At 56.7% G+C, this 273020-nt stretch overlaps 18 protein-coding genes and 1 non-coding gene across 42 annotated transcripts; 7 read left to right on the forward strand and 12 right to left on the reverse strand.

The window, feature by feature from the left end:
* Positions 1 to 6287: 6287 nt before the first annotated feature.
* FOSL1 (FOS like 1, AP-1 transcription factor subunit) lies at positions 6288 to 25275 on the reverse strand. Of its 2 annotated transcripts, XM_039482345.1 has the most exons (5): positions 24880 to 25275; positions 18070 to 18635; positions 9923 to 10165; positions 8392 to 8499; positions 6288 to 7947 (listed from the first exon to the last, which is right to left on the reverse strand). In XM_039482345.1, the coding sequence occupies exons 2-5, from the start codon at positions 18196 to 18198 to the stop codon at positions 7459 to 7461; spliced, it is 969 nt and encodes a 322-aa protein (XP_039338279.1). In that variant the 5' UTR covers positions 18199 to 18635; positions 24880 to 25275; the 3' UTR covers positions 6288 to 7458. The 2 variants fall into 2 exon arrangements, with proteins under 2 accessions (XP_039338279.1, XP_039338280.1); XM_039482346.1 differs by lacking the exon at positions 24880 to 25275 and having other exon boundaries at positions 18070 to 18704.
* Positions 25276 to 26253: 978 nt separating this feature from the next.
* On the forward strand, positions 26254 to 28837 carry LOC120369265 (transmembrane emp24 domain-containing protein 10-like). The gene is made up of 5 exons (XM_039482348.1): positions 26254 to 26841; positions 27193 to 27313; positions 27655 to 27728; positions 28113 to 28239; positions 28419 to 28837. The coding sequence occupies exons 1-5, from the start codon at positions 26638 to 26640 to the stop codon at positions 28538 to 28540; spliced, it is 648 nt and encodes a 215-aa protein (XP_039338282.1). The 5' UTR covers positions 26254 to 26637; the 3' UTR covers positions 28541 to 28837.
* Positions 28838 to 35423: 6586 nt separating this feature from the next.
* On the forward strand, positions 35424 to 43038 carry LOC120369000 (cathepsin W-like). 5 transcript variants are annotated; one of them, XM_039481847.1, is made up of 11 exons: positions 35424 to 35569; positions 36298 to 36364; positions 36840 to 36953; positions 38208 to 38344; positions 38580 to 38679; positions 39678 to 39758; positions 40308 to 40424; positions 40891 to 40955; positions 41079 to 41169; positions 41302 to 41360; positions 42594 to 43038. In XM_039481847.1, exons 1-11 carry the CDS (start codon positions 35474 to 35476, stop codon positions 42726 to 42728), a joined length of 1062 nt encoding a protein of 353 aa, XP_039337781.1. In that variant the 5' UTR covers positions 35424 to 35473; the 3' UTR covers positions 42729 to 43038. The 5 variants fall into 5 exon arrangements, with proteins under 5 accessions (XP_039337781.1, XP_039337783.1, XP_039337784.1 ...); XM_039481849.1 differs by lacking the exon at positions 42594 to 43038 and adding an exon at positions 42333 to 42541; XM_039481850.1 differs by lacking the exon at positions 42594 to 43038 and adding an exon at positions 42333 to 42541 and having other exon boundaries at positions 38208 to 38341.
* A 26-nt stretch (positions 43039 to 43064) lies between these two features.
* On the reverse strand, positions 43065 to 49570 carry LOC120369002 (Bardet-Biedl syndrome 1 protein-like). Its single transcript, XM_039481855.1, has 6 exons — positions 49319 to 49570; positions 45912 to 46181; positions 45135 to 45268; positions 43650 to 43784; positions 43485 to 43571; positions 43065 to 43273 (listed from the first exon to the last, which is right to left on the reverse strand). Exons 2-6 carry the CDS (start codon positions 46048 to 46050, stop codon positions 43187 to 43189), a joined length of 582 nt encoding a protein of 193 aa, XP_039337789.1. The 5' UTR covers positions 46051 to 46181; positions 49319 to 49570; the 3' UTR covers positions 43065 to 43186.
* LOC120369001 (cathepsin W-like) lies at positions 46367 to 53219 on the forward strand. Of its 4 annotated transcripts, none has more exons than XM_039481851.1 (11): positions 46367 to 46494; positions 47172 to 47238; positions 47691 to 47804; positions 48510 to 48646; positions 49869 to 49968; positions 50643 to 50723; positions 51266 to 51382; positions 51845 to 51909; positions 52026 to 52119; positions 52253 to 52311; positions 52858 to 53219. In XM_039481851.1, exons 1-11 carry the CDS (start codon positions 46399 to 46401, stop codon positions 52969 to 52971), a joined length of 1044 nt encoding a protein of 347 aa, XP_039337785.1. In that variant the 5' UTR covers positions 46367 to 46398; the 3' UTR covers positions 52972 to 53219. The 4 variants fall into 4 exon arrangements, with proteins under 4 accessions (XP_039337785.1, XP_039337786.1, XP_039337787.1 ...); XM_039481852.1 differs by having other exon boundaries at positions 48510 to 48643; XM_039481853.1 differs by lacking the exon at positions 52253 to 52311.
* Positions 53220 to 53324: 105 nt separating this feature from the next.
* Positions 53325 to 64693, reverse strand: BBS1 (Bardet-Biedl syndrome 1). 4 transcript variants are annotated; one of them, XM_039481843.1, is made up of 17 exons: positions 64562 to 64693; positions 64101 to 64177; positions 61866 to 61900; positions 61263 to 61535; positions 60989 to 61035; positions 60574 to 60612; positions 59857 to 59929; positions 59457 to 59588; positions 59193 to 59299; positions 58578 to 58698; positions 58105 to 58263; positions 57762 to 57831; positions 57257 to 57415; positions 55856 to 55989; positions 54226 to 54306; positions 54007 to 54093; positions 53325 to 53795 (listed from the first exon to the last, which is right to left on the reverse strand). In XM_039481843.1, the coding sequence occupies exons 1-17, from the start codon at positions 64591 to 64593 to the stop codon at positions 53709 to 53711; spliced, it is 1713 nt and encodes a 570-aa protein (XP_039337777.1). In that variant the 5' UTR covers positions 64594 to 64693; the 3' UTR covers positions 53325 to 53708. The 4 variants fall into 4 exon arrangements, with proteins under 4 accessions (XP_039337777.1, XP_039337775.1, XP_039337776.1 ...); XM_039481841.1 differs by having other exon boundaries at positions 54172 to 54306; XM_039481842.1 differs by having other exon boundaries at positions 54172 to 54306; positions 64101 to 64241; positions 64562 to 64594.
* A 1523-nt stretch (positions 64694 to 66216) lies between these two features.
* Positions 66217 to 88497, reverse strand: DPP3 (dipeptidyl peptidase 3). 4 transcript variants are annotated; one of them, XM_039482705.1, is made up of 18 exons: positions 88458 to 88497; positions 87462 to 87744; positions 87132 to 87221; positions 86705 to 86842; positions 76660 to 76734; positions 76265 to 76358; positions 75889 to 76019; positions 75385 to 75515; positions 75045 to 75103; positions 74387 to 74581; positions 69723 to 69835; positions 69187 to 69279; positions 68906 to 68968; positions 68465 to 68589; positions 67766 to 67886; positions 67366 to 67545; positions 66962 to 67124; positions 66217 to 66431 (listed from the first exon to the last, which is right to left on the reverse strand). In XM_039482705.1, the coding sequence occupies exons 2-18, from the start codon at positions 87729 to 87731 to the stop codon at positions 66280 to 66282; spliced, it is 2193 nt and encodes a 730-aa protein (XP_039338639.1). In that variant the 5' UTR covers positions 87732 to 87744; positions 88458 to 88497; the 3' UTR covers positions 66217 to 66279. The 4 variants fall into 4 exon arrangements, with proteins under 4 accessions (XP_039338639.1, XP_039338638.1, XP_039338637.1 ...); XM_039482704.1 differs by having other exon boundaries at positions 88431 to 88459; XM_039482703.1 differs by lacking the exon at positions 88458 to 88497 and adding an exon at positions 88272 to 88359.
* Positions 88498 to 96356: 7859 nt separating this feature from the next.
* PELI3 (pellino E3 ubiquitin protein ligase family member 3) lies at positions 96357 to 107365 on the reverse strand. Of its 2 annotated transcripts, none has more exons than XM_039482047.1 (7): positions 107349 to 107365; positions 100479 to 100631; positions 99587 to 99716; positions 99184 to 99285; positions 98393 to 98590; positions 97552 to 97740; positions 96357 to 96923 (listed from the first exon to the last, which is right to left on the reverse strand). In XM_039482047.1, exons 2-7 carry the CDS (start codon positions 100628 to 100630, stop codon positions 96357 to 96359), a joined length of 1338 nt encoding a protein of 445 aa, XP_039337981.1. In that variant the 5' UTR covers position 100631; positions 107349 to 107365. The 2 variants fall into 2 exon arrangements, with proteins under 2 accessions (XP_039337981.1, XP_039337980.1); XM_039482046.1 differs by lacking the exon at positions 107349 to 107365 and adding an exon at positions 103455 to 103528.
* Positions 105489 to 115610, forward strand: LOC120369118 (actin-related protein 2-B-like). The gene is made up of 9 exons (XM_039482048.1): positions 105489 to 105647; positions 110481 to 110591; positions 110746 to 110961; positions 111364 to 111436; positions 111933 to 112069; positions 112975 to 113124; positions 113350 to 113495; positions 113896 to 114028; positions 114413 to 115610. The coding sequence occupies exons 1-9, from the start codon at positions 105600 to 105602 to the stop codon at positions 114581 to 114583; spliced, it is 1185 nt and encodes a 394-aa protein (XP_039337982.1). The 5' UTR covers positions 105489 to 105599; the 3' UTR covers positions 114584 to 115610.
* A 3953-nt stretch (positions 115611 to 119563) lies between these two features.
* On the forward strand, positions 119564 to 122489 carry CD248 (CD248 molecule). Its single transcript, XM_039546554.1, has one exon. It carries the CDS (start codon positions 119719 to 119721, stop codon positions 121852 to 121854), a length of 2136 nt encoding a protein of 711 aa, XP_039402488.1. The 5' UTR covers positions 119564 to 119718; the 3' UTR covers positions 121855 to 122489.
* Positions 122490 to 138008: 15519 nt separating this feature from the next.
* RIN1 (Ras and Rab interactor 1) lies at positions 138009 to 146963 on the reverse strand. Of its 3 annotated transcripts, none has more exons than XM_039546495.1 (11): positions 146906 to 146963; positions 145456 to 145521; positions 145092 to 145293; positions 144447 to 144561; positions 144181 to 144253; positions 143454 to 143545; positions 142173 to 142976; positions 141525 to 141830; positions 140300 to 140431; positions 139340 to 139491; positions 138009 to 138991 (listed from the first exon to the last, which is right to left on the reverse strand). In XM_039546495.1, the coding sequence occupies exons 2-11, from the start codon at positions 145479 to 145481 to the stop codon at positions 138737 to 138739; spliced, it is 2157 nt and encodes a 718-aa protein (XP_039402429.1). In that variant the 5' UTR covers positions 145482 to 145521; positions 146906 to 146963; the 3' UTR covers positions 138009 to 138736. The 3 variants fall into 3 exon arrangements, with proteins under 3 accessions (XP_039402429.1, XP_039402431.1, XP_039402430.1); XM_039546497.1 differs by lacking the exon at positions 146906 to 146963 and adding an exon at positions 146432 to 146480 and having other exon boundaries at positions 145092 to 145275; XM_039546496.1 differs by lacking the exon at positions 146906 to 146963 and having other exon boundaries at positions 145092 to 145275; positions 145456 to 145773.
* A 1048-nt stretch (positions 146964 to 148011) lies between these two features.
* BRMS1 (BRMS1 transcriptional repressor and anoikis regulator) lies at positions 148012 to 156244 on the reverse strand. 3 transcript variants are annotated; one of them, XM_039482298.1, is made up of 11 exons: positions 155658 to 156244; positions 153617 to 153762; positions 153178 to 153268; positions 152801 to 152928; positions 152037 to 152116; positions 151520 to 151616; positions 150824 to 150916; positions 150386 to 150450; positions 149577 to 149616; positions 149050 to 149182; positions 148012 to 148536 (listed from the first exon to the last, which is right to left on the reverse strand). In XM_039482298.1, exons 1-11 carry the CDS (start codon positions 156095 to 156097, stop codon positions 148419 to 148421), a joined length of 1431 nt encoding a protein of 476 aa, XP_039338232.1. In that variant the 5' UTR covers positions 156098 to 156244; the 3' UTR covers positions 148012 to 148418. The 3 variants fall into 3 exon arrangements, with proteins under 3 accessions (XP_039338232.1, XP_039338234.1, XP_039338233.1); XM_039482300.1 differs by lacking the exon at positions 155658 to 156244 and adding an exon at positions 153985 to 154667; XM_039482299.1 differs by lacking the exon at positions 155658 to 156244 and adding an exon at positions 153943 to 154044.
* A 12-nt stretch (positions 156245 to 156256) lies between these two features.
* On the reverse strand, positions 156257 to 159549 carry B4GAT1 (beta-1,4-glucuronyltransferase 1). Its single transcript, XM_039482301.1, has 2 exons — positions 158341 to 159549; positions 156257 to 157475 (listed from the first exon to the last, which is right to left on the reverse strand). The coding sequence occupies exons 1-2, from the start codon at positions 159421 to 159423 to the stop codon at positions 157284 to 157286; spliced, it is 1275 nt and encodes a 424-aa protein (XP_039338235.1). The 5' UTR covers positions 159424 to 159549; the 3' UTR covers positions 156257 to 157283.
* A 367-nt stretch (positions 159550 to 159916) lies between these two features.
* On the forward strand, positions 159917 to 159998 carry TRNAS-GCU. Its single transcript has one exon. It is a non-coding gene; the product is annotated as a tRNA-Ser (tRNA).
* A 4669-nt stretch (positions 159999 to 164667) lies between these two features.
* Positions 164668 to 177033, reverse strand: SLC29A2 (solute carrier family 29 member 2). Of its 3 annotated transcripts, XM_039546078.1 has the most exons (14): positions 176878 to 176956; positions 175682 to 175897; positions 172539 to 172647; positions 171338 to 171419; positions 170839 to 171011; positions 170084 to 170223; positions 169469 to 169603; positions 169152 to 169249; positions 168695 to 168779; positions 168128 to 168348; positions 167746 to 167851; positions 167503 to 167588; positions 167052 to 167251; positions 164668 to 166666 (listed from the first exon to the last, which is right to left on the reverse strand). In XM_039546078.1, the coding sequence occupies exons 3-14, from the start codon at positions 172565 to 172567 to the stop codon at positions 166555 to 166557; spliced, it is 1467 nt and encodes a 488-aa protein (XP_039402012.1). In that variant the 5' UTR covers positions 172568 to 172647; positions 175682 to 175897; positions 176878 to 176956; the 3' UTR covers positions 164668 to 166554. The 3 variants fall into 3 exon arrangements, with proteins under 3 accessions (XP_039402012.1, XP_039402011.1, XP_039402013.1); XM_039546077.1 differs by lacking the exon at positions 175682 to 175897 and having other exon boundaries at positions 176878 to 177033; XM_039546079.1 differs by lacking the exon at positions 176878 to 176956 and having other exon boundaries at positions 175682 to 175954.
* Positions 177034 to 186370: 9337 nt separating this feature from the next.
* Positions 186371 to 193586, reverse strand: NPAS4 (neuronal PAS domain protein 4). The gene is made up of 8 exons (XM_039481492.1): positions 193189 to 193586; positions 192682 to 192830; positions 192140 to 192242; positions 191470 to 191719; positions 190856 to 190965; positions 190620 to 190758; positions 188919 to 190180; positions 186371 to 187510 (listed from the first exon to the last, which is right to left on the reverse strand). The coding sequence occupies exons 1-8, from the start codon at positions 193361 to 193363 to the stop codon at positions 187482 to 187484; spliced, it is 2217 nt and encodes a 738-aa protein (XP_039337426.1). The 5' UTR covers positions 193364 to 193586; the 3' UTR covers positions 186371 to 187481.
* An 11797-nt stretch (positions 193587 to 205383) lies between these two features.
* On the forward strand, positions 205384 to 215366 carry LOC120369515 (transmembrane protein 121-like). Of its 3 annotated transcripts, none has more exons than XM_039482933.1 (3): positions 205384 to 205689; positions 210481 to 210676; positions 213223 to 215366. In XM_039482933.1, the coding sequence occupies exons 2-3, from the start codon at positions 210565 to 210567 to the stop codon at positions 214173 to 214175; spliced, it is 1065 nt and encodes a 354-aa protein (XP_039338867.1). In that variant the 5' UTR covers positions 205384 to 205689; positions 210481 to 210564; the 3' UTR covers positions 214176 to 215366. The 3 variants fall into 3 exon arrangements, with proteins under 3 accessions (XP_039338867.1, XP_039338866.1, XP_039338868.1); XM_039482932.1 differs by lacking the exon at positions 205384 to 205689 and adding an exon at positions 209983 to 210049; XM_039482934.1 differs by lacking the exon at positions 205384 to 205689 and adding an exon at positions 210063 to 210086.
* On the reverse strand, positions 206480 to 218789 carry MRPL11 (mitochondrial ribosomal protein L11). The gene is made up of 6 exons (XM_039482936.1): positions 218641 to 218789; positions 217877 to 218011; positions 208373 to 208468; positions 208005 to 208098; positions 207221 to 207380; positions 206480 to 206937 (listed from the first exon to the last, which is right to left on the reverse strand). Exons 2-6 carry the CDS (start codon positions 217997 to 217999, stop codon positions 206826 to 206828), a joined length of 585 nt encoding a protein of 194 aa, XP_039338870.1. The 5' UTR covers positions 218000 to 218011; positions 218641 to 218789; the 3' UTR covers positions 206480 to 206825.
* A 22688-nt stretch (positions 218790 to 241477) lies between these two features.
* GAL3ST3 (galactose-3-O-sulfotransferase 3) lies at positions 241478 to 257187 on the reverse strand. Its single transcript, XM_039481784.1, has 3 exons — positions 257132 to 257187; positions 244241 to 244471; positions 241478 to 243879 (listed from the first exon to the last, which is right to left on the reverse strand). The coding sequence occupies exons 2-3, from the start codon at positions 244366 to 244368 to the stop codon at positions 242694 to 242696; spliced, it is 1314 nt and encodes a 437-aa protein (XP_039337718.1). The 5' UTR covers positions 244369 to 244471; positions 257132 to 257187; the 3' UTR covers positions 241478 to 242693.
* Positions 257188 to 273020: the final 15833 nt, after the last annotated feature.

The raw sequence follows: 273020 nt of genomic DNA on the forward strand, positions 1-273020 counted from the left end.
TGCTCAACCTCAATTTGAGCAGCTGTTACTTCATTTCTCCCAAATCAAATATACTGATTCACTGTAATTTGCTGTAGAAAAAGGAGATAAAAGTGAGCAAGAAATGCTTCCCAGTGGTTTTTAGGACTGGAATTGCTATTTTCAACAGCCATTGCTTTTTTTTAGTTGTTTAAAAGGAAGACAGTGATATTGCATTGGCAAATTCCCCATAGAAACAAAGAGTGGAACAAAGGAATAATAAAGGCACCTTGACTTTTCCTCATTTATGGAGGGCAGTCTTATAATATGCATCCAGATATCCTCCAATCACACAAGCTGAAAATTGTTCCACTTTACTGCAGTTCTGTAACCATATGGGAACCAATCCTGTCTTTGTTCTGTGCACATCCAAAATTCCTGCTGAATGACCCACCCTGGGAGCAAGTTACCAGTGAGCCAGTGCTGGGGCAGAAGGAGGGTGCAGGTGGAGGAGGAGGGGGGCTGGGGTGGCAGGGGGTGTGGGTGGAGGGGCAGAGCCCAGGGCTGGGGTGGCAGGGGTGGGTGGGCACCGGTGGGGAAGAGGGGTGCCCAGAGCTGGTGCAGCACGGTGTGTGTGTGAGCCCAGGCCTGGGGTGCAGGTGGAGGGGGGAGAGCCCAGGGCTGGGGCGGCAGGGGGGTGCAGGAAGTGGGATGCCCAGAGCTGGGGGTGCAGGTGTTGGGGAGAGCCCAGGGCTGTGGCAGCAGGAGGGTGCGGGGGGGGGGGGAGCCCAGGGCTGGGGTGGGAGCAGCCAAGTTTTATTTTGCTTGGAGCGGCAAAAAACCTAGAGCCGACCCTGATAATCAAGTCTACAATGGCTGTCCTCCTGGGTACTGCCTTCACTTTCTGGAAAAAGAGAGGGGTTACTACCAGGTCCCGTATTTTAGATATTTCTGTTATTTGTTCTCCAAATGCCTCATCTGTCTCCTCTCCCTGGTTTGGTGGTTTATAGTAGACCCCCTCCCATGATATCACACCTATTTTTTATCCCTTTTATCTTTACCCAGAGACTCCCAACTGGGCTGCCTCCCACCTCCTCCTGGACAGGGGCGGCTCTAGGCACCAGCGGGCCAAGCGCCCGCTTGGGGCGGCATCCTGGGGAGGGCGTCATTTGGCTCCGGTGGAGCTCCCGCCGGCATGCCTGCGGCAGGTCCACCGGAGCCCGGGACGAGCGGACCTGCCGCAGTCATGCCTGCGGCGGGTCCCGTCTTCCCGCGGCTCCGGTTGAGCTCCCGCAGGCATGACTGGGGCTGGTCCGCTCGTCCGGGCTCCGGTGGACCTGCCGCAGGCATGCCGGCGGAGCTCCACCGAGCCAAATGACGCCCTCCCAGGATGCCGGAGCCGCGGGAAGAGGGGACCCGCCGCGGGACTGGGGAAGGGCGGCGCAGCGCTCCGCGCTGCTTGGGGCAGCCTACTTTGTAGAGCCGCCCCTGCTCCTGGACCACAGAACAAGTGTATATATTCTTGATGTATAATGCAACCCCGCCTCTCTTTTTACCCTGCCTGTCCTTCCTGAACAAGCTGTACCCCTCCATACCAATACTCCAGTCATGAGGCTTATCCCACTGTCATAAACATAGAGATGAGGGCAGCTGTACTGAATCGCTTTACCTGTAAGGGGTTAAGAAGCTCAAATAACCTGGTTGGCACCTGACCAGAAGGACCAATAAGGAAAGCAGATACTTTCAAATCTGGGGAGCAGGAGGTTTTGTTTGTTCCCTCTCCTCGGGACAGAGAGAGAAGCCAAGCAGAGACAACATCTCTTGAAAATATACCTGGAATAATCCATCTAAGAATTACAGAAATTGTAAGTAAGGGAAGGAAATGCATTAGTTTATCTTTTGTTTTAGCTTGTGAATTTTCCCTATGCTAAGAGGCGGTTTTATTCCTGTTTTTGTAACTGTAAAGCTGAGTCCAGAGGGTAATACTCTGTGTTTGAAATCTTTTTATTACCCTGTAAAGTTACCTTCCTGATTTTGCAGGTGTGATTCTTTAACTTTTCTCTTTATAATAAAGTTCTTCTTTTAAGAACCTCATTGATTTTAGTGTCCTAAAGATAAAGGGTCTGGTCTGTACTTACTTTAAAGGCAATTGGTTGGTATATTATTCTCAAACCTCCCCAGGAAAGGGGAGGAAGGGGCTTGGGGGGATATTTGGGGAAATAGGGATTCCAAGTGACCCATCCCTACATTTTTGTTTAAATCACTTGGTGATCGCAGCAATACCATCCAAGGACAAGGAAAGGAGTTTGTGCCTTGGGGAAGTTTTTAACCTAAGCTGGTAGAATATAAGCTTAGAGGGTCTTTCATGCAGGTCCCCACATCTGTACCCCAGAGTTCAGAGTGGGGAGGGAACCTTGACACCCACCAAGTCTCTGTGATGCCAATTAAATCATACTTTAGCTTATGGACTAATATTTCCAGTTCTTCCTCTCTCTTCCCCACATTCCTTGCATTTGTGTTTAGACATCTAAGATGTCAAGCAAACTGCCCCACTGATTTCCCTCATGTTGCTTCTATGATGCTATTGTAATCTTCCATGTCCCCCTGCAACATCTGACTCTCAGTTAAGGTTCCCCTTTTTTATATTTACCTTTTGTCACCTGCTTCCTTTGAACCTAGCTTGAAGTCCTCCTCACTAGCTTGGTGAGTCAGTGTAGGAAGATGGGCGCACATATCACTTTGCAAATCCCCAAAGTTTTAGCCTTAGGCTCTGTGCCTCAGTTTCCCCATCTGTAACATAGTGCTAACTGCACTGCCCTCCAGGGGATTGTGAGGATAAATACAGGAAAGGTTGTGGCATGCTGAGATGCTGCAGTAACTGGGCCAGATAGCCATGTTCGATACCTGGCTGTCGGCGAGAGGAGTGATTTTATTTACCAACATCATTACACTGGGTTACCGCCCAGTGAGATACACAGCCCATATGCCATTTGTTCCTGGGAAAACTTTTATTATCTGACATTAAGTGGACTTTCCCTGATCTGAAATGTAAAAGGTGTTGTGTCTCTTTAGGTTCAGAGGCACTGGGGAAGGCAGCCCCAGCCTGTCACCTAGGTTAGCCCTCAGAGTGACACCCTTCATTTCTTGTCTAGCAACTCTCCGGCGAGGAGGAGGAGTCATCTTGGGCTCTGTTCCCCCAGACGGATGGCTGACCTCGTTGCTTTCAGTCTGGATCCCGCACGTATCCTGTTCTGTGTGTTTTTGGAAAAGCATCTGCTGGCGGTTACCAGATTGGATTTCGCAAGAAAAGAGTCATTCACAATGGGATTTTCCACAATGACCTAAGGCCTAGAGAACTGGGCTACTTGGACTGCCGGCCGAATGCCGAGATCGCCTAACTGATTCCAGAGGCAGCCCCGAGGCAGAGTAAAGGGAGACTGAGCCCTAGAAGGGTCTGGCTACACTTCAATTAGACACTTGTGGCTGGCCCATGCCAGTTGACTCTGGCTAAGGGGCTGTTTAATTGCAGTGTAGATGTTCAGGCTCAGGCTGCAGCCCAAGCTCTGAGACCCTCCCCCCTCTGAGTCCTAGAGCCTAGGCTCCAGCCCAGGCCAGAACGACTACACTACTATGAAAGAGCTCCTTAGCCCAAGCCCCAGTCAGCTGGCATGGGTAGACATCCCCTCAGACATAACTCCTTGAGGAAGAGAAGTGCTATCTCTCAGGCCAGCAACCCCACCCACAACCACTGCCCTTCCCAGGACAGGGCGGGTAGTGCCCTGTTAATCACACCTTGGGAGCAGATACCAACCCCTGCTCTGAATTGGTCAGCTATGGCTAGTGAGGTAATCCTGGCTTGGGGGCGGGAGTTGTATTCAAACAGCTGCTAGGTATCTGATTTAACCATCACAGCTGAGTCAGATCTTGAAGATTCAGGGGAGGGAGATGAGAACAGCAGCCTGGGACAGCTCGGTTGCCCCAGGATGCCTCAGGCAGCAGTGAAACAAAGTCCCAGCTGCTCTCTCTCTCTGAAGGGGTAAATTGTTAGTCCTGCTCCCGAGAGCTGGGGAAGGACGGGCACAAGAGAGTCAAACCTCAAAGTCAAAATTCAGATTCCCAGCCAGGGGGTAAGATTCAGGCCCTGCCCACAAAACTTAACTGGCCCCCAACGCTGAGGTTCATTCAGGCAAGGTCAGGCCACCTTTCACTTGAACTGCCCCCTCTCAAGCCCAGGAACAGCACTTCTATATCGTGGTGCCAACTTTTCCCAACCTAGCGCTAAAAATTTCCCAAATCTGGTGAAAAATTCCCAGCTAAAGCTTTTTACAGTACTTCTATATCCTGGGAAATTTTCCCAAACCTGGGCATTTTGGAGTGAAATGTTTCATTCAAAACATTTTACTCACAAATTCCCAGATGTTGGGAAATTTCCCAGGATATAGAAGCACTGGCCCAGGAGAGCTATTTTTATCTGACTCTTCACCCATCCCGATTGGCCCCCATCTCTGCTTTCCACAAAAGCCTCACCTGGCCTGTCAGGATCCAAGTAGGGCAATTAGCCCCTGTCTTTTCCTGCTCCTTGTTGGTGAGGCAACTCTGGACCAGACACCTGCTGCAGCACAGACAGCAGAGAAGGCAATCGTCCAATGCTTCTATATCCTGGGAAATTTCCCCAAATCTGGGAATTTTTGAGTAAAATGTTTTGAATGAAAATTCCCAATTTCCCAAGTTGAAACATTTTACTTACAAATTCCTAGGTTTGAGGAAATTTCCCAGGATATAGAAGCACTGTGAAAAGCTTTATCTGGGAATTTTTCACCAGCTTTGGGAAATCTTTAGTGCTAGGTTGGGAAAAGTTGGCACCACGATATAGAAGCACTGCAATCGTCCAGCCACACTCACGGAGACCACACACAACAGGTGTATGACAAACTCCAGCAACGTCTTTGAAAAGGAGGCAAAAACCCCCACTGCTGCATCTGGCCCAGCTGGTATTTAGGCACTTAACTCCCATTGGGGGATAAACACTGTTGCAGAGCTGGGCCTCCCGCCTTAAATCTCCCACTGCAGGACAAACAAAGCCATTGTGTCTTGTGTCACCCTCAGCAGGTGTTGATTTGAGCCCAGGGGTGACATTAGCCACGCTCCACGGGTGCAAGGGTGCTCCCGGAAATCAGGCTCGATCGCAGCATCACACAGGTTTGGACTAGCTTCCCCACACTCACCCCACCCACAGTGGGGGCCGCTGTTCCGTGCCGAGTGCAGCATCGCTCTGATTTCCCGGAGGGACAGGCGGGCCAAACCCGAGTGGCGCTGCGATCTTGGGCCCCAGGTCACACTGCCTGGAGCAGGAAGCCAGCCCAACCCTGCAGGACTGGAGTCACTACTGTGGGGTGAGTGCAGTGCAGGGCAGGCCTGATCCTCCACCCCAGGCCTCCCCCTGCGACGGGCCAGCATTAGGGGTGTGTGCCAGGTTTGTGGGTGCCCTCTGGGCTGTTTAGGATAGTGCACCCCATTGAGCAGGGAGACTACATCTGCCCCGCTTGCCCCCACAGAGCTACTGAGTCTACCTCATTTGGAATTAGCTGAGGGGAGCTAGAGCAGTGGAGGCCGGGAGCTGCTTGTTGGGTTTGATATTTCCTTGCTGAGTCTTTTTCATTCACAACAAGCATCTCCCAGTTGGCTTTCCTTCAAACGCACCCCTGGACCAGTAACCCAAGGGCCAAAGATTTAAGTGCCACTTGGTTTCACTTCTAACTTGCTACCTATCACCCTCATCCCTCCGTGTGGATGCACATGTTCCAGGATGAAGGTGCTCTTTCCCCAGTTCCAGGAGGTGTCGGAGGCCAGCGGGCAGAAGAGGAGGGCATGGGAGACATGGGACACGGGTGCCACTGATACAAAAGGGGATTGGTTCATGCATGGCCAGGCCCAGCCCCTGCAGACTGGGTTCAGTGCACTACAGCTGCCAGCTAATGAAGCTACTCCTCTGGTACCAGGGGCGTGGAGGTGTGGCTATGCTACAGCAATGTGTGTGTGTGAGTGCACGCACACTCCCTCGACAACACAACCAACCCACTGCCCCCCCACACCCATACTCTCCACTCCATACACACTATTCCCAATAAAAAATACACCCCTCCAACAACACCCCTGACACTCACACATTCTCATATATCCCCCCACTCCCTATATCCACCAACAGTCCACCCCCCATTCCACAACTTTCTATCTGCCCAATGCCCCCCATGCCACATACACCCTCCCAACACCCTCAAGTCATATACCAACCAACACCTACACCCCACCCCTCAAACACATACAAGAGCTGTCTCTACTTGTTGCTTTTAATTGTCTCTTGAGACACAAGACACCATTGGTAGAAAAATACTCTTTGAGTGACAATAAATAGCATAGAAATGGCAGCTCCAACAATGAACACCGTGCAGTCCAGAGCACGCCCTGCGGTTCTGGAACGTGGGAGTAAAAAAAACCAAACCAAACCAACCAGTCCTGGTTCTTGGCTGGCCAGCGCTGTACAACCCTGCACACCTGAGGTTGTTCTGGATCAGGGAGTGGGTTCTAGAATGATTGGAGGGGCAGTTTGCAATGTTCGGGTGAGTTCTAGAATGAGGGAATTCTGGAACTGTCAGATGGAGGTCTAGAAACAACAAGAGAGGTCTGGAACAACTGTGAGTATTCTCAAATGAGCAATGGCAGGCTAGTACGGCTAGACCGGTTCTAGAATGAACAAGTTTTGCTAGAATGGTCAGTCAGAGTCTAGAATGAGTGCCTGTTGAACTGGGACATCTGGTTAGGTTCTAGTATGAGACCATGAATGGCTGGGGGGATTCCAGAGCAATCCAGAAGGAGGTCATGAAAGCTCTAGTACATTCCAGGAAAAACGCAGCAAGCACAATGAATTTTGAGAAGGTTGCCCCCTCCCAAAAGGAATGGGAGGGTAGGGGTGCTCTGGAACAGACAGGAGGGAGCTGTGGGAGGGTTTGGGATGGTTCTGAAGCACAAGGACATTCTTCTGCAATGATGGTAAAGGGATGGACAGGCTCCTGACTTGTGAGTAAAAGATTCCAGGGAGACCTGGAATAATCAAACACCAATGGCAGGGGAGGTTCTAGAATGTCACTGAAAGTTCTAGAGCTGAGGGGGAAATTCCAGATGGGTGTGAAATAATTGGGAGCCTGGAATGGAGTGTGTGTGTGGGGTGTGTGTGGGGGGGGTGCTTCTAGAATTATCTAGAATGACAGCGAAGGTTTGAAAATGGAAAGGGAGATTCCAGATGTGTCTGGAATGACCAAGAAGTTGGGATAATGGGGAATAGTGCTAGAATGATCACAAAGGTACCACAGCTGAGGTAAATGGTTCCAGAAGGGCCTGGGTTGACAGGGAACAGTTCTAGAATTGTCTGGAACCACGTGGAAGGTTCCTGGTCATGAGGCCGGTTCTTGAGCAGGAAGAACAGGGCTGGGGGAGCCGTGCCTGTCAGAGCGCCAGCAGGGTTGGGGAGTTGAGGGAGTCAGACGATTGGTCACCACTGCTGCTCCCACGCCGGTGGGCAGAGCTGCAGGGCTCAGGTGGGAAGGTATGGCCAGCAGGGGGCTCCCCTTCCCCTGGGGCAGGGTAGTTGAAGATCAGACTTGGAGTGAAGGGAGTTAGCGAGGGTGTGACCATCAGGGTGGGGGTGTGCAGGGCCTCAGGCTCCAGGACCCCGCTGGGGGGAAGGCTGATCCGTGGGGGCACCGGTGGTGGGGGCCGACGTGGGACTACTGGGGGAGGCTCCGGGGACTCCTGCTTGACAGGGGGTGGGGCGGACGGCCCCCCCTGCTCCTCCTCCTCTCCCGAGGACTCATCCTGCACTTTGCACACTGGCCGGTGGGCCTCCAAAATCAGCTCAAGCCTCTCCTTCTGCTTTTGCAGCTCTGCAATCTCCTTCTGCAGGCCTGACTTCTCCTCCTCCAACTGGTCCGTCTCCTGGGGGAGGAGAGAGGTCAGGGGGAGGCAGGACACTTGGGTTCTATTTGTGGCATGGGGAGGGAAGTGGGGTCTAATGGTTAGAGTGGGAGGGGCTGGAAGTCAGGAGCTGTGGGTAAAATCCCCAGCTCTGGGAGGGGAGTGGGATCTGGTGGGTTAGCGCAGGAGAGGATGGGGGATGAGATGCCTGGTTCTGTCCCCAGCTCTAGGAGTGGGAAGGGCACATCTTGCCCAGCAGCCATCACAGTTCACGTGGCTTTGATCCCATCTCTTGCAGAGCCAGGCAGGGTCAGAACTTGCACAGGCAACCTCCAATGAGAACTGAAGGGGGAGTCAGCAGGGGGACTGTCCCCTCACAGCCAGGGCTGGCCCCAATGCCCCTGCATGGTGCTGGGGGTGCTGTGCTGCAGGGAGTGCTGGGGGGACTCAGTACGGGGTGTTCACCATTTGCAGACAGTCCGTTAGCTCTTTCCTCCGGTTCCGGCACTTTGCTGCAGCCAGTTTGTTCCTCTCTCGTCTTACCCTGCGCCGCTCCTCTTCCTCAGGGGTCATCTGAAGTGGGGGCAAGAGAGGGGCAGGGGATTTCAAATGAGTGACACTGATGCCATATCTATCCCCTTCTATTCCGGTCCATGGACAACTGCCAAGGACCAGGTCCTTGTCAGGCTTTCACCCCAAGGAATAATACCCACAGGGATCTCTCACAGTGCATTAAAGATGCAGCCACCTCTGGGGTGGGGCATGGGGGGCTTCTTATACAGGGATCCATAACTCAGTGCTGAGATGAGACTGGGCTACTTTTCTAGTTCAGGTGGGGGAATTAGCTTTGGGGGAGGTATATAGGGATGGGGGGAGCAGAAGGGTCATTTTGGGGACATGGCAAGCATCCCCAAGAGTTAAAGTATGGCTTGGGGGAGCCAGCCCTCTCTGGCCCCGGTGGCTTCCAATGCTGCCTGGATTCCACAGGCTGGGGTGGTTGGGGAGGGAACACTCCCAGTATGCTGCTGGCCCCAGTGCCCCTTCCCTCTGAGTCATCCTGTGGCTCCATGACTCAGCATGCTGTCATTTCCTCTCCTGCCTGCCCCCGGGGTGTGAACCCAAACGTCCCAGCCAAATCCCAGCTTGAATGATTCCCTTCTAAGACTAGAATGGGGTCTAGTGGTTACAGCAATGGATCTGGGGGCCAGGGTTCCTGAGTTCTAGTTCTGGGAGGGGAGTGGTGCCTAGTGGTCAGAGCAGGAGGGCTGGCAGAAGGGCTCTGGGGGGGAGTGGAGCCTAGTGGTGAGAGCAGGGGGACTGGCAGAAGGGCTCTGGGGGGGAGTGGAGCCTAGTGGTGAGAGCAGGGGGGCTGGCAGCCTAGGCTCTGGGAGGGGAATGGGGCCTAGTGGTCTGAGCATGTGGGATGGCAGCCAGGGCTCTGGGAGGGGAGTGGGGTCTGGTGGTCAGAGCAGAGGGGCTGGCAGCCAGGGCTCCTGGGGGTTATCCCCAGCTCTCTGTGGGGGGACAGTGCTCCAAACTGGCCTCGCTAAGCATTTGGAGAGCTCCGGATGGACCGTGCCCTGTGTCCTGCCTGCGGTTCCGATGTTAGCCACTAGGTGGCCCCCGCTGCCCTGTGGCGTTTGCGCCGGGGGGCCCAGCCCTAGGGCACAATGAGTGCCAGCCACCCTTACTTGGTTCTTGTGGGAGAAAGGGCCTCGCCCCTCCCCAGTCCAGGTGAAACCCCGCTTCAGTGGCTCTTCCAGCCACTGCGAATCAGGGGGCAGCCTCCCACTGTCCTGGGGATTTGGAGTGGGAAACTGAGGCACAGAGCAACACACACACCCTGGATTCCTGTCTCCTACCCCTCCCCCGCTCTAACCCTCTACACCCCACTCCCCTCCTGAATCTGCGGGTGGAACCCAGGAGTCCAGCCTCCCAGCCCCCTGTGCTAGGCATTCGCCCCTCCTGCCCCCACTCCAATAACTGCCCTACTCACATGCTCACTGTGCCTCCGACGTATGCCAGGGGTGGGCCCAATGGTGCGGATGACGCCTGGGCGGGCTCCGGCAGGGTAGGGGCCATAGGGGCGGGGGTATGGGGCAGCTGTGAAGGAGGAGGGCGAGGAGCAGCTGTTGAGCATCGTGGGCCGAACCATCCACTGCAGGTCCTGGCTGGAGGTGATGGTGTTGAGGCTGGGAACGAAGCTGGCAGCTCCTGCGCTTGGACCTGGTGGGAACTTCTGTGCAGACAAGAGGAGGCAGCAGTTAGAGGAGGCCGGAGGCTGGGGGAGGGGAGCTGGGTGCATTGTAATCAAAGAGGGTTCCCCATTGCTATGGGCTGCACAGGGGGCAGGACTGACACACGGAGCAGTTCTGGCTGCAGCTAGCGGAGGGCAGCACTGCCAGTATCACAAGGGCACCTGGTGCTTCCGAATAAAGATCCCCATTGCCATGGGCACCCGGGCATGGGGGAAACATTCCAGCCTGCAGAGGGGGCTCTGGCTTGGCTTAGGGGCCAGGGGCCAGCGGTGAATTGCTCCAGGAGCAAATCCTGGGTCACCGGCTGCATTCAGTCTCCTTGTGACCTCAGAGATCCTTGGAGGCAGCATGTCTAGGATGCAGGGAGGGAGGGCCTGGGAATCAGGACCCTTGGGTTCTCCTCTAAGCTCTGGCAGGGGAATGGGGTGTAGTGGGTTGGAGCAGGGAGGCTGGAGTCAAGTCACTTGAGTTCGCCTTCTGACCCTAGGAAGGGAGTGACATCTAGTGGATATGGGGTGGGTTGGGGGGGGGCTGGGAGCCAGGACTCCTGGGTTAAATTCCCCACTCTAACCCCTGACAACATGGGAGCTCAGGTGAGTCATTACATCTCTCCTTGGGGAAGGCTCCCTAGTGGTACAATGGGAAAACACAGAGAGGCAGAAAATAGAACCGGCTGATGTTCATAAAGTCGGGGAAAGGAAAGAATTCCTTGCCCCATGGGACTGGTGGGTGAAACTCTGCCCTGGGGGATGCAGGAAGTCAGACAGGTGATCAGAGCGATTTCCTGGCTTTAAAGTGACTGGCTTTGTGAAGTGAGGGAACGGGCTGCTATTTTAAAAAACAAACAGGGAAATTCCAGGTTTACATTGAGGGGAAAAAAACCATTTTGTTAATGGAAATTGCTAGTGTCCGGCTGAGCAAGTGACTGGGCAACAAAATGGCAAATGAAATTTAATGTGGATAAATGTAAAGTAACGCACATTGGAAAAAAGAACCCCAACTATACATACAATATGATGGGGGCTAATTTAGCTACAACGAGTCAGGAAAAAGATCTTGGAGTCATCGTGGATAGTTCTCTGAAGATGTCCACGCAGTGTGCAGTGGCAGTCAAAAAAGCAAACAGGATGTTAGGAATCATTAAAAAGGGGATAGAGAATAAGACTGAGAATATATTATTGCCCTTATATAAATCCATGGTATGCCCACATCTCGAATACTGTGTACAGATGTGGTCTCCTCACCTCAAAAAAGATATTCTAGCACTAGAAAAGGTTCAGAAAAGGGCAACTAAAATGATTAGGGGTTTGGAGAGGGTCCCATACGAGGAAAGATTAAAGAGGCTAGGACTCTTCAGCTTGGAAAAGAGAAGACTAAGGGGGGATATGATAGAGGTCTATAAAATCATGAGTGATGTTGAGAAAGTGGCTAAGGAAAAGTTATTTACTTATTCCCATAATACAAGAACTAGGGGTCACCAAATGAAATTAATAGGCAGCAGGTTTAAAACAAATAAAAGGAAGTTCTTCTTCATTCAGCGCACAGTCAACTTGTGGAACTCCTTACCTGAGGATGTTGTGAAGGCTAGGACTATAACAGAGTTTAAAAGGGAACTGGATAAATTCATGGTGGCTAAGTCCATAAATGGCTATTAGCCAGGATGGGTAAGAATGGTGTCCCTAGCCTCTGTTGGTCAGAGGATGGAGATGGATGGCAGGAGAGAGATCACTTGATCATTGCCTGTTAGGTTCACTCCCTCTGGGGCACCTGGCATTGGCCACTGTCGGTAGACAGATACTGGGCTAGATGGACCTTTGGTCTGACCCGGTACGGCCGTTCTTATGTTCTTATGAGCCTGGAGATGACTTCAGAGGTCTGATGGCAGGTCAAACACTACACTGGGGCTCAGGACTCCTGGCTCCTGCCACTTTTCACCTCTTAATGCCTCCACAGATTATATGGCCAGAAAGGACCATTGTGATCATCTAGTCTGAGCTCCTGCATAGCCCAGCCCCTAGGACAGCCCTGAACTAATTCCTGGGTGAACTAGAGCAGACCCGTTAGAAAACCATCCCGCCTGGATTTCACAGCTGCCAGTGCTGGCGGTTTGTCTGTTTGGACTGAGAGATCTTGGGGGGCAGGGACTGTCTCTTACTGTGTGTCCACAAAGCACCTGGGACAATGGGATCCCCCTCCCCTCTCAGCCCACAGTCCCTAGGTGCTGCCCTAATGCACATGCTAACCAGGAAAGAGGTACAGCTCCCCCGAGTACAATACACTTTACATCATTGTAAAGTGTCCCTTTGCCATTCAACACGTGTCCCCAGGCCCCCGACGAGGCTTCAGAAGGTTCCATATTTAACACCCCTCCCTTAATCCCCTCCCCCATTATTGGATCTGACAGTTCACCCTCTGTGACAACATGGGGGTTTTCCGTAACATTATTATGAAGCCTCTGTGTTCCTCAGTTTCCCTCTGTACTTTGCATTGCTGCCCAGTGGAGGAAAAGGGTTACATCTGCTTTTGGGGGCAGTGCGGATGGGAGGTACCGTGTGGGTGCTGCCTGGCCCACAGGGAATGGGTCTTTAAGGAACTGATTGAAACGGACCCAGACCAAGAGAGGGACCAGAGAGACAATGGAAGCACCAACAATTATGCAGCAGAGGGCAGCTTCCGTGGGTGGGGTTGTGAACTCAGCTTGGCCCTGCCTGGAGACAAAGAACTGGGAGGTCACCAGCAGAGGCTAAAGAGTCGGCTTCTGGACCAGGCTGGCTGCTCGCACCTGGGACTGACGGAGGGTTGGGGGGGAAAACCAGAGTCTGAAATGGAATTGCCTACAGCTGGGCTGGTGGGTTGCTCTGGCTTGGCCGGATGGACTATGTCTTAACCTGTAGTTCTCTGTGCTACCCTAAGGACTTCCAGTGCTGGGTTGCAGGTGACTAAAGGCCCCGCCTGTTTGGCCAGGGCTGTCTGGCGTCACTGCACATGCATCCTGAGGTGCATGAGTCCCTGAAGAGTGGCAAGCCTCTGCTTAGGAGTCTGTCTCAGCTGCACTGGCTGGGCAGCACACCCGGTGTGTCGCAGGAGGGCTGGAGCCCAGAGGCTCAGCCTTAGCGGTGGCATGGCCCTCCCTGAAGAAAAAGTGGGGCCCATTGCTGAAGCGGTTCCTCCAAGAGCCTGTTTAAAGCAGGGGCCCAGCCCTGAGCCTGTGGATCTGTGAACCCTCCCACCCCAGTGCTGGTGTGTTGTTGGAAATGCTGTAGGTGAGCTTTAGCTCCCAACAGTCAATCAAGGAGTGGGTGGGGGAGATTCTGTGGCCTGCGTTGTGCAGGAGGTCAGACTAGACCAGGGGTAGGCAACCTATGGCATGTGTGCCGAAGGCGGCACGTGAGCTGATTTTCAGTGGCACTCACACTGCCCGGGTCCTGGCCACTGGTCCAGGGGGCTCTGCAGTTTAATTTAATTTTAAATGAAGCTTCTTAAACATTTTTAAAACCTTATTTACTTTACATACAACAATAGTTTAGTTATATATTATAGACTTAGAGAAAGAGACCTTTTAAAAACGTTAAAATGTATTACTGGCACGCAACACCTTAAAGTAGAATGAATATATGAAGACTCGGCACAACACTTCTGAAAGGCTGCCGACCCCTGGACTAGACAATCATAATGGGCCCTTCTGACTTTAAGGTGTATGAGTCTATGATTCTTAACCCACCCTACTGGCCTTGGGATTTTAAACCCAGAATCGGTGCAGAGGCTTCTCTTGGGGTTAAACTTTTGGGGGTCATGGGGTAATCCAAATCCTGAAATCCCCATTTTACAGATGGGGAACTGAGGCACAATCAGCAGCGAGAGGGATCTGCCCTGGTTCACAGAGCAAGTCATAGGCACAGAACCCAGGAGTCCTAACTCCCAGTCCCCTCTTCTTCCCCCCCACCCCCAACAGTAGACTCGCCTCACCTCCCAGAGCTGGGAATGGAACCCAGGAGCCCTAACTATACCTAGCTATTAGGCCCTATGTCACCCTGGCAGTGCCCCCTTTAAGCTCTCAGACAAAGCCCCTTCCAACCCATACTCAGCCTGTCTGAATCAATACAAAGCTGTTCTGAAGGCCTTTACAGCTCATGTTGTCTCTGAGCATGACGGCCAGTCACTGGCTGGGGGGTCCTACCCTCCCATCCCAAAGGCACAGGCCCTCATAGGCTTTGGGAGAATCCCCACCGGTGATTGGCAGTATAGTGTGTAGGATACACAGCTACATAGTCAGTATTCCATTCAGCAGGGGACAGAGTGGTACAGGCAGAGCAGCTGGTTTGGTGCAATAGGCAGAGGGGCAGATACCTTGCTAGTGCCATGCCATGCCCACTGTTTGCCTCCTACCCAGATTTAGGAGTGCTTATGTGGGTTACTTATTACATTAATGGAGCCGAACAGGAAGGTTTAGAGTCACTTCCCAGCCCCATCACCTTTTTAGGAACTGGTGAATGTCAGGGGCAGAGCCCAGGCATGGGGCAAAGGAATTCAGCTCCTTGGAGCCAGGATCAAGGGACTGGCAGGCTCAGGGGATGGAGAATGGGATACAGGACCCTTTCCTTTGAGTGGGCACCAGCTCCAATCCAGTCCCCATGCTGCAAGACAGGCTGGCTCAGGGGGATGGGGTTGGGATATGGGGTCTTCCCTTCTAGAAGACGCCAGTTTGGATCCGGCCCCAGAGCCCAGCATGACAGCTGCTTCTGTCCATGCCCACCGGGTGGCCCCCATGTAAAATGAGTTTGCTCTCAACATAGTGCATGGGGCCCGTCCCCACCTCAGCACTAGCCAGTCCTCTTAGCAACAGAGAGACCAAGGGCTCAATGGGGCAGAGAGACCGAGCACCTGCCAGGTGACAGAGGGCTCTGTGCTGCCACTCTGGGCACACACTGGTGATTTCAGCTCCCAGGGCCACTGAGTCACATTGATCCACATGCAGGAGCATGCCAGAGAACAGCAGGGTGTGTGCAGAAATCCTGCCCCAAGATAACCCTCCCTGTGTCCTCCCCACCCCTTGACCCAGTTTCCCTGGCCCAGTAGGTCCCTCCCCACCTCTGGCGTCACGCCCCAGCTCACTATGCTGCGTACTGGTGCAGCCCAGCCCTGGGGCAGCAGACTGGCCACGCCTTCTGTGTCAGCCAGAGAACACCCCGGAGAGATACTGCCCCAGGGACTGGGGACTCCCCCAAAACACAAAGGGGGCTGGGCATGGGAGCAGAGCTTCCCAGGCACTGAATCTTGGCTAAAAAGGACAGGAGTACTTGTGGCACCTTAAAGACTAACAAATTTATTTTAGCATGAGCTTTCATGAGCTACAGCCCACTTCGTCCATTCTATGCATCCGAAGAAGTGAGCTGTAGCTCACGAAAGCTCATGCTGAAATAAATTTGTTAGTCTTTAAGGTGCCACAAGTACTCCTGTTCTTTTTACGGATACAGACTAACAGGGCTGCTACTCTGAAACCTGAATCTTGGCTGCCACCCTACCTAGGGCTAGTGGTTAGAGAAGCTGGGTCTGGGAGCCAGGACTCCTGGGTTCGCTCTGGGAGGGGAGCGGAGTCTGTTGGGTTAGAGCAGTGGGGGCTAGGAGCCAGGACTCCCGGGTTCTCTTTGCAGCTCTGGGAGGCGAGTGGGGCGTGGTGGGTTGGGGGAGGGGAGGGAAGCTGGGCGTCAGGATGCCTGGGGTCTCTATCCCCGGGGTGGCAGCTGTTCACAGGGGGCCGGCAGGCACTGCAGCTGGCTTTGGGGTGGGGCTGGCAGCTGTCGCAGGGGCGCCCTTATGCAAGAGGAAATTGCTGAGGAATCTTGGCTCCCTGGGACACAGGCTGGGGTGAGTGGAGGGGCCACCGGGGTGAGCGCAGCCCGTGACTCAGCCCCGCCGGTTCTGGTGACTCACCCGGCATGACTTGGCACCGGGAGCTGGGTGCCTCGGGAGCCAGCGGAGTGGGGGAGCAAGAAGGGAATTCCCCGATTCACTCCCCATCTCCAGGTCTGTCCTGGTGCCACCTTCTGCCGTAGCCTGGAGCCCCAGCCCCACCCCCCACAACACTCATCCAGCCGCTGGGGGAGGCGGGTGTCTCACAATTTGCCAGCGGGGGAGGGCGGGCGGGGGGCTGGGAGTGTGTCCAGCCCTGAGGTCTGTTTAACCCCCCCCCACACACACAAACATACACATAGGGCTACCTGGGGTCCCCACCGCTGGCTCCGGACAGCCCAGAGAGGGAGGAGAGTCTTAAACTCTGCCCGGGGAGAACTGGCAAAACAGACTGGCCTTGACACCCCCGTTTTCAGCCCTGGGGTAACCTTCCGGTCCCGTCCTGCAGGGCACGGAGGTGCCAGGAGGTGAAGTGGGTGCCCAAGAGAAAGGGGACCAGAGCTGGCACAGAACCCAGGAGTCCTGGCTCCCCCCCGCCGGCTCTAACCCCCGAGCCCCCCGCTTCCCTCCCTGAGCTAAAGCACCGTGCGTCGGTCAGCCCACAAACCCGCTAAGGATGGACACCCTGGTGCATGTGCTTCCGCAGCCCCCTCCTGGCTGGGATAAACTGTGTGGCATAACCCCTGTAGGACACCTGGCGAGGAGTCCCCTCCCCTGGTACAGGTGACTCTGGGGTGTCTCCCTGCAGCTGCTGCTATGTGGCTGGGCGGGGGGCAGGGACACGGACACCCCAGGCCCGCATAGCGCCAGATCACTACAAGGGTCTGTGACCCGGGCGCTCAGGCAGCAGCGGACGAGGGGAGCCCCCCCCAATCGCTCTGCGGTAGAGCGCCGGGTGGGGGAACCCCCTGCATTCCTCAGCCATCGGCACGCGAGTGCCTGCGTGCGGGAGGGGGGAGGGGGTCAAAGCAGCGGCCGCCACGCGGTGGGATGAATCAACCCAGAGTATTAGTCACCCCACCCCACGACACAGAGCGAGAAATGAGAGGGCAAGAAAACAGCCGGGGAAAGGCTGGAGCAGGCCGGAAGGGGATCAGTGACTGGCGAAATAGGGCAGAGGTGGCTGACAGTGCCCAGGGGTGTGGAGGAGCAAGGGCTGGACAGAAGGAACGGGGGTGTGTGGAGATAGAGGGTGGATGTGTATGGACAGCTGAGGATGGGGACGGCTAGAGACTAGATCAGCCACAGGGGTGGGGATGGGGACAGCCTGACAGACAGTGGGGGCCAGGGGCGCTGGGACAATTTGTACAGTGGGGGAGCTGAGAGCCATTGAACCAAAATGTAACCCTGGATATGATGAGAACCACTTCAAGCCAGCCCCCCCCCCCAGCCCCCGCACCTGCGGCAGGAGGGGTGTGTATGGGAACAGAGGGACAGACAGAGGAGGAGGTGTGTATGGGGGCGGACAGACAGGGGGAGGTTTGCATGGGGATGGGGAGCAGACAGCGGGGGAGGTGTGCACCGGGCCGGACAGACAGACGGACGGGGAGGTGTGCACCGGGCCGGACAGACAGACGGACGGGGAGGTGTGCACCGGGCCGGACAGACAGACGGACGGGGAGGTGTGCACCGGGGCGGGCGGACAGACAGGTGTGCATGGGAACGGGCAGACGGAAGGGGAGGTGTGCACCGGGGCGGGCGGACAGACTGACGGGGAGGTGTGCACCCGGGCGGACAGACTGACGGGGAGGTGAGCACCAGGGCGGGCAGACGGAAGGGGAGGTGAGCACCAGGGCGGGCGGACAGACTGACGGGGAGGTGAGCACCAGGGCGGGCGGACAGGCGGGTGTGCATGGGAACGGGCAGACAGGGAGGTGTGAATGAGGACGGACAGACGGACACAGGGGAGTGTGTGTGTGGGGACAGACAGACCGACCGACCGAGCTCTCGGCCCTTTGCCCCGCTCGCCCCTTACCTGCTGCGCTGCTCCCGGAGTCCCTGCGGCGGCGGCCGGGCCCATGCTGCGCAGGGCAGGGTGCTGAGGGCGAGGGTTGTACGAGGATCCCGGGCCGTCCGCACTGCCCGCTCCATAGTCCCTGAACATGCCTGGCTCTCCGCTGGGGCTGTGCTGTGCCTAGATCAGTCCGGCGAGCGCCTCTCAACTGCCTCCCGCCTGGTTACTTTTTTATGAATGGGAACTCCGGGGCCGCCTCACTTTAAGCTGGGGGAGGGCAGGGGAGGGGCGAGTCCCACCCCGCGCCCTTTTCAAGCCGTCGGGGAAGCAGGGAATCCCCTCTCCAACAACCCACCCCCGCGCCGCGGGGCCCGCTTCAATTAAGATGCACTCTTCTGCCCGGAATCAGAGTTTGGTCAGCCCCTAAAAGGCCAGCAAAGTCAATATTTCCCCCCTGGTCTAAATCTATTTGGTACGGTCCGGGGATTGACTCAGTGCTCGGTGACGTAGATATCCATATATAGTGTGATTTCCTCCGGCTTGCTGTGCAATAGTAAAGGATTCCCCTCTGTGTTTGTTTCCAAGCTCTGTTTGTTCAAGATGCGTTTCAAGGAATCCGACTTAAGATAAAAATACGCCCCCCCCCCAGTACTACAATAACAACATCACACAAACACCCACACCTGTACACCACCACACACATCCTGAACCTCACACACGCCTGTACACCCCCCCCACACACACCGTATTACAGCACACGCCCTGTACACCACCACCGCACACATCTCTGTACAACACACAGCTGTGCAACAACATACCCATCGCTGCACAACCACACACACTGCACAACTACATGCATCGCTATGCACTCAAAAATACACAGCCTGCACAACGACGTACACCCCTAAACAAAGACAGAGACACACACACACATCAGGCCAGGTAGTTTGTTTTCACACGTCAAAGATGCAAAGACCCCCCCCCACCGACTTTTCCCTCCCCAACATGCTGATGCAGTAAATGAATTTCGGGGCTGGGTAGGACCCCACGGGCAATGGGGGGCCCGGGCCAGGACACTCCAGGAGCCAGGGGGGCTAGGAAAGGAATTCAGATAGAGAGAGAGAGAGAGAGAGAGGTGAGCAACAGGGGCCTCCGGTTGGTCCAGAGATAGGAAAGTGTCTGGATGAGGTGGCTAGACAGACCAAGGAGTGTGTTGGGGGGAAAGGAGGGAGAGGGTGTGTGTGAATGGATAGATGGGGGTGTGCATGGGAATGGGTGGATAGAGGCGAAAGTGGCACAGGGGATGGGGGTAGAGGGTTCCTGTGACCATGCGGAAGGGGGGAGTCGGGGGGTAAGAGTCCCTGTGACCCTACAGGGGAAGGTGGGAGACAGGGGCAGTTTATAGGTGGGACCCTGCCCCTCTGCACATGCCAGGCACTGCCAATTTCTGGGGATGAGCAGCTGGGCCAGACCCAATGAGATTATGGTATGCCCTGTGAATCCCCCCAATACCCTCCCATCAGAACAAGAACCCCCCAACCCAACACAGGCAGGGACCTCTGCAATCTGGCTGCCCCCTCCCCTCTGTAGTATCACGGAGAGCCCCTGCCCCCTGCTCCTTGAACAGAGACGCTGATCCTGGCTCCCCCACCCTCCCTCCCTCCCTGATGAGAGCCTCAGGTTACTCCTCCCGCTAAGAAACAAGCCACTGGAAGATACCCTAGCATGGAGAATGGAAGCGTCCAGCTAAGGTGGTGGGCTGGGAGTCAGGACTCCTGTATTCTGTCCCCAAATTTGGTGGTGGTGGTGGGACTATTGGGTTAGAGCGGGGGCTGGGGCCAAGACACCTGGAAGGGAATGGGGTCTAGTCGGTTAAAGCAGAGCGGGCTGGGAGTCAGGACTCCTGGGTTCCACACACAGCTCTGGGAGGAGAGTGGGAGCATTGGTTTCTCTCTATGAGTGGGCTGCGGGGGTGTAAATTCCTGACACAGCAGCCTCTGGTCACCTTCAGAATCAGGAACTGAAAGCGACTACCAGTGAAACTGCCAGGGCTGGGCTCCCTGCAGAGAGTGAAAGCATGTCCCGCAAGGCAGGCTCCCGACAGCCACAAGGAGCCTGACAGTGTTCGTTCTCTCTCGTTACTGGTTGGAGACTCCAGGGAGATTGGGACCCCAGGCACTGCACAAAACACAGCGAGAGACAGGCCGGGAGGGGGGCGGGAAACTAAGGCAGAGAGGAAGAGACGCCCCTAAGGTCACACAGCAGGTCATTGGGGGAGCGGGGAATGAAACCCACGGGTCCTGGCTCCCAGACCCGCCCCTCGTTTTAACCACTAGAACCCCCCTCCAAGTACCAGGGGTCCTGGCTCCTCCCCCCAAGCCTCAAAACAAACAGCTCTTCTGGGAGGTGGCCACAGGGTGGGGGTCCTGTATCTGTTCCTGTTCCAGGCGCCATGACCCCACCCCCGGGAGGGTTAACGATCCCTCTCCCCAAGGAACGGGACAGGATGTGAGACACAGGAATGTGGATGATCTCATGCTCCCGGTGACTAACCTGGCAGGAATGGGGGGCAGAGAGCAGCCAGCTGGCACCTCGCCAACAGCCTTGGGGAGCAATGAGAGGTCGGGGGACATGGCAGGCTCCCACCTGGGTACTGGCCCCCCTGCTCCCAGTATTAAACCCTGAGCACAGGGCAGTGGTGTCACCACAGTTCCCTGGGGACTATCATGGCACAGTTGCTGGGAGGCTGCTGGTTGGGGCTGAGGGGCACTAGCAGAGCTGAGTGAGGGGAGCCCAGGGCTGGGCTAGCAGGGGGCTGCAGGCTGGCACTGAGGGGCACTAGCAGAGCTGGGTGGGGGGAGCCCAGGGCTGTGATAGCAGGAAGCTGCAGGCTGGCACTGAGGGGCACTAGCAGAGCTGGGTGGGGGGAGCCCAGGGCTGGGATAGCAGGGGCTGCAGGCTGGCATTGGGGGCACTAATAGAGCTGGGTCGGGGGAGGGGAGCCCAGGGCTGGGATAGCAGGGGGCTGCAGGCTGGCACTGAGGGGCACTAGCAGAGCTGGGTGGGGGGAGTCCAGGGCTGGGATAGCAGGAGGCTGCAGACTGGCACTGAGGGGCACTAGCAGAGCTGGGTGGGGGGAGCCCAGGGCTGGGATAGCAGGAGGCTGCAGGCTGGTACTGATGGCACTAGCAGCGCTGGGTGGGGGGAGCCCAGGGCTGGGATAGCAGGAGGCTGCAGGCTGGCACTGGGGGCACTAGCAGAGCTGGGTGGGGGGAGCCCAGGGCTGGGATAGCAGGGGCTGCATGCTGGCATTGGGGGCACTAATAGAGCTGGGTGGGGGGAGGGGAGCCCAGGGCTGGGATAGCAGGAGGCTGCAGGCTGGTACTGATGGCAGTAGCAGCGCTGGGTGGGGGGAGCCCAGGGCTGGGATAGCAGGAGGCTGCAGGCTGGCACTGGGGGGTAACTAGCAGAGCTGGGTGGGGGGAGCCCAGGGCTGTGATAGCAGGCCGCTGCAGGCTGGCACTGGGGGCACTAGCAGAGCTGGGTGGGGGGAGCCCAGGGCTGGGATAGCAGGGGCTGCAGGCTGGCACTGAGGGGCACTAGGAGAGCTGGGTGGAGGGAGCCCAGGGCTGGGATAGCAGGGGGCTGCATGCTGGCATTGGGGGCACTAATAGAGCTGGGTGGGGTGAGGGGAGCCCAGTGCTGGGATAGCAGGGGCTGCAGGCTGGCATTGTGGGCACTAGGAGAGCTGGGTGGGGGGAGCCCAGGGCTGGGATAGCAGGGGCTGCAGGCTGGCACTGAAGGGCACTAGCAGAGCTGGGTGGGGGAAGCCCAGGGCTGGGATAGCAGGGGGCTGCAGGCTGGCATTGGGGGCACTAATAGAGCTGGGTGGGGGGAGGGGAGCCCAGGGCTGGGATAGCAGGGGGCTGCAGGCTAGCATTGGGGGCACTAACAGAGCTCCGCTGCATGTGTCCCAGCCTTTCAAACTGCCTGGTCACCTTACTCCACACTTGAAAGCAGCAGCAGCTTCCTGCGGGTTCCTGGAGAGCAATGGGGCTGTGCAGAGGGGGATTTCCACAGGCTCCCGCCAAATCATCAGCACGTGGCACTCTCAAGTGCTTGTGGCTGCCAGGGATTTTGGCAGAGCCCCTCTGTGCCTATGGAGGGAATGGGAGAATGGGCCAAATCCCAAACAAGAGACAGCCGAGAGCTCTGTATACTCATCCACTTACTCACCCTTCCTTTTCCTCCTGACTCTACTCACTCTGGCGACTTGAGGTTTGGATCCCGGCCTAATGCAGCACAGATCCAGGGCTGGGATAACAAGTCTGGATTGAGTGGCAGCAGGAGAGATGGGGGGGACGGATGGACGGACCCAGGGCTGGGATAGCAGGGGGGCTTCAAGTCCAGAGTGAGAGCGACCCATGTGGAATTCAAGGACAGCAGGGTACCAGTGTTGCCATCTCCTGGGACACTTCGAACTGCTCCCTGTATCCATGGGCCACGTTGACCCCTTGCATGCTAGAGCAGAGGAGGAACTCTGGGTGCGGCAGTGCATGGGGGAGAGGCTGCCTGAAGATCACCAGCCAGGTGCTCAGCCCCACCCTCCCGCTAGCTGCTGAGTTGCCAGGGCCACTTCGTGCAGTGGTTCCCAGGGGATATTCCTTCCTCCCCCACACCCGCACCCAGCTTAGAGGCCTCCCTCTGCTCTGAGTCTCAAATACTGTCAGGCTGGGGCCCCTCAAGATGAGATGGTTCAAGTGCCATTGGCCTGGGGGGACCTCTGACCACCCCAATCTTGGAACCAAGGGCTGGGGTTGTCCTACACCCCCCCAACCCCTCCCAGAGCTGGGAGAGAACCCAGGAGTTCTGACTCCCCCACCCTGCTCTAAGCCAGCAGATCCCGCAGCTCTTCCAGAATCCCAGTAAAACGTCTTCTCCGGATCTGTGCCCTTTACCAAAAGCAGTTTTCCCCCCTGAGGCCCATTCCCCTGAGGCCCTTCCCCCCGTTCCTACAGGCTTCATGTACTGGCAGTGCTATACAGAATGCAGAGTGAAGATCCCTGGGAGCCAGGACGCCTGGGTTCTATTCCCAGCTTAGGCAGGCAGTTGTATGGCATCCCCTTAGCACCAGGGTAGGGCCCTCCTTGGGCTTGGGGCAAATGGTACCAGGATGGCATACTGGGTTGTTGGCACCATGCCCAGCCAGCGCCCTGTCCTGGAGCCAACGGGAGCAGGAGGGAGCCTTCAACTCAATCTCAGGGCTGGGAGATTCTTGAAGAAAAAAATCAGACTGGGTGAGACACAGAGCAAAGGAGGGAGCAGACGAGGGGTCTCTCTCCTCTTGGGGCACTGGCTCCACTCTGACCCCAGGCAGGCTCAGGGGATTGGGCAAGGGGCTACAGAGCCTCTACGGGGCACCAGGTCCAATCCAGGCCCAGGTCATTCATAACTGCAGGCCATTCCCAGCTCTGCTGGTGGATTGAGTTGTGGGCTCCCCTGGGGGTATCTGCATCACACCAGCTGAAGCAGAGAGGCCAAGGGCTGAATGGTCCAGTGACAGCCAACGCCCCTGTGGAAGGGGGTTGCAGCAGGCCATTTGGGGAAGGGGGTCTCCATGCTGCTGCCCCATTTTAGGGCAAGGAGAATCCCAGGTCCAGGAGCACCGAGTTGGTACTGACTGTGCCCCCGTATCTGGCACCGCCCAGACCTCACCTCTTCCTTCCCCACAGGACCCAGAGTCTCATCCCCCTCTGAATCACTGCAGGCCTCTGGCACCTTCCTCTGCCCAGGCGCCTGTCATTCCAACCCCATGAGCTGGGGGATCTCCAGCACCAAGAGAGATTTCCTGCCCCCCGTGCTCCCAGCTTGCAACCATCAGCCACTGGGCCTCAGCCAAAGCAGCAGGTCTCCATGGTAAGCAGAGTCCAGCTGGGTCAGTGTAAGGTGGGAGACCTGTACTTCAGGGGGAGAGGCTCTCCAAATAGCCCCTCCCAGTGTCAGACAAACAGCATCCATTGAACAGGGAGGCTGCCAGCCACAAACCGGCACATAATGCACACTCATTACGGGACTGCACAGACACCAACCTATGCAATGGTACACACCTAGTGTGTGAATGTACTTACACAGCAGCAATCACTCAACTACACACAACGATGACTGCACAGACTCTCTCCTGATTTCACAATCATATGCAATGCCAATTGCATATACAAACACAAACACACTCACCTGGATACAGCTTGACAATTGCACAGACAATCACACTCAGCCAGCTGCACAGGAGCACACATGCACTGACAATTGCCCATAATCACACACAACAGCAATTGCAACACATGCCCTCTATGTGTGGATACACATTCTGCAACACCCCCTACTCTCTTTCTCAAGTTCCAAGCCCACAGCAGCCTGTTCCCCTCAAGCCCCACAGCAGGGGGTCGAGCAGGGTGGGAACTCTGACTGTACAGGGAGCTCCTAGCTATTCCAGGGGGTGCTGTAGGGCACAGCACAGGACAGGCAGGGGGCAGTTCCCATTCTCAGCTGGGCTGTGTGATTCCAGCAGGTGCAGTCTTGCCCCATCCCCACCCTCCTGGCTCTGACGCCAGCACCTGGCAGGGCTGACGCAAGCAGAGTGATTGCTCCATCCCCACTGCCATCTACTACAGATGGGGCAGAATAAAGTGATATTCCCCACCCATTGCTCCTTCCTAGAGGCCTCATATCTCAGTCCCGCCCCCAAAACCAGCCAGTCTTCCAATCTACTATTCTCCTTTGTTTTGCTGACAATATCCCTGAGCTCATGTCCTGCTTTGTGCTCAGACTCACCTGTCCCAGGGCCCTGATCCGAGCTGCAATGAGTGGAAGGCCCCTGATACCTCCCATGACACTATGCAGCAGGGAGCCAGGGCTATTCCCAGCCCCATGCCGATTACATAGGGGGTAACCCTGGAGGAATCTCAACCCCCTGCCACCAGGGGCAATGGGTGGTCACCATTCCTCTTTCCAGCCCCAATCCTTCCCAGGGGTTACCCAGCGCCAGCTGGAAAATGGGCCTGGGCTACATCCACCTTTCTCCAGCCCGGGCCCAATTTCTCCCAGCTGGGATTTTCCCATCCCTACAAACTTCCCAGCTGCTTTGTGCCTCCCTCCCCCCTAGGTTTGTTATGCCTCCCGCAACACCTGTGGTTGCTCTAGGGACCCCATATCCCCTCCCAGACCTCTCTTCCTGCCTCACTCTCCTTATCCCCCACATCCCATTTATCAGTCCAGTCCCCTTTGAATTCACAGGTGGCTCTGATAATAAGGGGGGCTATAACACTGCATGGGGGGGAAGTCCCCAGCTATCCCCTCTCCCCCACTCACACTCCTATTAACCTCTTGGGGCCCTGTTGAGGGGGTAGGGGATCAGTCTGCCCCTGCCCCCACCCCATCCTGGCACATTAATTTCCTTGTGGCTGCCAGGTTCTCTCCTTTATGCAGTGCCAGCCCTGCTGCAGGCAGGGAGTGGTGCCAGGGCTTGACACACACTCCAGGCATCCTTGCACCCAGTGCCTTCTCAGCCTCACCCCATCACAGCCTTTTAACCAGGGTCAGCACTTGGGGGCTGATCCCAGCCCTGCTCCAGGGGGCAGTCCTGGGGCTCCCTGCCAGGCCAACCCCTGGACAGACCAGGGCTGGGGGAGGAGAGGAAGGGGGCAGGTTGGAATGAGGAGAGGGAGGGACATACAGAGGGAATGAAGGAGAGTAGAGAGGTGATGGGGGAAGCAGGAGTGGAAGGGAAGACATGGGAGAGGGGTGTGCGGGGTTGGGGGCAAGCTGTGGAGCAGGCTCACGAGTGGAAGGGGTGAGAAAAGGGGGTGGGTGCTAAAGGATACTGGGGGGGGGGACTGGGAGGGAAGGAGGGATACGGGGTTTCCCTGCCCCGTACAGCGAACCTTTGGCCTCTCTTCCCGGCTGCTGGCCCAGGGAGGGCGCCGGGCAGCTCCCCCTGACTCCTTGCACGTACTGCCCCCGCCCGGAGCCTGCTCTCTGGCGCCACCCAGCCCCTCTGCGCTTGTAAAGCGGATTCACTTAATTTTTACATTTCTTGCCCATTGGTGGATACAGACCCCGCCCCCTGCAGCTGGGGCGAGGACCCAGGAGTCCCGGCCCCCTGCTTCTATCCATTAGACCCCCCTCATCCCGAGGAAGGGGAGGAGAGAAGCCCCACGAAATCCCTGGACTGGCCCCCGCACTCTGCCCAGCTGCAAGGGTACAGGGCTTCCTGCACGACACAAGCTGAGTCCCCGCCCACTATCTTCCCCAGCCGAGAGTCCGAAGTTCGCGCTGCCCGGACTCTATTTCGCGCTGCCGGAGATGAAGTAGGGTGAAGCCGGAAGCGGAAGCACGGCTCGGGCCTGGCCCCGCTGCGGGGTGGGGGCTGGACCATAGAGAGAGCGCCACGTCGGGTGAGCGCCAGGTCCGACGCCACCGAATCAGCTCAGGGACAGTGTGACAGAGGAGCCGGACGCAACCGACTCAACCTGCCAGGGGGAGCCCGAGGCGGCGTCTCGAGGCCAGGGGGGGTCCCCGCCGCTGCTCGCCATGCGGGTGCCCCGGCCGGGCCCCGGACTCCTGGGTCCCCTGCTGCTGCCGCTGCTGCTGGCCGGCGGGTGCGGGGCGCTCTCGTTCCAGCTGCCGGCGCAGACCCGCAAGTGCCTGAAAGAGGAGATGCACCGCGACGTTATGGTGACCGGGGAATACGAGGTGTCAGAGGCCGGGGCGCCGGGGGCCAGGACCGATCTCCGGGTGAGAGCCCCTAGGGATCCCCGCCGCACCCCCGACCCCTCCCCCCGTGGTTAGCGCTGGCTGCGGGGCCGCCCCCGGGGACCCCTGCCCCCTACGCTCGCCATAAGCTGTGCACCGCCCCAGGACCGCCCCTTTGTTCGCCAAGCCTTACCTCGGAGTTATGTGACGCCCTCCCCCAAGTAGGATATCAGGGATCCCCGCCTCCCCACTGGACACCCCATATTCCTGGGTGGAGGGGGCACACTACACCCATATTCTCCTGGGGAACAGGATCATTGTGGGCATTGGGAGCCTGGTCCGGGGAAATGGGTAGTACTGTGGGGTCACAGTCTGTCCCCACCCCCACACCAGGTCACAGACTCCTCCGGCCACCTGCTCTACTCCAAGGAAGATGCCAAGAAGGGCAAATTCGCCTTCACCACAGACGACTATGAGATCTACGAGATCTGCTTCGAGAACCACGCCCAGTCGGGTATGAGGTCTCACTCCTGGTGCAGGGATTTTGTGTCCTGGGGGGCATTCCTCCCACCCCACAGCTCCCTGCCACCCTCATTTGGGGTCTCCTGCACTCAGCATGGCCAGGAAACGTGTGATCATGAGGGAGGTCTAGTGGTTAGCATTGAGGAGGGTGCTGGGGGCCAGGATTCCTGGGGTCTGTTCCTGGCTGTAGGAGGGAAGTGGTATCTAGTGGCTACAGCAGGACAGGCTGAGAACCAGGATTCTATGGTTCTATCCCTGACTAGAAGGGAAATGGGGTCATGCACCAGCTCTTCCCTCCCCTGTGACAGTTAACTTTCATCCCTCCCTCCCCAGTGGGTTTCCGAGTTCCTGACCAGCTGATCATCCTCAATGTCAAACATGGGGTGGAGGCCCGGAACTATGAAGACGTGAGTAACACCCCCTTTGCGTCCCCCACCCCCTGCAGCTGCCCCTCTGCCCTGTGCCTGATGGGGAAGGTGGGGTACCAGCAATCTCAGCCCAAGGAGAGACTTGACAACATCCACCCAACTGGGCATGTATCCCCAGCTCTGCTAAAGCCTGAGGACCAGAATTCTGAGGGTTCCCTGTATAAACAGCCCCCTGTGCCCCAGACCAGAGGCGTCCACATCTCAGCATGGTGGGAGGGATCCCTGTATAAACAGCCCCAATGGCTGCATCTCAGCACCGGGCAAGAGATCCCTGTATAGACAGCCCTTATGCCTTACCCCAGAGGTGGCTGTCTCACTGCGGGGTGGAATTCTGCATCTCATTCCCACTGTCCCCATCCCCAGATTGCCAAGGCAGAGAAGCTGAAGCCTCTGGAGGTGGATCTGCGACGTCTCGAGGACCTTTCTGAATCCATCGTCAAGGACTTTGCCTACATGAAACAGCGGGAGGAGGAAATGAGGGACACAAATGGTGAGGAGGCACCCCATGTACCCAGTAGACCCCACTCTCCTCCCAGGGCTGGGGACAGAACACAGGAGGAGGGGAATGGGAGCCAGGACGCCTGGGTTCTTGCCTGTGAAGTGGCTGGAAGCCCCTTGTGATGATGCGTTGGGGTCCCCTGTTCACCCCATGTCTGTCTCTCTCCGCAGAGTCCACCAGCACCCGCGTGCTCTACTTCAGCATCTTCTCCATGCTGTGTCTGGTGGGCCTGGCCACCTGGCAAGTCTGTTACCTGCGCCGCTTCTTCAAGGCCAAGAAGCTCATCGAGTGAGCAGCCCCTTGGGTGTGTCTGCCTCTCTCACAGGACCCCCTGCGCTGGGCTCCCTTCCTGATGGCCCTAGAATCCACATCCAGCCTCTCTCAGCTCTCGTGGGAAGCGGCGCTTGCACTGGACATCTCTGCCTGTCAGGAATGGATTCTGGTGGGAAGCGGGGGTTCTGGCCCCCAGCAGGAATCCAACTACCCCCACGTTTAAGGATCCTGTAGTTAACAGAGGATCCAGTAGTGACGGCACCATGATCGGGAGGGATTGGGTTGTAATTATTTTAAAATAAATAGTTAATTGGGATGCTGGGTTGTGATGGCATTTTGTGTATGTGGGGGCGGGAAATCTTCCATCTCACCCCTGATTCCATTGGGAGCCCCGTCCCGTCATGTCCCTGGGATTGCTCTGGAGAAAACTGTATCCCCTCTATGCACTGCCTGCTGGGATGTGGCATGACAGATGCGTCCTGTCCTTGGCTCGGAGAGGGGTGCAGCTACCGGATTAGAACATGGTGTGTGTGGGGGGGCGGTTAGCAAGTTGCATGGGCCTGTGGTGCCCGTGCTCCACCAATATGAGAGCACGGGGGCCCGGCTCCACTAAAGTTCAGGGCCGGGTCTCTCCACTGGCCCTGATTGCTGCCTCCCCTGGAGCATCTCCCTAGCCCTGCCTGCCACCCCCGGGCAAATAAAAGGGCCCAGGGCCCCCACCGGCAGCACAACGGGGCTAAGGCAGCTTCCTGCCCACCCGCTCTGCTTCCGGAAGCGGGCCCTGGGGGCATGTCTCTGCATGCTGCCCCTGCCCTGAGCTGTGGCCGATGGGAGCTGCAGGGGAGCAGCAGCATGTGGAGACCCCTCCGGCCCCCCACCTAGGAGCTGCTGCCAGAGGGGGGTGTGGGTCGCTTTTGGGAGCTGCCCGAGGCAAGCGCCGCACCCCAACCCCCTTCCCCAGCCCAGAGCACGCACCTAAACTCCCTCCCAGAGCCTGACCCTCCCGCCCTGCTGCATCCAAACTCCCTCCCAGAGCTTAGGTGGGAGTCGGGGGTGGCCTGCAGGACTTGGACCTGCTCTGGGCACCACCAAAAATTATACAAACCTGTCGCCCCTGGGTGGGGGAGGGAATGCTGGTTCTACTGGCTCTGCCATGGATCTGGACTCCAAGGTTCCTTTTAACACCCCCTCCCGCACGCACCTAAAGTCTCCACCCTGTCTAACAGTGTTGATGTGAAGTGTTCCTTATCCTCCCTCCCTCGATCTTGGCTGGCTCCAAATCACCCATTGCTGGGGGTAAACTGCCTGGAACTCTTGCTGTCTCTGTGTCCTTTTTTTAAACCCTCCCTCCCCAAACTCCTGCTCCTCTGGCCAGTGTGCGCGCTGCAGGTTTGAATGCTGCTCTCGGGGAACGGACCTCCTTACCTCAGGTTCATATGCGGCTCCCATGACCGTTGTAGCTGGCCGAGTGTGCAAGGTCCTTGCTCTCTACAGGACAGCATTTCTCGGTCTGAATGCCATGGCCAGGCAGCTCCACAATGTTGGGGAACGTTCTAGGCATCGGTGGGCTTTTTTCCCCACCTTCCTCTGAAGCAGCAGGTTGGCCATAGCTGGAGACAGGACACCAAATGGGTTGGGCTGGCCTCTGAGGTGGTTCAGTGATTCCTCTCTAGCTACCTGGCTGGGGGTCACGAAACTTCCACCTTGCGCCCCCTCCCCCGAGCCCTGTGGCAGCTCTTCGCACCCCTCCACCCTGAGGCCCCCCGCGGCAGCTCCCCACCCCAGCTCACCTCTGCTCCGCCTCCTCCCAGAGCACACCTTGTCTGCTCCACTTCTCCCGCCTCCCAGGCTTGCGGCACCAATCAGCCGTTTGGTGCTGCAAGCCTGGGAGGGAGAGAAGCAGAGCGGGGTGGCGTGCTCAGGGGAGGAACAGAGCAGAGGTGAGCTGTGAGGCAGGGAGCGGTTCCCTGCTGCGCCCCCCCCTTACTTGCTGCAGGCAGCCCTCCCCGTGCCCCCCTGCCCTAGGTCCCTCCGCCTAAATGCCAACGATGACCGGGGTAGCCGAAGATCCGGTTGCCGCTGAAGGACCTGAAATGCCGCCCCCCAAATGCTAGCAGTTGCCTAATGGGTTGCTCCGGCCCTGCTTTTGGTTAATGTTACTTGTGTTGAGTGTTTGGTCACCGTTTAACCTTTTTTTCGTGAAGACTAAAGCAAAATAGGCATTAACACCTCAGCGTTCCTGATAGCGTCAGTTACTGGCTCTCCTTACCTGCTAAGTAGACGGCCTACACGTTCCTTCATCTTTCTCATGCTCCTAATTTATTTAAGGAACCTCTTCTTATTGCTTTTATGTCCCTTTCCAGCTGTAACTCATTTTGTGCCTTTGGCTTTCTGAATTTGTCTTTACACGTTTGTGCTGTTTATTGTACTCCACCGTAGCCATTTTTCCGTTTCTACTTTTTGTAGAATTCCTTTTTGATTTTTCAGGTGATGTAAAGAACTCCTGAAGGAGCCATCGTGGCCTTTTACTATTGTTCTCATCTTTCCTTTGCACTGGGATAGTTTGCTGTTGTGTCTTTAATATTACATCCTTGAGAAACTACCAGATCTCCTGAGCTCTTATCCCATAGATTTTCTTCCCACAGGACCTTATCTACCAGTCCGTGGAGTTTGGTGAAGTCCATGTTCCTTATTTTGCTGCTCTCACCTCTTCCTTTCCTTAGAGGTATGAACTCATTTCCTGATCACTTTAACCCAAACTGCCTTCTACTTCTAGGTTTGCTACCACTTCCTGCCTGTTGATGTGACTCAAGTCTACAATGGCTGTCCTGGTTACTTCCTCTTTCTCAAACCAAAGCTGCCTAGATGATCTGATGGACCCTTCTGAACTCTTCAGAAATGGACCCAGCTGTGAAATTGACCCTGAGCTGGTCTCTTGCTCAAAGCAGAACAGCAGGTGTAATTCCAGCCATCAGCTCAGGGAGATCCTTCCCCCACGGGCAGGATCAGGGTCTTGGAGTGATGAGCAGTGACTGGCAGCATGGGAGAGTAGTGGGGGCTTTGATGGTAGCTAAACTGTGTCCTCACCTGCCACAGAGCCACAACACTGACTTGTACTAAAATAGGGGTAATTTTATCAGGGTTCCATTATTTTTCTTCCCCTGATACACTGTTCAAATGTAACCCCCCCCAAAGCCATGCAGGGAGCTCTGTATTGCAGCCCCCAGGGGCTGGTAAGAGCCGAGATTGTGCCTCTTGCGGTAGGGGATATTTGGGGGCACCTGCTGGATTATGGGGCTCGGGGGCATGGAGGGGATGGACACCTGAGGTTCCAGAGAGTCATCTTGCTCCACTGCACCCCCAAGGGATGGTGCTGCCACAGCTTGGAGGCCAGGTGGGGGGAGCATTGTGGGGGTGCACCCTGCTGGTAAAGGGGAGAGAGTGACAAGTCAGTGCAGCAGCTGCCCCCCAGGAAGATCCCCACAGCGATGATGGTGATGTCCAAGCTGAGGCTGTAGAGGGTGGTGTAGGAGCAGGTGCCACCTGGCTGGACCGGATGCAGTTCCAGCCCTGTGCTGTGCAGGAAGGCAAAGGGCAGCGGGGTCTCACGCACCCGGCAGCCAGGGCCCTGCAGGGTGGAGAACCGAGGGCTAGCAGCATCGGGGGTTCTCCCCAACTAAGTTGCCACTATGACATGCAGTGAGTGGGCTGGAGGCAGGGCACCCTGCACAGGGATCGGCTCAGTACTGGTCACCCTCCCACTCGCCTGAGGGATCAGGTTACGATTGGACACTCACCTCTGGCTGCGATCAGGCTGGTACCAGGTCTTGCCCTCCAGGGATCAGACAGTACTGCCCCACACTCTGCAGCAATCAAGGCATTTCTCCCCACCTCCCATGTGACAGGGTGGCAGCTGAGAAGCATCAGGAAGGGTGGTGCTTCCCCACCTGCTCTGTGACTGTCTGGCAGGTTGGGGGGCCCAGGAACTCAGTGATGGCGAAGGACTTAGGGTGCAGCACCCAGTTCTGCCAGATGAGATCTGGGGGCACAGAGGGGAGGCTGTGAGAGGGGTTCTCAGGCACAGAGGAATGAACTGGGGCTTTTGGTCTCTGCAGAGGGATCTTCAGGAATCTGGGGGCCTATGGGGGTCAGAAGGACTAGGAAGGAGAAGAGTAGGGACTGGAGGGATGGTCTCCACATGGTGGGGGCTTTGGAACTCAGGGGGTGATAGGAATGGGGGGGGGACCAGATGTCTGAGGTCTGCAGAGGGAACGTAAGGGGAGGTTATAGATAAGTGCATCCTCAAGACATTCAGGGCGGCAAGGGGCAAAGCTAGGAACAAACCTAGGAATTCTGGTGTGTGTCGTCCCGCCCCAAACCACTAGATACCACTTCTGGGAATCAAATCCAGGAGTTCTGACTTGCAGCCACCCTGCTCTAACCACTCCACCCTACTCCCCTCCCAGAGCCAAGATAGCACCCAGGAGTCCTGGACCATCATTGGCTGTTGGGGGAAGGATCCAGTGGATTTACCAGGTAGCGAGATCAGGGAGCAGCCCTGCTGGTGGATCAGCAGCATCTGATTGGAAGATATATCTGCAGACACGCAAACGGGATCACCTGATTGGTTACCATGGGGTGGGCGAGCGGCAGCCAATGAGAGGGGAGTGTCACTCATTCCAATGCTTCCCCCCCCCACCGGACGGGGGCAGGGCAGAGCGGGGCAGAAGGAGGGCAAGGGAAGGATGGGGGTACAAAGGGGGAAGCAGTGGGTCACTGGGAGGTGTACGGGGGAGGAATCAATGTAAGGGTAGGTGGTTGGGGGTCTCTGTGGGGTGCGAGGGGGGGAGGGTATCATTCCGGTGCTGCCCCCAGGGGGAAGGGACTAGAGGGTGGCACTGTAGGGTGTGTTCCAGGTGAGAGGGGAGCAGCGGGTGTCACCAACAGAGGATGCTGGGAGCCATGTGCTGGCCTCAGCCCAGGCCACCCGCAGCTGCCCCCACCTCAGGCCCTGGGATCTCAGGGTCTCAGTCCAGTCACAGCAGCCAGAGCAGTGTGACCCCCGCCTGGGCAAGGGCCTGCTCCCTGCAGCTGGAAGAAGACAACACAACAGTACTACACAGCAACATAACGATCTCCTGCACTACCACACTGCTACACAACATGCCACAGCTACGCAACCCCTAAACAACAAAGCACTGCTACACAACTCTGCATACGACAACACCAGAACCTACCACAGTACTACTACACAACATAAACAATCCTATGCAAGGCACCACACAGTGCAACATAACTACACACCACAACCACCACACAGCCCTGCTACACGACTACACAACACTATTATACCACATAACACAATACACAACAGTGCTGCACCATAACCCCCACACAACATCACAGTACTGCTATACATCCTCCTCCTCATGGGTTGAGGGCCCGCTTCCTGCAGCTGCAGAATGACAATGTAACACTGCTACACAACACCACACCACAATGCTCCTACATAACAAAATACAGCACAGCTACATAAACATACAACTACTCAGCACCCACCCACACCCAATCAGCACATCTCTGCTACACATCACCACAATACCCTCACCAGCTGGAAAGAGAAAACACTGCAACAACACAAACACACCAGAACTCCCTACACAACACAACATCCCTGCCCCCTCCCAACACACACACTTGGGCCTGCTCCCACCCCTGCGCCCAATCCCGACTTCCAAGCCCCCTGCTCCCCACTCACTGGAGACTCAGGCACCACGTTTTCTGAAGTGACTGAGATTTCAAACCTTTCACACTAATGATCCCTCTCCCTTCCCACACAGGCCCTGGGTCTGGGACCCTTAAAACACAGCAACTGCTCAACTAAATGAGCCCACGTGGGGGGCAGGAGGAGGGATTGGGGTCCTGAGGATAAATCGGGTCTAAAGCTGAGGAGTTGTCATGGGCGAGGGGGCGGGGCTGTGTGGTGGGATGGAGGGGCAGAGTCAGAGGGAGCCCAGGGCTGGGCTAGCAGGGGGCTGCTTGTATCATGATGTAGCACAGAGCCCCATGGCTGGGTACAATGAGCCGGGGGTGGGGCCCTGCAGGGCTGAAATCTGTCAGGTGATTTGCTGTTTGCAAGCTCAGTGCCTGCACCTGTTCACGGCCGTGGAGGGCAGGGGACTGGGTGAGGTGGACTCAATGATGTCTCTGATCAGGTCCTGCCTGGCTAGCTAGACAGGCCACAGGATCAGGATTCAGTAGGGGGCATAAGAACATAACACAAAAATGGCCGTACTGTGTCAGACCAAAGGTCCATCCAGCCCAGGATCCCGTCTGTCGCCAGTGGCCAAGAGGGGCACTCTCCCCTCACAGTCAGTGCTGGCCCCAGCCCTAGTGCAGCCCCAAGGGGTGCTGAGCTGCCTCACCTCTCCAGTGCAGCGTTACCTGGAGGGCACGACTGTTCCTTTCCCCTGGACTCGGTGCGGACCCAGGCATCCGGGCCAGATTCCAGCATGGCCAGGCCAGCCCCAGACGGAGGTTCACTGTGCTGTGGCTCCCAGAAGCGTCTTTGCTCCCGAGGTCCCTGGAGTCTGGGGGACTGTTACTTCCCATGGGGGGAGGGTGGTCACCAGGGGCTGGTGCTTCTCGCTAAATGTTGTAGAGCAGATGAGCGATGGGAATGGGTGGAACAATGCCCCATTGTCCCCAAATCTGTCCCCCTCCGTGGTGCAGACCCGGAGGGCACAGGAGCAGGTTTGAGGCTGCTTGGATGTCTGAAGCCCAACCCCCACACCTCGGATTCCCTCCCCCCCACACATCTGCCCCCCATCCCCGGATCTCACACCTGCAGCTCCTCTGCTCTGTGGTTTCCGTCACTCTTCTGCCTGCCCCTGCCCATATAACTCCCCCCACACACACAGGATGCCTGGGCAGGCAGTGAGCAGCTACTGCCATGGGGCCTGAAGTCCTGCATCCCTGTCTCCTGCTGCTGTGGGTCTGGGTCTGTGCCCTCCCAGCTGGCTCTGTCCTGCCCCCTGAACTCAGCAAGGTAAGCGATGGAGGACGCACCTGGAGGGAGCAGTTTTGGAGTGGAGTGGGCCTGAAAGCCAGAGAAGGACAGAGAAGAGACCGAGTGTCTGTGCCAAGAGCCACTGGCTACTGTGCTGACCAGTGTCTTGGTGCATGTGTGGAGAATCCAGGGACGGGGATTGGAACCAGCATCTGTGAGAGGGGAAGGTCCTGTAGCCATTCCCCACCACCATAGGGCAGTCTGTGCCTCACGCTCCTTGCACACCATGCTCCACGTGCTCCCATGCCCCGGACACTTGAACTGCGCACAGACACCAATGCCCACCCACCCGGACAAGCATGTCCCCCGCATCCATCCCAGACAGCAGCAGGCTCCACCCTACAACCCAAAGCAGGAATAGCTGGGGGCTGGGGATTGAGGGCCATGAGCAGAGCTGGGAGGGGGTGCAGAGTCCAGTGGTAGGATAGCAGGGGGCTGTGGGTGCCGATTGGGGGGCACCAGGGCTGTGGGCAGGGGGAGACCAGGGTAGGAGTAGAGGAGGCTGTGGGTGCAGATTGGGGGGGGGCACCAGAAGGGCTGTGGGCAGGGGGAGTCCTAGGCAGGAGTAGCAGGGGGCTGTGGGTGCAGATTTGGGGGGGTACTAGCAGGGCTGTGGGTAGCCAGGGGCTGGGAGTGGGGGTTGAGGCAGGGGCACTGGCTGCTGGGACGCCCCTTCGCTCCCCACCATCCTGCCTTGTCCATTTCAGGCTGAAGTGACTCGAATGTTCAGGGATTTTATGATTCAGTTCAACAGAACCTACAGGAGCCCCGCAGGTGACGGACAGGAGGAATTGGAGGGAGGGGGCTGCTGGTGTGGGGGGCAGGCGGCTCTTCCTGGGGGCTGTTACCATGGGGAGAACGTGGGGGCAGCAGGGAATGGATGGGGCTGAGGAGGGGGTGGACAGACCAGACCGACTCCCTTCTCCCCGCCTCTGTGACCAGCCACCTCTGAGCCTAGCCTGCCCGCGGCTGGTGCAAGCCGTCTTCCCGGGGCCCCGCATGCTCCCCTCCCCTCAGGTCCCAGGGAGGGGCGCAGGGAGGCTCCGCTGATGTCTCGCTCTTTCTGTCACGGTGGTTTCACACCCAGACCCCAAGGCTCAGCTCTGTAGCTGGCAGCGGAAAGAGGCGTGGGGAGGGTCAAAAATCCCCACCCTGATTTGTGCTGGGGGGTGGAGGGGGCAGGGTGTCCGATGCCACTGGCTGGGGTGTTGTGCCCCCCAGTGCCCGTGATCCCCCCATCCCCCTCCAGAGCAGCACAGACGCTTCGGGATCTTCACGCAAAGCCTGCTCGCGGCGCGGCGGCTGCAGGAGACAGAGCTGGGCACGGGGCAGTACGGGGTGACCCGCTTCAGCGACTGGACAGGTGGGGAGCGACCCCCAGTGCCTCTTAGTGCTGCATCCCTCTCCCCTGCAACTCTGCACCCCTCCCTTCCCCTACCGCTCTGCATCCCCTCCCGTGCACCCCTCCCTTCCCCTTCGCCCACTGCTCTGCACCCCTCCTGTGCACCCTTCCCTTCCCCCATTGCTCTGCGCCCCTCCCGTGCAACCCCTTCTCCTGCCCCCACTGCTCTGCACCCCTCCCGTGCAACCCCCTTCTCCTGCCCCCACTGCTCTGCACTCCCTCCCGTGCACCCCTCCTTTCCTGGCCCCCACCACACTTCACCCCTCCTTACCCATCCTGCACCCCTCCCATGCACCCTCTCTTCCCCCCTGCTCTGCACCCCCTTCCCTGCCCCACCGCTCTGAACCCCTCTTCTCCGCCCACTGCTCTGCACCCCTTTTCCTGCCCTGACTGCTCTGCACCCCACTTCACCCACCCCACCGCTCTGTGCCCCTCCCATGCACCTTCTCCCTTCCTCACCCCCACCACTATGCACCTCCTTCCCCTGCCCCCAACTGTCACGGAGTCCCCGGGCGATGCTCTGGAACTGCTCCCCACAAAGCCAGTCAGGACTTTGGGGAGCCTCCTCTCCCTTGGAGCAGACTATCTTTAGGGCAGGAAGCTCACAAGTAGCATTCAGCATGTGCCCCTCCATGTGCTTCCCACAGCGAGTCCACCCAGTCGGGGTGCTGGGGAAACCACAGGGTCCTGCACCCCCACCTTGCAGTCAGATGTGACTCTCAGCCAGCCAGTAAAACAGAGGTTTATTTAGATGACAGGAACACGGTCCAAAACAGGTCTTGCCAGTACAGACAACAAGACCCCCCCCTTAGTTAGGTCCATCTGGGGCCCCAGGGATGCCTGAGACTCCTCAGGGCTCCCCTCCATTTTCCAGCCAGCTACCAAAAACTACCAAAAAACCCCTCCAGCCCCTCCTCTCTGGCCTTTGTCTCTTTCCCGGGCCAGGAGGTCACCTCTGTCTCCAACACCTTTAGCATCCCCTTGCAGGGGGGAAGGGCCTGGCCATTAGTTGCTAGGCGACAGAGGGTCGGCCAGAGCTGAGGCCCCCCCACAGTATTCAGAGGGACCATTAAAACCAGTCCCACTTCGTCACACCAACCACTTTGCCCCCTCCTTTCCCCACCCCCATTGCTCTGCACTCCCTCCCTTCCCTGCCCCCCACTACTCTGCACCCCTCACTCCCCCTTCCAGCACCATCTCCCTCCATCTCCCCAGATGAGGAGTTCCGGGGGATGTTCCGGAGCTCCCTGCCCCCCACCATGCACCAGGCCCCCCGGCTCCCGAGGAAGAAGCTGCCCCCATTCTGCGATTGGAGGAAGGCGGGGGCCGTGACCGCCGTGAAGTACCAGGTAGTTGTGGGAGGGATGGGTTGGGAACCTCCCCCAGATGGGCAGTTAGTTGGGGCGGGACAGGGGGAGCCATGGGGCAGCTCAGTAACTACAAAATCTTTCCAACCCCACCCTCTCTCCCCACTGCTAACCCCAGTGGGGCATTGGGGTCAGCGCTGAGGCTGGGGAGAGCGCCCCTTCCTGCCCTGCAGCACAGTGCCCCCTAGCGCCACACTGGGCCTCACCCCTCTCTCCGCAGGGCGAGAAGTGCCGCTCCTGCTGGGCCTTCGCTGCCGTCGCCAACATCGAGTCCCTCTGGAACATCCACTTCCACCAGCCCCGGAACCTCTCGGTGCAAGGTAGGGGCCCCTGGACTGGAACAGGGCGGGGCACCCCAGCGCTGCCCTGCTGTGTGCAGCAGCCCCACAGGCTGGGGTGAATGGGGCACAGAGGAGGAGGCGCCTGGGGCTTTTCTAAGCTCCATCCCCTTCCCAGCCATGGGGGGGGAAGGAGAGGGAGAGAGTAAAGTATTCCCTTCACTTCCTGTCCCAAACAAGACATTACACAAAGTAAAACTATTTCCCCATGCTTATTAGCTCCCTCCGCCCCCCCCCCCCAGTTCCTCACATCATCTTGTCAATTGCTGGAAAAGGGCCATTTTAATTACCACTACAAACAGTTATTTTTCTCTCCTGCTGATAATAGCTCACCTTAATTGATCACTCTCCTTACAGTGTGTATGGTAACGCCCATTGTTTAATGTTCTCTGTGTATATATAGATCTTCCTACTGTATTTTCCACTTAATGCATCCGATGAAGTGGGCTGTAGCCCACAAAAGCTTATGCTTAGATAAATTTGTTAGTCTCTAAGGTATCACAAATACTCCTGTTCTTTTTGTCCCAAACTGGGAGTTTGTAACCTTTGACTGGCCTGGGAGCAGGCTGGGTGTGTGGGGTATACGGGACCCTGTCTCCATGCATGGGGGTTCACATATTTGCACCCCATTAGCACTCACTGGGGTGGGGGGACAGTTCCACCACAGACTTGCCTCCTGGTAGGCTAGGATCCCACCACCAACCTCCCCCACCACCAGTCTATTATCAGCTGAGCCCTGCCTGTGGAACACTCCCCCACCAGATGTTAAAGAAGGGGGTGGCAGGTGCTGAGTCTCTCCATCCAGGAGTGGGTTGATCACCCCGGTGGGAGCCACAGTGGGATGTCTTGTCTGTTGGATGAGCCAGTGCCCACTGGGGTCTTTCCTGGTCAGTGTGTGCCACCCAGCAGGAGCAGGATCCCAGGGTGTGACTGGGGTGATGGGGAGCTGGCTTGGTGCTCACTCACTTCTTCCCTTGCAGAGGTGTTGGACTGCAGCTGGTGCGGAGCGGGGTGCGAAGGGGGCTACGTGTGGGACGCTTTCACTACGGTGCTACAAAGGCGTACGTAGGCACTGGAGCGACGTGGGGTCCTTTGCCCTGCAGACAACAACCCCCCCTCAGCCCCCAGGACTGTCCCCTATTCACCCCTCACAACTGTTTACTGTGAGGATACTTTAGTGCATGGAGACTCACTCTGACTCATACTGGCCCCCCTATCCCCATCGTGCCAGGCACTGCACAGATCCCGACCCAGATTGGGGCCCCTCTCACCACAGGTGCTGCACAGACCCCTTGACTGAGATTGGGGCCCCCAGCCCAGTCTGCAGCCCCCATCACCGGACGCTGCGCAGTCCCTGACTGAGATTGGAGCCCCCGTCACGCCCGGTGCTGCATGGACCCTGACCCAGACTGGGAGCAATCTTCCCAATACTGTATACAGAAGGGAGACCCCTCCTCACTCCTAGACCCTGCTCTGGCCACACTCTGTGACAGGCTGAATTTGCGGGGAGGGGGTTTACTCTGACCCTTGAGTCCAGAACAGGGGAAGGATGGAGCAGGGACTGAGGTGCTCTGGGCCCATCCCAGACTTTCACATACACTCCCTCCCAGGTGGTCTGACCAGCGAGGATGCCTACCCCTACACAGGGAGAAAGGGGACATGCCGCAACCTCAATGAGCCGGCAGCCTATATCCAGGGCTTCCAGACACTACGTGGAGATGAGACGGGTGAGGCCTGGGGGGAGAGGGGTTGGGGTGGGGCCATCCAGGGGGGAGTGGGCCATCCAGGGGGGAGTGGTGGGGGAAAAGGGAGCAAGTGAGGGGCAGTAGAACAGAATTAGGGGTTGACAAAGAGTGCTGGGGGGAAGAGAGGGGAAGCAGGGCCAGGGTGGGGGCAGAACTGATCAAGACCTGGTCAGTTTCCAGGCAGCTGTGCATGGGCAGGAGGGTGCATAGGGTGATGTGTGTGAAACCAGCAAGGGGCTGGTTAGTTTCATGCTTCCCCCTGGGGGAGCTCTGAGCAGCAGAAGGGGAATGTGAGGGGTTCAGGGGGCCCAGAGGACACAGGGAGGTGCAAGGGCCAATGTAGGCCGTGTGTGGGAACAGCAGCAGCCTGGTAGGGCCAGGCCTGGATCAGGGGTGTTTGTTCCTGGGTCGTCCTCCTCACCCAGCACATTTGGGTTTCCTCTTGTAGAAATAGCTGCACACGTCGCAACCAAGGGCCCAATCACAGTTACCCTGAACTCAGCTGCCATGAAGGTACGTGCCTCCCAATTAGCAATGCGGGAGAAGCCCTCTGGCTACTCAGCTCATCCCATGGTGACCCACCCACTGAGCCCCCCCCACCCAACTCACTTTCCGTTCTATTTTGTGCCTCTGCAGCATTATAAAAAGGGCATCTCCCAGCCCCTGGTGAAGAGCTGCAGTCCAGAGCACGTGGATCACGTTGTCCTGCTGGTTGGCTACGGACATGGTGAGTGGGGGTGGGCGGTGCAAGGGTTTGGGTTTGGGTGAGATGGGGTTAAATGAACCGGGGGTTTGGCAGGGGCTCAGCTGCCAGAAGCACTAAGACCATTGTGCCTTTCTCTTCACCAACTCATTACAGTGAAGAAAAGGCGCTACTGGGTCATCCAGAACTCCTGGGGGGAAAGCTGGGGAGAGAAGGTGAGTGGGGAGTATATGGGGCTGCCCCATGGCAGTGCTGTCTGTGGGGGTGTGGGCTGGTTTTGTCTGAAGGAGGCAGCCTGGGATCCTACAGAGAAGGCCTCTGGGTGGGCTGCAGGGACTGTTTATACGGGGATCCCCTGCCTAACGCTAAGGCACACCACTGCTGGGGTGAGGTGTGGGCTTTTCTTATACCAGGGGTGGCCAACCTGAGCCTGAGCAGGAGCCAGAGTTTATCACTGTACATTGCCAAAGAGTGACAGTAATATATCAGCAGCCCCCAATCAGCTTCCCCCCCACCCCATTCCCAGTGCCTCCCACCCACCGGCAGCCCCACCGATCAGCGCCTCCCTGCACCTCCTGATTAGCTGTTTCGTGGCATGCAGGAGGCTCTGGGGGTGAGGGGGAGGAGCGAGGGCACTGCAGGTTGAGGGGAGGGGGTGGGAAGGGGTGGAGTGGGGGCAGGGCCTGTGGCAGAGCCAGGGGTTGAGCAGTGAGCACCCCCCAGCACATTGGAAAGTTGGCACCTGTAGCTCCAGCCCCGGAGTCGGTGCCTATACAAGGAGCCGCATATTAACTTCTGAAGAGCCGCATGTGGCTCCGGAGCCCCAGGTTGGCCACCCCTGTATTAGACATTCCCTGGCCAGGTTCAGACCCCGTTCCAGTTTGACACAAAGGTGGAGTGAGGGTACGTCTACACTTAAACCGCTACCACCACACAGCTGCACCGCCACTTCCACCAATGGCAGGGGTTCTCCTGTCCCTGAAGTTCATCCACCTCCCTGAGAGGCAGGAGCTGGGCTGACGGAAGAATTCTTCCATCCACCTAGCGCAGGCTACTGCGGGGGCAGGTCGGCACTGCTACGTCTCCCCCGACTTTTACACCCCCGAGAGACAGAGCTATGGCAATGTCAGTTCCCAGTGTAGAGCTGGCCAGTACCATCTATCCCTAACGCCGTGTCCCCTCGGCAGGGCTACTACCGTCTCTATCGCGGCAGGAACGCCTGCGGCATCACCACGTTCCCTGTAACAGCCACTGTCACCCGGGTTGGGGCCCCAGGACACGAAGTCCACTGCCCCACCTGAAGGGGGTGCTGCTGCTGCAGAGAGCCTGCGGACTCCCCGCCAAGACCCCTGCCACCACCAAGACAGAAATAACTGGGGCCTCGGGCCTTCCTTGTGTGATGGGGGAATGAATTCGATACTCAGACTGCAATAGCTCCATCCCCACAGGTACCCAGAGCTGGGCTCCGCCCTTCCAGCAACCCTGCCACCATGCGAATGCTTCTTCTCTTTGCTGCAACAGCGAAAGGGGCCAGTGAAACTGCATTAAACTGCTTTTATGTGCTGTGTGTGTGGCCCCTTTGAGTGGGGGAGGTTGTTAATTGTTAACCTGAGTGTACCACCCCTGTGCTACGCACTCCACACACCAGCACGCTCGGTACAGTAACGGTGCTGGCTTTATTGGGATGCTACAATCACAGCTAAGGGGGTTTCCAGGTGCTACCCCCAGGGCCATGGATGGGGGAGAAACACCCCTTCCCAAGCAGCTCTTGATACCAACCTAAGCATAAGTCCTCCCCCCACCCCCTCTGATGGAAGGAGCTGGCCTGATCCCAGACAACGCAGCTGGGTCTGCACCCCAGGGTGGGGGTGGGGACGGCGACAGCAGCCCTGATGCCCCCCTGTACATGGTCCCAAGTCAGCAGCGTGCACCCTGGGGGCAGCTGGTGGTTCACTGCACAGCAGGGGGCCTCGGCTCCCAGTCCTGGCTCTGATCCAGTGAGGGCTCCTATGGGATCTATTGCAGCTCTGGTCTCTACGGTTCAGGCAGCAGCCAGGCCCTCACTCACTGGCATGTTGATATGGGCAGTCAGCAAGGGCATGCTCTGGCCCTCCCGCAGTACAAACACCTGCAAGAGAGAAGACAGAGCCCAACGCTGAGATGCAGCCACCTCTGGGGTGGGGCGCAGGGACTCTTTATACACAGATCCCTCCCTTGGCACTGATATGCAGCCACCTCTGGGTCCTACCCCCACCCACCCACCCACCCACACCAGGAGGGAGGTGGGAACATTGTAAAGGGTGAGGCTTCTCTCTGGGGTGGGGTGTCCATGTACAAACCTTGATGACGTCCGAGATCCCCTTGTCGCTCAGACACTCCACAAAGGTTTCAATGGGGTAGTTCAGTCCCGGGACCAGCATGGGGGCCTGTAGGGAGATGAAGCTGAGTCAGTGAGAGTGCAGGGGCCTGTAGGGGTGGTCAGAGGTGTTGGGGGGTGGGGGTACCTTGAAGAAGGCTCTCTTCATGGCATAGAGGCTCTGGTCGTAGAGGAAGCTCACCAGCAGGTTGATGGAGGGGCGCCCAGCTGATGTGTTCTGAATGTGGAGGGTCAGTTTGAAGGTGGGGCCGATGCCCTGGACCTGGGGAAGGGGGTGCGGGGTAGATTCTGAGCACAGGTTCAGTGCAAAGGGGAGAGGAGTCCTTAATCCCACAGCCAATCCAGCCAGCCTGGGCTTGGGGGGTGCTTCTCCATTACAGGAACCACAAGAAGGGACCCCCTAGAAATCTAAAGAGATGATTGAATCCCAAATCTCACCCCCTCCATTTCTGAGTTCGGCCCAGATCTGCTCACTGAACTAGAGACACATCCCCTCTGGATTGGAAGCCCCCAAGCAATGGAGACTTCCCTGCCCCCTCTTGTTCGAAGGGCAAATTCCTCTCCCTGTTAAACACTGGCTGTGGCTGATGGTGGCTCCTGGCTCTTGTTCAGACTTTGTCTGAGACCTTTGTGAACCCCACAAATCCCCCACCATGCAGAGAGACTGGGACAAGCCCCCTCAGGACCTTCTCTCAGAAGAACTCTTCCACTAGGGCTCCCTGAGGCCCAGGGTTTCCATTGTTCGTGTGGCTCCTCGCTGACCCCTCCCCAGTGGGTCAGTATCCTCGTGGAAGAGCAGCCCCCCAGGTGCATGCAGAATCCTGTAATGGCCTCACAGACGCAGCCTGCTCAGCTTCCAGCACCTCCACCCTGGGCAGCAGAGAAATCAGATGCTTCTCCCCCACCAGTGACCCTGCCAAAGCAGGCAGCTTAGTCTAGTGGTTAGACCACGTGCTTCAACCTAGAGCCCTGCAGTGGGACTGGGATCCTGAGGCTCCTGCTGACATAACAGTGGGAGTGGCAGAAAAATTCAAGAAACAATGCGGAAGCAGGATTAAAAAAAATAGTCCTTCTGCACTGCAAACCACACAAATGCCAGAGCCAGCAGGTACCGCTCTCTGGCCACCCAGCTCTGAAGGCAGCAGCAGCACAGAACTAAGGGTGACAATGGGAAATCTCCCTGCCTGTGCCTGGGGATGGCTTCCTGTCCCCTTTGCATGATGATGCAGGGGCTTTCCAGCCATTTGCAGGGAGGGTTAGAGGTTTCTAATCCCTGTGTGTGGGGAAGGGGAGATGCAGCTGAGAGGGTCAGGGGGTGCCCATCCCATTGCATGGGGGTACACAGAGTGGATGGGTGCTGGTGGGGAGACATTTGATGAAAGCAGCACAGTCAGACATTGCTGAGGCAATTTCAGAGCCCTGCAGTGGGACTGGGATCCCATGGGTGCTGCTGCCATAATAGCAGGAGCAGGATAAAAAAAACCTGCCCAGTGCCACACCCACAAGATCCCCTCCCCTCCTAGAGCTGTGGAGAACCCAGGAGTCCTGGCTCCCAGCCTTTGCCTGCACAATCCTGAATTTTCTCACCCTGGTGTCCCCATGACCCACTCACCACTACATTCATCTTAAGGGGCTCCTGCAGTGTGGATGTGATGGGCGCCAGGCTGGGCTCCAGCGCCTTGACATAGGCCCGGGCTGCCATGAGCCGCAGCCGGTACAGGTCCATCTGGAACACGCGGTGCATGGCTGGCGAGGGGTGAAGGGACAGCGAGGACAGAAAGTCAGCCTGGGGCCAGCAGCCAGACAACACGGGGGATCTCTACCAATCACAACGGATCTTGGCTTTATGCCTTATCTGTACCACAGGGCCCTTTAGTGTGGCATCGCGGCACCAGGATCAGCACTGAAGCCCTGCACTGCTCCCTGGGGGCAGCTGGTGGTTCACTGCACTGCTCCCTGAGGCATAGGGGCAGCAGGGACTGCAGCTGGTGGTTCACTGCACTGCTCCCTGGGGCATAGGGGCAGCAGGGACTGCAAGAAGAGAGGTCCCCCCACTGAGTCCCCATCCTGCTCCGTGCAGCACAGTACCCCCAGTGGCTGGTCAGTGCATTTGCACTGACATGCTGAGTTGGTAAGTAAATCCCAGTCCAGAGGCTTCTCTCTTTCCCATGGTTGATGCTCAGAGTGGGACTGGTGGCTCTATGGCTGGGTGCATGGGCGGAGACCCATGGCCGGGGGGGGGCATGGGAAATGGTGGGAGATGCCCCACCTCACCTCCCACCCCCAATCTCCACTCCCCCTCCTCATTCCCCTACACCTCCAGCTGCTCCATCCCCAACCTGCCCACAAGCAGTCCCCCTCCTCAACCCACCATTCCTGCCCTACTCACCCACGGCATTCTCGTGCTCCCACAGCGTCTGGGAGCGTCTGGGCCAGGCCAGCCCCAGACGGAGGTTCACTGTGCTGTGGCTCCCAGAAGCGTCTTTGCTCCCGAGGTCCCTGGATTCTGGGGGACTGTTACCTCCCATGGGGGGGAGGGGGAGGGTGGTTACCAGGGGCTGGTGCCTCAGGGTAAATGTAGTAGAGCAGATGAGCGATGGGAATGGATGGACCAATGCCCCATTGTCCCCAAATCTGTCCCCCCTCCGTGGTGCAGACCCTGAGGGCACAGGAGCAGGTTTGAGGCTGCTTGGACGGCTGAAGCCCAACCCCCACACTTCAGATTCTCTCCCCCCACACACACATCTGCCCCCCATCCCCGGATCTCACACCTGTAGCTCCTCCGCTCTGTGGTTTCCGTCACTCTTCTGCCTGTCCCCCCCCCCACACTTTTAGGCCCCCCCGGATGCCTGGGCAGGCAGTGAGCAGCTACTACCATGGGGCCTGGAGTCCTACGTCCCTGCCTCCTGCTGCTGTGGGTCTGGGTCTGTGCCCTCCCAGCTGGCTCTGTCCTGCCCCCTGAACTCAGCAAGGTAAGGGCTGGAGGGAGCAGTTTTGGGGCGGGGTGGGCCTGAAAGCCAGAGAAGGACAGAGAAGACACCGAGTGTCTGTGCCAAGAGCCACTGGCTACTGTGCTGAGACCCAGCATTTGGTGCATGTGTGGAGAATCCAGGGACGGGGATTGGAACCAGATCTGTGAGAGGGGAAGGTCCTGTAGGGCCAGTCTGTGCCTCACACTCCTGGCACGCTCCCCCATGCTCCTCCCCACCCCCCTGACACCCAAACTGCGCACAGACACCAACACCCACCCACCCAGACAGCATGTCCCCCCCATCCATCCCAGACAGCAGCAGGCTCCACCCTACACCCCAAAGCAGGGACAGCTAGGGGCTGGGGATTGAGGGGGTGCAGAGCCCAGGGTTGTGCTAACGGGGCTGTGGGTGTGGATTGGGGGACACCAGCAGGGCTGTGGGCAGGGGCAGCCCTGGGCAGAAGTAGCAGGGGGCTGTGGGTGTGGATTGGGGGGGATAACTAGCAGGGCTGTGGGCAGAGGGAGATCAGGGCAGCGGTAGCAGGGGACTGTGGGTGAGGATGGGGGGGGCACTAGCAGGGCTGTGGGTAGCCAGGGGCTGGGAGTGGGGGTTGAGGCAGGGGCACTGGCTGCTGGGATGCCCCTTCGCTCCCCACCATCCTGCCTTGTCCATTTCAGGCTGAAGTGACTCGAATGTTCAAGGATTTTATGATTCAGTTCAACAGAACCTACAGGAGCCCCGCAGGTGATGACAGGAAGGATTGGGGGGGGGCTGTTGATGTGGGGGGCAGATGGCTCTTTCTGGAGGCTGTTACCGTGGGGAGAACGTGGGGGCAGCAGGGGGATGGATGCGTCTGAGGCTGGGGTGGACAGACCAGCCAGATCTCTTTCTCCCCGCCTCTGTGACCAGCCACCTCTGAGCCCAGCCTCCCTGCGGCTGGTGTGAGCCACCCTCCCTGGGCCCCGCATGCTCCCCTCCCCCCAGGTCCCAGGGAGGGGCGTGGGGGGGGGGCTCTGCTGCTGTCTCACTCTTTCTGTCACGGTGGTTTCACACCCAGCCCCTGGGGCTCGGCTCTGTAGCTGGCAGCGGAAAGAGGCGCGGGGAGGGTGGAAAATCCCCGCCCCGATTTGTGCTGGGGAGTGGAGGAGGAGGGTGTCGTGCCCCCCAGTGCCCGTGACCCCCCCATCCCCCTCCAGAGCAGCACAGACGCTTCGGGATCTTCACGCGGAGCCTGCTCGCGGCGCGGCAGCTGCAGGAGACGGAACTGGGCACGGGGCAGTACGGGGTGACCCGCTTCAGCGACTGGACAGGTGGGGAATGACACCCGATGCCCAGTGCCTCCGAGCGCTGCATCCCTCTCCCCTGCAGCTCTGCACCCCGTCCCGTGCACCCCCTTCCCCTACCGCTCTGCACCCCTCCCTTTCCCTTCACCCACTGCTCTGCACCCCCTCCTGTGAAGCCCTCCCTTCCCCTTCACCCACTGCTCTGCACCCCTCCCGTGCACCCCTCCCGCTTTATCCACCCCTCTGCACCCCTCCCGTGCACCCCTCTCCTCCCCTTTGCCCACTCCTCTGCACCCCTCTCTTCCCCTTCCCCCACTGCTCTGCACCCCCTCCTGTGCACCCCTCCTTTCTCACCCCACCCCTCTGTACCTCCCTTCCCCACCTCTGCACCCCTCTCTTCCCCTTTGCCCACCGCTTTGCACCCCCTCCTGTGCACCCCTCCTTTCCCTGACTGCACTGCTCTGCACCCATCTCTTCCCCTGCCCCCACCCACTCTGCACCCCTCCAGGCACCTTCTCTGCACTCCCTCCCTTCCCGGCCCCACTCTTCATTCCCCTTCCCCATCCTGCCCCCTCCCATGCACCTGCTCTGCCCCTTCCCCTGCCCCCTACTCTGCATTCCCTCCCTTTCCCCCCCCATCACTCTGTACCCTTTTGCCTGCCCCCCATTGCTTTGCACCCCTCACTCCCCCTGCCAGCACCCCCGCAGCACCATCTCCCTCCATCTCCCCAGATGAGGAGTTCCGGGGGATGTTCCGGAGCTCCCCGCCCCCCACCATGCACCAGGCCCCCCGGCTCCCGAGGAAGAAGCTGCCCCCGTCCTGCGATTGGAGGAAGGCGGGGGCCGTGACCGCCGTGAAGGACCAGGTAGTTGTGGGAGGGGCAGGTTGGGAACCCCCAGACAGGCAGTTAGATGGGGCAGGACAGGGGGAGCCATGGGGGGGGCTCTAATGACAAAATCGTTCCACCGCCAGCCCCCCTCCCCACTGCAAACACCAGCCGTTGCCCCCTCCCTCAGCTGGGGCACTGGGGGGTCAGCGCTGAGGCTGGGGAGAGCGCCCCCTCCTGCCCTGCAGCACAGCTCCCCCTAGCCAGTGATGAGCTGCCAAAATATTAACAACCGGTTCCCTCCTCCTCACCCCATGGGGGGGTCGTGCCCCCCCCACCTCCCTGGGACTCCTGCCCCATCCAACCCATGTTCCTTGACAGCCCCCCCCCCGGGCCCCTGCCCCATTCACCCCCCTTCCCTGTCCCCTGACTGCCCCCAGCCGCCCCATCCAACCCCTCCTCTCCTTCCTGATGGCACCCCGGGACCCCTGCCCCATCCAACCACCCCTTCTCTCTGTCCCCTGACTGTCCCTGGAATCCCTACCCCTGACTGCCCCTCGCCACCCCATCCAACCCCTGCTCCTTCCTGACTGCCCCCCCGGGACCCTTGCCCCCATTCAATCCCCCTGTTCCCTGCCCTCTGACCGCTCTGACACTAATCCACCGCCCCAACTCCCCTGCCCTCTAGCCAACACCCCTTCTCTGCCCCCTTACCGTGCTGCCTGGAGGTGGGGGCTGGGCCCGGGGTTGGGACCGGAGCCACTTGGCCAGGGCACCTGGAGAAAAAGTGTCCGGCCGGCCAGGCCCGGGGCTGGGCCGGAGCTGCACCGCCCAGCGGGCCGCAGTTGGAGCTGGGGCTGGATACGTGCCGGCCGGGATTGGGGTCAGGGTCGGGGGCCAGGCCGGAGCCCTGCGGCACCCCCGCCCCAGCTCCCCTGCAGGAAGCTGCTGCTTCCTTCTCAACCCTCCCAGGCTTCCCCTGCCAACAGCTGATTCGCGGGAAGCCAGGGAGGGAGAAGAGAAGCCGGGGGAGCGTTCAGGGGAAGAGGCAGAAGCGGAGTGAGGAAAGCTCAGGCTGGGGGAAGGGCAGGGAGCTGCTGGAGCTTTTGTTAAATTTAAAAGCCTTTTTCCAACCGGTTGTCTCTTGCGGGACAACCGGTTCTAAAAGTGCCTCTAAATGTAACAACCGGTTTCCGCGAACCGGTGGGACCCCAGCTCACCACTGCCCCTAGCGCCATGCTGGGCCTCACCCCTCTCTCCGCAGGGCAAGGAGTGCGGCTCCTGCTGGGCCTTTGCTGCCGTTGCCAACATCGAGTCCCTCTGGAACATCCACTTCCACCAGCCCCGGAACCTCTCGGTGCAAGGTAGGGGTGGGGGGAGCCCTGCCCCCTGGACTGGAACAGGGCGGGGCACCCCAGCACTGCCCTGCTGTGTGCAGCAGCCCCACAGGCTGGGGTGAATGGGGCACAGAGGACTGAGAGGGGGGACCTGGGACTGTTCTAAGCTCCATCCCCTTCCCAGCTGTGAGGGAAGGAGAGAGTGTGTGTTTGAGAGTGAGAGAGAGTAAGTACCCCCTGCGCTTCTGTCCCAAACTGGAAGTTTGTAACCCTTCACGGGCCTGGGAGCAGGCTGGGTGTGTGGGGTATAAGGGACCCTGTCTCCATGCACGGGAGTTCACATATTTGCACCCCATTAGCACTCCCTGGGGTGGGGGGACAGCCCCACCAGACTTGCCCTCCTGGTACACTAGGATCCCCTCAACTCTCCCCCCCAGTCTATTATCAGCTGAGCCCTGCCTGTGGAACTCTCCCCCACCAGATGTTAAAGGGGGGGGTGTGGCAAGTGCTGAGTCTCTCCATCCAGGAGTGGGTTGATCACCCCAGTGGGAGCCACTGTGGGATGTCCCGCCTGTCAGATAAGCCAGTGCCCACTGGGGTCTTTCCTGGTCAGTGTGTGCCACCCAGCAGGAGCAGGATCCCAGGGTGTGACTGGGGTGATGGGGAGCTGGCTTGGTGCTCACCCACTACTTCCCTTGCAGAGGTGTTGGACTGCAGCTGGTGCGGAGCGGGGTGTGGAGGGGGCTACGTGTGGGACGCTTTCACTACGGTGCTACAAAGGCGTACGTAGGCACTGGAGCGACGTGGGGTCCTTTGCCCTGCAGACAACAAACCCCCCTCAGCCCCCAGGACTGTCCCCTATTCACCCCTCACAACTGTTTACTGTGAGGATACTTTAGTGCATGGAGACTCACTCTGACTCATACTGGCCCCCCTATCCCCATCGTGCCAGGCACTGCACAGATCCCGACCCAGATTGGGGCCCCTCTCACCACAGGTGCTGCACAGACCCCTTGACTGAGATTGGGGCCCCCAGCCCAGTCTGCAGCCCCCATCACCGGACACTGCACAGTCCCTGACTGAGATTGGAGCCCCCATCACGCCAGGTGCTGCATGGATCCTGACCCAGACTGGGAGCAATCTTCCCAATACTGTATACAGAAGGGAGACCCCTCCTCACTCCTAGACCCTGCTCTGGCCACACTCTGTGACAGGCTGAATTTGCGGGGAGGGGGTTTACTCTGACCCTTGAGTCCAGAACAGGGGAAGGATGGAGCAGGGTGCTCTGGGCCCATCCCAGACTTTCACATACACTCCCTCCCAGGTGGTCTGACCAGCGAGGATGCCTACCCCTACACAGGGAGAAAGGAGACATGCCGCAACCTCAATGAGCCGGCAGCCTATATCCAGGGCTTCCAGACACTACCTGGAGATGAGACGGGTGAGGCCTGGGGGGAGAGGGGTTGGGGTGGGGCCAGAAGGACTGGGCCATCCAGGGTTGAGTTCTGGGGGCAAAGGGAGCAAGTGATGGGCAGTAGAACAGGATTAGGGGTTGACAAAGAGGGCTGAGGGGGTAAGGAGGGAAGCAGGGCCAGGGAGGGGGCAGAACTGATCAAGACCTAGTCAGTTTCCAGGCAGCTGTGCATGGGCAGGAGGGTGCATAGGGTGATGTGTGTGAAAGCAGCAAGGGGCTGGTTAGTTTCATGCTTCCCCCTGGGGGAGCTCTGAGCAGCAGAAGGGGAATGTGAGGGGTGCAGGGGGGCCCAGAGGACACAGGGAGGGGCAAGGGCCAATGTAGCCAGTGTGTGGGGACAGCAGCAGCCTGGTAGGGCCAGGCCTGGGTCAGGGGTGTTTGTTCCTGGGGCACTGTCCTCACCCAGTACATTTGGGTTTCCTCTTGTAGAAATAGCTGCACACGTCGCAACCAAGGGCCCAATCACAGTTACCCTGAACTCAGCTGCCATGAAGGTACGTGCCTCCCAATTAGCAATGCGGGAGAAGCCCTCTGGCTACTCAGCCCGTCCCATGGTGACCCACCCACTAACCCCCCAATTCACTTTCTGCTCTTTTTTGTGCCTCTTCAGCATTATCAAAATGGCATCTCGGCGCCCTCAATGGACAACTGCAGTCCAGAGCACGTGAATCATGTTGTCCTGCTGGTTGGCTACGGGGAGGATGGTGAGTGGGGGTGGGCAGTGCAAGGGTTTGGATTTGGGTGAGATGGGGTTAAACAAACTGGGGGTTTGGCAGGAGGCTCAACTGTCAAAAGCACTAAGACCATTGTGCCCGTCTCTTCACCAATTCATTGCAGAGAAGAAAAGGCGCTACTGGGTCATCAAGAACTCCTGGGGGGAAGGCTGGGGAGAGGAGGTGAGTGGGGAGTGTATGGGGCTGCCCCCAGGGCAGTGCTGTCTGTGGAGGTGTGGGCTGGTTTTGTCTGAAGGACACTGTGCTGTGGGATCTTACAGAGAAGGCCTCTGGGTGGGGTGCAGGGACTGTTTATACAGGGATCCCCTGCCTAATGCTAAGACACGGCCACCACTGGAGTGAGGTGTGGGCTTTTCTTATACACTCCCTGTCCAAGTTCTGACCCCGTTCCAGTTTGATGCAAAGGCGGAGTGAGGGTTTGTCTACACTTAAACCGCTACCACCACACAGCTGCACCGCCACTTCCACCGATGGCAGGGGTTCTCCTGTCCCTGAGGTTCACCCACCTCCCTGAGAGGCAGGAGCTGGGCTGACGGAAGAATTCTTCCATCCACCTAGCGCAGGCTACCGCGGGGGCAGGTCGGCACTGCTACGTCTCCTGGGGTGTGTGGATATTTACACCTCCGAGAGACAGAGCTATGGCAATGTCAGTTCCCAGTGTAGAGCTGTCCAGTACCATCTGTCCCTAACACCGTGTCCCCTCGGCAGGGCTATTACCATCTCTATCGCGGCAGGAACACCTGCGGCATCACCACGTTCCCTGTAACAGCCACTGTCACCCGTGTTGGGGCCCCAGGATATGAAGTCCACTGCCCCACCTGAAGGGGGTGCTGCCGCTGCAGAGAGCCTGCGGACTCCCTGCCAAGACCCCTGCCACCACCAAGACAGAAATAACTGGGGCCTCGGGCCTTCCTTGTGTGATGGGGGAATGAATTGGATACTCAGGTTGCAATAGCTTCGGTACCCAGAGCTGGGCTCCGCCCTTCCAGCAACACTGCCTCTATGCGAATGCTCCTTCCCTTTGCTGCAGCAGCGAAAGGGGCCCGTGAAACTGCCATTAAACTGCTTTTATGTGCTGTGTGTGTGGCCCCTTTGATTGGGGGAGGTTGTTTAATTGTTAACCTGAGTGTACCACCCCTGTCTCCCCCGCGCTGCGCACTCCACACACCAGCATGCTCGGTACAGTAACGGTGCTGGCTTTATTGGGATGCTACAATCATAGCTAAGGGGGATTCCAGCTGCTGCCCACAGGGCCATGGATGGGGGAGAAACACCCCTTCCCCCAGCAGCTCTTGATACCAACCTAAGCATAAGTCCTCCCCCCACCCCCTCTCATGGAAGGAGCTGGCCTGATCCCAGACAACGCAGCTGGGTCTGCACCCCAGGGTGGGGGTGGGGACGGCAGCCCTGACACCCCCCTCTACATGGTCCCACGTCAGCAGTGTGCACCCTGGGGGCAGCTGGTGGTTCACTGCACAGCAGGGGGCCTCGGCTCCCAGTCCTGGCTCTGATCCAGTGAGGGCTCCTATGGGATCTATTGCAGCTCTGGTCTCTATGGTTCAGGCAGCAGCCAGGCCCTCACTCACTGGCATGTTGATATGGGCAGTCAGCAAGGGCATGCTCTGGCCCTCCCGCAGTACAAACACCTGCAAGAGAGAAGACAGAGCCCAGCGCTGAGATGCAGCCACCTCTGGGGTGGGGCGCAGGGACTCTTTATACACGGATCCCTCCCTTGGCACTGATATGCAGCCACCTCTGGGTCCTACCCCCACCCACCCACCCACCCACACCAGGAGGGAGGTGGGAACATTGTAAAGAGTGAGGCTTCTCTCTGGGGTGGGGTGTCCATGTACAAACCTTGATGACGTCCGAGATCCCCTTGTCGCTCAGACACTCCACAAAGGTTTCAATGGGGTAGTTCAGTCCCGGGACCAGCATGGGGGCCTGTAGGGAGACGAAGCGGAGTCAGTGAGAGTGCAGGGGCCTGTAGGGGTGGTCAGAGGTGTTGGGGGGTGGGGGTACCTTGAAGAAGGCTCTCTTCATGGCATAGAGGCTCTGGTCGTAGAGGAAGCTCACCAGCAGGTTGATGGAGGGGCGCCCAGCTGATGTGTTCTGAATGTGGAGGGTCAGTTTGAAGGTGGGGCCGATGCCCTGGACCTGGGGAAGGGGATGCGGGGTAGATCCTGAGCACAGGTTCAGTGCAAAGGGGAGAGGAGTCCTTAATGCCACAGTCAATCCAGCCAGCCTGGGCTTGGGGAGGGGGGGATTCTCCATTACAGGAGCCACAAGAAGGGACCCCTGGAAATCTAAAGAGATGATTGAATCCCAAATCTCACCCCCTCCATTCCTGAGTTCGGCCCAGATCTGCTCACTGAACTAGAGACACATCCCCTCTGGATTGGAAGCCCACAAGCAATGGAGAGTTCCCTGCCCCCTGTTGTTCGAAGGGCAAATCCTTCTCCCTGTTAAACACTGGCTGTGGCTGACGGTGGCTCCTGGCTCTTGTTCAGACTTTGTCTGAGACCTTCGTGAACCCCCTGCTCCCACAAATCCCCCACCATGCAGAGAGACTGGGACAAGCCCCCTCAGGACCTTCTCTCAGAGGAACTCTTCCACTAGGGCTCCCTGAGGCCCAGGGTTTCCATTGTTCGTGTGGCTCCTCGCTGACCCCTCCCCAGTGGGTCAGTATCCTCGTGCAAGAGCAGTCCCCCAGGTGCATGCAGCATCCTATAATGGCCTCGCAGACGCTGCCTGCTCGGCTTCCAGCACCTCCACCCTGGGCAGCAGAGAAATCAGATGCTTCTCCCCCACCAGTGACCTTGCTAAAGCAGGCAGCTTAGTCTAGTGTGTAGACCACGTGCTTCAACCTAGAGCCCTGCAGTGGGACTGGGATCCCGAGGCTCCTGCTGACATAACAGTGGGAGTGGCAGAAAAATTCAAGAAACAATGCGGAAGCAGGATTAAAAAAAATAGTCCTTCTGCACTGCAAACCACACAAATGCCAGAGCCAGCAGGTACCACTCTCTGGCCACCCAGCTCTGAAGGCAGCAGCAGTGCAGAACTAAGGGTGACAATGGGAAATCTCCCTGCCTGTGCCTGGGGATGGCTTCCTGTCCCCTTTGCATGATGATGCAGGGGCTTTCCAGCCATTTGCAGGGAGGGTTAGTGGTTTCTAATCCCTGTGTGTGGGGAAGGGGAGATGCAGCTGAGAGGGTCAGGGGGTGCCCATCCCACTGCCTGGGGGTACATGGAGTGGATGGGTGCTGGTGGGGAGACATTTGCTGAAAGCAGCACATTCATAGAATCATAGAATCTCAGGGTTGGAAGGGACCTCAGGAGGTCATCTAGTCCAACCCCCTGCTCAAACCAGGACCAACCTCCAATTTTTGCCACAGATCCCTAAATGGCCCCCTCAAGGACTGAACTCACAACCCAGGGTTTAGTAGGCCAATGCTCAAACCACCGATCTACCCTCCCCCAATGTTCAGACATTGCCAGGGCAATTTCAGAGCTCTGCAGCAGGACTGGGATCTCATGGGTGCTGCTGCCATAATACCACAAGCAGGATAAAAAAAACCTGCCCAGCCCCACACCCACTAGACCCCCTCCCCTCCTAGAGCTGTGGAGAACCCAGGAGTCCTGGCTCCCAGCCTTTGCCTGCACAATCCTGAATTTTCTCACCGTGGTGTCCCCATGACCCACTCACCACTGCATTCATCTTAAGGGGCTCCTGCAGCGTGGATGTGATGGGCGCCAGGCTGGACTCCAGCGCCTTGACATAGGCCCGGGCTGCCATGAGCCGCAGCCGGTACAGGTCCATCTGGAACACGCGGTGCATGGCTGGCGAGGGGTGAAGGGACAGCGAGGACAGAAAGTCAGCCTGGGGCCAGCAGCCAGACAACACGGGGGATCTCTACCAATCACAACGGATCTTGGCTTTATGCCTTATCTGTACCACAGGGCCCTTTAGTGTGGCATCGCGGCACCAGGATCAGCACTGAAGCCCTGCACTGCTCCCTGGGGGCAGCTGGTGGTTCACTGCACTGCTCCCTGGGGCATAGGGGCAGCAGGGACTGCAGCTGGTGGTTCACTGCACTGCTCCCTGGGGCATAGGGGCAGCAGGGACTGCAAGAAGAGAGTTCCCCCCACTGAGTCCCCATCCTGCTCCGTGCAGCACAGTACCCCCAGTGGCTGGTCAGTGCATTTGTACTGACATGCTGAGTTGGTAAGTAAATCCAGTCCAGAGGCTTCTCTCTTTCCCATGGTTGATGCTCAGAGTGGGACTGGTGGCTCTATGGCTGGGCGCATGGGCGGAGACCCATGGCCGGGGGGGCATGGGAAATGGTGGGAGATGCCCCACCTCACCTCCCACCCCCAATCTCCACTCCCCCTCCTCATTCCCCTACACCTCCAGCTGCTCCATCCCCAACCTGCCCACAAGCAGTCATAGAATCATAGAATCTCAGGGTTGGAAGGGGCCTCAGGAGGTCATCTAGTCCAACCCCTGCTCAAGCCCTTCTTGTAGTGTGGGGCCCAAAACTGGACACAGTACTCCAAATGAGGCCTCACCAGTAGTAGAGAGTAGGGATCATCCATCTCTTGATCTGCTGGAAATGCCCCCTTATATACAAACAAAAAATGCTTAGCTTTTTTGGCAACAAGGGCACACTGTTGACTCATATTCAGCTTTTCGTCCACCACCCCCTACCTCCTTTTCTTTCTGCCTGCTGCCCAGCCAGCCAGTCAGTCCCTAGTCTGTAGCAGTGCATCTTCCGTCCAAGTCCAGGACTCAGCACTCTGCACTTTCCTGTTGAACATCATCATATTTTTTTGGCAATCCTCTAATTTGTCTAGGTCCCCTCTGTATCCTATCCCCTACCTCAGGGTATCAATCACTCCCCCCCCAGTTTAGTGTCATCTGCAAACTTGCTCAGGTGCAGTCCACCCATCCCCCCCCAATGAAGATATTGATTGATACAAAACCAAACCAGCCCTGGCCCCCTGGGGCTTCCACCTCTGACCCAATACCAACTAGACCCCAACTATGGATTCATTGATCCCCGTTGACCAGTCCCCCTCCTCAACCCACCATTCCTGCCCTACTCACCCACGGCATTCTCGCGCTCCCGCAGCGTCTGGTCCACGTACAGCCTGGTCTTCTTGGGCACGCTGAGTCGGATGCTCTGGGCCACGGGAGGCCCCAGCGACGTGTCCTTCTCCTCAAACACGGCCGTGCGCTTCAGGATCTTAATGATCAGCCCCCCACCTGGGGGGTGGGACCACCAGGATAGAGTATAAATGGGCACAAAGGTCCTGAATCCCCTCTCCCTGGATCAGACCTGTGGGCCCATCCCCCATGGTGTACTGTCTCCAGTAGTGGCCGGTCTCCTTAATGTCCCTTGCTGCACTGCACTGTCCCACGGGAGTTGAATTCCTTCCTGACCCACCAGCTGGAGTCCAGCTGATGCCCAGATGTTTGAGGGTAGAATTTCTAACGTAGGGTCAGGGTGTCCTGCACACAGCCAGCAGCATCCCTTGCAGGGTGCATTCAGTATTGCACAGAAGCAATTGCATGGAACTGAAGGTGCCCACCCGGCATGCCCCTTGCCTACCTTTAGTCGTCATGATCAGGGTGTTGTCCTCACGCCCATAACGGCCAAAACAAATGCTGGTGACCACATCCTGTGGGGGAGTGAGGGGGGTAAAGGGGTATCAGGCAGTTCGGCCAGTTCCCTGGCTCCCCCATAACCACCAGACCCACAATCCTGGCTCCTAGCCTCCTCACTCTAACCAGCTAGACCCCACTCCCTTCTCAGAACCAGGGAAAGAACTCAAGAGGCCTAGCTCCCAGCCCCCTGCTCTAACCCATGAGACCCTACTCTCCTCCCAAAGCTGGGATAGAACCCAGGAGTCCTGCATTAACCCTGGCACTGGCTTTGCTTGGTGGGGAGTTACCTGGGTGCGGATGACGTCCACAAGGTTTTTGTCCCGGTACATGTGCACCACCTGGTTGGCCAGGCCTACCATCACGGCCTGGAAGCCGCGTGATTTCTGGTCTAGGAGGCTCATGGTCATCAGTGGGGCTGGCAGATAGACTGTCCACAGCTTCTTCCCCTGTAAGAGAGAGAGATCTGGCACTCAGATGTAGCCATCTCTGGGGTGAGGTGCAAGGCTGTTTATCTGTCTCTGGGGTGGGGCAGGGGGGGCTATTTATACAAGGATCCGTTGTGTGGCACCCCTCTGACACTGGCCCCCTTAGCAGACCAGACCTAGAATGGAGCCATGGCGATCTCCCACTGGTCCCCCCAGGGAGAGGCGCCTTGGTAACAGGTGGTGTAGGGAGCAGATCTGGGGGCACATAGGTTCCAAGACCTGCCCAGCTGCCCCACCCCTAGTGCCCCATAGCGGGTGCCCTCACCCACTCCCACCTTCTGTGTATAGCCCTGCAGGGTTTCATCAGAGCAGCCGGCCACGATATTCTTGTGTACCCGCACCAGCCCCACGGGCTGGGCACTCAGCTCGATGCAGTACTTGGGCCGCTTGGACTCCCTGGAGTGGGAAGGGAGGGCAGACAGGTCAGTGCCAGCCCCGCACAGTGCTTGCTGCCCCGCCCAGCTCCCTCCTCACACCCTGCCTTGTGGGTTCCCGTCACCCTCCCCACCCCCTGCGCCCAGGGAATGGGCACAAACAGGCCTCACCTGTAGGGATGTTACAGCAAGACCAAACCTTCAGGCACCGGGGCCTGGGCTGAGCCTTTGCATGGAGGGAATCACCCCTGTGGGAGAGCGCTACAAAGAGAGGTGCATTATGGGCAACTGGCATGGGTATCTGTTGGGCAGTGGGGCAGCAGAGAGGCAGAGTATTGGAATGGGCCCATGGGTCTGATCGGCGAGGGAAGGAAATACCAAGCTGGAAAGGACCATAAGTCTGATCCGGGGGGAGGCGGAGACATACCCGGTTCCTTATCTTATGTTCCTCAGCACTCCCCTGCCTTCCCCTTTGCCCCATTCCAGCCCCAGGCATCCTTCACGGCTGGCTGTCACCTGCGCAGGATGTAGATGCTCCCGTCCCGGCAGGCCACCGTGACCCGGTACTCCACATCGAACTGCCCCATCACATCCAGGAAGGCTGGCACGCTCGGCAACGTCATCTGCGACAGCAAATGGAGAGCTGGGGCAGCCCCACACCCATGGTAACGAGCTATATATGAGCAGGGGTCCCTCGCCTGGTGCTGAGATGCAGCCACCTCTGGGGTAGGATGCAGGGACTGTTTATATAGGGACCCCCTCACCCGGCACCCCTCTCACCTTGGCCAGGATAGTGAAGGCCTCAGGGTCCAGGATGAGGACATCGGCACTCTCCGTCCCGATCACCAGGCAGCTGACCGCATCCTCATCCGCCATGTTCTTCTTCAGCGTGCTCATGCAGGTGATGACAGTCTGGACAGGGAGATGGGCATGAGAGGGGCATGGACCTCCCCCTTCCCCAGTCCCCCTCTCTATCCAGGGAGGGCAGTGCCAGTCACCCCAGGGCATGCTGGGAAGTAAGGGTACCTGCATGGCTCTGCTGGGACCCACTAGACATCGGTGAGGAACTGGCAATGCTAGAATACCCACTATCTCCTCTAATCCCACCCCACTGAGTCCCCTACTCTAGGAGGGTCCACTGGGGAGTTTCCCCCAGACCCCGGGCAGGGCAGGGACCCACCTGGCGCTTGATCGGTTGCCCCTTATGTAGGTTCACAAAATTCTCCATCTCTGGTACATCTTGGGCCAGGAACCTGGGGTGGGGAAGACAGAGAAGGGGATTGTGGGATAGTGACACAGCCTGCTCTGGCCCACAGTGTCCCCCCTACCCCTTACAAGAGGAGCTCTGCTGCTGAGAGCCTTCCAAGCTTTGGGAAAACGTCCCCACTCCCGGGCTATGCTCTTCACACCACCTGCCTCCCCCACTGCCGAGATCCCTCCCGCACTGCTAAGATCCCTCCCCGATCCCCACCCCCCAAGCTTGTGGTCCCCACACCACCCGCCTCCTCCACTACCGAGATCCCTCCCTGATCCCCACCCGCCCCGAGCTTATGCTTCCCACACTACCCACCTCCTACACTGCTGAGATCCCTCCCTGATCCCCACCCCCTGGCTTGTGCTCCCCATGCCTCCTGTCCCCCCGCTGCCAAGATCCCTCCCTGATCCCCAACCCCCAGCCTGTGCTCCCTACACCATCTGCCTTCCCCACTGCTAGGATCCATCCCTGACCCCTTCACACACTCTCCCTTGGCCACCAGCCTCAATCTCCCTGCTCCAATCCCCTAAAAAAGCCAAGTTCCTAGAGCTCCCAGCCACGCTTTTGGTGCTAGCCAGGAAATCGCTGGAGGGTGAGGCGCTCATGCCACTCCTTGCCCTCAGTAGTACCATATGGCCTTACCTCAGCGATCGTACTGACAGGGGGATCTCCGCCTTCTCCCTGACACACACCAGGAGAGGAAGATGTTGAACAGAGAGTTAGACATTGGACAGAAACTCAGTACAATACATTCACCTTCACAGACCCTGCCATCCACAACCCAGAACAGAACACAGGAGTCCTGATTTCCCACCCCTTCTACTGTAACCACTAGATCCCACTCCCCTCCCAGAGCTGGGGATAGAACCCGGGAGTCCTGGCTCTCAGCATGCCCGGCTCTAACCTCAAGGATCTCCCCAGAGTCCACACCCAGGGATCGAATGTTAAATGCCTCTGGCATTAGCTCCCAGCACTTGCTAAGCCAAGGACCAGGATGGAGTTTCAGGGATGTGTCTGGTGATGTGACAGTCCATGGGGGGAGGGAAGAGCCACTCACCGGATCCCCTCCAGCATTTCCTTCAGAGTCAGGGGGTCGATCATGTCCTGGAACGAGATGCAGATGGAGAGAGATGGGAAGGTACATGGCTATAAGCTGGGAATAGAAGTCAGGAGTCCTGGCTCCAAGCCCCTCCATTTTAATCACTAGACCCCACTCCCAGAACTGGGTCTGATGTGGAGTGCCAGGGAGGGGTGGGCCCATTGGTTAGAGGTGGGGGGCAGGGGTGTGGACAGGTACCCTGGGCTGGCCATGCCACCCCACACCTGCTCACCTCTTTGGCCTGCTCCCAGACATCCTGCTCCAGGGGGTTGGCATCCAGGGGGGGCAGGGTGAATTTGAAGTAGGGCCGCAGGTTCTTGTAGACATAGACGAATGGGCCGGAGGCCACGGCCACAGCAGGCGTGCGTGGCTCATTCTGGTCCATCAGGAAGGTGGAGACAGCAGACGGCAGGTCCAACAAGGTGCTCTCACTGGCCAGCCCCGTGCCCCGGTACACTTTCAGCCTCATGGTGTGCCCAGCCATGCCCAGGTCACCCACCACCAGCTGGGGGGGTAGACAGAGACAGAAGGGCAGTGCTGGGGGGTCCTCACCCCCCACCCCAGGGCAGCTTTCACCTGCTGGGCTGGGCACAGGCACCCTCACTCCCTCCTGCCCAGAGGGACAACCGGCCCAGAATGCTCACTCCCACCCCGAGAGACAACCCCCACCCTGAACAACCCCCTGCCCTCACCCCACCCCAAGATACACACACCACATCCAGATGCTGTTTGCCCCTGGCGGATTAGCCAAAGCCAGGGTGGAGTGTAGGGGATACCAGGCCCAGGGGGCTGATTGGTGGGGTGGGGGAGGGGGGACCAGGCCAGCCTTCCTCACCTTGTACTCTCCATCGCCATGCAGGTCAGCCAGGGCTGGAATAAAAGAGAGATGTGGAGTCAGCATCCCTGACAACCTCCCCCCACACTAAGCAGGTCCAGCCATGCCCGGTATCAGTATGAGAGACCAGGAGGACGCTCTCCCCTCCCAGTTAATGCTGACCACAGTGCTCCAGCATGGTGTCAGGGGTCACTGTACTGCAGTACGTGTGTGTGTGGGGGGGGGATTAGTAGGAGGTGTTCTCTCCTCGCAGATGTGCTGGATCATTCCATACCAACTGAGGAGGCTTGTGCTCCAGAGCCATGTAATAATTTGAAGGACTTTGAGATGAAAGCAGCAAAGAATCCTGTGGCACCTTATAGACTAACAGACGTATGGATTTCCACTCCATACGGCTAAATGCAGTGCCTTGCATGGTGTCAAGTATCAGAGAGGTAGCCGTGTTAGTCTGGTTCTGTAAAACAGCAAAGAATCCTGTGGCACCTTATAGAGTGGAAATCCATACATCTGTTAGTCTATAAGGTGCCACAGGATTCTTTGCTGCTTTTACAGAACCAGACTAACACGGCTACCTCTCTGATATTTGAGATGAAAGCAGCTCTGGAAACATGGAGTGTAAGAGCATGACTGGGAGTCAGGACTCCTGGGTTCTATCCCCAACTCTGTGAGAGGAGTGGGGACTAGTGGTTAGAGCAGAGGGGCTGGGAGCCAGGACTCCTGGGTTCTATCCCCAGCTCTGTAAGGCAGATTATCTAACCACTATGCTCAGTGCTCTGTAACCACAGGGCTGTGTCTATCACTGCTGTGCGTCCAGTTCCCTTCTGAGATGCTCTCAGCAGGGTCTCATAAAAGTCCATAGTGGCATGAAGGGTTGGGGGAGATGCCCCAGGGGAAACCCCTGTAATGGATGGTCCTCCACAGGCCCTAGCTAGCATGAGCCCAGCAGTATTAGTCATTATCCCTAGCAGCACAGCTCCCATCTAGCTCCCCCTCCCAGGGACGTTAGTGGTGGACATGATGAAGGCAAGGTGCCATAGAAGGGATTAGAGAGACAAGGAATTGGACCAACTTCTGTTGGTGAGAGAGACAAGTTTTCAAGCTACACAGAGCTTTTCCTCAGGTGTGGGGAAAGTACTCTGAAAGTGTCTCTCTCTCTCACCGGCAGAAGTTGGTCCAATAAAAAATATTCCCTCCCACACCTTGTCTCGCTAATATCCCGGGACTGACACAGCTACGACGACACTGCAGACAACAATTAGAAGGGATTACAGAGGGCCCTGGAATCCGGGGCTGCTTGCTATGCGCTGCAGTTAGTTATTTAATGGTGATCTGAGGCAGGCTGGGAACCAAGCGTCTAACCTCAGCTTTGGGAGGGGAGTGGGGTCCAGGAGGTTAGAGCTGGGGCCTAGGACTCTTGGGTTTATCCCCAGTTCTGGGAGGAGATAATGAACACAGTTATAAAGTTTTCTTCCCAGCACTATCAGGAATGCAATAGCTGCTTTCCAGTGGGTTCTCCTTGGAGGACCTAGAGATGTGGAGCTGGGGTTCTGTCACTGAAGGGCGGGAGGGAGAACACCTTCCTGCCAACCAGGCATCAGGCCTCATAGTTAAATAAGCATCAGACTGTCCCCTTCATTGCCTGTCCCTGCATTTTTAAGTTCCACGTCCTGTTTGCTGTGGCTGTGCGTCTCACACACTCACCTTGAGAGACGAGACTATGGAGAGAACAAGAGCTCCCATCCCCATGAGTGTTAACAAACCTGGGTGGGTGGGAGGGTTTATTTCGTATTCCCAGGGTTGGGATGCCATGGCTCTGTACACAACTATGCTTTGCCATATGCCAGCACCACACGTGCCTAAGTGACCTTGAGAAGAGCTTCCTTTGCAAGGTACCTCACTAAGTTATTGATGGAGAATGTGGGGGGCAGATAAGGGAAGGAACTTATCTAAGCACCTACAGAGACAACGTAGCAAGGGCAGGAACAGAATTGGATTCTCAGCACCCCACTGCCCACACATCATAACCACTGGAATAGAAACAAAAAGTCCCGATTCCCAGCCCCCCTCCAATCTAACCACTAGCCCTCACTCACTTCGCAGAGCCAGAACTCCTGGCCCTTTTCCCCCTCCCTCCCCGCCTCTAACCACGCAATGGGCCTCACCCAGGAGAATCCCACTAGACCATTCCCCAGCTCTCTCAGCTCAGGGCACTTTATGGGAGGATCCTGGACTTACCAATGCACGAGGAGAAGGTGTAGAGATTGGCCATAGGGTCGTAATGGGCATCCAGCCATTTGGAGTTGGCTTCATTACTGGAGAGGGACATGGACAGGGTGGGGACACAAAGAGACAGGTAGACAGAGCGACAGTAAGAAACTGGGATATATTTCAATCAATCAACACATGGAACAGAAATTCCAGCCACCCCAATCCCGCCCCCATCTGCTCTAACCACGAGACCCCACTCACCTCCTAGAGGTGGGCTAGAACCCAGGAGTCCTGGCTCCCAGCACCGCCCCTACTCTAACCACTGGACCCCACTCCCCTCCTAGAGCTGGGCTAGAACCCAGGAGTCCTGGCTCCTGCCTCCCAGCCCCTCCCCCCGCTGGGAAGAGGATCCCAGTCATTGCCACTCCCAGTTAACCAGGCCCAGGAAAGAGGGGTTCAGGGATCACCAACACCGCCCCCCCTCGCACCTCTCGCTGCTGGAGGAGGAGGCGGCCGCCATGTCTTTCTACAGGACTGGCAGGATCCGTTGCTACGGCAACCCAATGGCTGTGAATGGGAGCAACCGGAAAACAGTCCCCGAGCCAGATACGGTGTCGCACTCAAAAGGGTCCTTCCGGAGAGACTAACCCTAGCAACTCAGGGTTCCGGATGGGTGGGGACTGTCTCCGCCCCGCCTCCCACCCCACATCCACCCCCCACTGAATGTGGGGCGCACGGCGCCGGGGGGAGGAAGCAGAGCAGCTCCTGCAAGGGAGGAGTCACTCCAAGAACCTGACTTCCTCCTGGATCCAGCCTCTAAGGGAGATGGTTCCCCTAGGAGCCATGCTGGGACCCCCAACTTGACTGACCCACAGTACAGGCACCAGTGCCAGTGCCCCCAGGAGGGGAAAGGCCCTGTATTCCATACCCCTGCAGCAGCCAGTCCCGCCCAAGCCCTGGGCCCAGATCAGAGCCAGCAGCCCCTTCCCCTGCCCCCTAAGCCAACTGGGCCACTCTCCTTTGAAAATGAGAGACTGAAATGCACTGGTTTGAGTCCTGGAGATCCAGGCTGAGCTGAGTCCCGGGCCTAGATGCTTCATATGGTTCTGCAGGAAGATCACCCCCCCGTGACATGATAAGAAAGGGAATGAACAGGGGGATTCAGAGATTCCATGGCCAAAACAGACTACCTCACACATTCAGCCCAACCCCTCCAGCACACACTGGCTGTATCATTTCTCCCAGGTGCTGGATTCAAGTAAGATGCCTCCTTAAAGGCTCCAAGCGATGGTGAATCCCTCCTCCTCCTTGGGGAAGCTCTTCGAATGGCTGTGGAAATTGCATCTGAGGTCAAGGTTAAATTGGTCTAAATTCAACTTCCAGCCGTTGGGTCTTGCTATGTCTTTGCAGCCGTGGTGAAAAGTCTCCACTACCTGCTCTTTTTTTCAAGTGTAAGTACCTGCATCCAGCGATCAAGTCAGCTCTCACCCTTCGCTTTGATCAGCTGAATAGACTGAACCCAGCATGCAACCCTAGCTCATTTTTGTGGCCCTCCTCTGAATGTTCCACACCCTGCTGGAAGTGTGTACGCCCGAACCGGACGCAGCATTCGAGCAGCAGTCACACTGACACTGGGGGCACAGGCAAGCCCATTCCCTGCTACTCGCTATCCCGGCTTGTACACCCAAGGGTCACGTTAGCCCTTTTGGCCACAGGGCTTCACTGGGAGCTCATATTGAGGCAATTATTTTTTATGCCAGCTACGTCCTTTTCTGAGTCACTGCCTGAACCTGCACTGTTAGCTTCCAGACATATTACCTTGAATTTGGATGTACTGAAATTTCTCAAGGTTCTCTGGGAATGGAGTGGGGTCTAGTGGTTAGAGCAGGGGGGAACTGGGAGCCAGGACTCATAGGTTCTATGCCTGACTCTGGCAAGGAAGTTGTTTTGGTGCCTTGTGCTGGTGGAAGGGAATGGGAGCCAGGACTCCTGGTAGAAGTTGGAGGTGAGGGGTGTCAGACACTAAGGCCCATTAAACCTACTGCCATTTTGCTGAGGCTGTGGTGAGCCCCATTAATCCTCATGTGGGACGAGCTCCCCCACCCTTGTTTGACACATCGGACGCAGCAGAAAGAGACGAGAGGCAGGTACAAAAGCTGAGTGTATTGAGTCCCCTGTGCAGTGGGGGGGTTGGGTCTCCCTGTTCTCAGCCCTGGCTTGCCCAGAAGTGGGCATCAGCGTCCGACAGCTCCAGCAGATGGCGCTCCAAGAGCTCAGCATCCTCAGGGAATCGCTCGGAGAAGGAGCGGATCAGTCCTGCTGCGGTACCCTCGTACTGCACCAGGGTCACATCCTCGCCTGCAGAGGAGGGGGGAGACAGGGTCATGGCATTGCCCTCATCACAGCCCCTCACCTCACCGCCATCCCCCTCCCCCCCTCTCACCCCCCCCCCTCTCATGTCCTTGCCTGCAGAGGGAGAGGGGATGAGACGGGGTCACCGTGTTGCCACCACAGCCCTCTGTATTGCACCCATCCCCTGCTCCTGTACCCTTCCACCTGCCCCTACACCTTGTTACCCCACATCAATCACTCCTCATGGGCTCCAATCTTAGCCCATCACACTTTCTCGGCACCCTCTCCACCCTGCACCTGGCACCAAGGCCCCACAGGTCTGAACTCCCAGCTGGCATAGGACTGGGGTAAACCAGGGCTCAGTTACCCGAGGGGGGCAGCTGGGGTGGGAGTTGTGGGGCAGAACTGTACCCGCCACGTGAGTGTCACCCCAGAGCAGGGTGCATGAGGGAATCGGGGGGACCCCATACCCTCCAGGCAGTGTTACCCCGTAGTGAGGTAGATAGAAGGCTGGGCAGTGCCGGGGGATTCCATACCTTCCAGGCGGGTGTTGGCCTGCACAAACATCTTGCGTGCCTCCTTGCGTAGCAGCACAGTGTCACGCAGGCTCAGGAAACGCACAGGCCCCTCATCTGTCACGGCTGAGAAACCCCCGTAGAGCGCCCGGCCCCCCGCCACATCTGCCGTCGACTTCAGCACCTGCAACACAAAGGGGGCTGAGACCCAGCCAACCCCCCCCGGCAGAACCGCCCCATGCCCCCACAACACAGCCACGGCCCCACCACCCCCACTATGGTCCCCCTCACAAAAACAAGCACTGCCTCACTGAGCCCCATTGTCGAGTAGCACAGCACCCCCATTGGGGCCAGCACTGACTGTGAGAGGAGAGCGCCCCCTACTGAGCCCCCAGCTTGCTCACTGCAGCCCTGCCCTGCCTCACCTGCAGCCTTCGCAGGAACCGCTCGATGGCCGGCTTCCCCACGGGCAGGATCTTGTTGCGGTCAAGAGTGATGAGTGCATCGGGTTTGCCGTCAGCACCTGTGGTGTGTTGCAGCGACACCAGCCCCTCGCCCGCCTCCAGCAGCACCCGCAGGATCACGAAGCGTGCCTGCATGTGAGCCTGGGGGAGAGCAGCAAGGTGCAGTGATGAGCCCAGGAGTCCTGGCTCCCAGCCCCTTTCCCTCTAATCCACTAGATCCCACTCTCCACCCAGGGCTGGGATAGAACCCTGGCTCCCCCTATACACTACAGCCCTACCCCCGCCCCCCAGAGGAGGAGTCAAAGGCTGCGCTGCCTCCTTTTAAAGGGCCAGTGCCCTGCCCCCCTCTTCCCCAACTCACCTGGCGCCAGGTGCTGGTCTCAGGGGTGTAGAACTCCAGCCCTAGCAGCCCGGCCCGCACCATGTTCAGCCAGTTGATGTAGATCACGTCTTCCGCATCCTCGCCTTCCAGCTCAAAAATCCTGTGGGGGGCAGGAGGGAGTGAGGGAGGCCCACTGGGGAACCCCCAACCTCCCATCCCCCCCACTGGGGGGATTGTTGCTGAATTCCTGGACCAACTGTCCCAAACTCTGCAGGGTACCCCCTCCTTCCCCCCAGCCATGACCCCCCAAAACTCCGCAAGGTTCCCCCATCTGTGATCCACCCCCAATGAGCCCCCTGAAAATACACCAGGTCCCATACCGTAGACCTGGGACCAGGGAATGTGTCTGGATGTGGGGGGCCCGGATACAAAAGCCGGGGGGGATGACACTTGCTGACAGTGGAGGGCAGCAACAAGTGCAAGGACACCGCCCCCCCCGGGGTATCTGCAGGACAGCAGCATTCTCCTGAGCCCCAGACCCGGCCATCCTCCATCCTCCCGCCACTGTCTCTCAGTCCCCAGTGACAGCCCCCACCTCCCCACTCATCACCCTGTCCATACCCAGGTAATATGACCCTCCCCATGACAGCCACCCCCACCACCCAAGTGACCCTCCCCATCCGCCTGCTGTCCCCAGCCCTGGCGATACGCCTTGTCCCCCCCACCCAGGACCCTCACCGGAGCACGTCCTTGTTGAGGCAGAGGTAGAGCCCCACGCACTCGGCCCGACACTCCTCGTAGCTCGATGCGATGGTGGAGAACTTGCTGTCCCACGTCTCGCCACCATGGTACCAGCTCTGGATCTGTGTGTGTGTGGGGGGAAGTTAGGGGGCAGGGCTGGCACCTGAGGGAACCCCATAGGCAATGTGGGGGGCAGGGCTAGGGGGCTGGGACTGATATCCAATGGGACCCTATAGGTAATGTGGGGAGGAGGGGTCTGGGGAAGACACGCATGGGGACATTATAGGGGTTGGGGTGCAGGGCTGGCAGGTGGGGGGCACCCCAAGGTGATCACAGATGTTCAGTGTAAGCTGGCTTTGCCACTTCCCTTCCCCCATTAAGATCACTGCACTCCCCTCCCTCCCCCATTACCACCACTTCCCCTCCCAGCTCCCTTACCAGTTCCCCCGTCTCCGGGTTGATCACAGCCTCTCTGTCGAAGTTGCAGGTGCCCTTCTCCTCCTGTGGAACGGGGGAGACATTAGCATCCACCCTCAGCCAGCACTGCCGCGCCGCACCAGCCGAGCGAGTCCATGGGGAGAAGCATCATCCCAAACACTGCGTACAGGGATCCCTCACCTTCAGTGGAGATGCAGCCTCCTCTGGGGTGGAGCGCAGGGGCTGTTTATACAGGGATCCTTTCCCCCTCCCTCCCCATCCCCTGCCAAGGGGGTGCTTACCTGCACAAAGAGCTTCCCACTGCCGTGCCCCAGCAGCTCGTGAAGCCCGACCTGCACCTCAAATGATGGCCCCTTCCACTTAATGTACAGGTCCTGCAAGAGACCCACAGCCTCAGCCAGCTATGGTGTGCGGTGCCCCTTCCTCCCAACCCACAATCCATGCTTCCCCAGCCTTGGCCTTCTCCCAACCGCCCCCAGCTCTGCCAGTGCCCCTCAATCCTGACCCACTGCCCCCCTGCTATCCCAGCCCTGGGTTCCCCCGACCCCCACAGCTCTGTCAGTGCCCCTCAATCCCGACCCACTGCCCCCCTGCTATCCCAGCCCTGGGTTCCCCTGACCCCCACAGCTCTGTCAGTGCCCCTCAATCCCGACCCACTGCCCCCCTGCTATCCCAGCTACAGGCTCCTGACCAGCTCTCCCAGTGCCCCTCAGTCACAACCCAGAACCGCTGCTATCCCAGCCCTGGCCTTCCCCCAACCCCCACAGCTCCGCCAATGCCCCTCAACCCCGACCCACAGCTCTAGGCTCCCACACACCTTGTCCTCCTCAGCGAGGAAGGTCAGTTTGTCCTTCTGGGTGGCATAGGCCACTGACAGCACGTTGCCCAGGGACACGTTCTTGAAACCTTCGGTCTGGCGGATGTCGTCATCTGGAGAGGTGGGGGAAGCAGACACTTGGCTCAGCACCCCCCACCTGCCCCACACTGTGGCCCCAAACCTTCTCCCTGCAGCACAGCGCCCCCTAGCACTGCACTAGGGTCAGCAGTGACTAGGAGAGGAGAGAAGCAGCAAAGAGTCCTGTGGCACCTTATAGACTAACAGACGTATTGGAGCGTGAGCTTTCGTGGGTGAATACCCACTTCGTCGAATGCACTAGGAGAGGGGAGAGTTACACTCCCGGCCAGGAGAGGCTGAACTGCAGTGATCTGACCTCTCCAGGAGATGAACCTCCCTAGAAGCTGCTGTAGATTGTTCCAGGGAAAGCTGCCAGGGAAGATTTCATTATTTACAAACACTTTGGCTGGGAGAGCATTAGAGGACTGTCACATGGAGGAAGGAGGACTTTTATACCAGCCAAAGGATGGTCTGCGACTCTCTGGGCATTTCTGGGACAAGTCGCAGTGAAACTGCAGCAAAATGTCGACTTGCTTTAATCAAATATGTAAACCATTGCAGGAAGAATTGGAGGATCAGGGACTGTCTACGTTGCTGGCATTACAAGATAAGATAATTGCTGCACCAAATGAGGAGCAAACAGAAACAACTGAAGAGGAGACAATTCAGACACAGAGTGCTGAAATATTTAAATGGCTTGAAATACAGTCTTAGGAAAGCATGAATGAAATTAACAAGCCAAACCCCTGTGGAAAATCTGCCACCCCCAGCCCAGAAAACAGAACCAAGTCTAAGGAAAGATTTTAAAACAGGGCAGACTGGGAATGCCAACCAAGAGGACAGGCTAAGCCTAAACAGTCTGGCTTATCAAACTGAAAGTGGAATTCACAAGGGGTACGCTGAGGCAGAGACAATGGAAGCTGTGATCAAGGCAGTTTGCCCAGGACTGAGCTTCAGGAGTTACTTGGAGGGAAAAACTAATCAGAGCCTGCCAAAACTGAGGGTATATTAAGGTCCTATTACCAGGAAAAAGATGCAACTGAACTTTCCCGGCAGCTCTCAAGAGCAGCACAAGATGACACATCTCAGGATTTGCTACTCCCAGCCCTTGATCTGAGACAGAAAGTACTGTCTGCCTCACAAGAAGCTGATTCTCACTGAAAATATGATGCTGTGCTACAGACATGACTTTACTGGAAACCAAGCTACCTGGTATTACTTGAAAAATCCAAAAGCAGGTAGATCAAGAACCACATGAAGAGATGGGACATTGAGGAGCAGAGCAAGTAATCAGTCTTGCAAGAAATTGGTTTTATTGGCCACAGACGAAGAGAGACAGACATTGTCACTAGAGTCTGTCCACGCGACAAGCAAAAGAACCCTCACCAGCCTACCAGAGCACCATTAACTCACAGTTACAACAGAACCATCTGGGCTTGTATCAAGCGACTTCTTGCATCTAGACAGAAGCAAAGGAGGATATGAATATATCTTAGTCATAAGGGATCACTTCACTAGATATGTCCAAGCCTACCCTCCCACCACCGAGTCAGGAAACACCATGGCAGACTAGATCTTCGGTGACTTTGTTTTAAAATTTGGTTTCCCCAAAAGGATCCAAGAGGCAGAGGAATAAAATCATTTATTCCAAAGGTTACAGCACTACAGTAAAACAAACTCCTTGCACAACTCCAAAGCATCCATGGGGCAAAGGACATGTGGAAAGGCTGAATCAGGCTCTGCTGGGTAGGTCGAAAACCTTGCCGGAAGAACAAAAGTCAAATTGGTAGGATTCCCTTAATAAAGTGATTTTTGCCTATAACTGTACATGAAATGAGCTACTCGGTTCTCATCCTTCTGTTTTATTATAGGGAAGTTCAGCATATTTGCCCATTGACATTGCACTTGGTTGACCTATAAACTCTCAGTCTGCACCTGAGAACTGTAAAGATTATGTTGAGAAATGGAAACAGCAGACGAAAGAAGCTTACAAACCAGCATCAACATGTTCTCAAAAATCTGCTACTCACAAAAGGAATCACTGTGATTAGAAAGTGCACGGTGCTGCCCTCTTGCCAGGTACACCAGTACTTGTCCAGAGTCTCCCAGAGAGAAGGGGACCAGACAAATTAAGATTGTAGTGGGAAGATAAAAAAATCATGTAGTACTTCACAGGGAAGGAGACAGTCTAGTCTAGTTCTTGGTCAAGGTATAGTCAAGGTCCGGACTCCAGGGAAAATAATAAAACCCAACAACAATAATAATGATAATAAGTAAATAAAAAGATGTTGGGGTCCATTAAAAAGCGTCTGGCGATCTGGATTGGGCCTGAGATCCACCTGTTGACTACCCCGGTCTAGTCTATGAAGCACAAGCAGAAGACAGGAAAGGAAGTGTTGGCAGTGAAGAACCCTATCTTCTACTTCCCTATGACTTCCCCTTGGATGTAACACCACTACAGAAGACACACAGGACAAGGCAAACTAACACCGAGGGAAATGAAGAGGAGGACAGGAATTCGGACTCCAGAGACTCTGAAAGTGAGAGTGAAGATGAACTACATTGCTGATGGTATCCAATGCTGCCCATGGCACAGAGACTCTGAATCCACAAATATTTCTTCTCCAGCTGGGAAATGAGGATCCCGTTGACTCTGTACATTTGGAAACTGCTGGTCACATTGATGGGACATTTGCAACAGCCGCTGAACAACGGGATTATCAAAATGTGACCATGGAACCTGAAACCAGCAGTGCCCTGGAGGACAGATCGCTGACACACAAGGTCGGCTGACTAGGAAGAGAAGAGCCCCGCAGATGCTGATACAGGAACAGTTAGGGCAACTACTTATCAATGACTAAATCCAACTATTGGACCGGTGAATGCACCAGGAGGGTGTCCTCGTGTTTGTCACATGCCATACCCAGTACCTATTCCTGCACCTTATCCGGCATTCTATCCAAGACTGATGTAGGGGATATTGACTCACACTGTGGATGTCGATCTACAGCGTTTTATGGCTCTGGATAGTTTGTAATTCTGTTAATTTAGTGTGTTTCCCTACGTAGCTTGCCATATGCCCAGTGACTTGGAGTTACATGGTGATGCCACCGATCACATAGGAACTGTTATTCCATAAGATATGAACATCTTTGGGGACTGAAGGTAGGGCGACCAGCAAGTGTGAAAAATTGGGACAGGGGGTGGGGAGTAATAGGCGCCTATATAAGACAAAGCCCCAAATACCAGGACTGTCTCTATGAAATCAGGACATCTGGTCACCCTAATTGAAGGTGTTCAGAACTGACTATTCCATTGGACAGCGGAACTAAAATTGCTGCAGAAACTTTCTGCTGAATGTGAAATAAATGGGAGAGAGCTGCAGAAGGTCCCACCGTCAATCCCAGAACTTGTGACTGACGAGAGGCTCAACGGACAATGACAGTGATGTGCTGGGACTATTGCTAATAACTCAAACAGATGGACTGGGTTCTGTTTTGCTCGGGAAGACATTACATGAACTGGAGGGAGTGTAGTACTCCAAAGGGAATGTCAGGGTTAGAGTTGCCTGTGCCATGTCCCTTTAAAGATTGAAGGTCTGCCAAGGGGGTCCAAAGGGGAAGCTCTGGTTACAGCAGCAGCAGCATCTGTGCTCTGAAAGCACTGAGCAGTAATGGGGCTTGTGCAACGTGTGTGGCCGTGTCTGGGTTTTGATACAGAGCTTAATAAAACTCCAGTTTTAAAGCTGTCCCTGGACTGGAGTGTAACAAGAGCACATATTGTACCTTCTACCCTGCTCCCTGCAGCACAGTGCCCCCTAGTGCTGCATTGGGGTCAGAACTGATTGCAAGGGGAAAACACCCCCTACTGAATCCTCCCTGCAGCACAGTGCCCCATAGGGCCTTGCTAGGGCATTGAGGCCAGCACTCACCATGAGGCGAGAGCATGTCAAGGGGACAGACCAGCGGGCCTTACATGTGGTCTGGTCTCCCACCCCAGTGACTGGGATGCAGATGCACGGGATTGTGGATAGTGCCAGGCAGGGCCGCCCAGAGGGGGGGGCAAGAGGGGCAATTTGCCCCAGGCCCCGCATCCCGCAGGGGCCCCCGTGGCTCCGGTTGAGCTCCCGCAGGCATGCCGGCGGCAGGTCTACCGGAGCCCGGGACGAGTGGACCTGCCGCAGGCATGACTGCGGAGGGCGCGCTCGTCCCGCGGCTCGGCTGGATCTCCCGCAGGCATGACTGCGGCAGGTCAACCGGAGCCGCGGGACCACGGCAGGTCCGCTCGTCCCGGGCTCCGGTCGACCTGCCGCCGGCATGCCTGCGGGAGCTCAACCGGAGCCAAATGCCGCCCCCCAGGGAAAGGGCCGCCCCTGAGCGGGGGCCCCCCGCCACCGAAGACCCCGGGCCCCCGGAATTCTCTGGGCGGCCCTGGTGCCAGGGTGGAAGAGGATTGTGGATAGCTCCTGGGAGGCACCTGGGATTCTGGGAAGGGATGCAGGCAGGGAGGATTGTGGGTAGCCCCCGGGGAGGTGCAGAGCACTGTGGGCAGGGCCGCAGGCACAGAGGATTATGGGTAGTGCTCACAGTTGGGGATGTTGATGCCAGCCGGGATCCCACTGCCTGCGAATGTCAGCACGTCCAGTGAGGTGAAGTCCGGCGTGAGGAAGGTGTCCTTCTCGAAGGCACGGGGCCAGGGCAGCTCCAACAGCAGCTGCTCAGCCGACTCCACCAGCTGTGCAAACTTGGCGCTCATGGCCTTGTTCACGACGGCCACAAATCCTGGGGGGGCGGGGGGGGAGGGAGAGCGGGTGCTGTGGACAGGGCTGGCTAGTACTGGCCCGCCCCTGCCAGCCACTCTCTGCCCACCACCACCACACCCCCACAAGCCCACTGCAGAACGCAACCCCACACAAAACACCCCAACAGTCACACAGAACTACACCCCTCCCCTACAACTCCCACAAAGCAATTACAATATATGACCACCATCTCCAAAACACACCTACAGTATACAATTGCAAGGGGGACACAGCCACAACCCCCACTGAAAGAATGACACTACACGACCACACAACCAACTCCCCCCAGCAGTCAGCCACACCCTACCAGTTACAGTACAAAAGCACACCCAGAAAAACACACCCACACACACAGCCAACCCATCCCCTCCCTCCCACTACTCCAACCCCTCCTGGTCCCCCAGGGTCCTTTGAGGCTGGGATCTGGGGGCCTCGTGTTTTACCTTCAAACTCCCCCCGGGAGCCATAGGGGTCTCGGTAGCTTTCAATAAAGCCGATGTAACTGTGGAAGGAGAGAGCACATTAAATGGCCTGGCCTGCCTGGACTGGGGGGGCTCTAAGAGACAAGCCCCCTGGTTCGCTGATCCCAGGAGGCGAATGTCCCTATCAACAAACTCCCTTCTCTCCCAGCCCCCGCTCCCCGGCTGGCACCTGCCCCCCTGGCTGGCACCTGACTTCTCTCAAAACTCCTGGCTGCCAGCCCTCCCTGCTCTAACCCACCGAACCCCACTTCCTTGCCACAGCTGGGGACAGAACCCAGGAGTCCTGGTTCCCAGCTCCCACCTTTCGACAATAGGCCCCTTGTCACGGATCCAGCAGCGGGAACCTTCCTTGTGGGCCGCAATGGAACCTTGAGTGAAGCTACGGATGTAATGCTCCAGCATGTGCTCCTGGTTGGTGTTGGCAGCATGAGTCTGGGAGAGAAGAGGGGCAGACACCTAGATCATCGACTATTCATCTGGCTTCAGCCATTCCTCTCCCCACCCCCCAATAAATTCCTCTGCCCCCATCACCATCTCAACCCCAGGAAGTGAGAACCCAGGAGTCCTGGCTCCCAGCCCCTCCCCACTCTCCGCCCAGAACTGGGAACAGAACCCAGGAGTCCAGGCTCTCAGTCCTTTGTCCCTAAGACTATCTTCTCTCTCTGGATATAAAACTAAGGTTTCCCCTTGGTGGCAGAGTTAGGGTTTAAAACCTACATAAGCCACTGGGAGAGACCTCCCTTCCCCCACAACAGAGCCCCCCACAGCTCAGTGCACACACAGGGGGCGGCAGGGGTACACATGCCTTGGTGTGCTGTAGGTTCTCCACCACTCTCTCCAGCAGGGGTGCGTAGTCCCCGCGGGTCACACGGAACGTGCAGCCCTCAAACTCAAAGCTGCGTAGCTTGGGGGCCAGCTCATGGTCGACGGGTGCATCTGGGGAGAGACCCAGAGACAGATAATTCAATGGGGGAAGGGAGAGAGTGGGGAGCACAGGCCGGGAGCTAAGCATGGGGGTGGGATCCAGGCAGCAGGTGAGGGGGGAGTACAGGCTGGGGGATTAGGGAGAGATCCAGGCAGCGTGGGGAGCACAGGTCAGAGGAACTCAGGGAGGTGGGCACTGTGGGGAGCACAGATCAGGGGGATCCAAGCAGTGAGGGGCAGAGAAGGTGGAGTCTTACCAGTGCCCAGCACTGATGCCAGCCGCACCTCATAGCATGTCTGCCCTGCCTTGTCCTTCTCCTTGAAGAGCCGTGTGTTGTAGGCACTGATGTTCTGAGAGAGATGCGGAGATGGTGTTGGAGGGGGTAGGAGATTTACCCCATCTGACCCCCCACTTCAGTGGGCACCCTACAACCCCATGCAGAGGCACTGGAATCAGAGTGGGGGATGGGAAACCTGGAGGGCGCAGACCCCAAGAGGTCTGATGCTGGGCACTGCCCTATGGGCACAAGGGCCGTAGCAATGCAGAGGCAGCAGACACACCCCATGGAGGTGGTCAGGCTTGGGGCTGCCCTGTGCGGGGCTGTCTGGGGGGACCCGGTGAGATGTCCCACGTCAGCGCGCCAGCAAGTACCTGAGAATCGAGGAATTTCTGGGCTAGCTGGGCATCCTCCAAACAGCAGTTCCCAGAGAAATAGGTGGTGGTGCCCTGAGGGGGAGGGCATGGTGTTACAGAGAGACTGCTAATCCCCCCTCCCCGCCACTGAGACCGCTCACCCACCCCCTCCCCACTGCCAGCCATGGCCACCGACCCCCATCTCCCTGTTGCTAGCCACGCCCACTGCCCCCCCCATCTCCCTGCCACCAGCCATGCCCACTGAGACCCCCCCGTCTCCCTGCCACCAGCCATGCCCGCTGACCCCTCCGTCACCCTGGTGTCAGCCATGCCCACTGAGACCCCCAGTCTCCCTGCTGTTAGCCCTGCCCACGGGGACATAGCCCCCTGCCGTCAGCCACGCCCACTGACCCCCCCATCTCCCTGCTGCCAGCCACGCCCACTGACCTGCCGTCTCCCTGCCACCAGCCATGCCCACTGAGACCCCCCCGGCTCCCGGCCCCCAGCCACGCCCACTGACCCCTCCGTCACCCTGGTGTCAGCCATGCCCACTGAGACCCCCAGTCTCCCTGCTGTTAGCCATGCCCACAGGGACATAGCCCCCTGCCGTCAGCCACGCCCACTGACCCCGTCTCCCTGCCATCAGCCACGCCCACTGACCCCCCCATCTCCCTGCCGCCAGCCACGCCCACTGACCTGCCGTCTCCCTGCCACCAGTCACGCCCATTGACCCCCTGTCTCCCTGCCACCAGCCACACCCCACTAACCGTCTCCCCCGGCAGCCAGGGCAGATAGAAATTTATTTTTTAAATCATTTTTTAATTTACATCCAATTTTTGATCATGATATCCATTTCTCTTTCCAAAGAAAATAAGAACATAAGAACAGCCCTCCTGGGTCAGACCAAAGGTCCATCTAGCCCAGTATCCTGTCTGCCAACAGTGGCCAATGCCAGGTGCCCCAGAGGGAATGAACAGAACAGGTTATCATCAAGTGATCCATCCCCTGTCGCCCATTCCCAGCTTCTGGCAAACACAGTCTAGGGACACCATCCCTGCCCATCCTGGCTAACAGCCATTGATGGACCTTATCCTCCATGAACTTATCTAGTTTTTTTTTTAAATCCTGTTATAGTCTTGGCCTTCACAACATCCTCTGCAAAAAGTTCCACAGTTTGACTGTGCATTGTGTGAAAAAAATACTTCCTTTTGTTTTAAACCTGCTGCCTATTCATTTCATTTAGCGACCTCTAGTTTGTGTTATGAGAAGTAATAAATAACACTTACTTTCTCCACACCAGTCATGATTTTATAGCCCTCTATCATAGCACCCTTAGTCATCTCTTTTCCAAGCTGAAAAGTCCCAGGCTTATTAATCTCTCCTCACAGGGAAGCCGTTCCGTACCTCTAATAATTTTTGTTGCCCTTTTCTGAAATGTTTCCAATTCCAATATATCTTTTTTGGGATGGGGTACTATGGATTTATATAGAGGCAATATATTTTCTGTTTTATTATCTATCCCTTTCTTAATTATTCCCAACATTGTTTGCTTTTTTGATTGCTGCTGCACAGTGAGTGGATGTTTTCAGAAAACTATCCACAATGACTCCAAGACCTCTTTCTTGAGTGGTAACAGCTAATTTATACTCCATTATTTTATATAGTTGGGATTATGTTTTCCAATGTGCATTACTTTGCATTTACCAACACTGAATTTCATCTGCCATTTTGTTGCCCAGTCACCCAGTTTTGTGAGATCCTTTTGTAGCTCTTCACAGTCTGCTTGGGACTTAACTATCTTGACTAGTTTTGTATCATCTGCAAAATTTTGCTACCTCACTATTTAATCCTTTTTCCAGATCATTTATGAATATGTTGAATAGTACTGGTCCCAATACAGCCCCCTGGGGGATACCACTATTTACTTCTCCCCATTCTGAAAACTGATAATTTATTCCTACCCTTTGTTTCCTATCTTTTAACCAGTTACCAATCCATGAGAGGACCTTCCCTCTTATCCCAAGACAACTTACTTTGCTTAAGAGCCTTTGGTAAGGAACTTCGTCAAAGACTTTCTGAAAATCTAAGTACACTGTATCCACTGGATCCCCCTTGTCCACGTGCTCGTTGACCCCCTCAAAGAATTCTAGTAGATTGGTGAGGCACAATTTCCTTTTACAAAAACCATGCCGACTCTTCCCCAAAAAATTATGCTCATCTATGTGTCTGACAATTTTGTTCTTTACTATAGTTTCAACTAGGGCTGTCAAGCGATTAAAAAATTAATTGCAATTCATTGTGCTGTTAAACAATAATAGAATACCATTAATTTAAATATTTTTGGATGTTTTCTACATTTTAAAATATATTGATTTCAATTATAACACAAAATACAAAATTTACAGTGCCCACTTTATTTTTTATTACCAATATTTGCACTGTAAAAACACAAAATAGTATTTTTCAATGCACCTAATACAAGAACTGTAGTGTAATCTCTTCATCATTAAAGTTGAACTTACAAATGTAGAATTATGTACAAAAAAACCTGCATTCAAAAATAAAACAATGTGAAACTTTCAAGCCTACAAGTTCAATCAGTCCTACTTCTCGTTCAATCATTTGAAAAAATTCGTTTACATTTGCAGAAGATAAGGCTGCCAGCTTCTTGTTTACAATGTCACCTGAAAGTGAGAACAGGTTTTTGCATGACACTGTTGTAGCCGGCGTTGCAAGATATTTACATGCCAGATGCGCTAAAGATTCATATGTCCCTTGACGCTTCAACCATCATTCCATGCTGATGACGAGTTCTGCTCGATAATGATCCAAAGCAATACGGACTGATGCAAGTTCATTTTCACCATCTGAGTCAGATGTCACCAGCAGAAGGTTGATTTTCTTTTTTGGTGGTTCGGGTTCTGTAGTTTCCACATCAGAGTGTTGCTCCTTTAAGACTTCTGAAAGCATGCTCCACACCTTGTCCCTCTCAGATTTTGGAAGGCACTTTAGATTCTTAAATCTTGGGTCGAGTGCTGTAGCTATCTTTAGAAATTTCACATTGACAAAATGGAAAAAGATACCAAAGTGTCCTTAAAACAAACAACATGTGCTGGGTCATCATCCAAGACTGCTATAACATGAAATATATGGCAGAATGCGGTTATAACAGAGCAGGGGACATACAATTCTCCCCAAAGGAGTTCAGTAACCAATTTAATTAACGCATTATTTTTTAATGAGCCTCATCAGCATGGAAGCATGTCCTCTGGAACGACGGCAGAAGCATGAAGAGGTATATGAATCTTTAGCACACCTGGCACGCAAGTATTTTGTGACACCAGCTACAACAGTGCCATGTGAACACCTGTTCTCACTTTCAGGTGACATTGTAATTAAGAAGTGGGCAGCATTATCTCCCACAAATGTAAACAAACTTGTTTCTCTTACCGATTAGCTGAACAAGAAGTAGGACTGAGTGGACTTGTAAGCTCTAAAGCAGGGATAAGAAAACTACAGCCTGCGGGCCGGAGCCATTTTAAGGTGGCCCGTGAGCTGCCTCAGTGGCTTGGCCCTGTTCCGGCTGGGGTGCTCTGTCATGGCCTCACCATGCGGCTTGGTCTTGCTTCGGCCGGGGCCACACCACGCTGCTCCCGGAAGCTGCAGCATGGCCCCGCTCCAGCTCCGCGTAGGAGCCTGGAGAAGGGACTTGCCACTACTTCTGGGAGCTGCTTGTGGTAAGCACCACTTGGAGCCTGCACCCCCTGAGCCTCTCCCCACACCCCAACCCCCTGCCCCAGCCCTGACCCTCCTCCCGCTCTCAAACCCCTCAATACCAGCCTGGAGCACCCTCCTGCACCCCAAACCTCTCATCCCCAGCCCCACCCCAGAGCTGCACCCTCAGCCGGAACCCTGCGCCCCTTCCTGCACCCCTCCCCCAGCCCTGATTCCCTCCCGCCCTCCAAACCCTTCAGCCCCAGCCCAGAGCACCCTCCTACACCCCAAACTCCTCATCCCCAGCCCCACCCCAGAGCCAGCATCCCCAATTTTATGAACAGTCCTGGCCCGCCATACAAAATTCCCCAATGTGGCCCTTGTGCCACAAAGTTTGCTCACCCCATTCTAAAGTTTTACATTGTTTTGGTTTTGAGTGGAGTTATGTCACAAAAAACCCTACATTTGTAAGTTGCACTTTCATGATAAAGAGATTGCACTACAGTACTTGTATGAGGTGAATTGAAAAAATACTATTTCTTTTATTGTTTTTACAGTGCAAAATTTGTAATAAAAATAATATAAAGTGAGCACTGTACACTCTGTATTCTGTGTTGTAATTTAAATTGATATATTTGAAAATGTAGAAAAACATCCAAAAATATTTAAATACATTTCAATTGGTATTTCTGCTGTTTAATAGAGCGAGTAATGGCAAGTAATTTTTTTGAGTTAATCGCGTGAGTTAACTGATCATATTAGCTATCCCCCAGTCATTTGATTTAAATGATACAAAGTACAGTTAATAGTTCTGCAATTTCACATTTGAGTTCCTTCAGAACTCTTGGGTGAATACCAGCTGGTCCTGGTGACTTATTACTGTTTAGTTTATCAATTTGTTCCAAAACCTCCTCTAAAGACACCTCAATCTGTGAGAGTTCCTGGGCTTTGTCACCTAAAAAGAATGGCTCAGGTTCGGGAATTTCCCTCACATTCTCAGCCATGAAGACCAATGCAAAGAATTCATTTAGTTTCTCTGCAATGACCTTATTATCCTTGAGTGCTCCTTTAGCAGCTCAATTGTCCAGTGGCCCCCACTGGTTGTTTAGTAGGTTTTTTGCTTCTGATGTACTTAAAAAAAACCATGCTATTAACTTTTTGATTCTTTGGCTAACTGTTCTTCAATGTGTTTCAAATTCAGTTTGAACTCCTGACAGGCTCTGGCAAGGCCAAAACTTACTGCAAACCATTAGAAACACTGAAAGAAATACACAATAATAGGATATGCTGCATGGATGAGCCCTCCTCAGATCTTTAAGGGGGGACGTGCACGGCTTGTGTAATTATATGAGCAATTGGGCCTAAACCATCTTTAATGGCTGAGGACGAGTCAAGCTTTATACATGTCACAACGGCCTGCGTGTTCTGAGGCTGGAGCAGAGAGAGACCTGGGCACGCCATTAGTTTGACAATGAGCAAACTTTGCTATCTGCATTACCTCAAACCACAGCTCTTTCAGTTTCTGTTCTGCACAAAAGCTTCCGCCTTAATTTAGTGCTCTAGTTCAGCGTTTTTCAAAGTTCGAATTGGGTCACAGCATGGAAGGCACTGGGTCGCTCTGGTCAGCACTGCCGACCAGGACGTTAAAAGTCCTGTTGGCGGTGCTGCCCAGCTAAGACAGGTTAGTGTAGGGGTTCTCAAACTGGGAGTCAGGACCCCTCAGGGGGTCACGAGGTTATTACATGGGGGGTCACAAGCTGTCAACCTCCACCCCAAACCCCACTTTGCCTCCAGCATTTATAATGCTGTTATAAATTAAAAACATGTTTTTATATATTTAAGAGGGGGGTCACACTCAGAGGCTTGCTATGTGAAAGGGGTCACCAGTACAAAAGTTTCAGACCCACTGGGCTAGTGCTTACCTGTTCTGACACTGCGCTGTGCCCCAGAAGTGGCAAGCAGGGGGTCCAGCTTCTAGGCAGGGGGGCTCCGGGGCTCCGTGCACTGCCCCTGCCCCGAGCACCGGCTCCACACTTCCATTGACCAGTTCCCAGCCAATGGGAGCTGGGGGAGGGGTGGTGCCTGCAAGCAAGAGCTGCGCAGAGCCACTTGCGTACCTCTGCCTAGGAGCCGGACTTGCTGCTGGCCACTTCAGGTGCAGCATGGTCCGCAGTGCCAGGACTGGCGGGAAGCCTGCCTCTGCACCCCAGCTGCGCTGCTGACCGGGAGCCACCAGAGGTAAATCCGTGGCCCAATCCCCTGCCCCAGCCCTGAGCCCCCCCTGCCCCAACCTGGAACCCCTTCCTGCACCCTAAACCCCTAATCCCCAGCCTCACCCTAGAGCCTGCACCCCCAGTCCAGATCCCTGACACTCTGACACCCTCGCATCCCAACCCCCGCCCTGAGCTCCCCCAAACCTAGAGCTCTTCCAGCACCCCAAACTCCTCATCCACAGCCCCAGCCCAGAGCCTGCATCCCCAGCCCAGATCCCTGACTCCCTCCTGCACCCCAACCCCCTGCTCCAGCCCAGAGCCCCTTCCCACACCCTGAACCCCTCATTCCCAGCCCCACCTACACACCCTAATCCTCTGCTCCAGCCCTGAGCCCCTCCCACACCCCAAACCCCTCATCCCCAGCTCCGTTGGGTCACAGGCATCAACAATTTTCTTCAATTGGGTCCCCAGAAAAAAGTTTGAAAACCATTGCTCTAGTTCAACCACGAATTAATTCAGGGCAGTCCTGTGGCCTGTGTTATATAAGAGATCAGACTAGATGACTGCAGTGGTTCCTCGTAGCCTTAGAATTCATGAATCTATAAATCAACCTGTTTGGTGATACTGGTGGTAGAATGTCTGTGCCTAACTGGGTAAAGAATGTCAGTGAAGCCAAATGGCAAAAATTAAGATGTTTGTACACTAATGTGAGGAGCCTAGGTAAGAAAATGGAGGAACTAGAGCTACTGGTGCAGGAAGTGAAACTGGATATTATAGGGATAGCAGAAACATGGTGGAATAGTAGTCATGACTGGAGTACAGGTATTGAAGGCTACATGCTGTTTAGGAAAGACAGAAATAAAGGCAAAGGTGGTGGAGTAGCATTGTATATCAATGATGAGGTTAACTGTAAAGAAATAAGAAGTGATGGAAGAGTCAGAGAGACAGAGAGAGAGTCTGTCTGGGCAAAAATCACATTGGGAAAGAAAGCTACTAGAGCCTCCCCTGAGATAGTGCTTGGGGTATGCTACAGACCGCCGGGATCTGATTTGGATATGGATAGAGACCTCTTTAATGTTTTTAATGAAGTAAACACTAATGGGAATTGTGTGATCATGGGAGACTAACTTCCCAGATATAGACTGGAGGACAAGTGCTAGTAATAATAATAGGGCTCGGATTTTTCTGGATGCAATAGCTGATGGATTTCTTCACCAAGTAGTTGAAGAACCAACAAGAGGGGATGCCATTTTAGATTTGGTTTTGGTGAGTAGTGAGGACCTCATAGAAGAAATGGTTGTAGGGGACAACCTTGGTTCGAGTGATCGTGAGCTAATTCAGTTCAAAATAGATGGAAGGATAAACAAAAATAGATCTGGGACTAGGGTTTTTTATTTCAAAAGGGCTAACTTTAAAGAATTAAGGAAATTAGGGAAGTGGATTGGACTGAAGAACTTGTGGATCTAAAGGCAGAGGAGGCCTGGAATTACTTCAAGTCAAAGTTGCAGAAACTATCAGAAGCCTGCATCCCAAGAAAGGGGGGAAAAATCATAGGCAGGAGTTGTAGACCAAGCTGGATGAGCAAGCATCTCAGAGAGGTGATTAAGAAAAAGCAGAAAGCCTACAAGGAGTGAAAGATGGGAGTGATCAGCAAGGAAAGCTACCTTACTGAGGTCAGAACATGTAGGGATAAAGTGAGAAAGGCCAAAAGCCATGTAGAGTTGGACCTTGCAAAGGGAATTAAAACCAATAGTAAAAGGTTCTATAGCCATATAAATAAGAAGAAAACAAAGAAAGAAGAAGTGGGACTGCTAAACACTGAGGATGGAGTGGAGGTTAAGGATAATCTAGGCATGGCCCAATATCTAAACAAATACTTTGCCTCAGTCTTTAATGAGGCTAATGAGGAGCTTAAGGATAATGGTAGGATGACAAATGGGAATGAGGATTTGGAGGTAGATATTACCACATCCGAGGTAGAAGGCAAACTCGAACAGCTTAATGGGACAAAATCGGAGGGCCCAGATAATCTTCATCCAAGAATATTAAAGGAACTGGCACATGAAATTGCAAGCCCATTAGCAAGAATTTTTAATGAATCAGTAAACTCAGGGGCTGTACCGTACAACTGGAGAATTGCTAACATAGTTCCTATTTTTAAGAAAGGGAAAAAAGGTGATCCGAGTAACTATAGGCCTGTTAGTTTGACATCTGTAGTATGTAAGGTCTTGGAAAAAATTTTGAAGGAGGAAGTAGTTAAGGACATTGAGGTCAATGGTAATTGGGACAAAATACAACATGGTTTTACAAAAGGTAGATCGTGCCAAACCAACCTGATCTCCTTCTTTGAGAAGGTAACAGATTTTTTAGACAAAGGAAACGCAGTGGATCTAATTTACCTCGATTTCAGTAAGGCATTTGATACGGTTCCACATGGGGAATTATTAGTTACATTGGAAAAGATGGGGATCAATATGAAAATTAAAAGGTGGATAAGGAACTGGTTAAAGGGGAGAGACTACAACGGGTCATACTGAAAGGTGAACTGTCAGGCTGGAAGGAGGTTACTAGTGGAGTTCCTCAGGGATCAGTTTTGGGACCAATCTTATTTAACCTTTTTATTACTGACCTTGGCACAAAAAGCGGGAATGTGCTAATAAAGTCTGCGGATGACACAAAGCTGGGAGGTATTGCTAACACAGAGAAGGACCGGGATATCATACAGGAAGATCTGGATGACCTTGTAAACTGGAGTAATAGTAACAGGATGAAATTTAATCGTGAAAAGTGCAAGGTCATGCATTTAGGGATTAATAACAAGAATTTTAGTTATAAATTGGGGACACATCAGTTGGAAGTAACAGAAGAGGACGACGACCTCGGAGTATTGGTTGATCACAGGATGACTATGAGCCGCCAATGTGATATGGCCGTTAAAAAAGCTAATGCGGTTTTAGGATGCATCAGGCAAGGTATTTCCAGCAAAGATAAGGAGGTGTTAGTACCGTTATACAAGGCACTAGTGAGACCTCATCTGGAATACTGTGTGCAGTTCTGGTCTCCCATGTTTAAGAAGGATGAATTAAAACTGGAACAGGTATAGAGAAGGGCTACTAGAATGATCCGACGAATGGAAAACCTGTCTTATGAAAGGAGACTCAAAGAGCTTGGCTTGTTTAGCCTAACCAAAAGAAGGTTGAGGGGGGATACGATTGCTCTTTATAAATATATCAGAGGGATAAATATTAGGGAGGGAGAGGAATTATTTAAGCTTAATACCAATGTGGACACAAGAACAAATGGATATAAACTGGACACTAGGAAGTTTAGACTTGAAATTAGATGAAGGTTTCTAACCATTAGAGGAGTGAAGTTCTGGAACAGCCTTCCAAGGGGAGTAGTGAGGGCAAAAGACATATCTGGCTTCAAGACTAAGCTTGATAAGTTTATGGAGGGGATGGTATGATGGGATAGCCTAATTTTGGCAATTAATTTGGCAATTGATCTTTGATTATCAGCAGGTAAGTATGCCCAGTGGTCTGTGATGGGATGTTAGATGGGATGGGATCTGAGTTACTACAGAGAATTCTTTCCTGGGTGCTGGCTGCTGAGTCATGATCACCATATTTGGGGTTGGGAAGGAATTTTCCTCCAGGGCAGATTGGCAGAGGCCCTGGAGGTTTTTCGCCTTCCTCTGCAGCATGGGGCATGGGTCACTTGCTGGAGGATTCTCTGCAGCTTGAGGTCTTCAAACCACAATTTGAGGACTTCAAGAACTCAGATGTAGGTTAGGGGGTTATTACAGGAGTGGGTGGGTGAGATTCTGTGGCCTGCATTGTGCAGGAGGTCAGACTAGATGATCATAATGGTCCCTTCTGACCTTAAAGTCTATGAGTCTATGAATGATTTATAATAACCAATGAGAATAAACCTTTCTTTAGGAAAACAACTAAAAAGTACAAAGGCAAAACAAGATGACAATAGATTATTTAAATCAAGGTTTCCTGCTGGCTGATTTAAATCATGATTCAAATCAGTGGTTTAATCACTGATTTAAATCAATCTATCCTGGTTGCTCCCAACCCCCACCCCTCCCCCAGACCAGAATCATCATGTGTGTATGCATGGGGCATTACCTTCTCTCTAAGCCCCAACTGTCTCTGCTGCGGGTCCAGCGAGAACATCAGCTCCCCACACCTATCCCACAGCGACTTCATCTCCTCTGGCTGCTCCTGGAATGCCTGGCTCTGCCAGATCAGCTGCCGGAGCTTGTCCTGGGGGGAAAGGGGATACAGGGACTGAGCTGTGATGGAGGGGGGAATAAGTGGGCTGGAGCCATGGGGTGAGGGAGGGCCAAACAGCCTCCCTCCATGGAACATTCAACTCAATCAGGGACCTGCCCTATAGCCAATGAGAGGGAAGGCATCTGGCACAGAGCTCTTGGCAAGAGGATGATGCTGTGACTGGGGAGCAGTGTCTCCCCATGGAAACTCCAAAACATGTTCCATCCCCATGACTCTGGCATGTGGTCCCTCCCTCTGCCCCCTGCGTCCACAGACTCACCTTGGGCAAGTTGGGCACAAACTTGGTGTCCCCAAAAGATTTGTAGTTCCCCATGTTGGAGAAGACGCCAGCAGCATAAACCAGGAATGCCTAGGTGGGGAGAGGAATGATCAGGGTCCAGCCAGGCACTCCAGTGCCAGGGAGAACCCAGGAGTCCTGGCTCCCACCCTCCCTTCCCCACACTCTAACCTACTAACACACAATCCCCTCCCAGAGCCAAAGAAACCCAGGAGACCAGCCTCCCAGCCCCTCCCCAGTGCTCTAACCCACTAGACCCCACTCCCCTTCTAGAGCTGGAGACAGAACCCAGGTATCTGGGTATGGTGGTACCTGGTACTCCTGGTCAGTGAGGCCAGTGGAGCGTGCCAATTCCCCCAGCTGGTCAGGGTCCTGGGCGCGGAAGAGGCGGGAGAGCAGCACATAGATGGCTGGTGCCTCAGGTGAAGTCTGGAGCAGCACAACCAGCCCCCCATACCAACAGGCACGTGACAGGTAGTGGGCGTAGAGCCGCTCGCTCCGCAGCAGCAGCCGGAAGGCCTCGCTGCAGTCCAGGAGCGCCAGCCCCACATCATTGGGCAGCACATACTGCGAGTCCACCATCTTGCTGGCCAGCCTGTGGGGAGAGCATAGGTGCCCCTCAGTCCCAACCCACAGCCCGTGTTCTAACCACAAGATCCCACTCCCCTCCCACTTCCATATTCATCCCTAGGCTGATTATTTCCCCCACCCCCATAGCTACAGCAGAAGGTCAGCAAGGACAGACAGGGCTATTGCCCCACAGCTGAGCCAAAGTGGCATGTACACAACCAGGGACACAGCCACATGCACAACCACATACTCATCACAACCACACACTCATGCAATGGCCTAACTGACTGACCTATGCAATCACACAACTGTACAATGACACATCCACCCCAAGATGCAGCACCCCAGAGGAGACTAGGTAAGAGATCCTGTATAAACTGCCCCCATGCCTCACCCTAGAGGCAGCTGCATCTCAGCATCACCCCCCACCCGATGACAGTGCCCTCATTGCACGGTGCACCCTTATATTGCAGCAACATCTACACCCACAAGTGCCTGCACACCCTAGTGCACCCCCTCCCACTCCCCCTGTGCCCAGCCCCCAGCTCACACCTAGTCCCTCCCCAGTCCGGGCAAGGCCTATGCCCCCTGCACCGCGGGGGGGCCTTCACCACCCCCAGAACTCCCACTGCTCTGAGGATTCCCCCGAGACCCCCATGCACGCCCCTCCCCCCGGCAGGGCGCGCGAGACCCGCCCTGCCCCCAACTCACGCTACAGCACGCGCCCAGAGCCCCCACCTGCCGCCACTTCCTGCTTGCAGCCCCACCCCCAGCGGCTTTCCATTCATAACCTCGGCCCCCGCCCACCCACCAATCCGTGCGCTCTGCCGGGGAGACGGACACTCTTTGCAGCCAATCGTGCTTCGGGATGGGGAGGACTTCGCTTTCCGAGCTCCTCCGCTGCCACACGCGTTACCCTAAAGGGCTGGTCCGTGCTCTGCCGCCTCAGGTGCTGTTGTCATGTAACTAACGGGAGGGGAAAGGTCCTAAATCCCATTGCCCACCCCCGAGCCTGCCTGTCCACCTGCCCTGGGGCTGGATCGGGGTTGGTGCCCTGAGAGGGGACAGGCCCCGGCTCCCATTCCCTGACAAACCGGATTGGACCCTGCTTTACTTTCCCAGAAGATCAGGGCTGCCCGAGGGGCGGGGGCAAGTGGGGCAATTTGCCCCGGGCCCCGCAGGGGCCCCCACGAGAATATAGTGTTCTATAGTATTGCAACTTTTTTTATGGAAGTGGCCCCCGAAATTGCTTTGCCCCAGGCCCCCTGAATCCTCTGGGCAGCCCTGCAGAAGGTCAGAAGGGGAGTCAGCCTGATGTTTAAGTGCAAGTGGCTTTTCCAATTTTCCAGAAAGCTCGCAACCAAACCATGCAGTGAGATTCTATGGACGGCCTGTGTCTGCTGGCAATTCTACAGGATTATGATTATTTATTATGTGTATTACCGCAACCACAGCGCCTAGGAGCCTGCTTCACAGACAGGACCCCATTGTGCTAGGCATTGTACAAATGCAGAACACACAGACCTGGCTCCAGAGAGCGGCCCTACAATCTAGGTACAAGCCAAGAGACAACAGAGGGATAGAGAGACAGAGATGGGGGAGCACAAGGTAACAGTGAGACAGTAGTGGTCAGCATGAGAGGCTGTCTGGTCTCAGCACACCTGCAGCCTCACCCCTGTCAAGTTGTTTCCTCTGGTTGGGGAATCATCCAAGCCACTCCTCTTCTTGTCTTCGCTGGTTCATTAGTTTAATCTTCTTTCTAGTTTGTATTGCTTGATAACTGAATCCAAGGTCCAGTGTAATCCCATCACATCTTTGGGTCCCAGAAAGGGCTCTATATGGCATGTGCATCTGGGTGCAGGTTCACGTTGGCCAATGTCAGCGACAACTTTGGATAACAGGAGCCGCTGCCGCTGCGACTCCTGAACTGTCCCAGCCCAAGCCCAAAGCAAAGGAAAGTGGCTCTTAGCTCCATTTCTGGTCATCCAGCCCCAGTGATGGAGCTTCCAGGACTTGGTGCTCTGGCGACTATGTGAGGCTGGTCTAGTGTACTCATCAAAACACAACACAAACTCCTGCAGGCATGTCTGCCACTGTTCTGTTCACCTGCTCCATCAGTGCCTGTACCAAGAGCAATATCAGCCAGGCCTTTTCCTCTCCAAAAATTCATTTTCAGCATAATGCTGCTACCAATACCAAGGTAGAGCTTAGCTTCTACTCCTTGGGATATCATCCACTGTATCATATCCCCTTTATATATAATATAAGTTTGAGTTATAAAATAATCCATAGCTCTTATATAGCACTTTCAATCAGTGGATCTCAAAGCACTGTACAAAAGAGGTCAGTATCGTTATCCCTGTTTTACAGATGGAGAAACTGAGGCACAGAGCAAGGATGGGTCTGTGACAGAGCAAGGATCAGAACTCAGGTTTCTTAAATTGCAGTCTAGTGCTCTAGCTAGTGTTCCACCCTGACTTTCAGGGCTGCAGGGAACCTCTATGCAAATATCATAATTAATCTAATTAACATCCCCTCCCTTTAACTTTCCTCCTCTCTCCTCTTCCAGAGCCAGGAATAGAACCCAAGAGTCCTGATGACCAGCCCCTGCCCACCCCCCAACACACTATACCTAGGGCTGCGAGTCTGTCACAAATTCTGAGACTTTCTGGGATCTCTGTGACTTCTGCAGCAGCTGGTGTGGCTGGCCTGGGAGCCACCCAAGCAGCTCAGGCAGTCTGTGGGCCAGCCACACCAGCCACTGCTGGGGCAGTCTCGAGCCACTGTGCACCTACCCCCGAATAGCAGCGGAGGTCCCAGCTGCATGCCGCTGTCCCCGCCCCGAGCACCCACGTGCCCCTGAGCTGCCACCCCCAGAGCACCCAAGATTTACTCAGGGATATGTAGTACAAGTCATGGACAGGTCACAGGCCATGAATTCTTGCTTACTGCCTGTGACTTGTCCATGACTTTTACTAAAAATACCCATGACTAAAACTTACCCTTAACTATACCCCATTCTTCTCCCAGAGCCAGGGACAGAACTCAGGTGAGGGGAGTGGAATCTAGTGGTTAGAGCAGGAGGAGCTGGGAGCCAGGACAGAATATGGCAACCCCAGAAGAGAAAGTGATTGTAGAGAGAGACCTTTTTAAACCTGGAAACAAGAATCAGAAAGGGAAATAGGTAATTATGTTAAATTGAGAACACAGGCATCCATATGTAACTCTGGAGACATTAAAGATTCCCTAAGTAGAGACAGGATCATTTGTGGGACACATGATTCCAGCGTACTGGAAAGATTGTGGAAAGGAACAGCTCTAACCCTGGAGAAATGCCTCCAAACAGCAAGGGCAAATAAACTGTCTGGGGAAGGAGCAAAACAGTGACAGTCACTGGTGCAGACCAAGTACACAGGCTCAAGCTAAAGGAACCAGGGAAGCAGGACAGAGACACAGAGCCAAGAAAGCAGCCATCATGGTCCAGTGAGTGGCATGAAAGGCAGAAAGGAAAATGCCCAGCCTATGGACAATGGTGCAAGGGATGTGGAATATAGAACCTCTTTATCTCTCAATGCCAGTATATGTAGTGACTGAGGATGTGGAGACTTCCAGTGGGGAAGAGGAGATCTACGGTGACTTTAGCAGGTCCAGAGACACTCACTCAATGTCCATGCACTGCACATGCCATGTTTGCAACTATGCTCTTGGATCGACAACCAATTGGACTCCAGTTGGACTGCAGAGCCAGCTGCAATGTAATCCCAGTAACAATGATGAGCACCAATATTAGGCTGGAGGAATGTGACAAAGTGCTGGAGATATACGGTACAGTCTGAGGCTAGTGGACAAATGCAGGTGCTTGCTAAGAAACCCACAAGACAAGAGACATTGCTTGGAGCTCACAGTAGTTGATATACAGAAGCACCACCTGCTGCTGGGCAGCTGGGCAGTACAAGCCATGGATCTGATAATAACACAACACAGGAATACCTTCAATGTGAGAGAGGAGGGAGAACAGTCACTGGGGGCCCTATCCAGCACTATATCAGAATATCTATATAATAAGATTCCACAATTGTCGTGTGTGTGTGTCACTTGGAGGCCTAGACTGTCTGTGAAGTCAGTGTGAAGGGATGGAAGCAGCTACAAGCATGGCTGTGAGCTCTTTGGGTTCAGAATATCACCAGGTTCGATCATCACTGGTTTTCACAGTTTGTTACCATCCATTTGTTAAGTTCTCAGCCATTTTGACTTTACAAATTACACCTGTATTGTGTACAGCTACAGTAAGGCATGTATCCATGCCAGGCCAAGAGTTCTAGACCATTGTCAGATCAGAGGTAACTCAATCAATCACCACCCTTGCTCTACAGCTAACTTGCATGCAACAGTTTCATTGGTCGTATGAGGGAGATGGCACAGATGGTACCACCTTGGCCCTCTGCAACACCTATGTGACAGCATGGGCTTTCGGCAATTAGGAAAGACATATCTCAGGGAGATGGACACCAAGCGGGCAAGCTGAAAATAGAAACAGACCCTCATGTGCAGCTTGTGAGACAACCAAAATGCAGAGACCACCTTCTGTAGGTGAAAGAGACAAGCTTCCAAGCTACATTTGTGTATCTCAACACTTGTCTCTCTCACCAACAGAAGTGGGTCCAATAAAAGATATGACCTCACCCACCTTGTTTCTTTAATCTTCTGGGCCCAACACAGCGACACCAACACTGCAAACAACACTGCATGGGATGTCACAAATAGGTTCTGCTGTGTTGAGCTAAATGAGCTCTCCAGCCACCTTGCCACACCTTTTGGCAGGTACTGCAGGGTCTGAAGGCCATTGGCATCAGCCCCAGAGGTGTTCCACCATACACAGATAAAGATGAATGAATCACTGGCCTGGAAGTTGCTGGTTGCCTAGGGACCAGAGATCATGACCCGATTACATTCAAAATGGGCAAACAGAAAATAGTCCCAACCAGGAACATAAATTTGATTCTTCAGAAGGGCTAATTTCCCAAAGTTGAGGAACAATATATGTGAAATTGATTGGGAGGAAAAATTCAGATGGAAAAAATGCGAATGAAAACTGGAAGTTCTTTAAGAAAACAGATCTTTTAGAAAAACATCCAGTCTTGATTTTAAAATTGTCAGTGATGGAGAATCCACCACAGCCCTTAGTAAATTGTCCTAATGGCTAATTACTCTCACCATTAAATATTTATGCCTGATTTCCAGTCTGAATTAGTCTAGCTTCAACTTCCAGCCATTGGATCGTGTTCTACCTTTCCCTGCTAGATTGAAGAGCCCATTATTAAATATTTATTCTACATGTAGGTGACTGAGATCAAGTCACCCTTCAACCTTTGCTTTGTTAAGCTAAACAGATTCAGGTCCTGGAGTCTCTCACTATAAGGAATGTTTTCTAATCCTTAAAATCATTCTTGTGACTTCTCTGAACCCTCTCCTATTTATCAACATCCTTCTTGAATTGTGGGCACCAGAACCAGACACAGGATTCCAGCAGGAATCTCACCAGCATCCAATACAGAGGTAAAAGAACCTCTTTACTCCTACTCGAGATTCCCCTGTTTATGCATCCCAAGATCAGATTAGCTATTTTGACCACAACGTCACACCGGTAGCTCATGTGAGGCTGATTATACACCACGACCCCCAAATCTTTTGCAGAGTCACTGCTTGCCAGGATAGAGTCCCCCATCCTGTAAGCATGCCCCATGCTCCTTGTTCCCAGATCTATACATTGACATTGAGCTGTACTAAAACACAATTTGCTTGCTTGCGCCCAGTTTACCAAGCAATCCAGATCACTCAGAATCAGTGACTTGTCCTCTTCATTACTTATCACTCCCCCAATGTGTGTCGTCTGCAAACTTGATCAAGTCTAGGAACAAGGGCTGCAGGCCACGCCTACAGAATGGGGACTATATCCTGGAGAGCAGTGACTCTGGAAGGATTTAGGGGTCTCAGTGTACAAGCAACTCCACAGGAGCTCCCAGTGCCATGGCAAAAAGGGCCAGTGCGACCCTTGGCCCTGTAGACCAGGGCATAGTGTCTAGGAGCAGGGAGGGAATTTTACCTTTGCATACGGCACTAGGGAGACCAGTGCTGGAATGATGCGTCCAGCTCATGAGGAGCCACATTTTAAAAAGGGTGTTGAACAATTGGAGAGGGTGCAGAGAAGAGCCACAAAAATGATCGAGGGGCTGGAGAAAGTGCCTTAGAGTGTGACTTAAAGAACTCCATCCGTTGAGCTTCTCAAAGAGAAAATAGAGAGGTGACTTGATGGTGATGTCACAGGGAGACAATACTTATTACTAAGGGCTCTTTAGGCTCACGAAGAAAGGCAGGACAAGAACCAACAGCTGGAAGCTGAAGCCAGCTACACTTCCCCCTCCCAGCACCCCCAGGGATGCACTGCCCCCATCCCAATGGACGGCCCTGGGTTGGGCTGGTGGCCATTCAGTCCTCAGCTTCTCCATTGGGCCTATCCACAAAGGAGAGGGTCCTGCCCACCTGAACCAGCCAGTCCCCCACCCTGGGGCCAGACTGGAGCCGGTACCCCCTTTAGGGGCAAGCTCCCATGTCCCATTCCCAGACAAAGCCGGTGCCCCAGTTTACTTCACAGGTCATTGCTCAGAGAGGCTGAACTCTGTGTTATCCAGCTTTTAAAATGCAAATAAAGGCCTGGCTGGGGGACCTGGTTGGAATGGGGCGAGGGGCTGACCATAGTGGGGGTGAGGGACCCAGCTGGGAATACAGCTTGGTCTACAGAAGGATCAAAGGGTGTGGCCTTGCTTTGCATGCCCAATAATCAGAGTCCCAGACAGCGCTCTTTGGGTCTGGGACTGTCTCTCACCGTGTGTCTGTGCAGCTCCCAGCCTGAGGGTGCCCTTATCTCTGCTGGGGTCTGTGCAGTGTGATGGGATCCCAATCTCAGTCAAGGCCTGCGCAGCACCCGGCACAACGAGGCCCTGATCTCAGTCAGGGTCTGTGCAGCACCCGGCGCGACGGGGCCCTGAACTGAGTCAGGGTCTGTGCAGCACCTGGTGCGATGAGGCCCTGATCTGAGTCAGGGTCTGTGCAGCACCTGGTGCGATGGGCCCTGATCTGAGTCAGGGTCTGTGCAGCACCTGGTGCGATGAGGCCCTGATCTCAGTCAGGTTCTGTGCAGCACCTGGCGCGACAGGGACGGTTTGAGCCTCTAGCTGTCACAGAATAAATGTAACTCCCCTCCGCATCTCAGGGACGGAGCCCGGGATCCCTGTCTGAGCTAAAGAAGCGGCTGTGGCAGCTCCAAGGCTACAGGCCACTCACAAACCTCTTGATGGCTCTGACCACTAGGAGGAGCCAGAGAGCCACACACAGGGTTAGCGTGGGACACACCAGTGACAGCAAGAGTCAATTGTCTCCAAGAACCTCTTGTTCCATATCCTGCTCCATAGATTTCAAGGCCAGAAACGGCTGTTCCGACCCCTGCATCACCCAGGCTGACAATGCCCCCCAGCCACTGAGTGATGGAGCGTCAGTCAGCTCTGCCCCTCCGTTCCAGGCCAAATGTGACCAGCATCGGCTCCCGGCCCTGGGGTTCTGGCTCGGCCTTTGTCTGTGGGATGGAGGAACCCCTTGCTCCCAGAAGGGGAGGGGCAGAGAGACTGGGATTGAGCCCCTTTGGGATCCTCCTTCGGAGGAGCTCTTCCAAGGGGCTCCCTGAGTCCAGACTAGCCTTGTTCTCATAGCTCCTCTCTGACACGTCGTGCCCCACAAGTGGGAGCAGTCTCCTCACTGCAGTATGTGGAGGGGACCTCCCTCTCCCCACTGGTTATACACCCAGGGCTGCCTTAGTTCTCAGCCCCTGCATCCTGCAGGGAGCGCCCGGCCAGCTGGTTTCCTCCAGCACTCCTGGGTCCTTGCTAGGGCAGCTGCATCTAGGGGGCTGCCCACATGAGCCATGTTCGCTAGCAGGAGCTGGGCTGACATCACTGCCCCAGCCTGCCTCTCAGGACCCTTGGGCACTAGACTTAGGGACCCTGAGGAGCTGGGGCACCCATTCCTGGGGCTCCCATTACTCCTCACCTGTGGGACTTCTTGCAGCAGGGGGCATTGGCTGAGATAACAGCCTGCAGGGGGCATGCCATTGCCCATGCTGGGGCGGGGATGGATACTGGGCTGGATGCGGGGGAAGACAGGGACCTGCACAGCAGGACAGGGCAGTTGGGTCCATCTGTCCACCTGGGGGCAGGCAGTAAGTGACACACGGACACACCCCTGTTTAGTCTTTGTAGATAGTTTCCTCCCCCCCAGGTTTTTTGCTGTTTTATTGGTCACTCGCATTCAGTCCATGGGCACCCCCGCGCACCTGCCCAGCCCCCACTCTGTCCAAAGAGCCATGCCATGTCCCCCCACTCAGGCCACAGGCTTCACCTCACCACACGCACACGCACGCTTTGGCCACAGGCTCCTCCTCCACTTATGCTCCTGCCTGGCTCCCCATTCAGTCCACAGCCCCTGCCAGGTATGCCGACTCAGTCCATGGGCCCCGCCCCTGCTGAGTCCCCGGGCCCCGCCCCACCCCATCTGCTCAGTCCACGTCCCCCTGCTGAGTCCCCAGGCTCAGTCCATGGGGCCCTGGAAGATGAGACGCACAAATCCCCGCTCGCCTGTGAGCCAGGTGCCGCAGAAGGGACAGGCAGCATGGAAGGCGTGGGTGCCGTGGGGCAGCGGGATCTGGGCCCAGTACTGCACAGTCTTCTGGGAGCAGACGTGGCCGCAGGGGCAGAAGGCATGGGTGGGCCGGCCTGCGTCCAGGTACAACCCGGCCTCGCAGCCCAGCCAGAGCGGCACGTAGGGCCCAGCTCGGCGGCACATGGGGCACTCCCGCTCCAGCCCCCCCTTCTCCTTGCGGAAGCCCCAGTTGTGGTAGCCGTGGACGTGGCCGCAGTTGACATAGACCCAGGGCTGCTGTTTGTCCACTACGCCGCGCTGGGCCAGGCTGGGGAAGGCCAGCGTGTTGAAGCCCACGGGGCACTGGGGGCGGGCAGCATTGGTCTCCTGGCGCAGTGCCTCCAGCTGCTTGAGGGTGGGTGTCAGCAGCAGCCCCGCTGTGGTCCGCCACAGCAGTGTGGCCCCGCACAGGTCGATGAGCGAGCCGTCCTGCAGCACGTTGGACTCGGTCTGCACCTGCAGGACATGGGAATCGGGGGCGGGGAGCCGGGGGCATAAGAGCATCAGTTCTAAGGGAGAGAGGTTAAGCTGTGGGAGCTGGGGAGGGGAAAGGGGGAAGTCAGGCCGGAGGAGATGGACCAAAGGAGGGAGATATCTGCTCCAGACAGGTGGGGCAGGGTCAAGCTGGAGGGGCACTGGGGGAAGGATCACCAGACTGGGGGCATGTGGGGGAGGGGGCTCAGGCTGGGGGAGGATCCAAGGCCAGGGGGCATGACACACGAGAGGGCAAGAGCACCAGGCCAAAGGGCTGGGGGATTGTTCCAAACCAGGGGCATCCCTCTGGGCACTGAGTCCATCCAGGATTGGCAGGGGGGAGATTTCCTCTATGACCACCAAGGGGACTGGGGCCTCCCACAGACCTATAGTCAGGTCCCTGCAACCCCCTCGCTGGGTGTGGGGGCACCCCCTGGACAGGAGGAACCTCCTGGAGGGGTGGGGCAGGGCCCCCCCATGGCAGTGAACGGGGCACCCCAGCAGGGTGTTGGGGGCCCCAGGTACCAGCTTGCCCCGGTGCAGGTTGGAGCTCCCTGGGCAGTGCAGGGAATGGGGGACCCCCAGGAGGGATGACATGGGCCCCACGTACCAGCTTCCCCCGCTGTTGCGCGGAGCGGCTGTCGCGCAGGGCGTACACATTCCCACACACCGAGATCTCGCGCCAGACCCCGGGCGCCGAGTCCTCACTGAAGCCCCCTGTGGGGTGCATCACCAGCACCCCATTGGTCGTCAGCCCATCCATCAGCCCGTCCGGCGTCCTCCACTTGGCCGCCCTCTCCTGCCAATGAGAGCAGCCAGGGGTCATGGCAATGCGGGGTGGGGAGGGGCTCCTTACAGCTCCTCCCCTGAATTCCCCCATCTGGACCCAGCTCCTTGTTCCCCCGCCAAGTGGGCCATCTGCCCCATTCTCCTCCATGCCCAACACATGCACTCAGCACCCCCCAGGACCCAGAGGCTCCCAGTACCTTCACCAGAGCCAAGTAACCGTTACTCATGGGTCCCAGGCCCCCGCATTATTCCCAGTGATCCAGGGCAAGGGCGCCCCTTACAGTCCATTCCCCAGGGCTTGAGCCTTGCTGTCCCCCATGCTTGGACTCCCATCATACCCAGGAGAAGACCCTCAGCCACAGGGCACCAGCCTGGACCAGCACCCTGCCCAGCGATGACCCATGGCTCCTGCTCCCCCTCCAGTATTCCCTTGGGGTTCACAGCCGCTGAGGACAGGGACCTTGGGCACCTGTTTCCCTGAACAAGTGCCCTGAGGACCAGCTGCCCTGGGGCTGGATTGAAGCCAGCACCATCTAGACGGAAAGGCCCTGTGTCCCATTCCCTGACCCCCGAGCCAGGCAGTGCCCCTGGTCTGGGGCTGAATTGCAGCCAGTGCCCCTGAGAGGGGAGGTCCCCTCTCGACACTGTCAGGACTCACTCACTCCAAGGAAGATGTTGCGCGAGGAGTCGAAGCCTGCAGCGTAGATCCGGGCGGTGTAGGGAGGGCTGCGCTCGCAGATGATGCGGCAGGCATAGCGCGAGATAGTGCTTTGGGCCGACTGCCCCTCACTGGCGCAGCTGCCCCCAGGTGCCGTGTCCGTCACCACAAAGTCAATCATGTTCTCCGTGGAGCGGCCAATCTGTACAGACACTAGTTCTGAGCGACCAGCTTCCTCCTGCCCCCTCTCGGCTGAGATGCAGCTACCTCTGGGGTGGGATGTGCGGGCTGCTTATACAGGGATCCCTCACCTAATACTGACATGCAGACACCTCTGGAGGAGGGTGTGAGGGCTGTTTATACAGAGATCCCCCTTACCCACCACTGAGATGCAGCCACCTCTGGGGTGGGCATGGAGGCTGGTGATACAGGAATCCCTTACCCACCAGTGAGATGCAGCCACCTCTGGGGGGGGGGCATGGGGGCTGCACAGCAATAATGCCCAACAGTCTAGGAGAGGATGTGAGTGAGAACTGCAGGTGGAGGCTTCAGTGAGGCAAAATGGGATCCAGAGTCTGAGCCAGACAAGGGCTTTGATGGGCACAAAGTGGAGGCTCTAGCCAAGCCTTGGCTCCTATCCTGTACTGCCTGCTGTTGCCACAAGGGGGCACCCTGACCCCAGCCTGGGTTAAGCAGTGGTGGAAGGGGCAGCGGCTGAGCTAAGATGTCATGGGCAAGTGGCCATGGGGGAGGGGGGGGAGCCACAGTGCATTGTGGGTAGCTGCGGTGCAGTACCTGGAACATGTCCGTATCACAGTCATGCGTATATTCCACAATCACGGAGTGGCTGCGGGACAGCGTGTAGGAGATGCTGTGCTGGCCCTTGTTACTGAGTGCCTGGGGGAGCAGAGAGCATTACCTGAGCCAGATGGCCCCAGCACCACCCCCATGTCCCATTCCCTGTCCCCCCAAGTCAGATCAGAGCTGGAGCCCCCTAGCGGGGAAAGGGCCCGTATCCCATTCCCTGTCTCCCCATCCCCACCCCTCCCGAGCCAGCCAGTGTCTCCTGCCCTGGCGCCCCCCAGTGCTGTGTCTATATGCAGTATCTCCCCTTGGTGGTCAAAGCAGGCAGCAGCACTGCCTGGGAGCCTGCTGGAAGCCATGGCCATGGGGCAGTGGTTGCAGGGGCATGGCTCACCTTGGAGACAAGGGGGGTGGAGATGTGGTGTATCACGTCCGGCTTCACCCCATTGGCCTTTGGCCTCTTGAAGAGTGCGATGCGGCTGCGACGTCGGCCCTTGTCCCCACTGGCCAGGGAGCCATTGTATCTGTGTGTGTGGGGAGGTTAGTCCCATAGAGACACTGTCCCCCCCCCCCACCCTCCCCGCCTGAGCCAGCACAAGCCCCAGCCCCCACCCTGCCAGACACTCCTCTCTGGGCCCAGGATCGCAACACAAGCAAGAGAAACCAGGTGTCATGGCAGCGCCGAACCCCTCCCCCCGGGGCTAGCACAGCAACACCAATGAGCAAAGAATTCTGGGATAGCCGGGAATGGGTCTGGGAGCCCAGCCCTGCCTGCTCCCTGACTGGCACCTTAGCAGCATACAAAGTGTTAAACAGTGCTTCTAAGGAAGTCAGCAGTCCCAGCACCGCCAAACACACGTGGTGCTGGGTGTTGCACAGATACACAGTGAGAGAGAGTCTCTGCCCCAAAGAGCTCACAGTCTGAACAGCCAAGGAGTGGGAGGGAAACTGAGGCTCCAAAAGGGGATGGGACTTGCCCAAGGTCAGTGGCAGACCCAGGAATAGAACCCAGGTATCCTGAGTCCTGTCCAGGCAAGGTGCCCACTTCAGCTGGATCTGTGTTACCAGAAGGCTCTTGTTTGCCTCATCCCTCCATAATAAACCAGCCCCAGCATCCCCAAGAGACCCTACAATAACAAACCAGCGTGCACACCGAGCACCCCTGGAGACGCTACAACAAGCTGGCCTGCACAGGCCCAATGCTCCTAGAGACTCCAGACTAACAAACCAACCTGCATATCCCCAGGGCTCCCCGCCATCAGACGTCATCCCTAGTCCCCACTCACCCCAGCACAATGAGCTCTCCATACTTCACAGCCTCTTTGTGCAGCAGGGAGCCCTCTCCAGCAGAGGGGAAGATCCGGGAGCCCTTGGGGCAGGATCGCCGCAGATCCAGGGACTGGGAGCTGACGGCCTCGGGGCTGCCCTCCAGCACCATCCTGCAGAGAGAGAAGAGGGGATGAAGTGGTAATTAATGCAACCTGGGGCTTAGATCTCATCTCTCTACCCTTCTGTCCATCCACCCCCCTACACTCCCATCTAGTTGTTGTTCCAATGGTTAATTACCTTCACTGTTAAACATTTGCACTTTATTTCTGCTCTGAATTTGTCTAGCTTCAACTTCCAGCCCTTGGTTCTTTTTAGATCATTGGCTGCAAGGCTGAAGAGCTCTCTATTATCACATTGCTGTTTCCCACCTAGGTACTTCTAGACTGGGGTCAAGTCACCCCTTAACCTTCTCTTTGTTAAGCTAAACAGATTCAGCTTATGGAGTCACTCACTACAAGGCCTGTTTTCCAGCCCTTTATTCATTCTGGGTGGCTCTTCTCTGAGCCCTCTCCAATTTATCAGCATCCCTCTTGCATTGTGGGCACCAGGATTCCAGCAGCAGCCACACCAGCGCCACACATGGAGGTAACAGAACTTCCCTTCTCCTATTTCAGACTGTCCTGTTTACACATCCCAGCATCCCCATAGCCCTTGTGAACACAGCTTTGCACTGGGAGCTCATGTTCAGCTGATTATCCACTGTATTTGGATGGGTGGATGGTGTGTGTCTGAGGGGAGGAAGGAAGTGGGTCCCAACCACAAGGCAGGTGAAGTGTTAACCTCCCCGCCCCTTGCTCCTCCCACTTCCCCTATGTCCAAAGGAACACAGAAAGCTGGGCAGCTCAGGACTCTGCCCCCTCCCTTGTCCATCCCCACCCTGACATTGCCATGACAATGACCCTAACACTTAACCTCTTGTCACTATGGCAACACTCCTGAGAGCGCCCAACCTCATGTTACCATGGCAACACTCCTGATTTCTGACATCCACCTGGCATCATGGCGAGGCTCCAGACCATAACAACCCCATTGTTTCCATGGCAACATTCCTGAACTGGAATCCCTGTCACCACAGTGACATTTTAGATCTTTAATACCCCTCTTGTTACCAGGAAAACACTTTCCCTTCAGTCGGTCCCCCCTACTCAGGCCGGGTCAGAGCCTGCCCCCTAGAAGGATGCCCCACATCCTATTCCCCCTCGCCCCCTCACCAGCTGATCCTGAAGGCCAAAACCCTCCCTGCTCTGAGTTGCCCCTATGGATTGCCATGGGTTGCCCATGTGCAGAGGCCTGTGCAGCCCCCAGATGCTGGTCCTCTGGCCTTCCCCTGCAATGGGATCCATGGCACACAAGGCCAGCTGTGCCAGGCAGTGAAACCTAAGCGAGGCAGGAGAACCTGGGGAAGGAACGAGGATAGCGAGTTTTCTCATCTCCCCAGAGCAGCATAGGATGCAGGGGACGCAGAAGGAATTGCTGGTCTGTGGGGTTCCCTGAGATGTAGGGGCAGCTGTGGGCATTGAGGCTCGGGATGTGGGTAGCTGCGGGGACTCATCGGGTACCACAATGCAGTGCCTCCCAACCGTCATCCCACCCAGCCCAGGGACAGGAGAGGCCCAATGGCTGGGAGGGAGGGCGAGAGTCTACGGACTGGTTTCTTCAGTCTGTACATAGTTGTATGGGGAGAGGAAACATCTGTTTCTAATATCTCAACTGTAACATCAACCATACACACACACACCTGACATGACACACAGACACCCCGTCACTACACACAGACACACCTGAAATGATGCAGACACATACCCCTGACACTACACACCTGAAACTGCAGACATAGACACACCTGGCAACACCACCACTGACACCACACATACCCATCCCTTACACACATGCAGGATAAACATCCTTCACCCCACCCCCTTTGAAAAGCAAGAAGCCAAACAACCCTCACCAAAACAACATAACACAACAATTCCTGGTGTCATCACAGGGAGAGACATCCTAACTCCACAACACAACCCTATCCCAACACACACACAGGGCTGCAAGGGGCTCCCCACACGTGAACAAGGACAACACAACCTCTTTTCCCCAAACACAAACAGACAGGGAAGGGGTAAGGGCTGCCCTCCCACCCAACACAACTCCCAAACACACACAAATGGCAGGGGATCCCCTTCCAACACAACGCCACCACAACTCCCTCCCAGCACACACAGGAATGGGGTGAGCAGGCGCTTCCCTTCCCACCAACACAACCCACATGGAGAAGAGCAAGGGGCTCCCCTCCCAGGCACCGCCCCCCAGCAACACAACCGGCCCCCCAAACACACAGGCAGGGAGGGGGCGGTGGCTGCTGCAGCTGCTGGCAGCAATTGCCTTGGAGCCAGGTGATCCCTGCACCTCCTCCAGCCAGACACAGACTGCAGCCCCGGTTTGGGTGCGCAGAGAGCCACAGATGGGGGTGTGTGTCAGGGGTGAGATAGGAGGGAAGGGGGCCGGGATCAGGGGCTGGGGATTAAGTGACTGGGGGCTGCTGGGAGGCGGGAGGGAGTGTAGCTGTGGAGGTGTCCCTATCTGACACACCGTGTACAAGAAACAACCCCCTCCCCTCCAGCCAACAAACGCGCGTGAGTGAGACAAGGAGGGGAACTGATGGTGCAGTCAGATCTCAACGAGAGAGAGAAACCGATGGAGTGTATGGAGATAGATAGATAGATAGATAGATAGATAGATAGATAGATAGATAGATAGATAGATAGCTGTGGAAGGAGAGATGGAGGGATGGTTATAGGACTGGGAAGGGAAGGATGGTTACAGGGTTGGGGAGGGAGGGATGGTCACAGGACTGGATGACACTGAGGTTCTCATCTCCAGCCGCCCCTCTGCTTCTGTCTCCCTCCATTTAATCCCCCCAGCAGCCCCCCGCTTACCCCTCGGCGCGGCCCCAGCTCCCCCGCAGCCTGGCTCAGCAGCCGCCTGCGTCGCGCCGCCAGGATGAATAGCCCTGCATTGCTGCTGTCTCCGCCGGCAGTGCTGGAGCGGAACTGCCCTCCCCCCGGGGCGGGGTGTGAGCGGGGGAGGCCCCGAGACCACCACGGCCGCCCCCGCCCCTCCCTGCCCTGCTCCCGCCTCCCCCCCACCCCATCGCAGGCAGGGATCCCCCCAGCCACGCGTGCACCCCCTGCCCACAGCCGCTGCGTCACTCGTGGGGGGATGGGGCGAGGCCCTTTTATTACTATGCAGGTGCGAGAAGGGATGGAAAAGGCTAGAACTGGGGGATCGGAGCCGGAGGGGGCCGGGACTGAGCCGATCGGAGGAAGCAGCGCCGGACGGGGGCACTGAAGCTGGATTAGAGTTGGATTGGGGGGCTGAGCTGATCCGGAGGAGAGAAGCTGGTGGGGGCGGTTAGAGCTGTATTGAGGGGACTGAATTAGGGGACTGAGCTGATCAGAGCTGGATGTGGGGAGCAGAGCTGGACTCAGGGGCAGGGCGCTTGTTGTGGGTTGGGGGACATGAAAGTCTGCATTGGTCCCCCCTTCCGCGGGGGGCGGTATATGGACCCTCCCCCACACACTAGGAATTCCCCCTGGGCTTCGAACTGGGTTTCTGCCCTATCTCCACTATGGGGGCCTGGGGAGACATTGAGGGGCCAGTGGCCTCTGCAAACTCTTAATTGTGCCTCAAAATTTCCTTGGCCTCTTGTATCCTTCTTTGCCCATTAGGAGCAGGACAGTGAAGGCTGGTTCAGGGGCCAGGGTACTGGCCTGGGTTCACTTCCTTTCCCCACCAGCCTCCTGGTGTCCCCTTGGCCAAGCAACTTTTTTGCCAGATCTATTCTGGGTTGGTTGAATGGTTGGTTCCCCTCCCACCCCACCCCCATCTTCCTCTGAAGCATCAGGGCTGGCCACAGCTGGAAACAGGACACCGGAGGGTGAGGAAAAGTGGGTGCTGGGCTCTGAGCCTGTTCACAGAATCTTTTCTCTAGCTGCCAAGCTGGTGCGTGCTGCCCAGTTGTTCAGGGTCCCGCTGATCACCGGGCTGGGAAGGAATTTCCCCCCAGGTCGGATTGGCAGGGGCTTGGGCGGATTTCACCTCCCTCTGCAGCATGGGGCACAGGTCACCTGCTGGGATCCCCTGGGCATGACTCGCCTCTTGCAATTCCCTGCCACTGCAGGAGCCCCGGCATTGGGGGCCCCTCAGCCTCCCCTGTTCTCTGCCTCTCAACAGGTTAGTCTCTGGAGACTTAAATGCTTTGGTTTAACTAAGGGCTTGGGGCTCAATAGAGGGGGAATTAGGTGAGCGATCAGGCCTGTGCTTGACGGGGGAGATCGGGCTGGATGATCTGTCGGTCCCTGCTGGCCTTAAGCGCTAGGAATCTAGAGCCCTGCGGGTATGTCTGTACAGCAAGCGGACGCCCAAGGGCTGCAGGCCTGTAAACTTGCTAGGCAGACATTCCAGCTCCAGCTGGAGCCAGGGGAGCCTCCCCGCTCCTGGAGTCCTGGAGCTTCGGCTCCAGCCCAAACCTGAATGTTTACACAGCAATTTTACAGCCCTGCAACCAGAGCCCTAATAGCCCAAGCCAGACGGGGTGTATAGACTGGGCCTCAGTTCCCTCTCTGTGCAGTGGGCTCACAGCGCTGCCCTGCCTCCTGGGGGGAGGGGGGAGAGAGAGGTGCTGAGCCCTGCGGTGATGGGGGCAATCCAGACAGTCTGACCTCTCCCCCCTTGACCCAGTGACTACCCCAAGAAGCAGAGCCCCCGTCATGAGCCGCCAGGAGTCCCCGGGCTGTCGCTGCGTGGGTGGCTCTAACTGCAAGGTTGGTGCTGCTGAAAGCAGCTTTTCCCGCGGAGGGAGAGGCAGTGGGGACCCCCCTCCCCCGCCCCACACACTTTTCTGAGTCTCCCCAGCAGGGGGCAGCAGCGCGTCGCACGCAGACACACCCCGCCCCCGACGCGGTCCCAGCCCAGGACGTTACATCAGCGGGGCTGGTTTCCTGCGCTGGGAGCCGGGTCACTGGGCTGGTACCGCGGTTCCGTGGCTCAGACGGCGCAGGGCAGCGAGAGGCGGAGCCCCCATGGACAGCCAGGGCCGCAGGGTGGTGGTGTGCGACAATGGCACGGGGGTGAGTGTGCAGCCCCGGCCCCACCCCTGGCTGGGTGCAAGGGCGGCCGTGAGCCGCGGCTCGGGACCTAGACCCGGCCCAGCCCCGCTGCCCCCGCGGTTCGGGGTGGGGATCGGGCCCCGGGAGGAGCAGGGGGATCGGGCCTTCCCACTGGCAGCGGCAAGAAGCAATTGGCTTAAAGGGTTTTGCAGCCGCCGGAAAAGCCTCGCCCAGCTCCGCTCCCCGGGGTGCGGTGCGGGGTGCCGGGTCTCCAGTGAGGGAGGTGGAGGAGCAGGTGGAGTAACTATGGGCCAGTGTGGCCTGTGGGGGCGGTGACTGTTCCGGCTTGGCCGGCAGTTCCCCTGGCCGGACAGGGTTCGCTTGGCCTGGGTGCGGAAGGGGCCCAGCGACTCCTCCAGCATCTCAGCGTTGGCGCTTCCGGCTTGCCAATTTCTGTTTCTTATTTGCACTACGGTGGGAGCTGCACTCCCAGCCTGAAATCAAGGGCCCTTGTGCCAGACCCACTGACCAAGCTTAGAGCCCCCTTGTGCCCGGTGCTGCCCAGCCACTCAGTGAGAGACAGTCCTTGCCCTGCAGAGCTCGCCATCTAAATAGACAAAGGGTAGGAAGGGAAACTGAGGCAGGAAAAGGGACTTGCTGGGGGGTCACAAAGCAGCTCAGTGGCAGAGCCGCGAATAGAACCCAGGAATCTCAGCTGTCATCCCACCCTGACTCATCCCCTCTGCTGAATTGCTTTGTGTAGGGGGAAGTTTGTACATCCAGTATAAGCAAGGCACCTCCATTGGAGAGAGCGGAGCATTAGTACTGTTAGACAAGGCAGTGGTAAGACCACATCGGGAATACTGTGTGCAGTTCCGTTCAACAGAAACTGGCTCCTAGGCTGATCAGAGGAATGAAGAGCCGCTCTTAGGGGAGGAGTCTGAAAGAGCTGAGTCTCTTCAGCCTAGGCAGAGAAGGGATCTGGGTTCTCCCTCTAAATACATGGCAGGAACCCCCAAGGGAGAAGAGCTATTGAAGTTTAAGTTGGCACAAGAACAAATGGGGTTAAACTGGCAGGGATCAGCTGAGGCGAGAAGTGAGAAGAAGGTTTGTGCCTCTCACAGGAGGGAGGTTCTGGAACAGCCTCCCCCAGCAGTGGGGGGCAAACACCGCTCCTGGAGCGGGATTCTCAGGGCGGGGTGGGGGGCAGTGATGACCTCCTTGGCTAGCAAGTCTCCTTCCAGTCCTGTCTAGCCCTGTAGGCGAGTGGGCTCCCCCTGATGCTCCCCCTTGTGGAGAACTGAGGGGTAACAGCTCTTTCCTTCCTACTTCCCCTGCCCAACCGTGGTGGAGTTCCTCTTCTCACCTCTCAGCTGGCTCACACCTCGGTTCTACCCTTTTTGGGTGCCAAAAGCAGTCCTCGTCCTTATGCTGGATCTTTGGTCCCTACAGCCCTGTACACCAGCCTCTCGTCCAGTCACCTTTATCCCCTTCTCAGAGGGCCTCACACTACCTCCCCCAGGGGCTGGTTGGGGGGCCCAGGCCCACCCTCTATGTGCTGGGTTCAGTCCAGGGCCCCTAGCACGTGCAGCCAAGCTCTGTGCTATCAGATGCCTTGTCACTGTCTCCTCCGTCTCTATCCTACCCCTTAGCCTTTCTTCAGGCCCCATCCCCAGCTCCCCTCTGGGCTCTTTAACAAGCTCCCAGAGATCTGGGCCCTACCCTTAGGTCAGGTCAGCCACATGAACTTGCATCAATCTGGTGCCCTCCAGGCACCCCCATCCCCAATCAGATCCTTACTAGGCCACTCAAGGCACTCTCTCTTCTCTTCTCTCCCCCTCCCCCACCAGGATGTAGAGTTCTTCCCCCTTTTTTTTTTAGCTCCACCCACTTCCTCTTTTTATAGCTCCATCGGCTCCTCCCCAGCGGAGTTTGATCTTCACTGAGGCCTGGCCCACCTTCCAGGTCCAGCCAGCTGTGTTAATTGGGCTCTCAGGCCCACATTAACCCTTTCATCACCTGTGTGGGGCAGATCCCCACTTCCATAGGCACTCCTCTGCCTGTCTGTAAAGAAGCCTCTGTGTGTGATATACATTACAGCGAACATCATAAGAGCCTTTTCTTCAATATTTCCAAGCGAGAAACTCCTTTTAACCTGTTTCATTGGAGAGCTTTGCCATGAGGTCAGGGCTGAGAGAAGGCAATGCTGGTTCACACAAGGCGTATTTAGCCTGTGGGACTCACTGCCACAGGACATTGTTGAGGCTGAAAACTCAGCAAAGTCCAAGAAGGGATTGGTCATTTCTGTGGAGAAGCAGAATCTGCAGAGTTGGAATTGTTGATGCTGACAAAAATCCTGGCAGGGGATGAAACCTCAGGCTCCAGGGCTTGAGCTAATCTCTACCCATTAGTGAGAGAGCAGGGGGAGGCTAATGTGAGGCCATTCCCCATTGCCTACTGCAGGAGTCTTACATCTTCCATGTGAGTTCTGCAGGTTAACAGCTATGCTGTGTGTTCGACAGGGAACTCCGGCACTGCGCGCTGGGTCTATCCAAGTGTTTGTCAGAAGTATCTGCAACCTGGCTGTTCTCAGCAGGGCCCCGATCTCAGCAACCTGCAGCACCCAACACAAGGGGTCCCAATTCAGCTGGGGGGAGGGGCTCTGTGCAGCATTTGGCACAATGGGGCCCTGATCTCAGTCGGGGTCTGTGCAGTACCTGGTAGGATGGCAGCCCTGCCCACACTTGCTGACTTGTAAGTTAAATGGGAGACAGGCCTGCATTGTGCCAAAGCGGAAGGTAAATTGGAAATGAAACCTGAAGCAAAACCCCCTTTGCAGGGAGGACGCCAGGAGAGTGCCTGTAAAAGGAATCAGAAATGAGATTCCTCTCTAAGGGCTGTTGCTCAGAGGCTTTGGCCATGCAGAGTGTGTAGCCAGAAGGGGAGATTGCCCAGAAATACAGGGTGCTGCCAGGAGCGATAGGGCCAGAGGGGATGTGCCTGTCTCCAGCAGGCTGGGTCTGCTGGTGCGACTGCATGTGTTGTGCTAGCAGAAGCAGGCTCAGCTCTTGCATTTCCTCTTTCTCTACATCCGCTCGCTCCCACTCGCTCGCTGCAGGTTTCACACTCCCAAAGCAGGCAGGGCCAGTGCTTCTGCTATGATTGCTCGGGCCTGCTTTTCAACATGAGGCAGAATTAACCTGCAAGGTGTGTCCAGTGGCAGAGGGTTCCACAGGTTAATGGGAGCGAGGAAGGCCTAGGGGACACACTTGCATAATCTGGGAAGCCAAGGAGCGCTGGGTGAAACTTACACTGCTCAGAGGGAGTAATGGGTCCATTGCCTGCTACCCTGGAGGGCCCAATCCCCTGGGGCAGGTGAGAGGATCAGGCCCAGTGCTTTTACACAAACTCTAATTAACTTGCAGAGCTTGCTGTCATTGGGTGTACAGGAGACCAGGCTTGGAGAGGTGGCAGGGCACTGAGATGGGTAATGAAGTCATCCACAGATCGGAACAAAATTAAGCTGTGTGGTTGAGTGGATAGTGGGACTCAGGACTCTATTTGTAGCTATGCCAACATCTTCCTGTGTGATCTTGGGTGGGAGCTTTCCCCTCTTTGGGCCTCAGTTTCCCCCGTCTGTTCAGACAGAGCTCTTCGGGGCAGGGACTCTCTCTCACTGTATGTCTAGGTAGTACCTGGCACGATGGGGGCTCTGCTCTCACTTCTGAAGCACAGAACGCAGTGAGCACCCCTAAAGGACTCACACACTATTTAAAGGGATATTGTCGTGGGCCGTTACAGCAGGGGTTCTCAAACTTTTACTTTCACAGGCCCCCCCAACATGCTATAAAAACTCCACGGCCCTCCTGGGCCACAACAACTGGTTTCTGCAGGGCTGGCATTAAGGGGTAGCAAGCAGGGCCATTGCCTGGGGCTCCACTCCACAGGGGCCACTGCAAAACTAAGTTGCTCAGACTCTGGTTTCAGCCCCGTGAGGTGGGGCTCGGGGCCCCAGGCTGCAGTCCCATGCAGCAGGGCTTTGACTTTCTGCCCTGGGCCCTAGCGAGTCTAACGCCGGCCCTGCCTGGCAGCCCCCCTGAAACCTGCTTGTGGCCCCCCAGTTGAGAACCACTGCTTTACAGGGCCTCTTGGCACTACCCTAATACTCCTAATAGCAGGGCATACACATCTCCCTGCATGGGGATACTGGTGGATCCTCTCCCATGCCATGGTGGTGGGGGGGAATGGGGAGCGAGGGAACGATGAGTGTCTACAAAAGCAGAAGTGTCACTTCCTCTAGACTTTGCACCCGAGGCTACTTCCCTCCATGGCTGAGGAGGGGGAGGGAGGGGGGCCTAGTGAGACTGTATGCATGTAGCACCTCCTGCTGGCGCTTGGGATGCAGACAGGGAGGGTCAGGCCAGGGGGCATTGGACACAGTTCTTTGCCACAATTTGGCTCCCTCCCCCTGGGGCAGGGGTGTCTGTGGCTCAGGGCTGTGCCAAGAGGATTTGGGGCTGAGGGGAGAAATTCAGTAGGGATTTAAAGAGTGATACTTCCAGTGACCACCCAGCCTGGTATCCTTCTGCTCCCTACCCCCGATCATCCTGGTGGGCCCAGCTAGCCTGGGACCCCCCCCCCCCACCTCAGAACACGCTCTAGGTGTTGCAAGGGTAACGGTAGCAGCCAGGTGGCCCCAGCATGTCACGCCCTTAAGCCAGCTGGATGGAGGAATGGGGCAGTTCTCCTCCCAGCTTGGCCTGTCCCCAGGTCGGTGGGATCTTGTGTGGCTGGGCGGATATGCAGGGGGGATTGTCACCTGGTTCATTTCCCTCTCTCTCTCTCTCCCTCCAGTTCGTTAAGTGCGGCTTTGCTGGCTCCAACTTCCCTGAGCACATCTTTCCTGCCCTGGTCGGGCGCCCCATCATCCGCTCCACCGCCCGCGTGGGCAACATCGAGATCAAGGTCAGGCTCTGGCAGGGGGGGCATGTCCCACAGGGGTCCGGTAAGGGGAGGGGGGCTTTGAAGGGGAGCCTTTCCTTGGAGGGAGGGGCCCTCGCCTCTGGTGGTGGCTTAGGCAAAGTGTTGGTGTCTCAAATCTGCCCTCTGCCCATCCCAGGACCTAATGGTAGGGGATGAGGCCAGTGAGCTGCGCTCCATGCTGGAGGTGAACTACCCCATGGAGAACGGCATCGTGCGCAACTGGGACGACATGAAATACCTGTGGGACTACACCTTCGGGCCCGAGAAACTCAACGTTGACCCCCGCAGCTGCAAGATCCTGCTCACCGAGCCCCCCATGAACCCCACCAAGAACCGCGAGAAGATCATCGAGGTCAGGCTGGGCTGTGGGGCGGGACTGAGGGGCATCAGCACAGCCCGAGGGGGGGAGGGGGCTGTGGGGCAGGACTGAGGGGCATCAGCACAGCCTGTGGGATGGGGCTGCAGGGCATCAACACAGCCTGGGGGTGGGACCTGCAGGTTGGGATTGAGGGGCATCAGCACAGCCCAGAGGGGATGGGGCTGCAGGGTGGGATTGAGGGGCATCAGCACAGCCCAGAGGGGATGGGGCTGCAGGGTGGGATTGAGGGGCATCAGCACAGCCCGGGGGGATTGAGGGGCACTGGCAGAGCTTGAGGGACGTTGGTGTGGAGCCCAGGGCTGGGTCGCAGGGGCAGGAGGTTGGGGCTGAAGGGCAGCGGCAGGGCTGTGCCCATGATTTCTCCTCTCCTCCCAGGTGATGTTCGAGACGTACCAGTTCGAAGGCGTGTATATCGCCATCCAGGCCGTGCTGACTCTCTACGCCCAGGGTGAGAGAGCGCTGGGGCTAGAGTGGGAGTGGGGGCATGAAGGGGAATGGAAGGGACGGAGCAGGTGAGGTATGGGAGGGCCAGAGGGGGAGGGTGTGAGAGGTCTGGGGAGAGGAGAGGGCAGGGCAGAGGCAGGGGCAGTAGAGAGAATGCAGGGGAAGGTGTTACAGTGGTGAAATCTACCCTGCCGTATGGCAGGTGAGTGAAGCAGTTGCTCGGGTTGCTGGCCTGGGGAACTTACTGCCAGTGGATGTCCTGGAGGCTGAGAGCTGAGCAGGGTTTGGGGTGGGAAGTGCAGGGAATGACCAGGGGGCCCTGCTTTGGGAGGGTGGGCAGGAGAGACATCCCCTCTGGGCATGTTATTTCCTGTTTCACCACTAAGGGGCCATTTTCACCTTTCCTCGGAAGTGGCCAGTCCTGGTGCCTTTGGAGGTGGGATACCAGGGCAGCTGGGTGTATTGCCTCTCAGCACAGTCACCTCTCCCTCCTGTTTCAGGCCTGCTGACTGGGGTGGTGGTGGACTCTGGGGACGGTGTGACCCACATCTGCCCTGTCTACGAGGGCTTCTCCCTGCCCCACCTCACCCGGCGGTTGGACATTGCAGGACGGGACATCACCCGCTACCTCATCAAGGTGAGAGCCGGATGAGGGTGTGTCATAGATTTGCTAGCTGCCCGTTGGACTGCTGTGAGGGGAATCCACGCCCCAGGGTTCCTGGATGTCTTACACCTCCTGGAACCTAAATGGAGTCCAGCCCCTGTCCCGAGGTGTGAGCTTTCCGGGCCCAGCTCAGCTCTCGCAGGACCCCCGTGGCAGCTGTGAAGCAGATATCACACCCAGCCCCCGCCCCGAGACTCAGCTGCTGCTCTTTTACCTCATCACACGCAGCAGAGAGAGCTCAGATCCTGCAGACCCGACCTCCTGCGCGCAGCGCCTGCCGCTAACTCCCCTTCGCCGGGGAGGCCTCCACCCAGCTGGGCTCAGGCAGGGCCCTGCCTCAAGGCTACTCTGTCAAAAATGGCCTAAACCTCCCAAGAGCTCAGCTCCTCCCCTTTATAACCCTGCAGCCTCCTCTGACAGGTGACTCCCTCATCAGCTGCACCAGGCGAGCCCGGCCCAGTGACCTCGCTCCCCAGGCCTCCTTCCCCCACTACCGTGCTCTCCTGGGGGGGCCAGTCTGTCGTCTAGGGCGAGCCGATTGCTGTGGCCGAGCGCCTCACGTCGCCGCCGCTCTGTGTTACCCCTTTGCCCCCGGCCTTCGGACTCTCCGCCCACTGTGGGGGTGAACACGGTGCCGCACAAGTGAAAGGCTGCACCTCAAAGGGAGCATCCCGCATGGGAAGGAGCCAGGTAGCCAGTACCTGCTCCCACTCGGAGTGCCTAGATCGTCCCCAGATCCTCACAGGAGGCCAGAGTGAGGGGTGGGACCTTTATGGGATGGGGAGGGGTCCCAGCAGCTCCAGTGACTATGGTCTCCCCCTTTGGCAGTTGCTGGTACTGTAGGTTCCCCCAATGACTCTGTCTCCCCCTCCTGGCAGCTCCTGTTGCTGCGGGGTTATGCCTTTAACCACTCTGCGGATTTTGAGACGGTGCGGATGATGAAGGAGAAGCTTTGCTACGTGGGGTACAACATTGAGCAGGAGCAGAAGCTGGCTCACGAGACCACAGTGCTGGTGGAGTCCTACATGGTAAGGGAGCTGCTAGGGGTGTGTTTCTGCTTGGTGGATGGGTGGGTCACTCCTTCCCCACTGAGAGACCCTTGCTGGGATGGTGGGGACCTTAGCATAGTGGGGCTGGGAGTTAACACCCCATTGGAATGCCTGGGGCGATTCGCCCACTTCAAGCAATCAGCTCAGGCTCTCTGCAGACTCAGGCAGTGTTGCTGATGGGCTCTCCCTCTGCTCGTCCCCCAGCTGCCGGATGGGCGCGTGATCAAGGTGGGGGGTGAGCGATTTGAGGCACCTGAGGCCCTATTCCAGCCCCACCTCATCAATGTGGAGGGTGTGGGTGTGGCTGAGCTGCTCTTCAACACCATCCAGGCGGCTGATATCGACACCAGGTGAGCAAGGGGGCAGGAGGTGGAGCCTGGAGCCCTTCCCCCGACACTGGGCCACTGCAGGGGGGCTGCCACCCTAGAAGGCAAGACCATTGGTGGGGATTTTGTGTGTGTGTGAGATGGTAGGGGAGGTGATGGTATTATTGGGGATTGAGAGGTTGTTGGTGGATCCCAGGGGGCTGATTGGAGGGGTTTGCTGGGGAGATCCTAGGGTGTTGGGAGGTGAGTGGAGGCAATCACTGGAGTAAGCCTGTTGGGAGGGATCCTGGTGGAAGTTGTTTGGGGGTTGAGTGGGGAGCTGGGAGTTGGGAGGGTGAGTGGAGATCCTAGGGGTGCAGTGGGGCTGAGCCTCGAGGACCCCTCCCACGGGGTATTGTCTGTCTCACTCCATCCCTCTCCTCAGGGCAGAGTTCTACAAGCACATTGTGCTGTCAGGCGGCTCCACCATGTACCCGGGCCTGCCTTCCCGGCTGGAGCGTGAGATCAAACAGCTCTACCTGGAGCGGGTGCTCAAGGGCGATGTGGAGAAGCTGTCGGTGAGTGGGCACCTTGTGGGGTGCATGGGCACTGCCCCACTAGACCCTAGCTCTTGCAATGGGCATGGGGCCTACAGTCTCCTCCCTGGATGGGACAGGCCAGCTCAGCTCCCCAGTGCCACCCACAATCCATTGCAGCTGACCTGTGTGGGGGGCCAAGGAGGCCCCTGCTGTGCGAGGTGGATTTGCCCAGGGGTGATGCAGGGGTTCAGAAAAAGCTCTTCTGGCCTGAAAATCCAGGGGTGAAATCCTGATCCCATTGACCCTGTGCCTGAGACCACTTGGGCTCCTCCCATAGCCAAGGGGGCAGAGCCTCTTCTCCTGGCTGTGGGTTTGAATCCTGGGGATCCCGTTTTTAATAAATGGTCTTCTCTCCCCCTGCAGAAATTCAAGATCCGGATCGAGGACCCACCGCGGCGGAAGCACATGGTATTCCTGGGGGGCGCTGTGTTGGCCGACATCATGAAGGACAAGGATACCTTCTGGCTGCAGCGAGCCGAGTACCTGGAAAAGGGGACGCGCATCCTGGAGAAGCTGGGGGTCACTGTGCGATAGGGATGCCCCCGTCTCTCCCCCCCCCCACTATCTCTGCTGCCCCATCTCTTCATTAACCCTTTCCTCCCTGTCAATATTGCCTTGATTCTGCCTTTCTAACGGGCCAACCAATCACAGGGCTTCTTTTGGGAACTTTTTTCCCCCGGGGGGAGGGAATAATCATGGTACCAGGGGATTGGGTCCGAGTGTAGTGGGAAAAGGGAGGAGGTGTCTCTCTCATAGGCCCAGGGCACTCTCGGTCCCAATTCCTGGGCTCTGCCCTGGCCGTGCCAGTGACGTCTTTCCTCCCCCTAGGGGCCAAGCGGGCCTGCTAGAGACAGGAGGGGGTGGGGTTCACACAAAGCTGTCTCGGGCTGGATCTCAGGGAGATGCCCCTGCTGGGGAGGGATCAGTGAGGCCAGGTAGTCCCCCATTCCCAAGCCTGGCTAACACCCTGGGGAATGTGCTCTAGGGACCAGGGGGAGGGGCTAGCTCACTTCCCCCCCCCCATCCCTGTGGGATTGGCCCTTGGGAAGCAAATAAGGGAGTGTTGGGGGGGAAATTTGAGGGAGAAATAAAGGGATCAATGACACCCCCCCAGCATCAATGACACAACAAACTGGATTGGGGTGGGGGATGTAGCCAGGTTCAGGGGGTGGGGCCCCAACTAGCCCCACCCTTTCCCAAGCACATGGCTGGCCGTAAGGGGTTATTCACAAGCTTTGCAGGAGCCTGACTGCACTGGGGGAGGGGGGCACTTCTTTCCATGCCCCCCTCTCTCCACACTGCAGTGCTGGGGCGCAGACATGGGGGAGTGTTTGCTGGGCCTGGGGCAGGATTCCCATGCGACGCATTTTCTGTATTAAACGTGGCGGAGGAAAATCACCCCCCGCACAGGCACAAACCTGTAAATGGGTTTTTTACCCTGATTTTTAAATTGTTTTTGCTTCTTAGTGTCTCTCTGTCTCCTGTCTCTGCTGGGGAGGGAGGGGTGAGAAGAAGCGTATGTCCCAGCTCTGGTTCAACCACAGGCTGGCTCAGATATGGGGCCTTTTCCCCTCTATGGGGTGCTTGTCCCTGTTCTGTGGCCCATGAGTGGATTGACTGCGGGGGAGGGTCCCAGCCCAGCTCCTACTGGGGCCAAGCAGCGATGTAACCGTGAGTGGGCAGGAGTCAGGCCTCAGGGTGGCTCCCCTGCTCCCTCCATACACATAACGGGAGATGCTCTAGGCTGGGGCGTGCTGTGATGACACAGAGTCCCTAGGGCTGCCAGGCGTGGGGCACGGGGGCATGTCCAGATCTGGAACCCTGAGCCCCCCATGATTGTTTCCTGGCCAAGGGGACCTTTTTAAGTGTGTGACTGGGGGTGAGGGGAGAGAGGGATGTTTTTCTGATTACTGCCATCCACAGCCATTGGGTTGCCATGGCAACGGATGCCTGCTGGCTGGGGTGAAAGTGACTGGTGGAGGGGACCTCAATTTATGCAGGAAGTGCCCAGGCCCTCAGCTCCCCCTGTCTTGCGCTGCACACAGGGCCCCTGTGATGAAGGGGGGGAACTTCATGTGTGTAAATAGACTCCTGGAGTCTATCCCCAGCTCTGGGTGGGGTCTGGTGGTTAGAGCAGAGGAGCTGGGACTCCTGGGGTCTATCCCCAGCTGTGGGGGATGCTCACCCAGCCCCCAGTGTGGCCCTTTGTCTAAAGGATCAATCTGAGCATTACCTGTCCCGTCCCCCCGTCCTGCGCTGTGGCTCAGGTCCCTGGGGTCTGTCGGGGCTGTGAGGCCCTGGGGTGGCAAGGCCATGGGGATGACAAATGCCAGGAATAATCCTTGTTGCTACACAGGAATCCTGCCTGCCCTTACAGACCATAGGACCTGGGCAGTGTCAGCCCCAAGCTGCCAGGGGGCAGCACAGGCCTTCAAGACTAACTAGGTCGGAGTGATTCACACGCACAGTTCCCTGTCTGCGCCGTGGTAAATCTGGAGTCACTGAGTGCAGAGGTTGCCAGCTCTGACCGTTAGACCCCACTGCCCTCTTGGAGCTGGGGACAGAAGCCAGGAGCCTTGGCTCTTAGTTCCTCACATTGCCACCAGGTGGTGCTCAACCCACATCACTGCGCTAGGATCCCTCTATCCCAGCGCCGAGGCCCCTTAGCTGGGGAGCCCCTGTCCCCGCCCACCCCCGAGCCTGGAACCAGGGCAGAATCACCCCCCCCCGCCCAGTACAGAGCCTCCCCCCGGCCTGGGAGAGTCCAGAGAGGGGATGAAAATGGGGGAGGGGCTGGCCCCCTCCCTTCCCACAGGGATTGGGGCCGGGCGGGGGGGTCAGTGTCTCCCCCAGCAGCTCCAGCGGGGCCCAGCTCCATCAGCCACAGGCCAGTGTTTCTGGAGTCTCTTAAAACAACTAAGCAGAAACCGGTGGGGGTGGGGGTGTGTGTGATTAGAACAGGGGGTGGGGGCTGTGGGGGCGAGAGAGCTCCCATAGCGTCTGCCTGGGATGCCCCCCCGCCCCCCCGCGGGGATCCCCGTGGGGCCGCTAGCACGGGGTGTGGTTACTATCTATGGGGCGGGTGCTCCTGCCCCAACAGGGACAAGGCTGAGACCCAGAAAACTCACCTCTCGGCGGGCGCTGGATCGGAGCCGGTGTGCAGGGGGGGGGGAGCCCCCCACCTCCCTGAGCCAGCCATTCCCCCCAGCTGGGGCTGGAGGGGAGCGGACCTGGCGCCCCCTAGCGGGGAAAGGCCCCGCGTCCCGCCCCCCCTTCCCCGTTCCCACACACAAGGAATTCCATGCATTTCCGCGCTGCGTCTCCATCCGACCTGCAGCCCCCGCGGCTGGGCCCACTGTACCCTCCCCTGCTCGGCTCACACCACACACACCGAAACACACAACCCCCCGGGGATGCACAACACACACCCGCCAAACACACACAATCCCCCCGTGCAGAGATGCACACCACGACCCCGACACGCACACCTGGTTCACAGCAGAGACAGCTGGGATCCCTGCCCCCTAGTCGAGGCTGCAGGCCGGGATTCCTGGATTGCAGAGCTCTGACCCTTCCCTGTGTCCCCTCGCCTGGCCATGGGGGGGATGCGGGGGGTACTCCAGAGCCTAGCGAACCTGTGCTGCTGACCTCGGCCTCCCCAGGAATGGAGCCCCCTAGGGACTGCCAGTTGGCTTAGCAGACAGGGTGAGCAGGTAGGAGTGCGTGGAACAGCACATGTGCAAATGCCCAGGGGTGCATGCATATGTGTGGCACACACATTTGTGAGTGTGGGAGCAGCAAAGACAATGTGATGGCACGGGTGTGTGGCAGCATGCATGTGTATGTGCAGGTGTGCAATGGGATGATGGTCACCCCAATGTGTGTATGACAAAGTAAGGAACACGTGCATGAACAGGCGGGTATGTATGCACATGCACAAGAAAATGCATGCACGGGAGGGTGTGTGAACAGACAGGTGTGCATGCCCAGGAATGTGTGTACACACGGGGGGTATGCTTTCATGGGAAAGTGAGAAGGCACAAGAAAGAGCTTGCACAGGAAAGCTTTTGTGTGTGTGTGTACGCCAGGGCCGCCCGGGGGGGGGGGGAAGTGGGGCAATTTGCCCCGGGCCCTGCAGGGGCCCCCAGGAGAGTTTTTCGGGGCCCCTGGAGCGGGGTCCTTCACTCGCTCCGGGGGCCCCGGAAAACTCTCACGGGGCCTGGGCCCCTGGAGCGGCTTCTGCTCCTGGTCTTCGCCAGCGGGGGGTCCTTTCACTCTGGGGCGGAAGGACCCCTGCTGCCGAATTACCGCCGAAGTGGGACCCGCCGCCGAAGTGCAGCCGGGTCTTCGGCGGTAATTTGGTGGCGGGGGGGCCCTTCTGTTCCGGGACCTGCCGCCAAAGTGCCCTGAAGACCCGGCTGCACTACGGCGGCGGGTCCCACTTCTGCGGTAATTCGGCGGCGGGGGGGCCCCCGCCACGGGTCTTCGGGGGACTTCAGTGGCGGGTCCCAGATCGGAATGACCCTGCCGCCTCCGAATTACCGCCGAAGCGGGGGCCCCCCACCGCTGAAGACTCCAGGCCCCCCAGAATCCTCTGGGTGGCCCTGGTGTATGCGTGCACAGCATGAACACACACAAGTGTGCACATGGGTGTGCACATGTGCATGCATGTCAAACTAAGCTGCACATGGGGGTACTCACACGTGTGGGAAAGTGAGGGCTAGGAACAATTCTGGTCGCTCTATGTCCCCACCCCCCACGCTCTCCCTCGCTCCCATGCAACGTGCACCTTTGTGTGCACTCACTCTCCTGTGCATGCACACCCATGTGCACACTGACTTCCCCCAATCTGGGACCAGCTCCCCGTGGGAATCGCCCTGAGCAGCATGAGGGCCTGGAAAGGATGGCAGGGAGGAAACTCACACTGAGCCTCTCCCCACTCCCAGCAGGGCATGGGGGCGGGGGGAGTGAGGAGCCAAATTCCAGCCCAGTGTTCCAGCCTCCAGGTTTCTGGAACAAAGGGCTGAACTAGGTCTGGGTAGCAGTGTATGCAGAGTGTGTGTGTGTGTGTTGTGTGCATATGCACGTGTCTTTGTATGTGTGTGTCAGTGTGAGCCGCAGCATATGGTCACTGTACACACCCATTCTCTGCAGATTCACTGTCTGTCCCTTTCAGCAACTACTAGACGAAGGCAGGGTGGTGGGGCGGGGAGTCTGGACTCCTGGGTTCTAGCCCCAGCCCTAGGAGAAGAGTGGGGTCTAGTGGTTAGAGCGGGGGGCTGGGAGACAGGATTCTGGGATCTATCTCCAGCCCTAGGAGGGGAGTGGGGTCTAGTGGTTAGAGCAGGGGGGCTGGGAGCCAGGACTCCAGGGATCTATCCCAGTTCTCGGAGAGGAGTGGGATCTGCATTTCTCATCCAGCTGCACACAAGGGAAGGTCTCACACACACATACCCTGCCTCCATCCTCTGGGTCAGGCCATCCAGGATCCCCCCAGCTGCCCCTCCCAGCTTGTCTCCCCCTCTCCCTGGGCCTGGGACCAATTCTTTGCCTTACAAGGGCAGGGGCGGGCACTGTCCCATCCTGCCCCTCCCCGCCGAGGGGAAGAGAAGGGCAGGGGCTCCGTGCGGAGGCGCAGAGCCGAGCAGGCAGCCGTGGGCGCCAGGACGATGCTGCGTCTCTGGCTGCTCCTCACTGGGTTGGTGGGGCCGGCGCGGGGCGCCTGGCCAGGGCCCGAGGCTGCCTGGCCGGGGCCCGAGGCTGCCTGTGGTCCTGAGGGCTGCTACGTTGTCTTCTTCCAGCGCCGCAGCTTCCTGGAGTCCTGGCGGAGCTGCCGGGAGCGTGGCGGGAACCTGGCCACGCTCAAGCGCCATGAGGAGGCCGCCCAGGTGGCAGAGCTTCTGCAGGCCACGGGCCCAGGTACAGGGCAGCAGCGGCTCTTCTGGATCGGGTTGCAGCGCCAGCCACGCCAGTGCTTCCCCCAGCGCCCACTGCGTGGTTTCACCTGGACCACCGGCGACCAAGACACGCTCTACACCAACTGGGCGCAGGCTGAGCCGGCTGGGGGCACCGCTTGCTCGGCCTCGCGCTGCGTTGTGCTGAGCTATGGCCCGGCCACGCAGGAGAATTTCCAGTGGCTGGAGGGTTCGTGCACCCTGCCCGTGGACGGCTTCTTGTGCCGCTTCAGCTTTGCCGGCATGTGCCACGGGCTGGCCACGGAGGAGACAGGGCCCGTGAGCTACACGACGCCCTTCGGCCAGGTCAGCAGCACCCTGAGCCACATCCCCTTCGGCACGGTGGCATCGGTGGCCTGTGGTGGCGCAGCCCCAGTCTCGGTGCTGTGCATGCAGCGGGACGACGGCTCCGTGGGCTGGTCCAAGGAGGAGCCCCTGTGCGGGGAGGAGCAGGGGGACTGGTGCGAGGGTGACAATGGGGGCTGCCAGCAGCTGTGCGTGGATGAGGGTCCCAGCTACTCCTGCGAGTGCCACGCTGGCCACGCCTTGCTGCCTGATGGGCGCTCCTGTGCCCCAGCCGATGGCTGCCAGAACCACCCCTGCCAGTTTGAGTGTGTGACCGGAGAGGACGGAGGGTACCGGTGCTTGTGCCCCGTGGGCTACAGGTTGGCCAGCGACGGGCACGCGTGTGAGGACACGGATGAGTGTGCCACGGACCCGTGTGAGCAGCTGTGTGACAACTTCCCTGGTGGCTTCCAGTGCCGCTGCCAGCTGGGCTACGAGGACGACGGGGCCGGGGGCTGCGCCGACCTGGATGAATGCAGCTCCGCCCCGTGCGAGCACCAGTGCGAGAACACTGAGGGCTCCTACCTGTGCCTGTGCCACCTGGGCTTCAGCCCAGCCGAGGAGGCGCCGCAGCACTGTGTCGACAACGACGAGTGCCAGATCCCCGGCGTCTGCCAGCAGATGTGCGTCAACTACGTGGGCGGCTTCGAGTGCTACTGCACCGAGGGCTACGAGCTGGAGGCTGACGGCATCAGCTGTGCCCCCCTGGCAGAGCCCCCGGCACTGGCCACCAGGCAGCAGACCTTCTACCCACACTTCAGGGACCAACAGGAGTGGGGGGCGGAGGTGCTGCAGGTTTTGGGGACGGATGAGCCTTTCAGTCTGACCCAGGAGTTCCCCGACCCCAACACTGACCACTCATCCCCTCGCCCCTCCACTATCCCACCAGCATCCACCACCAGCCCCCCAATCCCTTCCACAACCACTGGTCCCCCAGACCCCACCACCAGCCCCCCAATCTCTTCCACAACCACTGGTCCCCCAGACCCCACCACTGGCCCCCCCATCCCCAGTAGCACCACCCTGATCCCTCCCACATCCACTGCTCCCCCACAGCCCACCAATGCCCCCACAGTTCCACACACCAGCCCCGCGACCAGTCCCACAATTGGCCCCCCAACCCCCCGCCCCAGCCCCCCAAGCTCCAAATCTCCAAGGTCCCCTGGTGCTCCTGCCTCACCCTACAGTGGGGGGGAGGGGGACCCTGCAGCAGACAGGGCCAGGGCACCGCTGCCCCCTTCGGAAGACCCCAGCACCTCTCCAGGTGGGGAGCGGGCACGGAGGAAGCGGGATGACCGGTGGCTGCTGGTGGCACTGCTGGTGCCCCTCTGTGTCTTCCTGGTGATCATGGTAGCGTTGGGCATCGTGTACTGCACCCGCTGCGGCGCCAGAGCCAAGAGCCGCAGCGTCACACAGTGCTACCGCTGGGTCACCAGTGCGGGCAGCAAGGGCCCCCCCCACCCCTCTGCAGGGGCCCACCTGACCACCTGCCGGACCAGCGTCTGAGACTGTGGGGGCCCAGAACACAAAGGAACCAGGACTCGCCCCCTCCTCAGCCGGGAGATGACACCCCTTGGCTGGGATGCCAGGACTGGCCTGCAACCCTCCCCAGCTGAGACCCTAGAGCCACCCCGTAGCCCCTGGCTGGGACATGGAGGCCGACGCCCTGACTGGAGCAAGGGCCCTGCAGCCACCCTGCCCCCTGGCTGGGACACGGACCCCCATTTATTTCCCAACTCCCCAGCTGGAGCATGGTCCCCCCACAACTGTCCTGCCTCCATCAGCCTGGAATTGTGCAGTGGCTGTCCTGGAGATGGAATCACCCTCACCCCAGGGCTGGCACTAGGACTAGGACTGGGCCCCACGATCCAGGGCAGAGACATGGATCCCCTACACCCTGCCTGGGACATGCCCCCCCCCCCATCCCCAGTGCTGGGTTCCTCCTTATCTTGCTCCTTGGACTTCTGCTAAATGGACACTGGAGCCGCCCCCACTGCTCCGGGGCCCCCTCTGATTGTGGGGAACCTCTGATGGGACCCACTGCTACCCCCACCCCAGAAAAGCTTCGAGAAACTGACAGGGATGGAGAAGTGCCCGCAGGACTTGAGAGACCTCTGGAATTAGGGGTCACGGAGCCAAGAGGGGAGGGAAGTGGGGGCCTGGAGCTAGGGGAAGGGGGAGTCATGGGGGGCTTAGGATAGGGGTTGTGGGAGGTCTCAGGGAGAGAATGTGGGGGGCCTCTGGGGGCGTGGAGGTTCAGGGGGCCTCCAGATGCTGTTCCATTCTTAATGTGTGTTGCTCTCACAATAAAGGGGTGGAGCCCGCACTGCCTGCAGCTGGACAGCTTTACTGGGGTGGGGGCTGGGAGTCAGGACTCCTGGGTTCTGTTCCCAAACAGTTTTACTGAGCGGGAGGGAGTCAACCCCTGACTCCATGATGGAAACCTTGGAATTGGCATTGTGTGCGAAATCGGTGGGATCATTGGCTACTGAGCCCCACACTCAGCCCCCTGGCCATCCAGGACCCCTGGGTCGATCCCAGCCCTGGGAGGGGAGTGGGGGCTGGTGGGTTAGAGTGCGGGGGAGGCCACTACTCATGGGTCCCCCTGGGAGCAGGCAGGGATGTTTGAATCTGCTGTTGCCTCTGTAATTAAAGCCCCTGGTGGCAGGAAGCTCCCTGTACCATCTCCCCTGGGGCTTTCCCACCAAGTGAGCGATGGTCCCCCAGAGTCTGTGTCCCACTGGGGTGGGCTGGAACATGGCTCCCCCACTTAACCCTTCACTAAAGCCAGGAGCACCCCACCCCCCTGTCCTGTGGTAAGCTGGGCTGTCTTCAGCTCTTACGCTAAGCGGGGGCAGGTCTGTGGATGGGAGACCTCCAGGAGGCTGTGAGAAGAGGTTGAGGCTCACTTCCCGCCCTAAAGGATCCTGCAATGAGCAGTTACCCAGTCGCTGCGCCTCACTCCAGAGGTGGCTGCATCTCTGCGCTGGGTGAGGGATCCCTGCCCCATGCTCAGCCCCAGCAGTGGCTTCATCTCAGTGCCAGGTGAGGCATCCCTGCGTAAACAGCCCCCATGCGCCACCCCAGAGGTGGCTGCATCTCCAAGGCAGAGAAGTGATTTCTCTGTATACAATGTGTACAAACCATTAGTAAATATTTTAAACTGAGTCTGGCTATGGATTAAATGTTCTACAGCTTCTTAGGCGGGGAAATATGCCCTGTTATCCCAGCCCTGGGCTGCCCCCTCCCCCTCTGCCAGTCCTGACCCACAGCCCTCTGCTATCCCAGGCCTGGGCTTCCTCAGCCCCAGCCCACTGTGCAGTGAAGGGTTAATACTGCGGGGGCCCAGGGAGCCCCCCACCCCAGCCGGATGGAGGAAGGTTTCCTGGGCTCCTTGCCCCAGAGCCGCCCGGCCTGTTAGCACAAACTGGAAACAGACTCTGGCCTGACGCAAACACTTGGCAAACAATGGCCCCCAGGCACCTTGGGGGGGGCGGAATGGGAGGGGTGCTGGGAGCATGGGGGGGCCAGGAGAGGAAGGGGGCAGGGGGGAAGGGAAGGAGATTTTGGCTCCTTCAGCTGATTGAGTTTCCCAATGTCTGTGCCCAATTGAACTCCAGCTCCCCCACGTGCCAAGACACACGGACACCCAGAGACATTTCCGCACACTGACCCCCCGAGACACACTCATATGCAATATACCAACATGCACCCACACACCCAGAGACACGCGCCCACACACCCCCAGAGACACGTGCACCCCACCCTGGAGACACCATGTGGGCACACGCTGGTGCGAGCATTCACACACAGACAGACATGCACATACAAACATGCACACATGCCAGTGTGAACACACATGCACACAGACACATGCTTTCCCCCCCTTGAGACACATGCACACACACACACTGGTGCAAGCACGCACGCACACACACACCAAGGTGAACACCCTCACCCCCGAGCTGTACATGTGCTCACGCACCCTCCCCATTGCCGATGGTTCCCCCCATGGATTTCCCTGGGTTGGGGTTGAGCAAATGCTATAAATGCAACAGTGAGCAGGCTCGGCGGTTTGTGCACGCATTGTGTGTCTGTGCAAGTGTTAGTGTAAGTGTGTGCTTGCCCTGCCCCCTGCTGGCTGGATCAGGGAGCGGCACAGGCCCTGGGCCCTGCTGGGGGGAGCCGGCATCCCCCAGCTATGGTCAGCTAAGGGGGTTTGCAGCCTTCAGGTGCCGACAACATGGCACCCTCACACGTACCCCCTCCTGACACAGCCTGCATGGGGGACAGACCCAGGCCTGGGATAGCAGGGGGCTGTGGGTCAGGCCTAGGGGGCACTGGCAGAGGCAGAGTTGTGGGGTGGGGGCAGGACTGACTCTGCATGTTTATGGGGGAGTGTATTTGGGGGCAGGCAGGTTGAACCCCAACATCCTGTCCCCCCACCCCCTTTCCCCCAGTTCCCTGCGTTTGCCCCCCACCCTCCAAGATGGACAGGAATGTGCCGGGGAGAGGGGGGAGTGTTGAGAAGGGTTAATTAGAGCCAGACGGGCGGAGAAGCCAGAAGAATCCCGGCTCTGTGGGGCCTAATGAAGAGCAGATGGGGCTGTGTGGTTGGGACTGGGACCCCTCCACGGCCTGGCTCCCCTCTCCCCCTGTAGCATGGCCCCCATTGTCCCAAAGACCCTCCTGGCCTCCCCACAGCACAGCCCCCTTGGCCTGGCACAGCCCCACTATCCACTCCTACAGTCCCCTGCCTCCCCCATCGACCATGACACCCCCACTCTGACCCCACCATTCACCCAGCACAGCCCCAATACCTGCCCCCAGGGCCCCCCACAGCACTACCCTCCTTCAGTACAGGCCCCCATTCCTTGATACCCTTTCTATGGTGCCTTATAATCCTTTCCCCCCAGTTCTCCCCAGACCATTGCCCCTAATCCTTGTCATCCCCCGTGTGGTGACCCCATATCTTTCCCCCACCGAGACCCGCAGGGTCCCCCACAAGCACTTGCAGAGAGTGACCCATACCGGTGCTCTGCTCTTGGGGGACGAGGTGTCCTTCACCAGCGGCGGGTTTAAAGAGGATCTGTCCCTGTTCACCATGGTGGAGAGATGCTTGCCCGGCGGCCAGGCAGAAACCTGTGCGGGAGGATGTCCTCATCGGAACATAAGGGGCCGAGTTGATGCCCGTGCGGGCATGTCATGAGCACGAGGGGCTGGGCGGACGACCGTGCGAGCGGGTGCGTCGTGAGCATGAGGGGCCGGGAGGATGCCCATGAGGGCGGGTGGATCGTGAGCACGAGGGGCCGGGCGGATGCCCGTGTGAGCGGGTGTGTCATGAGCACAAGGGGCCGGGTGGATGCCTGTGAGGGCGGGTGCATTGTGAGCACGAGGGGCCGGGCGGATGCCAGTGTGAGCGGGTGTGTCATGAGCACGAGGGGCTGGGCGGACGCCCGTGTGGGCAAGTGGGCATGTCAGGAGGAGCAGGGCCGTAAGTGTGCCCATGCAGAGATTTTACACACGTGCAGAAGCCTGAGGACCCATGTGGTCCCCAAGGACTTGTTCTGAACATGTGTCCTGGCTCCCTCCAAGTCACTCGTGACCCCTGGCTGAGGGGTGCAATAAGCCAGCCTGCAGCCCCCCCGAACCCCTCCCCCACTGCATGGACCCACAGACTTCCTGGGCTGCTCCTCTGCAGAAGCCTGAGGCCTGTCCCAGCAGTGGGGGTGGGGAGCAGCGATCCAGGTCGGGCAGGGGGCAGAGCTGAAGGGGGGAAGGAAGTGCTGGGACCACCCAGTGAGTCCCAGCCATGGCTCAGCAGTGGGAGCCAGAAAGAGGCTCAGAGGAACTGGGGAAACCTCCCCCCCCAGCTCTGCCAATGCCCCTCACTCCTGACCTTCAGCCCCCTGCTATCCCAGCTCTGGGCTCCCCCTCAGCTCGGCAAGTGCCCCTCAGTCCCGACCCAGAGCCCCCAGATATCGCAGTCCTGCCCCCTAGCTCTGCCAGTGCCCCTCACTCCTGACCCACAGCCCCCTGCTACCCCAGCCCTGAGCTGCCCACCTGAGGCAGAGACCCAGGTAGGGTAGCCTGGCCCATCCCTGTGCCACAGAGTGGATGGTCCCTGGAAATCAGCCAGGCCCAGGCCTCAGGCTTCTGCAGAGGAGCAGCCCAGGCAGTCTGTTTCTCTTGGCTGGAGCTACAGCCCCCTCTCCCCCCCCAAGCTTCCTGCCACCTCCCCCACAGAGCGGAGATATGGGGGAGGCACAGGCTCATCTTACAGGATCCCAGAGTGGGGATAGCAGGGGTGTGTGGGTTGGGATTGAGGGTCATCAGCACAGCTGGGGGAGGGGGACCCCAAGGGCTGTCTGAGTATGGGGGTACAGGAGCCCTTGCTGTGCCCATCACTCTTGTCCCAGCTCAGCCCCAGTGCTGGGGAAGCATGCAGGGTGAGTGTGTGTTTGTGAGTTCATAGAGTGTGTGTGCGTGTGTGCTGGTTCTGTGTGTGAGCCTGATGGGAAAAGCAGGCTGGTTCGGTGTGAGTGTGCACAGCCAGGTGCAGGGGGAGTGTGTGTGTGTGTGTCAGTGCAGTGTGAGTGTGCACAGCCAGGTGTGGTGTGTGTGTGTGTGTGTCAGTGCAGTGTGAGTGTGCACAGCCAGGTGTGTGTGTGTGTGTGTGTCAGTGCAGTGTGAGTGTGCACAGCCAGGTGCAGGGAAATGTCTGTGTGTGTGTCAGTGCCATTTGAGTGTGCAGGGGGTTAGTGCCTGTGCACAAGTGTGGGTGTGCACCCAGATGGGTGTGCGAGGCACACCCAACCGGTCAGAGTTTGGCTAGCCAGCGGGGGGCCGTGGTGGTAGGAGGGATGCAGGCGGCGTGGGAGGGAATCAGGGGCTGGGTCACGCCTGTGAGGGCATGTGGGAGTGAGTGTGAAAACAGGCCCTGGACACAACAGAAGGGAAGCTGAGTGACCCCAGCTCTACCCGCCCCTCCCTTATCCTCAGCTCTGGAAGGGGAGTGGGGTCTAGTGCGTTAGAGGGGGAGGTCTGAGAGCCAGGACTCCTGGGTTCCCTCTGGCTCAGGGAGGGGCTCTCTTTTGTCTCAGCCATGGCTCAGTGACAGGACGCTGGTGGGGCAGGAGCAGGCGCTGCCTCCTTAGGGTGAAGGGGATTAATGAGTGTCCAGCCCCCATCCCATCATAGGGACTGCAAATCAGGGCCGCCCAGATAATTCCGGGGGCCCGGGGTCTTCGGCGGCGGGGGGCCCCCGCTCAGGGGCGGCTCTAGACTCCAGCGCGCCGAAGACCTGGGGGGCGGCATTTGGCTCCGGTTGAGCTCCCGCAGGCATGCCTGCGGCAGGTCGACCGGAGCCCGGGACGAGTGACTGCGGCGGGTGCCGTGGTCCCGCGGCTCCGCTTGACCTGCCGCAGTCATGCCTGCGGGAGGTCCAGCCGAGCCGCGGGACGAGCGCCCCCTCCGCAGTCATGCCCCCTGCCCCCTGCTGGCTGGTCCACTCGTCCCGGGCTCAACCGGAACCACAGGGGCCCCAGAAAACACTCGTGGGGGCCCCTGCGGGACGCGGGGCCTGGGGAATATTGCCCCTCTTGCCCCCCCCTCTGGGCGGCCCTGCTGCAAATTACCAGCTATGGGGGAGGAAGGGTGCAGTGGGTACTGGGGGAGGTGACAGTATGCATGGAGGGGAGATGGGGGCTGACCGTGGGGAAGAGAAGCCCAAAGTGAGGCTGGGAAGAGCTGGGCACGCTGCCAGCTCCCACTTTGTACCGTCCCGTTCGACTGCGTTTAACCCCCTCGGCTCAGAGCTAAGGACGCTTCCGCTAGCCCTCCGTCAGGCTTTGTTTTTGTAGGGTCTCTCAGAGATCAGCGTGTCGTAGTGGGATATCTGAGGGGCAGCAGAGCTGTGGGGGAGCCCAGGGCTGGGGCAACAGGGGGCTGGCGGTTGGGACTGAGGGGCAGCATTGAGCTGGGGGTTGAGCCCCTGCTCAGGAGAAAGCGCTGGCTCTGCCAGGAGCAAGACCCATTCCCTGCTAAACCCATTTCCTGTCTCAGCCCTATGGGACCCGCTCCGGCGCCTGGTGGAGCCATCAGCAGCCAGAGGGGGGCACGAGCGCCATGTGACACCGTGCCCCCACTGCTGCCCCAGAGCCCAGCAGCCGTGCAGCCATCCTGTCCCCCAACAGCTCGCCCCACCCCCGCACTGCCCACACGCTGCTCACAGGGGGTTGCCCATCCGAGCTGGAACAGAACCCAGGAGCCCTGACTCCCAGCCTCCCCCCCACTGCCCCTCACTCCAGCTCTGCAGCCCAACCCTGCCTCTGTCCTGTCTCTGTCCCTTCTCTGGGGGAGGGATGCAGCTGTGGTGGTCGGAGGAAGAAGGAGGCCCTGGGGAAGCCCCCCCTTGTCTATCTCCGGGTGGGGGGGGGTGGAGTGGGGAATATTTGAGGCTTGACAGTCTGGGAGGAGCCAGGCCAGGACCTGCACGTCACCAGGAAAGTATCCGAGCAAAGAGCCAAAGGATGGGACGGGAGAGCAGGGCCAAGCTTTGCATGGGACATTGGGGCCTTTCCCCTCCAGGGGGTGCCAGCTCCCATCTGACCCCAGGATTTGCATGTGTGTGTGGGGGGGGAAGACTGGCTCCCAGGGGATGGGGAATGGGATAGGGGGCTTTCTCCCTCTTGGGGTGCTGACTCCAATCTACCCTCCTCTTAGAGGAGAGCCCCTGGCGCAGCGCGGTGTGGTGGGGGCAAGAGGCCTATGAGTGGCTACAGGTGAGACCCAGAGGTGCTGCAACTAGGGGTGCTGCAGCACCCCCTGGCTTGAAGCGGTTTCCATCATACCCAGGGTTTAGTTTGGTTCAATGGCTCTCAGCTGCCCCACTGTACAAATTGTTCCAATGCCCTTGGTGAGACCTGGGGGACACTCCCCCTGGGAGCCAGGCAGACCTGGAGGCTGAACGTGTGTGTGTGTCCCCTTTGAACGTGCCCTGTTCTTGTATGACCCAGCCCTGGTTCTGCTCAGCTGTCCCAGCACCTCCAGGCCCAGAGACCTGCTCCCAGCCTTCACGGGGTTGGCGTGCAAGAGATACAGCGTGTGCCCCACAACTAGTGCACTGGGCAGGCTAGTGCAGGTGAGAGTGCGTATCGGTGAGCAGCTCTGTGTCCATGTTGGTGTACGTGTATGCACGGGTGTGTATGAGCAAACAGTGCATTAAACATCCCCTCCCTGCCTGTAGCTGGTCACACTCAGACGCGTTGCCATGCTAACCAGGCCGACGAGCTGAGAGGGGCACTCGCAGCCTTGCCTCTCCCGCACAGAGCCAGCACCGACCCAGCCAGGACTCCTGGGTTCTAACCCAGCTCTAGGAGGGGTGGAGTGTTAAGGGGAGAGGTGGTTCAGGACACCCCAGCACCCCAGGGAAAGTGAGTCATCACAGCAGGAATGTGATGGGCTCACGCGTTCCCTGCTCACACCCACCCCACCCGACACAAGCCGGCTGGACCCACAACAACATCTGGATCTGCTCAGCAGCTGGAGCGCCCATGGGGGGGCGGCGGCAGCAGTGAGAGCGAGAATGGGATCATGTGCCAGGCTTTGCTGGGCCTGGAGCTCCCTTCCTCTAACCCAAGCTGGGTCAGTGCGCCCCAGAACACACTGGGTGCCACTAACTGGGACTCCCCTCCATATGGACCCCTTCAGAGCTGTCTGGGAGTGAAATAGAGTCTAATATCACAGAGCAGGGACTGGAACCCAGGAGTCCTGCTCTAACCACTGGACCCATTCCCCTCCCAGAGCCAGGACATAGAACCCAGGAGTCCTGGTTCCCTTGAAGTACTAGGCCCCATCGTTTTCTTCCTGCAGTCCAGTGGTTTGGTCCCTCAGCCCTGTGCAGTGTGGGACAGACCCTGCTTAGCAGCTGGGAGAGCGTGGTCCAGGCTCGATTCCCAGCCCCCTGGGGCCCGAGTTCCCAGGGAATGTGGCCCCAGCAGGAAAGGAAAGCAAGCAACCTCTTCCCAGAGTGGATAAATATAGCTCAGGGGTGGGCAGGGGGTCACAGACAGGAAGGAACAGGGTGGCAGCTTCCGGCCAACCCTCTCTGTCCTTGAGTGACCCACAGCGACACCGACACAACCCCATGATTCCTCCTCCCACACAGGCACCCAGCATCTGGGCTGCCAGGAGCTTGCTGAAACAGTGGGGGGGTACAGCAGAGACAGGAACCGAGACTCCCCCCACCCCCGCAATAAACCCTACGGGCCCAAGCCAGACAGTCCTTCCATCCTGTCCCACAACAGCTCACGCCCCCCCACCCGAGGGAAAGGATCTATGTCCCATTCCCCACAGATGTAGGGGGCTGTCTCCTGGGCGGGGGCAAAGTTGTGGTGGGACCGAGGGATGAGAGAAGCAGGGAGTGAGAGGGGAGGACACAGAGTTCCTCCCTGACACAGCTGCCACTCACCAGACCACCCACCCCTCCCCATAGCCTGGTGGGGGAGAGACAAACACAGAGCATCTTCCCCCACAGCCCACATACCCCACTGGCAGGAAACCTGCCCCCCCAGCACATCTGCAGGAACCCCACATCCCTAACCGCACAGAAGACCCCCTAATACTCATACCCCCTCCCTCAATCTAATGTGCCCCCTCCCCACCCTGCAGGAACCCCCTCCACCCAACGTGCCCTAGTCTCACCTGCTCAGAGCAACACCCCCACAGCCCTCCCCACCCGTCAGTCACCCTCTCCCCACTCCAGGAGGCACAAGGGTGGCTACTGCCCCTGTGGAGGGCAGATCCTGCCTTGCTAGGGACCAGGCTGTGACCTGGCAAACTTGCCTCTTATGGGGCAAATGAACTAGAAGGGAAAGGCCCCATGTGCCATTTCCCACCCCCCCGAGCCAGCCAGCCAGTCCTGTTCCCCCTTCCGTCCCCCAGCTCGGGCTGGATGGGAGCTGGTGCCAGAGGGGAAAGGCCCCATGGTGCAGGGTGAGTGCAGCAATCAGGGGTGGGGAAGAGCTCCATGCTCTCTCACACCCCACATGAGCTCACAGCAGCCCCAGCTGCTCCCGGCCCCGCTGGCCCATGGACAGGCTGACGCAAGGGCAGGGAATTGGGGCCGGAGCACGAGGGTGGGTGGGACGGGGACAGGGGTCAGTGCCCAGGGATAGAACTGGGCCAGTCACGGGGCGTCAGCTGCTGTAGCCGGTGCTGCCAAAGATCCTGCAGCCTGGCCCAATGCACAGCTCTGCCGATGCTCTTCCAGCCCAGCTTGCAGCCCCTCTGTATCCCAGCCCCGGGCTCCCCCCCAGCTCCACCAGAGCCCCTCAATCCCAGCCCCAGGCTCCCCCCTCGGCTCCGCCAGAGCCCCTCAATCCCAGCCCCAGGCTCCCCCCTTCGGCTCCGCCAGAGCCCCTCAATCCCAGCCCCGGGCTCCCCCCTCGGCTCCACCAGAGCCCCTCAATCCCAGCCCCGGGCTCCCCCCACTCGGCTCCGGCAGAGCCCCTCAATCCCAGCCCAGGGAACCCCCTCGGCTCCGCCAGAGCCCCTCAATCCCAGCCCCGGGCTCCCCCCTCGGCTCCGCCAGAGCCCCTCTGTATCCCAGCCCCGGGCTCCCCCGCCTTGGCTCCGGCAGAGCCCCTCAATCCCAGCCCCGGGCTCCCCCCTCGGCTCCGCCAGAGCCCCTCAATCCCAGCCCCGGGCTCCCCCCCCAGCTCAGCCCGAGCCCCTCAATCCCAGCCCCGGCTTCCCTCAGCTCTGCCAGAGCCCTCAATCCCAGCCCCGGGCTCCCCCCGCGGCTCCACCAGATCCCCTCAATCCCTGCCCAGGGTACCCCCTCGGCTCCGCCAGAGCCCCTCAATCCCAGTCCCGGGCTCCCCCCTCAGCTCTGCCAGAGCCCCTCAGTCCCAGCCCTGGGCCCCTGCCCCAGCTCTGCCAGAGCCCCTCAATCCCAGCCCCGGGCTCCCCCCTCAGCTCTGCCAGAGCCCCTCAATCCCAACCCCGGGCTCCCCCCACGGCTCCACCAGAGCCCCTCAATCCCAGCCCAAGCCCCACAAACCCAGCCCTGGGCCCCCACCCCAGCTCCACCAGAGCCCCTCAATCCCAGCCCAAGCCCCTCAATCCCAGCCCTGGGCCCCCACCCCAGCTCCTCCAGAGCCCCTCAGTCCCAGCCCAAGCCCCTCAATCCCAGCCCTGGGCCCCCACCCCAGCTCCGCCAGAGCCCCTCAATCCCAGCCCCGGGCTCCCCCCTCGGCTCCGCCAGAGCCCCTCAATCCCAGCCCTGGGCCCCCACCCCAGCTCCTCCAGAGCCCCTCAATCCCAGCCCCAAGGTTCCTCCCAGCTCCTCCAGAGCCCCTCAATCCCAGCCCACAGCCTCTGCTGTCCCAGACCTGGGCTGTCCCCACAACACTCCAAATTCATCACTGAGTTACAATTTGACTGATTAAGGATACGGGTGGAGTGATGTTGCCCCCTGCAGGCGTTATCGCAGCACTACACCTGGACTCCATTCAGTTGATTCAATGATGAATTTAACATTTCAATTAATGTCTATTGGGTGCCGGTTCCCACCGGCTGGCTCAGATGGGCAGGGAATGAGATATGGGCCTTTTCCTTCGGGGGGGCACCAGCTCCAATCCAGCCCCAGGGCAGGGGACTGGCTGACTGGCTCAGGGGCACAGACCATGACCATGTCTTTCTGACACCAAACCACTCCAGGCCCTGCTCTTCACACAGTGGATTTCCTCAGTAGAACAATGTTGGGAGTAGGGGCACACACAGAGGGTGATTTTGTAGTGATACAGTTAACCCAGGACAGCCCCTCAGGTGTATCCTGTTATCCCAGGATAAAGGTGCTTTAACCCCACTTATCTTATTCCCCTTGTGTACAGCTATCCTGTATCCTGGTACAGCTGCACCCTCAGCAGGGGCAGGAAGTATCCTAGTGCTGAAACGAGACCGGGAGTGCTCCAGCCGGAGCACGTGTGTGCGCTGACTGGCTCCTACGCTGCCGTACCTACCCCCAGGACCTTAGGGAAGCCATGGAAAGGTTCCTTCCTTGGACAGCAGCTGTGGGCTTTTGAGAAGTGCTGCCCCGGGCATATTCCACTAGAGGTGCCCTTGTGCCACAGTCCTCCCAGAGCAGATATTTTTGCCAGCAGCGCCCCTCTGGTCTGCACCTGCACCCCAACTACCCCATGCCCTGTTTCGAGGCCACAGGAGGTGGAGTGGACCAGTGCCTTCACCACCAGGGCTCCCAGAGCAGACAGCAGGCTCCACAGCAGAGGGGAAGGGGGACAGGATGTGGAACAGACACAGGGACAACACATTGCAAAGAATCCCTGCCACTGCAGGTAACTGCCCTATCTTCCTCAAGTGCTTGTCCCAATGCATGCTGCGTTCCAGGGGCCTCCCGAGCAGGGCTCCGAGCCCTGCCTGCCACCGACAGCAGAATCACCTGCCCAATCTGCAGTACCTGGGAAGGGTATAGACAGAGCCCCATGTGGTGGCTCAGCTCCGGGAAAGCTCCTCAGGCAGCCCACGAAGGACACCTTGAGCCCTTGTCAAATGAGCTCTAACCGGGCTTGGGGGATCTTGTGTGGCAGCCTCAAAACACGTCAGATGCAGCTCAGACCCACAGCACCCCATTCCCCCAGCCAACGAGACAGATTGGCGCAGGGAGAGCCTCGTGGTTTTGTGTCTGGAGGGAAAAGGCTAAAGGGCTCCAAACCCATGACGTGTGTAACTTGGCCTCACCCATTTGCGTGACGTTTCAGATACCACACAGCATTCCAAGACTCACCACCACAGAGCAGCCCCTCACAGCGAGGCCCTGCATGGCAGCACACTCTGCCTCAGTTTCCCCACAACAATCTTCAGCCTACTCCAGCCATAGGGATGACAGGCTGCAGTGATGTGACCTTCCAGCTAACTCATTAACAGACATCCATCCTGTTCTGGGACTCAACATCCAAAACAACCCCCCCACCCCCAATGAGCCTTTGCCCCATTCCCAACTGGACCCACTCCTTCCTTCTCAAGAGATCTGTCCTCTTGCCTCTAATTCACATACACTCCTACCCACCTGCTGTGCTCAGCTTCCAGGCCAGCCATGCTTCCCATCTGCCCCCACACCAGGAGAGGTCCTCCCCAAGCAGCCACACCCAGACACCTTGCCACCACCGCCACCTTACGCTCCACTCTGCTCTGCTGGGCTTCCTGCCTCAAGTCCCACACGCAGCAGGCTGCAGCTAACTGAACAGGGCTGACTGGCCCACGGCCTCCTGGGCCTTAAAGGGGTAGGCCCTTGTGTGACACTTGGGTAAATGGATGGCGTGAGTTGGGTTGATGGGATTCAGACACAATTCTGGGTAGGAACTTAGGGTGTGGCCTGAGCCAGTCCTTGTCTGGGAACAAAACTGTATAAGGAGGGTCAGCTGTAAGAGCCCCTAGTTCCCCCACCATTCCTGCTGGTGTTATCGCGTCAGGACAGGGGGCTTTCCTGGGTAAGTGAAGAAAAGAGCATGGTTCAAAGAGTGACTTCATCAGACCTGTTCACACTGCACTGGGGTCCCAGACTGGGACAGGTTCCACTCCAGGTGGAAATACTCTCAGGGAAATGGGGAGTTGGTATGATGGGAGAATACCAACAAAATGTCTACATGGCGGGGGGCACTGATCGCTGCCCAGGGCACCCTGAGAGAGCAGCATCAGAGACCCGAGTTCTTCAGCAGTCGTACAGAGTCCAGGCTGTCAGGTACCTGAGACTGCCCTGGTACAAGCTTGAGCTGGTCCCACCAAGCCACAGATCCTTTCCACTCGGAGCTGCCCACTTTCCTCGTGGAATCAGCCTGTGGAACTCATTGTCGGGGATGTTGTGAAGGCCAAAAGGATATCTGGGTTCAAAAAGAAATAGGTATGTTCATGGAGGATAGGTCTATCACTGGCTATTAGCCAAGAAGGTCAGGGACACAGCCCCATCACATGGGTCTCTAACCCTCTGTTTGCCAGAAGCTGGACTAGGCGACAGGGGATGGATCACTTGATAATTGCTCTGTTCTTTTCATTCCCACTGACACATCTGGCACTGGCCCCTATCAGAGACAGGGCTAGGTGGGCTAGGTGGACCATTGGTCTGCCCCAGTGTGGTCCATTCTTATGCAGTCCTTTCTACTGCTGAGCAAGAGAGTTTGTGTCCCTGTTTGTGCACTGCCTATTCTTTCTAGCTCCGACACCCAGCCGAGAACCAAGTGGTCAGATGGAGGGAGGACAGCTTGGGGGAACGAGCCCTTCTCTTGTTCTGTGAGAGGAGCCCTGGCAGCAGAGGGAATGGGATGGGACGACAAGTGGACAAACCAAGAGGATCTAGGAACCACTATTGCCTTGGCTGTGTGCGAGCCAGTAGGAGAACTATCACACTCTCCTGTTTGCTGTGTCCTAGAACTCTGGGAAGCAACGGGGTGGGTGGATTGACATCTGTTGTGGCCAAGGGGACGGGAAAGAGAGGAGCTCCCTTCCCCGGCTCGTTTATAGCGTGGTCATATTGTCTGTGGTGAAGGGAATGGACTGGTTGGAATGGCCAGTCTGGAGAACATGGCCGCATTGTGCCCTGCTCTGAGTTCCAGCAGAGCAACTCTTCTTGCCCTGAACTACGTGATGGTCCAGGTGGGCTCCTCAACCAAGCACAGATGCCTCCAGCAATATAGTTCCTGTCGGAAGGGCTGGGGCGAAGGGGACTCCTACCCAAACTGCAGCCGGGTGCTTCCCCAGTTGAGAGAGGAGGGAACCCTGGGTGGGAGTGTTCCCATCTAGTCTGGGCTGCGGGCTGTCCCCAGCTGAGCTTGCATGCAACGTAGATGCAGTTTGGCAGGCGGCGTCACAAAAGTGCAAGAGGCTGCGTGACCCAGCAGAGTCCCATCATTGTGGAGCGAAGAGGACGGACGTATCGGTCGTGAGCCAAGTCCGCGCCGGCAGCCCTAGAATCCATCTGGCATGGCTTGGCGGGGGCTGAGGCCTTCAGCCAGCCTTCTGGCAGCATCCCTGCCTTGTGCCAGGCCCCGCAGTAGCTCATGAGAGACTCCTCAGCCCGGCGATAGAAGTGTTCAGATACAGCCCAGAGGGAAAGGCTCTGACTCCAAATATTTCCTTATCCCGAGGAGGAGGGCGGGGGCCTGGCCTAGCCCTCAGAGAGCTGAGCACCCGAGGACGTGTCCAATAAATGGGCCCCAGGGATCCCACCTGGGCCACTGTGGGGCACTGTTTGGATTAGAAGGGCCCCGGGGACGGAGTAACGGGGGGTATGGGGAGCATGAAAGTCCCTGTCCCGGGAGCACTGGGATACCCGAGAGACCCGCTCTGAACTCATGTCTGGGGCTGGGCTCTAGGACAGCGGAGTGATGACTCAGGGCCCTTTGGCTAGGAGTCAGCCGATGACTCATGACTTGTCTGTCTCCAAAGGGGGGGCAGTGCTCAGGCCAGGGGGACCTGGCCTCACAGCCTGTGCCAGCTCCGTGCAGTCAGTGGGGTCCATCCCTCCAGTCTGGCTGCCTCCCCCATCCCCACACTCCTCCTCGCCCCCTGGAGCCCTACTTCCCCCCGCAGGCCAGTGCCCCACTCAGTGCAGGCAGCTGCTGCCTGTGATGTGCTAAGCAGCAGCAGCAGAGGGCACCAGTGTCCCCCCTCTGCCTGCCACGCCAGATGGACCTGATTTCCCTCCCACTGGGTTCTGCCCCGGGTGCTAGGCCCATCCCTGAGGCTGTGGCATTGCTGCAAGGCCCTTGCCCAACAGGCAGGCCACCCCGGGCCGGGGAGCTGGGCGCAGAGCCTCGGTGTCCAGCCACAGACAGAGCCGGGCACGGCGCCTTGGGGGAAAACCGCAGTGAAACCCACCAGGGCGCCCACTTCACAGCTTGTGTTGGCCGAGCTCATCGTCCCCACCAGGATTCCCGGCATCCTTCCTTCCCCTGTCCCCAGCTGCCAGGGTGCCACCCTCCATCCCCCTCTCGTTCACGGGTTCCCTGCCCCTCCCCCAAGCTCCTCCTTGCCAGGGGCTGTCTGCTCTCCCTCCCCCATACCAGGGGCCCCCATTCCCCCCCCCCACACCATGGGCTCTGTCAGCTCCCTCTTCCCCTGTACCAGGGGCCCCCATTATCCCCCCTGCCAAGGGGTCTGGCTGTCCGCCTTCCCCTCACACCAGAGCCCCCTTATTTCCACCCATGCCAGGGGCACTTCTGTCCCCCCTCCTCTCCCACCATTTTAATTCCTTCTCTGTCTGTCCAGGAGCTCAGTCACACAGGGTGTCAATGTCTCAAACTCCACCTGGAGGCTGGGCAGAGCTGAGATGCTGGGGGGTGTTGTGCTGGAAGGTGTTAATCGTTGTCAGCAGCAGAGGGGCTTGAAGCCGTGGCTCTGGTATCGGATGCTGAGGTTCCAGGGGCCTTCCATTTTCCCCTTTTGGTTTCTCTGATTTTCACCAACATCCATCAGCTCTTGCCCATTGCTGCCTAGAACATTCCCGGAAACATTGGAATTGATTGTACGCAGTGTTCAACAGTTATCTTGTTACAGATAGAGACAGCTAAACAGATTGCACGTTGTTCGGCCAATAAAGCAGACCCTACGATAATACGAACAGGAGAGTTTTGTGTTCCAGAGCATTGTATTTATCAAAAACATATATTTAGAGTTTCAGGGGAAAAAAACCAGACTTGAGTTAAAAACAAAGAATGCCACTCTTCGAACAAAGTAAATCTTTTTTTACAAATAGTAAATACAGTAGGTCCTACAATAATATTGATACAAGAGCATTTTGTTACAGAACTCTTTTTCTTGTAATATATGAACAAATCGTAAATTTGAGGCCTCAGACAAAAAGCCGTGTCACTTTTCAGAGAATAAAAAATAAATGAATTTTCCCCAAAAAAATATTTAATAAAGTAGGCCCTATAAAAATAACATCAGCAGAAGAGGTTTTTGTGCCAGCAAATTCCCCTGGTGTATGTACATTGATCCTCTGTGTCACTAGAGAAAGAATCTCTCTCTCGGCATTTAACTGACTCTTATTCAAGTCAGGAGTGATTGTCACAAGCTGATACTCCCTGCCCCACCCCCAGAATGAGGAAAAGGCTCCCCCAGAATCCCTTCCCCCCGAGAGTGGAACAGGGAGGGGCTACCTGGGACACACATCCCTTCCACATTGCTGCAGGTCTTATTCACCCTGTTTTACAGAAGGGGGAAACTGAGGCACCAAAGAGGGAAGTGGTCATAAATCCAGGCACAGCAAAGCTTGGATTAGAACCCAGGAGACCTCACTCCCAGCCCCCCTGCTCTAACCTATTAGACCCCACTCCCCTCCTAGAGCTGGGACAGAACCAGGCATCCCAGGTCAGAGGGGTTCATCCAGGTCGATAGCCCCTTCACGGAGCAGCCTGTGTAGGGGTCGCAGCCCGGGTCCCATCTCCCTGGGGTGGCGGTGCTGGTCCGGGTGCTCCTGGGGCTGGTCCTGTCCCTCAGGGTGCAGGGGGAGACTGTTATCTGTGGGTTGCCCCCGTAGCTGCTCTGCCGTCCCCTGGGCTCCCAGCGCAGGTGTGGTGGAGTGGCACCCACCGCAGGGGGCCTGGGTTTTCTCAGGCTGTGGGTCCTGGAAGGCAGAGCAAGTCAGGGACTGAGTGGGCATGTGGGGGGAGGAGGGCAGAGGGACTAAGAGTGGCAGGGATCAACTGGGATGGGGGCAGGGACTGAGTGGGCACTGAGGCAGATGGGGATGGCATGGGGGATAGGGACTGAGCAGGTGCGAGGGGTGATGGGGGGGACTGTGCATGCCGCGGGGAGGGGTGAGGAAGGGGGTAGGGATGGAGCGGAGAGTAGACAGGAAGGAGTGGGGAGGGGGCAGAGACTGGATCGGTAGCAGGGAGGGGAGGGGGCAGGGACTGGGTGGGTAGCAGGGAGTCCCCAACAATGACTCCCCCCAGAGCACCTCCCCACATACCTGGCACGGGCTGCCAGGGGGCCGCCCTGCGGGGCTCTGGTGCCGCCAGCTCAGGGCTCTCTGGACATCGGGGCGCAGCTCCCTCGGCTCCTCTTCATGGAAATGCCCCAACAGGGCCAGGCTGGCCTGGAGAGTGGTCAGGTAATAGCCCCCTGGGGGAAAATGGGGCGGAGACTGTCAGGCCAGAAGGGCCCATGGGGATTCTCTAGGCTGCCCCCCTCTCTGCACAGGGCTGCCCTGAATTGATTCCTGGAGGAACTAGCGCGGACCTCAGAAAAACAGCCCACCCTGCTTTAGACACTGCCAGCGAGGGAGAATCCAGCCCTTGGGAGGCTCTGCCCCTGGTAAAGTCCCCCCACTTACAAATGTCCACCTTATTGCTGGTCTGAATTTGTCCAGCTTCAGCTTCCAGCCCTTGGTGCTTGCTAGACCTTTGGCTGCTAGACCGAAGAGCCGTCTGCTCTCCCGTTTCTGTTCCCCACGTAGGTACTTAGATTGGGATCACTCCTAGCCTTTTCTCTGTTAAACTGAACAGATCGAGCTCCTGGGGTCTCTCACTCTGAGACACGTTCTCTGAGCCTCTAATCATTCTCGTGGCTCTTCTCTGAGCCCGCCAGTTTATCAGCGTCCCTCTTGCATTGTGGGCACCAGGACTGGACGCAGGATTCCAGCAGCGGCCGCACCAGCGCCACGTACGGAGGTAACAGGACCTCCCTTCTCCTAGTCGAGATTCCCCTGTTTACACACCCCAGGATCGCATTAGCCCTTTTGGCCACAGCGTCACACTGGGAGCTCACGTTTAGATGATTAGGTGGGTCCCCCCCATTTAGGGAAGTAAACAGACTCAGGGATTTTCCCCTCTAGGGGGCACCATCTCTGATCTGGCCCCAGGGTGAGGGGACTGGCTGGCTCAGGAGGACAAGGAAAAGGGGTAGTGGAGGGCCTAGGGGTCTCCCTTACCTTCCCCCAGGAGCTGGCTGGGCTCCATCAGCTCCATCATGTACTCAGCCTCCATGAGCAGCTGGGGCAGGTCGCACTGAGCCAGGATGAAGCTCAGAACCGGCAAGAACTCGTCCGCCCCATAGCTCCCATCTGGGGGGAAGAGGGGACAAGTGAGTGGGTGCCGGTAGGGATGTAGCAGGAACATAGGAGGGATCAGGAGCGGGGGTCCTGGCAGTAGGGGAGGCAGGCGGCATTGGGAGCATGAGCTGGGGGAGGGAGGCTCCCAGCAGCAGGGGGGCAGGGGCAGCATGGAGAGCACAGGCTGGGCAGGGATGGGGGAGGGATCCCAGAAGCCTGGGAGACATGGGGTGGGGTGCACAGGCAGGGGATTGGGGAGGGAGGGATGGGGACCAGGGTGGATATGTGAGGTGGGGGAGGGGCACAGGGGTCAGTTCTGGGGGTGGGGGGAGGATCAGGAGGTTGGGGGAATGAGTACGTTGGAAGTGAGGGAGGGGGGCCAGGCTGGGTGATATGGGGATGGCGCTGGGGAACAGGGGGCCATATGGGGGTTGTCCGTAGTTGGGGACAGATCTATGGCTGCAGAGATGCCCACCTAGGCCTGGGTGCAGGGCGAGGAAGAGCAGGGGACTGGGGGGGGCAGGGAGGCCATGCAGGTCGGGAAGGCTGCGTGGGGGCCCCCCATGGCTCTGCAGCAGGGGCGGCTCTAGGCACCAGCAAACCAAGCTGTTGCCTGGGGCGGCCAAATCTAGGGGGCGGCAGGCTGGGCCGGTGGACCTGCCGCAGTCATGCCTGCGGGAGGTCCACCGGAGCCGCGGACGACCGGACCTGCCGCAGGCATGACTGCGGAGGGGGCGCTCGTCCCGCGGCTCGGCTGGACCTCCCGCAGGCATGACTGCGGCAGCTCAAGCGGAGCCGCCGACCCGCGAACCGTCCGCAGCCGTGCCCGCGGGAGGTCCGCTGTTCCCGCGGCTCCGGTGGAGCTCCCGCAGTCATGCCTGCGGCAGGTCCGGGGCTCCGGTGGACCTGCCGCGGGAGCTCAACCGGAGCCGCGGGAAGAGGGGACCCGCCGCGGGACCGAGGAAGGGCGGCGCAGCACACCGCGCTGCCTGGGGCAGCCTATTTTCTAGAGCCGCCCCTGCTCTGCAGACACCTTTGCAGCCTTGCAGGAGCAGCATCACGTGGGCGAGGGAGGGGAGGGGGGAAGGGATGAAGGGATCCGTACCCGGGGCTGCCCCCATGGCTCGGTAGACACCCTTGCAGGCCTGCAGCAGCAGTGTCACCTGGGTGCTGGGCGAATAGGCACGCAGAAGCTGCAGCAGTTTGCGCCGTGCCCGCTGGGTGTCATGGGGGCTAGGCAGGGTTGCCCGTGCCGGGAAGGCACCGGGGCCCTGCTCCCGCACCAGCCGCAGGTTCTCCCGGAGCTGGCCCAGGGACCCATCTGCCACGCGTAGCCTGCGCAGCTGGGATGCCAGCACTGGTTTGAGGGGCTTCAGCACACAACGATGTAGGGCCCGTTCCAGCACAGCGTCTGCGGGGTAGGAGTAGGTTACATGGGCTAAGGACAGAGCCAGGAGTCCTGGCTCCCAGCCCCACTGCTCTAACCCACTAGGCCCCACTCCCCTCCCTGAGCTGGGAATAGAACCCAGGCATCCTGGCTCTCCCCCGCCCCAACCCCCTAGACTCCACCCTTTTCTTAGAACCCAGGAGTACTGGCTCCCAGCCACCCCTGCTCTAACCACTACACCCCACTCGCCTCCCAGAGCCAGGGACAGAACCCAGCCCCACAGCTCTAACCCTGTAGACCCCATACCGTCCCAGAGCTGGGAATAGAACCCAGGCATCCTGGATCCCTCCCCCCAGCCCCACTCACCCAGCCTGTGGTCAGGCAGCAGCGTGGGGCTTGGCAGCTCCAGGGCTGGGCTCTGCAGCAGCTGGGTCTTGGTGTGGGTCAGGAAGGTCCGGACGGGGCTCAGCAGCTCGTGGCTGGACTGCCACTCCCCCCTGCCACCCCTCACTAGGGTCAGGAAATCCTGGACGCTGGCTCCCAGCCTGGTGCTCCGGTCCCGCGCCAGCCCCTCCACGGCCCGTGCCAGCTGTTTCTCAGGGGCCAGCACTGCCAGCACGGCATCACTCATGGAGCGCAAAGGGGCACGGGGGCGGCGCTGGGCAGGAGGTGAGGGGGCCCGTGGACCCCCACCCCCCTCGCTCTCTGAGCCACTGGGGGACCCGCTGTCCAGCTCCTGCAGGGATGGGAGGCTGACCCTGGCTGGCTTGGGATTAAGGGGCTCCCCAGCCCTCTGGGGCACCCGATACCCCGACATGCTGAGCGGTGAGTTCTGGCCCGGCTCCCGGCGCGGGGTGGGGGGCATCCCTGTCTGGCTGGAAGGGATTGGGGGCGGTGGCTTGGGGGGTGGTGAGAGAGGGCTGGAGGTCTCAGTGGACACCCGCACTTTAATGCTGCGCTTGAAGTCGTCCCGCCGCAAGCCCCCATCCCTGCCCTGGAACAGGGGGTTCAGGAAGCCCAGCGCCCCATTGCCCAGGCCGCAGTCCAGCTCCCTTGGGCTCCGTGTGGGGATCGCACCCAGCTGGCCAGCTGCAGGGGCAGCATCCCCACAGAGTGGGGGCTCAGGCAGCTCCGGGGGGTCCTTGGCATTGAGAGAAGAGCTCCAGAACTCTGGGGGGGTGGAGGAAACGAGGGGTCAGCACTGAGGAGAGGACATGGGGCCTTTCCCCTCTAGGGGGCACTGGATCTGATCCAGCCCCAAGGTGGGGCACCTGGCTGGCTTGGAGTGGGGGGGGGGGGGGGACGGACACAAATGGGATATGAGCCTTTCCCCTCTAGGGAGTGCCGGCTCCAATCTGGCCCCAGGCCGGGGGGAGGGGAACTAGAGGAGGAAGGGAGGGGAGGGATTTCCCAGCTACCTGGGAAGTGCAGGAAGGAGGTGCAGGGTGATGGGGAAGGAGAGTGGCTGTGGGGATGGGAGTAATGGGGTGGAAATGGGGCACAGAGAGAGGATGGGCAGGGAGGGACCAGGGGGATTGAAGTGAGAGGAAGGATCAGGGAGAGGAGTGTAGGGGCCACTGAGATGTGTGGGGGGGGGGGGCTGAGGGAGGGGTCCAGGGGGAAGGGCTGTGGGGGGGTGTCACTCACCGAGCCCCAGGTGGGAAATGGCCTCCAGTTCCTTGTGCGACACGGCCTGCTGGATGGGTTGGGGCAGGCGCAGGGCGACCGGGAGAACCTCCCTAGGGGGACAGTGCATCAGACTCTGACAGCAGTCCCAGGGCTCCCTCCTCCCTCAGGGACATTCCCCCAATTCCCTTCTGTCCCGCCCCTAGCCCCACCCCGGGGGGCTCTCTGCTCCTCCCTCAGGGACATTCCCCCAATTCCCTTCTGTCCCGCCCCTACCCCCACCCCCGGGGCACTCCCCCAATTCCCTTCTGCTCCTCCCTCAGGGACATTCCCCCAATTCCCTTCTGTCCTGCCCCCACCCCCACGGGCACTCCCCCAATTTCCTTATGCCCCTCCCCCTTGGGCACTCCCCCAATTCCCTTCTGTCCCGCCCCTCCCCCAGGGGCACTCCCCCAATCCCCTTCTGCCCCACCCCCTCCCCCAGGGGCACTCCCCCAATCCCCTTCTGCCCCACCCCTCCCCAGGAGCACTCCCCACCCCTTCTGCCCCTCCCCTCCCCAGGGGCACTCCCCCAATCCCCTTCTGCCCTTTGCCCTCCCCCCCAGGGCTGTCCCAACACCCTCTGTCCTATAACCCCTCCGCTGTCCCCCACTGCCCCGGACACTTCAGGATCTCAGTCTACTGGGAGCAAGGGAGAGCTGGAGCTTGGGGGCTCAGATTCTGGGGTGCTCCCTATCCTCCCACTCACCGGCTCAGGCAGTAGGAGGCCACCAGGTGCAGGAGGTCTGGGAAGCTCCAGGATGAGCCCTCTAGAGAGACGCCTGCAAAGAGAAGGATCCTCAGACTCTGTGGCGCTAGGAGGCACTGTCCCCTGGCAGTCAGTACTTGCCTACTGGCCAAGTGCAGCGCTAGGGGGCACCGTGCTGCAGGGAGCTGGGGGGCTCAGCAGACGCAGGGCTGTGTGTAGGCGTGGCGCTCCCTGGGGGGCACAGGGCAGTGCAGACGCGTCCCTACCTGCTGCTCTCTCCTGCAGGCAGTAGCTAGCGACGAAGGCCGGGGCCAAGTCATCTAGGAGGCGCAAGCAGAGCACCCGGCGTCGGCGTGTGTTCGATTGGCGCACCAGGAATGTCTGGGGCAAGAATGGGGCACCCGTCACCAGGGGCTACGCAAGGGCTGGGGACTTGGAACATTTCCTGATATCCACCCCTTCCCTGCTCAGCCCCACAGACCCATCCAGTGTAGGATTCCCCCCCATCCACCCTATGGACCCATCTAGCATAGGTTCCCCTCCCATTAGACCCATGGACCCATCTAGCATGGGTTCCCCCCATCCGCCCCATGGACCCATCTAGCATGGGTTCCCGACCCATGGACCCATCTAGCATGGGTTCTTCCCATTAGACCCATCTAGCATGGGTTCCCCCCCATCCGCCCCATGGACCCATCTAGCATGGGTTCCCCCCATTAGATCCATCTGGCCTAGGTTTTGTCCCCCATCCCCAGTCAGAGCAATGGACCCATCCAGCCCAGTATCATTCCCCTCCCCAGATGAGCCGCAGGGGCCCATCCTGCATGATACACCCACCCCCCCATCAGCCCAATGGACCCATCTCTCCCATTATCCAGCCCAGCAGGGCAGAGGCACCCCTGAGCCCTCACCCCGGGGGGCTCACGCTGCAGGATGTGCAGGGCGGTGGCAGAGTTGAGGCTCAGCTGCAGCCAGACAGACTGGGTGAGGAGCAGACGATCCAGGAGGCTGACGTTGTTCGGAGACCCCCGTGCTGGCCTGGGCTGGGGGAAGGCGTGTGGGTCTGGGACATCGTACACAGGGTCACGCCCCAGACTGAGGAGGGAGACAGAGCTGTGAGGAGGGCGGGGAGCCCTTAGCACTAAGGGCCAGAGAATGGAACCCAGGAGGCCGAGTTCCCAGCCCCACCTGTTTTAACCCACTACCCGCCCCCGGGACAGAACTCAGGAGTCCTGGCTCCTCCCACGTCCCCGTCCCCAGGCCCCTCTGCCATACCCGTCCGGCTGGTCCGGGGGCTCCATCTCGGCTGGGTGACCAGGTTGCGGAGACGGGCTCCCTCTGCTAGAAATAGGAGCTGCTGTTAACCCTTAGCGGACCCCCCCTTCCCCTGGTACCAACTCCTCTGGGCCCCCCAGGGGCGGCTGAGTGCGGGGCCGCCCGGCCCAGCCTGACGCCAGCCCTGAAACGCTACCGGGAAGCTGCAGGAGGAGCAGGAAGGGGCACGACTCAGACCCACGTGGCCCTTGCTGGGAATATGCTTCTCCCCAGGGCAAGGAGCCCTGGCGAGGCGCTGAGATGCAGCCGGCTCTGGGGTGGTGCGTGGGGCTGTTTGTACCGGGAGGGGATTGCTACACAGGGCGGGCTGCGGCAGCGGCTACACAGCGCCCCGGCTCCGCGGGACAGGGCCAGGGGAGCTGTTCGTGCCGGGGCCAGGAATGCGCGCGTCGGCTCTGACTCACCGTCACACCCAGCCCTGGCACAGGGCTGGGCCGGGCTGAGCCAGCCCCAGATGGGCTCCCCCCCCCGCCGCGGCGCAGTCACGTTTCCAAGGCAAAGCTCTCGGGGTTGGCACAGCCCATGCGGGGGCGCAGATCTAATCAGCAACCCAGCCCCCGGGCAGGGGGAACCGAGGGACACAGACACCAGCCTCCCAGCTTGCCCATTTTGTACAGGGGTAAACTGAGGCACGGAGAAGGGTGCTGCTCAAGCGAGATGCAGATAGAGCTCAGGAGGAGTGGTTCTCAGCCCCTCTGCTCTACCCCACTAGACCCCAATCCCTGAGCTAAGAATAGAACCCAGGCGTCCTAGCTCCTAGCCCCCTGCTCTTATTCACTAGACTCCACTCTCTTCCCAGAGCCGGGGCTAGAACCCAGGAGGCCTAGCTCTCAGCCCCCCGACTAGACACCACTCCTCTCCCAGGGCTGGGATAGAACCCAGGCGTCCTAGCTCCAAGCACCCTGCTCTTACTCACTAGACTCCACTCTCTTCCCAGAGCCGGGGCTAGAACCCAGGAGGCCTGGTGCCCAGCGCCCTGCTCTAAGCACTAGAGACCCTATTTCTCTTCCAGATGGGAGAGGAAGGTCAATCTCAGGGCTGCAGGCCAGGTGTGTAATTATGTGTGTATAATCACAGGGAAATGGAGGGGGAGGGCAGGGCAGGAGATGGAGGGGGGGAATTAGCAAGAAATGGAAAATCCATCAGAAGCAAGCCAGATCCCAGCTCCCCTCCCCTGATCTCAGCTCCCTCCCAGATCCCACCCCCCATCGCAGCCCCCCCACTCCCAGGTCCTGAGCTATAAATAGCTGCTAGGCTGCTCCCTCCCTCCCAGGAGTGAAGTTTTGATGTGAACGGAGCTGACATCGCAGCTCAGCCTGGGGGAGTCCCCAGTGCCCCCCTCCCACTCCCTCAGTGCCCCATCCCAATGCCCCCCACCGCAAGCCCTTACCTGGCAGTGCCCCCTTCCCACTACCCCTTCGCTGCCTGCAGTGTCGTTATTAATTCATTATTCCCTTTGCTCTCACGTCGGACTCAGATGCGCTGGGCTCTGAGCATGTCTGGGCCGCCAGCCAAACCTGGCAGCTGCCTGGCCACCCCCAGGCACCAAGGGTCCTGGGCACCATCTCCCAGGGACTTGCTTTATCCTGCGTTGTATATCTGTCCCCAGCCCCCACCCAAGAACCCTGCCCAGATGCCCTATCCCTTCACTCTGACATCAGGGAGGCTCCCAATACAGAGAGGAAAACTGAGGCACAAACAGGGGAGGGGACTCTGCCACTGTCAGACAACCAACTGGGAAGAGAACCTAGGGATCCTGGCTTCCAGCCAGAACCCCCCTCCCCAACCCAGTGGACCCCACAGTCCTTCCAAAACTGAGGCTAGAACCCAGGAGTCCTGGATCCCAGACCCCAATCAGCTGGGCATGCTGAGAAGGGAGCTGAGCCATGGGGAGGGTAGTGGGGTGTTGGAATCCAGATCAGTTCTCTGCACAACTCTGGGGTGGCAGGCTAAAGCCCCGATGTGGGGAGGGGCTAGTATAGACCCCCTGTGGGCAGTTGTCAGGAGGGTTTGAAAGTTCACTACAGGGCAGAACGAAGGAAATCAGGGTGGAATTCCCAGGTTTGTGACAGATCCGCCCGTGTGACCCAGTCCCACTCACCCTAAGGCCCTTGTAGTCTCTCCAGAGCCTGTGAAGTTGGGGTGCAGCTCTGGCTGGGCTCACAAAGGTGCTGCCACTTGAGGGAAAGAAGCCAGGGTGTGTGTCCCAGAATCAGAGCAGGTTGGAGTCAGGGGGTGCCTTGATGCTGCAGGGACCCCCCCCCCCCAAAGGGGTTGTGGCCAGCTGTTCTGGCGGGGCTCAGAGACAAGGGACGGCACACACAGCTTGGGGGAGGCTTAGAGCTGGGAACCCTCTGTGCCCCAGCAAGGGGACACCCCTCTCCCATCCCACCCTGGGGCCGGAACGGAGCTGGCGTCCCCTAGAAGAGAAAAGCCCCACGTCCCACTCTTCATTCCCCAGCATACACTGAAATGAATCAAAGGGCCAAGATTTTGTATGTTTCACTTGATTTTTAATGTGAACGCTTCCAGGGGGCTGGCCGAGGCCCAGGGCTTTTCCTGCTGAAGCCCCTGGAACCAGCACCCCTATTTTCCTAGGGGGCACAACGGCCCCAGGCACCGGGGTGTATGTGCAGTCCCCCAAGATTGCTACAAACACCAGAGTCCTAGCGAGGGAAGCGAGCGGTGAAGCCTCGTGCTGGCCTGTCTGCAGGGATCTGAGGCGGGAGCGCTGGCCATGGCAACACCCCGCCGGGCAGGGCGCCAGAGTCCTCTCCATCTGAGTCCTAGTGCAAGGGGAGAGCAAGTCCAGCCACTCGGTGTGCCGGGGAGGGTCCGTGGGCCGTTGGTTTCCAGGAGGAGGCCTGTGCCGAGCCGCAGGGCTGAGCCACGAGAGGGCCCGCTCAGGCCTTGTGCACCGAGTACTTGCCCTTCTGCAGCTGCGAGACGTAGATTTTGGTCTTGGTGCCATCCTCCCGGCGCAGCCAGACCTCCCCAGTGCTGACAGCCGTGATCACTGCCCTGCGAGGGAGAGCAGGGGGCACAGTCAGTCCCCCCGCCCTGCCCTGGGACTGGATTGGAGCCAGCACTCCCTACGGGGAAAGGCCCTGTATCCCATTCCCCGCCCCCTGAGCCAGCCAGACCCTCTGCCCTGGGGCTGGATTGGACCCAGAACCCCCTCCTAGAGAGAATGGCCCCATATCACATTCCCAGCCCCTGAGCCAGCCAGTCCCCCGCCTTGGGGCTGGATCAGAGCCAGCACCCCCTATTCCATTCCCTGCCCCCTGAGCCAGCCCCCCCATAGAGAGAATGGCCCCCTATCCCATTCTCTGCCCCCCTGAGCCAGCCAGTCTCCCACCTTGGGGCTGGATCAGAGCCAGCACCCCCCGTAGAGAGAACAGCCCGCTATCCCATTCCCTGCCCCCGAGCCAGCCAGTCCCCCCGCCCACCTTGGGGCTGGATCAAAGCTAGCGCCTCCTCGAGGGAAAGCCCCGTGCCCCATTCCCTCCAGCCAGCCAGTCCCTGGCCACTCACTGCGCAGGCGCCTCGTCCCCGACCTCCAGGATGACGCTCTGCCCTTTGCTGTAGATCTCACCCTCGTAATGCAGCCGCCCGTCCTCGCAGCGGGCTGAAAACTGGGCCCCCGGCTTCTCCACCTTCACCAGCACTGGGGGGAGGGAGGTGGTCAATGCTGGGGGGGCAGGCACAGCCCCACATACCGGGGAGGGGGACCTGCCCTGAGGATGGGCCCTGCTGGCAGCTGCAGGGCCCGGTTAGCTCATGTCCTGGCTGAGGCACTGGGGGAGACCAGAGGTGGCAAGGGGGATCTGTGCAGGGTGGTGGAGGGCAGCAAGATGGCAGGCGAGGAGCCACGAAGGGGCAGGGGGGGCCCGACTGGGATTCAGGGGGGCCTGGATCAGAGCCGGCGCCCCTAGGTGGAAAGACCCTGCACCCCACTTCCTGGGCACCTGAGCCAGCCACTTCCCTGCCCTGGGGCCAGACTGGAGCTGGTGCCCCTAGAGAGGAAATGCCCCATATCTTATCTCTTCCCCAGCTCTTACCGTCTGATTTTCTCTTCTGGGGCGACACGGCTGCTTTAGCCTGTAGGGAGAGACAAGACAATTAAAGGGGCTTACACAGGGTGCGCGCTCCACCCCCGCCGCTGCTCACAGAGCTATGCAGACCCCACCCATGCTGGTCCCCCAGGAAGGATGGCGGCATTAGCCTGTGAGACAGATGGGGAAACTGAGGCACAGGGTAAGGGACTCACTCAGCATCAGGGAACAGAACCAGGGAGTCCTGACTCCCAGCCCCCATTCTCCACCCAGAGTTGGGGATAGAACCCAGGAGTCTTGGTTCCCAGCCCCACCCTCCCCATCACTCTAACCCACTAGACCCCCCCACTCTGCTCCCAGAGCCACGGACAGACCCCAGGAGTCCTGGCTCCCAGCTCCTGGCCCAGCTATGCAAATGGTGACTTTTTAAAGGGCATATTAAGAATATATATGAAAATAATCTCATTTCCACATGTTTGATCCCAAACGGCAGAGCTAGGAAGGGGGATTATTATTGTGCAGAACAACTAAAGGTGTGTATGAAGAGTGGTTATTAAGGGACCTAGGCAGCCTGTGGGGCAGCCAGGGGACATGTGTTTGTGGGAGGGGCTTAAGGGACCCAAGCATTGTGTGGGGTGGCCAGGGGTATGTGAGGGAGTGGGGGTTATTAAGGGACTCAGAGGTCCTGCAGTGTCGCTGAGGGATGGGTGGGGGGGATGGAGTTTCAGGGACTCAAGCATTGCGGGGGGTGGCCAGTGGTGTGCGAGGGAATGGGGGTTATTAAGGGACCCAGGTGTCCTGTGGGTCAGCCTCACCTTTTTGATGGCCGTCCAGTCTTCCAGGATGTCGATGTCCCGCAGCATGTAGACGATGTAGGGGCGTGAGGGGCACGTTAAGGGCATGTAGCCATACGCAGCCACGGTGATCATTTAGCCCCATTCCCTCCCACACCAACTCAGGGAGGGGGCAGCATCAAGATGGGGTGGGGGAACAGTAGCAGCCAGCCAGGCAGGAGCCAGCAGGACTCCCTGCCACAGGGCACCGCAGAGAGGGGAGCCCCTGGGCCAGACATCCCAGCCCTCCCTTTCCCCAACATCACCACTGGGACTGGAAGGGTCAGGGCCAGGGCTGATGGGACGCCTGGTGGGATGGGTCTGTTCTGGGGGAGGACATACCAGCAGTGTGTGTGTGTGGGGGGGGACCCCAGCATGGTCCCCGCCCCACGCAGGGAGGGGATACCAGCGTAAGGATATCAGACACAAGCGGCGCTTTCTTCCTCTTGGCAGGCCGGAAGGGATCCCACTTCTTGAGGCTGTTCTTGGGGCGCAGCTTGTCGTCCCACCACTCTAACCCAGGAGGAGAGGACAAGGGTCAGAGAGGACAGGCCCTCCCACCAGGCTGGGGGAGGGGCCTGCTTGGCAGCAGCCTGCTCTCTCCCTCCCCCCTACACCACAGGGATGCCTCTGGGGGGCAAAGGGGACTCAATCCTCCCTCTCCACTGGGGCTGCCAGTGCAGGGGAAGTTAGTGCCCTCTGGGGACAGGGATGAGGGGAGTGGTTTGTGCCAAGAGTGAGGGGGCAGTGATCCTGGGGACTGGGCTGAGACCCAGCAAACTCACCTCACACATGGAACAAAGGAACAGCTAGAAAGTGGGAACAACACTAGGATACTGGGCAGGATGGACCCGTTGGTCTGATCCATGGGCTGCAGGGACCTTGGACGGGGCTGCCTTTGTAATGGGGATGCAGGGGTGTGTGACACTGGGGACTGGGGGGAGGGACCCTATGGGGGGCAGCAGCGGTGTGGCAGGGGGCATCAAGCTGGGGATGATTGTGGGGGCACACTGAAGTGAAAGCAGGTTAGAGGCACCCTGGATGGCCGGAAGGCAGAGAGACGTGGAGAACGGCAATGTGGGAGGGGAGTCAGGGGAGGCCCCGGGGCTCACTGACCTGAGGTGATGTCGATGCTCTGCCGATCATCCTCCAGGCGCTGGATTCGCTCCAGCAGCTCGCTCTGCATGTTGTCGTAGAGCAGCAGCTTCTCACTCTGTGTGGACAGGACGGAGTCAGGGGGCGCAGCCAGGATGGGCCCACCCCCTTGGCACAGAGAAAACTAGGGAGGCCCTGGAGGCGCAGCCAGACCCGATCTCATCCCCAGGCTGTGGGCTCCCAACCGGCTCGTTTGGTCCCATTCCTGGCCCCCCTGCAGTAGCTGGTGCCACCCACAGGTGCTCCCTGGGAATGCTGGGGGTGCAGAAGTCAGCCACAGGGCTCAGGCAGGATGCAGCAACTGGAGCTGGGACGTGGATGGAGTGTCTGCGGGGGCAGGGCAGTCCATGGGGCACTCAGGGGGCTCTGGCAGGGGGCCCCGTGGGCTGGGGAGGGGTAGATGGGGGCCTGCAGGGGACCACAGCAATGGGATGGGGGGGGGTTGGTAGGAGTAGAGGGGGTTCATGGGGGCCCTCACCTCCAGGTGCTGGCGTGCTCCCTGCAGCTCACACTCGTGCTTGTTCCTGACCACCTCCAGGCACAGCCCCTTGTAGATGCCTGCAAGAGGGGGGATCAGTGACCCCTGCCCATCCACCAGCCCCTCTGCCTCCATGTCCAGCCACAGCCCTGAGAGATGCCCACCCTGGCTAACTCCAAGCCTCCCAGGAGGCTCCAGGTCCAAGTCCCTGCCCTCCTACCACCACCAGTCTGGGTCCCGCCAGCCTCATGCCATCACTCCCAAGACCCAGCGAAATTCCTGCCCTCTGGGCCCCACCCCTTCCTCCCACAGGTGGCCCTTGCCCCCACCTGCCTGACTCTCTACCCCTGAGCCCCCTCCCAGGGCCTGCCTGCCAGCACCCTCCTCTGAATTCCCACCCCACCCCGCAGGCCTCAGTCCCCCACATGCTTCTCCTGAACCCCCTCTCCCCTGCTTCCTCCCCCACAGGCTCCCCCACCCGCCATCCATCCTCCTCTCCCCTGAGCCCTTCCCTCCCCCCACCTCTGGGCACACTGGATCTGGGCCCTGTCATTTCCGCTCCTGAGCCTTCAACCCTTGCTGCTCCCTTAGAGCTGGTCACTGCCCTCTGAGGCCTGCCTGGACAAGGACAGGCCAGGGGACTCAGCCACCCTCCCCCCACGCCCTGGTACTGAGCCCTGGCACCCCAACTCCTCAGCGGTGCGACCAGTCCCCTGTGGGGCAGCAGGGAATACAGTTAACACAGGGCAGGGCCAGGAGCTCACCAGCCACCTCGATGCGGATCTTCATGTTGTTCTGCAGGACACCCAGGGGGTCGAGGTACTCAGCTGCCCGCCCCGACGCCACGTCCTCCAGCTTGGCCTTCACCTGGTTCAGCCGCTCCTTGAATAGCCTGGAGGGTGCACCAGCAGGGACTGAGCACAGCCCTGCCCACCCCACCCAGCCCTGCCCATCATGGTCCTACTCTGCCCACCCCACCCAGCACAGCATAGGCCTGTCCAGCCCCATCCAGCCCACCGTGTCAGCCAGAACTGAGGCAGCCATCTCTGGGGTGGGGTGGAGGGGCAGTTTATCCCAGGATCCCTCGCCTGGCACTGAGATACAGGCACGTCAGGGGTGGGGAAGCCAACAAGGGACTCACTTTTCCTTCAGCTCAGAGAACTGCTTCTCCAGGTCACACATCTCATCCAGGCACTCGCTGCGGCGCCGCTCACAGTCCTCCTCGTCCATCTCTGTAGGGCACAGCACATGTACCTTCCAGCCCATGCTCACACATGGGCATAGTGCCACACACAGACCACCCAGGGAACTGAAGCACACAGAGTCAGGACACTCACCCAGTGGCACACACACAGCTTGGGGTAAATAGAACCCAGGAGTCCTGGCTCACAGGCCCATCTCCCTATAGCCCACTAGACCCCACTCTCCTTCCAGAGCTGGGAACAGAACCCAGGAGTCTGGGGAGAGGACACCAACTTGGCTGGGCCATGGCTCTTACCCAGGAAGCAGGGCCATCCCCCAGTACCACTCTGGGATGAAGGGCCAAGCCCCACCCCATATCCCCTTCCACACCCCAGTACCTGAGCTTTCTTCCTCTGATTCAGAAGGGCTGGCACTATGCTCCTCCTCGCTCTCCTCCTCTTCGCCATTCAGCTCAGGTGCCGAGTCCCCGTCCCCCTCCATCTCCTCCGCCTCCTTGGGCGCCGGGTGCACCGGCATGGGCACTCTGGGTGATCAATGACAGGGATTATTGCCAGGTGATCTGGGAGGGTCCTACTTCACTGCACCCCCCACTGCCCTCCTCCATCACATGCAGAGCAGGGGGCCCTGGACAGGGTCAGCTGCCCCCCAACCCATGGGACCCCCTGTGTGCCCAGAGCATAGGTCTGGACGGGGCAGCTCCAACCTCCAAGCCCTGCCAATGTGTAGCCCTCAGCCACAAGGCCACCTCAACTAGTGGACCCCAGTCTCCATAGCCCACTGAGCCCCCAAGGCTTCCTATTGGCCAAGGAAGTAGCTGCCTTCTCCAAAGGGAATAACAATGAGACCCAACAACTTGTTCCACCTGTGGGTCCTGAATACATATCACATGGGGCTGGATCAGAGCCAATGCCTCCTAGAGGAGACAGGCCCTGTGTCTTATTCCCCCTCCCCCGCACATCCTCAACCAGTCAGTCCTCCTGCCATGGGGCCAGACCAGAGCCAACTACTCCTTGTTCTCACTGCATTGTGATGTGCAGCCACCTTGGAGGGAGCCCCGCAAAGCCGCCCAGTCACTCTGTCAGGGAGCGAGGTGCTATCAGCTGGTAGCTGCTATTGCAACGGTGTCGTGACATGTGATGTGACTGCAGAGATGGGTGCTAGCCTCATTGGAGCCAGCATGGTGACCCCCGTGTTCCACTGCCATGAGCCTGGAGCTCCCTCCTCACCAACACAGCAGGGATCTGACTTCCAACAGCGGGTCCCAATCCAGGCCCATGGGACACTGAAGCTAGCAGGCTGGGAATACAGGCAGAGACAGTAACAGAACCCAGGAGTCCTGGCTCCCAGCCCCCTGCTCGCTCTGTGACCATGGTCTGACCCAGCTCCCTGCTGGCTTTATTGGTGCACGTGCAATGCTGGGGGACGCTCTCTTCCCCCCACCCCTTGATGGGGATGGAATATCTCATCTTCTGCTCACTTGAGAGCACTGAGGAACATACCAATGCTATAACTTCCCCCTCCAGTTGACACAGTCTGCTCTACTCCCGTGTTGGGGAAGGTACCACTGAACCCCTCACACAGCAGGAGAGCACAAATCACCCCTCCCCCCCACGAGATGCCTTGGTCTCTCCCAGTTCCTTTGAGTTTGCTTTGGAAGGTGCCATTCAGGTTCCCATGGTGGGGGACAGCAGGATATAGGGCACCCCTTCCCAGCCTACAATGGTCTGCACCCCCCAGTGCGTTTCAAACGGGGAATGGATCACTGAGTACCCACAATACAGGGGGACGCTCTCTTCCCCCCACCCCTTGATGGGGATGGAATATCTCATCTTCTGCTCACTTGAGAGCACTGAGGAACATACCAATGCTATAACTTCCCCCTCCAGTTGACACAGTCTGCTCTACTCCCGTGTTGGGGAAGGTACCACTGAACCCCTCACACAGCAGGAGAGCACAAATCACCCCTCCCCCCCACGAGATGCCTTGGTCTCTCCCAGTTCCTTTGAGTTTGCTTTGGAAGGTGCCATTCAGGTTCCCATGGTGGGGGACAGCAGGATATAGGGCACCCCTTCCCAGCCTACAATGGTCTGCACCCCCCAGTGCGTTTCAAACGGGGAATGGATCACTGAGTACCCACAATACAGGGGGCCGCAACCCTCCCCTTTGAGTTGCAATAGTCTGGGTCGGCCGCCACTGTAAGTTCTCCCCCTGGGGTTGCAATAGGCCGGCCTGCTCTCCCTTGATCTTAATGGGGATGGAACCAACAAGCTCCAGAAGCAGGGGAGGCAGCGAATCCCCCCCTTGGGCTGCACTGCTCTAGCCCAGCTTCCATTGATCTCAGCTGGGAATGCACCACCCAGCACCCTATGGAGGGAGGCTGGGACGAATCCATCTCCCGCTGCTCTGAGCCCCACGTACCTCGGGGAGCCCAGGCCGGCGGCCTCCCTCCCGTAAGCGCTTCGCTTCTCCGTACCCGGAAGCTCCACAACTACTGGCCCCGCCCCATCCTCTGACAGCCAATCAGGGAGACCAGTTAACCAGAGCGCCGTTGCCTCTATGGTTCCCAGCTGCCCACTGCGCTGGGCCTTATGGGCTAGTGGAGGATGGGGCATGTTCCCATGGCAACAGGAGGCACACAGCCTAGCATGAGGTGAGCGACATTCACCCAAAGTTGGGCTAAGGGGAATCCCCTGAACTGGTGTTGCCATGGCACCTGCTTGTGACACATCACCATGGCACCCAGTCGGGTTGTTGCCATGGTACCATGGGACCTGCTGACTCCTGAACAATGTCATCACAACCTGGTGCAGCTCCATTGCTGCATTGCCAGAGCACCAGTCGTGGCACTGCCATAACATTTGGCACCCAGTCCCAGTGCAGCCTTAGCACAGTACCTCTGGCCCTTTGCCATGGTGCCCAACTGCAACGTTGTCATGGCACCCATGGGACTGCCCCCATCACTCAAGTATCTGGAGCGAAGCCAGGGCTGTGTGGCTCTCAGCTCCCCTCTCCCCATCCTGAGCAGGATGCTGTGCATTGGCAGGAGGGTCCCTGCTTTGGCACACTGAGGAGTCAGCACCACCCACCAGTGCCATATCAAGCCCTGTGCGGGATAGATAAGTTCCAGCCACTGCCCCCAGCACCACAGAAAGGACCCACAGCAGGACACAGCCATGAGGAGACGCCCCTGGCCTCCACAGTGTTTATTGTTCTAACCCAAGGCTTGCACTCAGGGGGACTGAATGCCAGGCCATTTCCTACAGTGGGGTAAGAGCACTCTGCCAGTCCCATCCAAGCAGCATTGAGCATCTTCATAAATTAAGCCTCATGCCCCCTGCCCTCAGGAGGTAGGTTAGTGCGTTAATTCCCACTTTACAAAGGGGAAAAATTAGGTGCAGAAAGGGGAGGGGACTTGGTGGAGGGCAAATAGAATCAGTGACAAAACTGGGAACAGAACCCAGGAGTCCTGAATTTCAGTCCTCATTCTTTAACCATTAGATTCTCCGCTCCTCTCCTAGCAAGGGAAAGATCCCACAAGTCCTGACTCCCCACCCCCCTTCTCTAATACCTATACTAGCTCCCACCCCATAACCACCTACAGAAAGGGAGAGGAGGCTGCTGAGTCCAGAACAGCCCCTTTCTCCCTGATCAAGGAAGGAAAGAATCGTAAGGGAGCTGCGGAGGGAGGAAACAGCTGTCCTCTGCCCACACAGGCAGCAGGCCGGGGGGAGGTCCTCGGTTTGCTGTTCAATAGGAAACTGGGGGAGGAGAATGCTGAAGTATTTTGGGGGACGGGGATACAGGAATCCATGACCCCAGCAACAGGTTGGGGCAGGTGAAGGATCCAGTGTGATGTGGCTGGAAAGATTCCCCCCTAACTATAAACCTCTGTCCAATGTGGAGGTTAATGACTCAATGGAAAGGAGGGGGCATTCCAAGCCCAGATTGGGCAGGGCCCCCCCAAAACACTATGACACCAAAGCTACAGATGAAGGATCATGGGGAAGGCAGGTCTGAGGAGCTGTGCCGGAGATGGCAGGACCATCAGCACCGGCGCGGTGAACCAGGATACTTCAGCTTCAGCTCCTGCTTGAACTGGCGGAAGAGCACCTTGTTGCGCTGATTCTCGGCATCCTTCTGTGCATGGAACTCGCTCGGCACCTTGAAGCCCTTGTGCACCAGGAAAGCATTGTTCAGCACTGAGAAACTGTACCCGGCCACATGGAGCTCACATGCCTGTGAAAGGGGACAGGAGAGCTGTGAAGGAGAGACCAGGGTAACCCCCACCAGACTCCAAAGTGTCCCACACTCTGTTACATTCAGGGCTGAAAAGCAGCCACCTCTAGAGTGGAGTGTGGGGGCTGTTTATACAGGAATCCCTCATCCAGTGCTGAGATGCAACCACCTCTGCGGTGCACGGGCTATGCAGCTGCCTCTCGGGTGGGGCACTAGAGCTGTTTTATACAGGGATCCCTCACTCAGTGGTCAGATGCAGTGTGGGATGTGGGGGCTATTTTTTACAGCTTCACCAAACACTACAGATCAGGACAGGAAGTGGAAATTCTCCATTGGATGGAAGCTGTAGGAAAAGGGACAAATGGTCATTAGTAAGCACAAGTGGCCAAGGCCCATTTTACATCTCATTGGACAGATGCCACATCAGGGTGTACAACACCCCCTGGTGCAGCCCTGGGTATTGGGAACAGCACTGACTGCAGGGTGAGAGCACCTCTTACTGAATCCCCCACCCTGCTCCCTGCAGCACAATGTCCCCTACATCGCGGTGCTGCCCCTCCCCACTAGCCACCAAGTACTCTTGAGCTAGGCCTGGATCAGGGCCAGAGCCCCCTTGCAGGGAAGGAAATATTCACTCCTCACACCCTGCCCATGTGTCTCACGGGTCCATGTTTGGGTGCCCTCTATGAGGCTCAGTGAGCATGGCCTGAGGTGCCCAGTGATCACCAGAGCACCTGGCTAAGACTTCCCAGACCTGTTTCACCCACAGGTCACACACCCTGCTCCATCTCTTGGGGTGGCTGGGCATATATCTGCGGCTGGCTCCCATGGCACAAATGCCTCCCCATGCCAGTGAGGTAGGTACCTGGCTGATGCGGTTGAACCCATACTGCTTGAATCTTTCATCATACGGTGGCACAGAGTTGGCACTGATGTAGAAGGGTTCCCAGGGGTCCCTCCACTCCACGGTGTAGGCAATATTCAGGGAACTGCCCGGAGGCAGGTTCAGCCAGCGTGAGTAGTTGGTGGGGGCCTGGCAGCGTGGGCAGAGCTCCTCGTAGAACGGCCGGATTTCCCCCACCTGATACAGCTGCAGCAGCTCGGCCTTGGCACCTGGGAGGCGCCGGGTGTGCCGGATCTCAAAGGCGGGCACCACGAAGACGCCTGGTGGCCCCTCAGCACCCAAGGTTGCAGCCAGTGCCAGGAAGGCCTCACGCAGCCCCTCGCTGGGCAGCATGTCCACGTCCAGCACGAGCGTGTAGTGCCCAGTGGCTGCCCCCTGGGCCACATTGCGCAGCAGGTTGTTGGGGTATGAAGCATTGGCGCCCAGGGCGTAGTTACGCCGGCCCGCCCCAGCCCGTGCCAGCTTGGCGAAGACATCCCCACAGGCCTTGAGCCGGGCAAACTCCGCCCGGTCCTCCAGCTCGGGGAAGGCGGCCAGGTCCCCCGAGTGGCACACCAGGTGGGCACTCACCAGCTGCCGCACTGGCCCGCACAGCGCCCCCAAGGCGTAGAGCATCAGCGTGGCCAGCCGCACCTCGGCGGGGCCCGGCGCAAAAAGCGCCACGGAGACCGGGCCCTGCCAGCGCCCCACCAGCTCCTGCAGCTGGTGCAGGTTGCTCAGGCTGGTGTGGGTGGCGAGCACCAGGTCGGGCGCCCGCCCCGCCCGCTCCGGGGGCCCCAGCATGTCCGTGTAGATCCGGTACTGGCCGCTGGCATCCAGCCGCCCGCCGCTGGCCAGGGCGCGCTTCAGCTGCTCCTTCTGCTGCTCGCTGGGCCGGCCGGGCGCCTCGCCCCGGCGCCCCCCGAACAGCTCCGAGTAGCGGGAGCGCTGCTGGCGGCCGTGGAGCCCCGAGAGCAGGGACAGGTAGAGCAGCTGCAGCAGGGCCACCAGCGCCAGCGCCCACAGCAGCGCCTTGAAGAAGGAGCATCTGGCGGGGCCCTGCATGCCGGCCGCGGCCGGGGCTCCCCGCTCAGGCCCGGCGCGCTGCGCCCATGCTCGCCGGGGGGGACCGGCGCAGGCAGCGGGCAGCTGCAGCTCCCAGCCCTTCCATGCAGCCGGCCGGGGGCCGGGAACGGAGGCGCCCGTCGCTGCGGCAGCGCGCCACCTGCCCCAGGGAGGAGCCACTGCAGGCCGACTCGCCACCGCGCCCCGCCCTCCGGGGACAGGGGGGCGCAGGGCGGGTGTCGGGAGGTGGTTTTCTGACCATTGCACGGGACAGGCTCACGCGCCCCTGGCTGCATCCGGAGCCCAGCTCGGATGGGGCAAAGGGGGGACAGGGAGGGGGTGTGTCCGGGCAAGGGGGTGTGTGCAAAAGGCAGCGCAGGGGGAATCAACCCTCCCCGCACACAGACCCTCCCCATCCTGTGCACTCTTGCCCTCCCGCACACACACACACTCAGGGGTATGACTGGAATGGCAGAACGAGCCCAACGTGAGAGACGAGGTGGCCGAGTGGTTAAGGCGATGGACTGCTAATCCATTGTGCTCTGCACGCGTGGGTTCGAATCCCACCCTCGTCGGTCCCTTTTTGGGAAGAAGAGGAGGGTTAGCAGTGCATTATTTTCTGGACTGGTTCTGGAAGAGAGGGGGTGGGTGAACAGCGCCTACTGTTCAACTTGAGTCTCATAATTCCTCCATTCATGCAATAAAGTCTCCTCTCAGCTCCTGGGGTTAACGCTGGTGGGGAGGGGTGTGTGCAGTAAAATCCCCTGTCAGTATCAGGGGGCCCAACGGGTGGATTTGGGGTGGGCGAAATGACACATTGGAACCCTGATAACCCACAGTAGATTGAATGGGGGGTCATCTATTGATTGGTGGTCTGGGAAGTGTATTAGACTCCCCAATACACTGCCTTAGGAATATGAAAGTGAGCTAGCTATTCGTGGGGGGCAGGTCGGGCAGCCAACAACCCCCACTTAGATGCAGGCAGACGGCAGGGGATCTGTCACTCACTGGAGGGGCCAAATTGGACACCCCTGGATGGGATGGGTGTGCCTCCTGATGGGGGGGGGAGGGTAGAAATCCCCACTCAGGACTCGTTTTCCAGAGGGGGCTGCATCACATGGATGAAAAGATCAGCCTTGGGGAAGGGAGCCCCCAAAAGCCAGAGGAGTTGGTTTTTGATAGGAAAGCTGGGATTTGAGGCTGTCGTTAATGTGGCACTGAATGACTAGTGTCCAAGCCCCTGAGCCACAGCACAGCACACATATGTCAGCTGTGTGCTTCAGTCCCCTTGAAGTGGAGGCAATTTAAGCATAATTGGGCCTCAGTGTGTCCTCCCCCTTGACAGATGTGGAAACTGAGGCAGATTGCTGCAGGGGAACTCACCTAAACAATCAGTGGCTGAATAGGGACTGGAACCCAGTGAGTCCTAGCTCTCAGCCCCTCTACTCTAACCACTAGCCCCCACTCTGCTCCAAGCTCTGGGAACAGAAGTCAGGAATCTATTTTCCATGTCACAGTTTGTGGTTATGTTGCATACCACATGCTGGGGGGGGGGCACATCCCTCCCATGGACTCCCTCTGAAACACCTGGCATTGGTCACTGTTGGCAGACAGGATACTGGGCTAGATGGACCATTGGTCTGACCCAGTATGGCCATTCTTATGTGATGCTTTGCTTCAGGCTGTGCCATCACAGAACTACACCATTCCCCATCACCACCACCACCAGTCCCCTCTCAATTCATCACAGATCCTGGAGAGGAGCCAGACCAGCAGCCCCTCTTCCCTGCAGGAGCCCCATCTGAGGGAAGAAGGTGGGGGCTTGGGGTCTGTTGAGGGGTATGGGGCTGGTGTGGGGGTGGCATGAGCCCCAGTGCTGCAAGGAACAGGGCTGAGACCCAACAGACTCACTCTCCCAACAGGGTGGGCTGGATGAAACTCAGATTGTCTGGGAAGCTGATGCAGGAGGTTGAGTCCAGCAAACAGCAGAAGATTGGCAACGAATTGGGCTGAACAGAATAGGGGCCCTGGGTGGTATGAACTAAGAGGAGCCCAAGGGTACAGCTGGTGTTGAGGTAGCCCCACCTGTGAATATTTGTTGCTTCATTCATAGATTCATAGAGTTTAAGGCCCAAAAGGGCCAGCGGATCATCTAGCCTGACCTGCTGTATGGCCCAGGCCAGAGATTGTCACTGGTACCTGTCATAAACAGATAGTTAAGGGTTAAGGTCTCTTTTACCTGTAAAGGGTTAACAAACTCAGTAAACCTGACGGACACCTGACCAGAGGACCAATCAAGGGACAAGATAATTTCAAATCTCTGTGGAGGGAAGTCTTTGTTTGTGTTCTTTGTTTTGGGGGCTGTTCTCTCTTTGGATCTAAGAGGGGCCAGACGTATATCCAGGCTCTCCAAGCTTCCTGAAGTATTCTCTTCTATTCAGTATAGTATTAGAAAGGCAGATTAGTCTTCTAATTTTCTGTATTTGCAAATGTGTGTTTTGCTGGAGAAATATTTTATTTTTGGTTGCTGTATTTGTACTGATGCTAGCTCTCTCTAGTTTTTATAAGCTGTATACCCTGTAAACTTCCATCCGGATTTTACAGAGCTAAATTTTACCTTTTCTTTTTTTTTCTTTAATTAAAAGCTTCTCTTTTTAAGAACCTGTTTGATTTTTCCCTTGTTTGAAACCTCAGGGGATTAGTTTGACTCACCAGGGACAGGTTGGGGTGGGGGAGGTGAATCCCTCTTTGTTTAGATTCAAGGAGTTGAATCAAGGTAATCTCTCCCAACGACTAGGGGAGGGGGAAGAAGGTGGGGGGAATGGTTTATTTCCCTTTGTGTTAAGATCCAAGGAGTTTGGATCTGTGTTCCCAGGGAAAGTTTTGGGGGAACAGAGAGTGTGCCAGACACTGAAACCTGGCTGGTGGCAGCAAGAACCAGATCTAAGCTAGGATTTAAGCTTAGAAGGATCCATGCAGGTCCCCATCTTTTGGATGCTAAAGTTCAAAGTGGGGAATAAACCTATGACAGTACCTCTGCCCTGAGCCTGGTCACTTGGGTTTAGCTACAGTATCTTCCCCAAATGCAGTCAGTCTGGATTTGAAGACTCCAAGAGATGGAGAATCCACTACTTCCCTTGGCAATTTGTGCCACTCATTCAGTTAAAAACTGGTGCCTTATTTCTCCTTGGAACACATCTGGCTTCAGCTGTCACCCCTTGGTTCTTGTTCTGCCTTTCTCCACTAGCTTAAAGAGCCCATCAGTATTAGGTGTCTTCTCCTCATGATGGTACTGAGACACCTAGATCAAGCCACCTCTTGATCTTCTCTTTGAGAAGCTAAATGGATTGAGCTCCTTACGTCTCTCGCTACAGCATTTTTTCCATTCACTTGTGTTGCTCTTTTCTGCAACCTCTCCAATTTTTCAACAGCTTTTTTATAACATGGCCCCCAGAGCGCCGTTAGACTCATAGACCTTAAGGTCAGAAGGGACCATTGTGATCATCTAGTCTGACCTCCTGCACAGCGCAGGCCACAGAATCTCACCCACCCACTCCTGTAACAAACCCCTAACCTATGTCTGAGCTATTGAAGTCCTCAAATTGTGGTTTGAAGACCTCAAGCTGCAGAGAATCCTCCAGCAAGTGACCCGTGCCCCATGCTGCAGAGGAAGGCGAAAAATCTCCAGGGCCTCTGCCAATCTGCCCTGGAGGAAAATTTCTTCCCGACCCCAAATATGGCGATCAGTTAAACCCTGAGCATGTGGGCAAGACTCACCAGCCAGCACCCAGGAAAGAATTCTCTGTAGTAACTCAGATCCCACCCCATCTAACATCCCGGTTAGTACTTGGCCTTCCGTCCCCAGAAAGGTACTTACAGACTGTAATCCAGTCACCTCTCCTTTTTGGTAAGATGAATAGATGGAGCTTTTTAAGTGTCTCTCTCTAATGATTTTTCACACCCCTGGGTGATGTAGCTGGGTCCATCTAATTTTCTAGTGGAAACCAGCCCTTAGCGCAAACCAGGCCCAAGACACCAGCCCGGCATCTATACAAGTGATTCTCCAAACCATCTTCAAGCACTGGCAGAGCCTGTCAATCATCCTGTCTGCAATTGTGGCTGATCTCTGATGCTGGGGATGTGTGTGTGTGTGTGTGTGTGTGTGTGTGTGTGTGTGTGTGTGTGTGTGTGTGTGTGTGTGTGTGTGTGTGTGTGTGTGTGTGTGTGTGTGTGTGTGTGTGTGTGTGTGTGTGTGTGTGTGTGTGCGCGCTAATTATGCATCGGGGGAAAAATTCCCTTCCCAATACCTGCAGGGGACCAGCTGAAGCCCAGAAGTATGAGATTTGATTAGTCAGTGTCAGGGCTGTGGTTCTATGGAGCCATGTGGGTAGCTGGGCGGAGGTCTCTGATTGGAGCTGACTAGAGCCAGAACTGCTCCTTGGAAGGAGGGATTACTCTAGGGGCAGGGCCGGCTTTAGGCCAATTCCCCTAAATCGGGCCCCACACCTAAAAGGGCCGCCGGGGGTGGGTGGGGGCAAGTGGCCGAGAATCCCTCCCCTGGCTAGAGGCTCCTTTTTAATTTTTACTCACCCGGCGGCACTCCGAGTCTTCGGCGGCACTTCAGCGTCGGGTCCTTCAGTGCCGCCCTTCACCCGGAGCGAGTGAAGGACCCGCCGCTGAAGACTAGGAGCGCCGCCCGGTGAGTACAAGCCCCACATGGTTTTTTTATGTGTGTGTTGTTTTTTTTAATCATCCCTGCCGGGGCCCCGTCGAAACTGTTCGAACTGGGCCCCGCACTTCCTAAAGCCGGCCCTCTCTGGGGCCTAGCTAACCCCTCCACTCGATGGCGGGAGTGTATAATGTAAATAACTCACATGGAACAGCCCTGGATCTGCATGGGCCGGACAGCTGCTCCTCCCCAGCGTAGGGAGTGGGGGCAGCAGTGGTGCTGGGAGAAGGGGGAGATTTTTACACATACAATATAATGACACACACCCCCATCTGCTCCCTGCAGTAGCTTAGGCAAAACCAGCAGCTCAAATTCCATTTCACTTCCCAGCAAAGCTGCTGCACAGGATGGCACATTTCCACACCCAGCCCCACGTCACTATGGGATGGGGGCTGTGCACTACAGAATACTGCCCGCTTAGCCTTGGTTTCCCAGCCACCCCACAATTGCTCTCAGCAGCAAATGGGGAGTTAACACAAAGAGGCCAAGACGAATCCTTGTAAAAAAAACCTCACAGCACTTTTATTGAAAAAATAAAAATCAAACTTATTAAAAAGAGCCAAAAGCAGGCAATGAAATACAATAAAACAGCCCCCCCAGCCCCATGCACACAATAAAGCCAAAGGGGAAAAACGCCACCATGTCCTTCTCTCTCCGACAGGGATTTCTATAGCACCTGCCACCATGATATCTGGGCGCTTCGCAACATGAACTGAATATGTCCTCATGCACTGGGGAGGCCAGGGCAGTGCTAATGTCTCCATTCTACAGATGGGGAAATTGAGGCACAGAGAGGCTAAGGGACGTGCTCAAGGTCACACAGGGAATCCGGGGCACAACAGGAAACCAAAGCCAGGGCTGCTGAGTCGCCAGACCTGCCCACGAGCTGCCCTTGAGCTCTTCCAGTAGCACAAAGCCGCCTACTAGCGGCTGGGCCATGGCTGCTAGAGGAATCGCTCCTTTGGCTGGTGGATCTAACCACCATAAGGTCCTAAAGGTGGAGAGAAGAATCTGGGGGAGACACAAAGGGGCAGAGGTTCCAGTGGAGAAATGAACCCTTGACACACTAGAGAGTTAATAACAAAAGAGGTTTCTTTCCCTTCTCAGGGCACTGCCGGGAGGAGATGTGCCAGCCCTGGGGGTGCTAATGGAGACCTGGCTGGCAGGCTCAAGAACTGGGGCCAGCAGGGGTTGAGGAGGGAAGCCCCTTATCCAGTCCATGAGATTATTGTCCTTCAGCACCTTCCACTAAGGGACAGAATGTGCGTCAGTTTCCCCTAAAGTGATCGGCTCTCAGCCCCTCCCCGAGCCACGAGTAGAACCCAGGAGTCCTGGTTCTCAGCCACACCTACTCTAACTACTATTATTTATCTAGCACCTAAGGCAGGGTTTTTTTCTCAAACTGGGGGTCGTCGTGAGGTTATTACATGGGGGGGGGGGGTCGCGAGCGCTCAGCCTCCACCCCCAAACCTCCAGCATTTATAATGGTGTTAAATACATAAAGTGTTTTTAATGTATAAGGGGGCGAGGGTCGCACTCAGAAGCTTGCTGTGTGAAAGGGAAGTTTAGGAACCACTAACCTAGTGCACAGTAGGCACTTCAGAGCACAGACAAGCCCTTGCCCCAAAGCGTTTACAATCAAGTGGCCAGCACGCGCCTCCCAGAGCTGTGGACAGAACCCAGGTGTCCTTGCTCCCATCTCCTGTCCTACTCATTAGGCAATATTCCTTCTGAAGGGCAGTAGCCACCATCCAGGAGCTAGGACCCGTATGGGGGTCAGGAGAGAGGGGATATTTAACCCTTTAGAGCCCAGCCAGCAGTCTGGCTTGGATGTGCGTTTCTGCAGCAGAGGCAAAGCCCCAGCAACCCTTGGGGTCCTCCCCTTCCTCAACCCCAGGGCGAAGGGGCAGGAGTCTGAGACAGAACCCAGGAGTCCTGGGCAAAGTGGTATGCGGTGGTGTCCTTTGTGTAGCCCATGACGCCGCATGGGGCTCAGCCCCGCACCTGGGCTCAGGAGCCAGCCAAAATCAGCCCAGGAGCCCCACAAATAAATACATTAAAACCCCAGATAGCTCTTTACATTAACCCTTTCCTCCTCCGCCACACCAGTCTATAGACATTCCCTTTGCTGGAATTCATATAGAACAGTGGTGGGGAGCAGAATGGGGCTGGGGGGGGGCAACCCCTGATGGCAACCCCTTGCAACAGAAGACTGGGGTGGGACACTTATCTTTACACCCACCAGGCTGAGATGATGCCTATGGAAAGAAAGGAGGAAGTCAGGAGGTACCAGCCCCCCCCTCCTATGCAAAGTCCCCCCATCCCTCCCATTCTAAGCCCCCCAGTTTGATGGTGCACTCAGACGAGCTGCTGGAAGATGAAGGGACGGATCTGAGGGGGGCTCACAGCAGGGCCTTGAGGAGGAAGGAGAGCCCAGCCCCACACGACAGCCCTAGTGCCAAGAAGAAGGTCATGATGGCTCCGGCCAGCTCGCTCTCCTGCGGCAGCACCTGCCTATGGGGCGAGAGAGGAGAGTGGCGGGGAGGACACAGCTGAGAACCACACACACCACTCCCCAACATGCAGAGAAACCAGCACTGAGATGCAGCCACTTCTCGGATGGGCTGTGAGAGCTGTTTACATCAGGCTCCCTCTCCTGGTGCTGAGATGCCACTGTGAGCGCACTGGGAGAGCGCCCCCTACAGGCCTCCCCCTGCACTGCAGCACAGCACCCCCTAGAAGCACCCTGGGGCACTGGGAGAGCACCCTCTAGAGACCTCCCACCCTGCTCCCAGCAGTGCAGCAGAGCGCCCCCTAGCAGCACCGTGGGGCACTGGGGTCAGCATGGCTGCGCTGGGAGAGCGCCCCCTACTGAGCCCCGACCCTGCCCACCACTCACTTGGGGGCGAGGCACATGGTGAGCGAGACGAAGTAGCCATTGGAGAGCGAGAAAGGCAGCATGAAGAGGATGAACCAGGCGTCATGGTGGAAGAGCACAGGCAGGCGGGTGCGGGGCTCGGCCTGGCACAGCATCAGCAGGGGCACAAACAGGAAGCGCAGGCCCACCAGCAGGGGCAGTAGCCATAGTCTCTTCTCTGGCTGGAGAGCAGCATGGGGAGGGAATGGGGAGTGTCAGGGGTGGGAGGGAAACCCTGCAATCATGGGCTAATCCCCCACGCAGACCAGTGCAGGATTGGGCCCCCCATCTATTCCCCCCAACGTCACCCACTCCATAAAGCCTTCCCTTTGCCCCAGGGGTTCACCGCCCATGGAGGCTGCTGATTCCCCCCTCCCCCATCCCTGCCAATGAGTGCAGAGCTTGGCCAGGGGCTGGGTGTCCCCCCACTCACCCAGAGGCAGCATGAGGTGATGCTGCGGCCCAGCCAGTCCATCATGTTGAACAACAGGAAGCAGCAAACAGGGGTGAAGAACTCACCTACGGGGGAGGGGAAGAGTTGGGGGAACAGGACATGAGGCTTTCACCTCTAGGGGGCGCCTGCTCCAACCCAGCTCGGGGCTCAGCAATTACAGCACCACCCAGAGCTCCCAGCCCCCCCATGTTCTAACCACGAGACCCCACTCCCTATACTCACTCCATTGCTTGCTCTCCGAGGTGCTGGTGACGGTGGCAGTGATGGCAGGGAACACGGATAGGGTGACAGTGAAAACCATGACTATGCAGAGTGCCAGCAGCCAGATCTGTGGGGGGGTGGGAAGACAGTCAGAGCCAGCTGGCCCGCACCCCCAACAGCTCCAGAACCCCTCACTGAGACACAGCTGCCTCCAGGGGGTAAGGCAGGGGCTGTACCCAGGGACCCCTCACCTGGCGCTGAGATGCAGCCACCTCTGTGGTGGTGGTGTGGGGGCTGTTTACCAGGGATCCCTCGCCTGGCACTGAGATGCAGCCACCTCTGGGGTGGGGCACTGGGGCTGTTTATAGAGTACCACAGGGACTCTTCCCCCCACCCCTTTTACCTTTCGGAGCACACTGAACACTGAAGGTCTCTCTGGTCCCGGCCCCCCATTTTGGGCACTGGTGGCTGTCCCATTGTGCAGGGCGAAGGCTCCCTTCCCGGAGCTCTCCACACTGATCTCCTCCAATGTCCTGAGTGTCCCGTTGGCCATTCCCAGCATTGGCTTCTCCGGGCCCTGTGGCTCCTCCCCAGGCCTCTCCGACTGGTCCCCACTCTGTTCCTCTGGGGACACAGGGAAGGGAGGCAGTGATCAGAGATCCCAGAGGTCTTCAGCCAGCCTGGGCATAGCCAGTGGTTTGGAGGCCACCCACGGCAGTGTGAGGGCGCATGGGTGTACCAGGGGGTGTGACACCTCACACGGTGTGCAACAGGGTCTGCATGCACGGTCTCAGCCTAGCACATGGGCACATGAGGAGCCAGGGCAAGATGGGTGAGCACAGCACATGGGCGTGAGTGGCCTCACCTGCCCACTCCCACCCTGCCCACCAATGAGCCCTCTCCTATGCTGGGGGCAGCGAGGTGTCCCCCTGCAGAAAAGGGCCCCACAACTCCCTAGGACCTTGTGTACCGGGGCCCAGCAGCTCAGCCTTGGTCTCCAGCTCATTGCGTGGGTCACGCTGCCAACTCCGCTCCAGGTAGTGATGGAAGAAGGCCTGCAGGGGGCGACAGGGCAGGAGGGGGTCTGTGGAAGGGGCACACATCTGACCCAGGGCATCACACCCATGTCCCTTCAATCCCCCCATTGCTAATACACAACCCCCCTGGCTGCTACACACTGACCCCCCGCAAACAGCCCTATCACCCAGCCCCCCCCCCCAGCCCTAATCTCCCCCACATGGGTCCAGTCAACCCGCTAGCTGGGGACACTCCTGGGACACTGCTTTTATAGGCCCCCAAACCTCTGGGGCCTGCCAAAGACCCCCCCACACACACACTGCTTGCATCCCCAGTCGGCTTGGAGCCAGCGCCCCCTAGAGGGGAAGTCCCTATGCCCCATTCCCCATCCTGGCGGTGCAGCATCTCACCATACGGGGCAGCACCAGATAGCAGACAATGGAGATCAGGGTCCCGACACAGGGGGTGATGAAGTAGCTCAGGGCAGACGTCTGCGCATCCGCACCACCTGAAACAGCCAGCACAGCACGTGGAGCAACAGCGCGCGGATAGCACGACCGGGCGCCGACCCCAATGTCCCATTGCAGCACTAGGGGGCGCTGTGCTGCAGGGAGGAGGGGACTCAGTAGGGGGCGCTCTCCCCTCACAGTCAGTGCTAGGGGTGGGGCTCAGTGGGGGAAGCAGAAGAGGGGCTGTGGGTGGCGAGGCGGGTCCCCGTCATACTCACTAGCCATGGAGAGCAGCATGGCACTGGCGGCAAAGGTCCCGGCCATGCCCTGGCCGCTCAGGAAGAGAGTGCTGTAGCCCTGGGGCAGGGTGCCCAGCTGCCCGAACAGGCTGCCTTGCAAGACGGCGCAGAATGCTGGGTAGAGACACAGGGGGTCAGAACTGCCCCCACCGCCCAGGGCCCCCTAGGGCCATGGGAGGAGGAGGGGATGCTGAGCCCAGCACAGCGGCCTGGCCAGGAAAATCAGAGCAGCTGCCATGGAGGCGTCAGGCCCAGCAGCCCCCTCCCCACCAGTCCCCTGGGAGTTAACCCATAGCTTCCCTCCCCCACAAAAAAAATACACCATGTCCTCACTGCCCCCTCCTCCACACCGTCATCAGTCGCGCCTCCCACGTGGGTGCACGACCCCATCTCGGACACTCCAGCCCCCTTCTGGCTCCGATCCCCCTGCATTCAGTGGACTGAGAGTCACTGTGTTTGGCCCCATGGGGGCACAATGGAAGGGGAATCTTTGCAGACCCACTCCCCACCCTCCCAAGCCAGCCAGCGAGCCCCTCGGCCTTGGGGCCCCCGAGAGGGGAAAGCCCCAGTGTCCCATGACCTGGCCCCACTCACAGTTAATGAACCACACCGAGCTTATGGTGATGGAGAAGAAGCTGTGGGGGGGCATTTCCACCCTGACCAGCACGGCCGTGAGGATGAAGAGGAGGAGGATGCCACTCATGCTGCCGAGGACCCGCACCTTGTCTGGGATGCTGCAGGGGGAGGGGGAGCAGGTCAGAGCCCGAGGGTCTCACCCATCACTCCGGGGCTGACTCAGTGTTGGGCCGCTGGTGCCCATCAGCCCCGACTGCAGGGGGGTCAGCTCAATGGGACCACAGGGGTGTGCGGGGGGGAGAGGGACCCTCTGGCTTCTCTGCTAGACTCTGCGGTGGGGGTGGGGCACTGGCACTGTTTATAAAGGGACCTCACCCACCCCGGTGCTTAGGTTGTCAGGATTAGAAGTCCCTGGAACTGCAGGGGGCTGCGGGTCAGAGCTGGGGGTGAGTGGGGGAGTCCCAGGCTGGGATTGCAGGTGGCGTGGCTGTGGGTCAGGACCGAGAGGCCCCGGCAGAGCTGGGAGCCCTGGGCTGGGATGGCAGGGCTGAGGTCAGGACTGAGAGGCACTGGCAGAGCTGGAGGGTTGGTGGGGGGGGGCCCTGGTCTGGGGTCAGGACTGAGAGGCACTGGCAGAGTTGGGGGGCGGGGCGGGCTGGGATCGCAGGGCTGGAGTCAGGACCGGGAGGCCCCAGCATAGGTGGGAGCCCTGGGCTGGGATGGCAGGGCTGAGGACAGGACTGAGAGGCACTGGCAGGACCGAGGTTTCTCACCATTGGTAGAGGAAGGAGTTGAGCAGGGTGAAGAGCAGCAGCGGGAGCTGTGAGAGCAGCGTCAGCCAGTTGTTGAAGTTGAAATCATGGGCTGGGTCCTGCTGTGTCCCAGAGCTGTTCCCCGCCAGGCCCACGGTCGAGCTGGTCCCCACAATGAGCCGGGCCTGGAAATACTGTGCGGGAGAGATGAGGTGAGATGGGGCTGGAGCCCTGCTGCCCATACACCCCCAGGGGCACCTCCCCCACTGAGCCACCCTCCCCTGGGCCCTGGCAAGACCCCCACATGCAGGGCTGCACCCCTGTCCTGGGTGCTGCTGCAGAACTATGAACCCCATGGCCCCCCCGTGCTCCCCCTCCCTTAGCCCAGCACCCCACTTCCCCTCCTCCTGCCCTCAGCACCGTACCTGCCCCTTGCCTACCCCAGCCCCCTAAGCCCTTCCCCCAGCACTCCACCTTCCCTTGCCTGCCCCCAGAGCCCCGTGGCACTCAGGGTCGGTACCGGGATGGCCGTGATGAAGAAGTTCCAGGGCAGGAGGGTGCCCAGACCCAAGATGAAGAAGATGATTCCCACAGCATGAAACCTGGGGGAGAGACACCATCATGATGGGAACAAGGCCTTCCTGCTCTAGGGGGCACTGGCTCTGACCCCACCCCAGGCTGGGGGTGGGGACTGGCATCTAGGGCATTTCCCTTCTGTGGGCACAGAGGGGCTCAGTCTTGGGGGCATATTCAGCCCCCAGTCAGCCAGCTGGGGCTCCCTCCCTAGGGACTGGGCTGAGGCCCAGCAAACTTGCCTCAGATGGGGCCCCGATTGGGAATGGTTTCCATTTAGGACCCAGCTATGTGGAGTGCAAGGACTAGAATCCTCATATACCTACCCCCCTCTAATGCAGGTTACTTGCCAGCCACCTGACTGGCATGGAGCCAGCCCCTCCCCCATTCTCCGGCACCCTCCCCACCTGCCCCTGCCCCTGACACCTGGACAGGTAAATCTCTTTCCCAACTTGGAGAGCTGCAATTCTCCACCCACTCCTCCCCCAAGCTGCACCCAGAGTGGGATGGGGTGGGGATCGCACACTGCCTCATGTCAGAGCTGGGGATAGAACCCAGAGCCCCCTAGCTGGCTTCCAGTCCTCCCCCCCACCCCTCTGCTCTAACCCACCAGACCCCACTCCCCTCCCAGAGCTGGGGATAGAACCCAGAGTCCTGGCTCCCAGCCCCGTCTGCTCGAACCATTAATCCCACTCCCTTTGCTCTGCAGTCATTTCTCATTAGCTCCAGGGAGCACTGACTGCATAGCTAATGGGGGTCCCCACCCTGGGGGCCTGCAGGGATGGGTCAGGGTGGTGGTGTTAGGCTCCCATGGGGTGGGGGAAAGGTATGGTCCGGGTCTCAACCCCTCTTCCTGCCCCACTCAAGAAGTGTGAGTGCCTTGGTTTGACCAAGGGATTACTGAGTGGGCAGGGTGCATAGCAGAACCTCCCCCTCCCCCCATCTCCCAGCCTGTTCCTTTACTCCCAGGGTGTCCATGGGGCAGCCCCTTTCCCTCCCCAGCCCACCCAGGTGTCCTGATTCCCAGCCTCCCCCACTCAAGCCCCACAGGACACAGCCTCTGGGGGATGGTGATCCCAGAGCAGAGCCCCACCCCCACATAGAGGGTGCCCAGGGTCTGTTGTTGGCAAAGGGGGGCTGCCACTCACTGGTCCTTGGGTATGTCCTGTCGAGCCATCTGGGTGCTGGGGGGGATGTCTCCGGGCCTTGTGGGGAGGGAGAGGGCAGTGGACAGCCCTGGCTGGTTCCCTGAAGCACCTAGAACAAAACAAACACTCTTATTAACAGGGAGGGAGCAGCTCTCAACCCAGGAAGGAGCCCTGGGGGATGGAAAAACACAACCCATGGAACAGGGATGGGCTTAAGGAGAAACCTGCTCATACAGGGGCCTTGCAGGGAGGCTCCCAGCTCCGCTATGGAAGGCAGGTGAAGACAGAGGCCAGGTAACCCCAGGAACAGAAAACACAGCCCTTGGGTGCCCACATTCCCTCCCAAAGCCAGGATAGACCCCAGGAGTATGGGCTCCCATCCCAGCCCCTGTCCCCTCCCAGGGCTGGGCCAGAACCCAGGCCCCTGTCCCTAACTCACTAGACCTCACAAGCCGGGAATAACACCCAGGAGTTCTGGCTCCTGAGTGCCCCCTACTGAGCAACCTGCAGCACAGCACTCCCCAGCTCTGCACTGTGGCATCGAGATCAGCACAGACTGTGTTGGGAGAACACCCCCTATCAGCCCCCATGCACTCCCTGTGGTACAGCACCCCCAGCACTGACACCTAGGGGAGAATACCCCCTACTGAGACCCTGCCCTGCTCTCTGCAGTACAGTGCCCCCTAGAACCAAACAGGGGCATTGGGCCAGCAGTGACTGAGGGGAGAGAGTCCAATGCAGCACCAGGCCTGCTTGTGAGATACTCCACTGCTCAGTGGGGTGAGCATACTGTGAGTCAATGGCGAGGGGAGAGTGACTGAGTGCCTCCCGGCACTGGCAGCGGACCCGGCCCAGGCTTTATTCTATATAGAGCTCCCATTACCTACTGGGAATCGGCAAAGCACTCCACTGGCAAACAGCCACAAGCCCCTTCCCTAGCCTGAGGGCCCTGCCTTTGCTTGAGGTATCTCAAGCACAAAAGAAATGTCCCAGGTTGTGTCTGGGGTGGTAGTGGTGGGGATGAGGCTACAAGCAGCTTTCGCGGCTGTCAGCGGGTTGGGGGTGCCCTGGGTTTCCCTCTGACCAGCTAAAACAAAATATCACTCCAGCTTGCACCATCTAAACTGAGGGCTTTAACAGGAGACTCCTCTGCACTTTCAAATTTACCAAAATCTCTTCGGGACTGCTCAGCCAATGGTCAAATTAGAGACATCAGACCGAATTGGAGAATTCCGTAGGGAGGGTTGGGTGCCTGACACTTCCCATTATAGGACGCTATTGTTACGTGCTTAAAACTTTGCTAGACTTTAACCAGACAGGCTGAAATTTCACATGTGGGGGGCATCAGGCCACATTTTTTTGGAAAATTTCAGGCAAAACAGTTCCGCCATCTCCAAGAACGAGGTTAGGGAACAATGCATAGTTTTGCCCATGTGAATTATATATAGATTTCCTGGAGACCTTTACTTTGGCTCTAGCACCCCCATGCTTTGCAGCAGGGACTCTGGCAGTGTGGGCTGTGTGCCAGGGCTGTGCCTTTTACAATCCCCATGAAAATCCATCCACCCAAATTTGAAAATCTTGCAGTTCACATGTGCTCAGTAGAGACTCCTTAGAGCTTAATTAACATTTCTAAGAATCCATCCTCACTGGGCATGCTCCATCCTCACAGAGGGCTTGAGTATTCTCCCTCCAGCTCAGGTCTCTGGGGCAAAACCAGACCTTTTCCTAGAAGGGCTGCCCTGAGCCAAGCATGGACCTGAGAGCCTCTCTCTCTTGTGCTGTCAATGAGCCCCTTACCGGCACCCGGGCAGAACAGAGGAGTAAATCACCCAGTTCAAATACAGAGGGGACAAGATCCAGATCAGGGGGAGGGAAAGGAGTAGATTGTGACAAGGAGCTGGAGATTGGGATCAGAGGTCTGCGGAGTGGAGATTGGGACTGACTAGGTGAGGCGAATGGGAGTGGGACAGGTTGAAGGGAAGGGGACAGAAGGGGCCAAGCTTGGGGAAAAGGGGTAAGAGCCTAGACCACACTCCTCACTAGAGCTTGGAATAGAACCTGCGAGTCCAGGGTCTGCTGACAGCTGTAAAACACACTAGCAAAGTATCCCACCCCCCTGGGCCACATAGAAGAGAACAGCTATCGATTACTCAATGAGCTCAAGTGGCAGAGACACCCTGCTGATGACCCATGTGGGTGTCAATAGGATGCCACATGATAAAATTTGCAAAAACCTAGCAAATTGCATACAACAAAACTATGTGAAAAGAACATTAGCAGGGCTGGAAAGTCAAGCACTCAGATGTTAGGAAGTGCCAGAATTAAGGTTGCCTGTGCAGCCTCAATTCAGCCCCTTGTGTGTATTGCATCTGATAGAGTCTTTAATCACAGTCTGTTTTTCCACTCAAGCCCCTGCCTCATTGAGCGCACAGGCCGGTCCTGCTCTGGGGATGAATTAGAGGTGTGCAGTAAAGGAGGCTGTTGTTTGTGGGACCCTGTCTCCTTTGTTGTAGCGGTTGGCAGGTGAGCAGTGCAGGAGGCTGCAAGCAGAGGAAGGTGGGGCTCAAGATTCAAGTAGGTGAATGCTGCTGTGGAGCACTGGAATCTACCCCTGCCTCTGCCACCGAGTTCCTGTGTGCCGCTGGGCAAGTCACTTCATCCAGACGTTAGCGGTCACTAATGGTGTGTTCCTCGTTCTCTGGGTATCTGGCTTGAGAGCCTGGGGTCTGATCTGTAGAGCACTCACCACTGCAATTGAAATCAGTGGGAGCTGGGCTTTGAATATATGTTGTGCTATGTAATGCTAATGATACTGAAGAAACAGATTGTAGCTGACTCAGACTGGGTACCCAAAACTAGTGGATATACTTGACCTTAAGCTCTCAGTGCTCACCTGTTACATAGGGGTAATACCCGCCTCTCGCTTATAGAAGTGTTGAGAAGATAAATTCATTGATATTTGCAAAGCTCTCAGGTACTCTAGTGCTGAGCACTCTAGAAAGGCCCAGGAGGAAATCAGTAATTCTGTATTCAGGGCAGGGGCTCGGTGGTGTACCCAGGAAGAAGGCCTGGGCACCCACTGAACAATGAGGAGGAAACAAAATATTGAAGAGCTGCTTGTTCGAACGGCCAGAGCTCACCTGAGCACTGAATGAAGCAGGGTCCTATGGGAAAATAAATAGCATGCGGTCATGGAATTAAATCCTGTAACATAATGCAGCCACACAAGAGGGCTGGATGCTTTCACTCATAGGGTTTGTATTGCTTTGATGCTGCGGGTCTTGTTAAAGTGATGTGCCTCTTGTGTGGACGCAGCTGTCCTGGTACAGAAGTGCATCTAGCACTCACATGATGCCCTGTTTTTGAACAAGGACATTGATTGAAATTAAATTTAAGTAGCATTTTCTGCAGTTTCTCTCCAGGAAGAAGAAAAATACCAGAACTTCACCCCCCTCACATTCTCCCAAGTCATGCCCCTATACCAGGGGTAGGCAACCTATGGCACTTGTGCTGAAGGCGGCACACGAGCTGATTTTCAGTGGCACTCACACTGCCCAGGTCCTGGCCACCGGTCCGGGGGGCTCTGCATTTTAATTTAATTTTAAATGAAGCTTCTTAAACTTTTTAAAAACCTTATTTACTTTACATACAACAATAGTTTAGTTATATATTATAGACTTATAGAAAGAGACCTTCTAAAAACGTTAAAATGTATGACTGGCACGCGAAACCTTAAATTAGAGTGACTGAATGAAGACTCTGCACAGCGCTTCTGAGAGGTTGCTGACCCCTGCCCTATACCATCATGCCACACCCCAACACTCCCATCTTCATGTACATGCTACGACACCCCTCATTGCCCCCCCAAACCTCTCCATAGGAGGGGACCCGAACCTCCACCACAATCCAGCCATCCCCCGCTGCAGAGACCCCCGAACGTGACCCTCCAACTGCAGACCCCCCCTACGCCCAGTCCAGTGACCCCCAGCACAGCCATTACCCTGTCTCCGGCTCAAATGCTTCTGCACCCCCTCAAGGGCAAAGGGGGGGGTCCTGCCCCCTTACAAAGCCCCCAAGGTCACGCGGGGAATGTGTTCTCCGGCTGCCCGCAGCGCTGCCCAGTGCAACCACACGTGGAAACAAATCGCTACATTGCAGGAGGCAGCGACATTGTAGCGGGCGGGGAGCGGGTCGGCACCGGTTTGTTCCCTTCGCACCGGCCCCGCCAGCGGCCCCCGAGGCCGGCCGGCCGGGGAGCGGGACGCCCCGGGGGTGGGAGAGGGAAGCGATCAGCGGGCTGAGGCGCCAGGGCCCGGCAAGGCCGATGCGGTTTCACCTGCTAGCGCGGCCCGGTCTCCATGCGGCGGCGGCGGGTCTGCGCCGGGAACAGCCCAGCAGCTCATCCATCCGCCGGGGCCGCCTCGCCCCGCCCCCGGGGCCCCCCAGAGAAGGGGACGGACCCCCGCGGCCCTTCCCGCCCGCCGGGGCCGCCACTGACACCCCCCCGGGCGGCGCGGCAGGGTCAGCCTGGGCGAGTCCCGCTCCCCGCGGATCGCCCGGCCCCACCAAGGCGCGTCCCAAAGGGTCACGCTGCGCGCGGAAACACCGCCCCCCACCCCGGGTAAATCGGACCCAGCCCGCAGTGATTTCCCTACACCCCCCCCCCCCAGTTTTGTGAGCTAGTTACATACCAATGTAGTGACTGTTTGGAAATCTGAATTTAAACTGAAACATTAATACACACTTAAAAAAGTTATACAGTGTATGATAAAAGATGTGTATCTGAAAAAGTATAATAGATTTGAAAAGTATGAACATAGACTAGCTTCCTTGCTTCCTTATACAGCTGTTTTTCATGATGTCAGTGCATTCATTTCGGTGATGTTGGCCAACCTAATAATTTCAAATGATAATTTGTAAGCAAAGTCTAAATGAGTTCTCTAGTGATGAGCTGGGGACTAAGGCTTCAGGGCCAGATTATATTTACATTCACACCTAATCTACCTAGGTATCCAGCAAACAGAGCTGTGTTGTCCAAGTGATAGATTTTGGCTGGGGTTGGGTTACAAACCACTTGAATGTGTGAGGAAGGGGGGATGAAATGTTGTTCTTATTATATGAGTAAAGGACAGTAGAACTGTACTTAGCCTGTGATGATTTGAAGGCATCAGACGGCGGGGACCTGTCCCTCTCCACTGTTTAAAGACAGAGCTGATTAGGCTCCATAGATAGTCTTTTGTTCTGTTAAGTGACCACTGTAGCTGAAATCACTGACAATCAGGTCTAAGTGCTTAGTCCTGTTGTGGGGACAGTGTTCCTGTGGGGACAGTGTTTTTGTGTGAGAGACAGCCCAGACTGCACTAGAGGTTCCCGCACTGAGAGCTCAGCTGAAGTCACTGAGAGCTGGTGGAACCTCAAGAGACCAACTTGCAGAGATCACAGTGGTAGGTGACAGCGGAAGGTGACTGTGCAGGGCCATTGGCAACAGAGCGGTGGAGTGAACAGTGGCACAACGAACAGCCGTGGCCAGAGCGAACTGTGCCTTTTTGTTCCCCACCTGGAAGGTGTACTCACGTTAGAGCACCTCTGAACTCTGAGTCTCCACTGACCAAGGACAACACCGGTGAGTGGAGTGCGGTGGAGGGAAAAGTGAGGGGCATGTTAAATAAATGTTTGTTGGACTATATTTTAGTCACTTTGCTCCAGAATGCTAGATTTGTGACTGGGAATGGAAACTTATATAAATATGTTTCCCAGTAGGCCAAGATTTTTAAAATGCATTATTTGCCAAGGTTGTTATCTCACATTGTTGCTATCTTGGGAGGTCATTATGTTGGGGAGTTTCTGTACTAAACATTTTTATTATAATTGATTTTTACATAAGAATGGTCATACTGGGTCAGACCAATGGTCCATATAGCCCAGTACCCTGTCTTACAACAGTGGTCAAGGCCAGGTGCTTCAGAGGGAATGAACAGAACAGGTAATCATCAAGTGATCCATCCCCTGTTGCCCATTCCCAGCTTCTGGCAAACAGGCTAGGGACACTCAGAGCATGGTGTTGCATCCCTCTCATCCTGGCTAATAGCCACAGATGGACCTATTCTCCAGGAATTTATCTAGTTCTTTTTAAAATCCTGTTATAGTTTTGGTCTTCACAGCATCCCCTGGCAAAGAGTTCCCTGGGTTGACTTTATATTGTGTGAAGAAATACTTCCTTTTGTTTTTTTAAAACCTGCTGCCTATTAATTTCATTGGGTGACTGCTAGTTCTTGTGTTATGTGAAGGATTAAATAAAATTTCCTTATTCACTTTCTTCGCACCAGTCAAGATTTTGTAGACCTCTATCATATCCCCATTAGTCATCTCTTTTCTAAGCTGAAAATTCCCAGTCACTTTAATCTCTCCTCCTGTTTCATACCCCTCATCATTTTAGTTGCCCATCTCTGTACCTTTTCCAATTCCAATATATATATTTTTAGGATGGGTGACCAGATCTACACACAGTATTCAAGGTGTGCACGTACCATGGATTTATATAGAGGCAATATGATATTTTCTATCTTATTATCTATCCCTTTCTTAATGATTCCCAACATTGTTTGCTTTTGTGACTGTTGCTGCGCATGGAGTGGATATTTTCAGAGATCTATCCACAATGATTCCAAGATCTCTTCCTTGAGTGTTAACAGCTAATTCAGATGCCATCATTTTGTATGTATAGTTGAGATTGCTTTCCAATGTGCATTACTTTGCATTTATCAACATTGAATTTAATTTGCCATTTTGTTGCCCAGTCACCCAGTTTTGTGAGATCCCTTGTAGCTCTTCGCAGTCTGCCTGGGACTTAACTATCTTGAATAGTTTTCTATCATCTGCAAATTTTGCCACCTCACTGTTTACCCATTTTTCCAGATCATTTATGAATATGTTGAACAGCACTGGTCCCAGTACCGACCCCTCAGGGATACCACTATTTATCTCTCTCCATTCTGAAAATTGATAATTTATTCCTACCCTTTGTTTCCCATCTTTTAACCAGTTACTGATCCATGAGAGGACTTTCCTCTTACCCCATGATGGCTTACTTTTCAAAAGTCAATTTAAATTAAATACTTTTTTTTTAAATGTATAATTTTTTAGAAATCTAGACCTGTTATGTGTTTTGATGTAACTTGCATTATTCTTATGTTAAATGTGCATAACCCTAACAAAACATTTACTTTATTCATATCTCTTTTATATATCTCATTAGTCCTGACACCCTCCCTGTAAATTCGAACACCCCCCTAATTTCAATTCCTGGGGAAACCACTGCCAGCCCGTCCCAACTCACCTGCGCTTAGGGGAGAGAGAGAGGGAGCTGAAGTGGATGGAAATCGCGTTTAGCAACATGGTCCTCGGATCGTGGGGAGGGGAGAGAGGTCCCTGCTCTGGGGCGCTTCCCCCACCCCCCGCTGGGATTGCAGGGGGGTCCCTGCTCTGGGGTGTTGCCCCACCCTGTGCCTGGATCGCAGGGGGGTCTCTGCTCTGGGGCGCTGCCTCCACCCCGTGCCCGGATCGCAAGGGGGGGTCCCTGCTCTGGGGCGCTGCCTCCACCCCATGCCCGGATCGCTGGGGTGTTCCTGCTCTGGGGCGCTGCCCCCCGCCCGGATCGCAGGGGGGTCCCTGCTCTGGGGCGCTGTCCCCACCCCGTGCCCGGATCGCAGGGGGGTCCCTGCTCTGGGGCGCTGCCCCCCCCATGCCCGGATTGCGGCGGGGGGGGGCAGCCCGTGGTGCACAGAGAGGCCCTGTTCCTGGGAGGCGGGCAGACCGTCTCAGGAGCTGGGCAGTGCCAGGCGCTCACTCACCTTCTCTTGTTGCACTTGGAAATTCCCGCTCCCGCCAAAACATGGAAATTGGGGCGGGGCTAGGTTGCATTCTCCAATCACAACCCCCCTACCCCCGCGACCCCTCCTTCTCCAGTCACATCCCACTCCCCTGCAACCCCCTTCCCACTATATCTCCCCTGAACGCCGCCTCCCCAGTCACACGCTGCTCCCCCTGTGGCCCAGGCTCTGGCTGGGACTCTGGGAAACTGGGTCCCTGCCTGGCTCCACCACTCCCCAGGATTGGTGACCTCAGGCAATTTCCTTCCCCCCTCCGTGCCTCAGTCCCCCCCTTGTCTATCCAGACTGTGAGCTCTTTGGGGCCAGGTCTGTGTCTCTGTGCGGTGCCCATGGAGCCCCAGGTTCTGCTGGGGGTTGCTCTGTGCAGCACCGAGCACAATCTTAGAAATGTAGGGCTGGAAGAGGCCATGAGAAGTCAGGTAGTCCAGCCCCCTGCGCTGCAGCAGGCTCCAGGGAACCCTGACTATCCCTCATATCTGCTTGTTCAACCAGGTCTTAAAAACCTCTAGTGATTGGGGATGCCACAACCTCCCTGGGGGACCTGTTCCAGGGCTTAACTAGCCTTGGGGTTAGCAGGTTTCCCCAAATGTCAAACCTCAATCTCCCTTTCTGCAAACTAAGCCGATTAGTTGTCCCATCCTCAGTGCCCATGGAGAACGATTGATCACCATCTATAGCAATTTATCTCCAATTTGTCCACATCTTTCCTGCTGCACCCAGAACTGGACACAGTTCTCCAGCTGAGACCTCCCCAGTGCCCAGCAGAGTGGGGCAGTTACTGCCCATGTCCTACATACAACACTCCTGTTAATACATCAGTGTTGGGGCAACATCCTCGAACACACACCCCTGTGGCACAACACAGCCTTGCAGAGGCACTGCCCTCTATTGCCCCCTTCCCACCTCTGCTCAGAAGCCACTCTCCCATGGAATGTTTTAAACAGGGGTTCCCTTGGGAGGGGTCTCATTTCTTACAGTATATCAAATTAGTCCTTTGCCACTCAGATCCCAGCCTTGTTTCTGGGCTCCCACAGCCCTCCTTGGGGTCTGACTGATCATTCAGGCCAGCTGCAGCCTTCAATCAGCCTCTTTGTACAGCCCCTTTTAATCCTGTCCTTTCCCGCAGGGCTGGGAGAGGTCACAAGCAAGCAGGTATCTCCTAGGGACGTCTCTTTCCAGCTGTCTGTTTCTGCGCCCACACACAGCCCCTGGGCTCTCCAGTGACTCTTCCTTTTTATCTCCAGGCCTGCACTGATTTTTTTTAAACTATCTGTGTATTTAGGTTGGAAGTTTTAACAGGCCTACAAATCCTTGCCATGTAAGTATCAGAAACCAAACAATCATTGCAACAGTTAGCTTTTGTTCAGGTCTGGTCTACACTACGGGGGGGTGGGGGCGGTTTCGAACTAAGGTACGCGACTTCAGCTACGCAAATAGCGTAGCTGAAGTCAAACTACCTTAGTTCGACTGACTTACCCATCCAGACGCGGCGGGGTCGAACTCCGCGGCTCCAAGGTTGACTCCACCACCGCCGTTCGCGGTGGTGGAGTTCCGGAGTCGACCGGAGCGCGTGGGGAGTTCGAACTATCGCGTCTTGATTAGACACGATAGTTCAAACTCCGAGAAGTCGAACTCACCGCGTCGACCCGCGCGGTAAGTATGGACCTACCCTAAGAGACAGCGTACAGGACTGTAGTCATCAGATCTTTCTATTTAACAGTGGGTTACCATATTATAGAGTGTGCTTTGCTCCCACACCTGGGATATGTCCCTTCTAGCGATAAACCGAGTGAAATCTCTGTGCACACAGATTTAACTGACCAGGCATGTCTATCAAATGTTAATAGTCACAACATTTGGACCAGCATGCTGAGTTTTTTTTTGCAGGTGACTTTTGCAGGTGACTTTGTCTGAGCATTGAATAAAAAGTAACCAAATATCTATCTGTTTTCTGTCTCTTTTGCTGGGTATGTATTTGGTGTGTTAATTTCCCTCTAACCTCAACCTACCATATTGTTTGATAAGTTCCTGGAGGACAGGTCCATCACTGGCTATTAGCCAAGATGGTCAGGGATGCAGCCAGGTGTCCTTAAACCTCCAGAAGCGGGGATGGGGGTGGATCACTTGATAATTGCCCTGTTCTGGTCATTCTCTCTGAAGCATCCAGCACCAGCCGCTGTCAGGAGACAGGATAATGGGCTAGATCAGTGGCTCTCAACCTTTCCAGACGACTGTGCCCCTTTCAGGAATCTGATTGGTCTTGCGTACCCCCAAGTTTCACCTCATTTTAAAACTACTTGCTTACAAAATCAGACAAGGGTCACAGCACACAATGACTGAAAAACAGCTGACTTGCTCCTTTTTACCATATCATTATAAAATCAATCAACTGGAATATAAATATTGTACTTACATTTCAGTGTACAGTACACAGCAGCAGTTCTCAAACTTTAGCAACCTGAGGCCCCACAGTTTGATTTAAAATTTTTCATGGGCCCCCTGCTCAGCCCCAGGCCCCACCCCTGCCCCCTAAGGCCCCATCCCTGCCCCTCCTCTTCCCTGCCTCTTTCTGCCTCCTCCTCCAAGCGTGCCCCATCCCCACTCCTCCCGCTCCCTCCCAGCACCTCCTGCATGCCGCTGAACAGCGATCAGTGGACCCCAATTTGAGAAATGCTGGTATATAGAGCACTATAAACAAGTCACTATCTGTATGGAAGTTTAATTTGTATTGCTAGTACTTTTTATGTAGCCCGTTGTAAAACTAGGCAAATAGCTAGATGAGTTTCTGTACCCCCCGGAAGACCTCTGCTCCCCCCAGGGGTACACATACCCCTGGTTGGGAACTACTGGGCTAGATGGATCATCGATCTGTCCCAGCATGGCTGTTCTTATGTTCTTAATCATTCCTCTGTGATTCGGCGAATTTGCTTTTTCCAGTTAGAGGCTACCAATAACCGAGCATCTAGGACAGGGGTCGGCAACATTTCAGAAGTGCTGTGCCAAGTCTTCATTTATTCACTCTGATTTAAGGTTTTGTGTGCCAGTAATACATTTTAATGCTTTTAGAAGGTGTCTTTCTATAAGTCTATAATACATAACTAAACTATTGTTAAATATCAGAGGGGTCGCCGTGTTAGTCTGGATCTGTAAAAGCGGCAAAGAGTCCTGTGGCACCTTATAGACTAACAGACATACTGGAGCGTGTGCTTTCGTGGGTGAATACCCACTTTGTCAGATGCATGCAACAAAGTGGGTATTCACCCACAAAAGCTCATGCTCCAATCAGGGGCAGCTCTAGGAATTTGGCCGCCCCAAGCACGCCAGTCCCGCGGCTCCGGGGGACCTCTTGCAGACGTGCCTGCGGAGGGTCCGCTGGTCCCGCGGCTCCGGTGGAGCAGAGGTCCACCGGAGCCGTGGGACCAGCGGACCCTCCGCAGTCATGCCTGTGGCAGGTCCACCTGTCCCGCGGCTCCGGTGGACCTCCCGCAGGCATGACTGCGGAAGGTCCGCCGGAGCTGCCTGCCACCCTGCCAGCAAAATGCCGCCCCAAGCGCACGCTTGGCGCGCTGGGGTCTGGAGCCGGCCCTGGCTCCAATACATTTGTTAAACTATTGTTGTATGTAAAGTAAATAAGGTTTTAAAAATGTTTAAGAAGCTTCATTTAAAGTTAAATTAAAATGCAGAGCCCCCCGGACCAGTGGCCAGGACCCAGGCAGTGTGAGTGCCGCTGAAAATCAGCTCGCGTGCTGCCTTCAGCATGCGTGCCATAGGTTGCCTACCCCTGATCTAGGTGCTGATGAGAGCTTAATTCTTCATTTCTTCTTGTGTGGCCATTTCCACTAGGAGGAGCATTACCAGACAATCGCTTGGTAATAAATACAGGCCTGGACTGATTTTAACCACATAACCTATCTGCCAAGTGTCTAAACAGGGGAGGTGGGCTGAATGAGTCCCAGGTGGCGCTGGACCCATTACTCTTAAAGGGGCCAGTCAGCTGGTGACAACATTCCAGAAAAATATTTGCCTTTTTCAAAACAGCATCACACTGTTGGCTCTTATTTAATTTGTGATCCACTCTCACCCCCTGATCCTTTTCAGTAGTACCACTGCTTAGCCGATGTGTCCCATGTTGTATCTATACCATTGCTTTTCCTGCTTACTTGCCTTTACTGGATTTCATCTTGTTGATTTCAGACCAATTCTCCAATGTCTCAAGATTATTCTGACTTCTAATCTTGGCCTTGCAGTGCGGGTATCCCCTCCCAGCAACTTTTATAAGCATACTCTCCACTTCACCAACCAGGTCGTTAATTACAATAGTGAATAGTACCAAGCCCAGGACAGACCCCGGGGGGATCCTACTTGATATGGCCTTGCAGTCTGACAGTAAACCATCAAGAACTACCTTTTGAGTACGGTCTTTCAACCAGTTGTACACCTGCCTGATAGGAATCTCATCTAGACCATATTTCACTAGTTTGCTTATGAGAATGTCAGTACTAACACTCAGATATAGCATGTCTACTGTTTTTCCCACATCCACTTGGCTTGTTATACAGCTCCTGCGTTCCACCTAAGAGGCATCTGCATCTGGGTGATGTGGGATGGGTCCCTATAGAAACAGCTCCCACACCCCACCCTCAAGGCAGTCGCGTTTCAGCACTGGGTGAGAGATCCCTGTATAATCAGCCCCTCCCCACCCCAATCCCAGCCCAGGAGCAGCTACATCTCAGTGCCAGATGAGGGAATCCCGATATAAACAACTCCTGTGCTCCACTCCAGAGGTAGCTGTATCACCACAGCCACAGGTTAGCAATCCCCCACCTAATCCGTGTGCTGAGGGTGGGGGCTCTAACTCACTCACCTGGCATTAGGCCACCCTGCCCTTGGTGCTGCTGACATGGGCGCTGATGCACAACAGAACAGGTCTGGTTTCACCCTGCAGGGGGCAGCAGTGCTGCTAAGATGAAGCAAGGGCGAGGAGGTCTTGGTCACCACCATGCCATGCCCTATAGCAGAGACCAGGGAATCCTTGCTCAGGCTCACAGGATATGGGGATACCTGGCACAATAGGGGCCCTGATCTCAGGGTCTGAGCAATGCGCAGCACCATGGGGGCTCTGGGCTCAATTGAGGTTTGTGCAGCATCTGGCCCAATAGGGCCCTGATCTGAGTCGGGGTCTGTCCAGAGCCTGGTGCAATGGGATCCCCAATCTTGGTGGGTGTCTGTGTAGCTCCTGGCACAATGGAGGCCACCGATCTCAAATGCAGCCCAACAATACAATCACTCACCCTCTCCCGAGGAGACAGCTTAAGAAATGCCCCACGTCACTTTTGTTAATTTCAGTTTTATTACAAAGATTTTGGCATTACAAATGCACTCACAGCGACACACACCGAAGAACGACTCCACGTTGTCCATGACCTGGTGCACAATGATCCATATATATAATATAGAGATATATGTACAGCGATGGACACAATGATCTTTTTTGTTTTAAAAAAAGAAATCCCGTCGTTTTTCTTTACAAATATACATGTGTCTTACAATACTCCACATTTCGGCAATGTGCGAATTGGTAAAGAGTTAGAGGATTCAATCCTGATACTTGAGCGTAGACAACTCTACGGTTAGCGACAATGGCGCCTCTCTGGGCGTCACATCTTAACATTTGTTTATTTTTTTATCAACACCCCAAAAAGAAAGGAAAAGGGGGGGGAACCCATGGATCCTGATGTCTCACAGTATATCCCTGTCATGGCACAGAGACTGCGCCCAACTCAGGATCCCACTCTGGAGAAGTTAGAAAATCATTCTTGTGTTTTTTTAAAAAATTAAATATCTCTATATATTTATATCTATAAACATTTCTGTTCTACACTGGTATATTTCACCCCGCCCCGCCCGCCCCAGGTGGGGGAGAGGGGTGGTTTTGGTGCCAGGAATCATTCCGAGTAGCTCACTCTGGTGACAATGTTAAGCTCTGATCTGGAAAATGCTTGCAGGGGATTATTCCAGCCAGGGTGAGTTAACATTCATGGGTGACATTTCAAAATGAAACAACAATTCAAATGACTCCTGCTGAACAACGATCTCACTCAACGCTGAGAGTCTCAAAACTGGACCAGAGGCTGGAATATCAGTCCCTTCGGGTAATGACTTCTTAGGCCCAGATCCTGTCTGACATGGATAACACAGGCTGGAGAATTTCACCCCATTACCCGAGCACTGAGTCCAGTGATTTGTGGTCAGGCTAGAGAGAGAGTCACCCAATCTGGGTTTACAGCCCACATGATGGAGAGCCCATCACATCCCCAGGCCATTTGTCAATCACCCTCCCCACTTAAACATTTGCCTTTTATGCATTGTTCAGCTGCCCCTGTGCAAGAGACTGTGATTAAGCCAGCTTTGACAGTCCCAGTCTAGAATCACAGCAGAAGCCTCATGGTGAAATGGACGTAGCCACAAACACTGTATTTTGCCCCGGCAGCTCTGAGAAAAATCAGAGCTGGGCCAGTTGAATCTAGGGATTTTTTTTTTTTTTTTGGTCAGGAACAGAAATGCAATTGCCAAAAAGCGCCTGAACAGCCATGGGCCCTTACTGCGGTAGGTTAGATACCACCTACGCCCACCATTCTCTAGGGGTTCAGGGGGTGGGGAGGCCAAAGCCAGGCCCCCCCGTGCCTTGTTCCAACGCTGGGTTGAATGCACGTGGGGGGCAGGCCTTGGGGAGAGGCGACCGTAGTATTTCTTATTAAATTACATACATATACTCACTACGAGTGAATACAGTTCTATGTGTAAAGCCACGTACAATGGTCCTTTCAAGAGCTCTGGTTGGCAACTCTAGCTTCGACAGCACGATGGTGGTCTTTTTTTGGGGGGGGTTATAAAAATGCTAGTTCTTCACCCAAAGCTCACCCCAGGGATGCCCAGCCTGGCGCCCCCTCCGGATGTGCACGGAGTCAGGTCTCAGCTCGAGTATAGGTGGAAGAAGCTCCTCAAAATATGACAATATGCCATACTTGGTGAAGTAAGTCACAGACTTATTTCAGAACGAAGGGTCACTTTCGCTTCCATCTGTGGGGAGACACAAAGCAAAGGGGATGGGGGGTTAGAGGGCACGGGGCATCCCAGCCAGCTCCCACCACACAGACAGAACATGCTCTCCCCAACCACTGTCAGGCCTGACGGAGCCAGGACCAGCCTCCTCATGGATCTCCACTAGAGGGCGACCTGCTCCACAACTTTCCTCCCAGGACAGCTCCCTGGGAGAGGTTATTCTCCCCTACTTTCACAGGGGGGAAACTCACACATGCAGCGTGACAGGATCAGGAGTAGAACGCAAGAGTCCTGATCCTATACTCTAACCACTAGTCCATGTTCACTCAGTACTGGGAGCAGAACCCAGGAGTCCTGGCTCCCAGCTTCCCTGCTCTAACCCACTAGATCCCACTCCCTTCCCGAGCTGGGATACACCAGAAGTCCTGGCTTTCAGCCTCCTGCTCTAACAGCTAGTCCCCTCCGAGCTGGGATAGAACCCAGAAGTCCTGGCTCCCAGCCTCCTGCTCTAATGGCTAGTTCCCTCTGAGCTGGGATAGAACCCAGGAGTCCTGGCTCCCAGCCTCCTGCTCTAACGGCTAGTTCCCTCCGAGCTGGGATAGAACCCAGGAGTCCTGGCTCCCAGCCTCCTGCTCTAACAGCTAGTCCCCTTTGAGCTGGGATAGAACCCAGGAGTCCTGGCTCCCAGCCTCCTGCTCTAATGGCTAGTCCCCTTTGAGCTGGGATAGAACCCAGGAGTCCTGGCTCCCAGCCCTTCTGCTGTAACCCACTAGAGTCAGGCCCTCACTCTCTCAATCCCTTGCCAGCCCAGTTGCTCATGTGCTGTCCCCAGGTGGAAGCACCATGCAATGCTGGCCTTGCGATGAATGCCACAGGCTAGTGCTCAGGACACCTGGGTTCAGTTCCCAGCTCCATCGCTGCCTCCCCATGTGACACTGGGCAAGTCACTGACTCTTTCTGGGCCTCACTTTCCATCTGTAAAATGGGGAGGATAATCCTGCCTATGTCTAGAGCTTGTGATCTTGTTGGGACAGGGACTGTGTCTGTGCAATGCCCAGGCTCATGGAGACCCTGATCTCGGTCAGGGTTGGTGCAGTGCCTGGTGTGACGGGCCCCCGATCTCAGTCTAGCTGCCTTACATAGTGTCCTGGCAGCAGCCTTGGAAATGGCCACCCAGCCGAACTGGAGCCATGTCAAGTGTAACCGGGGAGGGGCAGGCTACATTTTGGAGGGCAGGGGGCAGCATGCATGTGCCTTAACTGGTGACAGATGTGCTGCAGTGCAGGGTTGCCCCCCTGGAAGAGTGATGTGCCCCATGGTGGGGGCAAATGGGTGGCCAACAGGGGATCCCTACAATCCATATCCATGCAGCCTGAGTTCCTGCACTGACCCGCCCCGCCCAGCTGGCACTGCCTCTGCCCCTTACCTTCATGGAAGCTGTCTTGCAGGTGGCTCTGGAGTTGATACAACTCATCTAACCCATCACAGGGCGACCTTGAGGCACATGTCTCAAAGACTGTTTCATAGGAGGCCAGTTCTTCCAGAAAGCACTGCTCTTCTGGAGACAGGTCCGTGGAGGGCGAGGGAGCCAAGGTCCCACTGCCGCTCTCTTCGGCGTCCAAGCTTAGTGGACTACTGACGTTCCCACCACAGAAGTGGTGGTGGAGGGGGCACCGGACACCGGCGCCACTCTTCTCGAACAGAGAGGTGGACAGGTCCTGGAGAAGGTTCTCCATGGTGTCCTCTTCCAGGAGGCTCTCCTCGGGGCAGGAGAGGAAGGAGAAGTCAATGCTCCTCCAGCTCTTGAGAGGCTGGAAGTCCAGGCAGGGGCTGGGCATGCCGGCCGGCAGGGAGGAGCTGCGGCTGACCTGGCCTTGCTTTGCCTGGAGGGAGAGCTCCGTGGAGTGGAAGGAGCTGAAGTCTTCAGCCAAGCTGCTGATGTGCCTGGCCAGCAGGTCAATCTCAGTCTTTTCTTTTTCAGAATATCTGAAGAAGGTTTGTTTGATAGGTGAGGCCTCCGGGGTGAGCACCCCCTCGGGCACCATGGGCACATCAATATAGAGGGGGGCTCTGACCTCCGGCAGCGTCATGACGGTGCAATCCCCATTACCGGGGCTGTCAGGAGTGGGCGGCAACTTCTCATAGAGAGCACTGCAGTTCTCCGGAGGGTAGAGGAGCTCGGAGGAAGTGGTGGTGGGAGGAGAGGTGGCTGTGGTGGGAGGGTAGGACTCCTGGGTCCCGAACATGAAGGTGCAGCCCTGGTGGGGCGTGTAGGGAGGAGTGCAGACAAAGTCCTTGGCAGAGCCACCTGGGTTGTCCCTCCGGAAGGCTGGCTCATAGGCAGTGGGGAAGAACACGTAGCTGAACTCAGTGTCTTTGCCTGGCTGGCCCTGGGTGGCGCTGGGGGCCTCCTCCATGGAGGAGAGATTGCCCAGCTCCATGGCCATCGATGCTCCCTCGTGGCTCAGGCTGGTGCCCTCTGCATACTCCAGGCTGGCGAAATCAAAGGAGGGCACTGGGGCGGCACCGGTGGGTGTGCCGGACAGGGGCGTGAAGACCTGGTCGGGGCTGGAGAGCTGTGCCGGGGACAGCAGCCCCTCAGAGTAGGCCGGCGCGGCACTTAGCACGTAGGCCACTTGCGGCTCCTCCGAGGCCAGCTGCTGACGCAAGCACCAGGCTTCCGAGTCACTGGCAACCAAAGGGAGGCAGGGTTAGTGCTGGAGCTGGCAGAAGTGATCCCCCCCAGCCCGGGGCTCTCCAATACACCCACCTGTTGCACCAGACACACAGACTGGGCTCTGGACAGGGAGTCAGGACTCCTGGGTTCTATTCCTAGCCCCCGACCCTGGGCAGGCCCCTTCCCCTCTCTGGGCCTCAGTTTCCCTTCACACCATCTGTCTATTTAGACTGCGAGCTCTTTGGGGCAGGGACCATCTCTTGTGCTGGGTCTGATCTCTGTCAGGGGCTATGCAACACCCGGCCCGATGGGGTCCCTGACTCTGCCTCGGGATCCTGGGTTTTAGCCCAAACCAAATCAGGGCCTATCCCAGAAGCTGCTGAGAGCCCAGGACCCTCAGTCTGGCTTGGGGCCCTGTAACCCAGGAAGAGGCCGGTTGCATGTAGTTACCTGATGATGTAGTTGTGGCAGGTGATGGGGATCTCAGCACTCTCCATGCGTGCCAGGGAGTAGATCCAAACCCAGCTGACACCATTCTTGGTCTGGAGTCGGACGACCATTTCCACCTGGGGCTCACCAGCATCGCCCACTGCAGGGGGAGAAAGAGGGCAGGGGGTCAGTGTCATGGATCCTCAGGAGCCCAGCCCAGCCCTCAGTTGCTTGGGGGGAGAGGAGGGGATACTCACACAGGTGGCAATGCTGGGCTGAGGCGTGGCTCAAGTCCTCTGGGTGCATCAGGCTGTACCATGACCGGCATAGGAGCTCACTCTTCTCAAAGCCCAGATGGAAGATAACGCTGCAGGGGAACCAAGCAGAGGAGACCATTGAGTACTCACAAGGAGTGGAGAATGACCCACAGAGCAGCACTGAGCTGGGACTCAGAACACCTGGCTTCTACTTCTGGCACTGGGAAGGGAGATGGGTCTAGTGGGTTAGTGGTGGAGCCAGGACTCCTGGTTCTCCTCCCAGCTCTCCCACTCCACTTGAGCCAGTCCTTCCCATTCTTGCTGCCTCTGTTTCCCCTCCTGATCTTTGAACAGACAGAGCAGGGATTGTCTCTCATTCTGCATCTGTGGCACTCCTGACATGATCAGGGCCCCTGACCTGGATCAGGGGTCCATCTATCCTGGTACCCCATCTTTTATAGCTGCCCAGAGCAGGGTTAAAGGCAACCCACAGAGATGGGGTAACCACCCCCTGATTTTCTTCCTAACCCCCTCACACAACTCCTTATGCCCTAAATCAGGACATGCCAGAAGGTCCATCCTCCCTCTGTGCTGAAGGCTGAGCCCCTCCTCACCTCTCTGAGATATCCAGGATGGCCAGGTCCTTGGTGTGCCGGCTCTCGAAGGACGCCAGGAAGAGTGAATTGTGGCTGAGCCGTGGCTTGGGCTCTAGCGGGGTGCAGAAGGCCATGAAGACGGGGTTGGTGGACCAGTAGGAGCCGGGTGGTGGCTGGTGGAAGCGGCCTCGGATTAGCACCAGCTTGTTCCCCGCGCTCTGGCGCCGCACGGTTTTGGAGGTGTTGAAATGGCACCGGAACAATCGGTCTGGAAATCAGCAATGGGAGAAGAAGGTGAGTGTGTGGGACAAACGTAGGGAGTCTGGGCACTCAGGGAGGGAGAAGAACTTAATGCACTGGGGAGTGTCACCTCCAGGAATATTAGATTAGTACAGAAATGAATCTATCCTCGCATGCCCATCTCTAGCTGTCCATCCAGCCTTATATAAACCCATCCACCCATCTAGCCACCCATCCATCTCCCCCTCTCAGATTTCCATAGTGGCTGTGCTCTCTCTCTCATTTCTCTGTCTATTTGCATACTCTGCATGAATGTCTCTACCCTCTGTCCCTCCTTGGCCGGCCGCTCAGATCCTCCGCTCTGCTCTTTCTCAGTTTTCATGCTCTTCCCAAGTGGCATTGGATGCAGAATAATTTCAATGCAAGCCCCAATCACACAGGGACCCACCTGTATCAGTCGGGGAGGGCAGCGCCAGCTGATTCCTCATCACAAAGTGGTCGGTGGGATCAATGATGTCGTAAATACTGTCTCCTTGGGCTACCAGGTCCACCTGGGGGTGAGGTAATGGCGAGATGTTAGCTCACACAAGGAACAGGCTGCTTGGAGCTGAAGCCCAAGGGTTGGCAACACACATCACTGTGCCAGGATTTCTATGTGGTCATATAACACAGATCGGCATTTGGCAGGTAGCTGTGTATTTATGTTCCACAAGCTATCAGTGTCTGTGTTAGAAACACTGCTTAACAACAAGCACAGGGGAAATACACAGTGAGATCCTCACTGGTTAACTCTAGAAATAGTCATTCCTCTACCTATCCATCCCCATATCTATCTATTGATGGATCGATCGATCACCACATGCATCCCTCTAGCTATCCATCCATCCCCATACACATCCCCTCGCTCCCCCAGCTCTGTAGTATGTACAGGAGCAGAAGAGTCGGTGTGTGGATAACCACCATCAGCCACCGGCTCGCCCGAGCCCTCACCATCGAATGTCCCAGGTGCTCGGCTACGTTCTCCGAGACGTAGATCAGCTTCCCTTCGCCGGTGAACGCCAGGAGGAAGCCCGGGAGCGTCTGCACGAACTCTTCCAGGTCCTGGGCTGACAGCAGGCTCTCCAGCCCTCCCAGGGCACCTGTTGTGGAAGAGGAGGGGGAGTCAGGATACAAAGCCCTTTCCATGCATTGCAGCCCGGCCGTACCATGGACAGCGACCCGCTGCAGCCACTGACTCGGGAGCCTGCCGCTTCAGAGCCATGGACAGCGACCTGGACGCAGTGCCCCAAGGCCAGGGAGCTTCAGCACCACGGACAGTGCCACGAGCCTTTTACCCCTACCCCGACCCATTGGCTGGAGGCGCCCCATAGCCAGACACCCACCGGGCACTGGTGTCTAACAGGTGTCTGCCCGGGCACATTGGCTCCTCACTTCTCCCTGCCCAGGGCCAGCCAGACAACGCGCCTCTCTCGCACACACACTCTGGGGGCTGGTTACCTTTGGCGAAGAAGATGGACTTGCGGGTGTAGATACACGCCAGCGACATGATGTGCAGGTAGGAGAGCCGGACTTTGTCCCCTTCCGGGATGGGCAGCAGCTCCTTGAGATTGCGGATCTCGGCGTTGATCTGGTCCCGCCGCGCCTTGGAGGCGCCCTTGGTGGAGCGGTACATCTGGGCTTCTCCACGCTCGGCGCTTGGCGGCGGTCGGTCGGTCCGTCTGGCTGGCTGTGTGGCTCCCAGATTCCTGCCGGCAGATCTGGTTGAGAGCCTCAGCCTGCATCCCGGCTTTTATAGGCTGCCGGGAGTGTGGGCACTGGCATGGCAAGGAAAGTGGGGCGGGAAGATTTGCTCAGATCAATGGAGAGACATGGCTGGGAAGCTGCTCCCCCCTCCCCTCTCCCCCCTCCTTCTATGTGCTGGGGGAGCCACACGTCACCCTCTCCTCAGTGACGTGCTCAAGTGAGGGAGGGGGAGTGGAGGAGGCAGGCACAGAAACACACTGCACCGAATTAGGAGAAAAGCAGCCAGAGGAGAGACTTGACTGTTGGAATCACATCTAGCTCCAGGCTGAGTCTGCCCCTGCTCCTTCCCAGAGTCAAACATTAACTCTTACACTGACTTCTTGGTGAAGTGTTCTGTAGGGGAATCTAATTTAATCCTATCAATCCATCCGTCCCCCTTCCATCTATCTACCCCTCTATCTATCCATCCATCCATCCATCCCCCTTCCATCTATCTACCTCTCTATCTATCCATCCATCCATCCCCTTCCATCTATCTACCCCTCAATCCATCCATCCATCCATCCGCCTTCCATCTATCTACCCTTCTCTCCATCCACCCCTGCCATCAATCTACCCCTCTATCCATCCATCCATCCCTCTTCCATCTATCTACCCTTCTCTCCATCCATCCCCCTTCCATCTATCTACCCCTCCATCCATCCATCCATCCACCTTCCATCTATCTACCCTTCTCTCCATCCACCCCTGCCATCAATCTACCCCTCTATCCATCCATCCATCCCTCTTCCATCTATCTACCCTTCTCTCCATCCATCCCCCTTCCATCTATCTACCCCTCCATCCATCCATCCATCCATCCATCCTCCTTCCATCTATCTACCCTTCTCTCCATCCACCCCTGCCATCTATCTACCCCTCTATCCATCCACACCTTCCATCTATCTACCCCTCTATCCATCCATTCATCCCCTTCCATCTATCTGCCCCTCTATCCATCCACCCCTTCCATCTATCTACCCCTCTATCCCTCTTCCATCTATCTACCCCCTATAAATCCACCCCTTCCATCTATCTACCCCTCTATCGATCCATCCATCCACCCCTCTATATATTCATGCCCCTTCCATCTATCTACATAAGAATGGCCATACTGGGTCAGACCGACAGTGGCCAATGCCAGGTGACCCAGAGGGAATTAACAGACAGGTAATCATCAAGGGATCCATCCCCTGCCGCCCATTCCCAGCTTCTGGCAACAAAGACTAGGGACACCATCCCTGCCCATCCTGGCTAATAGCCATTGATGGACCTTATCCTCCATGAACTTATCTAGTTCTTTTTTGAATCCTGATATAGTCTTGGCCTTCACAACAACCTCTGCAAAGAGTTCCACAGGTTGACTGTGTGTTGTGTGAAAAAATACTTCCTTTGTTTTAAACCTGCTGCCTATTCATTTCATTTGGTGGCCCCTAGTTTGCTTGTTATGAGAAGGAGTAAATAACACTTTCTCCACACCAGTCATGATTTTCTAGACCTCTATCATAGCACCCTTACCTTGACCTTTTCCAAGCTGACAAGTCCCTGGCTTATTAAGCGCTCCTCATATGGAAGCCATTCCATACCCCTAATACTTTTTGTTGCACTTTTCTGAAACTTTTCCAATTCCAGTATATCTTTTTTGAGATGGGGCGATCACATCTGCACACAGTATTCAAGATGTGGGCATACCATGGATTTATATAGAGGCAATATGATATTTTCTGTCTTATTATCTATCCCCTTCTTATGATTCCCAACTTTCTGTTCACTTTTTTGACTGCCGCTGCACATTGAGTGGATGTTTTCAGAGAACTCTCCACAATGACTCCAAGACCTCTTTCTTGAGTGGTAACAGCTAATTTATACCCCATCATTTTATATGTATAGTTGGGATTATGTTTTCCAATGTGCATTACTTTGCATTTATCAACATTGAATTTCATCTGCCATTTTGTTGCCCAGTCACCCAGTTTTGTGAGATTCTTTTGTAGCTCTTTGCAGTCTGCCTGGGACTTAAGTAGTTTTGTATCTACCCCTCTATCCATCCATCCCCTTCCATCTACCTACCCCCTATATATCCATCTATTCTGATTCCATCTACCTGTTTATCCATCCATCCCCCTTCCATCTATTTACCCCTCTATATAACCATCCCCATTCCATCTAGTAGATCCCCACTCCATTTATCTACCTCCTTAGCTATCCATCCCTATGCCATCCACCCACCCCGATACCATCCACCCATCTATCTAGCCATCCATCCATCCATCCACGCCATCTATCTAGCTATCTAATCTAAAATATGCAAACATTGTCTCAAGGAATATGTTTGATACATTCTTTAAAAAATATCTTTTTGGTCTCTAAACAACTAACTCCATTTGATGGCTGCAGTTGTTTTCCTTTTCTTTGCCTTTCCATATAGATGCCTTGTATTAAGTCCCCCCACCCACCCCGTCCAGATAGCATGTCTCTCCAGAAGTTAAGAGCATTTCCACAGAGCGATGCTGGGCAAGTTTGGGGGGTTGCTTTTGCTAATCTTAGTGCCATTAAAATAATGTTTTTCCAAATGGGATAAAAATAAAGCCAACTTCTGAAAAGCCCAAAGAAGACCCACACCACTATGTGTGTGTGTGTGTGTGTCGCATTGTTAGGAGAGCAATTGTGTCAAATGCAAAGCGACAGAGCTGAAGTGCCACGCTCAATGGAGTAACCTAAATTGGGTAGCTAGGTTTTGCATAATCTTGTCTTCCATATTAGGAAAGAAAGTACTGAGCTGACTAACCCTTCGCTGCCCAGAAAGCCTTTGCACCTGTTTTGGAAATCTCTCACAGCTAATAGCACACTGGTTTGATTTCTAATGCTGCAGGGAACTGGGGCACCCATGGCACCCACACGAGGGCTGCTGTCTATGGGTCGTTTTACACTGCTTTCCTTATTTAGGCAGTTTAAGGAATGATACAACTTTCCAAAGTCACCTTTTAAGGGCTAGGCCTTGGCTCTAGTTTCTCAAATGACCTGTTCACTGCAATGTACAACAGCAAGTCTCAGCAAATTCCCTGTGCAGGGATGGGGCCCTCTGGTGATTCGAGCCTATTGCAGAATTTCTCCACTCTTCTGTTTTGTAAGATGGTAGTTTAGTTAAACCTGGCATTTCCAGAGCTGCCAACAGAACCCAGGAGTCCTGGGGCTCCCAGCCCACCCTGCTGTAATCTGCTAGAGCAAGGGAAGGGGTGTCTATTGGGATAGAGCAGGGGAAGCTGGGAGTCAGGATTCCTGAGTTCTATCCCTGGATTTGGGAGGGGAGTGGGGGTCTAATGGGTTAGAGCAGGGGGGCTGGCAGCCAGGATGCCTGGGTTCTATCCCTGGTTCTGCAAGCCGAGATGCTGGAACAATTTGTATAGTGGGGGTGCTGAGAGACATTGAATCAAACTGTAAACCCTGGCTATAATGGAAACCACTTCAAGCCAAGGGGTGAGGCAGCACCCCCAGCTCCCCTAGTTCCAGCATCTATGTCTGTGAACAGTGTGGGATCTAGTGGTCAGGGGGGGAGGGGGGCTGGGAGTCAACTTCCTTGGGTGTATTATAGGACGCCATTGATCTGAGTTGTGGGAAGACAGCCACCAGCTTTCTATCCTTTAGGAATGCGATGCTATAAATAGACACAATGGGAGCTTTTTTCTGTTTTTGGCTCACAGCACCGACGTCAGCCTGTTATCTAGGGCTGTGCCCTCGCAGCGTAACCCAGCTCAGCTCAGAGCTGAGTGGGCGCATCATGAATTAGAAAAGAGTCTTTGGATTGTGGGGGTGGACCTGCAGCCTTAACTCCTATAAAAGGAAAGAGCTGAGCACTGGGAGAGGCAGCCCGCGCCCTGCCAATGCCGCATGGCTGCTTCTAGCCTAGGCTGAGAAAATCTATTTTGGGGAGTCTCTGACTTTAGGAGAAGGCACAAGAAGGATGCGTGGCAAGTTAAGAGCACCTTTCACCCAGTGCCTTGGTAAATGGAATGACCCAGGGATAGAACCCAGGCGTCCTGACCCCCGCAGCTCCTCTGATCTAATGCCCTAGACGTCACTCCCCATCCAGGCGTCCCGACCCCCTCGCTCCCTGCTCTATATACCGGACATCACCCCTACAGTTACTGCACTGGAATTGAAGCACAGGGCACTAGAGGTTAACCTCTTCTCTTCTTACTATGCAGGGTGCGGGCAAGGGGAGGAGTCGCATGTGCCAGCTCAGCTGGTCCCAGCCCAGTCCCTCCAGAGGGTGAGTGAGTGGCTCAGGAGCACTGGCTGGGAGCTCCGGGTGATGATGTGCTGTGGGGTAAGCCCAGGGCACCCACCCCAGGGCCAGCTGTGGTGCTGATATGGCCCCATGTCTCTTGGTCGAGCTGCAGGACCAGATCTTGAGCTGGGGGATCGATGTGGTTCCCTTGGGGTCATCACTTTGCACCAGCAGGGTTGGACCTGGGGTGGGCAGCAAGCTATTGGATGGGGGCTGGCCCAAGGGGACCTTAAAGCCCTGCTGACACCAGAGCAGCATTCGGCATCCGGGGAAAGGTCTCCAACCAGGGGCAGTGCCAAAGCAGGACCCCACGACCACCTGCCCAGAGTTTGGGCTCTGTGGCCTGTTCAGCCTCTCTGCTCATCTCCCACAGCCCACCTCCCCTCTGCCAGCCACTCCCCCTTGCCCAGGAACTGGATCAGAGCTGGTGCCCCTAGAGGGGAAAGGCCCTATGTCCCATTCCCGGAACCTTATGCCCAGCCAGTGCCCCCAGTCTGCAGCCAGATCGCAGCCAGCGCTGCCTAGAGGGGAAGGCCACGTACCTCATTCCCTCTCTTTTCTTTTTGCTATGGAAAGGGCAGGCTCCACAGACCATCGTCCATGGAGTCCCAGGGCCAGGATTCCTTTCCAGGAGCCATTTTACCCCAAAAGGAAGAGCCCCACCCCCACCAGTGCCCCTTTTAACCCTGTGCCCTCTTAGTCCAAACACAGGACCCCACCTAACCCTGCTGGGAGCCCCCCACCCACATGAGCTGCTGTGTTTGCAGGCTCTCTCCCCACTGCGCCCCCAGCCCTCCGCTGCCTGCTGCCTCCCACTGGACGGGGTGCAGTGCTATTGCCCTGCAGCCTTGACCTGAAGAGGGCCCCCTCTTCCCAATGAGCTGAAAACCACAGCCCATCTTCTCTCTGTACTCATCTCTAGTATGTGTGAGGCAGGGGGTGGGGGTGGCACAGCCCTGTGGGCAGGTGGGAAGGGGGCTTTGCTAGCTCGGCTCCTCAGCTGTGGCTGGAATCTGGGAGTCAGATGACTCAGAGTGCATCACTGCTGCGTCACCCCCTGGTGGAGAGAGGGACCAAGGGTGGGGTTGCTGATCCCAAGCCCATCTGTTCTGGGAGCCTGCTGGGCCCTTTCACCCCCGCCCCCCCCGCCCCCGGTGTTTCATTCAGGATCTGAATCAAGCAACTAAAAAGAGAAACCTGGAGGCTAAAAATAGCTCTGGAGTCTGTGTGATTTAGTGAGTGGCTCAGCGACTCAGCCTCCTAACAGCCAGTCCCTGCCAGAGCCAGGCCGGGGGAGGGGATAGGCAGTGCCAGCCAGCTGGCAACAGGACAGGGGGACATTGCCTTCTCTCCCAGCCAGACACCGGAGCTCACGCCGAGGGGAGCTCAACATGGTCAGGCATGGACCTCGTGCACTGACATGGAGTGACAAACAGTGACACACGCTCCACTAGGAACCAACACACCAACATGTAGTAGCACACACTGACACACAAGCTGTCATGCACTGACATACAACACACGCTGACAGTCACTGGCTTGTGAGTCATCACACAGACACATACCCATATGCTGGCCATTACATGCCACCACACAGGCACAGGCAGGATGCTATCCCCACACCTGCTTGTAGCACCCTAGAAATGACAGGCCCTGTATCCCACTCCCCCACCGACCCCCCCTGAGCCAGCCAGACTCCCCTTCTTGGGGACTGGATCAGAGCTGGTGCCCCCTCGTGGGGAAAGGCCCCATATCCCATTGCCTGCCCCCGAGCCAGCCAGTCCCTGGCCGGATCTAGGCTGGCACCCCTAGAGGGGAAAAGGGCCCATCTCTAGGCCTTGGCTAGCTCTACTTGGGAGCTGCCCTCATTTCCGGACTCCTTTTATCAGGCGCTAGTGAATGTCCTGATGATGCTCCAGCACTGAGGACGATTTTCCAGGTAACTGTTTCTAAATGCAGCTTGCAAGCGTCCCATCCGCGTCAGAACCCAGGGAGAGGACAGATTGGTGGGAGCGCATGTTAGTTGAGCAAGGGCATGGACACAATGGCAGTGAGTGGAGGGGGGACAGTGAATGTATGGAAAGGAGCCATTGTGTTAACCTGCTTAAATAAAATCACATCCTGCCACTTTCCACCTGTTGCTTTTGATAACACAACATGAGCAATTTCTACTCCCCTGTCCAGCCTGCCAATCCCCCATCTCGCTCAGAACCCCTGCATGATACGGGGGGCTGGCTGGCTCAGGGGAATAGGTTCACTCCCCTCTGGGGGCACCGGATCCAATCAGCCCCAGGGATGGGGACAGGCTGGCTCAGGGGGGGACAGAGAATGGGGTACAGGGTCACTCCCCTCTAGGGGGCACTGGATCCAATTGGGCCCCAGGGAGGGAACTGGCTGGCCCGGGGGGGCAGGGAACGAGACATGGGGCCTTTCACCTTTAGCAGACCTTGGCACCAGTCTGGCTTCAAGGCAAGGGGACTGGCTGGCTCGGGGGGTTAGGAATGAGCTCTGGGGCCTGTTCTTCCTAGAGCACCATGACTTTGTGTTTTCTATTAGTGTTTTCAGTGGGTTCTGTGTCCAGTTGTGGGGCAGGGGGCTAGTGGGTTAGACTGGGGGTGCTGGAAGCCAGCACTCCTGGGTTCTATCCCTGCCCTGCAGAGTGGGGATCACACACCCCTGCCTTAGTCTGGCTGCTGTTGCTCTGTGGCTCCCAGAAGGGCTGAAGGAAGGTGCCCCCCCCCATTGCCATCGGCATCTTTACCCCACCAAAAAAGGCTCTTTGCTCCTATTTTTAGCCCCACTCCCAGGTTTTATATAGCTCTGAACGTTCACGTCCCCCTGCGTCCCGCGCTGGCGCGGGAGGGAAGAGCGAGAAAAATATCTACCAAGGTCCCTTCTTCATCGAAAATATCTCAGCAGTTGCCATGGAGACCCGCCCACAGCTTCACCTCCCAGCACAAGAGGCTTCGCAATACAGAGGGGCTGGAGGCTTTTTATAGACCCAATGTGCGAAAGGAGAGGGGGGCCAGAGCCAGCGGGATTGGCTAGCGCCCCCCCCCCCCAGCGTGGGAAGTTCAGACCCAGCCACCCCCAACATCTACCTGTCAATCCAAATGCAGAATGGGGTTTCAGGATTTGAATGGGCTAGTTCTTCATTCCCACCAAGCCCAATCTGGCCCCCAACCCCCTGCTCTAACCCACTAGCCCCACTCTCCTCCCAGTCTTGGAACAGAACCCAGGTGTCCTGGCTCCCAGCCCCCACTTCCCTCCCAGAACTGGGAACACAATATAGGACTTTACACCTTCCCAGGAATGATGCGCCGTTAGAGCCTGCTTGAGCAGCACGGGACAAGGTGGGCTCACGTGGTTGACCCAGGGGACTGGGGAAGAGGAAGTGAATGCTGCCTCCAATGCCATGTTGTTCTAGGGCCGCCCTCCTGCAGGGAGCCTTCCCTGTCAAACTCCTTCGCCACTGCTGTGAGCTATTAAACATCTGCCACCTCCCACCCCAGAGGCGGCAGCATCTCAGCGCTGGGCAAGGGATTCCCATATAAACAGCCCTCACGCCCCACCCCAGCGAGGGCTATATCTCAGCACTGGTTGAGGCATCCCGGTAGAAACAGCCCCCACACCCGAGCCCAGAGGGGGCTGCATCTTAGCACCAGGTGAAGCATAGCTGTAGAAACAGCCCGTGTCCCACCCCCGAGGGCATCTGAGCACCTGGGTGAGGAGTCTCTCTATAAACAACCGTCACACTCCAGAGGCAGCTGCATCTCAGTGCTGGAGGAAACGACTCATATTCATATGCTGGTCAGGTGCTTTGAGACCCAAACTGGGAGGAATTCTGATTAAAAAGCCAGCAGTTCACAGAGCTATTTTTGAAAACACAAGGAGTAAATAAAAGGCAAAATAGCAGAGGCTGGAATGAATCTATTTTAAAACCCCCACGCCCAATTTCCTGCGAGACCTGGGGCAAGGACATCGTGCTGGACCCAACCTGCACTTTTATAGACATAATCAAGCCAGAATGCAACCTACAGACGTCTAAATGTGTCTGACAAACACTCTGATGCAGCAATGAGGAGAGCCACACAGCTCCAAGCTATTATATAACAGGCTCCCAGCACCAGAACAGTACCTGCAAATCCCAGAGCACTATGCTTATACATGTACTTGAAGACCCCTCATTCAGCACTGAGATGCAGCCACCTCTGGGGTGGGGTCCGAGGCTGTTTATACAGGGATTCCTCACTCGGAGCTGAGATGGGACCACTCTTGAGGTGGGATGCAGGACTGTTCACACAGGGATCCTTGCAGCTGCTTCTGGGGTGTGACAAAGCATTTGGCCGACTGTTGCATAGAAATGCTCTACCATGGTTTATAAAAAGAGAATTGCAGGGTATTGTGGCCAGCCCTGACTGTGAGCTCCCCATCCCACTCCTTGCACACAGCACCCCCTAGGGCAGGACTGGGGCACTAGGGTCAGCCCTGACTGCAAGAGGAGAGCACCAGCAATGAGTTACGTCAGAGCTCAGCACCCCCAGGGCTGCTCCTTGCTTCAGATCCAGGGTGACCAAGAGAGAAGCAGAACCACGCTATAGCGACAGAGAGGGGGAGGGAGGTTTTTTTGGGAGGGATGGACGGAGGAGTGTGAGCTGGAGGGTTGGCTCATTCTCTCCTCCCGCCCCCTGCTCTCAGTCCCTTTTCAGCCTGCGGCCATGGCTGAGGGATGCGGGGGCGGGCGGGAGGGGGAGAATCCGCTTTTTGCTGCCAAAATAGGAAAAAGGCAGAGATGCAGCTGTGACGTCACTGCTCCCCACCTGCATCACATCACCTAGGCAACAGCGTACAGGGGGATTGTTCACTGCAACAACAGAGCAAGGTGTGACAGTGGCCCCCCTCTCTCTCTCCTGCCCCCCCGACTCCTCCCCCTCCACCGCCCCAGACCTCTACAACCCCACCCCCACAGACCCCTCCACCCCACTCCCATTGACCCCACTGATACCTCCCCACTGATCCCCTATCCAGAGACCCCCTCCCTCACACAAACCCCTCCTGACACCCCACTGCCCCCCACAGACCTCTATGACTCACCCCCAGACCTCTCCCTCACACAAACCCCTCCCAACACCCCACTGCCCCCGCCATCCCACCCCACAGACCTCCGCCCGCACACAAACCCCTCCCCAAACCCCACTTCCCCAGACCTCTACACCCTACCCCCAGACCCCTCCCTCACACAAACCCCTCCTGACACCCCACTGCCCCCCACAGACCTCTATGACTCACCCCCAGACCTCTCCCTCACACAAACCCCTCCCAACACCCCACTGCCCTCTACATCCCACCCCACAGACCTCCTCCCTCACACAAACCCCTCCTGCCACCCAGACCTCTACACCCCACCTACAGGCCCCCTCCCTCACACAAACCCCTCCCAATACCCCACTTCCCCCCAGACCTCTACACCCTACCCCCCAGACCCCCTCCCTCCTACAAACCCTTCCTGACACCCCACTGCCCCCCACAGGGGGCAGGTTTCCATTCTGGGATGCAGTTGGGGCCAGTGCCTCAGAGCAGGTGCTGGGGGTGAGATTTGGCTTGGCAGCACAGAGGGTGGGGTAGATGGGGGGCAGAGACCATGCCCCAACCATGCCAGGACCCATGCACCAGAGTCATGCCCAGCAAAATGGGAAGGGGGGGAGGCATGAGTAACAGCTCTAGATCTGTCCCTGTAGGTCTGGGTGTGTAGGGGCATTCGTGTGCAGGGCAGTGCCACTTCTTCCTGGGGAGATGCATGTGGATGGGAGACCCATGTGTGTGTGTGGAGTGGTGGTGGTGGTGTGCATCTGTGTATTTGTGGGGAGATATGTATGCTTGGGGGTGATCTATGTCTGGGTGGGCTGTGTGCATGGGAGTGATTTGTGTGCATGGAAGAGATGCATGTCTCTGGGGGGACTGTGTGTGAATGGGGCACTGCATGTCTCACAGGGCTGCGTATTCATGGGGGCAGTGCATGTCTTCGGGGCGTTCTGTGGGCATGGGGGGTGTCCATGTCTCTGGGTGGGGTGGGGGTGATTTGTGCATGTGTGTAAATGGGCACAGCCCCCCATGTGGGATTGACATCCCACCCCACCATTCTGCGGCAGCCTCCCCTCCATCCCTCGCCCACGCAGCCCTAGCAACAGGAACCCGTCTCCTAGAGACTCTCTTACGTTGCTACGGCAGCAGCAGCACCAACAAGCGAGGAACTATCATTCCCTGGGAGTGGGGTGCTTTGGGGGGAACAAGCAGGGAGCAGTCACCCCCCAGGGAAAAGATGGGGGGAAATTTCTCCCCATATCTCTCAGTCCCTCCCCATCCCTCCATCCCCCAACTAAACATTTCCCCTCACTCCCTGACCCCCAACTCCTCCCTCTTTCCTGCCAATCCAGCCCCAGGACAGGGGGATTGGGACATGGGGCCTTTCCCCTCGGGGGGGTGCGGGGGCTTGCTCTGATCCAACCATGCAGCCCCCATACGGAACAAGTTTGCCAGGTCTCAGCCCCATTCCTAGCCAGGTGTCACACAAACTCCATCCCTTTGGGCACTAACTCGGCCCAGGCAAAGGGGCCAGGGCCAGCGGAGCTGAGCTCCTCGGGGAGCGGGACAGGGTGTGCATGGAGCAGGGAGGCTCCTTGGCATCAGCCCCACGGCTGCCCCAGAGGACTCCATTCCTGGGGTGTTGAGCTGCCCCTCCCCAGCACTGAGGGGCCTGAGCTGGCCGGACCCAGGATCAGGCCAGGCGGAGAGTGTTGGCTGCAGAGACACGGAGAGGTGGGGCCTCGCTCTGCCAAGGGCTGGGCCGGGAGCTGAGGTGGCTGGCTGGGCCAGGGGTGCCACCCACAGCCAGAGAATGAATGGGATGGGATGAGACTGGCCAGAAAACCCCAGCCACACCCCCACATACAAACTGCCCCCCCTGCACTCCATCCGCACCCCCCACAGAACCCCTATCCAGAGCCTCCACATTGCTCCACCTCACACTTGCACCCCATCCACATCCCACGCCACCCACTGCACCCCATCCACACACACCCCAGAACACGCCACACTGCTCCACCTCACACCTGCACCCGCCCACTGCACCCCATCCACATCCCACGCCACCCATTGTACCCTCCACTGCACCCCATCCACATCCCACACCATCCACTGCACCTCATCCACACTCCCCAGAACCCCTATCCAGACCCCCCACATTGCTCCACCTCACACCTGCACCCCCCACTGCACACCTATCCACACCTTGAGCCCCCACTGCACAGCCACATACCCCCCATACCACATCCCTCATACACACACTGCACCCCATCCCCATCACACTGCACCCCCCAAACCTGCAGCCCTATCCACATACCCCCACACTACACCTGCACCCCCATGCACACACTGCACCCTATCCACACACACCTGTATCACATAGCCCACACCTGCCCCCCAGTCACCCCCCCTTTCTTGCTGTCTAGCTCACGGCAGCGTAACCCTGTGGCTGGCTCAAACAAAGGGCAATGGCTGCTCCATTAGCTGGGCGGGTGGGGGCTGTTGGCCAGCATGGGGTGTGGGCTGGGACGGCCCTGGCAGAGCCCCAAACGGGGCCCCCATGCTGCAGTAAGTTAGCCACCATCTCCCCAAGCCCTGCTCCATGCCAGCAGCAATGCAAATCGTGGATAAACTCTGCCACCTGCTGGGGACAGCAGGAAACAGCAACTTTTCCCTCATTCTCCCCAGCCCCCTGCACCTCAATCCCAATCTGTCACCCTCGGCAGTCCTGGGCCTGGGCTCCCCTACCCCCACTCAATGCTGATAACTCACAGTCAATCGAGAGTGCGTGGAGGTGCCCGCGGCAGGCTGTTTGCCCCAGCAACCACGTCGTGTCCCAGCTCCAGGTAATTCTAGTCTGTCTGTTCACCTGCTTATTAGTTTCAAATAGAGATTTGATTCCCCTTCTTGTCTCACCTTAAAATCTTGTGAAATGATGCTATTGATACTACCCAGCTGCTGGGCCCTAGCCCAGAGGCAGCTGCATCTCAGCACCAGGCGAGGGATCCTGGTATAAACAGTCCCCTTGCCCCACCCCAGAGGGGACCAGGTCTCAGGATCCCTGTATAAACAGCCCCATACCCCACCCCTGAGTCCCTTTCCTGAGTTAATACAGTAAACTGAGACCCTGGGGATGGACAAGGTACTTATGTTTCCCGTCCAAAATACATTCTGTTGGATTTATGATCCTTGATGATTGTTTGTCCTTGTTTTGTTCGTTCCCCCAGCTGGGTTTGGTGTCCCTGAAATACATCCAATATATTGAAACACAATGGCTTCTCCACCACTTTCCAATCAACCTGGGTTTTGACAGAACCGCAGCTGGGCCGGTCCCCCAGGTGTCTCAGCAAATGGCACCGTCCCCTTCTCTAGAATTGCAACTGGCATTAATAATAAAGCAGCTAGTTTCCAGCCCTTGGGGTTACAAATATAATCTCCAAAGAGCTGTCCCACGCGTAACCCATGCAGCACTAACTGCCTGAACTAGAAAGGAGGGAATAGTCCCGTGTCCTGTTCCCTGCCCCCCATCCTCTCCCTGAGCCAGCTAGTCTGACCGCTCTGGGGCTGGATCCGAGCTGTCTCCCCCTAGAAGGGAAAGGCCCCATATCCCAGGTCCCCACCCCTGCACACACAGACACAGGCTGCTCTTAGTTTGGGGGTCACAGTGGGGTTTTATTGGGTTGGGATTTTAATTGCATCAAAGCAATTCAGCACATTTTAAAGGATTGGATATGAGGGGTGGGGCCTGTGGCAGGGCGTGGGGCTAATTCCCATTCTCCATAGAGGCAAGTCCATAGGACAAAGATGGCCAGGATAGGGGAACAGGGGTGGGGGGAACGGATGGACAGACTGACATGCTGCTCCTGAGGAGGATGCCCCCAGCTCCCCATGCCCAGAGTGGGGCTTTGACCCTGGGGGCCAGGAACGTGGGATCTGGACTTGCTGGCCCTGCAGTCCCCTAGGGAGGCGGGTGTCCTGGAGATCATTGCTTCTTGGGGGCCGCTTCCAATGCCGCTGTCTGGGCTTTTGCTGCCGCCGCCGCCAAGGCCTCCTCACGCTGCTGCCGGAACACGGCATATTCCTCTGCACTGAGGCTGGTGGGGGAAGAAGAAAGGGGTCAGACCTGCCTGACATGGGAGACCTGGCTCCCAGCCCCATCTAGCACTTTAGACCACACCCAGCCCCACCTGCTGTAACCACTAGATTCCACTCCCTGCCCAGACCTGGGGCTAGAACCCAGGAGTCCTGGCTCCCAGAGCCAGGCATAGAACCCAGCAATCCTGACTGCCAACTCCCCCAGCTCCCCCCATTCACCCAGAGCTGGGAACCCAGGGCTCCTGGCTCCTGCCCCCGCACGGGCTCTGTGTGGGTACTCACTCTCTCACCACCTTGATGCCCAGGGTTCTGGCACTGCCAATGAGCGACTTCACCACCTTCTCCAGACTCGTGTCCCGCACCACAAAGTTGGAGTTCTTGGACTTCACCAGAGCGATCTCGTACAGATGCTTCAGTGTCACCATGCCCGCTACCTCGTGCCCTGTTCAGCCAGAGACCTGTTAGCTCCACCCATGCGGCCCCATCACAGCCCCCCTGCGGGCCCCTTGCATTCTGACCCACAGCTCCCCTACCCCTTGTAGACCCCCGTGTCCCAACCCGCAGTGCCCCCCAATGGACCACAGGGCCCCTCCAGCCAACCTGCAGCCCTCCTGCAAAGCCCCTCCATCCTGACCCACAGTTCTCCGTGTGCCATGGTCAGACGCAGTCCAGAGCTCTAATGCTGGAAGCAGCCACCAGGGGACCCACAGGCTCTTTCTATGGGGTGCACTTGCTGCAGGGCATCTCCAAGAGGGTGTGTGGGGGGGGTGAATCCTGGGGGCCCAACTCTCCCCCCCAACACCTGTTCACAGGACATCAGGGCCAGTAGGGAAGTGGAGGGAGGCCCTGGGTGCCACTCAGCATGTGCTAGCTGGGGTTCGACACAGAGGGCAGCGTGGGCACCCCCAGAGCACAGGGTGACTGCCCCCCGCCGGTGAGACCCCTGCCCTGACCACCCTGTGTGGCCCTGCTCCCGCATTGTGTGAGCCCCTCCCCATCAGCCTGGGCCTCTCCCCTCCCTGCTCCGTGTCCCCCCAGATTGCGCCGCCCCCGTTCACCTCCTCACCGGTCTGTGCTGCCCCCTTGTCGATGCCGGCGGCTGCCTTGAGGAAATAGGAGGCCGTGGGCTGGTTGATCTGGATCTCGTAGGTTCTGTCTGGCTGCAACACATCGAGGGGGTGGGGCTTAAACTGGGGTCCTGACTGAGGAGACCCCTCTGCACCCAAAGAGAGACCCCCCCCAGTAACCTGCCACACACAGATCCTGCCCCACTGCAGAGGGGTGTGCTCTGTCCCAGTGGCAGTGATGGGGTGGAGCAGGCTAGGGCAGTGTGTGTGGTGGTGCCTCCCCCTGATATCAATGCACATGGGCAGCAGGGTATGATGTTCCTGGGGTGTGTGCGCTGGGCGGGGGTTGTGCTGTGGTGTGTCTCACCTTGACATCAATGCGCACGGGCAGCGGCACCCCCTCCTTGATGTCCTTGGTTCGCTCATTGAAGTCTTTGCAGAACTGCCCGATGGGGATGCCCCTCTGGGGAGAGAAGCAGGGACACTGTCAGGGGATTTGGATCCCCCACTCGTCTGCCCCATATGCCCTAGAATCTCTTGCAGATCCATGTGTGACCCAACCCCAAACCACAGCCGGTGCTCTCCAGAGGGGGAAGGCCCTGTACCCCATACCCCACACCCGAGCCAGCCAGACCCCTGTCCTGGTACATGCCCCCCCACTTCCCTTTCCCTGTTTGATGGCCCGGGGTAAGGCTACTACATAGAGTCCAGATCCAGGGGGTAATGCGGGGCTCTGGATCCGGTGGGACAAGCTGTGCAATGTGAAGTTGTCACTAATGATCAGCCAAATAAGAGCAGCGCTCGCTGCCTCCCGGAGCAGTTGTGAGCTCCCCAGGGAACCCAGACATCACATCGACCACTCACACGTCCCACCCAGATGGACCCCCAGACATGCGCAGCATATCCCCTGCCCAGCACACACACCCCAGCAACCCCACACCCTGAAACACGCACAGCACAACCCCCACCCAGCGTGCACACCCCAGGAACCCCACACCCTGACACACTCACAGCAGAACCCCTGCCCAGCGCATACACCCCAGCAACCCCACACATGCATAGTATAATCCCTGCCAAGCACACACACCCCAGCACACCCCGAGACACGCACAGCACAACCCCTGCCCAACACACACCCCCCAGGAACCCCACACCTGGAGACATGCAAAGCACAACCCCCACCCACCGTGCACACCCCAGCAACCCCACACCCGGAGACACGCACAGTATAACCCCACCCAGCACGCACACCCCAGCGAAACCCACACGGGCAGACACACATGCAGAGCCCCCAATGAGCCCTTCTGGCCTCAGAGCCTATGTACCACACACAGCCGGACCTGCTCCCTCCAGCGGGGGGCAGCACACACACTAGCCCAGGCCCCAGGCCCATGCTATTGTGCCCCTTTGTTCATTGCTCTGGTCACTGTGCTATGATTGACAGGAGGATACCAGGGTGGCACCTCCTTCCCCGTCCATCACTGCCCGAGCTATCAGGGCAGGCCGGCTACTGCAGGGATCTGCACCAGGATGGGCTGGGGCTGACGCTGGCGCTTTGGGGCCCCAAATGCTGTAGATGTAGCCTTGTAACCCTGCCCCCGGCCCAGGAATGGACAGTCCTGCCCCGGAAGGGACTGAACTCCTGGTCCCAGGAGAATCACTGGGACTGTACAGGGGCAGCAAGAATACCACCCCCGCCCCCGCCCGAACCAGGGACAGACCCCACCCCCTGAGTCCTACCCCCCCACCCCCTAGACCTCACTGCCCTCAAGCGCTGGGAAGAGAACCCAGGAGTCCTGGCTCCCAGCCCTTGCTCTAACCATTACACCCCACCCCCCTCCCGGGCTTTCACCCCTCAGCCGGAGCCCCCTCCCCAGCCCGCCATCTCCCCGCCCCCCGGAGCGCAGAGAGCAGCCCAGGCTCCCCGCCCCATCCGGCGGCACTAGGACCCCGCGCAGAGCCGGGAACCCCGGCCGGACTCAGGCCCCGCCCCCCTGCGCTCACGCACGCGCGCCGCTGCCGCTCCAGCACACGGGACCTGCAGGTAATGGGGGCGGGGAACAGGCGGCCCTGCCCCCGAGGTCTGGCCGGGAACGCCCCCGAGCTGCGCGCGAGACGGGCAGCGGGAAGCAATGGGGCGGGGGGAGGCAGTGGGGGGATTGGGGGCCGGGGGAGGAGGAAGCAATGGGGCGGGGGGAGGCAGTGGGGATTGGGGGCTGGGGAGGAGGAAGCAATGGGGCGGGGGAGGCAGTGGGGATTGGGGGCTGGGGAGGAGGAAGCAATGGGGCGGGGAGGCAGTGGGGGATTGGGGGCCGGGGAGGAGGAAGCAATGGGGCGGGGAGGTAGTGGGGGATTGGGGCTGGGGAGGACTAAGCAATGGGGCGGGGAGGCAGTGGGGATTGGGGGCCGGGGTGCGATGGGGTCAGGCTCACAGGATCTGGGGACACATGGTAAGCCCTGACCCCCTCCCCACAGGCAAGGCTGTGCAGGGAGCAGCACCCAGGGCTGTGGATTAGGGAGCAGCCAACAGACACAGGGGACTGCCCACAGCTTGAAGCCATGGCAGGGAGTGGGGCACAGACAGCCGGACAGAGCCCCAGCCCGAGCCCTGGACTGATGCAGGGGGAGGAGCGAGGCCCAGCCTGCTGCCAGGGAGGACCAGGATGCCCAGGTCAGTATGTCGCTCTGAAATCACCCCTGCTCTAACTAACTAGACCCCTCTCCCCTCCCAGAGCTGGGGACAGAACATCCACCCCCTTAGCATCATGTCAGGGAACTGAGGTCAGCGGCAACAAACAGCTCTTCCTGTCACCCACTGAACTACTGTGCAGTGCTGCTTTTACACAACCCCAGCCCAGAGGTGGCTGCAGCTCAACACTGAGCAAGGGATCCCTGCATAAACAGCTCTCATACCCCACCCCAGAGCCAGCGGCTTCTCTGCACCAGGTGAGAGATCCCTGCATAAACAGCCCCAGTGCCAGTCGCTGCACAGTCCCTGGCTGTCTACTAGTCTGTGAAGTGCCCGAGAGGCCTGCGGTGGGGAGATGCTGGGAGCTGACGCGTCTCTGGCAGGGCAAATGAATCCCTCCGACTGTCATGGGAGTGGGGAGGGTGGAGAGCCCAGGAGCTACACGCTGGGCTGGAAGCTGGCATAGGGTGACCAGATGTCCTGATTTTATAGGGACAGTACCGATATTTGGGGCTTTTTTTTTTTATATGGGCTCCTATTACCCCCACCCACGTCATGTTTTTTTCACACTTGCTGTCTGGTCACCCTAAGCTGGCACCAAGGAGGGAGGGACAGGCACCCAGCACCCACCCCCACCTGCAGGGATCACCTACCAGAAGGGGGCCATTCCCATCCCCTGCCAGAGCACACTGCTGTCAGCAAGGCAAATGGCTGGCTCTGGGATCCACGGGGGAGGGGGGCGAGCATGAAGGCAGCGGGCAGGTGAAGCAGGCCTTACTAATGCAGGCTGGCATGTCACAACCACCTCCAAGCACAGAAAATGGGCATCCCCACCTGAGCCAATCAGTCCCCCTGTGCCAGGGCTGGATCAGCCCCCACAACCAGCCAGTGCCACCCCCAGCTGTGTCACCCTTCCAAACTCCACCATTCCTGGATGCGGGAGCGGGGGAAGGAGGCAGGAAAGACAGGGATGGGAAGAGCTTACTGAAGCTTCACTCCCCCCCCCCGCAAAAAAAATCCATAAATCATGCTGCCATGCTAGGAGCTGGCACTATCAGCTGCACTGGCATCAGGCCAGTTGGGAAATTGGACCCTTGGTCTCTACCATCATGGGGGGGGGGGCAGCCCCTACTCAGGCTGGGGCACAGGTCTGCTAGCCAAAGCTGAGAGAATCCTACCCCACCTCCTCCCTGCAGCAGCCTAGTCAATAACCACGGGCCCTTTAACCTCTGGAAATCAGTGCTGTGTGCGCACCAGCAAGGCACCTAGCGCCTGTCTCAGGGTTGGGGTGTAGGGGCTATTTATACAGGGATCCCTCACCCAGCACTGAGATGCAGCTGGCTCTGGGCTGGGGCACCGGGGAGGAGGGGGCTGTTTATATACGGATCCCTCACCTGGTGCTGAGATGCAGCTGGCTCTGGGGCATGGGGCTGTTAATATCTAATCAACAGTAATGAAATGCCACGTCAAGGTGGCTGAAGCCGCTATTTGTGGCTGCATGAGCATGGCCAGTGTGTATGTTTGTAGTGTTTGCTATGGGGCAGGGCAGGTGACGGGCTCCCCCTCCGCTGGCTGCTCACCCCTGAGAAGGTGCCATGGTGAAGGACCAGAGTGGCAGGGGCTGGCTGCCTTGCTGGCCTGTTAAGAATGAGGGGACAGGGCTGCCAGCAACATTGATGGTTGCTGATCCCAGCAACTAAATACCTCACTGCTCAACTCCGCCCCGCACAAAGGTGCTGCTGTTGGAGCCAGTGGTTAGAGCTGAGAGCCAGGACTCCTTGGTTCTACACTCAGCTCTGGGAGGAAAGTGAGTCTGGTGGCTAGAGCAGCAGGCTGGGAGCCAGGAGGTCTAGCCCCAGCACTGCCACTGACTCCATGTGCCCCTGGGTGAGCCCCTCTCGCTCAGTGCCTCAGTTTCCCTGTGTGGGACAGGACTGGGCTGACCCAGTTTCAGGGTCCCCAACAGGTACAGGAGCCAGCACAGTCAGAACACTCCCATCACCCTGCCTGCCCAGCTGTGCTCCTCAGATAACTCCCTACAGGCACCTCCCCCACTGAGGGCGTTCTGTGCTAGAGGGGTCCCGGTGGGACTGGTGCAAGGGCCAGGGGTGAAGTACAGGGGAATGCAGGGGTGCTGGGCCAGCCCCTCCCTGGGAGCCCTGCAGAGAGGCTCCTTTCCTCAGGGCAGCAAAACGGGAAGTGCGTTCCCTGCAATGCAGCCTGTGGGGGCAGAGGGGAGCACAGTCCCCACCCCTTGCCCACAGCACTAACCACGGGGGCATTTGGAGTGACCCATTCTGGAGGCCCAGCATTAGCCCAGGATGGTATGTGCATGTCCAGAGGACATGGCCTGTCCTTGGTTCCCCATGGCCCAATTCTCTATAGCCAGGTCCCCTCTGGTCTGTCCTCGGTCCCTGTGGGCCCAGCATTAGCCCCGGAATTATGCGTCCCAAGTCTGCAGCCTAGTCTCTCGTGGCCCATCCTGCTCCAGGCAAGCGTGACTCACCAGCCCTGTCCTTTTCCCACAGGTGCTGCCAGCTGGCCACCCCCTGTGACCAGGCTCCCCCGCTCCATGGTGCCCCCGCCCCCTGCCAGCAAGCCACACGCCTGCATGTCAGTGGTGGTGATCATCTCCACCATGGCGGCGGTGGACGTGTACCTGATGGAGCTGAGTGCTGAAGCGCAGCGGGCCAGCGTGCTGGCCCTGGCCCTGGCCGGTGATCTGTGCTTCCTCTTGGTGCTGCGCTACGTGGGGGCATGGGCAGGTGCCGAGGCCCGGACCCCGCGGCATGGCTATACCATGGCACTCTGGTTCCTCTTTGTCTTCACCCTGGAGATCAAGCTATACTTCATCTACCAGGGGTACCGGGCCGACCGGCGCACCCCTGACCCGCTGGCCCGCCGTACCCTGACCCTGCTGCTCTCCATCTGCATCCCCTCCCTTTATGTGATCCTGGTAGCCACCGAGCACCTGCAGCATGTGGCCACCTTCCAGCGCAAGGAGGTCCTGCGTGGCCGGCTCCTCTGGGTGGTGGTGGACCTGCTGGACCTGCTGGAGATGCAGGCCAGCCTGTGGGAGCCTCAGTGGCAGAGGCTGCCGCTATGGGCTGAGGGCCTGACTTTCTTCTACTGCTACAGCCTGCTGCTGGTGCTGCCCTGCGTGGCACTGGGCGAGATGGACCTGTCCGCCCCACCCCGCCTCCCACTTTACCCGCTGCTCCGCCTGCTGGCCGTCAACCTGGCCACACTGGCCATCCGGGCTGCTGACCTGCTCCTCTACCGCGACCAGCGGGTCTCTGCCATCTTCATGGCCAAGAACCTACTGGCCATCGCGCTCAAGGGGTGCACAGCCCTGCAGTACCACAGAGCCGGGGCTGCTGGGCTGGGGGAGCTTCCCCCTGGGGACATGCCATGTCACACGCCCCGGCGTGGGGGCACGGACAGCACCTCTGGGCCCAGGTTCACCCCCCAGGAGTTGTGAGTGCCCAGGGACACTGCAACACCCACCCCCTGAGCTGGAGGGACACTGGCTATGAGCATGGGGCCAGATCCCCAGCTGGTATCTTCTGGCAAAGCTGCTTTGATGTAAACTGGCCCCCAGACGCCTTCACACGCAGAGAGGGGCTGAGATCACAAACCACTATTCACTAAGGGACAGGACTAGCACAGAAAGGGGCCGAGGAACACCAGGCCTAGCAGGGGGGCTCTGGGTTGGGAGCAAGGGGCACTGGCAGAGCTGGAGCCCAGGGCTGAGACAGCTGGTGAGCTGCAGGTGGGGACTGAGGGACACCAGCAGTGCTGGGGTGGGAGGCAGGATCCACCGCTGCTCTTTGGGCTCCACTCCCCACTGCAGCACATTGATGACCACTGTGTACACTCATCACCCCTGTGTTGAGCTAGACTGAGACATACTGGCCCACATCCAGCTGGCCCCGTGGTGAGGGACTGGAGTGTGGCGAGCCCAATGGGTGGTGCCAGCTCTGGCATTCAGAGAGGTAGGGGGCACATGCCCAGGCCTGGATGCTCCGTGCAGGACAGAGGCGAAATGAAGAAGAGCTAACCCACACCAGACCTTGGATCCCAGTGTGCACGGAGTCCTGGGGCTGGTGCACCATGGCCTGCATTCTCCACCCACTGCCCCCAGGGAAGCGCCAGCCCCTGCCCTTGGCGAAGGCCGGGCTGGGGAGGGATAGAGCCCTGAGTACCCCCCTCTATCAGCCAGCGGGAGCCAGGACTCCTGGGTTCTGTCCCAGCTCAGTCACTGACTCAGTGTGTGACCTCAGAGAAATGTTTTGTCCCTCTCTGGGCCCTCAGTTTCCCCATCACAGAATTCAGGGCATTCCCAGCCCAGTGGCGGCTGGTTAGTGAGTGACCACAGACAACGTGCTGTGAAATCCCCTACGAGGGGCTGCGGCCCCCTCTTGTCACTGGGGAGAGGCTCACGCCTTGGCTCCTTTAGAGCCAGGCCCACCCCAGCAGCTCCTGGCTCTGTGCTTAGGCTACCCGGTCCCCTCCAGCTTGAGAGAAGGGGCTTTAGCATGGACCCTTCCCTGCACCCATCCTGCAGCCACTCACCTGCCCCAGCGCCGGAACATGGCCACCTCTGGGGTGGGCACAGGGGCTGTTTATACAGGGCGTCCTCCCCAGCACCCCTTGGAGGGGAAAGGGCCAGTGCCCCATTCCCTGGCCCTGCTATCCCAGCGGGGGGGGGGGGGGGGGAAATGGGGTAAGGACACAGAAGCAGAATGAGCCCCATACTGTCTTTCCCAAAGGGCACTGTCCCTGATCTGGCCCCAAACCAGCGGGACTGGCTGGCTCATGGGGAGGGGGTTCAGGGCTATCAGCTCATATTTACAGCAAAAGCCTTTTGTGGGTTTTGCAACAACCCCCAGCTCCTTCTCCAGAGCTGAGGCAATCCCAGCGTGGGGGCCAGGATTCAGTGGGGTCACCCCATGGCCCTGTTACAGTATCCCAGCAGGACTCTCCACACTCCCAGCAGAGGAGAGGCCAAGTGCCTTGCTGCTGGGGCAGATGCCCACTACCCACCGGCTGGGCCCTGCCATGCCAGGAGGCAGCATGGTCTTGGGGGAGGGTGCACTGGGCTGGGACTCAGGACACTGGGGTGCAATCCCCACCACGATTCCCTGCATGACCATGGATGAGTCATGGCTGCTCTGTGGGCCTCAGCTAACAGCCACCCTACCTCTGCCCAGGAGCTCTTTGGGACAGGTCTCTTGGTATGGGTCTGTGCAGGGCCGGGCATGCTAGGAGCCCTGATATCAGCCGGGGAAACGTCTGTGCAGCCCCCAGCATGACAAGGGCTGATCTCAGTCGAGGGAGTGGTGTGGGGGGCAGTAGAACGGAGCCTCTGGGCTCCACCTTTGTACAAGCAGCAGCTACAGATGGGGGCTCACTGTGAGGCAGGGCCATTCTCAGCCATTCCAGCCCAGCCCCTCTCTAGCCATTGTCTGAACACAGCCCAGAGCGAGTTGCAGCAGCAGACACGACAACACACAGGCACATCGCTGGGCAGCTCTCACTCTAAGCGGTGGGATCAGGGGTGCGGCGGGAGCTTGTGCAGTCACATGTCAAGGCCAGAAAGGCCCATTCAAATCCTCCAGTCTGACCTCCCAGCTGGATAATCCCCCCAAGGATCCTGCAGCCTGCCCAGAGCTGCTCGTTGAGCTTTTAGAGAAAGACTCCAGGGCTGCATTGAGACTCCAAACAACAGACTCCCTTCCCACCCAGATCCCATTCCTGGGGCACTTGTCAGAAGGGCAGATCTGCCTCCCTCTTAAACAATGGCCCATGAATGCATCCAGGCATCACCTCCAGGCCCTTGACTCTCGCTCAGTCTCTGTTGGTGACATTAATGAGCTCCCTGCTCCAGAACCGCCCCCACCCCAAGCGGAAGGTCTGAGAGACTGGGGATCAAGCCCCCTTGGAACCTCGTCTGGGAAAATCTAACTCCATGCAGTTCCCACAGCCTCTCCCCGCAAGACATTCTCCAGCCGTTGGGTCACTGGGGGGCTCTTTTCTGCACCCTCTCTGATTTTTCAACACATGGCAATGCATGTGGATGCACCACGCGGACTAGTACGGGGCTCACCAGTACAGAGGCAAAATTCCCTCCCTGTTCATACTCACTAATCCCGTTTACACAGTCAAAGGGATCACTAGCCAGTTTCTAGCCCCTTTCATAGGGGTGCATTGATTTTGTCCAGCCCTAGGTGTTTCGTCAGAATGCCGTGAGGTACCAAGTCAGATGCCTTGTGGAGTCCCAATCAAGTGTATCAATGCAGTTACCGTCAGTGACTAAGCTGTGATCTCATGCAAACACGATGCCAGACCCGTCTGACAGACGGACTCCCCAGAAAGTCATCACCGGCATCGGTTACAACACTCGTTCCTCGCAGCACAGGTCTGAGGCGCTGCCCCATTTGGGGAGAGCAACGAAGGCCTCCGAGATGCTCTTCTTCTCTCCCACAGCTAAAGCCACCAGTGCCAGCTGCCCCGGGGGCTACTCCCAGCCTGAACCGATCCTTTCCACAGGCATTCGAACGAAAGACAACCCCTTGTGATTCCTGAGTGCCTCATGCCCAGTCTGGCTGGGACCGGAACCCCAACACGAAGTTCAATAGAGCAATATCTCTCTGCCCCCCACCCCAAGGGGGAAGATGCTTCAACTGCAGAGAGCTCAAGAGCCAGTAGAGGGACTGGGCCCCATAAGAGAGACAATCCTAAAGGGCTCTGTGCCCCCATGTGTCTCCCAAACATGCCTGGGAAGGCTGGATCTCTTCCTGCCCACAAACACTGTGCCCCTCGTAACAGGTGTAAGAGGAAATCCTCCTTCCATAAGCTGGGATGCTGCCCTGACATCTGCATCCAGCCAGCAAATGGGAGAGGGCTAAAGACCCCATACTGCAGGATTTGAACCACAGATCCAACAGCCTTGAGCAGCCCAGAGTGAGAGCAGCTAACCCTGTTCCCACCTTGTGAGGAGCTGCAGGGGCAGCAGGAACCTGGGGGAGCGGATTACTTTGGAGCATCACTGTCCCAGAAGCACCTGCTGCCCTTGCAGTGAACCTCATTAGCCCACAGCACTTGTTAAACACACCAACCACCCCCAGTATAACAGGCCTCCCCGCCCCGATCACACAGCCAGTGAGAGGTCTGGCCTACCTGCCCGAGGACGGGGCCCAGGGGAGGCCCCGGAATGGCCTGCCCTGCCCGGATGATCATTCGGATTACACTCCCGGGATCAACCTTCTTCACAGCTTTGGCGGCACGGGAGATTTTTGACATGGTGAGTCTCAGCTGCGAGATGAGTACAGGGGAAAGAGGAGGTCACAGGGGGCAGAATCCAGCCCCAGGGGAGAGTTCTGGGGAGCTGGCAGGCTCTCTCTAGCACCCACCACACTAGCACTAGGAAGGGCTCCTTTGCCACCCAAGAGGTGCCACAGGCCTGGGGAAACTGTCATTTGTGCCATGTCACAGTTAGAAACCACTGTTCCCGGAGAGTCCTAGTGCTCCCCACCCCCATTGTACAGCCATACAGCTCAACCCCCCAATACCCATGGCTTCTGTACCCCTGATCCCCTGTACATACCCTAACCATACACCTCAGTCCCCCCAATCCCTTGTACACACCCTAACCATATCCCTCAGCCCCTCACGATCCCCCGTACATACCCTAACCATACACCTCAGTCCCCCCGATCCCCCGTACATACCCTAACAATACCCCTCAGTCCCACCGATCCCCCGTACATACCCTAACCATACACCTCAGCCCCATCCCCATACGCCCTCACCATACAGCTCAGCCTCCTTTGCGCCCCACCACCGCATGGCCCCTTCTGGCCCCTGCCCTGTGCGCCCCACCCATGGCCACTCCCCAAACCTCAGCCTCCCTTCCCCATTGCCCCACGCGCCCCAGAACTCACCCTGCGGCTCAGCCCCTAATAACAACTCCACTCGCCGCTCTCAGCCCAGGCTGGGCGCAGACATATTGGGGCAGGAGACTCGGCGAACGGCATGCCGGGAGCTGTAGTTCCCCTTGGCCCTTCCCTGTGCATACCCAAGTATATGCTGGGAGTTGTAGTTCTCACTGGCTCTTCCTGTGCAATCCCAAGTGCGTGCTGGGGGTCATGGTTCCCCCTCCATGTGCATGCTGGGAACTGAAGTCTTCCCCCCCGACACGTGCTGATACAGGTGCATGCTGGGATTGGTAGTTCCCATCCCAAAAGAGAGCGAGAGACACACACAGTGCTTTGTTTTATGCTAGAGAGCAGCTCGATCCATTCAAGTTTGCTAGTCCTTTTCAGTAAGCCAGGGTGTTCCAAGTTACTTCTCTCACCTTCTTCAGGCTTTGTAGCAAACACGGAGCTCGATTCCCAAAGGGCAGATTCCCTGTACACGCCATACTGCGGCAGTCTCCAGCAACGCCAACCCTAAACACTCACGAGTCTGGCCCGAAAACCCAGGAGAAGCTCTTAGCAATCACGAGATCTGTTTTTAATGTATATACATATGTGGGGAGTGGTATTTTTATTTGCCTTCTGATTTCTGAACCTTTATGGGGCACTTGGGGACAAGCTTTTTTCCACAATCAGGAGAGCTGACTTTTAATTGCTTATTTTAATTAAAGTTAAGATTCTTCTGTAATGCCAGAAGTCTGGGTGCTGGGGTTTTAAGGGAAAAAGGAAATATCACGAAACTCACGATAAAATCAGCAACGTGGGGGTCTCTCTTCCACATATAGAAACTCTGGAATATTTGTTGGCCTTCCTTAAAGTAACTAGGAAGGCTGCTTGGCAAACAAACCTTACCCAGATTGTCCCTCCTCTCCCCACAAAAAACCCATACACCCTTTGTGTTGTTGAAATTTGCAGATTTCAGGTTTTCTCCCTGAAATGTTTTGACAGAATGTTTTTTGAAGGGGGGGGGGGGCGGGGAGAATGGGGTTTTTGTTCAGTTCCAAAGCCATTTTTTTTGCTGGAAAAACATTGTTCTGGAAACCTTCCACCAGCTTCAGGGACTTTCATAGGAAAGTCTGAGTGGTCCAGAGTAGCAGGAGAACAAATGGCGAAACACAAATTGTTTTAGCATTGCAAGTTCTAAGCTGCTGCCTGCAACCCCATTGCTCAGCTCCTGGTAGGCTTTAATTGCACCTTAGAGGAAAATTTACTCTGTTTCCATCCAGTGGCACTGAGACTTCTCCCACCAGCACTGGTTTCACTCTGGTGTAACCACAGACATTGATGCGGTCACTCCTGATTTACCTGGCTGCCAAGGGACAGGAGAACCAGGCTCAGTGCCATTGGGTGGGTTAAAGGCCCAGATCCTGGGGGAAAGCCGACTGCTGCAGAGGAGCATGTGGATCGGACACAGACTTCTCTTAGGGGAGAGTCTGATGATAGAGAATCTCCAGGTTATAGTCAGGAGCAGAGGAATGAGAAGTATAATGTAAGGGCCGGATCAGATGATAAACAGTCACATAAAAAAGAATCTGGCACATCAGAAAAAGGCAGGCTAATAAACAGGGACAAGTTTTTAAAGTGCTTGTACACAAATGCCAGAAGTCTAAATAATAAGATGGGTGAACTAGAGTGCCTTGTGATAAAGGAGGATATAGATATAATAGGCATCACAGAAACCTGGTGGACTGAGAGCAATCAATGGGACACAATCATTCCGGGTACAAAATATATCGGAAGGACAGGACAGGCCGTGCAGGGGGAGGAGTGGCACTATATGTTAAAGAAAGTGTAGATTCAAATGAAGTAAAAATCTTAAGCGAATCCACAGGTTCCATAGAGTCTCTATGGATAGAAATTTCATGCTCTAGTATAAATATAACAGTAGGGATCTATTATCGACCACCTGACCAGGACAGTAATAGTGATGATGAAATGCTAAGGGAAATTAGAGAGGCTATCAAAATTAAGAACCCAATAATAGTGGGGGATTTCAATTATCCCCATATTGACTGGGAACATTTCACTTCAGGACGAAATGCAGAGATAAAATTTCTCGATACTTTAAATGACTGCTTCATGGAGCAGCTGGTACGAGGAACCCACAAGGGAGGCGACTCTAGATTTAATCCTGAGTGGAGCGCAGGAGCTGGTCCAAGAGGTAACTATAGCAGGACCACTTGGAAATAGTGACCATAATAAAATAGCATTCAACATCCCTGTGGTGGGAAGAACATCTCAACTACCCAACACTGTGGCCTTTAATTTCAAAAGGAGGAACTATACAAAAATGAGGGGGTTAGTTAGACAAAAGTTAAAAGGTACAGTGACTAAAGTGAAATCCCTGCAAGTTGCGTGGGCCCTTTTTAAAGACACCATAATAGAGGCCCAACTTCAATGTATACCCCAAATTAAGAAAAACAGTAAAGAACTAAAAAGAGCCACCGTGGCTTAACAACCATGTAAAAGAAGCAGTGAGAGATAAAAAGACTTCCTTTAAAAAGTGGAAGTCAAATCCCAGTGAGGCAAATAGAAAGGAGCACAAACACTGCCAACTTAAGTGCAAGAGTGTAATAAGAAAAGCCAAAGAGGAGTTTGAAGAACGGCTAGCCAAAAACTCCAAAGGTAATAACAAAATGTTTTTAAGTACATCAGAAGCAGGAAGCCTGCTAAACAACCAGTGGGGCCCCTTGACGATGAAAATACAAAGGAGTGCTTAAAGATGATAAAGTCATTGCGGAGAAACTAAATGGATTCTTTGCTTCAGTCTTCACGGCTGAGGATGTTAGGGAGATTCCCAAACCTGAGCTGGCTTTTGTAGGTGACAAATCTGAGGAACTGTCACAGATTGAAGTGTCACTAGAGGAGGTTTTGGAATTAATTGATAAACTCAACATTAACAAGTCACCGGGACCAGATGGCATTCACCCAAGAGTTCTGAAAGAACTCAAATGTGAAGTTGCGGAACTATTAACCAAGGTTTGTAACCTGTCCTTTCAATCAGCTTCGGTACCCAATGACTGGAAGTTAACTAATGTAACGCCAATATTTAAAAAGGGCTCTAGGGGTGATCCTGGCAATTACAGACCGGTAAGTCTAACGTCGGTACCGGGCAAATTAGTTGAAACAATAGTAAAGAATAAAATTGTCAGACACACAGAAAAACATACACTCTTGAGCAATAGTCAACATGGTTTCTGTAAAGGGAAATCGTGTCTTACTAATCTATTAGAGTTCTTTGAAGGGGTCAACAAACATGTGGACAGGGGGGATCCGGTGGATATAGTGTACTTAGATTTCTAGAAAGCCTTTGACAAGGTCCCTCACCAAAGGCTCTTACGTAAATTAAGCTGTCATGGGATAAAAGGAAAGGTCCTTTCATGGACTGAGAACTGGTTAAAGGACAGGGAACAAAGGGTAGGAATTAATGGTAAATTCTCAGAATGGAGAGGGGTAACTAGTGGTGTTCCCCAAGGGTCAGTCCTGGGACCAATCCTATTCAATTTATTCATAAATGATCTGGAGCAAGGGGTAAACAGTGAGGTGGCAAAGTTTGCAGATGATACTAAACTACTCAAGATAGTTAAGACCAAAGCAGATTGTGAAGAACTTCAAAAGATCTCACAAAACTATTAATTCGAATTTATCAGCGTTAATACTAACAACTCAAACCGTCACACCAGGAAGCCATTTAATTCGAACTAGAGGGCTCTTTTTAGTTTTTGTGCTGGACCCCGGCCGTGGGGTGGGCTAAACGCTAATTTGCAGCTTGCTGATTTCTTGTGTGTGGTGTGGATAATCGAACTTAGAAGCTAGCAGCTCGGCCACAGTTCATCTGGTTGCACATCGGGCGCTCTCCGCACCTGCCTGCACGATGCAGAGAGGAGTCCGGATCTGATCGCTGTGTGGGGCGAGGAGTCTGTGCTCGGAGCTGCGCTCAAACAAGCGAGCGAAAGAAGACCTTAAGTTGAGCGGCAAAGGGACGCCTCGGGCTAACCCCGGTCTGCCACAGTGCCCCCACCAGTGACGGACTCGAGGGGCGAATAGTGTGGGGGGACAGTTCCCCCTCCTGTGATGGTCTTTAGAGGACGGCGCCGGCGACATCGAACCCCACTCGCTTTCCTGAATCCCCTACCAACCGTCCCCCCCGTTAACCAGAGGGGACCATCGCCTCTGAGAGCATGGCAGCGGCGGGGTCTCTGTCTGCAGCAGGGCTCTAAACATCGCTCTCTCTCTGTGTGCGCCTGCGCCTCAGACTTTTACTTTGCATAAGATGACCCTCGCTTAACAGAGTTTTACTTTTTATAAGAATGACCTCGCTAAACAGAGTTTTTTTTGCATAAGAATGACTCCTCTAACAAGAGGAAAAGCATACAGGGGGTTTTCGCGTCACTGGGAGGAGATGATGCCTAACGCATCTTTTTTTTTTCTTTGCATTGCCTCCAGCAGAGAGCAGCACTAGCTAACTCTTGTTCAAGGAAATCACCTACTTTTTCGCACACACAGCTTTCCTTCTTCGACTGCTGCCCATCCCCCCCCACAGGCTGGCTCAGATTAGAGACGAAAAAAAAGAAAAGACAGACGACGACATGTTCCTGATGGCCAGCTCCAGAGCCAGAGCGGCAGCAGAGGAGAGAGAGGGAGAGCCTGTGTCAGCAGCATCGCACACACACACAGCTGGGAGGAGTAGGTGGCGGCAGGAGAGGAAGCAGGCTCAAGCTCAAACGCTGCTTGTCTATGAGAGAGCAAGGCGGACACGCCCGCGCGCCTTAGATGTTACCACAGGCAGGAGGAGAGCCCCCCCCAGTGCATGCTGCAACCGCCCTCCAACGCAAGAGAAGTCCCCCCCCCCCCCCAAGACAGAAGGAGGGGGTAGGTAGGGGGAGGTGAGTCACTGCACTGCACAGCAGGAGCGCTACATGACACCTCTCACTTCGCGCTGTAAAGTTCTTCCAAATCCAGTTTTCAACCCCACTGTTGTATAACATTATTAGCGGTTTGCTGTTACTCTCTGTTTCCCGTTCGTTTCTCGTGTCAGAAGACTTTGGGGGGTTTTTTTTAATTGCATAGCCCATTACCAGGGGGTAGACTTGGGGGCAGGGGGCACTGCAGGGCACAGCACAGACAGGCACCAGGGACAGTCTGTGTGTAGTATGCTGCCCGGTTTTTTTGATGATGTGTAGGGTGGTGGTGCCTCCATCCCCCGAATGTAAGGGCTTCTTTTTCCACATCATTTGGACCCGTGACGATCCTCCCCCCCCCCCCCCCCCCCCAAAGACCTCATCCTCATCCAGGGGGCCACCCTTCCCCCCTCCCCCACCCTCACAACGCCCAAACACAAAACATGGTAACCTAATCCAACCCTAAGGACCTCACCCCCCCCCCAAAACCCACCCATACCCACACACCCAGCCAGCACAGAATGCTTTCATGTTTTCATGGAAGGTTACCCTGCTCTGCGAGGAAACTCCTTTCAAAGCCTGATGCATGCATATCGCCTTCGGGATATAACAGCAGCCAGGCGATTTGCCTCAACCTCCCAAGCGGCCAAAAGGTCTCGCCTCTCTCTCAGAGATTGTGGAGCACACAGCAAGCAGCAACATACGGGGATATTCTTTCTTTTTCTTGAGGTGAGGTCAGTCAGTAAGCCATCTCCCCATCTCCTTGAGGAACACGTGTCCAAGGCGCCTATAGGGCTTTCATGAGCCAGCCATTGCATTAGCGGGGGGTCCCGAGGATCACTGTAGGGCATCTGCATCATCCCCAACCGTTATTTTTGTGGAAAAGAAAGTGCCTGCCTGGTCCTGCTAAACAACACACGCGCCGTCATGAACCTTGCCGCCCACCCCGGTTTGATGTTGGTAAACGTCCCTATGGTCCACCACACAGCTTGCACCAAAAAAAAAGTAGCCCTTAATGTACTGTACGCTGGGATAGGGATGTGAGTCCCATCTATAGCCCCACCGCAGTTTGGGAATCCCATCGCGGGCCATCTTTCCGACAGTCACTACCTTGAGGCAGTTTGCTCCAGCGATTGGTGGGCTACTTGAAGCAATCCCATCCCCCGTTTGAATTTGCCAACGCCAAAGTGGTGCTACTGACTGTGGCTGTCTGGCGCGGTGTTTCCAGCCAGAGGGGCTATGCTGTGTTTCCGGGCCCCAGAATCGCCGCCCACTGCCCGGCGTACCCTGCTTTCTGAGAGGTCGCCACTCTCCTCACCGTGCTGCGAGCCTCCCTCCTCGTTTGAGGTGGGCGATAACGTGCGAGGAGTTGACAAACCATATAAGTGCAGCGATGATCGCAGCGCCCATGCTCATGCTCTGCAGTGCTGCGCGCGCAAAACCAACCAGAGAAGCGACGAGAAGATTTCCGGCGCCGCCCGGAGAGAGAGGGAGGAGAGATTGACGGATTCAATGATCAATTTTTTTCCCCCATGCATTGGGAAATCATGGGCCCCGGGGATGGGGGGAGGGTGGGAGGAACTGGATATCCACCATTCACAGTGCACCGAAGTCGGGCCCCATGGAATGTGGAATCTGGTTAGTTCGAACTAAGTGATTGGGCAACAAAATGGCAAATGAAATTTAATGTGGATAAATGTAAAGTAATGCACATTGGTAAAAATAACCCCAACTATACATACAACATGATGGGGGCTAATTTAGCTACAACGAGTCAGGAAAAGATCTTGGAGTTATCGTGGATAGTTCTCTGAAGATGTCACGCAGTGTGCAGAGGCGGTCAAAAAGCAAACAGGATGTTAGGAATCATTAAAAGGGGATAGAGAATAAGACTGAGAATATATTATTGCCCTTATATAAATCCATGGTACGCCCACATCTCGAATACTGTGTACAGATGTGGTCTCCTCACCTCAAAAAAGATATTCTAGCACTAGAAAAGGTTCAGAAAAGAGCAACTAAAATGATTAGGGGTTTAGAGAGGGTCCCATATGAGGAAAGATTAAAGAGGCTAGAACTCTTCAGTTTGGAAAAGAGGAGACTAAGGGGGGACATGATAGAGGTATATAAAATCATGAGTGATGTTGAGAAAGTGGATAAAGAAAAGTTATTTACTTATTCCCATAATACAAGAACTAGGGGTCACCAAATGAAATTAATAGGCAGCAGGTTTAAAACAAATAAAAGGAAGTTCTTCTTCACGCAGCGCACAGTCAACTTGTGGAACTCCTTACCTGAGGAGGTTGTGAAGGCTAGGACTATAACAATGTTTAAAAGGGGACTGGATAAATTCATGGTGGCTAAGTCCATAAATGGCTATTAGCCAGGATGGGTAAGAATGGTGTCCCTAGCCTCTGTTCGTCAGAGGATGGAGATGGATGGCAGGAGAGAGATCACTTGATCATTGCCTGTTAGGTTCACTCCCTCAGGGGCACCTGGCATTGGCCACTGTCGGTAGACAGATACTGGGCTAGATGGACCTTTGGTCTGACCCGGTACGGCCTTTCTTATGTTCTTATGTTATCCTTAGCAGGCATAAATCCTCTAGCTCTTTTTACACCAGCTGAGGCTCTGGCCCCAAACATTTTGCAAACCCAGCTGTCGTTTAGGTCGCCCCGTCCAGCTTTGGCCAGGGGCAAGACGAGAGAGGGCGTTGGGGGTGCTTGGCAGGAGTAGCGTAATACATCCTGGGAGGTGGGGGAGGATGTGACTCTGAGGTGCTTAGGCAGATACCCACCAAAGCTCCCACTTCTCCACTCTGGCCCACTTCCGCAGGCAGTGGTGCCAAGTCTGAGCCCTCCCCACCACTTTCCACCCCAAGCTCTGGGGCCTACGGGGCTCCCAGAAGAGGCCTTCCAACCCTGACTCCTGTGGGAGTGTTGGCATCAGCAATTGTCATACACATGCTGTGTGACACACACACTGAGGTGGGCAGGGGGAGTTCAGCCATCAAAACCACACCATCTTGTTTACGAAAACAGGATTTTTCAGGATCTGACTCATACATTTTTTGATCTCTTGAGGTTGGTAATACTGCCCCCTCTCCCTCCCCGCATCCACAGTGCCCCCTGATGGCTGCCACAGACCCTAGTACCAGGCCTGCCTAGCACTAACTGACTGGTCACTAGCTGTGACACCCCCCATCATAGTGATCTTGTGGCCTGGAAGGATCCCCACAGACACACAAGAGTCCCGCATGGCCCCAGACACTGCTTCATTCCCAGACAGGTGGCAGGGCCACCCATATAGGGGCCAGGGGATTCTAAGACCAGGGCTGAGCCATTTTCTGTGCCCACCGCATGGCCCTTCCTCCCCTCCCCTCATGGGCACTTTCTGCTAGCCCTGCTCTCTCTTGTGCTAAGTAGGGGGTGGGCCCCACCTGAGGATCATGGGATCCATGCCCACCAGCACCATGGGGCTGGGCTGGGTCTCCCCTGACAGTGGCTCTCCCTCAACAGCCAGGTTGCTGAGCTGCACTGGCACCGACGCTGCCCTGCCCCAGGGGCCAGATTCCCCACGCCCCCAGTACATATGGGCACTGGCCTGATCCCTAGCAGTCAGGGCCCTGTCTCTCCCTCCCCATTCGATCACTCCCGATTAATCAGCTTGTCTCACTCAGTGCCCACAGTCCCCCAGTGCATTCTGTCTCCCCTGCTCTTCTGACCCAGCCCCTGACTGCGAAAGATTCCCCATCCTCTCACAATGGGGCATTATAAACTCCCTGCCCATCTTGGGCCCCTTTGCCCCCCATGGCCTCTCCACTCAGTTCCCTTCTGGGAGAGTTTATTGCCTGATGTGCCACCCACACGCTCCGAGGACTCTGGACAATCAGCCCTGCACTCTGGGGGGAGGGGCGGCAGTCTCAGGACAGGGTCACACACTGCACACTGGAGCGCAGGGACCCCTCAGTTCATGTCTCTCTCCCACCCTGGTGGCTGGCTTCACAGCTCTGTCTCTGGGTCTTTCTGTCCTCCCCAAGGCAGGCACAGTGAATCTCCTGTCCCAGATCGCCCCCGTCTCACTGGGACCCGCAGGCGCTGGATCCCTCGCTCAGTCGTAGAAGTCGTCTTGGTCGTCCGGGCTCCGGTCCTTCCTCAGTGACATTTCCAGGCCTGCTCCCAGCTCCTCCGAGTCACCCCAGAACCCTGTGCAGGTAAAGTGGGGTAAGCAGGTGTGGCCAGGAATCCTGGGTTCTATTCCCAGCTCTGTATTAACCTGTCTCTCTCCGTGGACACGTCCTCACCTGTGACACTGCGAGCTTCAGGCCCCCGCGGTGGTGTCCTGGGGGAGGAAGCACAAACACAGATGGGTCAGGGAACTCCCAGCTGGGGGCACCTCTACTGGCCCCAAGGGGGCCATTCTGAAGGCAGATGGATCCCAGGCTCCGTAGCCCATCCAGCCCCTTCCCCCTGGCCCAGGGAGGGGCCTGTGCTATACCAAGGACCACGGGAATGAGGCCAACCTGCCTCCCCATTTGGGGGCTGCCTGCTCCCCACCCCCTCCACAGCGAAGGCCACCCCATGACAGGTTCTCGTGCCCTGGCCGTTTAAATGAGACAAATGCCCTGACCACATGGTCCCCCCTTTCACCCAGTTCATGAATCAATTGCTTCCCCTTCCAAAGCAGACAGCAAATTCACATGGGGTTAATTAGTGCCCCCGGGCGGGGGGGGGTGGGGGAGTCTGCCCCCCTAGGGACTGGGTGGAGACCTGGCAAACTTACCTCATGCATAGGAGGATCCAGACAGAAGCCACTGCCCCCTAGAGGGGAAAGGCCCCAGATCCCATTCCCTGTCCCTGAGGCAGCCAGTCTCCCCCACTGTGATGGAGTGCACCCCTGTATTCAGGCCCTACACACTATTGCACTAATATTTGTACATGGATTGCCATGTGAGGTATCATTTGAAAACTCATAGCTAGCTGATCAGTAATATCTGGGTAAAATGCATGTAGTAACATTATGTGTACAGTTATGAACATAAGCTGAAATCATGTCTGAAGTGTGTTCCCAGATAAGTCTGGGGAGTGGCTAAAACAATTTCTCAAAGACAAAGGCTATGGGTACACTACAGCTTGTGTCGGCATAACTTATGTCACACAGGGGGTCACTCAGCTTCTCCTGCAGACATAGCTACTGCCCAGGGGCGGCTCTAGCCAGCAGGCAAGCGCCCGCGCGCGGCGCGGCCGTCCGGGGCGCGGGGCTCCGTGTGAGCGCGCTCGCCCGCCGCGCCGCGGGTCCCCCTTTCCGCCGGTTGAGCGGTGAGCTCCGCCCGCGCGGCTGCGCAGGTCCCGCGGCTCGGCGGGCTCTGGTGGACCTGCGCGCGGCGGCAGCGAAGCAGCAACAGCCGCGGGAAGAGGGAGACCCCATGCGGGACGCGAAGCAGGCGCGGCGCCCGGCGCGCAGCTTTTGGGGCAACCAGCTACTGCCGCTCAGGCTACACTGGAGAGCTTACAGCCATCGGTGCAGCTGCACTGCTGTAAACTCTCTAGTGTAGCTATGCCCAAAGTACAAGCCGACGCCCCAGCCAGACGTCAACAAGGCTGATGGGTTTATCACAGGAAAGGGAGACAGGACAAAGAGATCTGCATCTGAAGAAACAGCCTCAGGTCTCCTTCCTCCACTAGACCCCCCCCCCATCTCTTGGTTCACAGCTGGAAATGCTTTTCAAAGCAGGACTGAAACTATGAAAAGGAGGGACAATCCCCTCCCCCAGACCACCCTCCCTGCCTATCTCATTCTCCGCCCCTGGGAAGACAAAGGAAACAGCTATTGGACACTGGGGGAGAGGTTGGCAACCCTCCAAGGGGTCCTGACCGGAAGAGTTCGGTCAGCAATGCTGTTGGAAGCATGTGGTGAGAAACTTTGCTTTCTATAGTTGGTTAAGTCGGCACTAGAAAGCGCTTTATCTTTATTTTTCTTGTAACCATTTCTGACTCCTATGCCTCATTGCTCATACTCACTTGAAATCTCTTTGCAGTTAATAAACGTGTTTTATTGTTTTATCTAATCCAATGTGTTTAAGTTGAAGTGTCTGGGTAACGCCATACAGGATGGCAAGTTGTGTGTATATTACTCTTTTAAAGGAATAACGGACTTAATATATTTGGACTGTCCAAGAGAGGGCTGGGCAGTATAGGACATACATTTTGGGGGGGGAATCTGGGACTGAGAGTTTATTGGGGTCACCCAGCAGAGGTAAAAGGCTGGTAAAAGCCAGAGTGCAACCCAAGCGTGGCTGGCAGGCTGCAGTTACACACAGACAGTCAGGGTATGATCTGCATGCTGGAAGGCTGTTTGTGAGCAGCCCAGATGGGAGCCTCTGCAGCAAGAGACCCAAGGTTGCCTGGCAACCCCTCACTGGTCTGGACTGCTCCCCAGTATGTCACACCCACCCTGGGGCCAGATCAGAGCGGGTGCCCTCTAGAAGGGAAAGGCCCCATGTCCCATCACCAACCATGGAACTGGATTCCCTGGAAAGACTCCAGCTCGTCCTTCTGAGAGGAGGGAAGAGCTGGACTGGACTTTGTCTACAGAACCTGCCCTGTCTTTTGCCCATTGTACCTTGGCCACTGGGTGGTGCTGGTGGGTGGCGCCTCAACCACCTTGACTTTCCTTGACCCTTCCTCCAAGCGAGGGCTCCTCTGGCTGCCTCTCCTCCACTCATGGCTCTCCGACGTTCTCCTCTTCATCCTGCAAAGGGCAGACCATGGCGGGGGCTCAGCAGCCAGCTCCTGCCGAGAGCCTAACCAGCTACTCTGCCTTGTTCAGGTGCTGATCCCACACCCGTCACCACGGTATCAGAGCTGCTCCCAGCTGTGCACTGAGGTTGGTACCCCTGCGATGCATTCCCTCTCCTCCCCTCCCCGGGCAGGAGAAATGTGTGTGCAGTGCCCAGATTGGTCTGGTGGCGTGTGGTGTAAATGCCATGCTGCTCTGCATTTATATCAGAACAGACTGACGATGCTTAGTCCCTTGGGGGGGCAACTTGTTCCATAATCCCCCATTACTTATCCACTTAGTGCCAAGGGCAGAACCCTGGAATCCACCTGCTCTAACCCACCAGACCCCACTCCCCTACTAGAGCTGGGGACAGAACCCCGGAGCCCTGGCTCCCAGCCCCCCTGCTCTAACCACTAGACCCCTCTTCTTGTACTGTACTAGGAATCATATTTCGCTGAGCTGGGGGCAGGGTTGGCCTGGCTTTGCTCACCCTGCAGAGACCTTTCTGTCCAGCCCCTCCCCTGTTGATGTTTGCTGCAAATTCACACTGAGGGGCCTCCCCAGGGACTGTAGGCCATACAGGGCCTCTGACACATGGGGGAGCATGAACCAGACTGCACACCCAGTCTGCAGCCACAGCATCTCCCCTGGCAGAGAAATCTGTATTGCTGCCATTCAGCCTTGGGCGAGTAGAGGGCACTCTGGGATCAGGGTGTTTTCATTAACCTGGGCTGGAAAAGGGAAGGAAATTCTCTGCCTCTGCTCCAGCCTCTTTATACCTGTGTGTAGCCTGTTGCACTGACTGCAAGGGGAGAGTGCTCCCTACTGAGTCCCGACCCCACTCCCCGCAGCATAGCGCCCCCTAGGGTTCAGCACTGACTCCAAGGGGATAGCACCCCTATGGCGCACCTGTCCTGCTCCCTGCAGCACTGCGCCCCCTAGTGCCACACTCAGACATGGGGAACACAGGATTCATGGTCGATCCCCACCTTGGTTCTGTTGCATTTCCTTGGGGAGCCAAAGCAGCTTCTATGTCTTCATCCCCTTCACTCTCTGCTTCCTCCTCTTCCTCCTCCTCTTCCTCCCCCCAGGTTGAAAGCTGTCCTAGATCTGTAGTAGGAGATGCAGAAGCTGAAATTCTCAGGTGGAGTGGCAGGGGCTGGACTGGGGGCAGCATTGGGACAAAGGAGGTGGGGGGATATAAGGCTGAGGGACCTTAGATCTGATCCAGGGGAAATACCAGGCTGGCTGGGCCCAGGTTTGCCAGGCATCCAGTTTTCAATCGCAACTCCCAGTTGAAAAGAGATCCTGGCAGCTCTGGTCAGCACTGGCTGGGCCATTAAAAGTCCAGTCAGTGGCGCAGCCGGGCTAAGGCAGGCTCCCTGCCTGCCCTGGCTCTGTGCAGCTCCTGGAAGAAGCCAGCATTTCCCTCTGGCTCCTAGGTGGAGGCGCAGCCACGGGGGCTCCGCGCGCTGCCCCTGCCCTGAGCGCCAGCTCTGCAGCTCCCATTGACCCAGAACAGCAGCCAATGGGAGTTGGGGGCGGGGAGGGTGTGGGCCTGCAGACAGGGGCAGCATGTAGATCCCCCGGGCCACGCCTCTGCCTAGGAGCTGGAGAAAAATGCTGGCCACTTCGGGGAGCCACCTGAGGTAAGTGCTGCCCGGAGCCTGCACCCCACATCCCCTCCACACCCCAATCCCCTGCCCCAGCCCTGAGACCCCCCCCGCACCTAAACTCCCTTCTGAAGCCCACACCCTGAACCCTCTCCTGCACTCCAAACCCCTGCCCCAGCCCTCAGCCTCCACCTGCACCCCAGCCCCTTGCCCATCTCGGTGAAAATGAGCAAGTGAGCGAGGGTGGGGTAAAGCGAGCGATGGAGGCACGGGGGAATGGAGTGAGCAGGGGCGGGGCCTTGGAGAAGGCGCGGGGCAGGGACGGGGAAAGGGTGTTTGGTTTTCTGCAATCGGAAAGTGGGAAACCCCCTGGCCCAGGAGTTGGACCGAGTGGGGATACCAGGCTGGCCGGGCCCAGGGGTCGGACCGAGGGGGGATACCAGGCTGGCCGGGCCCAGGGGTCTGACCGAGGGGGGATACCAGGCTGGCCGGGCCCAGGGGTCAGACCGAGGGGGGATACCAGGCTGGCCGGGCCCAGAGGTCAGACCAAGCGGGGATACCAGGCTGGCCGGGCCCAGGGGTCGGACCGAGCGGGGATACCAGGCTGGCCGGGCCCAGGGGTCGGACCGAGGGGGGATACCAGGCTGGCCGGGCCCAGGGGTCGGACCGAGGGGGGATACCAGGCTGGCCGGGCCCAGGGGTCGGACCGAGGGGGGATACCAGGCTGGCCGGGCCCAGGGGTCGGACCGAGGGGGGATACCAGGCTGGCCGGGCCCAGGGGTCGGACCGAGGGGGGATACCAGGCTGGCCGGGCCCAGGGGTCGGACCAAGCGGGGACACCAGGCTGGCTGGGCCCAGGGGTCGGACCGAGGGGGATACCAGCCATTGGGTCTGACCAGTGGTGGCTGGGCTGGAATTCTGGTCTGGATAGGCTGTGGGTCTAACTCAGGGATGCCGAGTGGGGGGATACCAGCTTCTTCACCAGGGCCGGCTCCAGACCCCAGCGTGCCAAGCGCGCGCTTGGGGCGGCGTCCCGTGGGAGGGTGGCAGGCAGCTCCGGTGGACCTCCCGCAGGCATGCCTGTGGAGGGTCTGCTGGTCCTGCGGCTCCGGTGGAGCATCCGCAGCCGTGCCTGTGGGAGGTCCACCGGAGCCGCGGGACCAGCGGACACTCCGCGGGCACGTCTGCAGGAGGTCCACCGGAGCCGCGGGACCGGCGACCGCCAGAGCGCCCCCCCGCGGCACGCCGCCCTGCTTGGGGCGGCGGAAATCGTAAAGCCGCCCCTGCTCTTCACTCACCCTGTGGGGACTCTGGGGTGTGGCTGTCCCAGGCAGAGGTCTCTCTGCCACGGCCCCTAAAATGAGATGGGGAGACGGGTTAAAGAGGAGGATTCACTGGACTCATGGCCCGAGGGGGGCGGGGGGCAGGTAAGAAGAGGACTCACCTGCCCTGCTCAACAGTGCCTGGGCCTCGCTGGGCACCGGCTCCCAGGGCGCCCAGCACCAAGTCGCTGTCTGCATCCTCCTCCTGCACATGGCCTTCTGTGCCCCCCACCGCCGGGCCCTCGCTGCCCTCCTCCTCCTCCTCTCCTCCCTCCTGACCCCCTTGCCGCCCCTCCAGGCCTTCCTCCTCCTCGCTGCCCTCCTCCTCCTCACCCTGCTCCTGGCCCCCCCACCCTACCAGACCCTCCTCCTCACTCTCCTCCTCAGCCCCATCCTGGCCCCCCAGCCCCTTCGACGGGCCTTCCTCCTCCTCGCTGCCCTCCTCCTCCTCACCCTGCTCCTGGCCCCCCCACCCTACCAGACCTTCCTCCTCCTCCTCTTCATTCTCCTCCTCGGCCCCATCCTGGCCCCCCAGCCCCTTCGACGGGCCTTCCTCTTCCTCGCTGCCCTCCTCCTCCTCACTCCCCTGCCCACCTGCTAGGCCTTCCTCACTCTCCATCTCCTCATCCTCATCACCCTTTTGGCCCTTTTGCCCCCATACCAGGCCTTCCTCCTCCTCCTTGTTTCCCTGACTCCCTGCCAGACCTTCCTCTTCCTGGCCCCTCCTCTCCACCAGGCCTTCCTCATCCTCTCCCCCGTTTGCTGATGCCTGGACACACTCCAAAGTGAAGCCTTCCTTGCTCCCCCTCCCCTCTGCCTCCTCCTCCTCCCCTGCCCCTCCAGAGACTTCCTCCCCATTGTCCTCCTCATCCTTCTCCCCTGTCTCCTGGCCCCCCTGCGTCCCCACCAGGCCTTCGTTCCCCTCCTCCTCCTCCTCCCTCTCTTGGCCCCCCACCCCTCCTGCCAGACCTTCCTCCTCCTCCTCCTCCTCCTTCTGTGTCTGCCCCATGGCTGAGCGTCCCTCCCTTCCCTCCAGCTGCCCTACCCCCTGGGGAATCTGCCCTCGCTCTCCCTTCAGCTGCGCCCCTTCTCCGCAATCCCTGTTCCCCCCAGGCTGTCTCACTCTGACACTCAGCCTCCGTCTTGGCTTCCCCTGAGACTCTTCTGGCCTGTCATCCCCTGCCTGCTCCCGCCATGGCTCCTGGCACCAGCTCCTGCTCCCCCCCTTTTCCAGGGCTGTGGTGTCTCCTCCTGGCTTCTCCTTACACCACAGTCTTGGGACCCTAGGGATGAAAGACAGAGTCTGAGCACAGGATGAGACCGCTAGCCACAAGTCCTGTGGTCCACCCCAGAGGCACCTGCATCTTAGCATAGAGTGAGGGATCCCTGTACAAACAGCCCCAGTGCCCCACCTTAGAGATGTCTGCAATTTCAGCACCAGGCAAGGGATCCCTGTATAAACAGCCCCCGCACCTCACCCCAAAGGTGGCTGCATATTGGAATGGGTGATGCACCATCCTTCGGGGTTCTCTTCAATGGCTGGGAACATTGGGGGGATTCCAGGGAGGTACCTGTCCCAGGACTCCTCACAGGCTGTCTCTGTGCTGTCCTGCTCCCAGGCTTCTCTCCACAGCAGCCTCCTGGAGGCCCTGTTAGCTGCCCGGTGTCGGTGCCTCACCCCAGAGCTGGCTGTGTCCTCAGCGTATATCCTAGCTCCTGCACGTGCCCTGGTCTGCGTGGGCTGGGGGCGAGTCCCTGGAAGGGAGGGGAGCGCAGCTGGTACAGGCTACAGCTGCCAGGCTGGGCATGGCCAGGCCCAGGGCTGCCCAGCGAAGTGCCCGATCCCTTCCCAGATCCATGCCACAGGATTGCAGCAGAGCCAGCAACTGTGCCAGGCCCTGGAGGGAGGCAAAGGCCCCAAGCAGCTCACTTGTAGCACAGAGCCTCCCCCCCAGCCACCTGCAGACCCCCTCCAGCGCCCCCACCGAGTCCCCTCCCCAAGCCTTGCCACCCCACAGAGCCCGCTAAGCCACCCTGTCACTGATCTGCAAGGCTTCATTGCCTTGGCCTTTACCCAGTCTCCTGGGAGGACCCCTATTTCTCTGCCAGCCCCAAGCTTAGCCTTTCCCAGGGCGAGTGCCGGGAGACTGGATGAAGGCTGGGGGATTGAACCCCTGCAGATTGGACCTCACCCCTGCCGCACAGAGCCCCCCACCCTCCAGAGACACATTAGCCACCCAGCTACCCCACTCCCCATTCTCAGCCCATAATGCCCCCTTCTTCCCACACCCCCACTCCCCTCAAGTGCTGCATGGACAAGGCTGGCTGATGGCACCCGGTGGCCCATACTCCAGGATGTGCTGCACCCTCCATGTGCCCATCCCCGCTCTGCTCCCCTCTGGACTCCCCACTTCTCAGGACAGGACCCTGGGCCTCCCCACCAGGAGCAGATCTTCTCTTGCTGCGGGTGCCAGGGGGGCGCCTGGAGCACTGCCACCCAGGAGAGTCCTGTCCCTCACCCACATGGGCTCCCCAGGCGCACCCTTTGATTCAGCTGTGTTGGGAAAGCCAAGCCGATGTGGGGGGAGAAGCAGGGATGACTCCTGATGGGGCCTAGCAGCCAGCATCCTGTAGCCATGGTCCTTGGCGATGGGACCTCTGTGGAGCCAGGGTGTGCCATGGGGGACCCCTGTGGGCCTGGCTGCTAGGGGGCAGAGAAGAAAGAGGCATCAGCAGGGACAGGAGGACCCAGGAGTCCGGGTGGGCTTCCAGTCTGAGCGGCACAGAACAGGGTCAGGGCTATCTCCTTACCCTCCATGGAGCCAGCCCCACCTGCCCCTGTGGATGCAAGGAAGGCAGCAGGCTCTGGGGACTGTGTTGGGGAGACGGGATGAGGCCCCCAGGTCCGATACTGCAGATGGTTCATCCACTGTGTGGGGTCAGGGAGGTGTCTCCCAGAGCGTGAGCGCAGAGGCAGGTCCAATGTCCAGGCGGACGCCCAGTCCTGGGGAGAGGGGGAAGAGAAATCAACCGAGTATCTGGATGATTCCAGAACCCATCATGCTTCAAGGCAGAGCTCATGCAAAGCAGGGTTAGGCCAGGCCAGTGCTTTGGGGGGTGAGGGGGAGAACCCAAGAACTGTGGGGAGAGAGAAGGGCTGCAGGAAGGGATGGGGGCACTCTCCCCTCACAGTCAGTGCTGGCCCCAATGCCCCAACACTCTGGTGCCAACTCCCTCTCGCCCAGGAGGTTTAGTGTGACTAGGCTGTGCCTACCTGGTGCTGAGGGACCTGGCCAGGGCTCCCTGCCTCCATCCTTGGGTGAAGAAGCAGCCGCTGCAGAAATTCGCCATAGTCCACCTGAGATGAGCAAGATAGGGATGCGACCCTCTGCCCTTGGTCCCACCACAGGGCCCATCTGGATCCCCCAGGGCTGAATTCCTTCCTGGGTGTCTCAGCATCCTCTCCTGCCCCATGGAATTACTGATTTCCACCCACTCTCGGCACTGGTGGTGCTAAACCATCCTCTTTCCGGGTGGATAGAACCCAGGAGTTCATCCCCCCACTCACACACCCACACTCTCTAACCACTAGGCCCCACTCCCCTCTGAGAACACGGTATTGAAGCCAGGAGTCCTGATTCAGTCTATTTCTCTTGGGGTGCTGTCTCCTGTTGGAGTCTGACTCTCCCCAGATGGGGCTCTCTGTGACCACCAGATGTCCTGGTGCTGAGCCCATCTCACCTTCCTCCTCCTTACAGCATCTGTCCTGGCCCAGAGCAGCTCCAGCTGGGTCTCCAGGTGACCAAAGTCCCGCAGCAGTTGGCGGTTCCGGTCCCGCGCCTGGCGTTCCCGCACACACAGCTCCTGCCATACCCGGCGCAGCTCAGCTGCCTGTGCTCCAGGGCTGTGGGGTGAGGCAGGGATGAGTCAGCTCCCACTTGGGCTGTTCCCTGATACACAGCACCCACAGGGAGCCCCGAGGGCCTGCTTGCCCCACCCTGGGAGCAGGGGGCTCTGCCCCAGCAGGGGTCACCCCTGCACTCACCTTGTCAGCTCCACCCCATCCTGCCAGCAGTACCCCATATCAGCGCCACCCCTCACCCTCACAGGCAGCAACACCCCAGTTCCTGCTGGTGAGTGTGTGGGATGGGAGGGGGGATGGGCGGATAGACGGCGGCGGGGGTGAGCATGCAGGCTGGGTGGTTGGTGGGTGTGCGTGGAGAACGGAGGGAGCCGTAGGTTCATTCATATATCTTAAGGCCAGAAGGGTCCTTTAGAGCCCCTAGGCCGACCTCCTGCATGGCCCAGGCCAAGGAGTGTCACCCTGATGCCCAGGCACTCGCGTCACTCAAGACTGTGCTGGTCCCTGGGGGATGGGGCTGGCAGGGGGCAGCAGTGCTGGTCTCTGCTGGGTGGGAAGGGTGGCAGCTGCAGCAGAGGGGAAGAGCTGTGCTGGTCTCTATGGGGGGCTGGGCTGTGGAGGAGGGGGATAGTTCTCGTCTCTGTGGAGGGATGGTGAAGGGGGGCTGTGCTGGTCTGTATGGCGGTAGTGGGGTTGTTCCAGTTGCAGTGGGGGTGGGAGTGGTGGCTGTGCAGGTCTCCGTGGAGGTGCAGGGGGAGCTGTGCTGGTTCCTATGGGAATCGGGGGGGTTGGGTTGTGGCAGATGGGGCTGTGCTGGTTCCTATGGGAATGGGGGGGTTGGGCTGTGGCGGAGCGGGCTGTGCTGGTTCCCATGGGGGTGGGGGGGCCAGGCTGTGGTGGATGGGGCTGTGCTGGTTCCCATGGGTGTGGGCGGGAGCTGTGCTGGTTCTAGGGTGACCAGACAGCAAGTGTGAAAAATTGTGACAGGGGTGGGGGGTAATAGGAGTTTATATAAGAAAAACACCCAAAAATCGAGACTGTCTCTATAAAATCGGGACATCTGGTCACCCTAGCTGGTTCTTTTGAAGGTGGGGGGGGCCATGCTGTGACAGTTGGGGTTGTGTTGGTTCCTATGGGGGTGGGGAGGAGCTGTGCTAGTCCCTGTGTGGAGAGATGGGGGCAGTGCCCGTACCTCCTCTGATGCTGCCTGTGGCTCTGTCCCAGGGGGGAGCTCATCCCGGATGTGCTCCCTGTAATCAGCTGGGGGGGGGCACATGGCTCCGCTGGGAGGAGTTGCTGTGTCCGGCTGACCCACAGCCCAGTGTCTAACCGAGCCAATCAAGGGAGGCCCCAGGGGATTAGTGAGAAAATCCCATTGCAAAGTCGGTTGCCCCCACCCCTGCAGAGTCTCAGCACCAGCTGTGGGGGGAGGGGGAGGGCAGGGGGCTGAGGAGTCCTGGGCCCAGTGCATGGACCCTTCCCTTGCTCCCCTCCCTCCCGCACCCTTCAGGAGTCCCTTGCTCCCTCCCCCGACACCTCTGCATGGCAAGGTTAATCTCTGCAGCTGTAATTAGCTGGGCCCGCCTGCCAGTATAGGGCCCAGGGGACGCCAGGGCCTAGAATAGCTGCAGCCTGTGCCCAGCTCTGGGATGTGTCTAGCCAGGACTCCCACGCTGAGCAGGGCTGGGCTGGGGCCCCACAGGCATGGGACACAGTCAGGGCTGACCCCAATGCCATAGCGTGGTGCTAGGGGGTGCTGTGGGGAGGGGCTCAGTAGCGGGCCAGTCTCCCCTCCCAGTCAGTGCTGGTCCTAATGCCCCAATGCAGCTCTGAAATCTTCTCCTCCTTAGGGTTTAAATTAAATTCACTGTCCTTCCCCACTCCCTGTCACAAACACACGTTCGGCTGTTAAACAGCCAGCCCCCTGCGCTCTACTCCAGAGGTGGCTGCATCTCAGGGCTGGATGAGGGATCCTTGAATAGAGAGCCCCTGTGCCCCACCCCAGAGGCGGCTGCATCTCAGTATGTGAGCTATGCACAGTAGTAGCATTTATATTTATGAAATCCTGTTGTCACCGGGAGGCATTTATTGTGCTGAAATCGTGGGAAATCTGGGCAGATCTAATCTTTTTGCAGAAATCAGCTGCCTGAGGGCTGGGCTATGGAGCTTAGCTGTGTCCCATATTCTCTGGGGGTGGCTGTGTGGTTCTGTGGCTGTGCATGCTTCTCTGCACTGGAGGGATGAGCCTGAAGCTTGGGAGGGTAAGAAATATGTGATGATCATAAGCGTCAGCCCCGTGTCTCCATGGCTCAGGCCCGTGACTAGGCACTTGCCTAAGTCCCCCAGTGCTGGGGGAGAGAAGATTACTTTTTAATCTGCATCAGTGCGCAGATTTTAGCATTATATATCTCAGCCAGAACTGGTTCAGTTAGACTCTGGACACAGAGGGGCTGGTGTGCTGCCAATGTTATCAGTCCAATACTATCCTCCACCCTGCCACTCCCCTGGTGATCCCTCCCCTGAGTCACTCATCCGCCCTGGTATCCCCTCTTCCCTGCCACCAATCCACCCTGGTATCCCCTCCTCCCTATCACCTGTCCACCCTGGTACCCCCTCCTCCCTGTCACCAGTCCGCCCTGATATCCCCTCCCCCCTGCCGCCCATCTGTCCTGGTATTCTCTCTTCCTTGCCGCCCATCCATCCTGGTATCTCCTTCCCCCTGCCACCCATTCACCCTGGTATCCTCTCCCACCTGCCGCCCGTCCGCCTTGGTATCCCCTTCTCCCTGTCACCTGTCCGCCCTGGTATCCCCTCCGCCCTGCCACCCCTGCCCATCCAGACAGGTCTTGCCCACCCTGCACATGGGATTGCCCCCATCAGCTCCCAGTCGTGCAGAAGCAAGGTCAGAGAGGTGTGTTCCTCGAGGGGCTGTAAATGGACCCCAATGATCCAGCCAGCCCTCATCCTCCTGGCCCAGCGGTGCCCCACCACCACCACCATTGGGGTGTTCACATCTCTGCAGGTCACGCATCCCACTCCCTGGAGCTATCGGCTGCCATGTCTTCACACTGCCATCTGTGCTGGCATGCTCGATGTGGGATTGCTGGGGGGGGGGGGGAGGGGAGAGAGACAGCCTCTGCCCACATATCAGCCCCCCACTGCCTGCTCCCCTGAGCTAGCTAGTCCTGCTGCCCTGGGTCTGGTGCCCTCGAGAGGGGAAAAGTCCCAGATCCCACTTACTGCGCTGGGTACGGCCTATGGTGCAGGATGGTCCTTCGCCCTCTGCCAGGGACGTAGACTCATAGACCCATAGACTTTAAGGTCAGAAGGGACCATTATGATCCTCTAGTCTGACCTCCTGCACAACGCAGGCCACAGAATCTCACCCACCCACTCCTGTAACAAACCCCTAGCCTACGTCTGAGTTATTGAAGTCCCCAAATTGTGGTTTGAAGACCTCAAGCTGAAGAGAATCCTCCAGCTGCAGAGAATCCTCCAGCAAGTGACCCCCTGCTGTGAAGCCAGCTGCTGCCACTGCTGTCTCTCACCTCTCTCACCATTATGGCACAAGGAGGCAATTACTTGCTGCCCCCCTTGTCCTCCACTCTGTGACCCCCCAACCCCATTCTGCATAAGAAGGTCCAGGACAGGGGGGCACAAGATCCCTGGGGCATGCAGTCTGACCACTAGATGCCCCCCTCACCCTGTGCCAGCATGCCCATTGCCTAGGCCTGCTGGGGGCATCTGTGCAGCTGCACCTCCCCTCTCCTTGCTACCCGCCGATGCCTCTGCCCTTGCCCCCCACTGACCTCTTCTCTACATGGCAGATCTCTGTGGCCCAGGCCCCCTGGGTTCCCTACCAGGGGCTTATGGGCAGGGGGACCCCTGTTCTGCTTGGAGCCAGGCTGAGACCTAGCAAACCCAGCTCTGGAAGGGGAGCAAGAGTGGGGGACTGGGAATGAGGCACCTGGTCCCCTCTACCTGACAACATTCCTGCAGTGAGTCCAGCATCCATCAGTGCCAGCAAGCCAGTCACCATCCTCAAGAACCAGCCCTCAATTCCTCCCCAGACACATCTGCATTGGTCCCTTGAGTCATGTTCAAGGTGTGTGTGCAATACATGCCATGTGTGCCTGACTGCCCTCCCTCAGGCTCTGGCCACATGGAAGATAACAACCTCCTACTGCTGCCAGGTACAGGCTCCAGTGTCTGCTGAGTGTGAGGGGTCACATCCTGTGGCACCCATGGGGCAATGACCCACAAAGATACACCCACCAGAACCTCCCACCTGCCCACCATGAGCCACAGACACCGGAGCAGACCAAGCACCTCACAGAGTCCTTTATTGGGTGCAGGTTCCCATCCCCCTGACAGTTGCTCAGCATCAGCCTCTTCCTGGGAACCCATTACCCAGGGAATGGCTCATGGGGCAGGAGGAGCCAGGCCGTGCCCCCCTTGGGATCCCGGGGAGGGAGTCACTCCCTGCTGGGACACGGTCACCTTGCCACACCACACTACACTGGCGAGGGGTGTGTGTGCGTGTGTGCGCGTCTGTAATTGCACAGGGGGCCAGCTGTGAGTGATTGTGTGTGTGACACTGTGCATGTGTGCAAACAGTGTTTAATTTGGGCCAGGGCTTATCAGGGCAGAGCCCCAGCACCTCTGGGCTTGGCAGTTCATAGCCCCAGCACCTCTGGGCTTGCTGCATCAATGAAAAAAAAATCGCTTGAGCCCCAGCACCTCTTTCATTACAGATTAAGCACTGTGTGCAAGGTGTGTGGGTAAACACAAGTGGGGGTGGGGACTGATAGGATATGTGCGCTATGTGTGATGGGGGGTGTGCTCGGCGAGTGATGGGGGTTGTCTGTGTGCGATAGGGTGTGTGGTTGTGTGCCTGAACAGGGGAGGTTCTCTCCTGCATCCCTGGTGCGAGTGTAAGGGGCCCTGCTCTGTTACCTGGGGCAGGGGTTCAAGTCCCACCTCCCCAGAGTTTAGCTGGGCCCTGTGTCTCCCATGCAGTCCTATGTCCCCATGTGAGTGGCAGCACTAGTGGGAGGTATGGGCCAGCACTAGCGGAGAAAGGCTGGAGTTGGAGGGGGGGGCCACCATCTTAGCCCCAAACCAGAGACGCTGCTGTTCCGTGCTGAGCTGCTGTGCGTCCCTCCCAGGCTCCCAGATGCCTCAGTCCCCAGGCTGTGATTGGTGGATTTCCAAATCCAGGTCATGTGCAAACCATCCAGAACCTGCAAACGGACCCGACGCAGGCTCAGGAAGGGGGGAGTGGAGCTTCCCAGTGCCAGATCAGGCCTCAGTGGCATTCAGTTCAGATCCAGCCCTCCCAAAGGGACGTGGGATGCAGGGGGAGGGAGTGGGGCTGTTGTGCAGGATGGGGACTGTCACAGGGAGAGAGAAAGAGGCCAGCAAAGGGATCTCCCCATGGCTGATCTGAGGGCAGGGGGCACAGAAAACCAGGTCCATGATGCCTGCACAGCCCCACGCCCAGGTGTGAGTCTCTAATCTGGGCTAAGGTCCCAGCCCCTGTTCAGGCTGCCTTGGGCATAGTGGGGTGGCGGAGTGGGAGGGCCCTGGCTGGGCGCGGGACTCCCCGGGGGGGCAGCGGGCGGTGGAGCATGGCCCTGCGGCGGGTACGCAGGCTCTGCTTGCGCAGCATATAGTGGGAGTACTGCACCTCAGGCATGGCCAGCTTGAGGCAGCGCTCGTCAGGGGGGGCACCTGAGCCGGGCATGGGTGGAGGCAGGTCATAGCCCACGATGTCCACCTTGGAGCTGGGCTGCCAGGGCCGCAGCTCCTTGTTCTTGATCTGCGTGGCGGGGCGCAGCTGGGGCCGCCCCCCGAAGCAGCGGCGCAGCAGCTGTTCGCAGGCCCGGCGCAGCGCCCGCACCTCCTCCGCCACGCACTCCCGCCCCGCCTGTGCCACCTTGCGCCAGAAGGTGGCATTGAAGTGGTCATAGAGCCGGGCGTCCAGCCCGTTCCAGGCGCGGATGCGGGCAGCCAGCGCCTCTGAGCTGATGTTGCCCTTGGACCGGGGACCGCGCATGTTGAGCTTGACATAGAGCACGTCCTCCAGGTCCCAGGAGAGCAGGCGGCGCAGCAGCACCAGCGACTCGTCAAAGTACTCGGCGATCATCACCAGTGAGAAGACCTCCTCCATCTGGCGGATGAAGCTGGGCAGGTAGGTGGGGTCGGCGGGGCTGTGGTCGTTGTCCCCGCCAAGGTCGTAGAGCAGGGTGTTGTGGGCGTACATGGAGAACTTCTCCTGGGGGCGGTAGAAGGCCAGTGGGTTGGCCAGGAAGGCTTCCATGGAGCCGTTGGGCACCCGCTTGAAGGCGGAGCAGTACTGGTTGTAGTAGGTGAAGAGCGACTCGAACATGGCGACGGGCTCACGCAGGATGGTGACGTAGAGCGTGTCATTGGGCATGAGGCGGCGCAGCTCCTGGTGCTGGAAGCGCAGGTGGCTGGCGATGATGCGGGGGGGCAGAGTGTGCGGGTGCACGAAGCGGGCGGAGAAGTTGCGGGGGTAGCAGAACTGGTGGTCGCAGGCATGGTGGGGCAGTGCCACTGTCACGTTGTGCTGCTCAGCGAAGCGGAAAAGAATGTTCTGCACCGTGGTGCCCGCTGTCTTGTGGGTCTTCAGGAAGGCCACCGAGGTGTGCTTGGGGCGGGATGAAGGGGCTGGAGGGCAGCCTGGGGAGGAAGGCTTGAGGGACCTGCTGGGGAGAGGGGGGGTCAGCGCGAGGGGCATGGCAGCCCAGCACTCCCCTGAACCCCTGCCCTGATCAGCCCAATGGGCCCATCCATTTCCTCCTCATGTCCCAGCCCCACATGCCCATCTGCCCCTGTCCCTAGCCCCATGCCCACCAGCTCTGCCCCTGTACCATCCCACCCTGCCTACTATCCATGCCCCACTCCACCCACCCCTGCCCCCATTCCCTAGCCCTGTCCCCACAGCCCCACTCGACATGCCTCCTGCCTCATCCTCGAGCTCTGCCCCCTCCGTGCTCCAACCCTTCTTCTTCCCACTCTCACATGATCCCCATCCTCCAGCCCTCCCCCTCCCTTGCTCTGTACCAGTTGAGGTGCGCGCTCTGGTGGATGAGCAGGCTCAGGGTGCTGAGCACCAGCAGCAGCAGCAGCAGGGCCTTCTTGCGGGACATCATCTTGAGGGCGCAGTGCAGAGGAGGGAGGGCGTAGGGCATGGTGGGCACTGGCTCCTCCCTACCTGGGCACCATCCAGACAGGCACCTCCCTCGTCATGGAGCCACTGGGCGGGCGGCTGGGCCAGCCTCACGCCGGGGAGGCCTGCGGGAAGACGGACAGGTGAAATGCTGGCATGCCCACTTCTCCCACTCATGCCCCCACCTTGCCCCTTTGCGCCACTCACAACCAGCCCATGCCCCTTTTCACAGGCACACCTGGTCCCCTTTGCACACCACCGTCTCACACTCCTGCACTCGCACTGACCCTCCCGCCCACCTGTGCATGCGTCCTGGGACACAGGATGTTCCAGGCTATAGTCCCCATCTCATAAACAGGACCGACGTTCTTGGGCCCTAGACGTGCTGGGCCCTGCGTGGAGCTGCGTTCAAATGCATGTTGTTCAAACGAGCCCAGCTCAGCACGTGAGCCAGGTCGCTCTGTATGACAGCCCTGTCCCCAGCATTATTTACTGCTCTGCCAATCTGTGAGCCATGGGCATGTGTTACCAGCACTGAGCTGGTATTTCCTTCCAGACTATTGCATAGCGCCAGGCCTAGAACCCATCCCTGCAGACTCCACTAGAAGCAGTCCCATTGGCTGACAATCCCCCTTGACGATCCCCATCGAGCTCTATCAGTTAGACAGTTTTTAATCTAGTTAATAGGGGCTCATGACTGCGCTCTTCAGGATCCAAGACACATTTCAGGGCAGACTGCAGAGGGAGCAAAAGTCCATGGAGTTTATTGAGGCAGCTCCCCACATCCTCCCTGAGCAGGGGATCCCCACGAGGCCCCGCAGACCTGGCCCAGGCAGCACGGACAGCCTGATAGTCATTTTGGACTAAAGCAAAGAAATAATCCCAAACCCAAACTCAACAGTTCTGTGCCAGACCTAGCATCTTCTGGAGGACTCTGGCAATCAGCAGTCTCAGCAGAGGGGCTGAGCTGGGCCTCTCCCCAGGAAGCAAAGCAAAGGAAAGGAGATCTGTTCTCCACCCTGATCAGCCAGCTATTGAGCTGTTCTCCAGTGCTCTCCCCTCGTAACTTTACCGGACAGCACATGTCTGCGTAATGGGGCAGGGCTCAGAGGGTCCATAGCACCTCATTAACCCTTGCTGGCTGAGGCCACATCTACTCTACAAACTTTGGTTGGCGCAAGTTGCATCGGCGCACAGTCAGCAAAGTGTGTATATTGCTCGTGTGCATGCACACTTGGCTGTTTGTGTTGGGGCTGCGTGTGCCCACCAGGAGTGCTTGTGCCAATGCAAAGTGTAGTGCACCATGGGCAGGTACCCCAGTGCACCATGCGCTGCCGTCCCATGCAATGCCCTTGAGGAAATTTTCAGAATGTGCTGTGGGATAGAAGTGACTTACCCAGGGATCTCTGGGAGATGGAGGTCTAGTTCCAGCATGCAACTTCCTCCATCCCATAATACCATCCATATCCCATAATTTTTGCACCTTTTATTTTTTTTTAATTCCACAAACCCATGTGAACTTCTCCATGTCCGCCATCTCTGATGGAAGCATGGAGCCCTCACAGCTCTGCACTGTTCTCATGAACACTGTAAATACGGGACTCACAGTCCTCCTGTATTTGCAGACCTGCAGGAAGTACCTCAGCGTTGGGAAACATATGGATTTATTTGATGACAGTTAGCTGAAGGACACAGCAAAGAACAATTCCAGGTTGTTGGTAGCATTCACGGAGCAACTGCAGATGGTGGAGCACCACTTCTGGGCCTGAGAAATGAGCCCGGACACGTTTGATCACATCATAATGCAGGTCTGGGATGATGACCAGTGGCTGCAAAAGTTTTGGCAGTGAAAGGCCGCATTCCTGGATCTGAGTGCCGAGCATGCCCCAGCCCTCTAGCACATGGACAGCAGAGTGAGAGCTGCATGGACAGCAGAGAAGCCAGTGCTGATTGCACTTCGGAAGCTTGCAATGCCAGATTGCTACTGATCAGTGGGAAATCATTTTGAAGTTGAAAAATCCACTGTGGGGGCCATTGTCATGCAAGAGTACAGGGCCGTTAATCGACTCCTGCTAGGCAGGCCTGTGACTAGGTATTGTGCAGATAGCAACTGGATTTACAGCAATGGGGTTCCTGAACTATGGTGGCATGATAGATGGCATGCATATCCCTATTTTGGCCTCAGCCTGCCTTGCCATGGAGTACATCAACAGAAAAGGCTACATTTCCATGGTTATGCAAGCACTTGTGGATTCCCCAGGGATGCTTCATTGATATCAGGGTGGGCTGGTCAGGGGAGGTGCATGAAACGCACATCCTTAAAAACACAGGCCTGTTCAAAAAGCTGCAAGCAGGGACCTTCTGTCTTGACCGGGGGATTACTGATATGGAAATGCCAGTGGTGATTTGGGCAGACCCAGCCTACCCCTTGCTCCCCTGGCTCATGAAGCCGTATGCTGGCCACTTTGCCAACACCACAGAAAGATTCAGCTACTGCCTCAGCAGGTGCAGAATGACAATTGAATGTGCTTTTGGTAGACTGAAGGGACGCTGGTGATGTTTACTCACTAGATTGGCTCTCCATGAGAAAAATATCCCATGTGGAACTGTGTGGTTGAGGGAGGCTTTGAAAGAGCCCTTTAATGGTCACCCACAGGAATGTTCTGTGCTGGGCCAGGAGCTTTGGGTGCTGCTGGGAATTGGGTAGTGCTTGCTGCACATCTAGAAATATGACTGTTTTCCTGAGCCTATGAGTTGTGTGGTGCTTGATGTACATTGACAAGTACGGTGTGCTGTGAGTACCACCGTGCGCTCTGCAGTACGTGCTGGGAACTAATAAAGAGAATTTTATTCTCCATAAATAGAAATTTATTGAGTGGCAAAAACACTGCAGAAAAACAACATCCAAAAAGACAGGCATCGTAATACAGACTTTAAACATAAATTAATGGAATGGGACTTTGCAATTGAAAAGGCAGCAAATATTTCTGTCCGTTTCAGTGCACAAAAGTAGCCCACCATGGCTACATATACACCAACTGTGGTCTCACAGATCAGGGTGTGTGAAGGTGTGGTTTCCCCTGCTGTCCCCTGGCCTGGAGCGGTAGGTGTAAGGGTGCAGCCCGTGATGCCAAGTGGTATGTTGCGGGGGCATTGGGACCAGCTAGCATGGAGTTCTCCAAGGACTGCAAAGGGTGAGGAGTCTGGAATTTTTGGACCTGAAGGTCAAAAACGTCTGCAGCATCTGTGTTTTCTGCCTGAGATGACCCATTATGTCGTAATGCATGTCCCGTTCCCTCTCTCCTTTTCCACGTTGTCTGCCATGTTGGCCCTCTACTCCAGGCCCTTTGTTCATGGTCCAATGCAGCACTGGCTGGCAGGAGCTTGCTGAACATGTCCTCCCTAGTCCTCTTCTTTCTCCTCCTTATCAGGGTCAGGTGTTCTGCAGGTGTGTGTGTGGAGGGCACCCTCAAGTCCACAACGGCAGCAGCTGCTGGTAGAAAGACAGATGTATCACTGACTTTATCATCACAATGGAAAGGGAAAGTTACATTTCAAAACTCCCTTGCCTTAGTCCCATAAGAACTTTGAATAAGACATGCTTGTTGACATGCTAGCTTTGGGGTGCCCCTGCACAGCACCACTCTCCAGCCCCAGCCACAAATGTGGCCCACCAGGGCAAGTGGAGGGGAAGAAATTTTGGTTGCATAGAACAGCAAGTCACATTTCAGTCCCTATTCCATGAGTACAGGTATAGGGCAGTGGCACTGAGTATTGGCACTTCATCCCACAGATGGTGGTGATTTTAGCTGATATCTCACTCCTGAGGGTAGCAAAGCCACAGAGAGCTCAGCTGCTGCTGGTTTCAGAAACTGAGATGGATGGGCCTATTGGTTGGTGTGGTGGAAGTCGGGCGAGGAACTAAAGCCAGCGGTCAGAGCCGGAATCAGAAGTCAAGAGCCGGGTTGGAGCAGGGCTGGAGCCAGAGCAGGGCTGGAGCAGACTAAGGCCTGTGGAGTCTGTCACCACTCTCAGGCAGGGGAGAGTTCCAAGCCATGAAGTGACGGTGGGGATCCTGAGCAGCTGTTTCTCCTGTGAGGGTTATATACCTGCTCTGAGAGCCACCAGACCAGCTCCTGGCTTGTGGATTGGCTGGAGCCTAGCTCAGGCATGACTCAACAGTGAATGTGGCTTAATCAGGCTCTAATTCATCACCTCACATCACTCCCCACTCACCAGGGCATACACTTCCCAGTCCACAAGGTACACAAGTCATCATCAGAGGAGCTTAGAATCCAGAATCTGTCTCACCAGGTATCTTCGTGCTCCCAAACCATGATGAGGGGTGGGGGTGGTTTGTGCATCCAGGAAAAGAGTTGGCCACCTATTTCTTTAACAAGGAAACATGGAATGCTGGATGTATCTTCATGGCACAGGGCAAATGGAGCTTGAAGGCCACCAGGTTGATCTGTTGGATGATCAAAATCGGCCAAGGTAATGGTGGTCTAGTTTCCTTGAGGAGGTATAGAAGTGTTGAATCAAGAGCCATATCTTGTTTCCGACCGACAAGGGAGGAGGGTCCTGTTGATGGAGGTCAGTGTATCATTTGTAGTCATCCTTGGCTGAGTTTAAGTGTGATTTTAATTCCTCTTGAAAGTGGTGAAGGTGTTGAACCAAATCAGAGGCCATGGGAACATGGGAGATTGGCAGGACGGATGGATGGAATCGAGAGTGGAAGCCACAATCGGCATAGAAGGGGTTTTGGCAGGTTGATCTGTGATTGGAGTTACTGTAAGCAAATTCAATAAAAGGTAAAAGTTGGAACCAAACATCTTGATGGTAGTTGACAAAGCAACAGAGTTATTGTTCTGGAATTTGATATACCCATTCCAATTGTCCATCCGTCTGGCAGTGGTAAGCAGAGGAAATGCACAGAGTGACTTCAGGACTTCGGCCAATTCTCCCCAAAAAGGGAAGACAAATTGTGGCCCACATTCTAATGTCATGTTGGTTGGTAATCCATGGAGTGTGAAGGTGTTGTTGAAAGATAAATAAGCAGTTACTTTTGCAATGGGGATCGTCTGACAAGGTGCAATATGTGCCCTTTTGTTGAGGAAGTCGATGATGACCTGTATAGCTGTGCAGCCATATGAGTTGGGGAGATCTGTGATGAAGTTAATTAAGATAGATGCCCAGAGTTGGGGTGAGGCCAAAAGTGGGATCAGGGCACCTAGACATTTGGCATGTGGTCTTCATCTGGCTGGATGTCTCATTGGAAGCCATGTAAGATTTGACAGATGAGAATAGTTTGCCACCAAAAATTGTGAGAAATCAGCTTCACCGTCTTCCTGTATTTGAAGTGGCCTGCAAGTGAGGAATCATGGCATAGTAAGAGTATGGCTAGATGGGTGTTCCATCAGGAACATAAATGCAATCCTTGAACCAGTGTACCTTGTTTTTCACTGTGATGTTTGGGTCAGAACTGGCTGACATCCATCCACTGCAAGTGGATCGTTGGGCAGCGAGGCCTTTACAGTGGCCAAAAGATCAGTGTTGGTCAGCATATTTACAAAATGGCAGGGCTTCAATATAGTGGTAAGCTTGGGAGGTTTAACCCCCTTATCTATGTACCCTCCCTTGTGAGATAACACCTCGTGTTTATCATTCCAGGTTCTCAGCTGGTAGGTCAGGGTGAAGTTGAATCTAGAGAAGAAGAGAGATCAACATAGTTTGGTTGAGGGCTGCAGAGAGAGATGTTCCAAATTTTTATGATCTGTGAACACCTGGACTGAAAGGCATGCCCCTTCTAGATGACGGTGCCACTCCTGAAATGCAGCCTTGATGGCCAATGACTCCTTATTACAGATTTTATAATGTTGTTCCTCAGGTGTCAATTTCATAGAAGAGAAGGCACAATGGCTAAGGTCATTTAAGGGCCCGTGTTGCTGTGATAGCACTGCCTCAGTCATGTGATTAGAGGCATCTGCTTTGATGCCAAAAGGTTTTGATGGATCCAGGTGTATTAGGATGGGGGTAGAAGTACACACTTCCTTCAGATGATCAAAGACCAGTTGGGCTTCTGGTGTCCAGGGGAGAGTTCTTCCACAGTAGCTGACTAATTGGAAATACCACTTGTGAGAATCCTTGAATGAATAATCTATAGAAACTGGCAAATCCTAGGAAGCACTGGATATCATGGATGCTCTTGGGTGTAGCCCAAGTTGAAATCACAGAGAGTTTTCTGTGAGCCATACTTATTCCGTTAGGAAAAACAGTATAACCCAAGAATTCCACAGAGATGCCACTGAATTCACATTTCTCAGATTTCCCATACAGACTGTTTGCTTGAAGATGTTTGAGTACTAACCAGGCATGCTGGTCATGCAGGGTTTGGTCCTCTGAAAAAATGAGACTGTTGTCTGGGTAGATTACAACAAACTTGTGCAGAACAACCCTGAAGATATCATTAACAAAGTGCTGGAATGTGGCAGGGGCATTACAGAGACCAAAAGGCAGGACAAGGTACTCAAAATGTCCATACCACGTATGAAAGGCTGTTTTCCATTCATTGTTCTCTTGGATGCAGACCAGGTTATAGGTGCTGGGTAGCCAAGCCTACCATCTCCTGTAGTTCACTGATCAACAGCAAAGGATATTTATTCTTGATGGTGATATTGTTCAGCACTGGATAGTCTACACAAAGGCACAGGGTACCATCCTTTTGCTTGACAACTGGGGCTGGGGCCTTGGCAGCAGACACAGAAGGACAGATACAATTATTTGCTAGATTTTCATTGAGGTGTTCCTAGAGGGCCTTGAGTTCAGGTTCTGACAAAGCGTAAATTTGCCTGAAGGGGATTTTGGCCCCTGGCAGGAGTTCTATGGGGTAGTCGTGAGGCCTATGTGGGGCTAGGGCATTAATGTTTCTTTTATTGACTATGTCCACAAAGTTCTAGTATTTCACAAGAATTGGAGAATTATCCTCATTCAGAGCCTGCTGTGAGCAGAAAATGGTGGCCTTGCCCAGATTGTGTCTAGTGTCTTCAACACCAGGTTGGACTAGACACTGATGCTGACAAAAATCAGACCCCAACTGCACTTCTCGTGCTCTCCAGGAAATGTCTGGATTGTGGAGGGAGAGCCAGGGGATGCCAAGCATGATCGAGAAGTGGGGTGAGTCAATCAGGTTAAATTGCAGGGTTTTCTGGTGGCCTTGAATCACAGCCCAAAGGGGTGCAGTCTCCTAGATGACCAGGCCCAGGGACAGCAAGCTGAATTGCCTCCACCACGAGGGAGCTTCCTTTGCACTGGCAGTGGTTTATTTTAGTAAAGCCAGTGTCCATAAAATTACTAGACGTTCCTGAGTCCTGCTTGTTTCGGGCATAGCCAGGGCCCAAAGCCAGCACTCGATCTGGAGGTGGGATTGGCCATTGTCCATGATGGTTAGGGTACACGTAGGAAGCAGAGGGGGTCCGCTCAGGGAACCTGATATTGCCGTTCTGTCCAGCCACATCCCCTCTAGTGAGATTGATCCCTCCCGTCTTCCTGGACCAGCCATAGAACAGGACTTGAGGGGGCACCTGGTGACAAAGTAGCCTCGTTCCCCACAGTACAGGCAGAGGCCATTCAAACAATGATATTTCTTCTCTCGATCTGAGTCGGCTACATGTCATGTCGACCTGCATTGGTTTGGGTCCAGCAATTGCCTGGGAGGGTGAGCAGTGGGAATAGGGCTGGTTAGGCAGGAACGGGCGTATGCCTTCCTTTTTTCCTGACTCACTCAAACAGTTGATTGTCAATCTGGATACACAACTCAACTTGGGGGTGCAAATGCACTTGTGGGGGGGAGTCAAGTTCATCTTTAATCTCATCACTGAGGCCTAGGTAGTATTGGTAAATCTGCACCACTTTGTTCCCAGACGTGTCAGGGACCAGGTGTCAGAAATGGGTGGCATAGGCTGTGATGGGTCGGGGGCCTTGTCTGAGTAACTGCAGGGCAATTTTGGCAGTGGACATGGGCTGTGTCATCAAATGTGAACGAAAAGACATCAACGAGTTCATCAAAGTCATGGAGAATCGAATCTCCCCACTCCAGGAGTGTGATGCCCAGTCTAATGCTTTGTCTGTCAATAAGCTGATGACCCCTACCTTGGTTTGGTCATTCAGGTATGTGGTGGGGCGACTGCCCCACCCCTATGGCCAGAGCCAGAGCGGCTGCGCTGAGAGGAAGACAATCAAGAAGGCCTGTGGGAGAGCCAATGAGGGCTGAACAAGTGGCAGCCAATCAGGGCCGGGCACAGCCCTATATAAAGGCTGCCCATGAGAGGTGCAGGCAGTCTCTCCCAGACCTCCAACAGGGAAGGTCTGTCTCCTGAGCTAGGAGACAAGCACCTGGGACAGCGCAGTGCTGGGCAGGCTCAGGGGAGCTGAAGGGAACTCCAGCTCACTACCTGCCAGGCTGCAGGCCCTGAGGGAAGGGCCTACAGGGTGCAAAAGGGTAGAGCAGAAGTGACCCAGGGAGAGCGGACAGCAAATGAGGGGAGAGGAGGGCAGGAAGGCTGCCGCTAGAGAGTCCCTGGGTTGGGACCCAGAGTAGTGGGTGGGCCTAGGTCCCTCCCTTCCTCCTTATATTGGAAGTGGCCATATTGGACTGCACCATACCCCGGAAAGAAGGGGTTAGACTTTGAGAGCGGCTGGCCACTGCGGCAGGTGAAAGACTGCTGTTAGCCCCACCTCCCTCCCCCCCCCCCCGGAAGGGGGTGAGAATGGACTAGAGGGCACTGCCAGAGGGCAGTGTCCTGAAGGGGACGGTGTGAGCGGAAGGGAACAACGCGGGTCCAGGCGCCAATGGAGAGCGAGAGACAGACGGGACATCACCAGGAGAGGGTGCTCCCCATGGACTGAGCTAATTCCCGGAGCGACCAGCGGGAGGTGCCAGTTGTGGTGAGTCCCAACGCCGTCACAAGGTACATATAGTAGAACAGGAGCAGCAGGCAACGTTGTTGAGAAGCTCTGGAAACAAATGACGGTTCCCATCAAACTGCTCTGATAGCAGGATCTTTGGGCATACATCTTGGGCTGGCTCAGCTAATGATGTGGGGAGTCCAGGGTCACTGGAACCTGCAACTGCAGGAAGATATTTTCTCATTGTAGCTGGACCACTTGGTTCTGGAGACCTTGAACTAACTCCGCAATCTCTGAGCACTCCTGCCACTGAGATGTCATTTTGACTGCAAGGAGCTTCTGTGGGCATAGGAGAGGCCAGGCACCATCTTTAAATTTAATCACTGTAAGGAAAAATGCATGCATACACATACCCGAGGTCCCTTCCCCTGGATTGGGCTTGTGTGTGGCCAGTTGGTGGGACTGGCTAGACTGTGGTGGAGTCTCTAACAGGTCCTGGCTCATGGCATGACTGGAGCCCCCCAGCTACGTCCACCCCTCGTCTTCCTCCTTCCCACTGTTCCTAGCAGGAGTCTCTGTCTCAGGCTCCTCCAAGGTACCCACAGTGGTCTGGTGGGTGCCGGTGGGGTCTCAGTGAGGTATGTCATGCAGCTTGTTGGAAAAGCAGCAGGACTGCGCCTCAGCAGATTGTTGTGCTTCCTGGCCTTGTGTGTACTTGCTGCAGTTGATTTTCACATGGCGCTGCTGCTGATCCTTGTCGTACCCCTTTGCCTGCAGCCTCTGTTCGATCTTTTCAGAGATGTCCACTATTCTACAGCTAATCCCTAGCTGTGCCTGCACATCCTCTTCTCCCCAGGGGCCCAGGAGATCCAATCCCTCCTGTCTACTCCAGGAAGGGCGAGTCTGGTGCATGGAACCAGCATGGTCAGTAGGGCAGTTGCACACAACAAGGGAGAGCTGCTAGGTGTGCAGGAAAAAGCATTTTCAAAATACAAGGGTGGAGGGCTTAAGGGGGTGCCTGGCTTCTGCTCTCCGTGACCCCTGAGCGGTGGAATTCATAATTGCGACCACAGCGGTCACTGTTGCAGGGAGTAGCCATTGTAGGACAGCTGCTGGAGGACTGCTAAGGTCAACACAGGTCATGCATGGACCTCATTAGGTGAGCCATGGCTCCACAGCATTCCGAGAGGTGGTTCCACTGGGTCGCTGTTGCGGGGTGCCTACCTCAGCTAGAGACAAATTTCACTATAGACATATTCACAACTAGACTGACACAAGGCAGCTTACATCAGCCTAACTTTGCAGTGTAGACCGGGCCTCAGGGTGGGGCTGGCCAGACCCTATCACAGGGCTGCAGTGTTTTTGTATTACAGCAGAGCAGCAGCTTTGCTATAGTTAAGAGCAACTTTCTGTTTCAAGCTTGACTGTTCTAAGTGCTCAAAAATCTGTACAAAGAACAGGAGTACTTGTGGCACCTTAAAGACTAACAAATTTATTTTAGCGTGAGCTTTCGTGAGCTACAGCTCCCTTCTTCGGATGCATAGAATGGAACATACAGACAGGAGATATTTATACATACAGAGAACATGAAAAGGTGGAAGTATGCATAACAACAGGAAAAGTCTAATCAATTGAGATGAGCTATCATCAGCAGGAGGAAAAAAAACTTTTTGAAGTGATAATTAAGATGGCCCATAGAAGGTGTGAGGAGAACTTAACATAGGGAAATAGATTCAATTAGTGTAATGACCCAACCATTCCCAGTCTCTGTTTAGGCCAGTGTTAATTGTATCTAATTTGCATATTAATTCGAGTTCAGCAGTTTCTCTTTGGAGTCTGTTTTTGAAGTTTTTTTGTTGCAAAACTGCCACCTTCAAGTGTACAGTTACTTGGGTTGCCTTTAAATTTGGTGCGTCTTATGGGGGTTCAGGGTTGGGTCAGTGATCCAAATTGGAGGCTATTTGGCCAATGGGTTCCTGAGATACAGCCCTGCCCCAAACAGTGTTTCTTAAAGTTGACCCATTCTGGCCACATTTTTTTGCCCACTAGGGTGACCAGATATCCCGATTTTTTTTTTTAGGGACAGTCCCGATTGTTGGGTCTTTTTCTTATATAGGCTCCTATTACCCCTCGTACCCCCTATCCTGATTTTTCACATTTGCTATCTGGTCACCCTATTGCACACAGATAGAGATCAAACCAGGGCTCATGCTCTCCAACACTTGAGGGTTACCCAACAGACTGCATGGCGGAAAGTCAAATTACAACATTGTTTGAAAAAAGAGTTTGCTTCTCCAGTTAGGCATGCTCCAAGCATTTCCAAGGTGCACGGATTACACTAAGCATGTGCAGACAGAGGAATTGACAGGGTTTTTAGCTGGATAGCTCAAGCAGATAAGCAGCGATCCTTTGAACCTGACTCTCTGTGACACAGATATGCCAAGGCATGTCCTGGCAGATATAAATTTTTTATTAAAGCTAATGTTAAAAGATTATATAATACACAGGTTAAGAAAAGAGTGGTGGTCTGTACATCTGGGTATAGTGTTTAGATTATTCACAAATACGAAGTTTGTTTTTAAAGTCATAAGATACATATAGTGCATAATCAGCACTAACCCAAATTTAGGTGAATAAATTTAACAATATAGTTTAGATATTCGCATCCAAGTATTCGGGTACATTACTCATAAAAACTGACACAGAGAGTTAGTTGTGGAAAGCATATATAGCTATGAGTGAAGATTGTCCCTCAGTAATTGAGAATTGAGAGTAGGGTGTCCATTAGAAAATACAATTCATTAGGGGGGAGGGATAGCTCAGTGGTTTGAGCATTGGCTTACTAAACCCAGTATTGTGAGTTCAATCCTTGAGGAGGCCACTTAGGGATCTGGGGCAAAAATTGGTCCTGCTAGTGAAGGCAGGGGGCTGGACTTGATGACCTTTCAAGGTCCCTTCCAGTTTTAAGAGATTGGTATATCTCCAATTATTACCTTTATTAGGGGAGTATTTCAGTTACTTTCCCCACTGCGCTCCAGCTCATCCCTCCTGGTATTGCTGATGGCCGGTGATGCGTTCTACATAGATGTCTCTCAACCACCTGATGGCGTCTGACACCATGAGTTACCGCATCAGCCAAGCGTAGCATTGACCGATTCCACATTCTCTCAACAGTCACTTGTTACTGGGGTCCCATGCACCCAGGGCTCCGATGATCAGTGCGTGAGTTTCAACCTCATAGCCCCTAGCTCTCAAAGTGTCAGCCAGAGGGGCATATTTCTCCAGCTTTTGAGATCGGGCACTACAGAAGGCCGGGGTCCTCTTTTCAAAGGGAACTGTGATGTCCACCATGATGATGTGTATGATCTACATCTGCATCCAATCATCTTATCGATAGTTGACTGAAGGGGTCATATGTGGTCTCTGGCAAAAGCTAGTAACTAGCTGGTTGTCAAGGTTATCGCGGGATGTTTGTATGGGAAACATTTTTAAAGTTATGTAACTTGTAGAATATTGGTTTCCAAAACTGGGGGAGGTGAAACATGTCTCCTGAGGCAGGGTAAGTCTCCCAGCTGACTCAGTCAACACTGAGACTAATTGACATTCTTCGACTCAGCACAGCCCTTTTTTATAGTCTGGGGCTGATGCAGACTTGAGCATTGACAAAGGCCTGGGACTGTAGAGAAGGAAATAACACAAATTGTTATCCATTTGGAGGCCACATTCTGCCAGTCAGAGTGTCTCATGAAAAGTGAGTCCCAGCTCGCTGGACTGGACAAGTTATGAAGACTGACCATTGGGTAAGAAATACCTTGTTAGACAGGAAAGTCACTTATTAATAGGACTAGACTAGAGATTGTGCTTTTATATGTTTCTTTTACCTTATGTTTCCAAATCCTTTTACTCGCTTTTATTTGAATCTTTAACTCAAGCTGTGTATAGTGGTGGGGCGGTTGTCCCTCTCGTCTGGGTCAGAGGGAGGACACGCCTTCTCACTTCATCGATCCACCTAGCATCAAGGCAATTAGTGTAGTGTTAGCGTCCCTATCGGTTTGATGGGCTGTGCAGTCCAACCGTCTACCTCCAAGCAGGGGCTGCTCCCACCTTAGTCTATGGCCTCGGGGAACTTGGGGCAGGGGCCTGGGCCAACACTGGTGTTAAGTAGCTCCAAGCCCTCCAGCCTAGGGCGGGTCAACACCACTACTCAATTAACTCTGGCCTCTTGGGTCAGAGACAGAGCAAATCCACTAGGCAATCAGCTCTGGTCTCTGGTTGCAGAGACAGAGCAAACCCAGTAGTCAGTTAGTTCTGGGCTCTTGTAGCAGAACCAGAGAAAACTCCAGAGACTAGGCATTCTACTGCCAGTAGACAACCAACGGGCACAGGCCACTTGGCCTGGAGAGGGGAGGTTGTCACCCTAGGGGTGGGGTGGCAGGTGAGGTCTGGGTCCACCCTACGCCACCCAGGGCCCTAACAGTGGTGGGGTGGTCCGCCACCGGGTCAGCGGGGATCCCAACCACAACACGCTGGCCATGCCTCAGGCAAAGCTGCAGCCAGACTAAGGTCGGCTGCCCCTGGGCCACTTCCTCCCCTTCCCTCGGGGTGAACCTGGAGCATGCTAGCATCCATCTCTTCGGGGTAGGTGTAGCTCTGAGCAGCTGAGGGCAACGGAGGCCCTTGCAGCTCCCAGCCACCATGGGAGGACCCAGAGCTCCGAGCCACCGTGAGGGGAACCTGGAGCTCCAAGCCACTGCAGACAGTGGGGGGACCCTGGAGCTCCAAGCTGCCATTCCTGGAGCTTCAAACTGGGGCCCACAGCTCCAGGCCACTGGGGGCATAGGAACTCCCAGCCACAATGGCAGTGGGTGCTGCATCTCCTCCCCCGATCCACCCCCTGCAGCAGGGCTGGGGCTCAGCCCCATTTTCATAGAATCATAGGATTGGAAGGGACCTGGAGAGGTCATCTAGTCCAGTGGTTTTCAAACTGAGGGTTGAAACCCAGTACTGAGTCGCAGAATGTCAGGCACTGGGTCGCGGCGGCTCTGGTCAGCATCACCCACTGGGCAGTTAAAAGTCCCATTGGTGGTGCTTCCCAGCTAATGCAGACTAGTCCCTACCTGTTCTGACACCGCGCTGTGCCCCGGAAGCAGCCAGCAGTAGGTCCGGCTCCTAGATGGGGGGGCCACGGGGATCCGCACACTGCCCCCGCCCCGAGCACTGGCTCCGCACTCCCCCCCCCCGGGGGGGGGGGGAGTGCCTGCAGGCAAGAATTGCAAGGAGCCGCTTGTGTACCTCCACCTAGGAGCCAGACCTGCTGCTGACTGTTTCTGGGGCGCAGCACAGTCCACAGTGCCAGGACAGGCAGGAAGCCTGCTTTAGCACCCCTGCTGCACCGCTGACTGGGAGCCACCCAAGGTAAGCCTGCACCTCAATTCTCTGCCCTGGCCCTGAGCCCCCCCAAACCTGGGGCCCCTTCCTGCACCCCAAACTCCTCATCCCCAGCCCCACCCCAGAGTCTTCACCCCCAGCCCAGAGTCCTGACACCCTCCTGCACCCTAACCCCTGCCCCAGCCCAGAGCCCCTTCCCACACCCTGAGCCTCTCACTCCCAGCCCCACCCTGCAGCCCTCACCCCTGCACCCCAACTCTCTGCCCAGCCCTGAACTCCTCTCAAACCCCTCATCCCCAACTCCATTGGGTCATGAGAATCAACAATTTTCTTCAACTGAGTCTCCAGAAAAAAAGTTTGAAAACCACTGATCTAGTCCAGTCCCCTGCACTCATGGCAGGACTAAGTATTATCTAGACCAGGGGTCAGCAACCTCTGGCATGTGGCTCACCAGGGTAAGCACCCTGGTGGGCCGGGCCAGTTTGTTTACCTGTTGCGTCTGCAGGTTTGGCCGATTGTGGCTCCCATTGATGCGGGGGCTGCGGGAAGCGGGGTGGGCCGAGGAATGTGCTGGCTGCAGCTTCCCACATGCCTACTCTGGCAAGCTTACCCTGGCGAGCCGCGTGCCAGAGGTTGCCAACCCCTGATCTAGACAATCCCTGACAGGTGTCTGTCTAACCTGCTGTACCTATTGGGTTTCCGGGAAGTGGGCGGGCAGAAGCAGAAGCCCGCCCACTGCTAAAGGATCCCCCTCCCAGGGGATCAACAGGACCTCAAAACCCAACTGATTTCGGGGGACAACTAATAAAAGAACAGGGACAGGAGTGCGGTCAGAGGGTCAAAAGAAGGGAGCCTGACGGGGACACCGAGTCTAACCTGCTGTAGCAGGGTGCTTACCCTGCTCCTGCCCTGAAGGGGTTAAAAACAGCCCTGGGAGGGGGCTGTGGCTGGAGAAAGCAGCTTTAGGCTGGGCTGATTGGGGGAAGTGGCTGCAGCTGGGGCCATGCCCCAAACTGAGCAACAGGGCCTAACAAGAAGGCCAGGGAAGGCAGAAGCAAACAGTCTCTCTCTAGCGGTAGGGAGAGATGGGCCTGGCTGCAGGGAGCTAGACACAGGGTACCTGAGTGAAGCAGGGCTGGGGAAAGGCAGAGGAGCTGGGGAGCTCTAGCCTGGAAAGCCCCAGGCTGTGGCCTAGCATTGGGCTAATAGGTACTGGGGGTTGCAGAAGGCAGCCCAGGGGTAGGCCAAGGCAGCAGGCCCAAACCCTCCTTGCCAGGGATGAGTAGGCTGATACTGCAGTCTGCCCCAGGGTGTGGGGCTAGACAATGACTAGCAGTAGCCATATACTGAGGCAAGGTGGGGATAATGGGTGGGGGTTACCCAGGGAGGGGAGACCCTAAGACTGAGGGGGTTACTGCCAGGGGGCAGCACCCCATGTAAAAGGGCACCGGGTCCAGGGAGGGACACGGGGGCCAGAGGACAGATGGATCACCGGCCTGCAGAGAGCACTCTGGAATTGGAATTGAGCTAATTCCCAAAGTCACCAGCAGGAGGCACCGTGGGGGTGAGTCCGCCCATCTACACCTGCTCTTAAAAATCTCCAGTGATGGAGATTCCACAACCTCCCTAAGCAATTTATTCCACTGCTTAACTGTCTTCCTGACAGTTAGGAAGTTTTTCCTAATGTCCAACCTAAACCACCCTTGCTGCAATTTAAGCCCATTGCTTCTTGTCCTATCCTCAGAGGTTAAAAAGAACAAATTTTCTCCTTTCCTTGTAATAACCTTTTAGGTACTTGAAAACTCTTATGTTCCCTCTCGGTCTTCTCTTCTCTGGACTAAACAAACCCAATTTTTTCAATCTTCCTTCAAAGGTCATGTTTTCTAGACATTTAATCATTTTTGTTCTTCTCTGGACTTTCTCCAATTTGTCCACATCTTTCCTGAAATGTGGCACCCAGAACTGGACACAATATTCCAGTTGAGGCCTAATCAGCGCGGAGTAGAGCAGAAGAATTACTTCTCGTGTCTTGCTTACAACACTCCTGCTAGTATATCCCAATATGATGTTAGGTTTTTTTTGCAACAGTGTTACACTGTTGACTCATATTTAGCTTGTGGTCCACTATGACCCCCAGATCCCTTTCTGCAGTACTCTTGCCTAGGCAGCATTTCCCATTTTGTATGTGTGCAACTGATTGTTCCTTCCTAAGTGGAGCACTTTGCATTTGTCCTTATTGAATTTCATCCTATTTACTTCAGACCATTTCTCCAGTTTGTCCAAATCATTTTGAATTTTAATCCTACCCTTCAAAGCACTTGCAATCCCTCTCAGCTTGGTATCATCCACAAACTTTATAAGTATACTCTCTATGCCATTATCTAAATCATTGATGAAGATATTGAACAGAACTGGACCCAGAACTGATCCCTGCAGGACCCCACTCATTATGCCCTGAACCACTGATGATTACTCTCTGGGAACAATTTTCCAACCAGTTATGCACCCACCTTATAGTAGCTCCATCTAGTTTGCATTTCCCTAGTTTGTTTATGAGAAGGACATGCAAGACAGTATCAAAAGCTTTACTAAAATCAAGATATACTAGGTCTACAGCTTCCCCTCCCCACCCCCATTCACAAGGCTTGTTACCCTGTCAAAGAAAGCTATCAAGTTGGTTTGACATGATTTGTTCTTGACAAATCCATGTCTACTGATACTTATCACTTTATTATCTTCTAGATGTTTGCAAATTGATTGCTTAATTATATGCTCCATTATCTTCCCAGGTAAAGAAGTTAAGCTGACTGCTCTGTAATTCCCCGGGTTGTCCTTATTTCCCTTTTTATAGATAGGCACGATATTTACCCTTTTCCGGTCTTATGGAATCTCTCCCATCCTCCATGACTTTTCAAAGATAATCGTTAATGACTCAAGTATCAGAGGGGTAGCTGTGTTAGTCTGGATCTGTAAAAGCAACAAAGAATCCTGTGGCACCTATTCTAGGATACATTTTGCATCAGGCCCTGATGACTTGAAGACTTCTAAGTCTTGTCTAATCCTGAGCTGATGGTGTCAAATTTGCAGATGAACTGGAGCTCAGCAGCGCTTTGAAGTCTGGTCCTGAAGTTTTTGCGCTGCAGGATGGCCACCTTAAGATCTGCTATTGTGTGGCCAGGGAGGTTGAAGTGTTCTCCTACAGGTTTGTATATTGCCATTCCTAATATCTGATTTGTGTCCATTTATCCTCCCAGAGACTGTCCAGTTTGGCGATGTACATAGCAGAGGGGCATTGCTGGCATATGATGGCATATCTCCCATTGGTGCTTGCTGGTGAATGAACCCTGCCCCTGGAAATTTCCACCACTTGCATCCGAAGAAGTGGGTATTCACCCACGAAAGCTCATGCTGCAAAACGTCTGTTAGTCTATAAGGTGCCACAGGATTCTTTGTTGCCGTTAATGACTCAGATCTCTCCTCAGTCAGCTCCTTGAGTATTCTAGGATACATTTCATCAGGCCCTGATGACTTGAAGACTTCTAACTTGTCTAAATACATTTTAACTTGTTCTTTCCCTATTTTAGCCTCTGATCCTACCTCATTTTCACTGGCATTCACTATGTTAGGCTTCCAGTCGCCACCAACCTTCTTGGTGAAAACCGAAACAAAGACATCATTAAGCACCTCTGCCATTTCCACATTTTCTATTATTTCTCCCCCCGCCTCTCATTGAGTAACAGGCCTACCCTGTCCTTGGTCTTCCTCATGCTGCTAATGTATTTGTAGAATGTTTTCTTGTTACCCTTTACGTCTTAGTTAGTTTGATCTCATTTTGTGCCTTGGCCTTTCTAATTTTGTCTCTACATACTTGTGTTATTTATTTATATTCATCCTTTGTAATTTGACCTAGTTTCCACTTCTTGTAGGACTCTTTTGATTTTTAGATCATTGAAGATCTCCTGGTTAAGCCAGGGTCATCCCTTGCCATACTTCCTGTTTTTCCTATGCAGTGGGATAGTTTGCTCTTGTGCCCTTAATAATGTCTCTTTGAAAAACTGCCAGCTGTCTTCAACTGTTTTTCCCCCTTAGACTTGCTTCCCATGGGATCTTACCTACCAACTACCCGAGTTTGCTAAAGTCTGCCTTCTTGAAATCCATTGTCTTTGTTTCTGAGAACCATGAACTCTACCATTTCATGATCACTTTCACCCAAGCTGCCTTCCACTTTCAAATTCTCAACCAGTTCCTCCTTATTTGTCAAAATCAAATCTAGAACAGCCTCTTCCCTAGTAGCTTTCTTCACCTTCTGAAATAAAAAAAAAAGTCTCTAATACATTCCAAGAACATGTTGGATAATCTGTGCCCTGCTGTGTTGTTTTCCCAACAGATGTCTGAGTAGTTGAAGTCCCCCATCACCACCAAGTCCTGTGCTTTGGATGATTTTTTTTTAAATGCCTCATCTATCTCTTCTTCCTGCTCAGGTGGTCTGTAGTAGAACCCTACCATGACATCACTCTTGTTTCTTTTCTTTTTTACCTTTTTTATCCTTACCCGGTCACAGTTACGTTGTCTCAGTTATTTTCAGTAGAAGTCAGGGACAGGTCACAGGCTTCCATGGATTTCTGTTTGTTGTCCATGACCTGTCCCTGACTTTTACTGAAAATAACCAATATTAAATCTTGAGGGCGGGGGGAAGAGGAATCTGCAGTGAAAGTATTTGTGTCAAAAGAAAATTAGACATGTGAGTGCTTGCTGGCAAGGGAGGGGCATTTTACGGGAGGGGGTTGTGGCTGCACTGAGGGGAGGAGGATGAATGGAGATGGGTGGTAGAGGAAGTGAGAAGGCTTGGGAGACCATTTGAGGGACTCTGGGAAGGGGACTTGGTGGTGAGTGGGGGGGTTGGGGAGAATAGGGACAAGGGTGTCTGTCAGCCCCACATTCTCCCATTCTATGTGTGCTAGGATTGGGGGGGTCTGAGCGCCTTTCTTTACCTTCATGTGTTGTGCCAGAACCTAGGGGGCCCCTGCCCCTCTCGGGGGGGGGGTGTCTGAGCCCTTTCCCTACTCCTCCATCTGAGCTGGGACCTGGGGATCCCTGCCTCCTAGGGATGTCTGAGCCACACTCCCTGCACCCCTGTGTGTGCCAGGATCTGGGGTTCCCTGCCCATCTATGGGGCTCTGACCCCCTGCTTCATGGTCCCCACATGTGTGCTGGGTTCTGGAGGGATCACCTGTTGAGCAGGGCCTGAGACCCACTCTCTACGCTCCCCTCCCCCAATGTGATCTGGGGAAGCCCCAACTCTCTGGGTGGGCTGCTTAGAACGGACAATATTAAAGGGATAACTTCAAACTATCCCAGCCCGAAGGAAAGATAGGAAGAATAGTAAGAGGCCAATTGGACTGGATAAGGAGTCTTTTAATGACCTGAAGGAATCTTACAAAGAGTAGACAAATTGCTGAGCAGGACTACAGAAGAGTAGTATGCGCATGTAGGAACAAAATCAGAAAGCGTTAGGTACACAATGAGTTACACCTAGCAAGGGCCATAAAAGGCAATAAAAAGAGGATTTTAACTGTATTAAGAGAAAGATGAAGGAAAGTTCAGGTCCTCTACTTAGCAGGGAAGAAGAGCTAATAAGTGATGACTCCAGAAAGCTGAGGTGCTTAATGCCTGTTATGCTTCAGTCTTCACTGAAAAGGTTAATGGTGACCAGATACTCAACACAATTAATATTAACACAGAGGAAATAGGAAAAGAACCGGTTAAAATATTTAGATACGGTAGATGTATTCAAGGAGGCAGCACCTGATGACATTCATCCAAGGGTTCTTAAGGAACTAGCTAAAGTAACCTCAGAACCATTCGCAGTCCTCTTTGGGAACTCACAGAGGACAGGTGAGGTCCCAGAAAACTGGAGAAGGGCAAACACAGTGCCTGTCTTTAAAAAGGAGGAATGAAGAGGACACAGGGAATTATAGACCAGTCAGCCTAACGTTGATAGCTGGAAAGATACTGGAACAGATTATTAAACAATCAATTTGTAAGCACCTGGAGGGGAATAGAATTTTAAGGAATAGCCAGCATGGATTTGTCAAGAACAAATCATGCCAAACCAACCTAATTTCATTCTTTGACTGGGTTAAAGGCCCAGTGGATCGGGGGAAGCAGCAGACATATCTTGATTTAATAAGACATTTTGTCAAAGTCCCACATGACATTCTCATAAGCAAACTAGGGAAAGAAGGCCCTGGAAGAAGGCTCAACCCCAGAGGCATTGTGGGGAAAGAGTCTGAGAAGGCAGGCTAGGGAGTAGTCCAGGGAAAGACACCATGGAGGGGGCCTTTGTAGACCTTGGCTGTTGGTTACAGAGCCCCAGTGTAGGGGGGGCCTGGGTTTCCCAACCAGCCACTGGGTAGACATGCAGGACTATTGGCGGCACCAGCCGGACAGCTGGTCTGGTGAGACTTTGCTACCCTGGGGACGACACTATCTAGTAACCTAGAGGAGGGCTGAGTTGTGAAGAGAGGACACTGCAGCAATGGAATGACCATCAGCAGGGGGTAGCGTACAGGAAGGAAGCTGCTCCACTATGCCTGGCCAGGAGGAGGTGCTCTTGTGGTGAGTGAACCCTGTTACAGAGTGTCATGTGCAAGACACGGGAGGGAATTGTCCTGCTCTACTCAGCACTGGTGAGGCCTCAGGGTTTGCATATGAGGCTGTTCAAAGAGGCTGGTGATCAACTGTTCCATGTGCCTAGTGGAGGTAGGACAAGACATAATGGGCTTCATCTGCAGCAAGGGAGACGAACACTTGTCAGGGGTCATTTAGGTTTACTTGGCCCTGCCTCAGCACAGGGAGCTGGACTTGCCCTTTGCAGAGCCCTTCCAGCCCGACGGTTCCGATTCTAGGGATGGAGCATGTCCCGAGAACGTGCTGCTGACACTGGGTGGGGTACTGAGAACAGGGGTGGGATAGCTCAGTGGTTTGAGCATTAGGGTTGTGAGTTCAATGCTTGACAGGGCCACTTAGGGATCTGGGGCAAAAATCAGTACTTGATCCTGCTCGTGAAAGCAGGGCAGGGGGCTGGACTCAATGACCTTTCGGGGTCCCTTCCAGTTCTGAGATGGGTATATCTCCATTTATTATTATTATAGAAACTCTCCAGGCCCGGGGACAGGAACACCCACTGACAGGCATGGAGCAGGTCAGGTCTCCAAGCAAGCTCCTCTCCATTCAGCATTCTTTCAGCTGAGAACAGCTCATTGAGATGAATGGGGCCACTTTCCACCTCTGAGTCTGCCCTGCTGATGGATGGATGGATGGATAGAGTCCCTCTGCTCTGTTAGTCTCATGGCGCATGCCAGCTCTGCTCTAACTAATGCTATGTGTATGCTACAGCCTATGTTAGCATGACTTATGTCACTCAGGGGTGTGAATAATCCCCCACAAGAGACATGAGTTACACCAACATAAGCGCTCATGTGCACAGTGCTAAGCTGGCAAGAGAGCTTCTCCCACTGATACAGCTTCAGCCATTCACGGTGGAGAAGACGCTCTCCCGTCAGCACAGAGCCTCTTCGCCAGACATGCTGCAGTGGCACAGCTGTACATGTAACCCTGCCATGGGAAGTCCTCCTGTCTAAAAGATGCCTCTTTTAAGTGCTCTAAAATCCCACCTGCTTACATGGATTGTCTTGAAATTTGCTCATGGGAGCATAGGGTAGGGTTAGTGAGCCAGAGCTGGGGTTATTTGAGCCACGGGTTCCTGAGATACAGCCCGCCCGAGGGAAAACCCAACAGCATTTCATTATGTTAATAGGTTCAGTTTGAGAGCCATCCTGGGCAGACATCTGAGAAGGAAGTGGAAAGGGAAAATCTACCTCGGTCAATATTTTTATTTATTGATTGTGGAGAACTGTAATCTGAACACAGCAGAGAATTCAGGAGATGCTGAAACTCTTTCTGAAGAGAGATTAAATTGCACATGTGACTGCTCAGGGGAGTGGTACTGGGGTGCAAGAGGAAGTGCTCACAGGTGAAGAGGGGCTGGGGTCTGCAGCAAGGAATAGGAGTGTTATGGGAATGGGTGGTTGGGAAGAGTGGTTGGGTGCTCAGATGAGGTGGAAGGTGAGGTGGAGAAGACAGGAGGGGTTAGGGAATGTCAGGGGTAACAGAGGAAGTTGGGGGTTGAGGGGTATGTGTGTGGGGGGGCTGTCAGCTCTGAGGTTACCCAGCAAGCAGGTGGGTGGGCTGGGATCTGGGGGAGCCCTTGCCCTCGCCTTCGCCCTCTGCAGGGATCTGAGCCCTTCCCCCTGCCCAATGTGTTCTGGGATCTAGGGGACCCTGCTCCTCTTGGGGTATCTGAGGCCTTCTACCTGCCCTCCACGTGAGCTGGGATCTGCGGTGGGAGGGGGACTGAAGTTAATGCTCTGGCTACACAGCCAAGGGAGTTTGTGGCCCTCAATTAGCTGCTGCCTGGGATGTGCATATGCAGAAGATTAGGGCAGGAGCCATCAAGGAGCAACTTCCTACACATAAACACCTTCTGCAGTGCTATGGATTAATGGGGCAGAAGGGAATTGTGGGTGGGAGGCCAGTGCTGTAGGGTTGGGAGTGGGGGACACCAGTCATCTCTCACCTGATTAAACTTCCTATAATCATCAACCTTCCTCCTAAGTCTCACTTGTACTGAGCAGGCTGCAAACTCCACTGAGCACTAGGCTGGGGTCGCTGGCTGCCTGCTCCTGACCCCGGGAAGAGGGCAGGGCTGCTGCTACCTTTGTAATATTTAAAAACCAGGTACTCTAGTAGGAATGCTGGACTCTCCCCTGTCCTGCCCCTACCCCCTACTCCCCATCGTTTGCTGCTTTTCCCCTCTGCCTCCCTGGGACTTGCCTGCAGAGCCGCGGCTGGGAGCTGCAGCCACCCCACGCAGGTAAGAGGTGGCCCTAGCTGAGTAGGGGCTAGCGCATGTGATGACCGGGCATCTGCCGTGGCCACAGTAACCTGACTTTTGGTGTCCGGTCAGTAGATTGACCGGACACTGGCAGATCCTCTTCTTGACCGGACTTTCCGGTCGAAAACCAGGCACCTGGCCACACTAGGAGGGAAGGCACAGGCGGGAGTGGAGGGGCAGGGCACAGGACAACTGGGCCCCAGCTGAGGGGGTCAAATGCTTTCACACAGGGCACCATTGTGCAATGCAGCCACCATGCCAGTGGGCACTTGGCATGGGGAGTAAGGGATGGTACAGTGGGGTGGGGGTGGGGGCAGCTGACTCCAGGCTGGGCAGGGGGTTCCGGCAGTGCACGTTTCTCACTGGAGATAGCTGCTCCTGGCCCAATCACCCCAGTTCCTACCTGCTCCCTATCTTGAGCCCAGGCACCACAGTGACCACTCCAGTCCTTGCTCCCACCTCTGCCCCCAGCAGTCGTGAAGCCTGCTCGGCCTGAGGCACCAGCTGAGCCCTGGCAGCGCTAGCCCCGAGGCCGGAGGAAATCAGGTGCAGTGCAGTTTGTGACAGGGGTGGTATATGGGAGATTTTGCACAGCTGCAGATGAGCCCAGTTCATGGGGAATGTCGATAACAGTGTAACAAAACTGCCAAGGTTTGGGGGCACAGCCCAGAGATGAGATTTCTCTCCCCAGCCCTGTTAACTGTGACACATGGCAAACATCTCAAAGCGCCTCCAGCAGCCCGACTGCACAACACCACAATGTACAGGAAGGGGAGGAGCACTGAGGCATCACACAGTGACTGTGTAGCCTATGGGAAAGCCTGCTGATCTGGGACTATCCCTACCTCTGCCACTGGCTTGCTGAGTGACCTTGGGCAAGTCACTTCACCTCTGTGTCTGTTTCCCACCTGTGACGTGGGGATAATGATGTAAATATCCACTGATGAAAAGCACTATAGAAAATCTAGGTCTCTTAATTATTACCTAGCCACAGGAACAGATCAGCTGCAAACCTAGGTGACAGCTACAGCTGTCTGATGACCACTTGCTCCTAGCAAAAAACATTTCCTTCTGTTTAAAAACCTAGGAAATTAAACGGCAAAGCACTTTAATGCAGAGTTATTGCCTGAGGACAGCTCCATGCCCATCCAGAACATCGAGTTCAGCAAAACTCAATCATGTGAAAACCAGGAAATACAGAGTTAAGGTATCAGAGGGGTAGCCGTGTTAGTCTGGATCTGTAAAAGCAGCAAAGAGTCTTGTGGCATCTTATAGACTAACAGACGTTTTGGAGCATGAGCTTTCGTGGGTGAATACCCACTTCGTCGGATGCATGTAGTGGAAATTTCCAGGGGCAGGTATATATAAGCAAGCAAGAAGCAGGCTAGAGATAACGAGGTTAGTTCAATCAGGGAGGATGAAGGCCCTCTTCTAGCAGCTGAGGAGAGAGGAGAAACTGGTTTTGTAGTTGGCAAGCCATTCACAGTCTTTGTTTAATCCTGAGCTGATGGTGTCAAATTTGCAGATGAACTGAAGCTCAGCAGTTTCTCTCTGAAGTCTGGTCCTGAAGTATTTTTGCTGCAGGATGGCCACCTTAAGATCTGCTATTGTGTGGCCAGGGAGGTTGAAGTGTTCTCCTACAGGTTTTTGTATATTGCCATTCCTAATATCTGATTTGTGTCCATTTATCCTTTTCCTTAGAGACTGTCCAGTTTGGCCGATGTACATAGCAGAGGGGCATTGCTGGCATATGATGGCATATATTACATTGGTGGACGTGCAGGTGAATGAACCGGTGATGGTGTGGCTGATCTGGTTAGGTCCTGTGGTGTCGCTGGTGTAGATATGTGGGCAGAGTTGGCATCGAGGTTTGTTGCATGGATTGGTTCCTGAGTTAGAGTTACTATGGTGCAGTGTGCAGTTACTGGTGAGAATATGCTTCAGGTTGGCAGGTTGTCTGTGGGCGAGGACTGGCCTGCCACTCAAGGTCTGTGAAAGTGTGGGATCATTGTCCAGGATGGGTTGTAGATCCCTGATGATGTGTTGGAGGGGTTTTAGCTGGGGACTGTATGTGATGGCCAGTGGAGTCCTGTTGGTTTCTTTCTTGGGTTTGTCTTGCAGTAGGAGGCTTCTGGGTACACGTCTGGCTCTGTTGATCTGTTTCCTTATTTCCTCGTGCGGGTACTGTAGTTTTGAGAATGCTTGATGGAGATTTTGTAGGTGTTGGTCTCTGTCTGAGGGGTTAGAGCAGATACGGTTGTACCTCAGTGCTTGGCTGTAGACAATGGATCGTGTGGTGTGCCCGGGATGGAAGCTGGAGGCATGAAGGTAGGCATAGCGGTCGGTAGGTTTTCGGTATAGGGTGGTGTTAATGTGACCATCACTTATTTGCACCGTGGTGTCTAGGAAGTGGACCTCCCGTGTAGATTGGTCCAGGCTGAGGTTGATGGTGGGGTGGAAGCTGTTGAAATTGTGGTGGAATTTTTCCAGAGTCTCCTTCCCATGGGTCCAGATGATGAAGATGTCATCAATGTAGCGTAGGTAGAGAAGGGGCGTGAGTGGATGAGAGCTGAGGAAGCGTTGTTCCAGGTCAGCCATAAAAATGTTGGCATATTGTGGGGCCATGCGGGTGCCCATAGCGGTGCCACTGCTCTGAAGATATATATTGTCATCAAATTTGAAATAGTTGTGTGTGAGGATAAAGGCACAGAGCTCAGCAACCAGTTGTGCTGTGGCATCATCAGGGATACTGTTCCTGACAGCTTGTATTCCATCAGTGTGTGGGATGTTTGTGTAGAGAGCCTCCACATCCATGGTGGCTAGGATGGTGTTTTCTGGAAGGTCACCATTGCATTGTAGTTTCCTCAGGAAATCAGTGGTGTCATGGAGATAGCTGGGAGTGCTGGTGGCATAGGGTCTGAGTAGAGAATCCACATATCCAGACAGTCCTTCAGTGAGAGTGCCAATGCCCGAGATGATGGGGCGTCCAGGATTTCTGGGTTTGTGGATCTTGGGTAGTAGATAGAATAACCCTGGTCAGGGCTCTAAGGGTATGTTGATTTGTTCTGGTGTTAATGTAGGGAGTGTCCTGAGTAGATGGTGAAGTTTCTTAGTGTATTCTTCAGTGGGATCTGAGGGAAGTGGCCTGTAGAATTTGGTATTGGAGAGTTGTCTGGCGGCCTCGTTTTGGTAGTCAGACCTGTTCATGATGACAACAGCACCTCCTTTATCAGCCTCTTTGATTATAATGTCCGGGTGGTTTCTGAGGCTGTGGATGGCATTGCGTTCTGCAATGCCACCCACAGAAACTACCCTGACATTATAATTATCAGCCTCTTTAATTATAATGTCAGGGTGGTTTCCCAGCTCACCCTGCAATGCCACCCACAGAAACCACAGGACCTAACCAGATCAGCCACACCATCACTGGTTCATTCACCTGCACGTCCACCAATGTAATATATGCCATAATATGCCAGCAATGCCCCTCTGCTGTGTACATCCAGGGCTGGCTCCAGACCCCAGCGCGCCAAGCGCGCGCTTGGGGCGGCATTTTGCCGGTAGGGCGGCAGGCGGCTCCAGCGGACCTTCCGCAGTCATGCCTGCGGGAGGTCCACCGGAGCCGCAGGACCAGCGGACCTCCCGCAGGCATGACGGCGGAGGGTTCGCTGGTCCTGCGGCTCGGGTGGACCTCCTGCAGGCATGCCTGCGGATACTCCACCGGAGCCGTGGGAGCTGCACACCCTCCGCAGGCATGTCTGCAAGAGATCCCCCAGAGTCGTGGGACCGACGACCGGCAGCGTGCCCCCTGCGGCATGCCGCCGTGCTTGGGGCGGCCAAATTCCTAGAGCCACCCCTGTGTACATCGGCCAAACTGGACAGTCTCTAAGGAAAAGGATAAATGGACACAAATCAGATATTAGGAATGGCAATATACAAAAACCTGTAGGAGAACACTTCAACCTCCCTGGCCACACGATAGCAGATCTTAAGGTGGCCATCCTGCAGCAAAAATACTTCAGGACCAGACTTCAGAGAGAAACTGCTGAGCTTCAGTTCATCTGCAAATTTGACACCATCAGCTCAGGATTAAACAAAGACTGTGAATGGCTTGCCAACTACAAAACCAGTTTCTCCTCTCTCCTCAGCTGCTAGAAGAGGGCCTCCATCCTCCCTGATTGAACTAACCTCGTTATCTCTAGCCTGCTTCTTGCTTGCTTATATATACCTGCCCCTGGAAATTTCCACTACATGCATCCGACGAAGTGGGTATTCACCCACGAAAGCTCATGCTCCAAAACGTCTGTTAGTCTATAAGGTGCCACAAGACTCTTTGCTGCTTTTACAGAGTTAAGGTAAATGCCCCCCAGCCTTATCTGTACCCTCTTTGAGCAATGCCCCATAACACACACCCTCACACTCTGCCTTTTCACTGTGAGGCACAGGTATTAGCTGCACTTGTCCTACGCTACTCCCCCGACAGAGTACCACATCTGCAAACTCTACCAGCCACTCTACACCCTCGTAGAACCTCATCACAGCTGCACACAGGATACCACCAAACCCTCTACTATCCCTACCCTTCACTAAATCCCAGACTATGCTCCGATCCCACTCACCCCCCCAGTGCCCTGCTACCGACACAACCTATACAAGTCTGTACTGTAACGATGCAGACTGGAACCTCTCCCCTTTGAGAACACACATGGGGGGACGCACACCCAGATTTCCTCATATCACAGAGCTCTTCCCAGCTGCTCCAACTCATTCCGTGCCCCCCACACCCACACACAATAAGGCAACACCTAACACAGTGACGGCAGCTGGAGTGCATGCAGATAATTCCCAATGGCTACTCCCAGCTCCATGGGGCAGAGTTAAGGCTGAGTGGGTTTTTACCTTAACTCGGAATGTCCTGGTTTTCAGATGTTTGTTGCTGAACCCACCGTTCTAGAAGGACCAGAGCTATGAGTGGGCAACGTTACCCCTGCATTAAAGAAGTGTTTTGCCATTTCAGTGCTAATAACTCCAATCAGAATGTCACATGGGACTAAGCCAAATGTCTTATTTAACCCTACTGTGTCAACACCTTTATCAGCCAGACTTGCAATCTCATCTAAAAACAATACCACGTTTGTTTGACGAGATGTGTGTTCTATAAAGCCATGCTGATTGGCACACAGTATGTCCTTTACTGGTTGTGTCCCATCAAAATGGTCCATGATTTTGCCTGAGATCAATGTCAGACCGACAGACTTATAATCACCTGGGTTGTCCTGCTAACCCTTTTCAAATATTGGCACAACATTAATTCTCTGGAACTTCTCCACTGTTCCAGGATTTGTTAAAAAGCAAAGTTTAGAGATCACTCTTGGGTGCAAGTACCAAGTCTAAAAATGTTGAATAGTTGTGGTTTAACATTCTTA

Source organism: Mauremys reevesii, linkage group 7 (genome assembly GCF_016161935.1).
Source record: "Mauremys reevesii isolate NIE-2019 linkage group 7, ASM1616193v1, whole genome shotgun sequence".
Lineage (NCBI taxonomy): Eukaryota > Metazoa > Chordata > Testudines > Geoemydidae > Mauremys > Mauremys reevesii.

Coding starts and splice junctions, on each gene's coding strand:
- FOSL1 (XM_039482345.1), bottom strand. CDS start 18,198: ATGTTCAGGGACTATGGAGCGGGCAGTGCGGACGGCCCGGGATCCTCG. Junction 10,166..18,069: donor CTCCGGGAGCAGCGCAGCAG/GTAAGGGGCGAG, acceptor TTGTCTGCACAG/AAGTTCCCACCAGGTCCAAG. Junction 8,500..9,922: donor GTCGGAGGCACAGTGAGCAT/GTGAGTAGGGCA, acceptor CCCCCACTTCAG/ATGACCCCTGAGGAAGAGGA.
- LOC120369265 (XM_039482348.1), top strand. CDS start 26,638: ATGCGGGTGCCCCGGCCGGGCCCCGGACTCCTGGGTCCCCTGCTGCTG. Junction 27,314..27,654: donor CGAGAACCACGCCCAGTCGG/GTATGAGGTCTC, acceptor CTCCCTCCCCAG/TGGGTTTCCGAGTTCCTGAC. Junction 28,240..28,418: donor GGAAATGAGGGACACAAATG/GTGAGGAGGCAC, acceptor CTCTCTCCGCAG/AGTCCACCAGCACCCGCGTG.
- LOC120369000 (XM_039481845.1), top strand. CDS start 35,474: ATGGGGCCTGAAGTCCTGCATCCCTGTCTCCTGCTGCTGTGGGTCTGG. Junction 40,425..40,890: donor ACTACGTGGAGATGAGACGG/GTGAGGCCTGGG, acceptor TTCCTCTTGTAG/AAATAGCTGCACACGTCGCA. Junction 40,956..41,078: donor TGAACTCAGCTGCCATGAAG/GTACGTGCCTCC, acceptor GTGCCTCTGCAG/CATTATAAAAAGGGCATCTC.
- LOC120369002 (XM_039481855.1), bottom strand. CDS start 46,050: ATGGGAGGTAACAGTCCCCCAGAATCCAGGGACCTCGGGAGCAAAGAC. Junction 43,572..43,649: donor TGAAGAGAGCCTTCTTCAAG/GTACCCCCACCC, acceptor ATCTCCCTACAG/GCCCCCATGCTGGTCCCGGG. Junction 43,274..43,484: donor GGATCTCGGACGTCATCAAG/GTTTGTACATGG, acceptor TCTCTCTTGCAG/GTGTTTGTACTGCGGGAGGG.
- LOC120369001 (XM_039481851.1), top strand. CDS start 46,399: ATGGGGCCTGGAGTCCTACGTCCCTGCCTCCTGCTGCTGTGGGTCTGG. Junction 47,239..47,690: donor AACCTACAGGAGCCCCGCAG/GTGATGACAGGA, acceptor ATCCCCCTCCAG/AGCAGCACAGACGCTTCGGG. Junction 51,383..51,844: donor ACTACCTGGAGATGAGACGG/GTGAGGCCTGGG, acceptor TTCCTCTTGTAG/AAATAGCTGCACACGTCGCA.
- BBS1 (XM_039481841.1), bottom strand. CDS start 64,593: ATGGCGGCCGCCTCCTCCTCCAGCAGCGAGAG. Junction 59,930..60,573: donor CTGTCAGTACGATCGCTGAG/GTAAGGCCATAT, acceptor TCCCCACCCCAG/GTTCCTGGCCCAAGATGTAC. Junction 57,416..57,761: donor CCTGATCATGACGACTAAAG/GTAGGCAAGGGG, acceptor CCCACCCCCCAG/GTGGGGGGCTGATCATTAAG.
- DPP3 (XM_039482702.1), bottom strand. Junction 76,020..76,264: donor GGCATCAGTGCTGGGCACTG/GTAAGACTCCAC, acceptor GTCTCTCCCCAG/ATGCACCCGTCGACCATGAG. Junction 67,546..67,765: donor AGACCAGCACCTGGCGCCAG/GTGAGTTGGGGA, acceptor GCTCTCCCCCAG/GCTCACATGCAGGCACGCTT.
- PELI3 (XM_039482047.1), bottom strand. CDS start 100,630: ATGGTGCTGGAGGGCAGCCCCGAGGCCGTCAGCTCCCAGTCCCTGGAT. Junction 98,591..99,183: donor GTGATACGGACATGTTCCAG/GTACTGCACCGC, acceptor GTGTCTGTACAG/ATTGGCCGCTCCACGGAGAA. Junction 96,924..97,551: donor CGCAACAGCGGGGGAAGCTG/GTACGTGGGGCC, acceptor CATGTCCTGCAG/GTGCAGACCGAGTCCAACGT.
- LOC120369118 (XM_039482048.1), top strand. CDS start 105,600: ATGGACAGCCAGGGCCGCAGGGTGGTGGTGTGCGACAATGGCACGGGG. Junction 110,592..110,745: donor TGGGCAACATCGAGATCAAG/GTCAGGCTCTGG, acceptor TGCCCATCCCAG/GACCTAATGGTAGGGGATGA. Junction 113,125..113,349: donor TGCTGGTGGAGTCCTACATG/GTAAGGGAGCTG, acceptor CTCGTCCCCCAG/CTGCCGGATGGGCGCGTGAT.
- CD248 (XM_039546554.1), top strand. CDS start 119,719: ATGCTGCGTCTCTGGCTGCTCCTCACTGGGTTGGTGGGGCCGGCGCGG.
- RIN1 (XM_039546495.1), bottom strand. CDS start 145,481: ATGGAGCCCCCGGACCAGCCGGACGG. Junction 144,562..145,091: donor TGCAGCGTGAGCCCCCCGGG/GTGAGGGCTCAG, acceptor TTCTTGCCCCAG/ACATTCCTGGTGCGCCAATC. Junction 141,831..142,172: donor GCTGCCTGACCACAGGCTGG/GTGAGTGGGGCT, acceptor CCTACCCCGCAG/ACGCTGTGCTGGAACGGGCC.
- BRMS1 (XM_039482298.1), bottom strand. CDS start 156,097: ATGTTATGGCAGTGCCACGACTGGTGCTCTGGCAATGCAGCAATGGAG. Junction 153,763..155,657: donor GCCGGCCTGGGCTCCCCGAG/GTACGTGGGGCT, acceptor TTGATCACCCAG/AGTGCCCATGCCGGTGCACC. Junction 149,617..150,385: donor ACTGGACGGCCATCAAAAAG/GTGAGGCTGACC, acceptor CTCTCCCTACAG/GCTAAAGCAGCCGTGTCGCC.
- B4GAT1 (XM_039482301.1), bottom strand. CDS start 159,423: ATGCAGGGCCCCGCCAGATGCTCCTTCTTCAAGGCGCTGCTGTGGGCG. Junction 157,476..158,340: donor GGTTCAACCGCATCAGCCAG/GTACCTACCTCA, acceptor CCCCTTTCACAG/GCATGTGAGCTCCATGTGGC.
- SLC29A2 (XM_039546077.1), bottom strand. CDS start 176,944: ATGAGCTGCTGGGCTGTTCCCGGCGCAGACCCGCCGCCGCCGCATGGA. Junction 171,420..172,538: donor CAGGACATACCCAAGGACCA/GTGAGTGGCAGC, acceptor TCTCTCCCCCAG/GTTTCATGCTGTGGGAATCA. Junction 167,252..167,502: donor TCACCTCATGCTGCCTCTGG/GTGAGTGGGGGG, acceptor GCTGCTCTCCAG/CCAGAGAAGAGACTATGGCT.
- NPAS4 (XM_039481492.1), bottom strand. CDS start 193,363: ATGTACCGCTCCACCAAGGGCGCCTCCAAGGCGCGGCGGGACCAGATC. Junction 190,759..190,855: donor AGCCCAGCATTGCCACCTGT/GTGAGTATCCCC, acceptor CTCCCCCTGCAG/TGGGCGATGCTGGTGAGCCC. Junction 190,181..190,619: donor TGCCACAACTACATCATCAG/GTAACTACATGC, acceptor TTTGGTTGCCAG/TGACTCGGAAGCCTGGTGCT.
- LOC120369515 (XM_039482933.1), top strand. CDS start 210,565: ATGGCAGGGAGTGGGGCACAGACAGCCGGACAGAGCCCCAGCCCGAGC. Junction 210,677..213,222: donor GGGAGGACCAGGATGCCCAG/GTCAGTATGTCG, acceptor CTTTTCCCACAG/GTGCTGCCAGCTGGCCACCC.
- MRPL11 (XM_039482936.1), bottom strand. CDS start 217,999: ATGTCAAAAATCTCCCGTGCCGCCAAAGCTGTGAAGAAGGTTGATCCC. Junction 208,469..217,876: donor TGGGCCCCGTCCTCGGGCAG/GTAGGCCAGACC, acceptor TTCTCTCCCCAG/AGGGGCATCCCCATCGGGCA. Junction 208,099..208,372: donor CCGTGCGCATTGATGTCAAG/GTGAGACACACC, acceptor GATGTGTTGCAG/CCAGACAGAACCTACGAGAT.
- GAL3ST3 (XM_039481784.1), bottom strand. CDS start 244,368: ATGCCCTACGCCCTCCCTCCTCTGCACTGCGCCCTCAAGATGATGTCC. Junction 243,880..244,240: donor CAGAGCGCGCACCTCAACTG/GTACAGAGCAAG, acceptor TCTCCCCAGCAG/GTCCCTCAAGCCTTCCTCCC.